Source organism: Brachyistius frenatus, unplaced genomic scaffold (assembly GCF_029030835.1).
Source record: "Brachyistius frenatus isolate BFR_SWC_R1_liver_20210118 unplaced genomic scaffold, ASM2903083v1 Contig_1, whole genome shotgun sequence".
NCBI lineage: Eukaryota > Metazoa > Chordata > Actinopteri > Embiotocidae > Brachyistius > Brachyistius frenatus.
Window position 1 is genome coordinate 11230479 of NW_027210600.1, and position 279522 is coordinate 11510000.

At 42.3% G+C, this 279522-nt stretch overlaps 14 protein-coding genes and 2 non-coding genes across 28 annotated transcripts in view; 9 read left to right on the plus strand and 7 right to left on the minus strand.

Moving 5' to 3' along the window:
* The first annotated feature begins 3689 nt into the window (after positions 1-3689).
* On the plus strand, positions 3690-9247 carry LOC138615961 (protein NipSnap homolog 2-like). Its single transcript, XM_069689871.1, has 10 exons — positions 3690-3809; positions 4384-4523; positions 4606-4651; positions 5017-5111; positions 5480-5550; positions 5652-5792; positions 7015-7046; positions 8167-8261; positions 8503-8586; positions 8758-9247. The coding sequence occupies exons 1-10, from the start codon at positions 3718-3720 to the stop codon at positions 8820-8822; spliced, it is 861 nt and encodes a 286-aa protein (XP_069545972.1). The 5' UTR covers positions 3690-3717; the 3' UTR covers positions 8823-9247.
* A 622-nt stretch (positions 9248-9869) lies between these two features.
* On the minus strand, positions 9870-14827 carry psph (phosphoserine phosphatase). Of its 4 annotated transcripts, none has more exons than XM_069689883.1 (6): positions 14733-14827; positions 13819-13962; positions 13566-13700; positions 11489-11634; positions 10566-10714; positions 9870-10424 (listed from the first exon to the last, which is right to left on the minus strand). In XM_069689883.1, exons 1-6 carry the CDS (start codon positions 14765-14767, stop codon positions 10314-10316), a joined length of 720 nt encoding a protein of 239 aa, XP_069545984.1. In that variant the 5' UTR covers positions 14768-14827; the 3' UTR covers positions 9870-10313. The 4 variants fall into 4 exon arrangements, with proteins under 4 accessions (XP_069545984.1, XP_069546003.1, XP_069546013.1 ...); XM_069689902.1 differs by lacking the exon at positions 14733-14827 and adding an exon at positions 14609-14689; XM_069689912.1 differs by lacking the exon at positions 14733-14827 and adding an exon at positions 14661-14679.
* Positions 14828-17412: 2585 nt separating this feature from the next.
* On the plus strand, positions 17413-17553 carry LOC138616870 (small nucleolar RNA SNORA15). Its single transcript, XR_011310627.1, has one exon. It is a non-coding gene; the product is annotated as a small nucleolar RNA SNORA15 (small nucleolar RNA).
* A 419-nt stretch (positions 17554-17972) lies between these two features.
* Positions 17973-18109, plus strand: LOC138616865 (small nucleolar RNA SNORA15). The gene has a single exon (XR_011310625.1). It is a non-coding gene; the product is annotated as a small nucleolar RNA SNORA15 (small nucleolar RNA).
* A 293-nt stretch (positions 18110-18402) lies between these two features.
* Positions 18403-25394, minus strand: phkg1a (phosphorylase kinase, gamma 1a (muscle)). Its single transcript, XM_069689924.1, has 10 exons — positions 25176-25394; positions 24418-24568; positions 22305-22483; positions 22101-22155; positions 21916-21981; positions 21668-21831; positions 20433-20523; positions 20019-20172; positions 19756-19881; positions 18403-19369 (listed from the first exon to the last, which is right to left on the minus strand). The coding sequence occupies exons 2-10, from the start codon at positions 24498-24500 to the stop codon at positions 19103-19105; spliced, it is 1185 nt and encodes a 394-aa protein (XP_069546025.1). The 5' UTR covers positions 24501-24568; positions 25176-25394; the 3' UTR covers positions 18403-19102.
* Positions 25395-25669: 275 nt separating this feature from the next.
* Positions 25670-28687, minus strand: chchd2 (coiled-coil-helix-coiled-coil-helix domain containing 2). Its single transcript, XM_069689949.1, has 4 exons — positions 28502-28687; positions 27275-27530; positions 26445-26646; positions 25670-26051 (listed from the first exon to the last, which is right to left on the minus strand). The coding sequence occupies exons 1-4, from the start codon at positions 28549-28551 to the stop codon at positions 26041-26043; spliced, it is 519 nt and encodes a 172-aa protein (XP_069546050.1). The 5' UTR covers positions 28552-28687; the 3' UTR covers positions 25670-26040.
* Positions 28688-28968: 281 nt separating this feature from the next.
* On the minus strand, positions 28969-33573 carry LOC138615994 (protein FAM98B). Its single transcript, XM_069689936.1, has 8 exons — positions 33460-33573; positions 33130-33236; positions 31960-32085; positions 31564-31826; positions 31389-31469; positions 31182-31298; positions 29983-30129; positions 28969-29892 (listed from the first exon to the last, which is right to left on the minus strand). The coding sequence occupies exons 1-8, from the start codon at positions 33501-33503 to the stop codon at positions 29731-29733; spliced, it is 1047 nt and encodes a 348-aa protein (XP_069546037.1). The 5' UTR covers positions 33504-33573; the 3' UTR covers positions 28969-29730.
* A 2354-nt stretch (positions 33574-35927) lies between these two features.
* Positions 35928-53382, plus strand: LOC138616008 (BICD family-like cargo adapter 1). Its single transcript, XM_069689962.1, has 10 exons — positions 35928-36386; positions 38397-38612; positions 44766-44885; positions 45627-45773; positions 46266-46448; positions 49075-49239; positions 49928-50005; positions 50651-50763; positions 51053-51173; positions 52355-53382. Exons 1-10 carry the CDS (start codon positions 36138-36140, stop codon positions 52589-52591), a joined length of 1629 nt encoding a protein of 542 aa, XP_069546063.1. The 5' UTR covers positions 35928-36137; the 3' UTR covers positions 52592-53382.
* A 2225-nt stretch (positions 53383-55607) lies between these two features.
* ube4a (ubiquitination factor E4A (UFD2 homolog, yeast)) lies at positions 55608-69190 on the plus strand. Its single transcript, XM_069690231.1, has 20 exons — positions 55608-55838; positions 57410-57578; positions 58771-58947; positions 60113-60225; positions 60468-60620; positions 60778-60937; positions 61069-61271; positions 61352-61543; positions 61645-61978; positions 62091-62217; positions 62411-62718; positions 63229-63361; positions 63461-63651; positions 64027-64127; positions 64924-65037; positions 65369-65543; positions 65655-65835; positions 66053-66200; positions 66345-66502; positions 66697-69190. The coding sequence occupies exons 2-20, from the start codon at positions 57449-57451 to the stop codon at positions 66830-66832; spliced, it is 3234 nt and encodes a 1077-aa protein (XP_069546332.1). The 5' UTR covers positions 55608-55838; positions 57410-57448; the 3' UTR covers positions 66833-69190.
* A 1649-nt stretch (positions 69191-70839) lies between these two features.
* On the plus strand, positions 70840-111233 carry kmt2a (lysine (K)-specific methyltransferase 2A). Of its 3 annotated transcripts, none has more exons than XM_069690176.1 (34): positions 70840-71150; positions 82106-82178; positions 82321-85679; positions 86295-86472; positions 88208-88436; positions 88577-89265; positions 89362-89435; positions 89597-89833; positions 89939-90085; positions 91168-91266; positions 91577-91697; positions 91872-91985; positions 92222-92406; positions 92661-92837; positions 93325-93435; positions 93713-93786; positions 96053-96267; positions 96387-96481; positions 96563-96700; positions 96795-96953; positions 97110-97221; positions 97328-97406; positions 97584-97744; positions 97857-98003; positions 98138-100814; positions 100916-103564; positions 103870-103941; positions 104023-104249; positions 104541-104615; positions 104732-104906; positions 105357-105464; positions 105573-105653; positions 106090-106219; positions 106340-111233. In XM_069690176.1, exons 1-34 carry the CDS (start codon positions 70905-70907, stop codon positions 106613-106615), a joined length of 13689 nt encoding a protein of 4562 aa, XP_069546277.1. In that variant the 5' UTR covers positions 70840-70904; the 3' UTR covers positions 106616-111233. The 3 variants fall into 3 exon arrangements, with proteins under 3 accessions (XP_069546277.1, XP_069546295.1, XP_069546286.1); XM_069690194.1 differs by having other exon boundaries at positions 96056-96267; XM_069690185.1 differs by having other exon boundaries at positions 91171-91266.
* Positions 111234-115033: 3800 nt separating this feature from the next.
* On the plus strand, positions 115034-122590 carry c1qtnf5 (C1q and TNF related 5). Of its 3 annotated transcripts, XM_069689985.1 has the most exons (4): positions 115034-115255; positions 116563-116590; positions 119577-119821; positions 119901-122590. In XM_069689985.1, the coding sequence occupies exons 2-4, from the start codon at positions 116568-116570 to the stop codon at positions 120419-120421; spliced, it is 789 nt and encodes a 262-aa protein (XP_069546086.1). In that variant the 5' UTR covers positions 115034-115255; positions 116563-116567; the 3' UTR covers positions 120422-122590. The 3 variants fall into 3 exon arrangements, with proteins under 3 accessions (XP_069546086.1, XP_069546095.1, XP_069546075.1); XM_069689994.1 differs by lacking the exon at positions 116563-116590; XM_069689974.1 differs by lacking the exons at positions 115034-115255; positions 116563-116590 and having other exon boundaries at positions 119186-119821.
* A 5003-nt stretch (positions 122591-127593) lies between these two features.
* Positions 127594-131517, minus strand: rnf26 (ring finger protein 26). Its single transcript, XM_069690006.1, has one exon. The coding sequence runs from the start codon at positions 131030-131032 to the stop codon at positions 129683-129685; it is 1350 nt and encodes a 449-aa protein (XP_069546107.1). The 5' UTR covers positions 131033-131517; the 3' UTR covers positions 127594-129682.
* Positions 131518-143180: 11663 nt separating this feature from the next.
* Positions 143181-180348, plus strand: mcamb (melanoma cell adhesion molecule b). Of its 5 annotated transcripts, none has more exons than XM_069690282.1 (17): positions 143181-143333; positions 169999-170123; positions 170300-170531; positions 171137-171207; positions 171307-171394; positions 171492-171671; positions 172797-172927; positions 173140-173275; positions 173397-173512; positions 174026-174167; positions 174432-174556; positions 175244-175385; positions 175703-175765; positions 176936-176977; positions 177406-177529; positions 178360-178471; positions 178608-180348. In XM_069690282.1, the coding sequence occupies exons 1-17, from the start codon at positions 143270-143272 to the stop codon at positions 178608-178610; spliced, it is 1896 nt and encodes a 631-aa protein (XP_069546383.1). In that variant the 5' UTR covers positions 143181-143269; the 3' UTR covers positions 178611-180348. The 5 variants fall into 5 exon arrangements, with proteins under 5 accessions (XP_069546383.1, XP_069546374.1, XP_069546391.1 ...); XM_069690273.1 differs by having other exon boundaries at positions 178613-180348; XM_069690290.1 differs by lacking the exon at positions 176936-176977 and having other exon boundaries at positions 178613-180348.
* Positions 180349-181799: 1451 nt separating this feature from the next.
* cbl (Cbl proto-oncogene, E3 ubiquitin protein ligase) lies at positions 181800-215390 on the minus strand. The gene is made up of 16 exons (XM_069690245.1): positions 215087-215390; positions 210315-210562; positions 198356-198502; positions 197545-197701; positions 195196-195317; positions 193768-193905; positions 192947-193034; positions 191971-192102; positions 191587-191805; positions 190693-190824; positions 189552-189965; positions 188729-188817; positions 188289-188543; positions 188096-188184; positions 187523-187774; positions 181800-185809 (listed from the first exon to the last, which is right to left on the minus strand). The coding sequence occupies exons 1-16, from the start codon at positions 215231-215233 to the stop codon at positions 185520-185522; spliced, it is 2919 nt and encodes a 972-aa protein (XP_069546346.1). The 5' UTR covers positions 215234-215390; the 3' UTR covers positions 181800-185519.
* Positions 215391-215979: 589 nt separating this feature from the next.
* Positions 215980-221014, plus strand: drc12 (dynein regulatory complex subunit 12 homolog). Its single transcript, XM_069690355.1, has 6 exons — positions 215980-216057; positions 216787-216853; positions 218070-218194; positions 218421-218513; positions 218610-218740; positions 220404-221014. The coding sequence occupies exons 1-6, from the start codon at positions 215991-215993 to the stop codon at positions 220530-220532; spliced, it is 612 nt and encodes a 203-aa protein (XP_069546456.1). The 5' UTR covers positions 215980-215990; the 3' UTR covers positions 220533-221014.
* A 1611-nt stretch (positions 221015-222625) lies between these two features.
* Positions 222626-279522, minus strand: part of grik4 (glutamate receptor, ionotropic, kainate 4) — a 274511-nt gene continuing 217614 nt past the window's right edge. For both annotated transcript variants that reach the window (XM_069690256.1, XM_069690263.1), the window contains 13 exons: positions 277730-277891; positions 272805-272957; positions 271314-271418; positions 253421-253528; positions 244514-244717; positions 241018-241131; positions 233118-233227; positions 231942-232115; positions 231294-231459; positions 230160-230385; positions 229202-229330; positions 228992-229110; positions 222626-227488 (listed from right to left, as the gene is read on the minus strand). In XM_069690256.1, the coding sequence (XP_069546357.1) occupies positions 227099-227488; positions 228992-229110; positions 229202-229330; positions 230160-230385; positions 231294-231459; positions 231942-232115; positions 233118-233227; positions 241018-241131; positions 244514-244717; positions 253421-253528; positions 271314-271418; positions 272805-272957; positions 277730-277891 (2160 nt within the window). In that variant the 3' untranslated portion in view covers positions 222626-227098. The remainder of the gene's footprint in view (positions 227489-228991; positions 229111-229201; positions 229331-230159; positions 230386-231293; positions 231460-231941; positions 232116-233117; positions 233228-241017; positions 241132-244513; positions 244718-253420; positions 253529-271313; positions 271419-272804; positions 272958-277729; positions 277892-279522) is intronic.

The window sequence follows — 279522 nt, forward strand, 5'->3', positions numbered from 1 at the left end:
CAAAGTATTTTCTCACACGTCCGGCAGTATTTCTTGGAGAGCTTTTACCAGAAAGCATGTTTGTACAAAAGCCAAAGATAATAAGAGCAGGGAGAGGGAAACTGCAAAGATAATTTGGCTTGGAGATGTTCAATTTGCCAAAGATCCACCCAGAAAATGAAGAATATGAGAGGCTCGGGTGGTGAATTAAGCCATGGGGTTCAAGACACTTACTTTTTTTACATTTCTGAACTGCTCAATAAATGGCATCCACGGTTTTAGTGGAGGATTCATATCAGCTGTTTTCACAGCTGTTCTTCTTGAAGCCTTGCTTTTGAGAAATTATTTGTATCCAAAAGCAAAATGTGGAAATATTGAAAGGATCTTAGTGCGGCAGGAAAGCCCTAAAACAGGACCAGCATGGCCGTGTGCTATAAAAATTATCCCAAAAATAGGCAGCTATATTAAAAGAGGGACTTTACAAAGTGCTGTGAATAAGGCATACAGTCAAGAAAAACATTTTTCTCAAGAAAAAAAAATTATGATCAGAAACATTTTGGGGATAATAGATGGGGGGAAAAAAACTCAAGTCTATGTAGTAAAAAAAAAAAAATGTTTTATTTAAATATTGGAAGAAATGTATTATCCTAACATCTAGGAACAATCTTTAAATGGCTTGATGGGAAAAAAAACACATCTATCTTCACAAAAGGTCAGCAGGACTTCAAATATTCAGATAAAATCCATTCTTCATCTTGAAAACAGAAGCTTTTTTAGAGCCACCAAACAACACATGATCTGACGGTTGCTTGGTGACAACTGAGTAGTAAATGTTCCTGTGTGATAGCGTTGAAAACTCGAAAAAAAAAAAATCAGGTAAATGCACCTTGTGTCTGGTTTGTTTTGTCAAACAACTACTTCCAAGTTCAAAAATTAACTGTCATGCTTCACTTTTAAGACAACATGGCAAGAAAAGAGCTGTAGATAAAATCATAACTTAACATAAACTAACATAACATAACATAAAATCATAACATAAATGGGGGCACGGTGGTGCAGTGGTTAGCATTGTCACCTCACAGCAAAAAGGTTCCAGGTTCAAATCTGGTCCTGGGCCTTTCTGTGGGGAGTTTGCATGTTCTCCCTGTGCTTGCGTGGGTTCTCTCCGGGTTCTCTGGCTTCCTCCCATCATCCAAAAACATGCACGTCAGGTTACCTGGCGCCACGCTAGTGGCAGCCTGTTGCAGCAGCTCCCACCTGAGAGCCCCCCTGCTGCAGCAAAGAAATTTCCCCTCGGGGATTAATAGAGTACTATAAAAAAAAACAACTGCCAAAACAAATGCTCTGTAAGTGGATTATAGGTGGACTTAGCATTGGGAATGTTTGTCAGGCTATAAAGTCATGAACAGATCTTATGACTGACACATGAGTGACAGATTTATAGTGGTTTATTACCATTATACACTGATGTTGGCATGGTGGAGCACAGAAAAGAAGGAAAAGCTGGACTCTAGTGTCTTCCCATGGTAGTGACCGGTAACTGGCACAGGGGATGCTATTGGCTGAGGATATTTAGTGCTTTAGCCTGTATTTTTAGTGCTCACTTAAAAATGCAAGCTCTACTATGTCAAATATAATTTCTGCAAAGATTAGGACTGTAAGGAAAATTAAAAAAACAAAACTGCACAAAGTGTAGTGAAAGTTCATTGAGCATGGTGATAAGACCCCACATAATACCTTTTACGATAGCAGTAATGAGGTACAGTACCGCTGGAGCAGTGAAAATGGAGTTCTTTGTGAAAGAGCTGATCTCACTTCTTCCATCAATAAAATGTGCCCTTTGTGAAACTGACTATATAAAAATTGTACTGTGCTGATACTGGACTTTACATTTACATTGATGTTCATCGCTGCTGGTGAGAAATTCCCAATCACATAACATCAGAATGTTGGCTGTTGGTTCACCAAGCACTAGGGTGAACATTAATTGAACATAAAACATAAAATCAACCACCTTGATAAATCAAAAAGTCAAATTTAACTGGATACGATCATACTTTGAATTCCCAGACATGTCCACATTTCACCTTTTGTTATTCAAAAATGTTTCATGAAGAAAACTTTCCTTCATGATTCATGTCTTTGAACTTAAAACAAATCCCCTCATAGTTTCTGAATTCCACTGGTGGTAAGTAGTCTTTCTACGAAAGCCAAGTAGTCTTTAGCAATATGGTCCCCGTTAGCTTCATTGTCCCTCTGTCAAATAATAAATCAATCTCAACTGTGCTGAATTCCTCGCTGGTTGCAACCCCGTCACCCTCTCCATCACCCTCGTGCAACCGGATCCTGCAGTTGAGACGTGCTCTGCCTGAAGGACTTGCAACACACAAAATATCCGATAATCCGTTACTAACAGCTAATTACACTTGTATTTGGAATTTAAGAATAAAAGGACCAAAAGTCCCCTCAGGAATCAATATCTGCTTTTATGTTTTTGCCTTTTTGCTTGAGCTACTCTGCGTTGTGGAGGTCAAGCTGCCAAATACAATATGGTGGACTCTGAAGATCCAAGAGGCAAATTGTAAAGATAGTGGAACAAATTTGGTGCCCTTTGAGAGATGTAACATTTCATGATGTGAACTGTGAGTGTTTGAAATTAATTTTCGATCTATATAGTCTGTCCTGTAAACAAGCTTTACCTCTCAGCTATACATGGTACTGACTTGGGTAGTTGATTAATACATTTCATACCTGTTGCAATTCATGGTCCTCTGCCTTTGTTTCCTTTCACTTATTAGACGGGTAAACAAAACAACAAAAAAAGAGACACATTGATTGTTCGAGGCTCCTGTTTAGCACTGTAAACACTTTACAATTTCCTGTTGGTTGAAAAGATTATCATCATACAGTTTGTGCCACATTATGCCCACTGAAGAGTTAGAAGGTGTCCATATTGTTGCTCTTATGGTCAGAGGTTTTAATAGTGCAGTAAAGTGGATGTTCATGGGTCATGACTTGAATTGTAGCGCCCCCACCTGTTCAACCAGTGTAGTCTGTTTTGGGAAGTATGTTACAACCATGCACAGCATGTACCAGGACCTGAAAGTTGAAGTCATAATGAGACATTTTATTTTTGTTCTCACTTCATTACTGATACTGTTTCTACAAAAGACTTTAAAGTTAGCAAGTTTAGATTTGATGCCCTTCAAATTATTGTTTTATATGTTGTTATTATCTTTAATGTTTTTAATGTTGCAGTGCTTTACACAGCTGTAATCAACAGCAATTTTTCACAAAGGTGGAGAAGTTATATTTAAATACAATGCATCGTTCTTTGTATTTAAATAACCCACTGAAGGAAGGAATTCCCACCACTCCCATCCATTTGCAAGAGGCCTTTATATTTGTCTTGGGATGTGAGCTGAGGATAATTTTACTGTTGGATATGAGCCACCTCGGACCTACACTGAGAAACGTTATTGATGCGTGAAATCAACAATCGTCCTTTACTAGTACACACATGTTGACATGTTGAAGAAGGAAACACACAAGCGAAGTTAAAAAAAAAAAAAAAAAACTTAATAAAAGCTGAATTCGTGTCACGTCATTCCACTGTAAAATACTAAACCCCTGAGCTACACGGTTAATATATCCCCCGTACCTGCGGAGCTCCGCCGCCACCTGGTGGTCAGAGGCGGTAAAAGGCCTCTGCTCCGCGGAGCTGCAGCACAGTTGAAGATGGCGACCGGAGTCCTTCAGAGAGTCCGCGGAGGCTTGGGTCGGGCTACAAACGGGGCCCACTCGGCCGGACAGCTCGCGGTGTGGGGCAGGTGGGTCGGCGCTCGCTGTGTCCGTCCGGCAGTCCTCTCTGTCGCAGCTCGTGTCGGCTGCTGGAGGGGGAGGAGGAGGGGGGGTATTTGCTTGTCGGTGAGCCCCGGGCCGAGCTAGCCCGTGAACCGCTAGCCAGTCCCTCCGTGGCCTGCAAGCTTCAACTCCCACACAAGCTGCACCTTTTGCGTTACCTGTCGCGGCGTGTTTAAGACCAACGCCGCCTGCGTTTGTTGGCGAAAAGAGAAAGAAGACAAGTTTCTGTCATCTTTTGTCCGCGAGCAATCTCAAACGCTCAAGGTCAATTTGACGCTTTATTTAAAGCCGGTTTGTTTGTGACTTTACAAATAGCACGCAGGTGTCAATGGATGCTGGACGTCATCGTTGCAGCAGCCCCGGGACTGTTATCTTTACCTGTTAACAGCAAAGCCCATAAACCGATTACATGTTTATGTGTGCGTGTATCTAATCAGGTTGTGAAGGAAGGAGACGGAGACGCCGGTCTTTCCCAAGATAATGAGCATTTGCATCCGTTTTGTTGTTCATCGGCGCGACTGTTCATCGGTGTGTTTGCAGGGCGTTTACAACGTCCGGCGGCAGAAACCGAGAGGACAGCTGGTTTAAATCACTGTTTGTGAGGAAGGTTGATCCCAGAAAAGACGCCCACGCCAATTTACTGACCAAAAATGAGGAGAGCAACCTCTACAAAATTCAGTGTAAGTTAACCTTGAGAGTATCAGCACCTCCAGAAGTAACATCCCGACTGAGAGTAAATAATGAGATTTGTTTTCTTTGCAGTCCATAATGTGAAGCCGGAGTGCCTGGATGCCTACAACAAGCTGTGGTGAGTGTTGTCTCGTGTTACTACTGTCAAGGGGCGCATAATGTCATGAACTTAAGAGCGAGACAACCGAGTGTGCACTGTAACAAAAAACAACAAATACTTCAGAGCAGTCTATTCCTGTGAGGTGGTCGACCGGCCAGCACGACTTTGGGTCCTTCACAGACCGACCTCGCTCACGCCTCAGATGACTGGAGGCCTTGTACTTGGACATTGGGGACTCATTTGGGACTTGGAAAATAAGGCAGAAGACACGGGCCCGCGAAACATGTGATTGTCGTTTAAAAGTCGATTTCGCCTCCGGCGAATTTGAATTACTTGTCAAATACACCTACAGATTCAGCGTTTTGGTTTCTGGTTCTTCACAGCGAGGAGGTTTTGCCTTCCATCCATGCTGATAAGTACTACCCCTGTGAGCTGGTGGGCACCTGGAATACCTGGTATGGAGAACAAGACCAGGCTGGTAGGATTACTAATCAAAACACTGCACAGATAAGTTTTGCATTATAACAAGTGTGTGAGCTGCGCAGTTTGCAATCAGCGGGCATGTTACACTGCATATTCACACTTACGCAATGACACAATCAATGAACCTGTCTCATCAGCTAATGACCAGGATCTGTTTCATGATCATTTCTACAGGTTTTGGAAAAAAAAAAAAAAAAAGAAAAGAGGTTTAAACTGCAGCAAGTTCCTACGCTTTATTTACTTAAACTTCTCTAGTAGGGAAAACCTCTATGTGAAGACGGGACCTCTTTGATGTCCACTGTGTCATGTGATGATCCTCCTGTCGGTGTGATGACGTAGCCGAGCGATATTGTTTTTCCGCAGTTCACCTGTGGCGTTACAGAGGGGGATACCCAGCGCTAACAGAGGTGATGAACAAGCTCAGGCAGAACAAGGTACACATCTCCCCTGCTTATCGCCTCAGCGGCGGGCCAATAATGGCGCGTACAGTTAAAGTCGAAGTAAATCTCATTGATCGGTGCCTGTTCGTTGCCAGGAGTTCACGGCGTACAGGAAGGAGCGGGGGAAGATGCTGCTGTCTCGCAGGAACCAGCTCCTCCTGGAGTTCAGCTTCTGGAACGAGCCTGTTCCCCGAGAGGGCCCCAACATCTACGAGCTCAGGTCCTACCAGCTCAGGGTGAGTAACAGAACGACGACACGTACCGTCGTCGTCGTCGTCGTCGTCATCATCATCATCATCACCAGCAGCAGCAGTGGAAGCCGGGCTTTTTGTGTGAAGTCCGATAGCAGCCCTCCGTTTCTCCCACGGTCTGCGCCCATTCTGATCCAGCAAATGCCCCCATTCTGGTGTCTGACTTGGCTCATAAATTATTCAACTTAGAAACGTCATATTAACGTTGTAACAGCTTGTATTGATCGAATTGCTTTTTTTTTTTCTTTTTTTTTTTTTTAAGCCAGAACGATCAGTGTCTCCTCCTGAGCACCCGGAAGGAAATCGCGAATCTGTTTCCAGCATAAGCAGATCGACTTCAGACCTGCGGGGTAATGTTTCGTGTAGAAGCAGCGTGATTTAAATGACGGAGAACATATTTGCTCTCTTCATGCACCGTCACACTTTCGTGTATGTTCCTAAAATGGAAACCCATCAGGACAAACACAGCGTGTTGTCTGCTGAGAAACTCCTCCTCCTCCTCCTCCTCCTCCGCAGCTTCAGGGCTACTTTGTACGACGGCTGCAGAAAGGGACGGCGATACTCTTTTTTACGTGTCATAGCTCACGTATTTCCCATTTTAAACGGAGCCCTCCAGTCTCAGGCCTTGTTCCTGTGACCTCTGAATGACCTCAGCCCGAACAAAACTACTGTTCGACACTTGTGACGCGGTAAATAGCCACCAATCCTGCTTATTATTTATCCCCCCCCCCCCCACTGGATCTCTCCATAAACATTTTGCATGCATTTGCGGACTGCTCGACGCCCGATCATTTTCAACCTTTAAATTGGTTCAAATCGAATCCGCTCTTGCGCGAATCAACTCACCGCGGTGAACCAATGCAGATTAAGTCGCTGTTTCTAATGCGAAAGGCCAAACTGCTGATAGGTCGGCGCTCGCTGTGACGTGTGATGAATGCATCATGCTTTTATCCCTCAACAAAGGCTGAGATTGCATCCTGGAAACAGCGGGGCGTTTGTTGTCTTGAGCACCAGAGGAGGATTGAAGAAGCCTTTGGGTGTAGCTGCTTTTCCAGCTTAATTTCACAATGACAAAATACCTGTGTTACGCCATAGATCTGTGTTAACATGTCAACTCTTACAAAAAAAAAAAAAAAAGACCTTCAGAAAGCTCTCTTGTTATATATGTTTTGCTGTAATAAGGAACACTGTGCGTTCTCTCCTGCAGCCGGGAACCATGATCGAGTGGGGTAATTACTGGTAAGGTCGCCTGACTTCATTTGATTCACTGAGCTGTAGTTACAGAACTGTTGCACTACATGAAGCCTCCCTCATCACGCTGTCATTAACACCAGCTATTCCACAGAGAGGGCCTATATTTGAAGCCAAGACTCAAATACTACTGGAACAGTGTGTGCACCACAAACGTGTGTACGCAATAGCCGAGTAATTTGAGCCTGGAGAGAGCCGGTGCTCGGGCCGACGGAGTCAACAAGATCAGCATCTTATCAGCTGCTGCAACACTGTAGATTACAATAGATTCAAACATGAGCTTTCTGCACACGCTTCAGATTCAGATATCCATTCTTTTTTGTGTGTGTGTGTGTGTGTGTGTGTGCGCAAGTCTTTGTGCTTTGTCTGACATCAGCCCTGCATTACGTATCACTGTGATGTTTGGCTGCAAAAGATGCTTCCGAAGTGCATTAGTCATCATACTGCAGACTCGCGCTCATCGTGTGCACTTATACATGTAAATATAACTTCAAACCCTCGACTAATTTTTGGAGGCTTTGCTGCTTTGCTCCTTCCTAAAAAAGCACGGATGTGATTTTGAAATAATTATGGGAGGAATGAAAAGACCTCACTAACACAAGATCTTTTTTTTTTATTTTTAATAACGACTTGGCCGTTGTTGAGATTTAGAAACATACGTACGTAAAGTTGTGGCATCGCGTCTTATAGTTGGACGTGATGTTCCATCTCCATGCATGTTGTTTTAACATTTCTATGACATTTAATGCGGCCGTCTTTTATTCTATCCACTGTATTTGTGAGCTTTTGTTGGGACTACGTTCCGCAGGGATTTCACTCGGGGGGAAAACCAAATGGAGTTGAATTATTGCAGCTATGGAAGACGGTTGTCGTCGTTTCTCTGATGTTAACCATACATACGAAATCCAGTTTTGTGGATTAGATGCAATCCAGAGTAAATTGTGCAATCCTCATTTGAAGACTGGCTGAGGATCTCGTGCCTGTGTGCGCGTGCGTGTGTGTGTGTGTGTGTGTGTGTGTGTGTGTGTGTGTGTGTGTGTGTGTGTGTGTGCGCTCTCTCGTTATGCCTGATGAAGCCTTTTGTGACCGACGTGGCTCTTGTCTGCAGGGCTCGAGCCATTGGAATCCGCCAGCACAACAGAGAAGCTGTGGGAGGGTTTTTCTCACAGATCGGTAACCTCTACATGGTCCACCACCTCTGGGGTACGGTTCCATACCACCTCCTTGTGAAGTTGCGCACTCACTGTGTCAGAATTAGATGAATCGTGCCGGAATCTTCAGCGGCGCCACAGAAAAACCTATCAACAGTATATTTATTATTTGCATCTCAATTGATGGCTCTGATAATGACAGTTACCGGGTTGTAAAATAAATGTTGATGACTTTTAGTGCAGCGGGTCCACTTATTATTAGTATTATGACGTGTTCGATTTGTTGATTGCAGCCTACAAAGACCTTCAGTCCCGAGAAGACACGAGGAGTGGTGCCTGGCAGGAGGAGGGCTGGCACGAGGTGGTGTACTACACGGGTGAGCAACATCCATTATTTTCCAACCAAAGTGGTGATTTAGACTCGAAGCAAAGTAGGGCTTTGCCAACATATTGAGCTTTTTTTTTTTTTTGTAAAAATTTAAGATTGCTTGTCTTGATGAATATTCAAGGTACTATGAGGACCCACTAAATCTTTCCCGTTTCTCCAGTTCCTCTCATTCAACACATGGACTCTAGGATCATGATCCCAACCAAGGCGTCTCCACTGCAGTAAGACGGGAGGCGAGCCGGAAGCTGAAACCAAGTGGCACCCTTTTTGAATGTTACATCCATCCAGAGCATCAACATCATGGGTTCAACCTCCCGTCAGTGCCGTCCAACAACATCCCTTCTCACGTCTTTGCTTTACTACTTCCATGATGTCACTTGGAAAGAGACGACGGCACCAGCTATTAATCTGCAATTAAAAGTTACTGAAAGGTACCAGGGCACGTGACGACATACAACCCACTTTTTTTGTTTTTGTTTTGTTACATAGGTAGGGTGGGTAAATTAGACCAATTAAAACCTGCTGATGGTCGTTATGTCCGACATCTGGTGCCGCATTAAAACTGGTCCATGAAGAGAGCTCGCCTCTTCAGTTTAGAACCAAAGTTACTTGAAATAACGAGCAGCTGTTTGGTGTGTACAAAAGCGGGGGAACAGATGGGGGAGGGAAATAGGGACTGCTGACGATCACTGCAGTAACTATTTATTTATTTAATGTAACTGTAGAATACAGAACTATCGGTTTCAATGGCACTACGATCTAAGCCATGTCATTGCTGATTGAAGTGAGAGAGAGAGCCTCTGTATATTATTACAGACTTTATTTCTGTCACCAATCATGGTGACGTATGACACGGTGTAACGCGCAGATGTCATTATTTTATATTTGACGTCTACGATGAATCAAACGTTGTTTTGCAAAAACACTCCTTTCGGTTGCTTTTTCTGGTTGTTTCTCAGTCCTCTATTATAGTAATGTTAAAAGTTTCATGGTGCTGTGTTTGTAACTATGGCTTCCACTTTTTTCCCCTTGTGAAGACAGCATGCCTGGTTTTAAAATCTGTTTTTTTTCCAACATGTTTTAAATGTGGGTGGGTGGGTGGGTGGGGTTGGGGGAGAGATAAACAGGTTATATATATATCAATGGTTGAACGAATCTGATTTTAAGCTGCTTCATACTGTAACAGAGGTTTTGTTGCTGAAAGAAGCATGTTTATCTGATGTTTTTGTTCAGCGGGAACCGTGTAGAAAGAAGGACGAGAACGGCAACAGATTAAAGTCCTTCAAACATCACGGACAGCATGTTCTCATCTTTAATGCTGATGTTCTTTACAGAACTGAAGACACACCACTGACCGACATGTCTGGTTACAGCTCTCAGTACAGAACACACGTTTCACATGACGTAACATCTAAATTAGCTTAACTGGAGGCTTCGATGTAAAAAGTGCAAAAACACTCATCTTTTTCTTCCCACCTCCACACAGTGTTTTAGTTGTTATGTTCTAGTGTAAAAAAAAACAATTAAAAGGTCCCTATCAAGGTAAAATTGGTCTTTAGTGTAAACATTTTATATTCATTATAAAAATCTTTTTATCTACTTTTTCTGATGGTTTTATCCTCACCCTTTTCACGTGTGCAGAGGATAAAACCATCAGTAACACCCTTAAGTGCAGATATAAAACGTCAAGTTAGTACCAGTACTCTTTTAGCATCTTTAGATCTTCTCCAGTTCCTTTAGTAGCTCCCCAAAACTTGTCACGTACCACGAAGATCTCTCCTTAACTTGGGGCCTGACGACGTTCCCACCGAATCCAATGAAGGCACTCTGAGGACAAAACGCAACGTTTGATTCACAGCGTGGCCTTGGACGTGTTTTACCACGTTTTCAAAAATAAATAACCAACACCTATCAAACGTACAAATGTGGGGAGTTTTAGGCGGCGCGAGTCTCGACGTGAACACTTACAGCTGGAGGGCAGGCCTCTACATCGGTGGCTCCATCTCCAATCATCACCACAGTCTTGAGGCCGTACTGTTCCTTCAGCATGCTGATGACTTTTCCTTTCCCGCCACCCTCGGCCGTGGGCTGACTCTCATCGAAGCCAGCATACTCCCCTGGAAAAATGGGCCATCTTACTCAGGATTTAATTGAACCGACTTGATACAAAGAGCTGCGACACCACGAATGAAATGGCTTGATTCGGATGATGAATTGAACATTTTGCAGACTGATTTGTAACACTTTGATATTAAACGTCCCATATTTGACACTTTAGTGGTTTTATAGATATATATATAGATATATCCAATGTAAATACTTACTGATTTTCTTTTATGTGTGTGTATAGGTGACTAGTGTGCTGTTCCAAAAGATGACATTTTTGATAGCAAGATCCACTTTGTTTCCCCTTTTCTTTTAGGAGTTTAATTTGTTTTATGTGTTTGAGATAAACATGTTGCAGGGTTAGCAGGTGTTCTCATGCAGCTTGTTCTTGGAATTGGGCTCCATTAGACATGAGCCAACTTGTATATTTATATATATATATATTTATTGCATCTCAATTTACTTTCGCATCTCTTTCCAGCTTTTCTCTGCAGCTCCACCGAGAGGAGACCGTTTTGTCTCTTGTGTCTTTAAGGCACATTGATACCAGCGACGCTCTCTCCTGATTGGATGAGCCTTCTCCGAGTGACACGTGCGGTTGATGTTGTGCCTCTTTTGTTTTCTTCCACGTAAAAAATTAAGACCCAGCGGGCCGTGATGAGGGAGGACCGCGTGACACTAACGACTTAAAAGGAGCCCAGTCGACCAAAAAGTCGCCGAGTCGGCGCTGCGTGCGTTTCTCGGGCTGACCGAGCATCGCGTGAGAACCTCCTCGGCCTCCTTACCGTTGAAGTAGAACTTGAGCCGGTTGGCGAACACGTGATCCAGAGGAATGTTCAGCTGAGTGGCCACGTGCTCCACAATGCAGCGGAAACCCCCCGAAATGAGGAACACCTTTATGTTGCGCTGGTGCAGACAGTCCACAAGCTCCCTGGACAAAGACAAGGGGACAGTCATCAACATTCGGATTAGAAGGAAGGCGTTTCTCTTTAAGTACTGCAATCAAAAATTATTCAACATGATAAGGATGTAGGCGTTCACGTGTTAAAAAAAGTTCTTTTAATGATCGACATTTGATCGCTTACATTTGAATGAGCTGAGTGACGAAATCTTAACTTATTAATTCGTTAATATTAATAGGTATTGACTTCGAGGATTCCAATAATTTTGCTCGTGGACCTTTTTGGAGAAAGTTTTATTCATCTTTAAATACTTTTCCTAAATGCAACATAATGTCCTCAAAAGGCATTTTGTATGTACGCTGGGTGTTAATGGAGATTGTCGTGGATTAAAGCAATACATCCCTCAGTGTGTCCTATAGTGACAGAGAAAGAGTTTTCCTGCTGGCAGTGCCTACATGTACCATGATGCATTGCTTCTTGCGCCCCAAAATCCTCTCTTCAGAGGTCTTCAACGTTTTTCAGGCCAAGGACCCCCCCCCAACCTGATAGAGAGATGGAGCAGGGACCCCCTACTATACATATTGTATAAAATTGTGTTGTATATTAAACTGGAGGAGTGCAGGAGGCTTGGCGGGACATGTAGTCTAGTCTCGCCCATCTTGAGAGAGCTCCTGTGTGTCGCTGAACGTGTGCATTTCTGACTGAAAGATAACATCTTCTGCCTCCATTTAGCCATTCGCTACAATATGTTGGATTCATGTTAAAGACATTTAAATTTGTGGAAAAAGAAATTGGAAAAAAAAAAAAGAAGAAGAAAACTTGTTTAATCAACCAAAAATTTCACGGACCCCCTGTTGAAGACCTCTGCTTTAATTCCGTCTAACAAGTATCTCCTCTTGCAGAACAAACTAAACAAAACAGTAAACCGCCAGACGATGTTGTTGTCAGAAAGAAAAACTCAGGACAGAAGGTGGCTATTTATCAGGAAACTAGTGGTACTGATCAGTATTGTAACGTCAGCAGCTGTTAGAACAAGACGTGTCGAGAAAAGCCGTTGCACAAAACACCGTGTTGAGAGACAGAAAACACTCAATGGTCGTCTGACCACTCAGCCCTGCTGGTTTTAGTCGTCTTTGTCAGATGATGGGCGATATCCTGAAGAAAGCATCCGACAAAAACTTTCCCGCGGTGACATTCGTTGGGACTAAATGATTCTGTTCCTGTTGCTGCCGGAGGGCAATTTGAGTGAAGGCACCACCAGTCTGCAGTGGTGGTGTTGGTCATACCTGGACAGATCCCGGGGGGCTGCCACATCACTGCTTTACCCTGTTTGGCTTTTTTTTTTTTTTTACACTTCTCTGTATACTCAAATAAATACATTTAAAAAGCTCAGTCAACCAAAACGCTGTAAAATGTATCGCCCTCCATAAGATCCTCTCGGCTCATATTTTGGGATGCTATTTTTGCTGTTAGTAGTGAGTTGATGTACAAGCAGTTAGAAAAAAGTTTTTTGCAGCAGCAGCAGCAGCAGCAGCATCTCTAAAACCTCATATTTTGAAGATGACATAAATCTCCCGCTTCATAAACATATATTTTCTCACATGCTCAGGGTAAAATTGAATGTTGTACAAGTTCAGACAATGAAGTGCCGTTGTGTGTTTTGAAGGCCAACTGCTTTTTCAAATAAACCACATCCGGACATATGATTACACTGTTAAAACACATGATGGTTGTTTTTCCTCTTTTCCCTCTTTGTCCTAACGTGGCTATACGAGGGGTTTGTTGACTGCGCGCACACACACACACACACACACACACACACTCACGGTGTCTTTGCACAAATCCCAACCAGTCTGTTCTTCACACTCTTGAGACAAATAACACTCCTTGGATCTGCCCGCTAATATTTCACTACGAAGTGGAATACACGGTCCATTGAATGAACCCTTCGCACACTCACCTGACACCCGGAGTCAGCTGAGGCGGGTGGTCTGTTATCAGTTTGTTTACTTGTTCTCTAGAACAGCGGATGATGGAGAGACGCTCCATCAGGGCCTTTTTGAATGTCATTGAGCCACCCATAGCTTTGCGAGTCCTGAGATGAGGAAAAAGCGTGAACAGCAGGGCTTAGCGTCTGGACATTCAGTCACACCGAAAAAAAGGAAATACAAATATTTGAATGTTAAACAACACAAAAACAATGTTCCACGTACATCTCTGTGACGGCATCCCCCACGCCGCAGAATTTGGCAAGTTCGTCGATGCCTTCCTCTTTAATGACCGTGCTGTCCACATCGAAACAGACAGCCTCTGCCCTCCTGAAGAGTTCCTTTGTCTGCGAAAGAGTTGTCATCGTGCTGAGAAAAGAAAAAAGATGAGCGTGAGAGGAGGAGGAGCAGCAGCAGCAGCAGCGTTTCAACAGGATTTACAACTCTCATGGCACTTCGGGAAACACTGGGGAAGTCATCTGGAGGCCAATCTAATTATCATCAGCGGGGTCCCGTGCTGTACGTGTTGGTTTAACGTGAGGTCTGTGGTTAAAAGGCAGCCGCCCGGTTTCACTGATGAACTAAGCCCTGCATGCAGGGGATGTCTTTTATCCAGTGGAGCAGAAAACACATCTATTCACTGAAATACCTATGTGCAATGGTTTCTGCATCGACGGAGCTCATCTCCAATAAATCCGTGTGTCTCCCCCGCCGCTGGTGAGGGCCAAGAAAAAAAAAAAAAAAAAAAAATGCGTTACATAAAGCAGCGGTGAGACTAAACAAACCATACGAGAGGCCGAGGTGGATGGTTGGACATCCTCAGTGCGCGTTGCGTCACCCACGGGCACACTACAGGAGGACCCCAGCTAAACCAATGATGAACAGGACGGCGATGGAACTCGGCCAAACTACTGCCTGACTGATTTAAAGAAAAAAAAAAAAAAAAAAAAAAAAAAAAAAGCTCACGGCCGCCAGCGTGCGGCACTACTGTATGAAGAAGCGGGCTGTTTGTCACCTGACCGGTTCACTACACCTCCCCTGGTTTGAGTGCAGGACAACTGTCGAACCTGGGAAACGGACTCAAGCTTGCAACACCCGGCGTGTGTCTACAAGAAAACAACTTCTCCTGTGGTACTTACTGGCGTCGATAAGGCACGAACAGCGACTTCAGCATGAGCCCACCGCTCGATTGATTCAGCGTCGAGGAAGACAGGCGCTGACAGCCGGACCAATCAGAGAGAAGCCGATGAAGGACCGCCCACTCCCCCGCTGCTGGGTTCCATGGCGACACCAACGGTCAGAGAGATGTAAAATCTCCACAAAGAAAAAAAAAAATACTCTTTATACGTAAACTTGTTCTAATTTAATGCACTGCTTATTGTTCACTGTTGTTCGATAAAATTCTAAATAATAATAATAATTAAAAAAAAAAAAAAAAAATCTCCACAAAGAACACAAACGTCACGAAATACGTCAAAACAAAACGTCACACAAATTAAACAAAACTGAACAAAACGACCACAAAACACAACAAACAACGTTGAATAAAACAAAACGACCACAAAACACAACAAACAACGTTGAATAAAACAAAACGATCACAAAACACAACAAACAGCATTAAATAAAAACAAAATGACCACAAAGACGTGTCAAATCTCCACAAAGAAAAACGACCACAAGACAAAACAAAGACTCTAAATGCAACAAAACCAAACGACCGGACAGAGATTAAAAACTAGGCTACCTTAAATAGGCTAAATGTCAAATCTCCATAATGAAATGATCACAGGACAACAAACAACATTTAATAAAGCCAAAACAAAAAAAAAAAAAGATGTAAAATCTTCGCCAAGAAAAATGACCACATAAATAAGCCAAAACAAACAACATAAAATAAAACAAAATGACCACAAAGGAATGCAAGAAAATGGGATTGTGAAGCAACTAATGAGATTCAAAATGTCAACAAATAAAGAAAAATGACCAAAAAAAACCCCAAACTTAACAAAGCAAAATGACAACAAGACAAAACACACAACACTATATGCAAAAAAAAAGATGTTTTTTTTAAATGACCACAAAGAGATGTAAGACAACCGTAAAGAGATATAAAACAATCACAATGAAAATGACCAAGACAAAAACACAGCCTAAAACATAATGAAATTACCCCAAAGAGTTGTAAAAACAAAAAAAATCATAGTTGTAAAATCTCCACAAAGATGCAAAACGAGAACAGAGATACAAAAAGATGTAACGACCACAACGGCTCTCCTTACACGTCTGCTGAGCAGTTGTATTTGTTTATGCTAAATTTGTGAGGAACAATTACTGACAAAAGTAAAATTGTTGATTTTGTATTGTGACATGCAATGTTGTCTAAAAACGCTCACAACCAGCCATGAAGTAGTTAAAACCTTTATTTACTGTTATATTCAGCCAATGCTAAAACATGAGGACAAACACTCAAAAGTTCAACCATCAAGAAAATACAGTCATTCTTAAACAACTAAACTGAAATATGTATGCATTGAAGAAAACAAAAGCAACATTTTGAATTCTTTTAATCTTTATGTTTATGTCTTTATTGCTATATGTTTCAACCAAAGAAGAGAAACGTGTCTGAATTAGTTTTGTGACAGTGCACTATTTTTATAAGGTGTAATTTTGAGGATTTAAAAAGCACCGACAGCATCACTGAGAGAGTAAACAATTTTATTAAAACCGTGAAAGTTTACACTATCACTGGCAGGATTATTAAAATGTAAAGTAGCCTACGTAATTGTTTGGTTGCACTTGTTTAAATTACACTATAACTGATCCAGAGCAGGCAAATATCTAATTTACTTGTTGTGACCTGCATGGTTTAGGTTTGGAGGACGGAGATGGAGTTTGGAGGGAATTCTTGCAATGCGTGAAGACTGGCGTGAATGCTGCAGGACACTATTCCGCTTTCTTCAAGAACCAGGATTACGCAGTAGGATATAGTTGTTTTTATTATCATTATTATTGTTATTATTTTTTTTATTATTATTGTCATTATCATTTAAAACGGTTCTGAAATGATCAATACACGCCGGTACGGTAGGTGGCGCCACGCACCTGTTCAAAGTCGGTTGCGACCCACCAATCAAATCAGAGAAGACGACGAAGACGAAGAAGAGACGGGCTAGCTGAAGACACGGAAGGAGCCGGTGGACACTGATGCGCGTGAAAGAAAATGTCGGCATGTATATCATCCGGGTTTTTTTTTGTGTGTGTGTGTGTAGAGAGTAAAGGCGGTTAAAACATAACCAGTAAAAGTTCTTGCTGGCTGGATTCAGGCCGGAGGTGCTCGGTTTTGCGTGGAAAGCACGTGGGGAGCTCTGTTGGTATAATAACGACGGTGCTCGTGACGTCAACATCAAAGTACTTGCTTCAGCGAGACGTAAACCAGCTTTAAAACTCGCACAGGAAACAGTCTTCTTTGTGCAGGATTTGGGGCTCACGGTGCTAACGTTTGTCTCTGCTTTGTTGATCACAGGATCACGGTGGTGGAGGAGACGGAGGAGATGGACCGACCCGACTTCCACCCTGAAACACGCAGACCTCCACGTGGCAGAGGTGAGGAGGACCGGAAACCGGTTATTGGCACAATGTTCACGGCGTCATTCTCGGCGGATTATGTCCTCGGACACGAAATAATAGCACGTCTTTTTAAACTATAATGTGGCTTTGTGCCGTTTTCATTTACTTAAACTTGATCCGTTCAGCACCGACAGAAGGTTTTTTGGGTTTAAACGAGTTCTTACTGTAGTGATAACGTGTATTTTGACTGCATGGCCGAATTCTGTGTTACTCATGACATAGTAAATACAGTCAGACACCGTGCTAAATCAGCGTTTTCACAGACTGACTCAACTAAAGGATCCGAGTGCTTTTTACGTGCCTCGTTCTTACGTCAGAGTGAATACAACATGTGCTCGGAGATGATTCCGTCTTGCAGGGCTGCAGCTGAATGTTCATTTAAATCTGTCAAACATACAGCAATATTGGTTTTAATATCTTAAATCATTGCGTCCTTAATGCCCGTACAAAGTCCACTTGATATACTATTAAAAACGGATCTGTATTTTAGCACTGCTCTCTCTGATTTGTTGTTTTGGTGAGAAGGCTGCAGCTCAGTCGTGTATTATGCCATCAGACAAATTCATTCCTCTGTTCCACTTTTTTTTTTTTTTCTGCTGCAGCACGTGTCTTATGAAACCAGAGGTCCCTGCCTGCGGTCCGACCAGCATTTTTTTTCACAGCCCGAGGACGGTACGTCTGAACGCTCACGGTAAACACCACGACATTGCAACATTATTATTCGGAGCGCCGATGAAGTCCGCTCCGAGGCATGGCCGAATTCTGTTCCAGCTAGTCTGTGGTGGACACAGTCAGACACCATGCAAAAGCCTGGTCTCGTTTCTCCTTGAATGACTGGATGAGTGCCTCTCCGCAAACATCCAGCTGCAGAGGAATGAGTACAAATGACACACTTTTACATTCCTGATTTGGTTTTGCATTGATTTTTTTCCTTCCGTTTTCTGAATTCTGCAGGGAGACCCGACAGGTGAGCGTTTTGCAAAGCAGGACTGCGGGAAAACTCCTTCCCTCATGGTAACTATTATCACACTGTGATTTGTTTCTCTCCCAAAAATAAACGTATAATCGCTCTTTTAAAAGAAAGTGTCCTGTGTCTATTCAATTTTGTGTATAAAGCTGTCTGAGAAAGACACAAATAGCTCACAAATAGTCTGTGTATCTCCAATAAGAAGACCGGGGTTGTAAATTAAATGCAAATTTTAATAAATACATACATAACATACAATGTTAAAGTGCTGTATTTTAAACTCCCTTTGAAGTCCGTAATGTTACAGTACATTCTGCTAACGTTCAAATAACCACACAGTACTCTAAATGTAAGTCCGTTCCACTTCAAGTATGCAGGTGCACGGTTTTATATTCCAGTCAGCTAAACTGAGAAGGTTTTGCAACCAAGGTTTCACCATTTTCTTTACAAAGAAAAGAGTAATATATTGCTCTAAAATCAAATCTATTATTCTACTCTTGAACCATACAGACAGTAAGGAAGAAAGACTTTGCGTTATATTTAGAGATGTGGAGATTGCCGCGTAGTGATGAAGAAACTCTGATAACATAATCGAGCAGCTCCGTTCACTGAAAACACCCAACAACTACTATTTTCAGAGAAGGCTTAAACGACATTTAGAAGAGAAAGCCAGCAAAGTGTCGGATGGTGGAACATTTACGAGGCGTTTTCAAGATTTCCTGTTTTCCCGGCTGTTCAGCTTTTGAGGTAAATCAGTCCCACGGTCGTAACCAATGCCAGCAAAGCAAGCTCAAATTAACTTTGTGCGTTAATAGTCGGTGTGTTTTACCAGTTCCTTTCTTCCACGCGAGGCGGTAAGGCGTAATGAGTGCATCGGCGGGTGATCCCGGGCGGATCGGTCCCGAGTGCTTGTTACCAGAGGTGTTGGGTCGGCTCGTCTGCTTCGGCGGCGATGGACAGCAGGATGGCTTTGGGGGTGTTCTCGAACAGCGCCGCCCTGTTCTGAGTTTGGCCCTTCTTGACCCAGTGGCCGTAGATCTTGAACGCGCAGGCGTCGATGAGCTTGCGGATGGGCTTCACGGCGTACGGGTCACTCTTGATCACCTCCTTGGTGACGGGCTTGGCGCGGCGGTAGTTGCAGTAGATTCTCATTGTGGCGAGCACAGTCATGCAGATGACCTGATGGAGGAAGTTCAGGTGTATAAATCCAGTCGACATTAAATAAACGGTAGGATGCACACTCATACACACACATATATATATAAAATAACTAGTCAATTCATTGTACAGTTAATGGAATAAATTATCAAAATACATTAGAAATATTGTTCAATCACTGGGATTGATGACAGCAAGTCTATGAAAACAAATTATGCCATAAAGGGAGATGTCTCTATGAAACTCATCAAACATTTATTACAGTTATAAAAACTGATTCTAGTTGAACCAGAAAATCAAACCAGCATATCTAACTGTCGGAAAACAAGAAGGCTCGTCTTATTATTGACACTTGACGGTATTTATTCATTTATTCAAGAGATCTCCCCAAACTTTGCAAGTCTCACCTTGAACCGCCTGTACGGACTGAACTGTCGGACTTCGGCCACCACATACTGTGAAAAGAACGAGTGGTTCAGGACGTCTGTAGCCGTGAAACGTTGTTTCGGATCCACCACCAGCATCCGAGAGATCTGGAGTAATCATGGGATGTGTTTTATTAATTAGTGCGTTATTAAAAACCTTCATACAGCTTCAAAATGTTGACGGCAGTTATCATAAGTAAAACAAGAGCAAAGAAGCGAGAACAGAAGTGGAAAGAGAATCCTACCAAATCCTTGACGGTGTCCGAGCGGTCCTCCCATTCTGGAGACAAGAAGTCGTAGGTCCCCGCCAAGATCATGCGCAGCATCAGCATCTGTTTCCTGTGCCAGAAGGGCGGAGAGCCCGCGAGTAGTGTGTACATGATGACACCTGAACTCCATCTGCAAACATTCAGTCACGCTTATGAAGGCAGTTCACTGTCCACACTGTGCCTGCATCATCGAATGACCTGGAACACGTTAGCCAAGTCACATTATAAGATACCATGAGATGCCCCATTGTACACGAGACACAAATATAACACGGTGGAGGAGGGACGGCTAAAGATCACATTCGGTGACCTAAAATATAGTTATTTACGTTTACACGTGTGACGTTGAGGTAACTTTCTATTTTCTGTGTTTTTACTCTGGGCACTCACATGTCCACCGCTGTCCCGTATCCTGCATGTCCTGCGTCCATGGAGCACTCGATGATCTCCGGAGCGAGGTAACCAGGCGTCCCGCACACCTCTGCATGGCCGACACAGACAAACAGCAGCGATCATTTACTGTTAAGAGAGAACGTTTCCGGCTCTTTTTTTTGTTTTTTTTGTGAACTTTAAACCTGCATTTACAAAGTTTGGAAAAATCTCATGAATATATATATATATATATATATATATGTCATTATGTAACACCTATAACATAATTTAACTACATTTGAGAACATGTGTAATGCCTTTAAGATGTCAACTTTCAGATTCTGTGTTACAGGGTTACTGTATATATGTATGGACACCATGGTAGAGTAGATCTGCAGCCTACTTAAAGTAATCCGTTATATATTAATTTACCAAACTAAACTATCTGAGGATGAACAGTTCCATGAGAAACTTGCCAGCTCCTCCTGCTCAGGATCTGATGCTTTGAGAAGTCTCGTTGAAAGGTCAGAGCACCGAGTGCCTGGGACTGCAGCAAATAGATCGGAGTGTCCTGTTTCTTAAACTTAGTAAGAGCGTGTCAGAGGGCACGAAGGGAGCGTGTTGTGCAACCGGGCCCAGATTCCCCGCCGACCACCCGACAGCTGGTGCACTGAGAAGTGCACAGAAGGTTGGAAACGTAATAATAGTGCAGGGACACTCGGTGATTATCAGCTGTACCTGCTGGGTGTGAAATTGTTGCTGTATTGATGTTTAGTTTTCAGTGAATCTCTGATATGGACAACTGCTTTGAGTTTCAGGGTTTTTCTAGTGTGGCGTAGCGAGACTTTACTCTACCACATTGTGCCAGCACGGAGGAGGATGTGGATGTACTTACATATCATTCTATTATAAGGCTAAAAAAACAACAACAACAACAACAAAACAAAACAGAAAGCTCTGGCTTGTTTGGATTTTTAATTTTTTTTTCTAAATCGTTGCCATTATCAGATGGTTGGTTGCTGCTCAGAGGTTGTTGTTATTTCGCAGTATGTCGAGGATTTAAAAAAAAACAAGCATGCAGTTAGCAGCTGGGCAGGAGAATATCGACGGAATTTGTCAATCAATGGCAGGTTTATACTAGCAGTCATTTTTGGACCATAAAGAGGTCCACTTGTCTCCTTAGATTTATGAACTACTGAGAGCTGTTGGCAATCATGTTTATTGTTGTGTGTTATGTGCAAGCTTTCACTGACCTTTGAGATTCTGTTCAGGCTGGATTTGCACAGAGAAGCCAAAATCGGTGAGCTTGATGTTCATATGGTCGTCCAGAAGGATGTTCTCGGGCTTCAGGTCCCGGTGGACGATGTTCTGGCTGTGGAGAAACTGGACCACCTCCAGCAGAGAGCGCATGATTTTCCTGAGAACAACACAGACCAAACTCTAAACGTCTTTTGCCATAATTCATCACTATCGTCTTCGTAAACAACACTGACTCACTGACCTGGTTTCCTTTTCACTCAGAGTAACTTTCTCTGTGAGGTAGTCAAAAAGTTCACCCCTCTTCATGCTGAACAAAAGACAAGAAAACTTTTCAACGTGCTGCTGCTTGTTTGAAGAATTAGGTGTAAATGTGTGTTTTATTTTCAAGTTTTAAAGAAGATCAGTGGCGTAAAATTGGCCACTTACAGGTCAAAAACCAAGAAGAAGAAGGCTTTGGACTCGTAGCAGTCTTTGAGCTGTACTGGAGAGGAGAATTCACTAAGATGAGTGAATCAGTTGAGGCCCAACACCAGGTCAGTAGGAATGCGATTAAAACAGAGTCTTCTCAATAAACGTAAGATTAAGAACTCCACGCTTCTTAAAAACTGGATGGTTGAGGAATGTGCTTACTGATGTTGTCCTGTCCACAGACTTTCTTCAGGATGTCGATCTCCTTTATTGTCGCCGCTCTGATCTCCTCCATCTCCTGCGGGCTCATCTTATCGGAGGGGGTGATGTCGATGATCTTCACCGCGTACTCCTGAGACGTCTTCTTGTTGACGCAGCGACGCACCACACTGCTCACCCCCCTGAGGAAGAGACAAAGACAGCAGCCTTCTTATCTACAGGTTTCAAAGTGTTTCTTTCATCATCAAGACAAAATCAAAAACCAAATGCACACACCAAGGAAAAATACCCCTACAGGTGTATCTGATCAGCTCCACAGACATGAACAATAAAGAACGTGCCCGTCGTGGTCATAGATCATTTATTCATGCACACTACTGACCGTTTACCTTGTTTATCTTTAACTTCCCGGAAAACAACCCAAACATGACTCATCATCGTAATCGGTTAGCAGATGTGAATTCATGAAAGAAAACTTCAGGGCGACTCGTGTAAAGACACTAAACTGACTTTTCTCCCCCTGTTTGAGGAGCTGACTGGGCCGTGTGAAGAATACCAGCAGGGGAAGGCATTGTCCGCATGCGGTGACCTCACGACCTGCATGCGAGAGAAGGAGTGACATTACGTAATCTATCGGCAGGACGGCCAATACCCGGGAAGCTCTCAACACTAAACCTTTGTCCAAAAAACATGCCGAATTTAATGAACGCTGCCCCCTTACAGCGGCTTACGTAACAGCCCCACCGCCTGACGGCTGGTGGGGAATGACAATGAGCAAGCTCCGGCCCCGCTGACATTTCTTGGGAACTTGTGGGAAACTTCGGGGAAACCATTCTGTTAGTTTCGTACTGAGAGCGGCAGCTGATCGAACTGAGGTCTAAATCAAGCTGTATTACTGTGAAACACAAGTCACCAACAACAACAAAAAGGTGTGCGTTTCCAACACGCACACCAAACATAGTGAATGTTTTCTGCTTGACGACTTTGTAACTTTTGAAAAGAGAACAAATTTGGGAATTGAATTTACACCCCTTCAGATTACATTCATATTAAAGAGTCATTACTCTCTACCTTTTAGTATTTTTCTTTATCCTGTTCTCGTCACCTGTAGCCGCAGGGGCTGAGGTTCAGCACAGGTTAGAGGCTAAACAATGTGTGCTCGGAACTACTCATCATAGGCCACGAATATCCACCAAATATGACCGGTTCAATGAAGATGAAGTGAACTGAGCAGACTCGAGTAAGAAGTGAAACAAAGTCCACAAAGTCACAAAAACTAAAGACTAAAGGAGACTTTTCTGCTTCACTCTTAATTCAAGTGTGTCTCTCAGGTTTAGCTTGGTTGGATTAGGTTGGGAACCTCAGCTGCAGGCTATATTGTGATGCAGCCCAGTGTTGTGCCTTCGTGTGTAATACAATCATGAGTCCACTACAGTATACCGTGTCAGGGTTTTTGCCCTTTTGCTTCACCCTGGCCTAAAAAGTACCAGCAAACACAACCCCGTTTTCCAAAAAGGTTGGGACGCTGTGTAAAATGTAATTAAAAACAGAATGCGATGATTTGCAAATCATGTGAATCCATATTTATTTGAAAGTAGACCAAAGACAATGTTGAAACTGAGAATGATGTCAGCAACATGTTTAAAAAAATATATATAGTTTTTAAATTGGATGGCCGTGATCTTCGGGCCCTCAGGCGCAAATCTTTAGAGGAAATCACGGCATGGGCTCAGGAACACTTACCAACACCTTTGTCTGTGAATACAGTTTGTCTTTTGACTAATAATTTATGTGTACGTTTGGGCCCATTGTTGTGAGCACAGGTCATATTTTTTTTTGTGAAAGGCTCTCGTAGTACACAAATATAAATTAAACCACCAATGACATTACACGTGCGGCCAAGCGCGGCGTTCCTGTATACGTACGTGCAGGCAGGCGTGGTGTTGACGTCCGGGACGTTACACGTGACGCCCGTGTCCCCGTCGCGAGTGCATGTAAATTGTTGGCGCGAGAGAGGCACTTGAAGATAGGTTTTTAAACAGCTCCTACTAGTGCACCGATCGGTGTATTACACGCTGTTTGGCATGAACCGTATGTATACGGAGAAAATACATACCTTCCCAGAATCTCCTTGGGGTCGTATTTGTCATAAAACTCCTTGGCTCCCACCCAGTCAGGGATCTCCTCCTCTTTGGTCATGATGGAGCGGCAGGTTCACCAACACCGCAGACGCACAGCTGTTCTCCTCTTTAACAGCTCTCAGCGGGCTGCGGGCAGAAAACACGTCTCGCAAACACACCTTTCCTCACCGAAGCAACAACTCCGTGTTGCGTGAATTTAGCACGTCGAATTACACTGAAACGACTTCCAGATTGTTTTTAAACCGTGCTCCGTGATTTGAAAGTGACGCGTGACGTCCTTGGCCTCGCGTAGCACACGGGACATTTGGTGACAAGTAAAAGTGATCCGCAGAAAAACAAGTTATGCCTAAATCTTCATTTAACAGTCCGTAACGTGCATCACCACCTCCATTGTTTCCGACGACAGACGTGTTTTTAAAATGCTCTAAATACGTCAACAATCCAAATTGTTTTAACCCCCCCCTTAACCTTTCCTTCGACTTTTAAAGGGTGTTTTAAGGTTCGTGATTAAAGGATCTGGTTTTGTTAGGTCGATCTACTTCCTCGGGTCATTAAATCACACTCGAGTTAAAGCCATCGTCCCAAACTTAAATGTCAAACTGCGCATTGTTGCAGACAAGCAAAGCAAAATGCCACCATGTGTGAACTCTTATCTCCCTCTCGTCCACTGTTTTGACCTTTTGCAGGCTCCAAGAAAACAAATAAGTAAGAACAAAAACCCTCGGTCACTCACCGTGGCGGTCAGTCGCGGATGTGAAGTATATCCATCATTTGGTTTTTGTTTGCGCTTAAGTCTGTTCACGAAGTGTTAAAAAAAAAAGAAAAAAGGAGGAACAAAGAGCTCCAGTCAACCAGCGGTGCTGTCGCGGATTTGTGGTGGACGCTGCTGTCATGTTGCAAAGGGTGAGCTCTAATGTCAGATGCCAAAAATAAAGATGTGCCTCCTCCCTGAGCGCGTCCGCACAAAAATACAGATCCACGAAATAACACCCGGCAACTCCTGCTCTCGCCCTCTCACCGCGACGCATTTAAGGACACCGCGTTACTTCACTCATACCCTTCAATTTGTGGAGACCGGAGTCACGCGTCAGGTGCGGCGTGGTTGTGGTGTCCCCCTGCTTCAGTACCCTTAAATTCTAATGAATGAAACGGCAACTAAACATAAGAAATATTTCAATGTGAGGGTGTTGTCTGTCCGAGGAAGCGCAGACAGGAATTATTACAGGGTTTTTAATGATCCAAGACTTTATTGGTTTTTATTTAGTTTCACTAGATTTGTTACAAGCAAACGTTGGCCATCTGAGATCCAGAAGGTGGAAAGTAGTGAATGTACAAGTTTTATTGTTCATCTGTGAGGAAATGTAAATTGAAAGCACTGACGCTAATGAAAAACACAGACAAAACAGAAATCAACTAAAACCTGTCACGCCGAAATATATCAACATTATTTATAAGACTATGATAACAAGTTCTGCAGCAGACTCCTGAGAAATGACTGATGTGGTATGATGATATTCAAATATCAAAATAAAGTATGTTTATTGTTTGTTGTGCATTACATCCTCCTACATGAGATCTTCACCGTGCAGCTTTGTGTCTCATGACATACCTGTGGAGGAAAAGAAAATTCTAATAAGACAAGTTTTCATATTTGATGTCTTTTAGGGTAATTGATTTGTAGGATTTAAAAATCATACAGTCGCTCGAAGGTATTAAAAGCTGCTACTCCACCTAGTGGCCCCTTTTGGGTACTGCAAAGCTTTACATTAGAATACAGCCGTCATTTGGCTTAGATGTCTGGATGACAAAGTGCTTATGCAAAGCCTCCTTATCTGGCAGTGTTAAAGTACAAAAACAAGACTGCAGACGCAAGTACAATAACTTGAAATATGTGGTAGTCTTTAAACACAACTAAAGAAAAGTTATAATGGTCCTGCCAGACCCACCAAGAAATCTCCTTTCATACAAATTTCCACCATGTTTCGACATAATTTTCACTCACCATTACCAAACTTGCACTGTTTGAGCACCTCACTGAAGCCCTCGCAGAGTTTGAGGTCGCTCTGGCTTTGGGCGCACTCGACGAACTGCTTCAGCTCGTAGGAACAGGCCTGCTGCTGCTGAGGGGCCTCCTGCTGGTACATGGACTGAGGCTGCTGCTGGTACATGGGCTGGGCCTGGTACGGCTGGGCCTGGTACGGCTCCTGATAGACACAAGTCAGACAGTGGGATGCCTTTCGGATCTACTGTACATGTTGGCATCTTAAGTTGACATTTCAAGTGAGGAACAACTGCCGGTGTCCCCAAAACAGAGCTTTCTCTATAAACATTGAGTTTTTTTTTTTTTCAGTTTGTGAAATGGAGATAAAAAGGCACCCTCTTCTGTGAAGACATATGACACACTGCTCAAGCTTACACGTGTTCTGCTTGTGATTTTTAATTTTTTTTAATTAAAAGATGGACAAGCAAGAGAGCGCAGCATCTGTCATGTGCTCTTGTGAAGGACACAGAATAATTATGTTCACAGTTAATGAGAGGAACATCATCGGCATTTTTACATCAATAGATCAAATAACTTATTTAAACTAATCAGACTCCTGCACACTCATGAAGGCTGAGCCAAAATGTCTGCGCATGTTTGACCTGGTTATTGTTTATAAAACAAAGTCATTATATTGCATGCAATGATACACTAAATACATCACGTGTGACGTTTGTTTCGTCTCTGCATTGCCTGTTTTGGTGTTACTAATGATCGGCCTCCAACGTGCGAGACACACTAATCTTCCCTGATACTATTCTAGTCCTACGGCTGGCTGAACTTCAGCTTACCTGGTATGTGACATCAGGCCTGGCCGGCTCAGAGTTCCCTCCACTGAAGCCTCCGGTCATGGCGTGGCCGAGGGTGTGCCCCACTGCAGAGCCCACTGCCACCCCGGCGGCTGTAGTTGCCATCTGGGCAAACATGCCGGGCTGCCTGGGGGCCGCGGCCGGTGCACCCACCGCGGACGGGGGGGCCTGCATTGGAACCGGGGCGTGGGAGGGAGGGGGAGCCGCCCTGGCCATAGGTGGTGGTGGCGGCGCGCGGCTGTAAAGAGAAGCTTTGTTTAAAACTTGAATCCAAACACAATCAGCGACCGACACAACCGGCTACTATTTCTGTCCACACTGTGAAAATGACAGATTGTCTGTTGTCCTGTAACAAACATACTGAAGGACCAAGCAAAGATATTTAGTTTTCCTCACAGCAACAAGATCATGAATGCTGTATGGCGTTGTAATACCATCTGGTACAAGTGTTTGTTCACTGTCGGGTCAGTTAAATAAGAATCTAATAGTCGTCATCTGCTTGCTGTAAATATCAAGTTCAGGACTATCTGTCATCAAATATCACACTTTGGAGAGTTTGCAGTCTTTAGAAGAAGAAAAAAAAAAGGCCCTCAGTTTACACTAAAATACGAATATTCAATTAAAAATCCGTGATTTCGTTCATTACTTTTTTTTTTTTTTTAGACAATTATAATGATATCGTGTAGCTAAACAAAGCCAATGTTTAAAGGAGGTACAGTTTATACAACATATTTTCAAAGTGTGATGAGAATGACAAAATCGGGGCTTTAACGGGACACAGTGTAAACAAAAAAAAAAACTGTCAACAGAGAAGTGGCGATACTCGTTTATCCAGAAATGTCCCACTTAGCTCGACAGAAGTTAAATTTTAATAAAAGGAAAAGTTTAATGAACAACTTCACACAGAATAACAGAAACACGTAAAACTTCACGTCAGGAAGAATCGGGACACTTTGACCTTCGTCATCGTTGTCAATAACTTCGAAGCAAACTCCACCTTTTCGGTAAAACAGCGAGATATTTTTTAAAAAGGTACAAAAAAAACAAAACAATGACTGTAAGGAAGTTATAGAAGTTAATCACAAGTCATTTTCACGAGCAGCACCGACGGCGATACTGCGACGTTACTTAAAACGTTAGCGTCGTTGCTAACCCACGCCGTCGCCACTACGTCGTCCCCGTTTAAAAGCATTATGTATTAAATGTCACCTGGCAGGAGGGGCCATCCTGGATGTCCGGCTTCGGCTTCCTCTCGGCATTTTTGAAGTATTAAGTTAAGTTTGCTTTTGAGTTGGTTAAACAAGAAAAATCAGGCGCAGTACTCAATAAAACGTCTCGCTGGCCGGCAGATTTGTTTCGACCTTTGGATAATCCGGAACTTTCTGTGTGTTACATCATTTCTCTCCCGGGTGACTTCCGGTATGAAGGACACAAAAAGCCTGATTCCATCAGTTAAGCGTCATGTAACTCATTTGTTTGATGTCAGTATATTTTGTTGTTGTTGTTGTTGTTGCCTAAATTACATTTTAAATACCAAAAACATTTACTCAGGCTTTTGTAAGAAATGATAACACATTCAATTCACGTAAAATATCTATTGTGCTATATCTATAAAAGCCTTTTACATTTTGGTTTTCTTCAATGATTGTAACATATTTGTCAGAAAAAGTGAACAGTTGACTGCTTAAAATGTCATTTTAATGAGACCCTTATTAACAACATGTAAATTATATTTCAGTGGTATTATTTACATATTTGATAAAGATGCAGCTTGCTGTCAGCTCACCGTGTGCCACTCCACTCCCATTTGTATCAAAAAATATGTACCTCTTTTTTTCAGCCCTCCCATTAAGTAGTTCAGTAATTAATTGCAAACAATTCGTTTTTCTATTATACTCTAATAGAAGTTAGTAAATGATTATTGTTTGCATCCCTTTCATGTTTCAATGAGGGCTAAATATTAAATGGTAATAATTAAACAGCCACTGCTAGGTTTGTTTTAAGCAGAGAAGCATTCCCAACATTGCAGAAAATAACAAATCTGTGTTTAATAGGTGTATTCTTAAACAAACATATCTGTAATGTGAAAAGCCAACTCATAAAAATCAAGTATTTTTCTGTTCTGTTCCTTCATGGCAACAAAAAAATGTTACAAAAATATCTGGTCACATTATAGCAATGAAAAGCTGTTTTAGAAATGTACACAATCAGGTATGTATTTGTACTATAACTACAAATTATACACAGATTGATAACTTTAAAATGATGTCATATAATTATAAAATCATAAAAATCATTAAAAAAATTCCCCTCGGGGATTAATAAAGTAAATACCAACCTACCTAATTATATCCAATTTACAACAAGGATATAAATAAAGGAAGATGACCGCTTATTTCTCAAATTAAGCAATAAAGCAAAAAAACAACAAAGAAATGTTACTCTTTTTTTCCTTTCTTCTTGTCTGAAAATCTTTTCTGTTGGTGTCCACCTCCTCGTCCCCCCCGGTTTCCTTTCGCTCTTCGACCTTCCCATACTGGCATAGGTGGCTCAATCTCCCCGGGCCGTCCTCCTCTGTCTGGTACGCTGCCCATCAGTTTCTAGTGAGACCGAAGAACATTAGAAGCCAACTTTGAGCTGGGGTCGGAGAGAAACTTTTCTCAGAAGCACAGACATGTTTACGGTCGTACCTTGTAGACGGCGGTGCTTGTTCCAGCCTTGATTGGGTCATTGACGGACTGATCTTCTCTGGCAGCAAGCAGAAGAGATGGAGACACTTGGGAGGAACCGGTCAGGGACGCAAGAGGAGGCGCCAAGGACAGCGCGGCACTGCGCTCCTACAAGGAAAGGACTGACTGAACGGCGATGTTTGATCTGACCACACATGACCTGCTGCAGCAACAGGTGTTCTGACAACAGCTGAAACAAGCAATAAATCAGCTGACAGAGAAGTAGTCAGCAACAAATGTGATAATTGATTAGTCCTGAAAGTGATGGGGGTCTTGTTTTTTTTCCCCAGTGTGACCACAGGGTGGCGCTGTTCTCTTGCTGTTTTCATGACCGCGTTGCAGCAACAGGTTTAGTTCAGAGCAGCGTTTGCTTTTACACTGGAGGGTTTTAATAAGCAAAGTTATGCAAATGATGATGCCCAACCCAAAATTCAGATTTAAAGAAGCGCCACAAGCTGACCGATGCTCTAAAAGTCTGTAGGTTGTCCAGAATCACAACCAAGTCCACACAAATACCAGATATGCTTCATCTGTCCATCCACACTTCGCCACAAAACAGTGGCGGTGCACCCTTTGTGCAATACATCACAATAACCATCAGGTTGTGATTAGTGATTACAGTGGCAACTTTGTTCTTGTTCTTTTTTTTAAGTGTTACAGAAGCTGCTGTATGTGTCGTGTGTTATAGTCATGAAAAGTGTTTGAAAAATGACAAATGCATTTAAGAAAATAAGAGAAAATGCCAATAATTCACTAATGCTAGCTTCTCAAGTGTTAATATGACCCGTTTTCCTTTATGTTCAGACAATAAACTGAATATACTTGGTTTTAAATTGTTGGTTGGATAAAATTCAACAGATTCATAGAGAAACCAAACAGTAGATTAATTGCTAATGAAAGTATTATTTTGTGTTTGATTTGTGTCCTAAAAAGTGTTTAAGAACACTTTTCAATAAACATCAAATATATAAAGGTCAACTTCTTGTCTTTAACCTTTAATGGAAGTATGTTTTTCTCATTGCATAGTTGTCCACTGACACAAAAAGTAATGGCAGAATACCAAATAATGATATTTAAAACCCATTTTACAACTAAATAATCCACTTCAGGAGGATTGCTGTCAGTCAGTTGTAACAGGTGCAGTGATTTAACACGCCTACCTTTTGTTCATCTCCCCACGCAAACGACTCAAGCGTAACCTGAAAGCGTTTGATCATCATTTGCCTCCGACAGCCGTAGTCCACTGACAGAACCTGATTTATCTTTTTCACTTGCATCTGAGAAAAAGAAAGGAAACCATTTTTCAAATACCCACGTTAGCGCTGCATCTGATGTATGACGAGCTGATGACAGCCGGGTCAACTTACCCACTGCTGTGGGCTGAGGCTGGCGTTAAGAAGAGGGTCCGCCATGTCTCCACACGGTAGACGGGCGAGCCTCAACTTTACCTGCATTAAAAAAAAAAGTTTAAAGCCTTTCAGGGCTTCTCAGTCTGGATTTATGATTTACATACAGCTCAGGCTCCTCTTTTATCCGGCTTACCGCGTTCAACACATCTGGAAACTGAGAGGAGGCATCCATGTCAAGAGTGTGCAGCAGTAATATACATTCTGCCTCCATCTCCGCCTTCCTTCTGTTTGGGTCCGAGACGTCGTCTTCATATTCCTGAGAACGCTCAGTGAGTTCGTGGCTGTGATCTTCCACTCGTTGCTCTTTTTCAGACTCCTCCCCCGTCATCTTCTCCTCAGGATGCGATTCCTTACGCTTGATTATATGAGCTGCTTGCAATTCTGATACAAGAAATTCTGAAAGATCGTCCACATTTGTTTTACACACTTCATCTAAAAAAATGACATACAGCAAATGTTAAAATCCATAAGTAGTACAATCATCTGTTATTACTAGGAGAGCATTGTGCACCAGAGTACCATTTCTCACCAGTGATGTTGTTGAGGATGGACGGCTCCAGCACTTCTGAGGTCAGCACAGCGAGGGGAGAGAACGTGTTGGACAGCAAGTTTCTCAGCTCTTCCCCCAGCAAGATGTCACTTGTTCTGTCTGAGTCTAAAAGAAAAGAAAACACATGGCAGTGTCTTAAAACAGCACATTTCCATTACCAGTAAACTCGGGAGTGCTTCCTGTAAAACGTGTTTTTAAAATATGCAAGTGACAGCTGCTCCTTTCTGTACAGGTTTTTTTTTATTGATTATAATTTATAATGTAGTAACCAGTAATCTGGAATTTTATTCATGCATTGTGGCACCATGTGTATTACATCTCCACATGCTCTATACGAGTATACTTTTTCTATTGTCTGTTAGAGCTAGATTGACATATTGCGAGATGGATGCGAATCTGAGAATTATGAACAATATTTAGATTATAAAGCATCTTTGGCTCAAATACTTCTTTTTGGCTGTCTTATCTTCACAATATATATATATAAAAAATGCAATCCATAACCCGGGGCTGGACAATGAGTTACTACTTTATTTTATCGTGACGTGAGACTAGATATCATCTTCGATTTTGGATATCATTATATGCTATAATTGTTGTTCTTTTCCTTGTTTTAAAGGAACGATACATTAAGTTAAGTGATGTAGTGTTTACATTTTCTAACCTTACCAGACTGTTCTAGCTGTGTTATTATTTGACTTTACCCACTTTGTCATTTTATTAACATCTCTGGTTATTTCTTTTTTTTTTTTTTGTATCAATGTAACATTGATAGTGACAATAATGTATTAGGCCAAAAATATCATGATGTTTGATTTTGTGCATATTGCCCAGCCGTACCAAAGAAACACACTGTCTAATTATAGCCCAAGAAAAAAAAAAAAACTGTACATGTTTTCAATTTGCTTTTAAATGTGGACAAAACTGTAATAAAGTTCAGATCATCAGAAAACTGTTTAATAAACATGCGGAATAACTAAAAGAAAGACCCTCCAGTGGTTTGGAAATAATCATACTGTGCGTACAAACCTCCACCTGGTGACCTCCAAAGTTTAACTGACAGTAATTTATCAGCCAGAGGATGGATATATGCATATATAAATATATATATATATATATATTATACATGATAATAAAGCCTGGTCTCACCTCGCAGCTCCGGACAGACGGTCCTGAGCTCCGCAGACAGCCAGGTGAGCAGCGGACAGGGCAGCTCGTCACACCGGCACCGAGCGAGGCAGGAGCCGCCCGGGTACCTGAGCAGGAAGTAAGGACGATAGGTGAGTTTACCTGGCGGGCACGGGTCAGGGCGCACGGGAGAGTCCGGAGAAGACCCCGAAACGTACACATTTAGCTACGCGATAAGAATGAAGTACTTTATAAACCCTAGTTTGTAAACTAGCGTTAACCGTGTGGCGATAACAACAAACTGACGTCCGGTGACGGCAGCACGAAACTAAGCAGTTCAAGGTTATTTACCCCAGAGCTTTAATAGCTGAAATTGTCCCCACGCTCCTCTCCATTATCACTATATTGGTTAACGACAGGTTTCCATCACTTTCAAGTCAGCTCCTCAAAGTTCAACCGTGTTTACAACTGGTGCTTCCTCTTTTTACAGGGTTTCGTGGTGGGATGAATACCGCCCCCTGCTGGCCGGAGTGCGCACAGACAGGACGCCTGCAAATAACTTCATACAGCAAACAATTCAACAGCAGTGAGCAATATATTAACTACAACCATAAAAGATAATCAGACTATTTGTACTAAATAAAAAGACAAAGTCAAAAAAATATATAGAACACATATTGAATGAAACAACATACAGGTTTAATAGCCTGCGATATGCTTTGTCATAACATATTGATTCATTCTCAATAATCAAGGTAAGACATCCCAGAAAGTTGAGTCAGTTCATCTTGACTCAAAGTATGGATCAATCCTAAACTTTATGTCCAGATAAACTGTTTCAACTCTCTGGTACATTGCCATAACTGAAAAATAAATATGGAATTAAGTGTAGTTGCAAGGCAAACATATGCATATATGAAATTAATAATAGCAGGATAATAGGAGGGGCCAAACATATACCCAACTTCACTCACTGTGGAGTGAAGCTTAGAACGGCTTTGATCCTCTGGTTTGCAGCTGTCATATGATCAATAATAATTAGTATTTGATTCCGAACTCTGGAGGTGATCCCTCCTGACTGATACATAGAGTCACTCCCCATGTCTCCTCATCTTCATTCTGATCAGCGCTGATGATATTTAAATGCCCTTTACTCTGAGCATGTTTAAGCACTGTCAGCACATCTCACATCTTGCTGATGCAGCTGAGCTGTTTCAGTGCACAGACGGTGTTTTATATACCGCATTATTGTTGTCAGGGAGGGCTGGCAGCCCTTCATTCTTTGATTTAAAACATCGAACAGGGTTTTATGGTTCTGCTCGGGTAGCTTAGAGTAAAGTTGTTCTTTCCTTCTGCAGCTACTCTTACAGCAGAAAACCTTAAGTGGGACCATCATGAACAAAGTGGGACAGTCCTCTGTAGTCTGACTCTAGAGTAACAAGTGCTAAAAGTAGATGTTATTTATATGTTGGGAGAGACTCTGGCTTTTACCTAATGTTTGATAAAACTGCCCCCTCCTCTCAATGCTGACTGTAAAGACACACAGGAACACATGTGCTTCATTAGCTTTGTCTGAATGTGTTGTTGAGCCCATGGTTCTCAGTTGTACTCACTACAGGTGGTATGTGAGACACCTTGTCACACTTGCGGCACATGAGCAGCCTATAAACTGAGAAGGAACAATGGAGACAATAGCAGTGAGGCTTACACACGGCCCTCATGTGCATCTACGTTTGCTTGGTCCCTGCTGCCACATGTACAGAAGCTGTGGCCTCCCTCGCTACAAAAGCCTTGCCATGCGTCAGGATGCTTTGTCTTTAATTCCCCTGACACTGCCCCCCTGCTCCACCAAACTTCTTTGAGGCTGACCTTTGACGTCTGGGAAGCGTCCAGACAAAGCAAGCAATCACTCCCCCTCTTTGGCAGTCAGAAACTGACTTGTTGAGTACTTGCAGCATACATGAAAACAGAGAAAAACTCACCCACTGTTACAGTGTAATCACTTCCATGGGGGCTTCTACTAAATACTGACTTAAAAGAGTAAAAACTTATTTTAGATGTCATCAATTTAGATGAAAGAAAAACACACAAAATGTATCTTTTGCTGTAACATTTACAAGTGAACAAGTGTTAAAAACAAAATATTGAAAAGGCAATCACAGTATTTTTGCTGTTGTGTTAACACTGTTTATGCATTTCATTTTATAGGACAGAAAACAGACATACCAGGAAATATAGATAACTGAGAAATTATGTAAGGTTTAAATAAAACATTTTAATATTGGGACCAACAAAACAGTGTAGCACATACAATGAAGCATGTTGCAAGAAAAAGCAACATGATGCATACATATTTTCAAATGTGTACGAAAATGTGGTATCTACAAAAATGGAAATGTAGAGATCAATATTATATACAATATAAGAGGAGCAATCTTAAGAATGAATTCCAAACAGTGCGAACATGATGACAAAGACTCAACCCTGTAGATGTATTGACATGCATCATCAGTGGAGATAGAGTGACATCACAATGGAAATATGATTTCAGACTAATCTACTGTGAAATGACAATAACAACAAACAATCCCGCAACATGCAACAGTCCCACACAACTTAAAACAATTCACCAGTGGTTTGTTTTGATGCTGAGCAGAAACAGTGAACATTTTTAGTTAAACCACGTGTGTCTGAGTGTAATTTTCCATCCTGGCAGAGCGCTCTGAGCCCCGGATGAGGACAGGTGTCAGTCTGCTTGTTGGGCGGCGTGGTCACAGTTGCTCAGGTGACTGAAGCCAACTCCCCCTGGAGACAAACAGTCATCTGCTGGTGACAGAGGAAGGCGCAGACGTTCACCGGAGAGCTCAAACCTCCAGCGCTTCACTCGCATCATCACTCCCTCCGACACAGCCGCCGCGATCAGGTGTCCTCAATGGACCTATTGATGGCTCATTAATGGCACCAGTCTTGCGCGTTTCTGTACATTTATCTTAATACCCACCGCGAGAAGGTCTCAGACTGAATCGGTAATGGATCGACTGGATGAATGGAGCTTCAAGTCCAATAAAATGGACCTGGAGAAGGAGGATTTCTACTTCGGCTACGGAGCAGAGGAAATAACAGATTATCAAGACCCCAATGAACTTCTGGCTGCTTTGAAACAAAAGGAGGAAGAGGTTATTTTGGCAGCGCAGCTGGGAAAGGCATTGCTCCTGGAAAACCGTCAACTGAAAGAGCAGAGCGACAAACTTCATGAGCAGTACGCAGACAAACTGGAGGTAAGAAGAAAACGCTTGTCTGTCTAGTAGGGCTTCGGTATTCAAAATAAAATCACGGAAAATATTACAGTATTGGAAGATATTCGGGGAAATACGCGGTTTAAAACGTTTTGACGACGCTGTGGCTGCTAATGTTTGGGGTGGGCGGGTGAAGACTGGAGTTTCCCTGATGGAAGAAGGGTTTTGTTTCAGTTCCAGAAACTCGGTAAAGTATCCAATCTGATTCCTATGAAAGGTATCAGACAGGAGAGAAACTTTAAGAACAATTTACACATGAATAGAGGTTAGATTTGCCGTTTATCTTTTATATCATAAATTATATTGTTCAGGCATCAGAAGAGCATTTTGTTTTCAGATAACCTACATATGATCAATTTATGGAATAATAAACCATCTTGTTCGTTTCTTTGATGTTATATGTCGAACCTGCTTTAGATACTCGGATTTGATCATACAAATCAATATTGCCTACACTCACTGAGCAGAGAAAGCTCCGAGGCTTTATTTGAAACACCTGTGCAATCTAATGAAATCCTGTTGAAAAGGGTTCCTTATATTTTGTCCACCTAATTAATATACAGGAGGGGAGGTAAAATACTTGGACCACTTTTCAGTATAAAGCAGTCCAGTGCACCGCTGACATCACCACCTCAGTAAAGGACAAACTGAAAACAAATAGGCTGAGGTTCATGAGAGTATATTTTCTGGCAGAGCGGTTTGATTGTTTTCGATTGAACAGGTGTTCCTATGGATCGTTTAGCAGTTTGACAAAATAAATGAGAAAGCGGATATTAATTTGGTGAGAAAACATACATTCCGTGTAACCCACAGTGGGCTCTATGTCATTCAATATATTCTAATATAAATCTACTGTAAATGTTTAAAGGAAGTTACACTATCACTACCAGAGCAGCTCTCATTTGCACTCCATAATGTAAACAGGTGGATGAGCTGGTTCAACCTCAAACATTGTCGCATTACTAAACTTTCTGAAGTGCGATCAGCAGGTTTGTGCCTCTTCGCCCTGTAAAAATATCTTTTGTGTTGGTTCAGTAACTGCAAAAGTATTTCTATCCTAAAAGACTTGTCTGTGCTGAAATGTTTCTCAGGCAAACAACGTTCACAGGTTGTTTCAGATGCCAGCAACCTTTCTGCAAACTCGTAAGACTGATGAGACAGCAGTTTTTATCGACAGTCCGTTTAATACAAAGAGAGAACCGAGCCAGTAGCAAGACTCACAGATTCCCCTCAATGCACATGCATTTGGCAGCTTGAAATTACCTGGTGATGAGCCTCCAAATTCAATAAATGTAAAGCAAAACTCAGCAGGTGAAATTAATCTGTCTCTGCTGCATTCCTTCAGCTGCACAGACTCACACACCTGAGATGTTATGAAAGACTAAATAATAGCCTCATTACTTTCTCAGGGTGAATCCTGATACCTGCTTCAGATGTTTACTGCTGAATCTTTTTAGGCGCGAGTCTCATTTAAACACTGTGAGGACACAAAGACAGGGTGCTGATGTGACCGAGTCGTGCATTACAAAGTGAAATAAACACGTGGCAAGAACTCATCTGCAAGATATGAGCCGCAATGATTGTGTTCATATATATCAGTTATCAAAGTATCTGTAGGTTAATATTCTGTTGACTGATCATTTCAGCTCCAATATATGGATACAGGTGCGACATTTTCCTCTAGTTGTCATAGTATTTGGTATAATTTCTCAGCCTCTGTCACTCCAGTTGTATGAATTCAGATTACAGCTGTCAGATATCTCCTGTAATCCTTTTCAGCACCAAATGAGGCTCATTGATTCTTTTTTATTTTTCAGATCCCTTCAAAAACATCATGTTAATGTTGCCAACAAGCAATAGTTATTAGCATTACAGTTTCAGATCTACTGAATGAACTGTATTTATATCCTGGCATTTTGTGATCTTTGTTATGCTTTATTGATATTCCCACTGCCACCTGTTAAGTCATTGATCTTTTCCACCTCTGTCCAGGAGCTGGAGCAGGGAAGGCATGCGCTGCGACTGAAGCTGGAGGGCTGCCAGTCCCAGTGGGAGAGCCAGGTGGGGGACCTGGAGCGGGATGTGAGGGAACTGAGCGCCCAGGTGGAGCGGCTCACCTGGGAACTCAGCGAGGCCGAGAGGGACAAGAGTCGAGTTCAGCTGGAGCACAGCGAGCACACTCTGCGGCTCAGGGAGGAGCTCAACACTGTGAGTCCCACACGCGTACAGTGTTTCACGTAGTGGTTCTCAATTTAACGTTATTGTCTCTGCACCTCATGATCTGAAGGTGAGCTATAGATTTTGGTGCAAAGAGACCTCCCACGGTGCGACAGGTAACTGAGCCTCTGTGAAACAAACACCCAAAGCTGCTGGTTTTTGTTTCACCCCAATCCACACACTGAAACTCTGCACAGACCACTCGGGTATCAGTCTGGCTCAGTCTAATGTGGTCTGGAGTGAGGTCAGATTCTCAGGCCGTTTACAGGCTCAGAGCAAGGTCGTAGCAAAGTGTTTAAAAATGCAGGTATATATATATATATATATATATATATATATTTTTTTTTTTTAAAAGAAGAGTTTTCATCTGAGCAGGAGAGACAGAGGTGGAGTTAGTCAGGCAGCTGAGTTATTGGCCTCAGGCAAATCAACCATACTGGTGTGGGGCAGGATGGAGACGATATGCAAACACGGGTGGGAGTGGAAGTTAATGCTGTGACTCGATTTAAAATCGAGGACAGCTGAGGAAAGATCTGGAAGATGCTGGTTTCATGTTACTCTGCTTCAGTCATGGAAAAGAATTCAACACATGAGAAATAATCAATAATCAATTGGCTGACTGACAAAAATAATCGGCTAATAATAGTTATAGTTGCTTTTATAGTCTCTAAATCAAAGTTTGTCAAATGGAATTGACTTATTTTTTTAATCCTTTTCACCTGAATATCTTTTAGTTTTTGAACAAAACAAGACACTTGGAGACATATTCACTATTTTCAAACACTTTATTTACTATCAATCGAATAGGTAATAAGATTAATCAGTTATGAAACTAATTATCAATTGCAACTCTACATGAGAACATTACAATCTTTCGAATCAGTTTAGTCAGTAACACAAAGTTAACGTTTAACTTTTATACTTGCTTGACGTAATGTACAAAAACATCAATTACATACAGCTGACTCATCAATATCAGCTCGAATGTGTTCAGGACATGGATATTTATATCTCCAGTGTTTGATCCAAAGGAAACTGTGGACAGCAAAACTGAACCAGTGACATATTGTACGGCTTCTTATCAGTTGATATGGAGGAGCGGAGGGATCACACAGCTGGACAACCTTGAGTAGTTTTCCAGCCTGAAAAAGTCCGGGATTGTTTTGCCAAACGTTACAGTCGTGACGTGTTGTGTTCCACACGACTGATCACTCAGCAGAGCCGTGTCTTGTGTTAAAAATGAACAACAAACCAGAGCCTGCAGAGTTAAAAATGAACCCAAAAACCAGTGTACACCCTCCCACGAGCCAAGGTCCGCCAGAATAAGGAACTGTGAATGTCTTTTCCCCCCCCGAAGGCTGGCCTGAAGGACTTTGTGTGGAAAACAGACTCCCTACAAGTTCAGGAAAAAGTCAATTTAGATAAAAGCTTCTATCTGAGCTGTTCTCGGAGAGGGAAGTGGAGGAAATGTTTTATTTGTCTGGCAACATCAGACGGGGGGAACTCTGGACTCTGTAATTGTAAAAGTCAGAGAAGACGGTGAATGAGTTGAAGAAACGGAGTGTAAAGAAGCCCCATGTCTGACGTGTGTTTACCTGCCGTGGGGAAGTTTGCTTCTGTTGCTACGCTGCCCGGTGGGGTGAGTCGTGACTGTATGTCTGTGATTATGTGTGTGTTCGTGAAGACGCTCCCTCAGTTACAAATGAAATGGTTGATTTTGCTCTTGGTGTCCTGACTGGGCTTCAGTTTTTTTTTTTTATTGCCAGTGAATGTGTTGATTAATGGAGTAAAGAAAATGTATAGAAAGGGTGAAAAGAGCCTCCTCAAATGTCATAATTATTCCAAATAACAGTACAAAACACAAAGATATTTAATTTACCATCCCTAAAGACAAAGAAAGTCAGAAAAAAATTCCCGTGTGGGACCAGAAGACAACTTTTGAATCAATACATATTTGACATTTTTATTAAAAGGATATGTTGCTTAATTTTTTTTATCTGTCTATCAACTAATCCATTATAGCGCCTGGCTTCAGTAGGGTTTTGGGAGAAAGTTGAAATGGTTGATTTGTGCCCGAATGGAGTCTCCATGAAGTCTGTGTCACAGGAAGCAGATCATTTCTGTCCACACCGAGTCTCTTATGTGTTGCTCTCTCTATGACGCTCTTGCAGTTCTCACAGAGCTGGAAACATTATAATTGCGAGTATAAGTAGAGCATGTCAGGAATCTGAGGGAGGGCGTCGGTATTGCACCACAGAAACCTGAGGGAGAAAAATTATTCACCAACAGCAACAACAAAACGCAGCTCTGATGTGAGATAGGACAGATTAGCCGCGAATGTCCGTCCTGGTGCGTTTGAGGAAGCGGCTGCATGAAAACAATGTGGCCGTGTGCCAGATTGTCACATGGTTCAGCGCTGACTGTTTAAACAGGAGTTGAGGTGCAGAGAGGAAACTATAAGGGAGTGAAGAGAGATGTTAGGGTGTTTTCTTCTTGATCACAGCTCAAATGTTGTTTATCCTGCAACTGGAAAAACGGATGAGAACGATTAAGTCAAGCATTAATGACTTTGTCATGTTTCTGACCGATAAATCTTATGGACACATGCAATTCATGGTCTGTTTTGTTTGATGGGTGTTCATGTGCAGTTTGTTCAGGAATGTTTGAAACGATTTATGTCATTTATTTACAGTAGGCACAGGATATTCATTGTTTTTGTTCGATGTCAGCAGTGTACCCGATACAGCAGAAAGACATGAACTGTATTGAAATGAAAACATCAACTTTATTTATTAACAGTGTTACCGCACCTCGTAGATTTTCCTCATGCCGTGCAGCTCGGGTGTCTGATGCCTCAGTTTGTTAATATGTGGCTTGAATAACTTTAATGAGTACATTTCCAGGCAGGAGGAGTCGTGTGCAAGCACTGAATCTGTAATACCGTTATTCAATAAATTCATATTCAAAGTTTGACTTTCTCAAATTTTAAAGTGTGATATGAGAGCCAGCATAACAGTTTCAGCTGCCAGTTTATTAGGTAAACAGCGCTAAAACTATTGGAGCCTTCTACAACAACCCTGCAATAAAGTCTCCCTCCGTGAAGGTTATAATGTTCAGGTTTTGTTGAAACCATTTTAAATAGGTTTTTATTTAACATTTTTAGGGCCGCAACTAACAATCTTTTCAGTCCGTAGCATTATTTTTCTTGAGCTGTTTGGTCTTTTAATGTCATAAAAATGTCAAAACATGTTGAACAGGGTTTTCGGAAGCCTCAAATGTTTTGTTTAGCCCCGCCCAACAGTCCACAACCAAAACAAATGAAGTTTATCAACACGGAGAACTAAAGGAACCAGAAAATATTCCCATTTAAGAAGCAGGAATCTAAAAATGTATTTTATTGAACGATGGCTCACAAAGCCATTAATCAATCAGCGAAGTAGTTGGCGATTAATTTTCTGTTTTTGAACTAATCGATGAATCAATGCAGGTTTAAACTTTTTGCTCAGAGTTTGGAGGACTAAATTCAAATTTGATCAGTTTACTAAGAGGTGTTTAGTGACCTTTTTTTCTGCGCTAAATTGTATAAAATGGAAAAACAAAAATCTTAACAGTGATGTATTCACCATGATGTAATGTCCATATCTGATTGTAAACCTTCATAGTAGTAAGAACATGAATCAATACACAGACCCGTGACAAACATTCACTGTATGTGAAAATGCAATAGATAGAAAAGAACAAAACAGCATTAGGATGAGAGAGAGAAATGATTATTGGTAGAGTTTACCTGTGTTTTCTCTTTCCCTTAAGTTTAAAAAGCTTGCTCAGAGAGGTCCTTTTTACTTCCTGTTACCTCAGAAGGAACACAACAGTTTTGTTGCAGAGCTTTTAATCAATACTGTATTAAAACTCAAATCAGCTATTCTCAATTTTTGTCCACCCTGTTTACATCAGCAAGGGTTTCTTTTCTGTGTTGCTTTACACTTGACCTCTTCACCTCCCAGTGTTACATGATAACCTACACTGGCCATGGATCATGGTGTGTTATTGAGCAGCTGTGATAAATCTCTCTTTGTGGACTTCCGTTATTGTAAAAGCAGATGCTTGAATTGAGACAAGCCCCCGCGACCTCTGCTCCCTCTGCCAGCATCACCCAGCTCATAAACAAAAAGCGAAAGACAATATACATCGCAGAGAGATATAGATCTTTAATTTTCTCCTTTTGATGCGGCACCTCATACCCAAACGTCCCCTCATCCCCGGGGACAGCCATCTTTTCTGCGTGCTCCCTGAGGGGGTCGGCTGTAGCTGGGGTCGTCAGCTGTCGGCTACCTCGGTGTTCGGGCTGGTGAAGGCCTGAGGACTGGGGGCCATGTGAGGGGATATCATCTCAGGCTGCGTGCCTCTACCAACTGGAGAGTGATTCTCGGTGGGTCACTGCCTCTTTTGTGGAAGAGGCCCATGTTGACGAGATGAGGCAGCAGTGATGATGACTCACAGACACCCCTCCTTGCCTCACAGTGGGTCTGCATGCTACGTTTTGTTTTTGCCTATCGGTGCCCGCTTCACTCTCATCACACACACACACACACACACACACACACACACACACACACACACACACACACACACACACACACACACACACACACACACACACACACACACACACACACACACACACACACACACACACACACACACACACACACACACACACACACACACGTCACTCTACTTTTAGCCCTTACGCCTGCCTCACTTCCTCTATAGACTCCTACAAACACGTACTCCCAAGCTGCCCCCTCAGCCCCAGCCGCCAGCTTCACCCTCACGACGTCCGACTCCACCCTCCGCCACATTGTTGTCTAATGTGGCATGATGATGTCACCGCCAAGGCCAAGATGCCCTCTGCCCCGTCTGCTGCTGAGGCCGGCCTTTCATCTTGTATTATGTGGCGGTGATGGGACCTGACAGGGGCCCGCCAAACACTGCTGAGTAAGGGGAACTAAGGGTCCAAGGCCCGGACGGGACGGGGAGGAGGGGAGGTGACGGGTGGCCTGTTCACAGCGGCTTCAGAGCTGGCAGAACAGCACCCCAAACATCCCAGAGTTTTAGTTTTTAATTGTTTGCAAGAGACGTAGATGATTCAGAGCGACCACGAAGCAGAGAAAAAAATTATTAATTTCCCACTTAATACAACAAGTGGTTTGTTAGTGATTAGCGAAGCCTCCTTGTTCTTTTGATTCCTTGGTGATCAGTGCTACATTTGGTTCAGCTGCAGCTGAGATTTCCAGCGTTTATGTCGTGTAACTCTGTGGAGTGTTCTTGTGAATGTGTACATTGTGTTTCTCACCAAATGCATCATGTGCATCTTCAAGGTCTGATGTTGGATGAGTTTCCTTTCTCATAAGACATTTACAGACTAAAACAAATCCCACATTTCACTGCTGTCACCTGTTGATCAGTTAATCAGCCTGAAACGGGATCGTATCACTGCCGATCAATGGGTTGTACAACCGAAAATAAACCTGCTCATCGTCTTTTAGTGTTCAAAGACTCCCCAGGCCTCCAATATCTACTCACGCCGAGCTCATCACAGTTTATGGCCTTCTTATGTATATAGCTGTGTGTGTTTCACCTGAAGGATGTTTATAGAGCTGTATTTACAATGTTCTCATTCCTCTAATCCTACTGTTACCTCTCAGATCTATCCTGGGAACCATTGTGTTAAAAACAAAAGCTACATCTCTTGCGGCAGCAAAAACAATATCAAACACATTCAATTTTAGTTTCCTATTCCCCTGTTTCTTCTCATCAGGGTCTGGATTACAGGACTTTACCTCAGAGATCTCCTGCTGTACATTCAGTTGTTTTTAGATTCAAGATTGGGTCTCTGTTCTCCTAAAGCTCATGCCTCAAGCAAGCTTTGTTTTGTAGTTTGAAGTTGACTGATGTACGGCAACCCTTTTCTTACTGAGAGGTGTGTGTCTCTATGCTTAAACCTTCCTTATGTATACAAGTCAACAAAGTGCACAAAAAAGGCTGCCGTTTAAAAGCCACATGTCTCTTTGTGTTTTCTCTTTTGGTGAATCTCCTGTGTTTGTGTGTTTTTTTTTGTGTGCCTCTGATGTGCTTTTGGAGGCGATGGAGGTGGAGAGAGCCATGTCCAGTGAGCTGCAGGCTCTAAAACAGGAGCTCCAACAGAAAGGAAGCCACAACAGGCAGCAGGATGAGGAGCTGATCAGTGCCATGAGAGAGCAGGTAACTACTGTAACACACACACACACACACACACACACACACACACACACACACACACACACACACACACACACACACACACACACACACACACACACACACACACACACACACACACACACACACACACGTAAAAATATGTGAACACTACAATGTTTCAAACCTAAACCCTAAATGTCACAGTTATGCTAAAAGGATGTTCTAGTATGTTTCTACTTGTGAAAATATCACTGACTTGAACAGAGTGACCAGAACAAACCGCAGCACCACGTCTCTACGGGTTTTCATATATATTCTAAAACCGAACATCACAGAACTTCCTTTGATAATACAAATGATTTGGATTTAAAGATATTTGTCTCTTCAAATGGCGGAGAGCAATCTTTTAAGCAGCTTTAAAACCTGCCAACACAAGTGCAGAGTCTCGTTAGGATGTGCTCGGTGGTGGGAGAGACATATCTCCTGTGTATGATAAATACAGGCAGGGATACTTTGGCAGTATCATGCAACTATTCATCCATATTTTTAATTGGTTCCAAAAAGGAGAAGCAGAACAACATTTCCTAGTAAATGTAGGAAGGTATGTGTTTACACATCCAACAGATATCAACACGTCAGCTCCTGACTGATTGTGGTGTGCTGGGTGGGATGAGTGGGAGTTAGGGAGAGTTTACCTCCCAGAGAAGAAATAACTTTAGTTTCATGCCTAAGATTTGTGTTTACGTGCGTTTTATTTTCCAGGTGTTGCGTCTCACACAGAAGGAACAGGTGCTGGAGCAGCGCTTGGAGTGTGTGTGTCAGGAAAACACTGAGTTGAGGGCGAGTTTGACCTCTTTACACGCACGCTTGGCTCTGCATGACCAACTGAACCAGCAGCACAGCCAGCAGGTACACACACAAATACTCGACATACTTGTGCTGAAAACAAACACGCACACACACCAAGAGAGTCACTCTCTCCTCAAAGTAAATACACAGAGTCCTGTTCATTGTGGCAGCAAGCAACGTAACAAAGCATCCCTGGTTTATGAATGAAAGCATCTCAATAACAAAGGGATTTTCTGCTGTCTGCCTGGCGGCCCGGGTTTCGGGTGGATTGTGGAAAGCATTGCTAAACAATCCCCGTCATTGTGAGTTTCACTCGCAATTCTGGATTCCACCTCGTGTTTGTTGAGTTTCATGTTGGGCTGGAGGAATCTGGAGTGTCAGGATTTCTCTCACGCTGAATGTTGAATGGAAGTTTTTGTAATTTAAATCTAATTTATGAAGATTCATTATCTTGTCTTTATATGTTGTACTCGTTAACGTTACACTCATGTTTGTGCATCTATGCTTGAGTGTGTGTTCAGTAGTGTGTTTGTGTGTTCCTTGTGTTTTCAGCTAGCCGAGGCGTGGCAGGAGGTGGAGGCGGCGCGGGGTCGTTCACAGCAGCTGCAGGCTCAGGTGGAGGAGCTTCAGGAGGAAATGTCCCTACAGGAAACCAGGAGCCACGGAGACACCTCTCTGCTGTCCGAGCTGGAGAGCAGCCTGGAGACGGCAGGACTGGGAGTCAGCAAAGAAGAGGTAGATTCACGTTTACCACCATCAGGGCCCAGTCCGGTCATCCAGTACACCCGAAAAGAAGAACGATTTGGTTGAAATTCCTATAAACAGCAGTAGACGTAGATTAAAAACCTTAAAGGGCAAATCTGGTGTTGTTCTGTATTTCTATGACCAACACATCGAATGAAAAGACCAACAATGAATTGATCCTTTTAGCAAATGAAGTCTGACAGAAGTTATTTATCTGAGCCAGAGCTACAAGACATCTGTGAGGTGCTGCATCAGTGACGTTCCTTCATTTACTTCGAACACAGACATTGTAGTTCAGTCTGAGTCAATCCCACATTCACAGTCCTGCTGCTGTTAATACTCACCAGAGCACCGAATATGTGTTCGTCCACCGCTGAAAACCGTCATTACTGAGATTTTATGTCTTGGTGTTAATGTCTTGATTTTTGGACAGCAGGAAAATATGAAAAAATAAAGCATTACTGAAACTTAATAATTCAATTGAAATGGGCACAGAAGAGATCATAAATGAAAACAGTTAAAAAGCCTATCTATTAAGGCTGCCAAAATATACTAGTTCACTGCCAAAGTTGCTCTTGTAAATTCCTTTTATGACTTTTAGAAGTATCAAAAACGGTAAAAGGAGTTGTGATAGTTGAGTTATTAGAAAAAGTATGGTGCTCTGAGGTACATAGAGGTACGATCTCAATGAGGCACAAGGTGAGTCTGAACTGTGGTTAGAAGTTTGTCTAACAAACCTGAATTATTTGGGATTTAAAACAAAATGTCGAAAAAAATACTGTTTAAACCAAGAACCAGATTTATTATTACAACAGCAGCTGTAAGTGGGTGATAGAGAAATATGTAATGATAGATAATTAAATTTGACAACCAAATTATCTTTCAGGATTTTGCCATTCTACTAATCTCACTGTCTTTTTAATATCTGTTGGTGTTTTGGAGAATTGTTGGCAGGGTTAAAATCCTTTTCTTCAATTTGATTTTTAGCATCATTGTGATCAATTGACCTGAACTTGTCAAGTGTTCATTTTGCTGGATTTGCCATAAAACAACGGGGTAGTACAAAATGTAGTATGTTGCAATACATGTCGAAAATATGATTTAAAACTGTATGTAGAGTGTATCCTGAGGACCAGTTTCAATTCCTCTTCTAGCACTGTGATACTGTGAAAGCTGTCGAGTCATTGTGCAAAACAAAAGTAAGTCACTGCCCAGAAGAAGGACATTCTAACTTTATCTGAACAATGAAACAAACACAACCTGCCCTGACTGCACAGCACTGAGGCTGTAAATTCAACCGAGCATTGACTGACAGGAACTCTGAAACAGTTTTGTGTGGAACTGGTTGCACTGGCTTCATCTCCATATTGTGGTTAGCAAATGTTCCTTTTGAGCTTTTTGTATCGTGGTCCTCCCCGCAATGATTCACAGATCGAGTGTTTGGTGGGAAACCGTTCCTGTGCCGACTGGAAACAAGAATATTAAACGCACTCTTTCCTGAAAGACATCCGAGATAAAACGATACCAGTGCCAAAAACACATCGTATATACGCTCAGTTTTAGTCAACAAGGATACATGTTGTGGTGAGAGTAGAGCAGCTCTATGCAGTGGGGATTGAGATGACGGAACATTTTGTGCAAGTACTCCATGACAGTGTAACTTGTGTTTGAGGCGAGGACACATCCTGCGAGGAGAAGGCGCGAAGGTCCCAATTTTCAGAGCGAAGACACCACAAAGAGATATTAGATTCGGCCTGTTGCAGAAAACTTAGGTTTGAAATAGGCCTGGGAGAGAGCAGAAAAAAGTCTTCTCACTGTCTGTGCGTCTGCTGTTATTGTTGGTTGCAGCAGGAAAGTGTGATGTGTAACTGCTCTCATGAGTCATTCACGACATTTCCTGTTTGCCATGGCCACACTGTAAAGGAGTTTCCACGTTGTAGAGCCTTCAGAACATGTTTATGATGACGGTACCTAAAAGTACTTTACGGGCCAAACTTATTTTTTGTACAGGCAACTATTATTGTTGAATTTTTTCTGCAGTCTTTTTTTTTTTTAATTCAACAAATAAAACTGTTAAAATTAGATTTTTAATGTATGTTTGCTGCATGGGTTTATTGCCTTATTCTCTTAAAAAAATCAGTTAATGTGTTATTTGCCCAGAGGATGTCCAAACTTACTCATACAACTGTAGCTCTCCTGTCATCTGAAGATAAACCTGTTCCGATATCTTTGTTATCGTCAGGTCATGTGATATATTTGACTCACGGAAGTTAAATATTGTGATGAGGTAATGCCTGCACCTCCCTTTGTGTAGATACCTGATGTCACCTAAGACATGATGTGTGTGAGGAGAATATCTGTCACCCTGAAAGGAAAATAGGGAAAGAAATATCAAGTTTTTGACCCCTATTAAACATTTGAAACAGGAACTCCTTCACTGTAGGCCAGGTATACAGTAGCAGCCTCAAAGCTGTAGCAGTTGTGCTGTGAGTTTAACATTTCAAACTAGCCAGATTTAAAGACATAGAAAGTGAATAGGTAAGTTGATACTTAATACTTTTGTTCTGAAAGTCATAATGAACATAAATCAACATGTTTCCGCTCCTGTTCTGTTTAGATAACACAAGAAATGGGGTCCATTCTTCAGCTACTCCTCCCGCTGACCCAGGACCGGAGCAGCTCAGGGAGGTCAGAGGTCATGGATCAACAGGAGGACCTGCGGACCATGCTGCACCGGCTGAAGGGAGTGGCCCAAACTCTGGCACAGACATCCAGCCCTCAGGTGAGCAGAAGCTGCACAAAATGTGCAAGTGGGGCAGGGGAGGAAATGAAAACAAAAGGCTGACCTTGTTGTCTGAAATCCGAGGAGAGCAGGAAAAGTAAACTAACTTTGATGTTGTCTGATCATGTATTGTTATTGTATACAGAAGTAGAGTATATGTGCAAATCTTCCATCTGTATAGTATATATATGTCCTTTGTGCTGCATTTGATGAATACGTGTGTTTGGCTAGAAACACAGGCGAGTGTTAACTGTGTGCTCTTGATATTTGTGAGACAGCGATAGAAGTCAGACATGGCTGCAGATAAAGCACAAGTCATGTATCCAGACAGCAGCCGGCTCACCTGCCAAAATAACCAGTTTGTTCACAGTTAGCCTCTCTACCCTCTAGTGGCTGTTAGAGACTTTTGTAAATGCAATACATGCCAATGAATTAGTGAAATTGATACATTATGATCTCTGCTAAGCCTCTTCTTGCCATCAGCGAGCATATACAATTATCCAGTTGTGTCTCATGGCATTTATATTCTAGTCAGGCGTTTATCACTGTAACTAAATATCCAGCCCCGCCTGGTCCTCCCACAGAGTGCTGTGCAAATAGACCCAAGTTTAGACCAACACCACAGGAACTCCTTTCGATGTACCTGCACGGCTGACACTCGATCTCTTTGTTAATGTCTCTGTCCCAGGAGCTGAATCTGGGTTTTGTGGACAGGACCGGTGATCATTGTGGGAATCTGAGCACAGCACAGGAGCTGAGAGATCAGGTAACCAACTCGTCTGTGAAGGAGGGACAGCGCCTGTGGCGGAGCATTATATCAGGATTTGGCCGCACCAGTACTGACTGCAATCCATCTTAATGTCATATCTAGATTCACAGACCTTTGAGGGCACTTTTACTAGTTCAAGTAATGTTTGATTTTTAAAAAAAATTTTTTTTTAAGTTTTCCACCAGCTGCTATAAATGTTATAATTTATTTGATATGCTGCATGACTTGCAGATGTTGTTTTTTTTTGTTTTAAACTGATGAATTGTTCAATAATTTCTCATATCCATTGCATTATTTTTAAAATTCAAATTAAATCAATGTGTGATCAAGAATAACACCTGTTATTTTATTACATCGAAGTGTTAGGTTTTAATTTAATTTCATATCATGTTTAATTTTTGTTATAAATTACAGTATAACTCATGGTCACTTTCGTTTTGTGCAGACACAGCCACATCCTTTTTTTTATTATTTTTTTTTTTTACCCAAAACACTGTTGAGCAAAAAAAAAAAAACACTTTTTAAATCCAGATGGCCTCTTCATAAGAAATGAAATGTAATGAATAGAAACATAAAGTCCTTGAAAGTGTTTTTGTTATTTTCAAAACGGATGAATTTATACTCTTTTCTCTTCTCCTGCAGAACATCCAGCTGCAGCAGGAAAACACTGAGCTGGTGCAGAAGCTGCATAGCGCACACGATCAACCTGACATCGTCCAACAGGCCATCAGAGACCGAGATGAAGCCATCGCCAAGTGAGTGACTTATTTCTCATTATTGTAATTCAAATCATAATATTAATTTGTTTTTACTAACAGAAACCGATGCTCCTGATTCTCATCTGGGATAAATCAAAAGCTTTTAGGTTGAATTGCATTAATGCATGTTTGATATTTATAAACAAAAAGAAAAAAAAGTGATTCATAGTTGCTGCGGGAAGCTACTCTTGCAGCCATAATAATGAGTTTCTACTTGTGATGGCTTTGAACATCATGGCTGTAAAAGATTGTATGTGATTGAAGAGGTTTCACTCTTTCTTGGCAGGAAAAACCTAATGGAGGCAGAGTTGGTGAGAAGTAAAAATGATATGATGTGTCTGAACAACCAGTTATTAGAAGCTATCCAACGCAAACTGGAGCTGTCACAGGAGCTGGAGGCCTGGCAGGTGAGGTCCTCTCATATGTCATTATGTCTCGTGCATCACTTTGTCTTACTATCTGAAAATCTGACTGAACATCTGCTGTATAATCAGTGCATTTAATTTACACCTTGAAGATCTGCATTATCGCTGATGGAAATTTTGAGGCACACAGTCTGCAGTTTTTATAGAAATTTGACGGGACCAGATATGGATGTATGTCAGTCTGTTTCCTCAGTGGAGGGTCAGGGACAGAAACGTCAGTGCGGACAGTTTGAGGGGGTATGAATGGCAGGTGTCTCCGTCTCCGAGTCCTTCTGCTGCCGAGTCACTCTGCCAAGCCGAGCCATCTGCCAGACGGTCTGATCTCTCAATGCTTTGATGAAGATGTCACAGCTGATAATTAGACCTAAACACTGATTCATTTTCTGTTGATATTATGTGTGTTAGCTGAGAGAAGACCTATAGTTTGTAATCCTTAAATTTTAATGAATTATCCTTACTGATAATAAATCTGATATTAACCCTTTGTGCTTGTCAGCCTCTATCAACAAGTCAAGTTGTAGTTCACATCCATGTCTGTCCACACTCGTATATTGTATGTGGTGAAGACATGGACTAAATAAATAAAGGTATTCAGTCGGTGGACAACAATATTGGTATCACTAATTCAGTGTTCAGCAGAATGTGATTGTGATGACAATCTCCGTTTCTGTTCCTCACTTATGGGAAAAAGTTTTTTTTACAGAACATTGTGATGTCACAAGTAAAGTTCACTTTTGACCTCCGAGATAAAAAAAAAAAGAGAAAAAAATGACATGACTTCATTATTTTTCGTCTATTAGACATTTGTGTGAAATTTTGTAATAATTTGTGGCGCATGCATTTTTTTGAGTCATGGTATCGTTTTCAAATAAATTAGAAAAATATGCTAAATATTTAGAATTATAATTATTAAACTCGCAGACAAAATCATTAATAATCCCACATGTAGAAATCGAAGCGGGTAATTTTCTTGAATGGGAGGCAGATTTTCTCAATAAGAAAAATAGGACATTTAAAAACATTATTGTCAAAAGCAATGCTTGCAACACCAATGACTGAGTGAGTCTGAACGATATGTGGGCAGTGTTAACATGCGATCCTCCCAACATGAGACACCAGACTGAATCCCTGCTCATTTCCTCTTCCTCCCCACCTCTCCTCAGGATGACATCCAGATCATCATTAACCAGCAGCTCAAGTCCCAGCAGCAGTCGGAGCAGCCTCAGAAGAAGCCCTCTTCCAACGGCATGTCATTCTTCCGCAGACCCAGCAGGGTGGCCTCCACCTGGACACGCCAGCCGTCCTCCTCCACCTGGAGTTCAGACACCGATCAGGACAAAGCCCAGTTCCCCTGGAGGGACTGGTTAAGACGAGGCAAAGGGGCACAATACGGTAAATAATGGTTTACTGTGGTGCAACAACGATCCACTGACTGCTGAGGAGAGGATATACCAAGAGAAAGGTCAGAGAGAAGTCCGAAGCGAGCTTCTCGTGCATCATGTGTGGTGAAAAAGATCCATAAAGACACTTTTGATTCAGTGATGGAAAAACAGAGCCACTACAAATAATGACTTGACAGATTTCACTAAGACTGAGCCTTCTTAAAATCTAAACTGTGACAATCTGGAGCACCAGGACTTTCACAGAGCAACGTTCGAAGGTTTGCTCGACACTGTAAATATTGTGCCTTATTTTGTAACACGTGAACGTCTACATGTCTGAGACTTTATATAAAATATGTGATAGTTGTAGATCATTGTAAAGTATTTGTTCACATTATTTAAGTTAACAGATCAAAGAAAAGTACAGTCTGGATCAAACACTTCAGTTTCAGTTCTCGTGAATTTGTCTTCACCAAGTTGGATGTGAGAATTTTTTTTTTTTTTTTTTTTTTTTAGTCATTTTTGTTAAAAAGCTGAAGATGTAAAAGAAATGACTGATTGTATAAGAAACACTGTATGTCTTCATGTACACTGAGAATGCAGTTTTTTGTTGTCTGTACGTGAACCTGTAGCGGCATGTGTGTGTGTGTGAAGGAGACACGTGCTGTATGTGTATTTTCTGTGACTCAGTGTTCAATACTGAAGCTGCTTAGTACAAACTGTTGTTTTCTAAGCTGTCTGATTGACCACATCTGGAACGATAGTTCATAAAACATCACGTAACCCTCAATCCGGTCTTTGTGTTTTTGTTCAATTTCTGAATTTTAATGTGAAAAAAGGGAAAATCAGCCAGCTGACCTCCAGATCTGAACATAACAAATGCTCGACCAATCATTTCAGAGCAACAGCGATTCATTCAAGATGTCCCAGCTGTTCAAACGTGTTAGTTCATCAGTCCTGTTACTGTTTTCTCGGTTTGTTCTGCTTGTATTCTTTTATAGAGCGATAATGTGTTCAGAGATAGACAATAAAAGAGTGAATTGAACAGTGAATTTCTACAGTACCTTACAAAAAAAGCTGCACCGGCCCCAGAGCAAGCAGATTGTTAAGGAGATACACAAAGCGTCTACATCATCCAGAGTATTTAGTACAAAGGCCGAAGATACACTTGTATAGAGAGCCTTCAGAGAATATTAATCTCCCTGACTTTTATGACAGTTTGTGTTGTCAGTTTACAGTAGAAACACTAACAATCACAATAAATCTGTTTTAACAAGATTTGGATAAAACTGTCGAAAAATATATCATTGGTACAGGTTTGCATTTATTAATTTGTGTCTAGTCCTTTAATATTTTACTTTTTATTTATCAAACTCTCCAGATATTATGTGCATGTGTGGAACATGAAACATTATTGTAAAAGTAACCTATCTGTCTGCAGTACAACTCCCGCCTCTGTTTATCAAAACTACATCTCACGAATTGGCATTAGAATAGAAAATGATTTATTTTTCATTGCATAAACACGCAAATCGGAACTCGGAGATGCGGTCTGCTGCTGCCATCTGCTGCAGGTCGGTGAACGCAGCAGGCTGCGAGGAGAGAAATCCGCAAATGGGTGCGCCGCGGTTTTGTTGCGTCCTCTGCGCGGCTTCATCTTCCACCGGCGGCAAGTCAAACACGTGTTGTCGGTGCTCGGGCCCTATCCAAGCGATCATTAGGATTCTCGGTAAACAACTGCATTTTCGGCGCCTTTATCATATTCAAAAACTCATGCAAGTTGGTACACACGTCTCTCCCGGCGAAATTTTAAAAAAAAATTAAAAAAAAAATCGGTATTTTAGTGGAATCGTGAGTGGGTGTGGCCAAATGGCTCTCTAGCGCCCCCTACAGAGATGCCCCCTCGGCGGCTCCATTTAGCTCCGTGCACGAAATTCGGTGGACACGTGTATCACACCGAGACGTACAAAAAAAAAGTTACATCGCAACATCACGTCAACTCAACAGGAAGTCCGTGACACCTCCTAAGGTGAGTCCCTCTAAGGGTAAGCTCCACAGGTTTGGGTTTATACATGGAGTCATACTAATATCAAACCAAAGGTCAACAACAATACAAAACTCAAACAAACAAACAAAACAAAACAAAACAAAAAAATCCAGTCTTTTTTTTCATTGTGCAGTTGCTCTTCTCACAGTGAGAAGTAACTTAAGGCCATACTCCAAAAAGTGATAAAAAAAAAAAGAAGTCATCCAAAATATCCAAAGCATGTTGACAAAATATAAAAAGTCAAACTATGTCGTCAGAAATATTCAAATGTTAAATCTGAGAACTGTACAATTCATATTACATTGATTGATTGACTATCTGCACTGAACAGTCACAATCATCATGTCTAAAGATAACTGGCTCGTTAAGTACCCATCAGTTGTAGCGATAGAGGCCATTATAACTATATTAACGTCGGTTATTTTAAAAGACAACGAAGGGAAGACAATGTGATTAAACTGTCATGCAAATCAATATTTAATCCTGTGAATGTGAGAACTGTGTTAGGTACGTATCATGGATGCATTGCTCAGGTCTGGCTTTATTCCTCAATGATTGGTTACACAAACTTTGAACTAACTGGCTACGCAAATCAAAGGGAAGGGCTCAGTAACCATCGTAAAAATAAATAAATAAATAAATTAAAAAAAAGCGGCGTTTTACCAAAAAAACCAAATGCCGCTTTTCACGGCGTTTTGCGACACTTTACGGCAGGAAAGAAACAACTGTTTCCGGCAGATCACTCGAACGCCGTCGATAGCGGCGTTTTAACCAAACAACACGCGGAGAAAAACAACAAAACAACAACAAAAAACACGCGGGTTTTCAACATATCGTGAAGAAAACTAGACGTTTTGTGGCTCTTCCAGCTCTCCATAAAACACGAATCACATTCGTGCTGAAATCTGCTGTCTGAAGCGCAAACATTGTAATGTGATAGTTCATTCATAAAAAAAAAACACTAAAAAAAACACCTTAATAAATTTTTGAAATGAATGAACATCTGTTTCAACTCAAAAGCTCAACTCATCTTCACGTAAAGATGTAAAAGTATTTCAACGTTGAAAAGTTACTCGGCATGGGAGAGGCTTTCGTCTCACTTCGATGACGTCACCGATTTCTATTTACTGAGGAACTGCCACTCTTGGTTTCGTAGAAGCGACACATTTTTTTTTTTTTTTAAATCGAAAACACAACACTTTCCCCTCCATCAAACAGGTACGACGGCACTCTTTATCGTTTTGTACACGTTATTTGGACCGACAGCTCGTGAACTGTGTCCACCGGTGTGTGAAATAAGAGACGCGGTGACCCCGATGACAGCTTAGCTCACGAGCTAACCAGCTAACCAGCTAACCCAGCCCTGCTGCGAGCTAGTTAGCGTCAAGTAGCGAAACCCGATTTTAGTCACTTATCTGCTTCTGCTCGTTAAACTGCTGAACAGGTGATAGCGGCAGGGTTTTTTTTCCCTTTTTTTTCTGTTTTAAAACAGCGTGATGATTACCAGTCGTAAATCTCGCCGCGTGAAGTCGGTGCTGAACTGATCTGTTAGCGTGTCAACACGCAGAAACTGTTAATCTGCCGACCAGTCAGTCAGTCAGTCAGTCAGTCCACGTGTTCACTGCAGAAAGAAAGCAGCTGTGGTTTGTTACTGATTGTCCTCTTTCTGAATGTCGTGCTGCAGACTTTAAACCTCGTCAGAAAAGCGTTTGGCCTGATCAATAAACCATATTGTCTGTGCTGCTTTCTGACAATGTCCCAGCACACGTTTCATATCGCAGGTTTTTTTTTTTTTTTTTAACCAGGTGATGATGTACAAGTAAAAAAAAACATGGTGGTGGTATTTGAATGGGCATTTAATCAGCTCAACCCAACATCAGGACGATGTGCTGTGTACGAACATGTTCGTACTCATAAGAGTTGTCACCGACTAAGATGTCACATTGAAATACACATCTGCGTGTTTAGAAAAGACAAAAGTAAACAATCGGCCCAAACAAGTGGACAACAACAACAAAAAAGGAAATGTCAAAATCAATATTAGACTTTCAAAGTGGGAGGGGAAAATAAATCAAGAATGAAAGCAGTGCAGGGTTGGTGCCACGCAAAAAAAGGCCTTTAGGTTTCAGTGTGTTGCGTAATTGGAAATATCAGAGAGTTTATTGCGCTCAAATATATAAGGGCGAGAAACACCACAGCATGTCATTCAAAAATGTAGAAAATATAAGATGACGGAAATTGATTGCTGAATTTCAGTGATGAAAACTTAAAGACGGGTGATGAACGTACGCTAGGATGTGGAGACTGGATAAATGACAGAGGGAATCACATGGGCTTATTTTCATAAGAAAGCAGTCATGTGGAATAAAGGATTTCAACTGCTGTTTATACCTCAAAGAAAATGCCCAAATGACCCTGAAGTATATTTTGAATTTAATGTTGTTGACTTTAACAATTCCCCTACAAAAAAAAGAGAGAAAGTAATGCATTATGGCACATTTTGATGTCCGGTAGGTAAAACAATTGTTTGACCGTCAAGAGCTGCACCTTCCATTTAATTTGAATAAAGTATTGCTAAAATGTTCCCTTCTTGTTAATGAAGAAATTAGGTTTCGCAGCTATTCGTTTTATTTAAAGAGTGAAGTAATGGTTATCGTTGTGTCACACGATGAACACGAACATGATTTCTTTGTGCAAATACACTGTCCATGCTCACTTCTCCCTTATTGGGTTATTTCAAGTGTTTTCCCATTGCTCCTGATTTACCGAGTCTGTGCTGCTTCTTTAAGCTGGGATCTTGGATGTAATGAGTGTTGAGCCCCAGTGAGATGACTGACCAGGGCAACAACAACCAGAACATCTCCTGCAACCCCTTCGCTGCCCTCTTCAGCTCCCTGGCCGATGCCAAACAGTTTGCATCAGGCCAGAAACCACAACAGCTGTCTGCTGAACCACCACGTGAGTAGACTTATCAGATTCCCTGCAATCCTCCAATTAGAAACAGTCTGTGCTTGTGTGGATCTCGGAGTCAAAAATGCAGTTTGTTACAAAATCGAAACACATAAATACTTGAGTGTTAAAGTTGTATGCAGGCATTTGGGCACCACTGAGTAAATCTTAGTTTGCGGATTTGTAAAGTAAAAAGAAGTAAATTCAACCCCCTGAAGCAAACAGACATTAGAAAATTAGCCTGACTGTTACATTTCATGTCATGGGAAAAAGTGGAACAGCAATTGTGACATGTGCAAAAGTTTTGGCGCCCCACTAAGTCAGTGTTAACTCGCGCTTTGGCAGATATCACAGCTTGCAAATGCTTTTTATAGCAGCTAAGAGTCCTTCCAGTGTTGATTTAGGACTTTACAGTCACTCGTCCTTGCAGATCCCATTCTGTGATACTTCTAGGCTGTCTTGCACAAACAGCATGTATTGTATAAGATCTTCCCACAGATTTTCAGTGATTTTTAGGTCACAGGACTGTGAGGGCCTTTCAAAAGCTTCATGATGGATCATTGCCCTGTAGTCATTGTGGGATTTTGTTTTGACATGCTTCCCAGCTGCTGTTCAGTTTTATGTGAAAGTTATCTAGATCTTGCCTTGATTCCCTCAGTACCCTTTCAATGCCAATTTCTAAAGGAGTCTTCGGACAGTGGAAACTTGGAGGGTTTTATACCTCTTCATAGCCTTCCCCTGCTTAGTTAGCTTCAGTTCATATCTTTGGTCTGTTCCTTAGCCGAGCCCCTGGTTAAGTGTTCCCACAAGAATCATCAGCTGACTGTTTCCCTGCAAGTCCTAATAAATCCCTTCAGGCCTCATGAGGTTCTGTGAGTTAACATGTTGAAGGGTACCTAAACTTTTCCACATGGCACAATTACTTAATTTTTTTCCAATTTTTTTCAAGTTCATGAATAAACAGTATCAATTCATTAATATTTGTAGGCTCGTTTTAAATCAAAGTTTGCTGAGATTATATTCATTTAAAAATTTTTTTTTTAAAAAAGCCGTAAAACATGCAATTTAATCAAGGGATGCCGAAACCCCTGGGCAGCATACCACTGTGATGTCAGTGTTCAAGCAGCATCAGGATTATTTTTTATTTCTTGGTCTTGCTAATATCTGTATCCACATGGCTTCATACTTCACTTCTGTGCAGTGGAAGACTCGGGAGAAAGCCATTCAGAGTCAGAGAACTCTGTGTCGGACAGCGTTGATGACAATGACGACTCCGTGGCAGAGATCAGCCGCTCCTTCCGGTCCCGCCAGGAGCTGTGTGAACAGCTCAATGTCAATCACATGATCCAGCGAATATTTCTAATCACTCTGGACAACAGTAAGTAAAAGCAGAATGATGACCAGACTGTAGTCTGTAACTTAGAAAAACCCTGCGGTAACTCAGCAGGACTGACGGAGTACAATCTGCTTTTTATTTATATTATTACAACACGCATAGCAAAATAAATTCTGCTGTAGCTTTGTAATCATGTCATATGTTTTTCTTTGATCTGCTTAAGTTTAGCTTTCGCTGGATCTTAATCCTGTGTATAGTTTGTGGTTTATAAACTTGTCCACCAGGTAGAAAAGGGACAGACTAAAAATAATTTTGACATTTGATGTGACCACCTTGAAACAGCACAGTTTTTTAGTCATGTGGTATTCCTCTGTTTGGCTGCTAATGAAAGGACCCAGGAAGCTTGTGTGTGTGTGTGTGTGTGTGTGTGTGTGTGTGTGTGTGTGTGTGTGTGTGTGTGTGTGTGTGTGTGTGTGTGTGTGTGTGTGTGTGTGTGTCGTGTTGAACATGACATCGCAGTAGTTCAAGCTGAGTCACTATGACAACCAGCTACATTGAAAGGGGTAGTATCTGCAGTGCAAAACAAAACCCAGAAAAGTCTTTGGTACCGAGTTGAGTCAAGCCGGTACCATGCAGTGGAAACACAGCATGATATGCTGTGTGAGAGGCAGCTGCACAGTCAAGTCAGATAATCAAGTCGATCCATTTACCAGCAGACCACATTTTCCCCTGAGGCTCTTGCTTTGATCTAAAAGGGACGTTCGACAGACAGGTGTTTCATGACGAGACTGCACTGGTCCTAAATAGCAACAGAGTCTATTGTCTGAGGGGCTTTGTTGGATGCTCGATGTTTTTAAAGTCAAATTTGAAGTTTCCAGTGAGCAAGAAGTGACTCACCAACCTTTAAGACAATAATGAAGACCTCCCCCACTGTGAAGTCTCGCTGGATCTCTCACCACTGACACAGCTTAAGGATGAGTCATGATGTGCAGGAAATGTAGGCTAAAACCCCCCAGTTCTCATAGAGACCCTTCATGATTTTTTTCTTCCACCTCAGTCAGTAGTAAATATATGCTGTGCATTTAATCTTCCCATGCCTGATTCATTCTCTTGACTACAATTAATCCAGTGTGCACGCTTGGTTTGGTTTGAACTTCATGTCTAAAATGATTTGAGCAGACTTAATTATATTGACGTTCACCTGTAGGCGACCCCAGTCTGAGAGGAGGTAATGGGATCCCTCCTCGCTGTGTTTACCTGGAGGAGATGGCCGCAGATCTAGATGGACAGGACTGGTTGGACATGGACAACATAGAGCAGGTCAATAGTCAGCATGTTTTTATATTACTGATCTTTTCTTGCCTGTTTGTTGCTTTTTTTCTCCTCAATAAACCACGACTGCTTAAAGAAATGTGAAGGGCTTCAGATTCCGTCGTGTACGAGAAAGTGACACATTTTGCAATCTAAAGTATTATGTTAGAAATATGTATGAAATTGCATGACATATGAAGATGTCCGGGTTGGACTGATTTGTGTCTATGATGGTTCCCTTCGTCCTCCAGGCTCTGTTTAACCGTCTGCTGCTGCTAGAGCCAGGAAACCAACTCATCTACATGACGTCATGTAGCGCTGTGAACCTGTCTGCTGACCGGGATGCTGGAGAGAAATGTGCCATCCCTTATCTTTTTGCCTGTTACCAGAGGGCCAAGGAAGAGGTGTGCTTTTTTTGTCTACATGATTGTAATTGTAGCTCTTTAATACTACTATTTTCAGGAATTGACAGATGTTAATATACTATTCTCAGTAATTGGAACATAAAAATAACCCACGCTCTTCCATAATTCAGTGACTTCTCTCTTATCTGCTCACCAGGTGACAAAGGTACCAGAGAAGTTACTTTCGTTTGCTGTTCGCTGTAAGAACCTGACAGTCGCAAACACGCGAACAGTTCTGCTCACCCCGGAGATCTACGTCAGCCAAAACATCTACGAACAGCTTCTGGACCTGCTGCTGGGAGGTTTCAGTGGAGGACGTAGGTCCTTGTTTAGCTTGGACTGTTTCTGCTTCTGCGTTCACTTCCTCTCACTTTGACTTTTGTTTTTGCTTGTTTATAGTAAAATATTCTTTCTAGTTTTCTCTGTTGACAGAGTCACTGTGTTTCAGAGCCAGAGGAGGTCGTCGAATTTGTGGAGGAGGCCATTGCTGGCCTGCTCTCTGACCAAGAGGTGCGTACCTTCGAGGAGGTGATAGTGCCAGTGTTCGACATCTTCCAGGGACGCATCAAAGACTTGGATCTGTGCCAGCCTCTCCTCTACTTCTACCTAGATGTTCTCCTCTATTTCAGTCACCACAAAGATATTGCCAAGGTAAGGAGACCTACAGATACGTGATTTTGGCAAATGTTATGGTAAATGCACCCTCTGACAATAGTTTTTTGGTTTTCCAGGTACTGGTGGAACACATTCTGCCCAAAGATCCAACTAATGGTTTGCAGTATCAGAAGAGCCTACTGGGGATGGTACTAAGTATCTCCTGCTTGCTGAAGACCCCAGGTGTGGTCGAGGGACATGGCTACTTCCTGAACCCCTCCCGCTCCAGCGCCCAGGAGACAAAGGTCCAGGAGGCCAACATCCACCAGGTGAATGGATTCTGTTTAGTTCACTGCTGCTGATTTCTTTGATAAAATAGGAACCATATACTGACCGTCAAATACTGACTTTTACTTTCCTTCTGTTGCAGTTCATGGGTCAGTTTCATGACAAGCTGCAGCAAATCTTGAAAAATCTGCTGCAGAGATCTGGTGAGACCCGCCACTTGCTGCTGTCATGGTTGGGCAGCTGTCTGCAGGCTAACGCTGGCCGAGCCAAGATCTGGGCCAATCAAATGCCAGAGATCTTCTTCCAGATGTACGCCTCGGATGCATTTTTCTTGAATCTGGGTGCAGCTCTGCTGAAGTTGTGCCAGCCATTCTGCAGGCCACGTTCAACCAAACTGCTCACCTTCAACCCTACTTACTGCGCACTCAAAGAGCTGAGCGAAGAAGAGAGGCGCAATCGCAATGTGCACGCTAGAGGTCAATGAGAGTGTCAATAATAAGTTTGTAGAGCTGATTTTAGTGTCGATAATATTTAACAAGAGTATACATTTCATTTTCTGACAACATAATCACCTTTGTCTTATACCAGGTCTCGACAAGGAAACCTGCCTGATCCCTCTACCCCCCCAGCAGCCGGTGGAGTCGGCACAGTCCTACTGCCTGCTGACAGAAAACCTCATCCTCACACAGCTCACGCTGCATCTCGGCTTCCACAGGTACACACGATCAAACGAGCACCAATATCTTCCTTAAAGAACTTAGAGAGTGGTGAGACTAAGCCTAACGAAAGCAGATTTCTCCTCTGTCGGTTCCTCATGCTTGCACCAGACAGTATGTCATTGTTAACACGTGTTTTCTTGTTCTGTTTGTGTCTGTGCACCTGTGTGCATGCGTAATGCGCATATGCAGACTCCACGAGCAGATGGTGAAGATGAACCAGTCCCTCCACCGGCTCCAGGTGACGTGGCAGGAGGCCCAGCGAACAGGCAACCCAATGTCAGAGCAGCTCCTGGAGCAGTTTGAGCGTCTGATGATTGTTTATCTGTCAACCAAAGCTGCCACTACGCAGCCGGCCATGCTGCAATGCTGCCTTAACCTACAAGCTTCCACCGCTGCTCTGCTTGTTCAGCTTGGTTTGGGAAACCAGGGGCCTGAACATGTCACACTAAGTTTTCCCCTGGCCTCCTTGCAGAATACGATGCTCTGCTATGTACCTGGTAAGTCTGATGTTCGAATACACGACAAATACAGTGGAGCAAAAAAAGCTCAGCTTTATCTTTGTTAGGAGCCGAGAGGTTCAGGGAAGGTTCAATTAGGTCAGATTTATGTATTTTTCAACTTTTTTACCTCCCAGTTTTGAAGATGTAAACATTGCGTTGCAAGTGACCGAAACATTACTTTGATGTCTTTTTTTTTTCACATATTGTTACCACACCCTGCCAGCATGTAATTAATAATATTACGGACCATTTAATTCCTTTTTTGTGGTCAGAATTCATTTTTTTGACAAGTTTATAAATTGCTGCAGATTTCAGTCTCGGAGCAAATTAATAATTTCTGCTCAAACACTTTTGGACCTAACTGTGTGTTATGTACAGCCTGTTCTACAAAGTGTTACTGCAGCTGTGCTTTCAATATGGCCGTGGTTAGTTACTCATAGTGCATACATAATGCTGAACATTCCTTCACGTGATAGTCATGACTGAAGTCTGCCTTTTGTTTGTCAGAGTTTTTTGCAGAAAACATGGGAGATTTTTTCATCTTCGTACGTCGGTTTGCTGACGATGTCCTGGAGACTTCTGCAGAAAGTCTAGAGCAGATTCTTAACTTCATCACTGTCTTCATGGGAAACGTAGAGAGGTACGTGGCTTTGTCTGCTGTGGCTACGACTGGGGTCAGATGAAAGGCAGAACCGTGCGAGCCAATATTTGAATTTGTCCTGTCCTGCTTGCACAACAGGATGAAGAACCCTCATTTAAGAGCAAAGCTTGCGGAGGTCTTGGAGGCGGTGATGCCCCACATGGAGCCGGTGGCTCCTGGTGCTGCTCAGCCAATCGTGTTCCAGAGAGAGAGAGTCTTCTGCACCTACAGACATGCACCTGAGCTGGCCGAGTCCCTCATCACCGTGTTTGTAGACATTGAATTCACAGGTGAGGCGGTTGTGTTCCTCACAAAGTTTGACTTGCTAGCGGTAGTTGTAGATGGAAGCAGCCCTGAGCTTTTATTTTGTAATACAACAGCCCGAGTTTGAATAAAGACACATTTATCTCCATTGACTGATTACAGACCAACTTTGATAAAAACATGCTGTAACACTCACAATAAGAAAAGAAATGCTGACTCTCGGTATCATTTTGGGTCTTTTTGCAATTAGGTGAACTGTAAGAAGGTTGAACTGTGTTTGCTCACCTGTGTGTGTTCTGCAAAACAAGATAAGGAGAGAAGCTAAATGAAATGAGAACAAATAGAACGTAGCACTGAAGCATGCTTGATTTTCTGTGGTTTTCTGTTTTTTTTCTCTCCAGGTGATCCTCATCAGTTTGAACAGAAATTCAACTACAGGAGACCCATGTACCCCATTCTCAAGTACATGTGGAGCAAAGAAACCTACAGAGAGAGCATCAAGGTAATAAAAATATAGTGTTGTTGACCAGTTTCATTCAAATAAACTGTTTCTTCAGAATTTAGATGATAGTTTAAGGATTGCATTGTAGCTTTACAAGAAGCTTCCAGGCTTAATCCCCCTCCTGTGTTGATGTGTTCTGTGTGGCGATGCTGCTTGATGTCCCAAACATAACTTCTTGAATCTCTTTCTTTATGAATGTTTTCACATTAAGATTTACTCACCACTGAAGGCAAAATAATAAGTCCAGAAATGTTTGTCCAGATCACATACTGGACTTCTGAATACTAATGTTGGTATTGCATGAGCACTGGTTAGATGGTTGTATAGGAAAAATATAAAAATACTGTTAATATTTTATGGAGGGTGAATATGTTTATTGGCGATGTGGTTTATTATGGAGCAGAGATAGATTTTTGGCGATAGAGCGGATAAATCTCTCTCCACGTCTCATCCAAATTCTCTTCCTTCATGAGTGGAGTAATAAAGGAAATGAAAGGTAGAGGAAAGGAGCATACCCTCATACCCCTGTGATGACCTGCGTAATTCTTTTATTTGACTTTATGCATACAGGTGTAGTTTTAACACTTTCCAGCCAAAACAAATAAGCTAATAAAGAAATGAACGCGAGACATTGTTTACTTTCAGGTGGTTTTTATCTCAAGTTACTGTACCCTGCAGGATGATCCTGATGTGTGTGTGTGTGTGTGTGTGTGTGTGTGTGTGTGTGTGTGTGTGTGTGTGTGTGTGTGTGTGTGTGTGTGTGTGTGTGTGTGTGTGTGTGTGTGTTTTGTTTCAGCATTTGGCAAACTATGCATCTGAAAACCTGGAGGCCATGAACCCCCCGCTGTTCCTCAGGTTCCTCAACCTACTGATGAACGATGCCATCTTCCTACTGGATGAGGCTATTCAGGTGCGATTCTGATGCATTTTGAGTCCACAACACATTCACTAATTCTGGCAAACAAGCTTTTTCCCATTTAGATATGTGACATAAACTTCTCACATTTGTTTTTGGTAATTGCTAGTTTTACATCAGCAGAAATCTCAAAACCCTGCACACAAAAAAAGAGAGTCTTAAACAGAGTTTTGTAATTTACTACAATTTCTTTTGCCAAAAATATAGATTTGTTTAAGTCCCTGCTAACAACGAATGTATCATCTTTGATTATCTCTCTACGCTTTGACTATTTTCATGAGCTGAATGAAATCAAACTCACGCCACGATTTTTTTTCCTCTTCAGTACCTGAGTAAAATCAAGGTTCTGCAGCTGGAGCGGGATCGAGGCGAGTGGGAAGGCTTGGCACCCGATGCCCGACGAGAGAAAGAGTCAAGCCTGCAGATGTTTGGACAGCTGGGGCGCTTCCACAACATCATGTCCAACGAGACCATCGGCACACTGGCCTTCCTCACCTCAGGTCAGGCAGAGGAGATTGTTAAATGTGGTCCTTCACTGTACAATGATGACTCCATTTAATTGTTGTCTTCATCCTTTCTGTGTGTTTTTTTTTTCCCCTTCTCTCTCTCAGAAATCAAAGGCATCTTTGTGCACCCCTTCCTGGCTGAGAGAATCATCTCCATGCTGAATGACTTCCTGCAGCACCTGGTGGGTCCTAAGATGGGGGCTCTTAAAGTCAAGGACTTCAGTGAGTTCGACTTCAAGCCGCAGCAGCTCGTTTCGGACATCTGCACAATCTACCTGAACCTTGGGTATGTCGGGAACGTTCTTCTTTTACAAACTGAATAGATGATGGAATTGTAAACAGAGAAAAAAATCTGCACTCTTTGTTTATATTTTCTTTTGTGTAGTTGTTGTTTAAGCTCCTTAACATCCTTTTGTTGGTGCTGCGTACTTTGGAGAAAAGTGGCACATTGATGAATTTAATTAAAAGAAGGTATTTTTTTTGTTTTTTTTGGTCTTTGGCAGTGATGAGGAGAATTTCTGCGCTACAGTCCCAAAGGATGGACGGTCGTACTCTCCTACTCTCTTCTCCCAGACGGTTCGAGTACTAAAGAAGATCAACAAGCCCGGTGACATGATTATGGCTTTTGGACTCCTTGCTGATAAAATAAAGGTATCACTTGGAGTGATTCGCTAGATACACCACTAGAATAAAACAAAGATTGTAATCTTTGTTTTTTATGAATGTATGCAGCGTTGAGACGTGAATATTGTTGGAAACACTCACAAAGTTTGTTGCCATCATCCCTCTGTTTAGTCTCATGCAGACAGGCAGCAGCAGGAAGAGGAGACATATGCAGACGCCCCAGATGAATTCTTGGACCCCATCATGTCCACCCTCATGCTGGATCCAGTTCTTCTCCCTTCTTCCAATGTAACAGTAGACCGCTCAACTATAGCAAGGCATCTCCTCAGGTTAGTTACTCCTTACAAAGCCACAAGAGCGTTCATGAATCGTCCTTCCTCTCAGCAAATAAAAAAACGTTCTAGCATTTGATTAACTGCTATGACTGTAGAATCAGAAACTTGTCAGCAAGATGTGTTTATGTATAAAGTTGTTGTGCAGGAGTCAAGTCAGCAGCCATTTATTTATTATGTCCTCCTTGCAGTGACCAGACAGACCCTTTTAACCGCAGTCCTCTAACCATGGACCAGATCAGGCCAAACGAGGAACTCAAACAGCAGATCTTACAGTGGCTGGATAAGCATAAGCAGGAGAGGCTGCAGCTGGGACCCAGCGGCTAGCCCCGATCTCTCACTGTGACAGACAATGACTCTCCTTGCTTCTTTGTTTTCTTCCCTGGCCCACACGCTTCTCTGCTTCACGGCTAATCCATGGTGTGCTTACCTCCGTGGATTTGCTCGGACTCCTCCGGTCTAGCTAACTTTGCATTCGCCTTTCAATGCAGCCTCCATGCTTAATGGATCATCTCTGTGACAACAGTCCAGGAAATCTGTAGCCCACCTGATGGTGATGACTCCAAAATCCATACACAGTAGCTGGTGTACTCCCATAATGCCCTAGTGTAAACACTAACAGGGCAATGCAGCCTTTGGTTTCGTATTCATTAGTTATTACAGTCTGAACTGGGGCCAGGAGTATCAGTTCAACAGCACCTGAATGTACGGTGTGAACTCCTGACTGACCAGCTGGCCCTCACAAGGTTTCTTACTGCAAGGTAAGTATTTTTGGGGAATTCACAAGTCAGAGCATGGACGAAGTCTTTAATAATTTAACATTGATTTCGCCTTCATATAGAATTCATTATACACTGCCTTTCAAAGCTCTTTAACACCCTATTATGTTTGCACTCTTGGTTCAGTCTCAACCAGCATGCTCTTTGTAAATATAATTGGCAATTAAAAGTAAGACATAGGAAAAACTGAATTAAATTGTGTGTGACTAATTTTATTGAAAATAATCAAGATCTACTTGGAGGCTTTCAAAATCTTGTTCACTGTAATAAAACACAAAGCCAACTCTATTTGTTTTACAGTTGTCTGTATTTGAACATCTGTAATTGCAGTTCTCACCACCTGGCTTTGATGAAGCGCTAATTATCCTGTTAGGATCTGAAAGCTCTCTAATTATGGTTGGTGGATTAAAGGATGTAAACTGTTTCAGTTACTGTAGGATAAATATGAAATTAAAGTCCACCTACAAATGTCAGAATGCCTGTTTAAGTTGCTTGATTGTTGAGTGTGGTATTGACAGGCAGTTTGTTGTGGCAATGCAGAGTGGAAATATGGCAGCTGTTCACAGCTGTTACAAATGAATACTAATTGGCAGTGGTGTGACAGCAAGAGGGAAAACCAAACAAGATATTAGTGCAGAATGAAAGTGTTAAATCCTTGGAAAAAAAACATTGTGCCTCACAATTTGTCACAAATGTAAAACCGCTCCAGAAAGCTTCCATCAGAGCTGCAGAAGACAGCTGTTTTTACAGGCTGACTAGCAAACTGAGCATCACTTGTAAAATCTGTGCAGTGTCCCTTTAAGACAGTCAGCAGGGATAATGGGCACCAAGTGACTGCCCCCTAACATAGGAATGAAAAAAGATACTATCAAAACATAATTTATTTTAGCCTGTGGCTTTCAGTATCACAAGACATTTACATAATTTATACATTAGCGTGAACTCTTACTGCTACTTGTGACTCGCTGGACTGTCATTGATCTATAGTCATAATTTTCAAAGTAAAAAAACAACAACATGGCGGCTGTTTAGGAAATGAAATATTTCTCCCAAACTATCCATCACAATTTGATAATAAACACTGCAGTTGCTGAATCCATGCTTCATTTTATATCTACATTGCCCAGTTTTAACAGAAATGTAGAGCAGCCGTTACACTTCTTCTTCTTTTTGTTTTATTAATTAATTTCATTAATTAATTTCTTAAATGATTTATTTTTTTTAGGGTCTGTACGGTCACCACATTTCTTGAGATTAAACCCCAAAAAATGCAAAAATACATAGGGTTCAATAATATTTGACTGGCAGTGTACATAACAGTCTTTGTCACCCATTAAATTAACATTCATCAGATTAAACATTATGTATCCTTATCTAGCATTTTGAACAGAATTGTGTGTGTGTGTGTGTGTGTGTGTGCGTGCGTGCGTGCGTGCGTGCGCGTGTGTGTAAGTGTAGTGTATTTACGTTTGGGCAAACAGTTGATCAATAGAATCGGTGCCTAAAACCAAGAGCCTTGCAGTAAATGTTTGCAAATGAGGATCTGACCCGTTTCATACTCTTTAACATTCATGATTATGAGTTTGTTTCTTTGATGAATATATGGAGCTGGGCAGGAGAATATCAAATAAAGAAGTCCAGAAGAAGATAATATGTTGTTGAGTAGCATTTTGAATTAAAGGGTTTTAATTCAAAATCAAGTGTGCTTGTATAAAATGGTTAAATGTGAGAGGAAGGTTGTGTATTTGTTGGCATGCTCTCATATTATGTTGAATATCTACCACCTGAATGATTACATGATTTAAATTATAATGCAATATTTTTGTTTAAATTGTGATTATGAAATGTTTATTTTGGATGTACAGTATGATTGAGAAATAAACTAATGTGCGTTATATAAAACAAAGTCATGTCTTCTTTGAGTAATATCACAATATGATTTCAGGTAATTGCAGTGAACTCTGCTTACGGCCACACCACACCACCTGATGCTGTCCGATCGTCGAAGTTAAAAAGGGTTGAGCCTGGTTAGTATGTGAATGGGAGACCACCTGGGAGTACCAGGGTCTGTAAGCATGACGGCGTAGCGAGAAGGTTCTGGGTTTGAACCGTGGCCTTTCTGTGTGGAGTTTGCATGTTCTCCCATGGGTTTTCTCCGGGTATTCCCGCTTCCTCCCGACCTCTAAAGACATGCAGGTTAGATTAATTGGTAAATCTAAGTTGCCTAACAGGTCTGAATGTGACCCGGGGGTGTACTCTGCCCAAAGTCAGCTGGGATAGGCTCCAACCCCTCCGTGACCCCGTACGGGATAAAGAGGGTATAGATAGTGGATGGATGGATGTGGTAAATTTATCAAGTTTGTGTTTCTAGAAAAATACACAATATAATTGATAATACAAACAGAAAAGTTGACCCTCTCCACACAGAAATGTGTAGTAGTGAGCTCTTAAGTATTTTTAATTTGATGTCACCTTATACTTCCACTTGTATCAGTATTTTGTGCAGAAATCCACCTGTCTTGATCGAGATGCCCGAGTAAGGAGGCCTCTGGATCTTCCTCCTTGTGAACGAGTGCTCCTGCCCGGATCGGGGAAGCCTGTGTCCCACTCAAGTCCCGCCTGGGAGGAGAGCTTGCAGGTAAGTACCTGGTGGCGTGGGACCAGGGTGCCAAACTTTTTCAATGAACATTTTCACAGCACATTTCTAAAAAGACGCTTTCTTTCGTAAAAGCTGGTTAGCATGTGTGCTGTTGTTGGGAGGCACAGACAAGAGACGTACAAACATATGATGATTTTATAGAACATGATGCATTACTGTAGATTAAACTAACCAACAGTATATAAAGTAGGCCTAATTAAAAGAAGCACAACCTTAAATAATGACAGCAGTGAAATTCACACTATTGCAACGGTAATATTAATGCAGAAAAATCATATATAATAGTGAAATGGTGACAGGGAGCATTTATTGCATATTGTGAACTTTTACTTTTCATACCTTAGGAACATTTTGCTGATACTATTTTCACGTTCTGACTTAACTAACGTTCGAAAGCAGGACTTTTAACTTGTAGTGGAGCATTTACAGTGTGGTGTTCATACTTTTATTTAAGTAAAGGACCCGAGTACTTTGTCCACCACTGGTAGGAGAGGGGGGGGGGCAGAAAAGCCACATTCTGTCTAGGGGTGCAGAATTCCTTGCTACGCCCCTGCTTTAACACATACAGGTAACTATGACCCTGCTATTCTTTTTTGATGCATCTTGTATTATTTCCGAGTTTGACTGCAACTCATAAAAAGCTTCTCACTTTCTCATATTTAAAAAAAAAAAAAACGGACCAGCAAGCTACCAGTTTTGTCCTTCGCTGCGATTCAAATGCGAAGCGCCTTTCCCGGGCAAAGCCCCTGAACCTGATTTGGATTCAGCCATGCAGAGCATGAAGGGCCGCTGAGAAAATGCATTGTCGGGGTTTCTTCTGGTCCGCCCCGCAACATGCATAACAATTGTCGGCCAGTGAGAGCGGAGCGCTGTGGTAGAGGTTGTTTATGTGGAGTGCTGGGTTAGGGTTCCGCCCACCGAGGTATCTCTGATCGCAGGGCAGACAGGCAGAGAGTGTAAAATGGCGCACAGCTGTCGGTGGCGGTTCCCCGCTCGGCCCGGAGGGAGCAGCAACTCCGGTACCGGGAGGAGAGCGGGCCGAATTAGGGTTACTGCCTCTTTGCGGAGTGTATCGGGAGCCCACCCTAACGCAGCCGGGCTCGGACCCGGGTTTGATGCTGCACTACAGGTCTCTTCGGTTATCGGGAGCAACCTGCAGAAATTTCGGGATGTTTTGGGGGAATCGAGCGACTCGAGCAGCGCGGAGGTAAGCACGGGACCAGCCGGGGAGCATCGGTTAGACAGCGGCGCGAGCAGCTCGGTTCGCCGGGAGGACCGTCCGTAAACGTCTCGAGACGAGGAGCTAGCGGTTACCGTGCCCAGACGTGGACCATCTTTCTCTCTCCCCCCCACCACCACCACCTCCTACACCACCACCACCCCCACCACCACCCCGTTAAGTGTGGCTGTGAGCAAACTTGTCATTGCCGGGATGCTCGGTTAACTTTGAGTTGGCCGTGTGGCCTTAAACTCCCCCCGGTAACGCGGCGCAACGTGAACTCCGGTTATAAACACCGCACCGGTGCTCAGATTTACGGCCTCAGTGAGTTCTGCTGGAGAGAAAGTTTTTCGTCCTTCCGTCGCTGCAGTTGAGGACCGGGCTTCAGACGAACCGGGGGGCTAACGTTAGTCTGCTAAGCTCCGACCACGGAGGAGAAACCCCCGGCGTTACCGAGCCCCCGTTAATTACAACACACCGGCGGAGTTTTACGCACGCCGCACAAAACCGGCACGTTTCGTGATTCATGTCCACTGTTGACTTGAAGCCGTCACAACCGGTTTACTAGTTAGCATCTTGGCATTAGCTTTGACGTCGGCTTGAAAGGCTTCGAGGCTTTTTTTTTTTTTTTTTTTTTTTTTTTTTTTGACATGTCGCCTTCAAATTCACGTTAACATTTTTTTTTTATTATTTTAATTTTTTTTTAAAAGTTGTCGTTCCCGCATCGGCGTCAACGCGAATGTTGACTGCAGCGAACTTGCGCGTAAAGAGCTGTGTGTTGGTTTATTTTTTCGGTTGTTTTTTTTTCGGTTGTCGTGTGGATATGATCGCGTCCTCCGCTCGTAGTGTGACAACACGGGGACCTTCAGGGTAGCATGCGATGTGTTTGGAAACAAGACGTGTCAACTTGAAGGAGGCGAAGAGTCCGCAGCGAGCTAACGTCAACTTAGCGTCTCGTCTGCAAGCGGCTCCGGCGACCGCCGAGCTCTCCCATTAGTCAATGCTCTCTTTTTTTTACGCAACAAAAATAATAATAATAATAATAATAATGTGGCCGGCTAACTTGCTCAGTATCCGTGAGCTCCGGAGAGGAGGAGGAGGAGGAGGGTAGGGGATATGGGAGGGAGGGAGGGCATGCTGTGTTTTGCAAAGCGATGGCTCTTGCCAGCCGTAGCTGCTCGGTTAGCTCCGCAAGGGCTACAGCCGTCTCCCACCTTTCTTGGCTCCTTGTCGGTTGTGTTTAAAGTTGCAGTTTTTTGCCCCCACCACCCACCCCCGGGAGCTCGCTGCGTTTACTCGGGGTTTTTGGGGCGCATCGCTCCGCAGCGGCGTAAAGTCGGCGGAGCTCTCACGCCAAAAAAACAAAACAACCCCCTCCCTCTCCCCCCCCCCCCTCGCTTGTTCAGTGTTAAGCTAAGGCAAGCTACCATGCTACGCACTACGCCACGCTAGCCGTCGGGGCTACTGCTGATGCATAGGAAAATGGGAGGTGGACATGTTTCTCCCCTCACCCCCACCCACCCTCCCTTCCACCTCTCTTCCCCCCCCCACCCCCTCCCCATATCTACAGTCGGTACGTAGCAAGTACCAAAAATAATATCGGGTTTATCGTGCTTGGAGATGACGTCTGGTGCGCGGCCGCGTACTGGAAACCTCTCTCTTCGGTTTAGAAGTCACTAACGCGAAGTACGTCGATACGGCTTTAGTGTCCGCATCGGCAGTATTTTCTCTCTTTTTTTTTTTTTTTTAAATCAGAGAAATGAGACTTGCTGGTTAGAGTGCGCATGCAGCGCCTGGCTACAATAACAACGAGCCCCTTCTTGACGGGCCGTGTGATGTGGGGGTGTGTTCGCCTTAGCGAACTACCATCTTCCTTCTTCATGATGAGCAGCATGCGTTCATTGCAGTGGGAGGACACAGTGTGGGGATGTTGGATCACCAGTGCTCCTCGTCATGGGCACGGACGCAGCGTTTAGTTATATATATATATATATATATATATATATATATATATATATTTTGAACTCAAATTTGTTTTCATTTTTGAGCTCTTATATCAATTTGTAAATCACCGTTTGTAAATCACAACACCTTTAATCATTATGTTGCAGACTAGTTTTGTAGAATACTGGGAAATAATACTTCTGCAGTTTAACATTTTACATAGTTTTATCATATCCGAGAGAAACATTTGAGGGAAGTTACCCTGGGCCTTTATGATTAAAAGGGGGGAACTTTTGCTCCTACTGTTGCCTTTTTTTTTTTTTTTTTTTTTTATGTGAAATGAGTCCATAGATTCAAATGTAAACGGTAATCAGTAACTCGTGCGAACCGGAGAAAATTAAAAGCGTACCTGTAAATCCTTATGGAACTTCAGTTGTATGTGGTTTAATTGATTTTGATGTGCATTTGTATTGGAACTTTTTATGATCCAGGGAAACACTAATTTTACTTCCTAGTTTTGAGTTCAATTGCCTTTTGAGTCCCTCCCACACTTACTTAGGGACCTTGACAGTGGGTGATGGAATAACACTATGATGCGTACAGACACAATATAAAATTATGGACACAGCATAGTGTTTTTGATTTTTATGTACATGTGTTCTTCCCATTACAGGATCATGTTATTATTAAGAAACATTAGTTTTATGTGAAACACCATCCTTCTAAGCAAACAGCTGTTGTAGGAATTAGGACATCCCCCCCCCACCCCACCCTTCACTTTAGCAAATTAGGATATAGCAGACTTTGGGATGTGTAGAGACACAGCATGGTGATTTCATTGTGGAGCAGTGTAGTGCATGTCTGGCCAGACTGGGGCAGGATTGTTCTGGCTCACTGCAGCCTGCTGAGCTCACAGGGCGACCCTGAACAGAGCGGCAGCCGGACCCTCGGCCTCCCCGCCTTCCTCCATCCAGGCAAAAAAAACAAAAAAAACACAAATCCACTTCAGACACACACAACCCTGTCTGAGAGGCTGAGCAACTTTTCTTCTGACAGCTGCCACTTTGGAATGGATTACTAAGCCTATTGGGGTGGCTCAAAGGGCGCTTGTCGGCTGTTGCTGTCCAAATGAAGGCATTTTATTATCTTTTGTATGTGTGTAGGGAATTCAGTTTCTTGATCCGGCCAAATCGTTGTTGTTTGTTTTAGTGCAGACTGGGGTCCATGTTGTAAATGTATGACGTTAAAGCCCCCCCAACCTCAACCCAACCTCACTGTACCCCAAATCAGACTTTGCATCATTTTCCCTTTTTGTTCTTGGTCCATTATATCTTGCCTGCTGTTGCATCCATTCTGCTCACATCTTATTACCAATGTTTAATCACTCATACAAAAATACAGCTGAATAGATGTATCAGCCTAAATGTCTCTTTGCCTCACTGGTTTGAGAGAAATGGTGTGTTTGAGCGGAAGGGGCTTTGGTCCAGCAGGTGTTTGGCCTATTTAAATGAAACACCCCCGGACATCCCCACACCCGCTTACCCATCCCCGAGACAGCGTGTGGATTGGAGCAGGAAGCTTTGTGTCTGCTTTTATTCTAGCTCTCACAAAGTGCGGGCGGCTGAAAGAGTGCAGGCAGGGATATCAAAGGGTGCGGGGCAACCCCCCTCCTCCCAATGGGACAACGCTGGGTGGAGAATTAGTCACAGACCCTCCCATCCATGGCTTTATTCTGCTACAGCAGGCGGGCAAGGAGCTTTCACCTCTCCTTTAAGAGTTCTCTGACTGGGAGAAAGGCAGCAATTGTGTCGTCTTTCTTACTCTTTTGTGTGTGTGTTGTGTGTGTGTGTGTGCGCGCGCGTGCGTAGTACTGGCAGGGGTGTCCCTCAGACTTTATGTCCCTTCTTGCAATCAGGAGTAGGCGTGTCTTCTTTGTCTTTATTTTGATTAAAACTTCAATTCAGGTTGCCTGCTGGGGTGGATTGGAGGGGATGTGGGTCTGTGGGTGACTGCAAGTGTGTGTGTGTGTGTGTGAAAGTGAGGGACACCATGCACACGCGCCAATCAACCTGTTTGTCTTTGTCCATTGGCTGTTTTCGTCTCCTTACGTGCAAGGTCTAAGAAGAGGAGGTTTTCCACCCTGGAAACTGTTTGTTCTGGCCTGTGTGCTGTCGAGCAAATGTGAAACAGTTGCACTTAATGTTTGGACACTTGAAAAAACAAAGGTCCACCTTTTGCCTGGGGCCGACAGGGGTCACAAGGCAACACCACTGTGTAATTCACATCTGTGGCCTTGTTGAACAGATGTGTCATCAGAGGGGCATATAGGAGCGTGAGATCATCATCAATTTACATTCCAGGAAGAGATGAGGCATAGTGTCTGTAAATCCAAGAGGAAAGCTTCCTGGAATGTGTCACGTCATGTCTTCAGACCAGTAGGGAAGAATGCTTTCTTAAAGAGGTCCAGCATCAAAATGACACACCGAAAACTTCTGTTTGACCCCCCTCCCCTCAGTATGAGTCACATTCATGTCTTCCTTTTACTCCTCCTTACTTGTTCGGAAGTTTACTCGTCTTAAAATGGGTCATTTCTGAGTTTAAAGTCAGCTATGTGCTTTTATAGTACTTTGGAAATCAGACAGACTAACATGTTGCATGGTCACTTGGACTCTAATAAATGTTAGTAAGGAGTGATTGTGAAGTCGGTGATGTTTACAGCTTTTAAGATTTTTTTTGTAATTTTACAGTCATTGTTAATAGGCTTGTTCGATCATGAATTTTAGTTGATGATTAATTATCATTATCAAATAATTGCAATGAACAATTTAAGTCTTTTTCTGTTACTTTTATGCCATTATTATAGTGTAAGCCTAATCATAGTTTAGTAATTCAAATGCGTCTCATGAAGAAGCCTGTGGCGTTTGGCTTTGCAACTCAATCCATGATGTTAATGTTTAAAGATGCTTATTGTACCGTCGGTCGAATCTTAGAAGTTTTGCACCCCAAGATAAACAGTTGGTGGTTCTTCCCAGCTCATGTGCCCTTAAATTACAGTAGCAGAAGAGGGTGCAATCAGATGACGCCATTAAAAGGGCATCAGTCCAACCTCAAATACTGGAAAATGACGTGGAAATCGTGATGGGAATATGACAATTCTATTCTGCTTGAAATTGTTCAAAAAAAAAAATCTGATAACTGATTCCATCCATCCATCATCTTCCGCTTATCCGGGGTCAGTTCGCGGTGGCAGCAGGCCGAGCAAGCTGACCCAGACTTCCCTCTCCCTCGCAACATTTTCCAGCTCATCCTGGGGGATCCCGAGGCGTTTCCAGGCCAGCTGGGATATATAATCCCTCCAGCCTGTTCTGGGTCTTCCCCAGGGTCTCCTGCCAGTTGGGCGTGCCCGGAAAACCTCCAGAGGGAGGCGCCCAGGAAGCATCCTGATTAGATGCCCAAACCACCTCATTTGACTCCTTTCGATGCGAAGGAGTAGCACCTCGACTCCAAGTTCCCTCCTGACGTCCGAGTTCCTTACCCGACCTCTAAGGCTGAGGCCGGCCACCCTACGGAGGAAACTCATTTCAGCCACTTGTAGACCTCGTTCTTTTGGTCACGACCCAGAGCTCGTGACCATCGGTGAGAGTCGGAACGTAGACCGACCGGTAAACTGAAAGCTTCGCCTTCCGGTGCAGCGCCTGTTGTACTGCTGCAGCCGCTCCGGTCCGGATGGCCCATTGCAACGGGTCCGGCACCCCATACTCCCACAGTACCCCCCACAAAAACCCCTGAGGGACCCGGTCAAAAGCCGCCTCCAATTCCACAAAGCACATGTAGACTGGATGGGAAAACTCCCAGGACCCCTCCAGTAGTCTTGCGAGGGTAAAGAGCTGGTCCACTGTTCCACAACCGGGATGGAATCCGCACTGCTCCTCTTGAATCTGAGGTTCGACAAACGGTCGGAGCCTCCTTTCCAACACCCTGATATAAGCTTTGCCCGGGAGGCTGAGTAGTGTGATACCCCGATAGTTGGAGTACACTCTCCGGTCCCTTTTTTTGAAAATGGGAACCACCACGCCGGTCTGCCAGTCCAGTGGTACTGTTCCCGACCCCCATGCGACATTGAAGAGGTGTCAGCCAAGACAGCCCAGCAATGTCCAGCTCCTTCAGCATCTCAGGGCAGATCTCATCCACCCCTGGCGCTTTGCCACCGAGGAGCTTTCTGACTACCTCAGAGGTCTCTGCCAGGGATATGGGTGTCACCTGGGGGTAGCCTGGGGTAGTCCCTGCTTTCCCTTCCTCCGTCGTCGGATGGTTTGCCAGAACGTCCTTGAGACCAACCGAAAGTCCTTCTCCATGGCCTCCCCGAATGCCTCCCATGCCCGAGTTTTAGCGTCCGTGACAACTGCAGCCCTTCTGGTACCTCTCACCTGCTTCAGGAGACCCTTTAGCCAACCAGACCTGAAAGGCTTCCTTCTTCAGCCTGATAGCTGACCTCACCCCCGGTGTCCACCACCGGGCTCTCGGGTTGCCGCTGCGGCAAGCAACGATGACCTTCCGACCACAACTCATAGTGGCCACGTCCACAATAGAGGCTTTGAACACGGTCCACTCGGATTCCATGGCCCCAACCTGCCTCAGGATGTGTGAGAAGTTCTTCCGGAGGTGAGAGTTGAAGACCTCCCGGACAGGTTCTAACAATAGTCAATAGTCAGAGTCTTCCTCCCTGCAACCTGCAGGTGCATAGAGGCGACCCTCTCATTCTCCGGGGAGAACTCCGACACGTCGGCGCTCAGCCGGGGGCTCGTGAGTATCCCCACTCCTGCCCGGCGCCTCTCACCATGGGCAATTCCAGAAAAGGATAAAGTCCAGCCCCTCTCCAGGAGCTTGGTTCCAGAGCCAGTGCTGTGCGTGGAGGTGAGCCCAACTATATCTAGCTGGTACCGCTCCACCTCCTGCACCAGCTCCGTCTCTTTCCCCGCGAGCGAGGTAAAGTTCCACGTCCCTGGAGCTAGTCTACGCTGCCAGCGATCGCCTCGCTCGGGGGCCCGGCCTGCATTGCACCCGACCCCGATGCTTGTCCCTGCGGGTGGTGGGTCCACAAGGTGGATAACTAATTTCGGTCAACTCAAATAATTGCGATCAGGTGATTGTGTCATATTTTTGACACGCCTAATTTGAATATTTAGAGGGTTAATATGTGTGTTGAGGACTGGTTAGGTAGTTCTTTTGGATAAGACACCCTTCGGCATGACAGAGCTTGGCGTTCCCAACTTAAATTGTCCCATGATCACTTGTGTCTAATTGTATCTAATTTAAGAAAAAAATCCAATCTGGTAATTTCAGTTTCAATTGCAGTTGTTAGTTCAGCTCAACATGTACCTTTAGGTGTCATTCATTTTTAGAACATACTGAAGTTGTAGGAACATAAGTAATAAACTATCATGAAACTTTTGAGTTTACATAAGCACTACTTATGACTGCATAAGTAGCACCTAGTCTCTCTGATAAATATGGAAACACAGCTTGGTCTGTGCTGTGTAATGTCAGTGTTCTCTGAACATATCACACAATGTTTGTGGGTTTTAACCTATTTACTGCTGTTCAGATCCATTTAACAATACTTTCAACCAGGCTAATTAAAAGTTCAAAACATTCAACATTCAAAAAAATATGGACTGATTTTTAACACTTCTTTTGTCTTCTAGTTTGAGGTGAGAAGTGAACCCATGTTATTGGTCCATCCTTTGTTGAATGCTCCTCTACCTCCCAGCCTTCATACACTTACATTTTGCTGTGCTGTATGAACTGCAAGCCGCTTCTTTAATTTTGCCAGTGAATATATAGCAAATTAGCTGCATTGGTAGATATGTTTTAGGGGACAAAGTCCACTGATCACGATAAGAGTTTTTTTCTTCTTTGTTTTTTTTCTGCTTCTATGATTTTTTCTGTCTGTAGTCCTCCAATTCCTCTGAATAATGGGTTTGTTGTGAAGCACTTGCTGCCTAAAGCTGTAACTTTAACAACATAGGTGGTCATCTTATTTTACATAGTCTGATAATCCATAGTCAAGTCAATGCAAAATAAAGATGCCTTTCAGAAAGCCACCTGTTTAGGAGTGGGATTAACCAGAGGCCCAACAATATGATACTATCACAATACAATATTATTGTGATATTTTGCTATATGCTGAGGTTTGGGGTAACATAGCTGCATTGCTAAATATTGTCATAAATTTGCATGTCCCTGACAAATATATTGATCTTAATTTATTAATATAAATGATTTATATTTGGCATCCATGTAAAACATTGAAACACCATGCGTATCGATATTTCCACTGACCCATATTATTATGTTAATTGAGGAATGATTTTCTAGATCAAAATGGGTTTTTTAGCCTGCCTTTGACACAGATCCCCAATCTGCAGGAAACGTCAGTTTGATTTCTTCTAAACGCCGTCTTGAAAGACAATTAAAGTCCCATAATCTTTCTGTGCAGTCAGAATGATAAAGACAATGTGTACCTCAAACCAAACTCACATCCGTCGCCTAACTGTCAGGGGCAGTCCCCTGCACCGCCTCAAAACCATAAAGATGCTTCCACTATGAATCAGATTGCTCTCCTAGTTTTCCAGCTTTCAGTGACTTGTAATATTGAGTAATGTATGCATTGATCAGTTAGATGAGATGTGACAGCCCAGCAGGAAGTAAAACTGCTTAGGATTTCATGGTGAGAGTGACTGTTAAAGCGAGCAAAGATGAAGAAGGCTCTTAAGCGGAAGAGATAAAACAGAGAAGAGAAAAGGGAAACTTCTGTCCCTCGCATGTTGCAAAGTAGTACACGAACCTTACCTTGCTAGCCTACTACAGTGTTTGTTTACTTCTTGAAGTTACCTCCCCGTGCCTGCCCTACTATTGAGCTCATGGTGAGCCTTGTGTTTCACACACTGCTGCTCAGTGCTCGGCAGCCAGTGGGCGGGAACCGAGCGAGCAATGACTGAGTGACTGAATATGTGTTTGGGAGCATGGCAGAGAGCAGGAACAAGGGGGAGGAAAGGGGAGCCTTGTTGTGTGTGGGAGGCCTGTTTAGATTGGGATTTGGCAAGCTTCTGCATGAGCATGTTGAAAACCCCAACCCCTTTCATCCTCAGTGCTCCCAGGAGACAACTGCTCTCCCTCTGTTGTTGATGGTGCATGTGGTCAAGATGCTGCTTCCTTGTCTCTTTCTTCTCTCCACCTCTCCCTCCTCCCACAGCCCTCCTCCTTTCCTCACTCTGGTTTACTAGCTTGCCTTGCCTGTGCTCCCCTCCCCCGCATCCTCACTCCTAGGCTCTGCTTGTTTACATCATGATGCGCAGTTCACGCACAGGGTGTGTGTGTGCGCGTGTTCTTATTTATTTCCATCTTGGTGCATGTGAGGTGTTTGTGTGGCTGACAGAATCCGGAGGCACATGTGTGTGTGTGTGTGTGTGTGTGTGTGTGTGTGTGTGTGTGTGTGTGTGTGTGTGTGTGTGTGTGTGTGTGTGTGTGTGTGTGTGTATATGCAACCTTGCAGCCTGCTCTACCCACTTGCCTCCAGCAAAGCGTGCTGTGATGTCATTGACTGCTACTCACACTATCACAGCGAGTCAGTGCTGTCCGTTGTTACTCCGCCCCCCTCAGCTCTGCAACAGCACCAAGCAAGAGCAGCAGCTTGCTCAGAGAGGAGAGGATGCTGGTAATACTGAGGAGAGGGGAGGAGGAGAGAGAGAAGATTAAAAAGAAAAAGATGCTCGAATGCACTGTGAGCAGTGTAGGATGCTCAAATTAATATTGCCTGCCAGGATAAACAGCAGTATTGACTGTCTGTTATTGTTGTTTGTTTATATCTAGAACAGATGAAAGACAGTTTTGCAACACACATTAATGTCTTTTATATTTTTGAATTAGATTCCACAGTGTGTGTGTGTGTGTGTCAGGCACCTTTAGCTATCAGTTATTCACATTGTGATGTGTGTAATTTAGTTGCTGCAAATCAGTTTGCATGTAGTCGTGTGCATAGCAGCTGCTCTACAAACTGGGCCAACAAGACCTCAACTGCATCCCCACACGCTGCTATAAATAAACATGATGAAATGACATACTCACCTTCTCTCTTAAACACATTGATTGCAAAAAGTAGTGGCACACTGAGGATCCTTAAGATGTTAATCATCCTCTGGTGATCTCTCGTTGCACATTTCAAGGCTTTACTGAGGCATGAGAGGAAGGAGGGATGTACGGTCGCTACATGTTACATATACTGTGGTATAAATCATTTCTCGAACCATCAAAATGAATCCCCAGAGAACATAAACATGTTTTAGTCAATAATTCAGTAAATATCACAAAATGTGAACGTCATTAAAAACATGGTAAATGTGTAAACATGTGAACATTAAGTACATTTATTGCTGTAAAAGTAAAGTTCAGATTGCTCTGGTGCTGCCCTCAAGCCACTTCTGTTTTTTTTTTTGCCCCTCAACTGGTAAAGATGTAGGCTGATGTGTAATAATCATTATACTGTCACTGGACTTCTCATGTCGATATAGACTTTAGGCCCTTTTTTCTTTTTCCCGGCTGTCTATATAGGTCTATATGTACCAACTTAACTACCTTATCATTTTACTGTTCCTCCAGGGAGCAGGAGCGCACCGCAATGTGTTAGTCACCCTGTAAGATTTGAATGTTTGCAACTGAAACTGTATTTTGTGGTTTGAACTATTTCCAACTGCTGGCAGGTTATTCCAAAACCTGAGAAACCAGAGAAAGCCAGAGGTGAAAGTGAGATTGACACATTATTATAGCCTTCAAACCTTGAAGCCTTGAGGCCTTGGTGCTCAAGCTGTGTCTGACTCCAACAATGACTCAAGTTTTGCTCATCGAGGCCATCTGACAATTATGTGCTGTGATGGATACTATAAATTTCACCTGTTAACCAGGTCACAAAATATTAATGTTTTTCTTTTCTTGTTTCGTAGGAAGAAGCATTTGGTGGATTTGGAACAGTTGCCGAGCAGAAGCTAATACAGAGCCCCTCGACAACTTCTTCAGGTAAAATTACTAAAAAGCATCACCCAGTTGGGTCATCAGAGACCTTCAAGTTGTCTTAAGATTACTATGCCTGTACAAGTTGTCTATATCTGATGCTTCCTTACCAACTAAATGTGCTCTTTTTGTTCTGTGGTTTTATTAGCAGGCCCACCCGTACAGGAGAAGAAGCCCAGAGGTCGTCCCCCACGGGCTTTGACTGCCCAGAAAGCTGCTGCCGGTCTACCTTCCCCCTCGTCTCTTCCCACCCACACACAGGCAATACCTGAGGGCCCTGACAGGCCAGCAGAGAAGGTAAAAAGGCTGCCAGGGAGGCCGCCTGGCACCGGGGAAAAGAGAAGAGGCCGACCGCCTTCTTCAAGTAGCAAGAAAGCTTGGATTACAGGCAGCCATGCAGCCGGGGAGGACAGTAGGCCTGCTGGGTTTGAGTTGGGCATGGACACGGAGGAGGACAAGGACAGAAAGGGCGCCAAGAGGCTGCCAGTGGGCTCTGCTCAGCCACATGACACTGAGGCAAAGCTTCCCAAAGGTGGGCGGGGTGAATCCAAAGTTACCAACCTGAAGAGACTGACAGAGACTAAACTCGCCCCTCTCAAGTCAAGACTCAAGACTCTGCCGGGTGTTCCCCGACGCAGACGCGGGCGACCGCCCTCAGCTGAGCGGCTCAAAGCTGAAGCAGCAGCTGCAGCTGCTGCACAGCTGTCTACCTCCATTGAATGTGGGGAAGGGAAACATAAGGCCTTTAGGGTCAGAGGTGGGGACAGAGGCACAGAACCACACACACCTCAGCAGGCCATGCTGAGTAATGTGGACGGTGCCGAGGACCAGGACTCTTCCAATCCACCTTCCTCCCCGTCTGCCTCCAAGCCTGGCCGGACAGTGGGCCTCAGAAAAAGCCCTCGGCACAGAAAGCCTGTCAGAATTGTCCCCCCTTCCAAACGCACTGATGCAACCATCGCTAAGCAGCTGCTGCAGCGTGCTAAGAAAGGAGCGCAGAAGCGACTGGAGAAAGAAGCTGTAGCCATCGGGGGCAGTGGGGCCAGAGCCATTGAAGCTGGCATCAGGAAGACCCAGCTGAAGAACATCAGGCAGTTCATCATGCCTGTGGTCAGCACTGTCTCTCTTCGCATCATCAAAACCCCCAAGCGCTTCATTGAAGACGAGGGGAGTTTTGGAACCCCGCCACCCCATACCAAGATAGCACGGATAGAAACAACACCCTCATCTGTCTCCACATCTGCTCAACCCACCTCCACCACCTCCTCATCCCCCTCTCCTGCCCTTGTCGCTTCTACATCTGCTGTTACAAGCACTGCTCCAATTGATTCCCTCCCCCCTCCTTCGTCTCCTGCACCTATTCCCTCTGTTCCAACGGCCGCTGCCAGTCTGCTGAACAGCAACACCAACAACGCCGCCAATGGACGGTTTAGCAGTAGCGCACCGTCTTGCGGCTCAAGTGCTGTGTCACAACTCTCCTCTGCAGAGTCTTCCCGGTCCAGCAGTCCAAGCTTGGATGATTCATCATGCGACTCCCAGGCATCTGAGGCTACTCAGGCTTTGTCAGAGCCAGAGGATCATTCTCCGTCCTCGCAGGGAGAGAGGGAGGCCAACCTGCTGCACAGCTCACGGCCTCCCTCTCCTCCCTCTGAACCAGAGCCAGAGCACGTGTTGGCAGAGCGGAGTCGACGAGGCCGAAGAGGACAAGGGGTCGGCCGGGGAGGTCAGAAACAGAGTGTCAGAGAGTCTCTTACCACTGGGGCCAAAAAACCAATCATCAGTCCACCAACAGGAGTGCTTATGTCCTCGTCTGCACTTGTAAATTCCCAGCAAGCTTCATCCACAGCCTCCTCCTCCTCCTCCCCTCCACCTCCTCCTCTCCTTACCCCTCCACAGCCTCCCCAGTCAGGCTCCTCAAATACAGCTGCTATCAGTGAACACCACCCCCAGTCATCCTGGATGCCTCACCCCATCCAGCCATTCCTGCCTGGACCGTCGGTGCTGTCCAGCTTGTCAGACAAACGAAGTCGCTCAATTCTGAGAGAGCCCACCTTCCGCTGGACATCCCTGTCACACCCTAAACACCAGTACTTTTCCTCTGCTAAATATGCGAAGGAGGGCCTCATCCGCAAGCCCATATTTGACAATTTCCGTCCTCCCCCTCTCACACCTGAAGACGTGGGGTTGTTGCCACAAGGTGTTAGTGGAACAGGGGGAGCTGCTCCAGTTGCATTTCCAGCACCAGGCAGCGGAGCAGGAACGGGGACTCGTCTATTTGCCCCCCTTCACCCCCACACCCACCGCCAACATCCCTCATCATCCCGCTTTGATGCACCACTCCAGAAACGCAGCCCGTTGCTCCGTGCACCACGTTTTACACCCAGTGAGGCCCACTCTCGGATATTTGAGTCCGTTACCCTGCAGTCATCTTCTGGAAGCAGCCCTGGTTCTCTCTCCCCACACCAGACGTCCTCTAGCTCCACTAGAACCTCGCGGCGCAGGAGACGAGTGGTGTCGGGGACATTTCGTGGCCATCCACGGTCTCCATCCCACTCAATGACCAGACGCAGCAGCCAAATAGGAGGCCAGATGGTTGTGGGGAAAGGGGCCTCTGAAATGTCTGTGATGACAGGCTCTGTCTCCAGTAGTAACCCCAGCTCTTTGCCAGGGGTTTCTGCAAGTCCACTAGCCACTAGTGCCTTAACACCTGCTCCTTTCAGCACCTTCTCCACAGTATCTCGGGGTCTGGCCTCACAAGGAACACCTGATAGCAGAAGAGGGGCCACTGGAAACCCGCCTCCTATGTCAGCTACATCATCCACTTCTTCCCCACTCTTCCCTCTCTTTCCTTCCAGTGCCCAGGACACAGGGCGAGGAGGTGGGAAAGGAGGTAAAGAAAAAAGCTCGTCAGGCCCCCAGGAACCTGCTCCTAAGGAAAAAGAAAGGGATACTGACAAAAACCGTGAGAAAGAGAAGGAGAATAAGAGGGAAGGGAGGAAGGATTTGGAGAAAAGAAGTAAGGTTTCTACACCGGATGGCTCTCCCAGTGCACCTTCCAGCCTGTTTACTGTGGATGGGAGGGACTCAGAAGGTGCTGTCTTATCTCTTCCTCCAAAAAAGGCTCCAGGGAGGAAAAAATCAACATCTGTTGACATTGTTTCTGACACTGCTTCACCAGATGTGCGTGGGCTTCATTCTTCTGTTCCCGTGTCCATTGCTAAAGGACGTCTACCTAAGAAGGGCAGACCCTCTGAGAAAGGAGCAGAGACGGAGGATGGGGAAAAGGAGAAAGAAAAACGAAGTACTCCGAACCAGCAGACAACAAGCCTTCCAGGGCAGCCGGGCAGACAACAGCTCCCCGTCTCCTCTCTTGGATCAATGTTAGCACAAGCAGAGAAACATCCTGTGACGGACAAGCGGGTAGTTGGACTGCTGAAGAAGGCCAAAGCCCAGCTCTTTGAGATAAAGAAGAATAAGCTGAAGCCTGCAGAACAGACCAAGGTCCAGGTGAGTTTCCCTGTTCATCTCCTGTCCTAATAGATTTTGAGTCTCTACAAAAAGCTTCTCTGTTTCTCTCATTCTCATCATATAGCCGCAAGCAAGTGACTTTAACACGATGCTATGAATGTTTGCTATAAATAGAAACCTGTGTTTGTACTCTGACTGAAATTTGATAAGAGGAAAGTCCCACAGAGGGTGTTACTTAAGGGGAATTCTGTTCGCCTCATACATTATGCAAAAAGCAGCACTGGCTGTGCTTTTGAAAGTATTTTCCCTTCAACAGAACGTTCTCCTCTGTTCTCCTACTGTTGATCTAAAGATTAGATGTTTATAGACTGGCATCGCATATTTTCAAGGGAAAACTTGTCTCAACTCTCCTCTGCCGCCTCATCATCCGCTTCTTCATCGTTGTTCCACATTGGTCAGAGATACAACTTGATTTTGGTTCAGGGACACAGTCACAAGCAGCAAAATTAACATCCTAAGAACATAAGCAACATCTGTAAATGTCCGCTTTTTGCGTTGTGCGTTTGTGGGGTTGTATGAGTGTCTATTTGTTGTCATTATAATGCTCTTTAAATATTTGTTTCCCTTTTTGTGCTGACGTGTGCTTGTGAGCAGGGTCAAGAGAGTGACTCGTCTGAGACTTCAGTCCGTGGTCCACGCATCAAGCATGTCTGCCGTCGTGCAGCCGTGGCTCTTGGCCGTAATCGGGCAGTGTTCCCTGATGACATGCCCACACTTAGTGCCTTGCCCTGGGAGGAGAGAGAGAAGATCCTATCTTCCATGGGGAATGATGGTGAGACATCCTCAACTTACCTCTCATTTGACTTTCTTATGGGTTTACTACCGGTGAGTTTGTCTGTTAATGTCTACTGAATCATCAGTGTGGAATGATTGATACAATTAGTAATAATCCACATGTTTAGGTTGTGATGATGCTCAGATTCACTTGCCTCAAATTGCCCGTCGAGAAATGAATTAACTATGCGAATAAAACACATTACCAGTGCAATCACGCCTCTTTGCAGAAGATTTGCAGATTTGTTCTGAGTGGGGGCTTGGTCAGCACCACTGTTTGATATAGATATTTTTGTACTGTCTAAGCCTTCTAATTGACTCACAGAGCAGTCTGAGATCAAGATTGGTTATTTATGACACAACATCTGTGCAAGTCCTGAAAAACTTCTGCAGTGTGCGATGATGACAGGAGTAGAGAAATCCAGTCATCATTGGGAACACAAGTACACAGTGAGGTGGTGATGGAGTGAGAGGAGTTTGGCTGCCCTGTTCCTGTTATTTTGGCTGGTTTCATGTCATGTTGCAACATGTACATTTTTGTGAGGCTACAGAATCCAAATATGACTTGCTCTTGACATATCAGGAGTTAGGAGTATAATCGCAGTTATAATTCCCATGTTTGCCTTGTCTGGGTAAGCTCCTTTACATTTATCACTTACGTGATACAAGAAATGTATTCAACTCCATTTGAAATATCTCTATCTGTATTCTTTGAGATGAAACACTGGATTATGTTGTTCACGCAACTATGAAATACAGTGAACCCTCGTTTATCGCGGGGGTTACGTTCCAAATAGAGACCGCGATAGGTGAAATCCGTGAAGTAGGAACCTTTATTTTTTTTACAATTATTATACAATGAAATACTCCATAATACATTTAAACCAAAGAACAAAACCTTTTTACAAGCCCAAGCATTTGTTTAACAAATAAAAGTACTGTATAAATGTGTTTTTTTTAACAAATAACTACTGTACTGTAAAATAATAATTTTAATCATCAATACGAACTGAAGGCTTCAAATTGCTGAGATCGGCACCGCCCCACTGCGACCCGAGTCACTGGATTAGAACGGGAGGAAATGAAAAATGATTATGAAAACAAATACAAAGTACAAAGTACAGTCGGACAAATAGTGACTCGTGTATTTCACGGCTCTTCTGACTGAGCCGCTGCATCCTGACTCCGCTCTGCAGCGGTTCTTTCTTCTAAAGCCGGCGGTGCAGGTGTGGTTTTTCGAGAGAAGAACATAGTTATCGGTAGTTGTTGTCGCTCTTTTTTCTTCTGGGCAAAAAGATTCTTATAAACCGACATGCCACCATCGATTATTTTTAATTTGGCAAGCTGTTTTACGTACGTGTACATATTAAACCGCAACGTTATTGACAAACAGGTAGAGAAGAAGCGGAGAGACTGTTTAGCCAATCAGAATGCAGAACACAATGCACGATGCAAATCCGTGAAGTAGCGAGACCGCGAAAAGTGAACCGCGTTATAGCGAGGGTTCACTGTACCTCAAATAAAACCTTGACTCATTTATTTAGATACACCAAATTTGAAGCTGTCCATTTTATTATTTTGAAGAAAAAAAAAACCCTGAACCAAGATTTACATTCGTTAAAACATTGACTGGATCCGTTTATTCGTTAAACAATATTGTAAATTCTTTGTCAAATACTGTAGTACTGTGTGTCGGTAATAATGACGTCTTTCTATGATGTTTCTTTTTACAGACAAGTCATCGGTAGCAGGCTCAGAAGAGGCAGAACCTCAGTCCCCTCCCATAAAGCCGCGGGAGACGCGACAAAAGGCCGTTCAAGAAGCTCCTCCAAAGAAGGGTCGTCGGTCGCGCCGCTGTGGTCAGTGCTCGGGCTGCCAGGTTCCAGAGGATTGTGGCGTCTGTACCAACTGTCTCGACAAGCCGAAGTTCGGAGGGCGAAACATTAAAAAGCAATGTTGCAAGTGAGTCTTAGTTGATGAGCCGTTTGTCACACTGATCATTGTAATTGTTATGCAAATCCCGAATAACATTTTATGACAAGTGTATTTTTAGTGGAATTTTTAGGAAATTAAAGGTTGAATTCTTTCTGTCTCACTCTCAGGATGAGAAAGTGTCAGAACTTGCAGTGGATGCCGTCAAAGATGTTTCTTCAAAAGCAAGGCAAAGGCAAGAAGGACAAGAAAAAGAACAAGCTGTCTGAGAGAAAGGAAAGTCTCAATCCGGTAAAAGGACCAAACTCCGAGTCGGGCTCCAAACCTACTCCTGCTCCACCGAAGGAGGAGCCTCTCCGTAAAAAGAGTGAAACTCCTCCTCTAAAACTAAGTGAGGAGAAGTCAAAACAGCAGCCGTTATCGAAACAATCATCTCCAGCACTTGCCTCCTCCCCTGCCCCCGTGGACCTGCCTCAGACCCCCAGCACAGTCGCAGCCCAGGCTCAGTCTCCAGCCCTGACACCGGACCCCAAACAGCTGTCAGGCACGAGCAGTTTCACCAGTAAAAAAGGACACAAAACACAGCAGTCTGTACCAGCTTCCACCTCTTCTTCCTCCTCTTCCACGTCTTCATCTTCCTCATCCTCAACTTCTTCCTCCTCCTCATCTTCAGCCCAGAATTCCCCCTCCCAGTCTACGCAATCTCACCAAGCATCACAACAGCAACAACGACCACTTACAAGTCAGGCGCCGTCAAAAAAGGATGCTTCACCCAAGATTTCTCTGAGCGAGTCCAAGAAGAAACCCCAGCAGCACTCATTACAGCAGCAGAGCTCAACTACAGCAGTTTCAGATACAGGTAAGAGACTGGTCACACCTTTTCCCCGTATTCATTTTATGATAATATATATGTTATACTTCATTCTTATTTGAATGCCCTGTCTCATTTTCATAGTTGAATCAAGACAGTTAAAGAAGCCAACTTCTCGCTCGGTTCCTCTTTCACCTAAACACAGACCAAAAGACAAGGTAAGGAGTCGCTGTGAGAGATCTGTCCAAATGCCTTTTGTTTCTTTTCTATTTCCAAACATTTCTCGTTAAAACTTTAGATGTCTGTTGTACAGACCACATGTGATTTCCAATATTCACCCTCTTCTTTCTCTCCCCGCTTGTCCGATAAACACGAGAAGCCGCTGACCACTAAACCTTCCAGCAGCAGTACTTTAAACTGGCTGAGCACTCCCTCGACTAGGGGCCAGGTGAAGTCCAGAGCGCCCTGCGACGGAGTGCATCGTATCAGAGTGGATTTCAAGAGGGACCATGATGTAGAGAAGGTGTGGGAGGCTGGTGGCCTCAGCCTGCTCACCTCTGTGCCTGTCACACCGAGGGTGCTCTGCTTCTTGTGCGCAAGCAGTGGAAATGTCGAGGTACATTAAAAAAGGGCGTTATTTTGTAAAACTTTTGCTTTTTAATTTAAAAAATAAACTTATATTCTAACTCTTCCTGTTTTTTTCTCTCTACTTCTTGTGTAGTTTGTCTTCTGCCAGGTATGCTGTGAACCGTTCCATCTCTTTTGCCTCGGGGAGTCAGAGCGCCCTCTCCAGGAGCAGTTCGAGAACTGGTGTTGTCGACGATGCCGATACTGCCAGGCCTGTGGGCGCCAGCACCAGAAAACTAAAGTAAGCCATTCATTGCAGTTCTGTGTATTTAAAAGCTGTACAAAGACTCGAGAATCTTCCCTTTGAAAGACTCTTGCTAGCTTTGCCAGCAGACAGCATTTAATCAGCTTCCTGGATTCTGAAGCCCTGTGTAAAATGTGCATGTTGGGATACTTGTATAGTTGTCATTTTAGAATTATGAATGAACATACTTGGTCTAAGCAACACAACCAAGCGCCTGTGTAAGTTAATAAGATGTATGAACTTGTTGGTCATTGAGTGGCAGAAGTAGAAGGGTAATGGTAAGGAAATGGATTTTATGCAACTACTTCTTTAAAAAAAAAAAAAAAAAAAAAAAAAACTCTGCCCAAAGAGCAAAGCAATTCATTACTTTGATTGGCTTTTATGTCTGACCAAGAAGCTGCCACAACACCAGCAGGTCTCTGGCACTCTTGATTCCACAACGGAGCGTGGCTTAAAAGCTTGTGATGTCAGCTCTTGGCGAGGCTCAGGCATGTGAGACTGCTGCAGATATATCATATCAAAGATATTCTCTGCAGCGTCTTCATAAAACCTCTTCTTATTGCATCTTTTATATTAAGCAGTGTGTAATTGGACTGGATAAATATTGCATGGACGTCTCATGAAACTGCTGTTAACTGGTCCATGACATTTTTTCCCTTAGTATTTATGACATCTTCAATGGCTCATGGCCTGCAATAAGAAAAGTTACTGTAGCACATTCACCGAATGTAGTAAAGGCTTTACCTGAGCTACTTGTGTCGACTCTACACCAGAAGAAAAACATGACCGCATTTGACATTTAAATCGCTGTCTCCAAACCCTGCCACGCACAGCTCTATACAGCTCACATTATAGCTTCACTGTAATATATTTGATTCAATTTAAGATACACTCATCATCTTTTGAAAATCTTGTAATGTTGCATCTAACTTGTTCATGTATTGCTCTCCAAATGGCACTGACTGGTGAAGATGAATACTACCATTACAGGTCAAAACCAGGCTTATAGCCGTGATGTTTGTTGGGCATGAAAAAGTTATTTGATATGTAAATCTCACTTTTGGCCTCTCTCATTGTAGCAGCAGCTGCTAGAGTGTGATAAGTGCCGCAACAGCTATCACCCGGAGTGCCTGGGTCCCAACCACCCTACCAGACCCACCAAGAAGAAGAGAGTCTGGGTATGACTACACACCACTCTTCCTTCAAAGACCCTCTCACCTCTATGAAACTGTCGCAGTTGCACCACTACCTGACCAAACCTCTAGCATTATGACAACACATTTTTGTCTTACCCCCCTCGTTTGTTCACACGTTTTCCAGCTTCTCCAGGTTGTGCTGCTTGCATTCATGAAACCTCTCGCAGGCAACATCTCTAAAACCACCACACCACTGTTGCAGTGTTCTTTTCACATCATCTTCACCCTTTAAACAACTGCCTGCAAGTTTCTGCCATGTAGTCATCATCTTCTTTTGTTTTTTTATTTTCAGGTCTGCACCAAGTGTGTGCGCTGTAAGAGTTGTGGAGCCACTAAGCCTGGGAAATCCTGGGATGCCCAGTGGTCACATGATTTCTCCATGTGTCATGACTGTGCCAAACTCTTTGCTAAAGGTGAGCGACCAGCATGTAGAGCCCAAAACGCTCTTCACTGTCAACCTCTGGTATTCTGTGTCAGATGTAATGAGATGTATTTGAAAAGTCATTAGTAAAATAAGAAACAACATTTGAATGTAGGAGGGATTAATCATAATTTAACATACCTGCTATCATCTTCTTCTGTCACAGGGAACTTTTGCCCTCTGTGTGATAAGTGCTATGACGATGATGACTACGACAGCAAGATGATGGAGTGTGGCCGTTGCAACCATTGGGTTCATGCCAAGTGTGAGAACCTCACAGGTCAGTAGGTCTCAAAAGAGTCCATGTAGAAGATGATATGAAAACACATGTCTGCTGTATGTTCCTCATAAATGTATTAATCGTCAGCAGCTTGTTACACTCTGTTTTGCCTTGTCTGAGGAGATGACTGACAGGCTGTCCTGTGAGTGCTGTCATGCGAACGACTTGCTGACAGACAAAAAAAAACCAGCCTAATAATGGTAGCAATAAGGACCTGTCATTTCACTGTCCCTCAGATGAAATGTACGAACTGCTGTCAAAGCTGCCAGAGAGTGTTGCCTACACGTGTACCAAATGTACTGAATGCCACCCGGCCGAGTGGAGGACGGCGTTGGAGAGGGAGCTTCAGGGCTGCGTTCGCAATGTCCTTACTGCACTGCTCAACTCGCGTACATCCACACACCTGTTACGCTACAGACAGGTCAGACACACACACACACACACACACACAAATCACTCCGGTTCTTTGACAATGTTAACATATTGCAGACATTTAATTTTAAATGATAGTATCTTTGATTGTTCTTCATTCTTTTTGTAGAGATGTACTTTACCTAATTATGATGCTTTGCTCCTTAATATATAGTCAATATTGATGATATGGAAATGAGATGAATTTACAAACAGCTGCAGCCTCAGCTTAATTCAGCACGTTACTCTTTGGCTTTGTGGCAGACGGTGAAGCCTCCGGAGTTGAATCCGGAGACAGAGGAGAGTCTTCCATCTCGTCGTTCACCGGAGGGACCAGATCCTCCAGTCCTGACTGAAGTCCCCTCTACACCCCCAAGTGACTCTCCTCCAGACCTGGAGTCTGTTGAGAAAAAGATGGATCAAGGCCGTTACAATTCATTGGTCAGTTTGGTATTTCTTTGAGTATCTCTGCTGTATAACTGGAACTAGTGAAGTTTCAAGAGACCATATGAGCGCTACATTTATTCAAAAGCAGTTAAGGTGTCTGTAATTTGATTGTATATTAATGTATTATTAGAGGGTTGGAGGTATATTTGCCCTTGATTAGGTCAATCACGGGTAAATATTTTCTAAGCATATGAGAAAGTCTGTTCTAATCATTTGATGCAGCGTCGGAGTAGTGAAGGTTGAATCAGACACCATCACGAGCTCTTTCAAAGCAGTTTGTATTTTAAAACTTAAAACATGTTTTGTTGTAAATTTCAGTAGTATATGTGTAGTTGTCTCTCGATTCTCTGGTCAGATCTATGCTGTATAATCGTAAATGAACATGGATACCTGCGGTAATTGTCCTTTCCGCCAATGCTCATCAGCACTGCACAGTTTTAATACTTAACCTGCTGCATCCGTTTGATCTTTTCTCTCCCAGCTGGAGTTTAGTGATGACGTCGTGCGAATCATTCAGACAGCCATCAACGGTGACGGAGGCCAGCCTGAGAGCAGGAAAGCCAACAGCATGGTGAAGTCCTTCTTCATTCGGGTAAGAAATTCAAATCAACTCATGTTTCACAGCACCCCTGGAAACAAAAGTAGTTCACAAGTAAATATTTTGTTAATGACGTTACAGTATGTGACACACACATTTACATACACACTCACAACTGACTGATTGTCTGATCGGGATGCCCACTGAGCAGGTACAGGTTAGGCATCTCAATCAGGGCTTTATCCCTTAGCACCAACTTTCCCCAACAGCCGGTCTGTGCAGGTGCTTGAGTGGGATGATGTGTAACTTTACTGAATGTTTTCTCTTTCAGCAAATGGACCGAATCTTCCCCTGGTTCAAAGTGAAGGAGTCCACGTTCTGGGAAAGACAAAAAGTCTCTGCCAAGTGAGTATCTGTTGCACCATAGCAAATACCAGAGGTTCAATGATTACATGGGTTTTATTGTCTGTTCTGAGTAACTTATTACTGCCATATAAGTTGGTTCTAGATTACTTTTACAATCTTAAAGTTGTAATTATTTGATTTTGTTTTTTCATTGAGTACATGAACTACAGCAGTTCTCAAAGCAATTCAATTGTGATTTTAAAAGTTTGAAAGTGTGGCTATAAAATCTGTCAAGCGTTGGACAAGAGGTTTAAATGAAAGCTCAAACTAATACGAACAGTCTGAAAGTCAGAACCCTGCAGCAAGCAGTGCTTTCAGTCCCAATAGTGTTGGGAGGTGTGTGATGTTTCATTATTTTCTAAACTTGTTGTGGAAGTTATGTTTGTAATTACAGAGAAGACTTTAATACTCCTGTAATGTGAGCCCATCCAAAAACCTTGGAAAGCTGCAGTTTTCAAGAAGTGCTTGTCTATAATTATTTGAAATGAGGAGTAAGATGTGGTTTCTTTGGGAGAAGCGGTACCATCATCTGTATATAGGAGGGAACCAGACAGCAGCGAAATAATATTTATAAAATGTGTGGGTTTACTGTACCAACAACCTCTGAGTTATGTAGTGGATACAACGGCGAAGAGGTAAGATCAGGATGTCATATGACAGTCACTTCATCTTTTTTGAGTGGTTAAGGAAATCATCAAAGTTGTGTGATGTTCAGTTGTGAGAATCGCAGCTCAAAAGCTTTCTCAACAACCAAAAGAGACTCTTTTAACAACTTGCGGTTGGTTTCCACCAGGACCTGTCGCGTCAAGTTTCGACTGCGACGTGGCAGCCAAAACTTGATTGTGGCCATTCCAGACAATGCTTGTGATTCCACCTTATGCGCTGCAGCGTGTTTCAGAGATGTCACAGAAGCGTCTCTCTGCTCTGCCTCACTAAAATGTGTGGATAGTCTATTTTTGACAAAAGCCACGTCAAGTTGCACAGAGCAGATCCGCCAGGCAGGATGTCAGACACAGGAATCCTGGTTGCATATCACATCACTACATCAAGATTTACCACCCGGTCTTTAAAGCAGAAGAAATGCATTCGATACTGTATGTTCAATATAGATACGAAGTAATTATGCGGATGAATGTACTTCTAACAACTAAAACACTTTATTAGTCTTGTAAGCTACAGCACAACAAAGCAGGAAATAAGAGAAGAATTTAACAAATTTAACTTCCTACCCTTCTTACCCACTCTGGAAGCACAACAATCAAGGAAAAATGACCAGGAAACAAAAATGGGCAGACAAAATGTTTTGCTTCTGAAACGCTCCCAGTGGGCAATGAACATATGCAGAGGAGGGAGCAAAACAAGCTTTTACTTTGTAAATGAATCGTTAGGTTTTGACCTTTTCCACATTGGAATTTGTTTTGACATCAGTCAATAACTCACTCAGTGGCTCATTCTTATATTTAACTGCCAGCTTTCCCAGACCATTTATTCGCCTCGCCTCCAGGCGTTGTGGGAGGTAAACCGTAACAGTGTCACATTTCACTTGAAGACTCTTTGATACATATTCGTGGTCTAATTGTGGTTTACTTGTCAGTTGCGTTATATGTCAGTGCTCCAGTCCAGGAAACCAATGATCCATCCAGTGGATCTTGTGGCCATCCCTGGATGGATTTATTTTTAGATGCCTCTGCTGGCCTATTAAGTGTGAGACTTCACATCACACTGAGGACCCAACCCTGGTGTCACTGCTCACTTAGTGCTCAGACATTTCTTTTTTTTCTTTTTTTTTCTTTCTTTCTTTTTTTTGAGGGGGGGGGGCACTACGTGTTTTGATTTATTGAACTAGATGGTTCAGATTCCTTTATTTCAAAATCTCAGGATTATTTATCCACTTCAACTGTCTTTATCTTGGGGAACCCCCACCCTGTGCCACTGAGGCTTCCTTTGAGGTGCCAACAATATAAATCTGAGGTTTGTGAGGTGATTAGTGTTGTTTTGTAGTAAATCAATCCCCACCATGATCTTCAGCTGGAATTCTGTTCTTGGAGTCTTTTTCATGTACCTAGGCTTCACTGAAATTGTAAACCTACATAAGGACTCCTGTGGTTATTTTGAAGTTCTGTGGCATTGCTCTGTTGTTTACACGAGGGCTTTTGCAATAAAAAAAAAAAAAAAAAAATCACAACATCACATTTTACCCAATCACTACGATTACTAATAACTTGTCTATTAAAACTGATTGTCTCTATTTGCCATTGTTCCTCAGCAGTGGACTCCTCCCCAATGCTGTGCTGCCTCCGTCCCTGGACCACAACTACGCCCAGTGGCAGGAGAGACAGGAGCTTTCCCGTGCCGAACACCCACACTTCATGAAAAAGATCATCCCGGCTCCCCGGCCCAAAACCCCCGGTGAACCAGAGTCTCCAGCATCCCCTCCTCCACTCCCTCCCTCTCTACCCCCACCACCCCCGCTCCTACCTGGTAATGCAAACCACAATTATGTTATAGATATTTACATACACACTACTTTGCACATCTTGTCATTTAGTGGTTGTCATTTAAATTAAAAAAACAAACCTTGTGTGATGTTTTCTCTTCAGATCGTGAAGACAGCCCAGAGCTCCCTCCTCCGCCAGGCGTCACTGATAACAGGCAATGTGTTCTGTGTCTGAAGTATGGAGACGAGAACACAAATGTGAGTTAATAATTGGACTCTGCGACACGTAAACACGCACAATGATGCGTCTGTGTGACTTGCAACATTTCTGTGTTTCAGGAGGGTGGCAGGCTGTTGTACATCGGCCAGAATGAGTGGGCCCATGTGAACTGTGCCCTGTGGTCTGCTGAAGTGTTTGAAGATGACGACGGTTCTCTGAAAAATGTTCATATGGCTGTTCTCAGGGGGAAACAGTTGGTAAGACGGGAGACTTTGTCCCTCACAAGTTTCCACTCTTTTCAATGTACGTTTATTGGACAGATATTTACAACTTGTTTTATTTTCTATTCAGCGGTGTGAAAAGTGTCAAAAGCCAGGAGCCACAGTTGGCTGCTGCCTCACCTCTTGCACCAGTAACTACCACTTCATGTGTGCACGCCAGTGCCATTGTGTCTTCCTGGAAGACAAGAAAGTCTACTGTCCAAAGCACAGAGACCTCATCAAAGGAGAAGTAAGAAAATGTTACGTTTTACTCAGAGCTCATTTAGATAGCAGCCAAGTTTAAAAGCAGGTTTTTGAAACTTGGACAGTCAATTTTGTGTAGGTCTCTTGTGTAGATGAACCCTACCAGGAACTGTGATCCGATGTTCTTCTACTTTTTCTTTAGGTGGTGTCTGGTTTTGAGGTGACCCGCAGGATCCTGGTGGACCTGGACGGCATTAGTCTCAGGAGGAAGTGGCTGGCAGGACTCGAGCCTGAAAATGTCCACATGATGATAGGTAGGTTGATTGCTGGAGAATATCTATCAGTAAAGGTCTATCTATCACACCCCTTCCTTGACTTACTCCCAGTGTCTGTAAAATGCTGATTTTAACATCATTTCAGGCTCCATGACCATTGATTGTTTGGGAATACTGACTGAACTCTCAGACTGTAAACGCAAGCTCTTCCCTGTCGGATACCAGTGAGTTTAAAAAAAAAAAAAAGTTTAATCTTTTGATACATCAGAAAGTGTTCTTTTGCTATTTTAAGTGGCAGCTATTCTATTGTTTTTATGATTAAAGTATCTATCTGCTGGTGGATATTGAAACTGCCAAATTAATTGAGTCAAACTAAATAAATTCTCTTCTCCCCTCCCCAGGTGTTCAAGGGTCTACTGGAGTACTCTTGATGCTCGAAAGCGCTGCGTGTATACCTGTCGGATCCTAGTTTGTCACCCTCCAGTGGCAGAGTCTGACCTGATGAGCATGATGGCTCCCGAGGAGAATCGAACGACAGCACACAGCCCACCTCCCATAATAGGTAACCTACAGACTTTACATACTGTAGGTTACAACAGTAGTATACTATTTGGTGCTATAATATGTAAAACAAAACTGTGTTTTGTGTTGATTTTTCTTCTTTTATATTTTAGACTTCCCTGATCCATTTGAATCCCCAAGGCGCTCTGACACCCTTTCCCCTACCAACACCCCGAAGCTCAGGGTTTACACGAGGAACCGACACCCCAGCTACCCCCCTTGTCAGCGGTCAGTAGGACCCAGGCCTATGCCAACTCCAGGTATGGATATACATCCCCCTTTTTTTTTTTTTTTTTAACCTACAATAGATTCTACAGAAGAGAAACTTATTTCAAAGTTATTAATTGTGGCTTTCTTCTTAGTAGTCTCAATTTCAATATATTTTATTTTGTAGGAGGGACCTCTCAGCCCCAAAGCCATGAGATTGTGACAGTGGGAGATTCCCTGGTAAACCCCGGCAAGCGGAATATTGACTCTCGTCGTCACAGCTCCCCTTCACTCTCTCCTCCTCCCCACCAGCTGAACAGACAGAGAGGGGTGACCTCCCCGCCTCAGATATTATCACGACCCCTTACCTCACCCCCTCCCCTCATCCCTTCCCCTGCCAGAGACCCCGAAAAGTCCAAACACCCCAGCAAAGACTCAACAAAGAGTCCAGTCCAGAGGGAAGATGAACGAGGTAGATTGTTTTCCACAGACAGAAACAGACAACAACCATCCAGAGACCAAGGTCTGAGAGATGCAGACAAGGGGAGAATGTCAAGTCGAGACCAAGCTTTTAAGGATTTTGATAAAAGTAGATCATCTCGAGAACTTGGGCAGAAGGACTCTGACAAGGGCGATATATCAGCCAAAGAGACAGAAAAGAGGAGACCACTGAGTAAAGAGGCGGGTCTGAAAGAATCTGACAGGGGACGACCTCTCAGTAGAGATCCCTTAAGAGATTCAGTAAAGGGAAGGCAAGCAAACAGAGACTCAGAGAAAGGGAGACAAGCAAGCAGAGAGTCGAGCTCTAGAGAAACAGATAAGAGTAAATCATCCTCTAGAGATCCCAGTTATAAGGATACGGACAAAGCTAGGTCACTCGGTAGAGATATAGGACAAAGGGACTCTGAGAAGCATCGACAATATAGCAGGGAAACAGGAAAAGACTCAGGCCAAGGTAAAGACAGACCGTCTAGCAGGGACTCTGACAAGGGTAGACCTCCCTCTAGAGATTCCAGTTATAGAAGCACAGAGAGAAACAAAGACTCTGGCTCAGGGAAAGATAGTAACCCTGGTAGTCAGTCCAAACAGACTGGAGGTGAGAGTAAGAGCGCAAGACTGGCACCTGCAGGCTCAGGCCAGTCTTCCCCTCCTGTGGGCACTGCTGTTCTCACAGGTCAGCACAGAGGCGGCAGCACCAAGCAGACAGACAAGCAAGGGAAACATGGAGGCAAAGACCAGGATGTTTCTGCAAACCTCAGTTTGTTGCCTCGTCACCGGTCCACCCCCATTTCTAATATCATCCAGTGCAAGGACAAGCCCAGCTCAGGGAAGGAGGGTAGTAGTGGCACTGGAAATTTAATACCATCTTCACTCCATAAGGACTCTGTTGTTGGGAAATCTGGCTCCCCACAGCCTTCATTTCAGAAGTCCAATACTCGGAAATCAAACGATTACTCATCAAGTCCCGTCACAGCAGCGGCTGTGAAGCCTCTGTGGTCGTCAAGGACATCAGGGGAAGATGATGCTGTTAAACGAGGCTCCATGCACCTGGCCTCCCCAGCTGCAGCCTCAGCTGCCAAAGAAAAACATCCCAAAGTTAAGACAGCAGGCAGCAGAGACGTGTCCAAAGACCGCGATAGAGAGAAGACCCTTCAGAACAGCAATAGCAGCAACAAAATTCCACTCCTCAACAATAATACTAAAGCTACTGGCAGCTCCAACACACATGCTACAAACCCCAGCTCCCACAACAGCAGCAATAGCAAAGCTCCAATTCTTGGAAACAGCACCAAAGCCCATGGGAAGGCTCAGGGTGACAAGCATGAGAACCAGAGAGGGGACAGGTCATCCTCAAAGAGCAGAGAAAATTACTCCTGTCCAGAGAGGAAGAACAGCTCCAGTCTAGACAGCTTACAGCAACTGCAGCAGGCTGGTCTAGCTCCAGAGAAAGGAGTAAAGACCTCTTCCCAGTCCCACACCCAACAAGCAACAAACCAGCTGCCGTTGTCCTCCAGGGATAAAAAGCGATCAGTTAAACCCCCTGCTGCAACTCCACTGAAGACTGATATCAAGACTGACCCCAACGGGACCAGCACTGTTGGCGGTATCTCTTCTTCCTCCTGTCCCACGACCACTGCCTCCACTGTTTCTCCTGCCGGCCAGGGGACCCGTCGCTCAGCCCGCTCTGCTCTCTTCTCCTCACCCTCCGCCAGCAGTAGTAACAGCTCTGAATCTGACACCCAGACTCAGACGGAGGAAGACGATCTGCGCAAAGAGCACTCGCGCAGTGAGCTCCGGGACCACCACAGCCTCCTCGCTCAAGGCACTGAGGATGAGGGCGACGGCGCCGAAGATGACCACGACAGAGGTATGGAGGACAAACATCACGAGGATGACAGCGACGGATCAGGGTCAGCCAAGCGGCGTTACCCTCGACGCAGTGCCCGTGCACGTGCCAACATGTTTTTTGGCCTCACGCCCTTCTATGGGGTTCGCTCGTACGGTGAAGAGGACTTTCCCTTCTACAGCAGCGGGGATGGAGCCGGGGCCATGGTGAAGAGAAGGACCGGTGGCCGCAAGAAGTCAGCTGAGGGGCAGGTGGATGGAGCAGATGATATGAGCACCTCGTCTTCATCAGGGGACAGTGGAGAGGATGACGACAGTGGAATGAAACACAGGGGTAAAGACCCTTACTACTACAACTTCACCCGAACAATAATTAACCCTGGTGAGGGTCTGCCATCGATAGAAGGATTAGACCAGTGCCTGGGCAGGGGATCCCAGCTTCAGCGCTTTCTAAAAGATGAGGAGCAGCATCAACAAAGGGTTCAAGAAAAAGCAGAAGAGGACATGCTGAGTGCTTTGTAAGTACATATATTTTTGCTAAAATATTTATTTAAAATTTAGTTTCTATAATTTTCTGTTGTCTGTTAATCTGACATATTTTCTTTGCTATGTTGAACAGGACTTTAGGCAAGCAGCGTATCGGCCAGCTTGATGGTGTGGATGACGGCTCAGAGAGCGATAACAGCATCTGCACCACCAGCACCACAACCACTACGGCCACCTCCTCTGCCACCCCACATAAGAGCACTCCGAAGAGGAGGGGCAGAGAAAGGCACACTGAGAAACCTGACTCGCATGACTCAAGCAAGGAGGCTGATAACAGTGGTGGAGCAGTAAGTGGCAACACTCGTGAAGGCAGAAAGAACCAGAAGGAAAATTGTCTCCCTCTTGGAGGCGGGGTCAAGTCCCAATCACAGAGTCAGGGTCAGGATCCTCTTGAGGCCCAGCTGTCCCTCAGCACAGACTTGCTCAAATCAGACTCCGACAACAACAACAGTGACGACTGTGGGAACATTTTGCCATCAGATATCATGGAGTTTGTCTTAAACACGCCTTCCATGTCATTGCCGGCTCTTGGTCAGCAGTCTGAGCCATCGTCCTCAGAGCTGCTGCTGGATGAGGGCTATGTCGGGGTGGATGTCAACAGGCGTAAAGACATCTTGTTCGATGACTTTTCCCAGCCGCTGCCCAGTGCCGAAAGTGGAGGGGTTGTGGAGAGTAGTGTGAATAGCTCCATATCTGTGGAGGAGCCATATCTTCCCTTGGAGCTCCCCTCTGATCTCTCCGTTCTGACCACTCGCAGCCCTACTGTCAGCACCAGTCAGAACCACACGGCTGGGAGTCTCATCTCAAATACCTCAGACCGATCCATGCTGGGCTTGAACTCCGACCCAGAGACCATCAGTGGAGAAAAGAGTGCGGACAAGAAAAGAGCAGGGCCAGGTGTTTCACCGTCGGAGAATCAGCACGATGCTGCAACGTTGGGAAACAGGGACAGACAGGACACAGAGGGTCACATGACTCCAGAGCAATTTATTCCCAGCCCTGCTATTGGCCAGGTGGTTGAACCTTCAGCTAACCAGGACGTTCCCAGGAGTTCTGGTACTCCTGGTTTGCCAAGCTCTCCCTCTCTGCCTCTCCAAGGTCAGAAATACCTCCCAGCATCAGCGGCAGCTGCAGGTAGCCCCAGTCCCGTGCCTGGACCAGGACCTTCCCAGGCTCAGGTTTCCAGCCCAGCAGTTCTCAAGCCAGGCCCCGATAAGCTCATCGTGGTCAATCAGCAGTTCCAGCCTCTCTATGTCCTTCAGACTGTCCCGAACGGCGTCACCCAAAAAATTAGTGCCACAGGAGTGATGGACACGAGCTCTCCTGCAGTGCTGAGCTCCATGACTCTTACCACAGGGTTGAATACTGGTTTATCTACAGCCCAGCCAATATTTCCAGCTGGTGGAAAAGTCCTGGGCACCATGTCTCACCCCTCTCAGATTCACACCTTTACAGGACAGACACATACGGGCTTCCAGACCGGGATCCCCAGCACCACCTCAGGGCTTCTCATTGGTTTGCCCTCCCAGCCCCACGACCATTCCCAGATTCTGGTCTCAGAGGCTGGTCGGCCACGTGAGTTGGGTCCCAGCGTTACCATAGTTTCCAGTCCCTCATCCCTCATCTCTTCCCCGACTGTACTTGCTTCTGCTCACGGCAAGAAGAGGCCTATCTCTCGTCTTCAGCCAAGAAAAAGTAAAAAGTTGGCCCGCTCCCGGAACCAGCCCACTCTGGCCCCGTCTGAAGTAGGCCCATCTAACATGACCCTCATCAACCTGTCTTCCCCTCAGATTACTGCTAGCATCCCTGGCCAACCTGGTGGCCTGGTTGAGTTAAGCACAATCTCCACTTCCCAACGCAAGGTTCCCAATATTATCAAAAGGCCAAAATCAGGGAGTGTTATGTACTTGGATCCCACGACTCTCCTTCAGCAGAGAATTCCTGGTCCTGCTCAGCCTGGTATCCTGGGTCACGATTCCTCTACTCATCTCCTACCTTGCACCGTCTCTGGTCTCAACCCCAGTCAATCAGTGTTGAATGTTGTGTCTGTGCCCCCTAGTGGTGGCCTACTGGCACAGGGAACCGTCTCACTCTCCACCCCTGTCCTCAGCTCTGCTGAGATCACAGGGCCGATAAGCAACCTCCTTTTTAAAGCGAGTCCACATGGATTGGGTCTGTCAGATCAGCCAGTGGTCCTTCAATCAGCAGGAGCTCCTCTGATGTCACAGCTTAGCTGCTCTGTTCAGACATCTAGCGCTAGCAGCATCTGCGTCCTGCCCTCCCAACAGACTATCAGTATGGCTGTCAGCCAGCATGGAGAGACAGAAGGCAGTAATGTCCACTTACAGCACCAGCCTCAGCCCGTTAACAGTTCCCAGACTGCGGACTCATGTCCAAACACTGTTACTTTAGCTCGCAGCCCATCCACCCCTCTAAGCCCCGCCAAGGGACGTGTCGTTGGAGTGTTCACGCAGACGCAGACCTCTGCACACTCCCAGACCAGGAGAACAACTCCTATTCCCCGATCATCACACCATAGACCACCTAACTCCACCACAGTCATGTCAGCAGCAGCTGCAGGTTCAGGAGCAGCAAAAGGCAAACAGAAAGCAAAGAGGAGCAGGCAGAGTCCAGACGTAAGCAGTGGCAAGAAGCTCAAGGCCTCTCAGGCAGAGGAGCATCGGGGCAACCCCGCAGGACGGATCCCATCCTCAAACCCAAGGTGAGGCGCTCTCACAGTTTCGGGTGTTTAAATATGTGTCATGTTTACGTGTTATGTTTATGCATTTAGAACATTTCAAAAAAAGTTTAAGATTGTGTTAGTTTGATTGTCATAATCTACTGTTCATACTTAATATCACATTATGCGGTTCTATCAAATATTCAGAGCGATAAGGCAGACTTTGTTTGTTTTTTATGAATATAAGAATGGGATTGATGTATCGATCAAATGCTTCTTGACAAACAAATGAACTTTTTTTTTTTTTTTTTTTTTTTTAAACCTTTCCAATCTTTTTTTTTTTCAAGCAGCTCCAAAGAGCTCAGCTCCCCTGAACCTATGGACACAGGAAAGCCCCCGGATAAGGCAACCAACAAGAGGTATGGAGTATCAATATTAGTTACCCACCTTCAAACTAATCCTAATCTAGAGTACTAATGTTTGACTCGCATCTTTTCTAGCATGTTTGGTAAAAAGAAGTCATTTGAGGGACACGTTTTACCGGGCAAAGTAGTGGGAAAAGACAAACTGTCTGCAACTGGAGGAGCAGGGTCTCTTCTTGTGGCGTCACCACCCGACCAGGATGGCAACAGCAGGGATACCGGCTTAGATAGCAAACCCAAGAAGGGCATCATCTTTGAAATCTGCAGTGAGGACGGGTTCCACATCCGCTGTGAGAGTATTGAAGGTGAGAGGAAACTTCCACTTGACGCTGGATCAGATTTCCTCACTACATGTAAATGTGAAACCGAGTATCTGCTTTGACGGAACAAATAATTCAGTGTAAAACACGTATTACACGGTGCACATTAAATGTCACAAGCATGGACCATATTTCACATGTATAAAAGGATTTTGTGTAAAGTGGATGCAGTAATGATAATGGTAATAAATTAGAAATAAATAATAGTTTTAAAAGCAATAATATTATAACCAGATGTTAGGTGCATTACCTAAAATGTTGACTGTCCCTCTACAGAGGCCTGGAAATCCCTGACCGATAAGGTGCAGGAAGCTCGCTCCAATGCACAACTCAAAGAGCTCTCTTTTGAAGGTAAGGGTTCATTCTGACAACAAAGTCTGTATTTTGAGAAGGTTCTCTTAAGGACAAATATATACAGTATTTGCATATTGGAAGTGAAGACTGCTGTTTTTCTCCGCTCCTCCCAGGTGTGAATGGCCTGAGGATGCTGGGAGTTGTCCACGAGGCTGTGGTCTTCCTGCTGGAGCAGCTGTACGGCTCCAGGCACTGTCGGAGCTATCGTTTCCGCTTCCACAAACCAGAGGAAACCGACGAACCTCCCATCAACCCCCACGGCTCGGCTCGTGCAGAGATCCACCACAGGTCAGGAAGGGGGCCGACACGCGCACTCATCTATTGGTCATCAAGATTGTAGTGCGTGGATGACGATTGCTCTCCCAGCGCAGGACCTAAGTGCTCAAAGGCAGAGCCTGTTGTAACAAACAGAGGCATGATAGTGGTGCCATTTATTTCACTGCTTGAGGTTATTATGCACTTGGTGACTGGTCAGATTTGTAAAGATCAATCAGAGCAGTAATCACACACAACTACAATAGTGCAGCCACTTAACCATTTCGACTTATATTACCACACTGTAGTGCTCTTTTTTTTTATTTGCACACTTTGTATATGTTGCATAAACAATGCAGAAAATGTGAACGTCACCCCAAAATAATTGTGTATGGATACCGCTTTGTTCATGAGGATCTTCTGTCAGTTTTTAATAAGCCTGTCTCGTGTGTGTTCCTGACTATTTTCTGTTCCACCCACCAGGAGGTCTGTGTTTGACATGTTTAATTTCTTGGCCTCAAAACATCGGCAACCTCCCGAGTACAGGCCGCAGGAAGACGATGACGAGGAAGGGCAGCTCAGGACTGCCAGGTAAATTGCAGCACAGGCAAAATCTCATTCATCTATTTTACAGTCAATAGGATTATGCTAAAATATTACTTACCTTTATTATTACCTTGTGTTATGCTGTCATTGCAGGCGTGCTTCCATTGAGCTACCACTTGCTGCGAGATTCAAGCAGCTTAAGGCCACATCGAAGGAAACTGTTGGAGTTTACAGGTTAGAATAATAGTGTTTCTTCTGTTACTTGTATTCAATTAATTTAGTCTGATGAAAAGTTTCTTCAGCGGATTTTGTTTGAAATCAGCTGTTGGACTTTTCAGACTAGTAGCAAATACCAGGTTGTTTTAATATTCAGACGTTTAATATCAAGTTAAGTCACTTCTATTCTTTGCTGTTAGCCAGTTGAATTTATTGTTATAACCAAGTCTTGATAGACTTGAAGGTTTTAAACAATGTGTGAAACTGTAAAGGGTTTTTAATTTGAAATAAGGACTTTTAATTTGAAATGAAAGTTTATCACACAGTAACGGACATTCACATTTATGGGCTGGCCCGCCGTTTAGGTCCAGCCAAAGCATGTGGTCAAAACATAAGGATTTAAGATTATAGACTTACATAACGTTACGGTGACTCACTGTTTTTTTTTCTGCAGGTCTCCTATTCATGGCCGAGGTCTGTTCTGCAAGAAAACCATTGAGGCTGGCGACATGGTCATTGAATACTCTGGAAATGTCATTCGGTCTGTGCTCACTGACAAACGGGAGAAATATTATGATGGAAAGGTGAGTTCATGGGATTGAGCTTTAAGTTTCAAATTAATATTTTTGTTTGATTAACTTGATTTAAAAAAAAAAAAGTACCGAGAGAATCAAACATACAATCTGTCTTCTCTCTCCTCAAAGGGGATTGGCTGTTACATGTTTCGCATCGATGACTACGAGGTGGTAGATGCCACGGTTCACGGCAACGCTGCCCGCTTCATCAACCACTCCTGTGAGCCCAACTGCTACTCTCGGGTCATCACCGTGGACAGCCAGAAGCACATCGTCATCTTTGCCTCTCGCCGCATCTACTGTGGAGAGGAGCTCACATACGACTACAAGTTCCCTATTGAGGACGCCAGCAACAAGCTGCCGTGCAACTGCGGCGCAAAGAAGTGTCGCAAGTTCCTCAACTGATACCCGTATCTGAACAACTTAAAGAGGACTGCTGAGCAGCAGTGCCACAGTGTTCTGAGGACCCCCTGCTGGGGGTTGTCACGGCACTGGCTTTATGCTGAATTTAAAGGTCTGGTCTACGAAGGATCACAGCTGCAAACAGGGCACGGGCTCTGTCAGTGTCTCTGCTGCTGGTGTTGGCAGAGACAGCAGTTGTCGGTTTTACTGTATATGCAGGAAGGGCCATTTTGGAGGACGGGCCATTTGTAGAAATTCCAACATATTGTGCCTCCTTTTGTCTCATTTACATTTGGCATGGGAAGTTTCACCTTCACAGGTGAGTAATTGAAATCGCGGCATTGCAATATCAACTTTTATTTATATTTGGATGATACAGTTTACCCCTTCATAATTTTTTACATTGGCCCATCCTCCTTAATTTTCTACAAGTATGTTTTGGTCTACTAATGCTGAGATTTGAACATAGAAGAAAAAAAAAAAAAAAAAAAAAAAATCAAAGAACTTGGTTTCATTTTACACCAAAGTGCAATTTGTTGAAGGGACTTGTAACAGTAATTTTACTAGAAGTAAAAATTATAAACTTTTTTTTTTTTTCTTTTCTTTTTTTTTTATCTAAGTGTCAGCTGTTATTGATGCACATCTCCCTGTCTGAATGTGCCCTGATGCCTTCAGCGCTGTTGTGATTTACTGGAACTTTGCCTCGAACCAGGTTTTTTTTTTTTTTTTTTTAAAAGCCTGTGGGTGTGTACATTTGACACTGTAAATAGGAGCTGCTTGAGTATAAGCAGCCTGATGAGAGCTGTACAGGTGGACACACTAGGGGGAGCAGTGGCCACAGAAAGGAAGAGGGAAAGAAAAGACAAGGGGGATGGGGAGGGACGGGAGGGGGAAGGGAGAAAAAAAAAAAGGTTATATTTGGCCATTTGTGTAACAGATGATATCTGAGGTTGATACCATCTGATGTACTTAAATGGACTTTTAGTCTGACAGCTTGGTAGCTACGTAGACATGTTGTTGATTGGGATGAAGCCTCAGGCCTGAGAGAGCGAGGCAGCTAGAGATTCTGGTGGACTGACAGCCAAGGGACCAGAGAAACCTACTGATGTGCTTGAGTAGATATATTTATAATTGATTTTTGGAGCTGTGTTCCAGACACAGAAATGGATCTGACAGACAGACATGTTGCAGGTTTGTGCATGCTGTTGTTATCATCAGACTTGTTTTTGGTAATTGTATACGCTTGGACTTTTCAATCACGTTCCAAATTACAGCAGCAAAGAGAACCAAACATCATGCCCTTGAATTGAATTTTTCACACAGCTTGTTTTCTTCTTGGCCTGTTGTGATAATCATTACTATGGAAAAAAAAAAAAAATGTTTTTTTTTTTTTTTTTTTTTTTGTATTGAGTCTTCTAACGTCTTGTCTGTTATCTGTCTTTTTATTATGGACAGGGAAATATCATGCTTGCTTTTAAAAAAACAAATGTAAATAATGTATATTTTTCTACAAAAAAACTTAAAAGCACTCACTAGTGAATAGCACTTAATGATGGTATTTATATTTTTAAAAAAAATCGTATTTATTTTATTGCCATTTTTGTAGGAAATAGAGGTTTACAAACACTAATGCTTGGTCTATATGTTTTGTATTCCGCTGCCTTTTCAAAGTTGTTTTTTGGTGTAATTTTGTTTTTTGTTTTTTTAATTTGTAGCCTGAATGTTTTCTTTGATTCCAAAGACTGACGCTGGTCTGTGGCTTGGTCCCCATTTAGTTCAGTCCACCAGTAGCTCTTCATCTATCCCGGGCCGTTCGGTCAGAGCTGACGTTTTTTTTTTCTTTTCGTTTTTTTTTTCTTTGTTCATTGTTCCAGTTCTAGCTGGCAGTATTGCAGTCATGTGAACTATTATTATGCACTTGAGAGAGTTTAGATTGTTGATCCATAGCAGATATCTCCTCTCTCCAGCCTTATTGTCTTCACGCCGCATCACACCAAGAATCAAGTCCACTTTCAGGCTCCTACCTGGCAGTCATATCGAAGGGATTCAGTTTTCAGTCACGAATCAGCCATTGGTCGACAGGCTTACAGCCAATTGGAAACTATTAACTTTAAGGTGTTACGTCCCTCTGCAGACTTGGTCTATAATAAAGAGGTGCCTTTATTTTAATTCCACCAACTTCATATCTACGTTGAGCCAGTTTGATTATTTAAACAAAATTATGTTGCCATGGTGACTGCTTATCAGAGCTCACCAGCATTTGGAAATGACTTTTTATTCTTTCATTCAGTGTCGTTGTGGTTAGTTGTAACTGAGTATGCATCTTCTCTCCTACAAGCCTTCATGTCCTTGACTGTATAGAGAAGTAGACTGTTTAGACTGGCTGGTTCCACTATGTGACTGAAGTTTTGTCCCTTTTTAATTAACTTATTCTCGTCTGCCACTCGTGCTGACTTCCTTCTCACCTAAAGGCCGTTAGCAGTTACTCCCACACTGCCCCGTATTGTTGTGAACTGAAACTAAAACATGACCCACAAATGGTTTGCACTTTAGCTGTGACACAGGCACTGAATAGACATAGGACAACGCCGCTCTTTCTCCAGACAGACAATGCAACTCCAATGCTGAAACCACAAGCACATATAGTCACCGAGGATTCTTTGAGTTTGTGCGTCAGGCTCTGATACAAAAACCGAATTTGGTCGACGTGGATCGGTCCTGACGACTCCTGATAGTGTTGTTTGAGGCTCTAGCGAAGTGCACTTGACTCTTTTTCTGCAACAAAGTGAAGGCAGGGACCACACCAGCAGCCCTCTCCTTCCTGTGCCGCTGTACAACCATGAGGCTGGCCTGTCAGTCAAGGTGGAGGGGTCAGCCGGGGTTTGCACACGCTGCACCAACGTCGGGCTCGCTGGGTTCTGCTGCTAAGGTCAACAATGAATGTATATTCTTCCTCCACATCACTTGTGATGATGTTGATACTTTGCCAGCTATATTTGTTTTCAGTTCTCATGTCGACTTCCCTGGTAGATGTGGACGATGTGTAGATGTGACCTCACACTGGGCAGCAGCAGCAGTTTTATTTCAGCACTGGAAATAACACGCAGGTGGGAACAGCAGTGGCATTTCTGTCTGAAGGACAACAGGTTCTTACTGGGTTAGCTCAAACAGTTCACGCCAGCGTCGGTGATAACACGGTTACTGATGCTAAGGGCTCTGTCTACGACTCTCACTTCACGAGATCCACTTCTGCATTTTCAGGGTCAGAGGGTTCAGTGATCAATAAGTCATTTATTTCTGTTTTTAAACAGCATATTACAATAAGGAAATAGTCTCTGTTGTTTCTTCGGACTTCATTTTACAACGCCACACCAGTGGCCCTTCTCCGTCGTGATCTGTAATTATAGTATAAATACTTAACAATATTATACGGAAACATGCATAGTAATTTCTTGTACTTTAGTATCTATACAATATATGGAATGGACAGACAAACTTAGTTACAGTAGCAAAACAGCAGATTTATAATGGTTAATAGCAATGTTTCAATGTACTCTATAATGGTTTTGTGTTACAGTACTATCAGATAAAACTAACGTGCATCATTCTTTTGTATATTGATATCCAGTACCAATTTTTGCTGTGCCTGTGAGTGTTCCTTCGCCAGCAAGGAGCGTTGCAGTTTTTATTTTTATTTTCTTTCTGGAAAGGATCAGTTTTTATGTGATGAGAAATGTAACTGTATTAATGTGGTTGTGAACTTCTTGAGGTCAGCCTTTTGAGTTTTTTCTGTTTGTTTTGTTTTGGGTTTGTTTGTTTGTTCGTTTTCTGGTTGTTGTAGTGAATGTTTTCTGTTTTGTTTTAAAGAAAAAAAAAAATGTTTTAACAGGGATTTTTTTTAGACGGCTTACTTGATGTGGTAAAATTAAGAGTTTGGTTTGTGGAGACTGACCAGGAGTTCAAAGATCCCACCAAAATGGCGTTATGTTTTTCGTTTTGGAAACCTATCGCGTCTCCCTGACCACCTCTCTCTCCTCCGAAGCTTTGGTTGTACTTATTGTGTACTGTTTTTATAGGAAGTCATAATGCTGAGATAATGCTGATGTTGAAAACTTTTAATTTATTTATTTTGTGCAACATCCAGCCTGAATTGTTCTTTTTACAAGTCAAGGTTGTGGAGAGGTCGGACGAGTACTTAACCTGTATTTGTAATTTTCTAATTGTTTCTTGTATAGAAGTTGTCAGCCTTGGGTAGGATGTGGTGTCACAGAGAGAGCGGACGGTAGGAAGTGCAAGAAAAGAGGGATCGTGGATCATGAACAGGCTTGTTTTCTTTTGCCTTGAAATATACCTTTGTCTTATCAATATCTCCTCCTGCTCTCTGTAATAACGGTATTCACGACAGTCATATTTTCTCCCATTTAACAGTGTTCTTTCAATACACATCAACAAAATGAAGGAAAACCACCACCGTGAAAATAAACCACAAACTACTTGGTTGAATGTATAATTAGGAAACAAAGTTGTACATAAGTGTAAAAAGAAAAGTTTCTAATCATGTTTATTTTCTATGCACTTTTTTATTTAAGTGATAGTTTAAATAATAAACATGTCTCCTTTACTCTTTTCTGCCTCGTTTGCTGTTTGATTTGGAAGCTGCTGAGTTTTTAAGAACGTCTTGCTGTTTAATTAACAGTCTGAGCACACGGTTTCATTCAGAGCTCTTCTGGGGGTTTTTAGTCGTATCACATGGTCTTCTTCGACAGATCTTCTTAAGCCAACATGGATGTGAAGTCCTCTAGCTGTTTGAATACATTTTGGAGCTCTTCTAGGCATCCACTGGCTTCTACCTAACTTTGTACAATCTGAAAATCTTTGGGCATTTTTAAGAGACTTGGTGTGTTTAATCAACATCAAGTGCAGACTGTTCATTCTGCACCGTTAATGCGTCACCACGCAGCAGGAAAATGAACACCGTCTCTTTTTTTTAAATTCTGTAGAAAAACCAATGGGAAACGTTTGATGGCCAGGAATAACAGGAAGAAATGTGGCTGCTATTGAGTATTTTTTATCGTAAAGGAAACTTCCCAATGTTTTCTCAATTAATCTTAAATCAATGAAATACTATAAATGGTAAAAAAAAAAAAAACCTCTCCAACTTTTGTTCACAAAACCCAAAGTGACTTGCAGTCCAAAACCCGAAGACAATTCAGTTTACTGTAATATAACGAGCACATTTGATCATCCAATGATTAGCATAGTTCCCTCAAGAATATAAGAAAACATAAACTAGTAAATATCTCATCAAAATAGTTTCTCTCATTATTCTGTTGATTTGATAAATTGACCCTCTGTTTCATTTCTGCAAGTTTGAGCAAAGACTTGAAGTGACCTTCAAAATAAGATGTTGTTTATACTGGAGCTTCTTGGTTTATACTGACTTTTTGGAACAATGGGATGACATCAGATCAGAGGAACTTAATAATTATGTGTTGTGGCATTTTATGTTGAAAGTTTTGGACAGTTATTAAAAGAAAGAGTCTGGTCCCAATAATGATGCATTTTCAGGTTGAAAACTGAGCCTTTCTCCCTCCAAGAGCAGATGTACTGTGAAATCAGTGCCTCATTATACTGTGTTGTTTCTTTTTTGAGAAGTACGTTCACAGTCTGTCTGTTTACTCTGAAATGTTAGACTGTTTCTGAAACACACAACGAAACCCCAAACAGAAACAGCCTTATTATTTAGCTAAGGCAAACACACTTTGGCAGTAACTTCAATCCCACCCACTAGAAATGAGTTTAAATTGTTGGGTTGCCGTGTGGTCCAAATTAACAGTAAATCCCCCGACCAGTGGTTTATGAATTCTTACAGGAAATTAGTGTTGCAGACCCAGAATGTGCTGAGTGTGGTGCTGATAATTAAATACATGCTTTGACTTCAGTTACAGCTCACTGCCTCCACAGGAGCCAGCTGAACCCCCTCATCATAACTGCCCCGTGACTCAAATCGAAGGAGTTGGAGCTCTTTTTGAAAAAGCGGCTGACTAACAGACCCGCCCCCCTCTCCAACGCACCACCACATTCCCATAAAACCAGCATTTCAGTGTAAAAAAACACTAAACAGACCCATGTGTTCACTCCGAGCAGCTTCAATCTCTGTTCTTATGTATGTCACAGCAAAATACTTCATTTATAAACTGTAGGGTGCACCCTACAGTGTGTGCCCATTTTCACGAGCAATTATGTAATTTTAATTACCTCAATATGTGACGGTAACGCATATAGACCGACTTAATTTGGAGGAAATTATTTACACTGTAGTATTTAAACTTTTACAGGAGCAGTTGGTAAATTTGGCCCTCCAGCAAAAAAAAAAACTGCCGCCCTTCAATACAATGTTGATGTAAATCCTTGGAACATGGCAAACCTTCGCTGCTGTGCTTCGTTCTGCACTGACCTACAGCTCACCGTGTTCAATTCAACAGATGTATCAGATGAATAAGTCAGGTACATACTCTGATCCACTTCGTTGCAATTAAAGAAGTATTCTTTGAATTAAAACAGTATTAGTTTAATTACTTTATTCTACCTGAGTGTAACAGCTCGGTTTCTCCCAAACATAAACAGCTGGGAGTCTAACTGAAATTCAGAGCCGATAACATCAATATATGAGGATATTCAACTGCATCTCTACTCTTGCATATGTGTCACATACACATCAGGACTTCGCCAAAGTAATTAAAATGTATCCAGACGGGGACATGAAATCTCCAAATTTCAGGTGCGACCCATCCACCTAACGGTCGACATACACGTACAACGCTCGTCCATAAACGTCAGCCTCATTGCGATGCTAGATGAAAGTTCAGGAGATAAACAGTGTGATCAAGATTCATCCATCATTCAAATAGTTGTTGAGATATTTCAGTCTTGACTTCATATAAAAGTGGATGTAGGTGATAAAAGTGAGGCTAATGCGTAAGTGCCCTAAACTGCATTACCACCGAGGGCTGCTTGGGGTTGGCTCTAAAAAGGCTCCGGCTGCATAGACTCCAATTCAACTTTGTTTAATTGACAGCCCTGTGATGCAGTGAGGTTTCTGATATAAGTTGGCGGGGCATAATGTCCTCGGGTTTCCAGTCAGATCGAGACAAATTCACCGCTTGATCACCCAGATCGTCCAAACATGGTCGCTTCCGGCTCCAAAATGGGACGATAGGAACAGCTGAAATGATGAACTTAAGGCTTCAGAACGGCAGTTCACAAACAAGACGTCACTGTCGACTGCCGCTTGGTCCAGACACAAAGCGTTACTCAGTTCACGAGCAAGAGGCCAACGTAAGGTGACATTAACCTCTGACATTTGACCACTAAAATCTAGTCAGTTCATCCTTTAGTCCAAGAGAAAGTTTGTGCTAAATTTGAAGAAATGCCGTCAACGTGTTTCTGACTAATGATGTTCACAAAAAAAGGGACGGACGTGAGGTCACAGTGACTTTGACCTTTAACCCCCAAAAATCGAATCAGTTCAACCTCAAGACTAAATCATTGTTTGTGCCAGACCTAAAGAAAGTTCCTCAAAGCGTTCTTGAAATATTCTGTTCACGTACTTGGGATGAAAAAACAGATGGACAACCCAGAATCATAATGCCTGTCACCAGCGCAGAGGCAGACAAATTATTATTGGCTATAACTGTGAAACAAATTCTTTCACCAATAAACAAACATGTGGAAGATATTTATGTCTGTGTTCAGCTCTCGGCCTCCCCTCTTGTCTGCAATCTGGTAGTCTACCATGCAGTCTGGGTCCTCTCCGGATAACAGGTCCTCTCTGCATGATAACAGTGAAAACATGTTTTTTTTTTTGGCCTTGGAGCTGCAGAATAAAACACCCTTTGCTCCCTTGCCAAAAAGATATTAAGACCTCTTGCTTTATCAACTTAACGCTACCACTGAAGGATTACAAGGAAAAGAGGATTACTGTCAAGAGTCTTGCTCGAGTGGAAGGCTGATATTAGCAGGAAGATGCTATCTGAATCTCGCAAATGACTTCATCTCGGAGGCAGATTGTGAAAATCCCCGAGCAGAGAGACTGCCTGCTTCTATCAGCTTTTATCGGTTTATGTCTGTGCGTCTCTACCTTTCTGTTAAAGGTCTGTCTTTGTAAGCGGTGGTGTTTTTTGTGTGATGAAGCTGGGAAGACAGCTCATTTTCATCTGCAGTGCATTGTGGTGGTGGTTTTTTTGCCTTTTTTTTTGGACTGCAGCCCTCTGAACTCTGTGGTTGTTTCTCGGAGACTTTCCGCAACACCGTTATGCAATATCCCAAACATTCCTCCATTTATGACCCTCCCCTGCTCTTTTCTTATCCCTCCCTTCACACTGATCTTGTCACACTATTTGTTTTAGTTGTATTTCTCTTTTATTTGTGCTGGATTAACATCTCATACTTTCCCCTTTCTCCTCCGCCCACTGTTCCTCCTCTCCCACCCACCCTAGTTTCTAATTGGATTTCATTACCGTATCCTTCCAGTTTTTCCCAGCCGGACTCTCTGCTCAGGGGGAGCAGCTTTTCACGTTTTCTCTCCAACACACACGACATCAGCAGCAGTAGAAGCTCTCAAAGACTTCACCACATCACCTGGTAAGGTTTTCACTCTTTCCTTGAATTAAACATTAGAAATCAAACCATGAACGCTGCTCCTCAGTGCTTGAATTTCAGGGCACACAGGTGAAGAAGTTGGGATATTTGTTTTGTTTTTCCTTCAGACCATCCAGTAAACACCAAAGTAATCACAAAGTTCAGCATTGTGTATTGCAGATATAACTATTAGAATTGATCATATTTATAAAGTAAAAAGAAAGAGCAAAGCATTCAAAATGTTAAGTAAAAGTACAGAAATATAACCTGTGAAATGTAATTAAAGTATCAAAAGTACTCACTATACAAAAGAATTCTCTGTGTCAGTTTACAGTACGGCATTATTATCACTGATACAGGCTAACGTAGTATTTTAATGTTGTAGGTGGTTGAAGTGGAGCTAATTTTAACCATATATGTTGCAGGAAACTTTATTTAAATCAATACATTTATGAGCTCCTCTTACACTTTAGTTAAAACATCAGAAACTAAAACTAAAGCTGTTGGATAATGCAGTGGAGTAAAAATTACAATAATTATGATGCTACCTCTCTCTATATATAAACATATAAAGTAGCATAGAATAGAAATATACAGTACAAGTTACTAAAAATTGTACTTAAGTGCAGTATATGTGCTTAGTTAAAGTTCCTCCTGGCACTAGAAAAGGCCACGTTCAGAGATACAGGGTTTAACGGGCAGCTTTTCCTTTAACAGCCTGATGCTGAGTTACAGTGAATGTGGATAATCATTATTGCACTCCAGGTGGTCTTCAGGAAACATGCCAAACTTTTCCAAATAACTGGGGCTTGTTGTTTCTGTCGCACTGAGAAATCAGATCTTTAAACTACTTCTAAACCCAGGTGGGAAAGATGAATCCAAGTCACTGGACTGGAGTTTGATTGAACTCCTCTCCAGTGATTTGGATTTAACTTTCTTCACAACTTCTGATAACACAATAATAAAAAAAAAGTCCTAAATGTGCTCTCCAAACACAATATGTTCTCTATAAACTGAGTCAGAAGAGTAAGTACTTCCACAGTATACCTCATCCTTCACATATAAACAGTGGATTCTTCTTTTGTGCAGTCATTGAAAACATTCATGTTTCTCATCATCTGAGGGCTACTGAGGAGTGGTGGCAGACAGCTGCTCAGGCTCTCCAGTATTCGTCCACTGTCTGCTCTCCTCCTCTGCCAGGAATGCTGACATGCAGTTCTCTGTCCGTCCCTCCTTTCTCACTGCTGTTTCTCTCTTTCATTTCTGGTTTCGTCCCCCCACCCCATCTCTCTCGTTCTCTCTTTCTGCAGCTGTTATGGATGCAGGCTCTGAATTCCAGTTAGGAGACCCACCGACGAATGACAAACTCTTAACTCTTCTCTTCTCCTTATTATTGCACTCTGCAAACAGCAGGTTTTCATTTCTAAACAGTAACAGCTGTTACTCCTCCTTCTGCTCAGTGCATCAGTTTAGTTTATGGTGCTGTGACGCCTGTCCAGACAGACAGCCAAACGTGGCCACAGTGGGGACGAGCTTGCATTGTGCATGGACCAGAACCCGGCAGGAAAAGATACAAAAAGAGGAACATTAGGATGTGTTGTAATCCAAAATATTATTTGAATTTATACATCTTATACGTGGTAGATAGCGGACATTTAATTGGATAACTGTCTGGCTGCTCATGCAGGGTCAGCTGAATTCATGTTCAGACTAGAGGAAGAGGGAGATGCAGAGACAGAGACAGGATCTGAGTTTTAGATGTGACTGAGTAGTTTCTGAGTAGTCTGCCTGGTATTCAGCATTTCATTAAATCATTCTTGAAAACACTCGTTTAGAAATGAAGAATATAATTGTTTGTTTCGCAGATATGAGTAATCTATGCTCAGCGAGTAGTTTGAAATTTGTTGTAATTATTGTCCTTCTGAATGCAAATAATATTCTATAAAATAATTTTTTTTGGAATGAATAAGTCAGGAATGTAATATGAATATTTCAGCTTTTTGTGTTTTAAAAACATAAAAGGGAAGTATTATAACATATATACAGTATTTTTCTCTGTTAATACACATGAAGTGCATGATTACATTCGTACAGTGGGTACAGAAAGTATTCAGACCCCTTTAAATTTTTCACTCTGTTTCATTGCAGCCATTTGCTAAAATCAAAAAAGTTCATTTTATTTCTCATTAATGTACACTCAGCACCCCATCTTGACAGAAAAAAAACAGAAATGTAGAAATTTGTGCAAATTTATTAAAAAAGAAAAACTGAAATATCACATGGTCATAAGTATTCAGACCCTTTGCTCAGTATTGAGTAGAAGCACCCTTTTGAGCTAGTACAGCCATGAGTCTTCTTGGGAATGATGCAACAAGCTTTTCACACCTGGATTTGGGGATCCTCTGCCATTCTTCCTTGCAGATCCTCTCCAGTTCCGTCAGGTTGGATGGTGAACGTTGGTGGACAGCCATTTTCAGGTCTCTCCAGAGATGCTCAATTGGGTTTAGGTCAGGGCTCTGGCTGGGCCAGTCAAGAATGGTCACAGAGTTGTTCCGAAGCCACTCCTTTGTTATTTTAGCTGTGTGCTTAGGGTCATTGTCTTGTTGGAAGGTGGACCTTCGGCCCAGTCTGAGGTCCAGAGCACTCTGGAAGAGGTTTTCTTCCAGGATATCTCTGTACTTGGCCGCATTCATCTTTCCTTCAATTGCAACCAGTCGTCCTGTCCCTGCAGCTGAAAAACACCCCCATAGCATGATGCTGCCACCACCATGTTTCGATGTTGGGATTGTTTTGGGCAGGTGATGAGCAGTGCCTGGTTTTCTCCACACATACCGCTTAGAATTAACGCCAAAAAGTTCAATATTGGTCTCGTCAGACCCGAGCATCTTATTTCTCATAGTCTGGGAGTCCTTCATGTGTTTTTTTGGCAAACTCTATGCGGGCTTTCATATGTCTTGCACTGAGGAGAGGCTTCCGTCGGGCCACTCTGCCATAAAGCCCCGACTGGTGGAGGGCTGCAGTGATAGTTGACTTTGTGGAACTTTCTCCCATCTCCCTACTGCATCTCTGGAGCTCAGCCACAGTGATCTTTGGGTTCTTCTTTACCTCTCTCACCAAGGCTCTTCTCCCACGATTGCTCAGTTTGGCTGGACGGCCAGGTCTAGGAAGAGTTCTGGTCGTCCCAAACTTCTTCCATTTAAGGATTATGGAGGCCACTGTGCTTTTAGGAACCTTGAGTGCTGCAGAAATTATTTTGTAACCTTGGCCAGATCTGTGCCTTGCCACAATTCTGTCTCTGAGCTCCTTGGACAGTTCCTTCGACCTCATGATTCTCATTTGCTCTGACATGCACTGTGAGCTGTAAGGTCTTGTATAGACAGGTGTGTGCCTTTCCTAATCAAGTCCAATCAGTTTAATTAAACACAGCTGGACTCCAATGAAGGAGTAGAACCATCTCAAGGAGGATCAGAAGAAATGGACAGCATGTGAGTTAAATATGAGTGTCACAGCAAAGGGTCTGAATACTTATGACCATGTGATATTTCAGTTTTTCTTTTTTAATAAATTTGCGCAAATTTCTACATTTCTGTTTTTTTTCTGTCAAGATGGGGTGCTGAGTGTACATTAATGAGAAATAAAATGAACTTTTTTGATTTTAGCAAATGGCTGCAATGAAACAAAGAGTGAAAAATGTAAAGGGGTCTGAATACTTTCAGTACCCACTGTATAACATTTACATTAGTACAGCTTTTGTTATTAAAAAATGATAGACACTGAGTTATCTTTTTTCTTAAATCAGTAGGCAGTTTTGAGACTCATAATAAGTGTGCATTAAAGCCCATATGACAAAGAAATACTAAATTGCTGCAGTTTAAACTGGTCATCATCATGCAGGTTTTAATTAAATGTAAAAGACAGCTTGTTGTTATTATTATTGTTATTATTATTATAACAGGTCTGCCTGAGAGAACAACAGTTCATTTGATCGATTCCCTTTACTTTCAACTAAATGGAAACTTTTGTAATCCTGTGTCATATTGTGTTTAACAAGAAAAGCCAAACTATGTATTATACTGTAAGTTCCCAAATTATATTGTGAAACATTCACTTCAGTGTTTACACATGCGCAATTTCAAAACATTACATGTACTCTCTGTCCTTCTGTCATTCTGATCATGTTTTATTTACATTTGTGGGGTTTGCGGTGCACTTATGTTTAATCAGGTCGTATGTTATTGTCTTTAGTCCACCACAGATTGTACAATGTTTCCACACATGACTTCCTTCATCTCGATGTTATTTACTTTTCCTCTTTCTCTTTCAGCCCTGACACTGCCATGACCTCACTCAGGCTCTTATCCTTGTCGCACTCCCTCCTCGTCCTACTCGTCCATCTTTCCAACCAGTTAGAGGACAACAAGATCCCTCCCAGTCTGTGTACTGGTCAGCCTGGTATCCCGGGCTCTCCTGGAGTTCATGGAGGTCCCGGTCAGCCTGGGAGAGACGGGAGGGATGGGAGGGATGCTGCTCCGGGGGAGAAAGGAACGAAAGGGGACACTGGAGATTCAGGTGCTCTGTTTTATTTGTTTTAAGTGGGTGAGTGTTGTCAGTGCTGGCTGCTCATGTTTGTGCTCCTCCTCCTCTCCAGGTGAGACAGGAGTAAGAGGCCTGACCGGAGACAGAGGTGACCCTGGAGCGAAGGGGGAACGAGGGCAGGCAGGAGAGTGTGCAGTGGCTCCCAAATCAGCCTTCAGTGCCAAACTGTCTCAGGGACACCCCTCACCACTCACTGTGGGGGACGCGGTCCGCTTTGACGCGATCCTCCTCAATGAACAGGGTGACTACAACACGGAGACCGGACGCTTCACCTGCAAAGTCCCTGGAGTGTACTACTTCGCTGTCCACGCCACAGTCTACCGTGCCAGCCTGCAGTTTGACCTGATGAAGAACGGACATACGGTGGCTTCCTATTTTCAGTTTTTTGGCAACTGGTCCAAACCAGCATCTCTGTCAGGCGGGTCCCTGCTCCACCTCGTTCCTGGTGACCAGGTGTGGGTCCAGATGGCTCTCTCAGAGTACAGTGGATTTTACTCCAGCACCAAGACAGACAGCACATTCACCGGCTTCCTGGTGTACTCAGACTGGAAAAACTCTGCTGTGTTTGCCTGACATGTGCTCGTGAACAAATCAAAGTCATATTCCACTGTGGGGAAATGAACCACAAGGTTTTTTGTTGTTTTTTTTGCCTATTTTATTTTCTAATTGAGACTTCCTGGATAAGGACAAGAGAATTGGCTGTGACGTGGTACAGCTGTATAAATAAATAACACACCAGACAGAGTTACTGAACATAGTGTGCTGGTGAAGTGTGAGGTACACCGAACAGTAGTGTTTATGCCGTGTCTGTTCTCCACTTGCTGCCTTTAAACTGCTTTGACAGTTAGTTCTTGTACCAGATGTTGTGACAGTGGCTGACCAGCCAGCTCCAGGCCACAAATTCAAACAGCTTGTTTATAATTACTGTACTTTGTTTCCCATATTTGTTACACAGCTAACATGAAACATGAATAAATCTTTAGACTTTTTAAAAGACACATGACTGACATATTTATGGTCAAAAGTAACCTTTTATACTGAAACGTGATAAATGTGAGGAGGCGAGGGTGACTAAGTGTTGAATTAAGTGTTAAATGTTCTGCACCTTTAAGTACAAACAGGACTGTTGAGCCACTTTTTGATAACACGCCTGCTGGATTTTAGTGAGATAAGTATTCAGATCCTTTAACTGAGGAAAAAGTACCAAGAAAAAACTGTAAAAATACTTGTCAACTCCTTTTCAATTATTAGAAAAACATGGACACACTCAGTCAAAAGTCCTTTTTCTGTGGTAAATAGTGTTATGTTGTCATATGTGACATTATTCAAATGTTAATACTGATGTATAAATGCAAAAAGCAGAGTCAGTTTAAACTACTTTTGTAGGTTTTTTTGTAGTTTACATCCATGTCTATCCAAACTCATATAATATGTGTATTGAGAACTCTGAACGGATTTGGCCTCTAAAGTTAATCCTGATAGAACACAAACTTGTCGCCCTGACAGCGGACGATGCTTCAAATATGGATGTTGCTGCATAGAAGCTACAAATTCTAAAACGTGGATGCTTCACACACATCTTCAACTCGACATGCACGGATGATCAATACAATCTCCTCACTTCCAAGGTGGACACCCAAGTTTAGAGTTCAGAAACCAAATGTGGAATATGGTCACAATGTCCCCTTCTGTTCTTGAGTGTTGAAAAATGGCCAGAAAAGTGTTTTAGGAGAACATTATGATGTTACGGCGAAGTTGACCTTTCACCTTTTAGATATAAAATGCAAGCACTCTATCATTTAATCCAACCAGACATTTGTGTGAAATTTTGTAACAATTAGCATTTGAATTCTTGATTTATGGCGACAAACGTGTTTTGTGAAGTCACACTGACCTTTGATCTTTGTCCACTATCATCTAATCAGTTCATCCTTGAGTTAAAGAGAATGTTTGTGAAAAATTTGAGAATTTTGGGAAAGATTTCTGAAGTATGGTACAACATGTGATGTTGACCTTTGACCTCCAAATCCAAATAAACTGAGTTAAATGGAACCATCTGAGACGTTTAGAAAGACACTCACTGTGCTGGAGCTGCGAAGAAGTCATAGATATCTGAATCATGACAATACCTAGGCAGCCTTATCTGTCACGGTTCACAATCTGAACATTTTTGAAATCCCTGGCGTAATCTTCAACTCTGCCTTATTTTCTATAGAGTATCATGTGTTTGTTAAATGTAAACTCTTGATCTGAAAAGTAACTCTTAAGCATAGCAGTTCAATAAATGTTAAACTGCAGTATTTCCCATACAAAGTGTAGTTATATAAAAGTATAAAGCTGCATAAAATGGAAATAAAATACAAGTGAGGTACAAGTACGGGCACTTGAGTAAATGCACTTTACTTTCCACCTTGATCAGCTTTCATGTGGCACTTTTACCAATAAAAATTCAACATCCAGTCCTCTGATTTTTTTTTTTTAATTCCCAAAGGCAGAGGACTCCCAAAGTAAATACCCAAATGAACACGGCTGGAAAATATTCATTTTCCACTGGATTCACACTGTTTACCTCTGCCTAATGATTTCACCAAACGCTGAAGGCACCTTGACAGACTCACAAGTTGAATTTCAACACAGTGAGCTTCCCATCAGTAATCACGGGTGTTACTCTCCCAGTTTACTGAGATAAGTCTCTGCCTCTGGCTCTTGACATTTCTATTGAGACAGAATTGTGTATTTAGGAGAATAAACTCTGACAAGACCAGAAACCATGAACAGCTCTCCGTGTCTGTCAAATGCACCACCCCAGACATGAGGAAATGTTATTTTCCCCTCACTCCCTGAGACTCCTACACCTAATTAGGTTCCAAATATATCCTCATAACTATTCCCTCTCGGGCGGAATGAGAAATGCAAGGAGTTAATCAATCTTCCCTTGGCATCAACCAGTTATTTCCATTAGTACACTGCCTGTAATTTACTCTTGAAATGCTCGAAGCCAATGGCCAGGCAGACAGTGACATCACTCCCTAAAGGGTGGGTGTCTGTGTGTTTGGGTGAAGGAAAGTAAGGGGAGATTTGGACATTTGCGGTGAAATGTAGTTGGAGGCAGGATGTAGAGATGATGATATGAGAGGCCAGTCGAGAGACAGTGTGTACATACACTGTACAAGAGGCAGAACAAGAGTTTTTACCGCTTTCATTTATAAATTATAGTCAATTTATATTCGCTTATAATATTCTGCACATTTAATACGCTGTCGTGATTGTCTTTAGTCGGTTTTAAAGAAAAATCTTCAACTACTATGACAATTCTAATCAAGTTTCCAGTTAGACAACAGGCTGCTAGATTTGCTTCGGAAACAAAAAGTGCAACTCTTTCTTCTTTTATCATTTAGTGGATAAAGTAACTCTTAGAGAAACCAATGTTTCTATATGGATTCAGTGAGTTTTAGACATTTGCAGATTGTGTTACCTTTGGACAGCGTCTCGTTAGCCCTGTCCTCCAGTTTCCTGTACTTTAAACTTTAAAGGGGAAATATTGGAGAGATGTCGTGACCTCTAATTTTAACTCTCAGCAAGAAAGCAAACAAGCATATAAAATGTCATGACCTCACTGTGCTTCAAATGAAGACAAAGACGAATGAAGGTGTAATCTGAATACAGAATCGGAGAAAAATCTAACTGAAGATTGGGAAGTGGGGAACTGTAATCTGAGAGAACGACGATGTTGCCAAGACATTTGATTATTTTTTCACATTGTGCCATCCACATCCTCAGAGCTGGTAGCACCGCTCCGTCCAGCAGGGTGCAGTGTTGTATCACTGTTCAGCGTTAAAACCCTAAAAAGAAGTGATCAATCCAACCAGCAGCATGCTCAGTCCTGCGGTGCCTTCATGATGGTGCCTTCCAGTGGCTGTGGATGTTAAACTGTGGATGTTAGTTTAGTATCTGTTCCTGTAGCTTGCTTCCATCATGTCACAAAGCGACTTCAATATTTATTGATCATATTCTTCCTTTAACAGAATTTACACTTATAAGATAGAAATTTGGAGATTTCCTTCAAAACCCTCACAAAACCTGCTCTTCAGATATTATTGAAACGAAATTAAAGGCAATTTAGGAATTTTAAATAATAAACAACTGATTAGTTGAGGTCTTAACTGTCAAAATATTTAACACGTGGGGGAAAAAAAAATCCTCTCTATTTTAGAAACAGTAATTTATTTTCATAAAGTACATAAAGTAAAAACACATTTGTGATCATTCGGAGGGCCACACTGATCTGCTCTGTGCCTTATTATAAATGCATGAATTCTGGTGTAACATTAAGACTCTTACTTTAAAAATCTGTGAATACTAAATGGGGTTTTGAACTGTCTGCCGGTTTGCATCTAATATGAATAACTTGAATCAGCCTCTGGGAGAAGCTTTTATTCTCCACTGTTAGCAACAATGAGTTTGTGTGACATCAGAGGTTGTCAAACGTCTCCTGACGCGTTTCCTTTTGTGGCACCATCTTTCAAATCTAGTTGAACTTGAGAGGTTTCTCACAAAGGAGAATCGGATATTTATGTTTTTTTTTTTTTTTATATCGAAATGACGGTCACAGGAAGCCACATTATCTTTTTTTAATAACAAATAAACTCAAACTTGTACTTAAACCACCTATCAATAGAGATATATTTGTATTTTTCCTTTCTCTTTCATCCCATTTAATTGTGTAACTCGTAAACCATTTCGGGTGTTTCCTATTAAAGCAGGAGGGGATGCTTGTGCACAATTTTATTTGTATGTTAGATTTTCACTTATTAAGAACACTTTGTAGAAATCTGTCTCCACTTTGACATTAATGCGTTGTTTTTCTGTTCATTAGTGTCAGAAAATCTGCAATAAATCCTCCTTAAAGCCTCTTTGAGTCAATGAAAGCTCAGAGGGGCAGGATTTATTGTACAGTCCCTGTTTTTAATTTATGTCTCTTCTTCTTTGTGTGTAGAAACAGTGGCACATTTCATCGCTTCACGTTTCCGTCGGCCTGAAGATGACGAGTGTTCTGATCTGATGAATCTGATGAATCATCCAGCCGCCTTCCTCAGGACTCACCAGCTTTAATCTCTGTGCTGCCCGAACATCACACACTGCATTTATTCAAGGTTATCAGGATTATATAAGCAAACCTTTTCTAATGAGCTGCCTGTCTCTTTTTTTTTTTTTTTTTTTTTTTTTTTACCTCTTTACATTACTGTCAAAGTAACTCTGAATCTCCAGACACTAAATGTCCACCTCTTTTGAAGTATTTGTTTTGTTTGTTGTTTTGTTTGTTCATTTGTTGTCATTTCATTTGTTGTTCCATGAGCCTCCGCGGGGAGATGATGTTGTGGTGGAGTCCGGATCAGCAGGTGAACATTCACCTTCACATTTTGGCAGGAGAGGAACTCACTGTTACAATGGCTTGAAGTCTGCTGGTTTTACAGTAGGATGTGGTGGAGACGATGAGATGAAGAGTCAGGGGTAAGAGATAGAGTCTGGTTCCCAATGTTCGCTCTAAAAATATCCCCAGCTTCAAGCGAGACATCTGCCAAGATGAAAGAATGCACTCAGTGACATCAAAATAAAATAGATTTACATTTGAATGTGATTTTTGCAGTAATATTGAAAATGACGTTCTTATTACGACACTTTAACATTGCCATCTTTTGTTGTTGATTGAGGAGACATGATCTCTTACCACCTGCAAAACTGGAGGATGTGCGCAATACTGAATGACCACAAAGTCACCACGCTGTTCGAGATCACAAATCCGGTAGCTGTTTATTGTCCCCTGACCTGCGAGTCCAGCCTCACTACTGTTTATGTGTTAGCTGCAAATGAGGATGGTGTTAACAGAGGAAAGGAAGTTTAATGTCAGGAGACAAGCAGGAAGGAGTAAACCGAGGAGAGCAGCATGCTCCGGGGATCCGACCTCTTCCTTTTGACCCCGGTGGTCCTGACGGGGAGCAGCGTGGGAAAACTTCAAACTCCAGCGCACTCATCTCTGCCTCACTCACGCTCTACTTTTTTTTTTTTTTTTCCATTTATGAGCACTATCGCCATCCGTCTGAAGCTGTAAGCCACAGGGCTCGGATGAATTGTCAGGGTCATCCCACGTGACCCTGCAACCTCTCGGCAGCCTCCATACACACACTTAAACACGAAGCAAAACATTTATCTTCACAGATGCACGACGGCATGACAGACGTACTATCTGTGGACTCTAATGTTGCATTATCTCCGGTGTCAGATGTGTTCACAAGTAACAGACATCTGTAATCTCACATGTTCAAGACCTCGTGGAAATACTTGGTGGAAATATGCATTAAAATCCCTGAGGTAATACAGGCTGCCACAAATAGATCGGTAGGAATGTATACTAATTTGGGAATGTGGTTCTGTATGTCCCATCTCTTTGACAACTCTGTGACTTGTCTCATAGTGGGGAAAGCACAGGTGTCAGTAATAACATAAGTGATGGCTGCTCTGTTCCTTTGTTTCAGTCAGTGTGACGGTGTGACAGTGAGCCCTACTGAACAGCACCAGGACCATGAAAGTGGTGAGTCATCAATTTATTTAGTATTCCCGCCCGTGTCGTGCCAAAATGCCGTTTTTGTGAAAAGACTTTATGTAATGTCCTTTTCTGCCTGCTGTTCTGTTTCTCTGGGCTGCACCTGAAGGCATCACAATCAGCAGTATGGGACCCACCTAGGTCTGATGTAGTCGGCAAAAAGCCTGTGTTGTCCATGCCGCAGCACTTCTTTACTCACTCATCCCAATACCACTGATTTCCAGAAACCTTTTTCTGTCTGATGTATCCCCACAGCCCAGGAAGATATCTATTTTTTCTGTAGTGAAAGAGAGTGATACCAACATTTTTTTTTTTATTTAGGCTTGGCATATTATTTTCCACTGGATTTTCAAACGTGTTCTCACTTTGAGTAGCTGAACACAAACACTGACACAATGTCTTGAGCTATCTCTATGATTATTATTTTTTTTAATCTATTTTGACATGTTCTCGTTTGCTAACTAGTCACACTCGGATTTGCAGCCACTGGAGTGGTTTGCTCTGATTGGCTGGAGGTGTGTCCGTCACAGGGGTTTTATTGTAGCTGGTAGTTTTTGTGATTATTGTGACAATCAAGTGATTAAGATCAGTCTCAGAACATTATGAAATGTAATTTAAAAAAAAAATCTTTTCCCATGCACCTAAATAGACATCTGTCAATTCTAAATAAAATAAATCATATCTTCTATCGTTTTCTAATTAGCTGAAGTAGTACATCACTTTCACTGCAGAAGTAGCAGCTGGGTATTACTGCTACTGATTTTACAGGTTTGTCTTACCTATTTGTACTTTCTATGACCCTGAAACAATTATTTAAAAAAAAACTGTGACGTTTTGGAAACAAAATCCCCCAGTTCCGGTTTTTAAAAATGTAAATCATTTCCAGTTTTTTCAGACTTTTATAAAAGCAAACTTTCTTAAAATTTGGCAGTGTTCGTAGGACAAAACAAGAACTTTAAAGACTTCACCGCAGGCTTTTTGAACTTGTGACGCCCAATTTTTTTTGCTATTTGCTGACAGTCCAATGACTAAAAGACTAATTGATTATTCACAAATATAATTGGCTGGTTAACCATTAGATGCATGTGTCTCGAGAACATTTACAAGAATTATAGTGTTGGACTGATGAAGACGATCTCAAGACCCAGTTTCACTGATTGCTGTTTTATTACCAACAGAAGACTGGCCAGTTATGTGGCAGATGTTGCGTTTAAAAAAAAAAAACGCAAGTTACATTCATGTCTTCAAATCACATTGTCCCACACTGTTTACACAGGTCATACATACTGCAGGTAGCAACAGATTATGGTCATGTGAGCTGTTTTCAGCTCTTTAGTTAGGAATTCCATTGGCATTTTAGAAATACCTGAGAGGGGTAGTCGAGCGTTACATAGTCTGTAGACATCATTTACAACCTCATCAAAATCTGACCTTCAGACCACTTTCATTAAACATATCTGTAATGTGGGAGGAACAGAAGAATATTAGCAAACCACAAAAATTATACACAAATCAAATTTCTTCAAATTGTACAAAATCATTGAAAGAAAAGAAAAAGCTTTTCAAAAGCATCCGTATGACAGGTGGCACTTACTGCTCTCCACAAATCGGACTCCACACCACCCACCATCAATAATAATACAATAAGTGGTGCCACAGCGTCCTGTAAACTTTAAACACCGATCAATTTCAACAGCTTAGACATAAACAAATGAAAAACCAAAAGCAACCCAAACTGTAAATCCGTATTAGTTTATCGTCCTGTTATACAGCATCAATCTGTTTTATTACAATGTCAAAAGAAAGACAAAACCATTTATGGATTACTTGTTGACGGTGACAGTAATTCACTTCGTGTGGAAGACTGGGAAAAGTCATATCAAAAGAAGGAATAAATGGAACAAATCTGTATTTACAAGCCTGACTGGAAAATTAAAAAAAAATCAACTTCCTAGAATACAGAAAACCTTTTTACTCATCTCTGTGTGAAGAGAAAATGCAGCACAAACTAAAGTGGTCATCATCTGTGGTCATCATCGCAAGTAGTTAAAGCTGTTGTCGCTCAGAATCCACTGTTACACATAAACCGCGTTCACACCTACAGCATGTGAGGAATCACTTGGGACACCCGCGCAGTAAAGCACAGCGGTGGCCCACTGGAAGCATTTTAAGACATGAGCGGTGGTAAACACTTCAGCATCGGGGCGACAGACTACCGTGCCGACAAACACCTGAGGCTCAGCCTGACAACACTCGAATATTTATACAAAGCAGAAGACTGTAGCCATGCCCCAAATCCATATCACAGATTCATGCTGTGCAGGATTTGCCGAAAAGCAAACAATAAAGTACACTCAAAACTGTCAGTACGCAGACAAAAGAAGCACAGATGTACTCCTGATCGACACTGTTATCCCACAATGTCATGAAAAAAATGAAACGCATTAAGTGCTTAATGCTGGAAGAAAATAAAACCTACGTGTGGTTGGTGGTGAAATGGTTCAGATACTTTTCTGGAAAAACATCCAAGTGATTCTCAAAATGTATTTGGCGTTTTTAGTGCTGCAGTTCGTGTCATTTCATGTTTGTATAAAACAGTTAAGTGTGTTGATTGTTTTTGTTTACTAAATACTATACCCATAGTATAACAGTGTACTATGGCGATTAGTATATATTAGGTAGTGTATAGAGTATGGAATTGGGACACGGCATGTGTTTTCTGTAGTATCTCTCCACTGCACACTTTGGAAAGCAAATTTTATAGGATCAGTCTGGTCACATTCTCTTATTTTTCAGTGTCAGTAAATTTCCTTAATCCAAATAAATCCAGGTCCAATAATAAAATGGGATTATGAACAAGTGTGTGATCCGAGTACTGAAGTTTCCACTACGAATGCCTGTTTCAGTAGCATGTGTTAATAACGCCACAGCACAGTTGTTTTAAGAAAATACTCTTAAAAAATAAAACAATGTATTTATGAGTGGTTTTTAAACACTTGCCACCTCTGTGGGAACGAAAAGGTTTGAGGCTGAAGTAAGGGAAGAGGACTGTTGTTATTTTTCTCGTGGGATTATGCTGACAACAGGTTAAATATAAAATATCACCAGACTTATTCCTTAACTTGACCAAAGTGAATATAGAAGTAATATATCATTTCAGTACTGTAAATACTCAAAGGCTAGGCTGTGAGGCTCCTTGAGGTGCGACCCCTCCATCCACTTTCATTGGTCCCTCATAGATACACGTCCATGGTGCTGAGGATCATATGCCGACAGAGCGGGCAGTTCTGTTGGTAGATGGGCTGCCTCAGAAGGATGTTCGTACAGTCTTTACACAAGCAGAGGTGTCTGCAGGGCAGCAGCACCACCGTCTTGGTACAATCCTGGCAGATCACACACTTCTTCCTGTCCTCCTGCTCCTTCAGCAGAGTCAGTAGATTCTCGGCAGGCAGAGGTTTACCGTCTTTACCTGAAGACTGCTGCTTCTGCAGCGGCCTGTCTGTGCTTGATGAGGGCAAAACTAGATCCAGCAGCTCCTGGGGGGCTCCATCCCCTGCACTCCCATCTGGTGGGTCCCGTCTCTCCTGTCCGGGGTCGCCGTCGCCTCGCACTCGGTTGTTGTCGTCCCTGTGGAGCTGTGTCCGCAGCGCCAGGCCCAGCTGGCTGCTGTGGTGAGACAGCTGCTGCCATAGTCCTCTCTCCAGCAGGTAGAGGCGATGTAGTATCCTTTGCAGCAGCTGCATGTTGCTGCGCACAAAATGCGGCGTGCTCCACAAGGCTGCAGCGAGGCGATGGAGAGACAGATACAGTCTGTGCAGCGCAGGAAAAGAGGTCATGCAACCCACGAATCGCGCGGCTGCCTGTCGGGTCAGTCCCGGGTTCAGGTAGGCGGTGGTCGTCAGGGCGATGGTGACGGTGAGCAGGAGGCCGTAGATGTTCAGTATGAAGATGCTGATGAACATGTGCACCAGCGAAACTAGGAAGTCCAAAACCAGTTTACAGGGTGACCACAGGAAAGCCGATGTTCCGACCAGGCTGCTGTACAGAAAGGTGAAGGAGGTCAGCGTGAGCTCCAGCACCTTCTGCAGCGGGCTGGAGACTGTCTGCCACACACTGACCACTGCCAGGTAGATGTTGTGGGTGGCAATGAGTGCAAAGTTTACCACGGTGTTGGTGAAATAGACCACCAGGCTGACGGCGATGCCGCAGCCCTCCAGCACCGACAGCAGACCTCGACACAGGTGCTCCTTCCCGCGAAGCAGGACGTGCATGGACAGGTAGCCCACCATCTTCAGGCTCTCCAGCAGCCCCTCCAGAGCCAGCACCAAGCTGCCCAGCATGGTGACTATGCCGTGGGCCAGGTTTGACGTTGCCTCTGCCATGGACATCACGCAAAACAGCATGCAGTTTCCCAGCTCCAGCACCAAGTTGAGGAGGAGGGTGGGCAGGCTGTTGATAAAGGTGACCACCGCCAGGAGGGTCTGCATCACGGTGTGGACCACGAGGAAATTCAGGTCCAGCAGTATGCAGACGGCGTCCAGGCATTTTCCAACAGTGGAGATTACAAAGTTCACCAAACCCATGGTAATATGTCTTTAACTCACAGATGTTTTACCCCTCAGGTTGTATCCAGGTTACAGTCCATCTCCCGTGACTTTGTTCAGGGTGAATTCCTCCGACGTTACATCTTGTTCAGACCAGTTTCCCTTCGTCCGGAGAAACAGCACACCGCCCGTCGTTCAGTTGAACATTAAATTGTTTATTTTTCATGTTGTCCTTATCTATGCTCGGCTTGAACGACGATAAAGCATCATAAACGCATGCGGTACTGAAGCGGATGTTTGGTTTCAAACGAGAGGCGGACACTTCCGGTTATTTTCCATGCTTCGTTTTTTTCTCTCCGTTCAGAACTCGGCGATTTTACACACTTCATTAGTTAAACGGTAACTTTGCAAAACATGTAATCTGCAATACCAACACAGGAAATAACGACAAAAAAAAAAGGAAAAGCCACGGGAAAAGCACGCAAAAAGCTCCGGTGTGTTTACAGTCGTTACTGCAACCACCATTTTTGTTTTGGTCGTGTCAGCTGACCTCCCTACGTCATTCCGGTGAGTTTGCGCAATACTTACAGAGGCGTTGAGGACTCGTATGATCGTGATAGAAAAATATAGGTAGGTAGGTAGGTTAGGTAGGTACTTTATTAATCCCCGAGGGGAAATTTTTTCGCTACAGCAGCATACAGAAGCAATAAGATAATAATAGAAATAATAGAATAAAATAATAGAATAGAATAATAGAAAAGCAATAAAATAGCAGTAAATAGCAGTAAAAAATATAACATATAAAATGCACAGTATATACAGTACATTATATATCTATATATATTATATACAAACACACCAAGAAACACAGTCAACATATATATATATATATATATATATATATATATATATATATATATATATATATATATATATATATATATATATATACAGTACAGTATATATATATATTATATACAAACAAACCAAGAAACACAGTCAACAGTGTTATTGTACTGTGATGGATTTTGCCAGAGGTGAGTTATTGTAAAGTCTTATTGCAGTGGGCAGGAATGATCTCCTGTATCTGTCCTTGTGACAGCGGAGCTGGAGGAATCTTTTGGAGAAAGTGCTCCGCTGTCCCTGCAGCAGGTGGTGGAGAGGGTGGTCAGGATTATCCAATATGGACAATAGTTTGTTCAGCGTCCTCCTCTCCACCACCTTTTCCAGGCTGTCCAGATTGTAGCCGATGATGCAGCCGGCCTTCTTAACCAGTTTGTTAAGTCTGTTGGTGTCACCGGCTCCAATGCTGCTCCCCCAGCAGACCCCAACGAAGTACAATGCACTGGCCACAACAGACTGGTAGAACATCTCCAACATCTCGCTGCACACATTGAAGGATCGAAGTTTCCTCAAGAAAAAGAGTCGACTCATCACCTTCTTGTAGACAGCGTTGATGTTGGTCTTCCAGTTCAGTCTGTTGTCGATGGAGACACCCAGGTACTTGTACTAAGAATTAAATGGAATTAAAACTACGACAGTTACGGCAATTTATAACAGTGAAAAGCAGATTTTGTTTTATATTTTATTCACATTTTTAACATTTCTTTTTAAATAGTTTTAACAATTAATTAAAAATTTTCAAGATGTGTTTAACAACATCGACTTTTTGGCTTTAACAGTTTTTGTGAAATCTTTTCAATGTTTTTATGTTCAGAGGCACCCCTTTATTTTTGTTGTGTTTTGTTGCTGATCATATTTGAGAAAAATGTAACAGAACTGCAACAATTGATGACAGTAGCCTACTTTTATTTTATAGCATGACCCTGCACTTAAAGTACGCAAAATAAATTTTAGTGAATACTTTCACAGTTTTTAAAAATAGTAGTTATAATAACAACAACAACAACAACAACAACAACAACACTACTATTACTGATACTAGTAATAACAATAATATCCTCGTAGTATTCACAATCATAACATGATGCAGTACTTACAATAGAAATGTCATATAACAATCAGTATAACAATAACATTATTGTTGGAAAGGGGTGGCAATCATCAAAGGTGACTTTTTCTCACTCCCTGTGTGTGACTGTGTCTAAATTTACACAGGACCCATCTCTCTTTTGAGGGCAAAAAGCAAGTCCTAACGTAATCGTTAAATTTTAGGCTTCCGACTTGGCTTTAAGAGTTAAATAATATGATTATGGGTTGAGTGAGCTGGCAGGAAATTAATATAAGTAATGTCCTCTGAAGTGATGGAAACTCGATTGTGTGTGAGAGGGAAATGATTGAACATGCGACAATGATCATCATTTTCAGTATTTTATGCCATCACCAGGGTTTTCCAGTTTCCTCAACCCATTCCATTTACATTAACACTATCTCATTTATGGAGCTATACCTTCCCATTACATCAGCTACTTCAGTGACAATGAAACAAAAAAGCTTTGCAATCCTGAACATCATCAACAGTATTTCCTTCCTCGTCTTGTGCTTCATCCTCCCCATCTGAGCTGCTCAGTGCTGGGCTCCTTGTTCTTCCAAAGGGAAACTATCTGATACAATCATAGGAAATCCTGTTCTGAACCTTTGGATGCTTGACAAACAGCATTTGTTTAAGCTTTTAATGATGCAGCAGGGATGCATGGTGCAAGGAGCTATAAAAGGTCTTGTGCTTTGCTTTGTCTCTGGCAGAGAGCTTCTAGACCTGCTCCTTTTATGGTAGCTAACCTTCCCTTTGGCCTGATAGCCGGCCAACAGTCAGCTTCCTTTGTTTGTTTTCTGGTCAATCACATCCTTTCTCTTTAAAAGACAAGAGGTTTTACAAGGCTAACTTTCAGTGGATTTGTCAGCTTTCTTGATTGTCATTGCTTCAAATTCACTCAACAATCAACGGAAGCATCGAACCCAGCAATCTTTGATCCTCTTTCCAGTTGAGAACGACACTGGTTTCAACAGTCTTGAACTCAGACCTTCAGATCTGTTTCGTTAAAATGATCAATGTCAATTACAAATGACAGGGAATAAACCCTCCGAGAGCAGTGACATGGAAAACTGTAGAAGCTTGCACAGGATGAGACGGAGACAACAAGACAAACGTGTTTTCCTACAAAGAGCTGAGGGTCCACGGATGACTAATTTGGGGCAATTAGGCTTCTCACCCGCTGCGACGTTTCCACCTTAGAAAGAAACGACAACATCCGAGACATCCAGCCCTTTGTCTGATCTCCCACTCTTCAAAAACAACCCTTAACTCAACTGTGTTCATCATTTGAGCAGCTAAAAATAACAGCCGCTTGTGAAATATTAATCACCACCTGTACAGTTTCAGGCTCTGAACCGATGGTAGTCAGAAATATCAGATAACTACTGTTATTGTGTAACACATTGAATCTATCACCTCGTCTGTCCACCACTACATCACTGAAGGCACGCTACTTCGAAGATGTAAAATATGAGTGCAGGATCATACAATATGGATGTAATTATTGGAGACACTGGGATGGAAATACAGCTTTACATGTTAGATTTAGATTCCTGTGTTTATCAGCTTTGAATGATGATGTTCAGATTTCTTCAGATTATAATATTAATTATCATTCATTCATACAGATGAATATTTGATGTCTTTAAAGGGTTTGAGGTTCAGTTTAGGAGTCAAACTCAATCACACCCGGGTTGGACTGTTTATATAGTGACCCAACGAGAGACCACGCTCTCCACAATTGTCAAAATCTGTCATTGTGGCTGTGGTTAACTTTTGTGTCACGTTCCCAGATTTTATGGTTTATTTTGGGACTCAGATCCTCTGTTTCAGTGATGACTTTGGCTGCCAGCCAGAGCACTAGACTCACATTAATTTATGTTAACCATGTGTGTGATTGTGTGTTTGTCTGTGTGTGTGTGTGTGTGTGTGTGTGTGTGTTGTAGGGAGAGGACATGGGGTAGGCGGCACACTAGAAGCTTCTCTGGGAAAACACAAACTCCAAACAGTAGAAATCACTGGAGTGCAGACTGGTCGAGACCCGGAGCAGGACCCTGCATTCCTCTGTAAGACGCCGCCTCAACCCTGCTGGCTCTGCTGCTCACTGTGAGGGTGAGAGAGGCAGTGAAGGCAAACTGAGGATGAAGGTGAGATAAAAGAAGCAGAGATGATTTTCTCATGCGACTCAGGAAGATCTGAATAGGATGACAAAAACTGTGTGACATTCCTGGTCTTTGACCTCCTGTGTGCATCTGCAGGATGTCTTTCAGTTTGCAGGCACCGGTAGCAGTTTCCTGCTTCATGAATCATGACTCATTATTCTTTATCTGTCCGACAACTCAGCAGGATTCCTTTGTGACATCGTTAGATTGATGTTTTTAGCATCAATAACGATCCTAAATTTGTTTGATCATTTTGACAAGCATCAAACAGGGAGATCATGTCACCAGATAATTTATCCGTCAGACAATAAAACCCCTCAAAATTATTCATGATTTTAAATACATCTGCAACTGTGAATGATATTCATCGCCAGTCACTCGGCCTGTTTTTTTCTCAGTTTATCGAGTTATTTATTTATTTACAATATCAGAAAATAGTGAAAAATGTCCATCCTAATTTCCTAGAGCCCACAGCCATGACAGAAAAAGCAAATCTCACATTTCACCACACAAAAAACAATTGATCAGTAATATAAAAAAAATGGTTTCAGAAATGTATGAGTAAAGTCATGAGGTAATTGATTAATCATTTATGCTAAAACACAAAAAACAAATGTCTTGTTGCATTCATTAAAGCTGTAGCTAGCCAACGTTTGATGCTTCTTCTTCTTCTTGTTAGTGATTGAAATACGATTGATCAGTCATGAAAGCGTGGACTCATTAAGCTACTCAATAATCACTAACCAGTAACACCTTTGTGTTGGGATCATCTCCATGACAGGAAACCGTCTATCTAACTTTACATCATGACTTTAACTTGTGGTGGCTCTGTTTTCTAAATAATGAAAGCTGCACTATAAATCAGCTTTTTTTGTTTTAGTGTCAGTTTTTAATTGTGAAACAAAAATTCTTCTTTTTCAGATACTCATTTCTGGAAAATTCTTGACACAAATTCATTTTATTGGAAACAGGCTGAAATGATCTCTATGTACTGATTTTTGTTTTGTTGTTTTTCACAGAAAGGCCTTAATCAAACTGTTAAGTGCCCAAACAGCTAAGAAACCAAACTCATCAACGCTTTTTAAACGCCCTCTCTTCCATTTAATACCAAAATCTTCCCAGGCTGACATACTACAGAAACATGTCAGTGGGTGGATTTATTATGATTAATGCCACCATTACATACAATCACCATGGAGAAGCAACATTAAATTCTTGGCCCGTGTAGTTATCAAAGTGTCTCTTTGTCATAATCCCTGTTCTTGTGACGGAGTTTAGCAGAAATTCTAATTTCTCTCCCACTCTTCCCCCGAGCCCCCTCACCATACCAGTGCATGCTCAAAAGCCCCCCGTCCACTGGAGCAACTCGGACAATAGCTGCCTCTCATGCCGGGCAGACCACCCCCAAAACAACTTGCTCTTGGGTCTGGCCTCAGTGGATCGGAAAGAATGACTTCTGTTCCTTTCCTTCCTTCCTCTAGGCTTTCCTTAGGCCTTGAGCACAGCAATGTGAGCCCTGGTGAGATAAACAGATGTCTGTGCAATTATCAATCACTGAGGAATGGCAAACACAGGGGTCCATGGTAAGGGCACTGAAATCATCAGGAGTGGAAATCTTAAAGGGACCAGGTTCAACTATAAAATTAGGTGTGAAAACTGCCAGTAAAAGTAATACAGTAATGGGATGAGCTCGAAGCGTACCTAGATTAAATATTTGTTTGTAAATGCAGCTGCTAATTCACATTTTGGAAATATGTTTATTTAGTTTTTGTTGTGAGTTAGATAAGATTATCATGCCACCATTTTGTCTGTATAGGTTAAAGTTTTAATCTGGAGAATTTAATTGAGGTTCATGTCAGTTATGTCACTATATTTTTAGGGTGTCAAATAATGCCGTTTATTCACAGCCATTGGCATGAGAGAGATGTGCACGAGGTACCTTATTTGATGCACCATGAAGAGCTGGGTAGAAGAAGGTCAAGTGGTTGAATACAAAGATGGGCAAAGTAGGTCACAGGTGGAAGAAAAGACAATGAAAAAACAAAAGTCAACGTGGATTTGTTTTAAGTAACTAAAACCGTGATCATTTCTTGACCATAACCATGTGGTTTTTGGTGCCTAAATGTAAGAAATCTTGTGTGTTGAGAACGCGTTGTTATCTATTGCCAAATGAAAGACCGAATCTGTGGCTCACTGATGGAAGCACTTTCTTTTGCAGTATTACAAACTGACCTAGCTGCCTGAGTCGTTTACCAAGAAAAAACCTCACAGAGAAACAGGCTCAGAGATGGGCGGATGGAGGGTTAGGTTAGGTTTCCAAGCAATAAGTGAATTATTACGGTAGTGTGCTCATAACCATTTAATTTGAACGTCCGCATAGGAAATAGCAGTGTCCTCAAAAATTCTCACAGTGGCATGAAGAATGTAGCTATACAATCCTGCAATGTCATTTCTTTTCACATTTTATAGATGAGAAAATGATGTCCACTCAAACTTAACTGTTAATCTGTCTGAAATCTTAACATAGAGTAAACTACATTCAGGAAACACTGAAAGAATGTGGCAGCAATGTCGCCTTAGCACATAAGAAATCACTGCTCCCAGCCAAAAGATATCCCACACAACCCCCATAAAACTATTATTATTAAGTATTAGTATTAAACTTTGTTTTGTGGCTCAATCAAACAAAAGATACAATATGTTATGTGTGAACTTTAAGGTGCGATAGTAGGCAGATTATTTCTTACTGTGTCAGCAGGTTGAAACATTCCCTTAAACTATTTAGGGCTCTGCGGTGCCTGGGAACTTCGTGGGGAAGGGGATGGGGATTTTCCAGCTCCTGTTTGCCTCATTCCCAAACCCAGACGCCCCCTGATATTCCCAAACGCCCTGTCCAGGATGTATCATATTAAATTCTGGGTGAAAAGGGGACATTCTTGCAATTTGTCCACAAGGAATTTTAAGAGGGCTGTTGGGGAAAAAAAAGTTCCCCCATTTTCTGTACTTATTTAGACACCGTGCCCATACTCCTTGTACTGTACCACACCCAGGCCCTAAAGATGCAACTCTCTGACCTTGAGTGGCAGAACAATGTAATTGTTTTGAGAACGACTAGTTCCCTGCTATCCATGCAAACCCTAAGAATTGTGCTTCACCCTAAAGGAAATGAAAGCATAAACACAATAGTTTACACCCTCCTTTACTTTACTATATAATATGTTTTTAAAATGCATAAATACCCAAATGTATTGGCGGGCTGCTTGTTGTTTTCTGTCGAGTACGTGATAGTTTTCAAATTAATACTTTCGGCTAGATAGAAATGTTTTATTTATATTTCACAGGAGCTCCACTGAACAACATGAAACTTCTCTGGTGAAAAGGAAATAGGAAAGGATCAAACAATTGCAATTGTTACCCACTTAGACGCAGCAATACAGCAGTCCAGGGAGGATGTTGTGTTGAGTTTCCTACAGCAGAAAATACAATTAGCACAACATCACAGCAGGATCAGAGAAAAAGAGAAATGTTAGGAAACGGGTGGACATGTGATGCCGAAATTAAATTTAATGACGTGTCGCTTTACCTCAAATCAGATTCAGGGAAAAAGGCGTCACTACAGTGGTCATTAAAATGTAAAAAACTGCTGGGACAGTTGCTGTTTAGGGTCAGAGGTTAACAGGCAGATGCACCTGCACACTGTAGTATGTTGTGAACTCAAAACATATTTTGAATTATTATAATTACCTGGCCTGATGCACTGCAGCCTTCTCTCCCTCACACAGAGGATTTTCACGTTCGATATGCGAGACTTTGGCAAAAAAACACCCAGACAAAGTTCCCTGATGCTCTCTCTCACGGCCTCTGTATTTAGTTGCCACTGAATAAAAACAAATACAAAAAACCTATATAAAGAACACAGCTTGAAATAGAGCAAGAAAACAGCTGAGGACACAGCAAAACATCCAAAATTTGTGATAAAGCTCAAAATAATATTCTTGAAACATGGTTACAACCATGATAAATTGTTCTGATACAACCAGAATTAAAAAAAAAAGCACATAAAAATAAATGATCCATTATGTACTGGACAATGTCCTTACTCCCTATTTTTTCCCATAATATTGAACCAGAATAATGTGGAAAAGGCTTAAAGTTTTCACAGTGCTGCTGTTTGTGCAGTCAGAAGCAGACTTGGTCCCCACTGTGGTAAGTTTGGTATCACCACTGCTCCTTCCCATGAGGCCCTGACCCGCCGTCAGAGTCAAGCCACTTGGCAGGTGCAACAGTTGGCAGATGCAGCCGTGTGTTCCAGCAACGAAGGCAACAGAGATCAGTGTACATGACACGTTCGACCATTCTTTGATCTGTTTCCAGCCGGACAGACTCTGATAGTTCACACGGGTTCAAATAAAACTACAATTAAAGGGGTGCTGTAACTTTACCGACAGTTTGAGGTTTTATTGTTGTGTCACGGGGAGTGTTTTCTTGTTTGTAACACACGTTGGGCCCTCAGGTCTTCTGATCTCTGTGCCAAACACCTAAAGAACATTTTTACAACTGCAGTTCAAGTCAGGGGAACAACCTTAAAAATATGCTTAATCAGCAACGTTCACTGGCATTTTAAAATCATCAAAGACAATGTTTGAATTACTTTTGTTTCTGTTCAGATTATCTCTGGTACTGTTTGTGTTCATGGTTTGCTATAGCCTCATAATTTTCATCTAGTATTATATCAAAGCTGATTTTACCATGTAAATTACCTTTAACCCTCGTGTTGTCCTTGGGTCAAAATGACCCGCAGCTGTGTTCAACCAAGTTCTATTTTATTTCTATATTTTTGGGGATTTTTTTGGTTTAAAGAAACCTTCACAGCATCTTTGTCAGCAATGATCCCAAAACATATGAAAATATAGAAATAAAATAGAACTTGGTTGAACACAGCTGCGGGTCATTTTGACCCAAGGACAACACGAGGGTTAATTTAATTTTAATTAATTAATCAACTGTTACAAAAACATTTATCAGAACCAAAACACATTTAACTCATAGATATTTCTTATTGTTCCATATGTTGGCTGATAAATGACAAGAATTTGCAGCTCAGAAATGTCAAGGATATACGTGAGGTCATTGGAAAACATACTCTATCATATTTTTTTTCAGCTGTAAAATGTTCCAGTGTGCTCATATCTTCACAATAACCACCCTGGCGCTACTGAGAGAAAGTATTTTTTTTTATTTTTTACACATTGTCAAAATAGTTTGTCATTCTCCAGTATGAAGATCATTATCAGCCTCAAAAAGGGTTTGAAGCCCACTTTGTTTATTTTCTCAATGGTCAGAGTTCCTGCACAAAAAAAGCACATGAGCTTTCCTGCTCCTCAGTCAGCAGCTATCTGGCCAGACTGAATCATTTGGTTTATTTTGACTCGGCTCAGGCAGGCCAGAAAAGCCTGGTATCGTGCCAGAGGGTCAACCGAACAGTATTTTGTGTCATTTTCCTGATGCCCTCTGGAAACTAGAATTTATTTTCATTGCATTTAATATGTGGGAGCTCTCTTTCAGTCTGGCAAATACTGCCGTGATCCAAACCCTGACATTCCCAACCATGTGTACAGTCAAACTGTTTTACCTATCAGAGACTGCAGTCCTGCAACCAAAGCACAGGAGGTCAGCATCATGTAAATGATATGATGTCTTCTGGCAGGCATACTGTTTTTACATGGATTGTTTTGGGAGTCAGTCTGACTCAACATCCATGTTATGTCCATATTAAGCTTGGCATCTAGCACACAGAGGGAGACGTACACACAGTTACTTTTGAAGGCCTGGATGTAGATTAAGATTGTCTTTGTACTTGTAAATGATGAAGAATAAAATGTAGCTGGATATGGACAGTGTGTGCTGACAAGTGAAATGTATCTGAATTAAAAAAAATAAAAAATAACTTCAGGTACTGTATCTTGATATGCTACTGCTGTAAAAAAATATCCCTCACTTCAATCAATTTTAGCTGAACTATTCAAGTACATTCAATATCTGCATGACAACGAGCCTTTCCGCTCTGCCACTCCTTCCTGTCTGCCACATCCACCTCACCTGCTCCCACCTCCCTAATCTACTCACCTGCAGCCACTCACCATTGGTGAATTTGAATTTATGCAGCGCTGACAGTGATGCATGCTGGACTTACAACACTGCACGATGGTTAGAAATTTTGTCCGACTGTAGCCGGCGCTGCAAAACTTAACGATGTCACATAATATTAAAACATTGCGGGAGCGAGGCGTCTGCAGCTGCTCTTCTCCCGCTGCGCCGGGTCAGAACCTCCTCTGTGACGACACTACTCTGTCCTGATAGGTGTTAAGTTTCACTTATAAAAATTAAGTGATGTTTGTTTTTATTCTAAGCAGTTTCTCCTGTAATTATCTCTCCTAATTAATTGATCTGCTCCTATTGCAGCTCAGGTTTTACATCTGGACACAGACACACTGTAGTTTTACATCTGGACACAAACACACTGTAGTTTTACATCTGGACACAGACACACTGTAGTGTTACATCTGGACACAAACGCACTGTAGTTTTATATCTGGACACAGACACACTGTAGTTTTACATGCAGTAAGAAAGCTGTAAAAAGAGGTTGTTTCTACTAAACATACTTAGATTTAATGTTATGTGTCCAACACTGATGTAAACTGTGTCTGGTCTGTACATTTTAGAGAGCAACATATGTAGGTGAATTAACAGTGTCAGCTCATCCGGCTGAAATATGTTTTGACCAATCAGATAGAGGGATACAATAGACCAATGGGAAAGCAGGATGGTACAGACCCTGATCAGTGATCATCCTTTCCTCTGCTGTTGCCTCCAGGCTCTGCTTCACCAATATATATAATAATAAGGACAGCTGAAACATTGGACACTGAGAATAATAATAAAACAGCATGCAATAATAACTTTTTAGTGTCTTGTGGAATATTGTTTTTTCAATAACGTGCAATACTACCTTTTCAATGTCTTGTTCAATATATCTTTTCAATGTCATGTGTAATATTACTTCTTCAGTATAATTTGCAGTATTACTCTGATATTGTGTGCAATCTTACTTTTTTAATATAATGTGCAATATTATAGTTTACCAATGCACCTTATAGTTATTACTTGGTTGTTTTTATTTTGATGTCATTGTAACTCTTAAACTGCCACAATAATTTTATTTAAGATGAATTTAAGTTGTATATCTCATTTCACATTTCTCTTTCCTCATGTTTATCCCTCTCGCATCCACTCCCCTCCCAACACACCACTGCAAACAGTCCCGATCTCATCATTAAATAATAATAAGAGTCTAATTATTTTTTGTAATTATTAGACAGAGGTCACCAAGCACACACACACACACACACACACACACGTGCCGTTGAAATATATCACATGACCTGGATGCAAAATGCTGGAGTCCAGTTATTTAAATACGGGACAAGTGACACACCTTTTCACTCTTAAATCCAAACCCGCTCCCATCCTTCACTTAGAAAAGACGTCCTAAATTATTACCAGTCATGGTTTCCTATTGAGAAAACATAAGTTATTGCAGTCATGGTGAGGAAATGCATCATGTTTGTGTCTTGGCAACAACCATAAAGTTGTAAATTATAAGTTTGTTCTGTATTTCTCTCTAGACCTCCGCCCTCCCGCTCCTCTCCCTCAAGTTCCTCCTTTTGTGCACACTGTAAAAAATAGCCACCTCAATAACTTGTTTCTACTCAGATATGCGTTTACTCTTTTTATCTAAAAAAAAAAAAAGCAATGAAAAAAAAACAAAAAACAAAATTGTTTAAAGCAAATGTAAACATGAAACATTTAAATATGATGGACTTCACACTGATTGAGTGCCTGGAAGACTTGTAGGCGGAGTTTTTTGTGTTCTTTTTTTAATAATTTTTTTTTACAGCGGAGTCTCTGCCCCCTCTGCATCATTTGCCTCCCCACGCTGCACCGCCGCTCCCCTCTCTGCGTCTGCGTCTCTCAAACAGTTTTCCAGGAGGACCAGTTCCCGTCAGACTTGCTCCACACGCGCCTCAGCACGGACATCTGCAGCACCGACTGACAACCATGGCTTTACGGGACACTGCCTCTCTGCTGGCCGGACTTCTGGTCCTCTTTCACACCTGGGGAGGTGAGTACCCGAGAGACAGCTGGGGATACCTGATCAACACCAGTGTTTGGACTGGTGGAGGTGGGATGTATATCGTGTTGGCATTGCAAAGTTTTTATGCAAGACTTAGTGCAGACAGACGGGCAGAGAGATCTTAAGAAAGAAAAACCCACCGGGAGGATGTTTAAAATAAAAGCAGGACTGCAGTTTGTGCTCAGTTCAGATTCCTCATACTGCTCACTGCTTAGAAAACTGTGGAAAACCATCATGTATGTGGGGTACGGAGTCACCTGAGGAGACTTTTGGGGAGCTAAAAAAAAGTCTCAGGTCATCTGTTGCCTGCATGGAAACTTTTCCGTCTTGCAGTGCTCATATCACTGCTCCCAGTGTGCAGCAGCTCCTGTGTCAGCTGCACAGATGTGACACTTCACAGTCCCCGTTTGCTTACATTTATTTTTCAGTAAGAATTCTACCCAGGGCAGCAACAATGTGCACCCTTTTATTCCCGTAGCCTCTGTCGGGTTTCACTTCTCAGTCTACTTTCTGTGTGATCTTCCAAAACAGAAAGATCACACAGAAAGTAGACTTTGGCTTTGTTGCGCTACTTTAATATGCAATATGTAGGTATCGTTGAAGTGGATGTGCCATTACTTGTTTCACCTTTACTTAATTTGATTGTATTTCCTTTGCACAGTTGGTGTGATGATTGCTGACTCTGTCATGCATATACATGGGTGAATGGGAAATGTAAGATTGTTGGACACTTACACTGCAAAAATCCTAATGAATATTTTCACAGTGAGACATTGTGGTTTGCTCATTTCCATCGTATATAAAGTTATGGTTCGTTTTAATAGTCCGCTGCATGTATTTTTAACCAGTGACATGCATGGAGGGGCAGTTAGTGTGGGAGCTCTCTATCTGCTTCCTGCCAGCTCTCGTCAGTGATCAAGTTGTCAGTGCTGCCCGGGCAGCGGTGAATAGCTCGTCTATGTTTCTCACAAAGTCAAACACATTCCTAGAGGGAGATACAGCTCTTACTGCACAAGTTTATTATGTGATACTTTAATTTCTCTGTGAAGCCAAAGGACAGATAAATGTTCACCTACAGTTTCTTATTTACTGTTCACACTGCTCCTTTTAAACAAGTCGTGTGTGTGACCACTATAAAAAGGTGTGAGGTGTACAGTGAGGTGCAGATAGATGTTTATTTTTAGAAAGCGTGTGAGTGTAGATTTATATGTGGGTGGGAAGGGCAGGCCTTCTCAGCTTTCCACATTACAGCTTCATTTTAAAGGACTTTTCTCATCTTGGTGTGTCTTTACTTGTTTGTTTAAACTGGACAAGTCAATGTGTGCTCCCCCCCCGCCCCGCCCGACCCTTCCTCTTTCTGAGCCTGATTTCCCTCCTCTTTTGCCCTCAAACTCTACCCATGCCTTTACCTTTCCTTATCCCTGTTTACCAGTGACCGACCATATGAACCTTCCTTACCTCATCACCGTATTGTGCTGATCTCCTGTTTAAGTTCAGTCCATTGTCTGTAATCTCTAAAAACTCTCTCTGCTCTTATCAGGTCCACTTCCCTCTCTGGCCTTCTAATCTCCTAAAGTCAAGCCTGTGCTGGTGCCTGCCACCTCCAATACATATCTGCTCTGCCATTCATTGTTTCAACTTTACAGTCTTTTATCACTTAAGGACAATTCTGCATCTGGTGTACTGATCGATGCAGACTTTCAACGCAGTGGATAAGCACATGGTTCAATTCAGGTCCTGAAAATAGTCCTTAGTGGACGTGTAAATGGACAGCTGTGGACACACGGCACGGTGGTGCAGTGGTTAGCACTGTCACCTCACAGCAAAAAGGTTCCGGGTTCGAATCCGGTCCTGGGCCTTTCTGTGCGGAGTTTGCATGTTCTCCCTGTGCTTGGGTGGGTTCTCTCCGGGTTCTCCGGCTTCCTCCCATCATCCAAAAACATGCACCTCAGGTCAGGTTACCTGGCGCTGCGCTAGTGGCAGCCTGCTGCAGCAGCTCCCCCTGAGAGCCCACCTGCTGTAGTGAAGAAATTTGCCCTCGGGGATTAATAAAGTGTATAAAATAAAAAAAAACCTTGGATCCATAGTAGTTCTGTTTATTCCAGTCTTTGGATTTGGCGTTGAAGACGTGCTCCATAGAAGTGCAGTAGATGGGCATCTACAGGAAAACCAACTCTGGGCGATTTCCCGCCACAAATTGTGACACATTTGATTATCTTTATATTGTTTTAACCCTTGTGTTGTCCTTGGGTCAAAATGACCCGCATCTGTGTTCAACCAAGTTCTATTTTATTTCTATATTTTCACATTTTTTTGGCTCATTGTTGACAAGGATGCTGTGAGGGTTTCTTTAAACCAAACAAAATCCCCAAAAATATAAAAATATAGGAATTCAATTCATTCAATTCAATTCAATTCAATTCAATTCAATTCAATTCAATTCAATTCAATTCAATTCAACCTTATTTATATAGCGCCAAATCACAACATAGGTTATTTCATGGCACTTAACACATTAATGTCCTTACAGCAAGACGTTACAATATTATACAGAGAAACCCAACAATTCAACAATTCCCACATAAGCTAGGAGGGACAAAACTCCTCTTTAAGGGAGAAAAACCTCCAACCTCCAGAAATAAAATAGAACTTGGTTGAACACAGCTGGACCCAAGGACAACACGAGGGTTAAAGATACGGGGAACAATGGCCGTCTTCAACCAGCCTCTCTTCAGCATCCATTTTGGCTGTTCCCTCCATGGAATTCAAAATATATTGACAAGTTTATCAACAATACAGTACAAAAAACAAATCTATTTTAGGACTGCAAATAACTTTTTCTTATTAACTGAGTCTTTATAGTGTCCAAAAATAGTGGGAAATACTCATCACTTTCATTATTTAAACGCCTAAGATGTCTTTTCCCCAACCAAAAGCCCCAAAGACATTCAGTCTACTTACATATAAGACATTGGACATTTTGGTTTGAAAAATGACCTAAATCATTTAATTGACTAATCTATTATTTCAAGAAATAGTTTCAGGAGATCGAACGAGTGCGATTGTGTCTCTGCCAAGACTTCTGTCCCCGATGACATCAGAGCAAAGTCTGGCTATCTGCTGGACTTTAGCAGTGACCCTTGATAAGGATACAATTCACTTCCTGTTACATCAAGCCGGGCCAAAGAGCAGCCACATTAGACCTCACTCGTTTAAAGGCCACCCCTCTCTGCTGCTGCTGAGGCCCTGAGCCTCAGTTTCATGTCGTCAAAACAACTTATACCCTTCAGAAGAAGAGAGCTGGTCATGGACAATAAATGTCCTTGTTGTGTCTCGGCCACAGCATAGAAAATGAAGGCCCAGTTATCTGGCAGAGGATCAGCAGAGCAGAGCGGGTTGGAAGTGAAACTCCCTACATTCAGACTTTTCTTCCAGCACATTTCTGCAGTAAGGACTGTGACTGTTTCATTTCTGTACAGCCATTAGTTTGTGCAGTGGATCAGACATTATGAGAAAAGGGTGGAGTTTGGAGGTGTCGTATCTTTGTAGTCAGTACCTGACCGCTGCCTTTTTTTTTTTTTAGACCCTTCTGAATATCTATTGACTCATGATTCATATCTGAATTTCCTTTTGTATAATTTTGCCCTCCCATGCTGTGTTGACAGATAACACACTCTCACTCATTGTAAACACGTTACCATAGGATATTATTCATTAAACTTTGGCATAAATATAACATATTTTAAGCATCTTATTAACCAACTGGTGAAAACATTCCCTTTGCTCTGATGAAACCCAGTGCTGGTCAGGAGAAAGTCACAGGCACATGGTGTCTTATCTTTGTCCTGAACTGAAGTCCTGAGGTTCTCCTGCTCTGTTTATTGTGTTCCCATGCAACAAACTCCTGAGGACACCACAGAGAGAAGGAGCCCTCCACCACTGTTTTTGATCTGGGCTGTGACGATGCAGCGTCAATCTGGAGATGTCTGGTTGTTTATGAGATTAGCAAAACATAATCCAGATCTCCAGTGAATCCTGGAAAGGAAACAGTACGGAGGCTAATTTTAGTATGAAAATACTGTTATGCCATGAACGTCAACTCGTATTATAATTTTACAGTAAGACAATCCTTGAAGCCGATCTGAAAACAACCAAACAACATATGCATAAAGCTTGATCATTTTTCTAAAACATGGCCGAGAGGGTTTGAATGTATGAGTGTATATTTTACAGTTTCTTAATATACCTGCTGTCAAAAATAGTCAAATCTGTTGGATGCTGTTGGTGTGAACTTGTCAACATTAGTAATGTGACGACATTAAATAAAGGGGTTACAGTAACACAGGCCAATAAAGTAACCGATCATTTTTAAAATGGAGCCTCTGTTACTTTTATATGAAGTCTTGAGTTTTTCACGAGTACTTTTTGTGCAAAAGAAAAGTTTCTAGAAAATACAATTCACCACTCATTAATTCTTAATCAGGTTTAACCTGCGGCTGACAGATATCTCCATCTATCTTGTGTGGCTTTGACACTGTGTTTTAGCTTGCTTGTCACATAAACTTTTCAGGGGTTTTATACCTCACTGAATGACACTGCTTTTTCCTGCTTCTGGTCTCGTTCCACCTGCATTAAGTAACTGAGGAGAATCTACGGAAATCCAGTGTGTCCGTATCCAATAATCCATACAGTAATTACGACTTGTGGCTGCAGCTGTTGCTCCTCAGAAAAGCTTTCATACGCTGGCTTTTAAAGATTACTGTGAGATTATTGCTGTAATTCTGTAATCGTACTCTAACCTGACAGTGGATATTGGCAGCAGCACGTAGTCAGAATAAGAATTAGAAATGCTTTGTTTTCAGGTGGTTTTTTTGGACCTTGTGTTTGGATCCCAGCAGCATCTCCCTGCTGAACCTTTTAATGGGTTGAAGCTTTCCACTAGGGAGCATGAATTGTCAAAGCAAAAGGTTTCCTTTTACTGTTTGATCTTCCTATTGATGTGAATAACATCCATTATCACCATTACCTGGGTCAATATGGCAAACCAGTGATGGAGAGGGGGGAGGGTGGTGGGATGGAGTAGGGGGGTGGGGGTGGGGGGGCTGTGATGGGTGGAGACCGCTTGCAGGACTTTGTGCCTTTGTCATCGGGGCCATTTTGTGTGTGTTCACTGAGTAGGAGCTAATGTTTGTTTGTATAATGTAGCTCTAGCAGTCAAGCCTTGTTGAATGATATCTTTAATATCAACACTTTTTGTTGCCTCAGCGAGCCGTTTAAATCATGTTTACTGAACGATGGGAAGGAAGGAAGTCGATGTTCGGTTTTGTGCAGCTTTCCCTTATCAGAGGGCTAAAAGACAAGCTTTTGTCAACATTTGTCCCAAAGAAAAATATATGTTTTGAAATGGGTAAATATCTGCAAAAAGAGTGATTTCATTACTCGCACTAATGGACTGCAGGAAAATTCAGATTTGTCCGCTTTCAAAGCTTCTCGCAGCATGTTTCATCACAGCAGGGTTTTATAAAAAACACACCGTCAGTGATGCCCGACAGAAAACCTTAAACACAATATCGACCTCATCTGCAGATGTGCAGTGAGGCACTTCATCTGTAAGTCATATCGGAGGGCATCAGCACACATTGGACTGCTTCAGTGCACTGTAATGTATTGCTCTATATTTGGCAGAAGGGCAAACCCATTAATATCAGACAGTTGAGAAATCACCTCAGAAGGCAAAACATCTGAAGGACCAACTCTCCTCTTACTGCTTACTGCCTTTGAAGTTCCCCGAACAGACGGACAGCTGCGTACACCTGCCCCCCTCCACACACACACACACACACACACACACACACACACACACACACACACACACACACACACACACACACACACACACACACACACACACACACACACACACACACACACACACACACACACACACACACACTCAGGTCAGCTCGCTTCTACTACTTGATGATCTGTTGTCATTGTGTGTTATTTTTGTTACTGTGTCACTGTGGAGCCAGGATGGTCGTATTCGCTGGTACATGCTGTGTTTAAATGAGGTTGTGTTTATCGCGTATACGAGAACAGTACGTGTGAACGCTGCCCTGTTGTGGTATTCACGACATCTGAACTTTTCTTCAAGCCTCGAGTTCACGAGTTGTGATGTGTTTGCTGACTTTTTTCCTGAAATGACCAGGAGACCATAGAAAGTTGACTTTTCATAGGATGGGCAGCCACAGTCGCAACAGATAAATACACCAAGAAATATTACTTTTTCTGAAAAAGTTAACTGCTGTAATTGTTAGTATTTTGTACGTCTATGTGAAAACAGTTTTAGAATTATGAGTACAAAGTAAAAAAGTTTGAGGACAGAGGAAGGTGTTTGGCTTTGACAGGTTCTGTTACCTGATCGCGTACCCAAACAGAAACTGAGCTGAAAAGAGCAAGTTCACATTTATGGGCAACCTGGGACACAAAAGCCTCTAGAAGTTTGTCTAACACTGGGAAAGGGGAATTGTAAAATACTCTATCAAAAAAAAACAAACGTATCTCTTCGATTTCTTTTCGTGACCTCAGACCTTTTTTTAAATTTTTTTTATTGCAGCGAGAGAGGTTGAGGAGCCAGTGTGGTGGCACTCAGAAAGACTCAGGATGAAAGGTTTTGTTACATCTGTGGTGCTCAAAGTTTTCTTTTCAGTTTTTGAAACATATTCTACACTGTGTCCTCTGGCAGAGAATCAGTCTGACATCTTGTATTCAGGCCACACTTCAAGTCCTATTGGGCAGTTTTATGTGACGCTTTTATGTGTGGTTTAGACATCGTGGTTTAAGGAGGCTGGCAAGTAAAATACAACTATGAAATGAAAAGCATTGAGTTTTCTCACTTCTTTCATATCTGTCCTTCATGATAACTGTCCCACAGTCAGCTTCTCCAACAGGTGTTTACACAAATGCAAATATGACTGGTAGTTATTTGATCTTTTCTGACGGCCTCTGCAGACTGAGTGCAGTGGGGTTACTGTAATGAACGCAGCTCTGCTCTGCGGGATGACTTTGTAAGTTACACTTGGCTAACGGCTGAAACAAAAAAACAAACTAACAGTACAATGTTGTATCAGCCCTCAAATAAACTCTGACCCTCCTGTTTTTTGTTGTTGTTGTTGACAAATTGAGAAAGCTCTCATTAGCCAAAAACATCAACACTACTGAGGAGGTCACCGAGGAGACCGCTGTGGTTTTGTAAGAGGAGAGGAAGTGCAGGGAACCAGAGTGCTATCATTAGGTTGAGCTCTGAATGGGTATTTTTTTTAGATACACTTGAGGATTATGTTTACCGGTTAGACTTTATTTATTTAAATCATCAAATTCTAAGTGTCTCCCAGCAGTGTAAACAATAGAGAAAGAGGCTGGCAGCGTTGTGTTCGTCTTTCCCGTAAGTATGCGGTTTAGTTTGTCTTCTGGATTATTTTAACACGCAGGAGTAATTGCAGTTTGTGTTTAGCCATTGAGGTGTGTATCACTCTGAAAGTTGACAGAAGCCTCTGGTTTAACAACAAAAGGTTGTTTTAATGTCTTTGATTGCTTTGCTTGGGTGACAGTGCTTCACAATTATTAGGCTGTAATGAAAATTAGTGTATCATAGCATGGTTACAGCTGGAGTACCCATAATTCCTGCATTGGTGGAGACAGTACAACCAAAGTATGCTGTAAAAAAAGCGATGTGTGGACAGATTTGTGTGGTCAAGTTTTATTTCAGTATTGTGAAGAGGTTTGTCCATAAGAACATGTACTCATCTAAAAATAGGGTTTCCATGGCCTCACATATGTGTTGCATATATTCTGGTGTTTGTTTACGTGACGGCACATAATTATGTTGCAACATTCAAATAATGTCTGAAATGTATCTGCAGCTGTCATCCTTTATCTCGGTAGTGACGCTTCTGTGTAGCAAACACTAAATTGAGAGTGACTGAGTGGACAATTCGAACACAGCAAAAGACACTTTGGTGGTTCGTTGTTACTGAATTTATAAAAATGAAAAGAAACGGCCTGCCCTGATTTTAACTCATTGTAAACAATCCTAAATAATAACTTTCCAAGTTACCTCAAGAGATATTAAATGGGGCCCTCCAGGAAAACTCAAGCAATCTCAGCAACACTTGCAGGAGTTTACAATTTTGCAAAATCACAAACAAGCAACATGAAGCCATCATGGAAATCTAAAGATCTGGGTTCCCATGAGGGCTGCGCTTATGAAACATAATTCTGCATGGTTGCCACAACAATCAACGCTGTATTACTAAATATTTATGAATGCATTCATGTGCAGTAACAGCTCATTGTTTCAACATTAGGAACATGTTTTGTTTGAATGGCATTTATTTTTTTTAATCTGGCGAGACAGGCTTGTACGAGACAAGGCTGGTTTTGCTCTTTGAAATGCTCCAGCCCGTATTTAAAAAAAAAAAAAATGTTTTCTCACTCTGGGTCAAAGGTTGTTTGGTGGCCCCCAAACGAGCCAGCTGTTCCTTCATGTCAATCGCACTGACTCCGATGTCACAGTGATGGTTTTACTGGGTCCTCTGCCTTCAAAAAAACAATTAACATTCTTAGGCGTTGCAGGGGTTTTACCAAAATGTTGAAATCGACTCTAATCAGTGTCAGAGGGGATGTGGGATGAGTGATAAATGTGCCATATGTGTATTGTTAAATGTTTCAGAGTCAGAATTAATTTAACTTCAGTAACATTGCAAAACTGTGGCTTTGCTTAATTTTCAAGAAAATCAAGTAATTTATTTCCCAGTTTACCACAAAACTTGTACACTGACAAGTATGAACCATTCTATTGTTGTGAGAGTACAGTGTCTCTGCTGGATGAAATGTTGTTGACTCGCGTCTCTGCTTTGAGAATATTGTCAGTATGTCTGTCGTTACTTTTCTGTTGTGAAGACCCTGAAACCTGAGAGGAAAAGATGTGTCTGGAAACAGCTGCCCTAAACTCACGAATACAAACCTATCCGTTGTCTCCACACTCATCCTCCTCTCCAGATCTGTTTTCATAGATCAGATGTTGTTTGTGTTTAAGGAATAAAATGTGGTGAGATTATTACAATTATTAGGCAAGTGAGTATTTTGACCATATCATCATCTTTTTTTAGGCATTTTTTTCTAACTCTGTATAAACTTGAATGCCTATTGGATTTAAACATATCAGGTGATGTGTATTTGTGTAATGAGGGAGGGTGTGGCCTAAGGAGATCCACACCCTATATCAAGGTGTGCATAATTGTTAGGCAGCTTCTTTTCCTCAGACAAAACTGGCCAAAAAAGAGATTTAACTGACTCTGAAAAGTCAAACATTTTAAAAAGTCTTTCAGGGGGATGCACCACCCTTGAAATTGCTAAGATATCGGGGCGTGATCACAGAACCATCAAACGTTTTGTTGCAAATAGTCAACAAGTAACGTGTCGAGAAAAAAAGACGCAAATGAACTGCCAAAGATTTAAGAAGAATAAAACGTGAGGCTGCCAGGAAGCCGTTATCCTTCAGTGCTGTCATAGTCCAGAACTGCAACCTACCTGGAGTGCCCAGAAGTACAAGGTGTTCAGTGCTCAGAGACATGGCCGAGGTAAGGAAGGCTGAAACCCGACCACCACTGAACAAGACACACAAGTTGAAACGTCAAGACTGGGCCAAGAAATATCGGAAGACGCTTCGAGTCAGACGCCAGCAAGGTGGAGGTGGGGTACTAGCGTGGGCTGGTATTAGTAAAGATGAGCTACTTGGACCTTTTCGGGTTGAAGATGAACTCAAAATCAACTCCCAAACCTACTGCCAGTTTTTAGAAGACACTTTCTTCAAGCAGTGGTTCAGGAAAAAGTCTGCATCTTTCAAGAAGACCATGATTTTTATTTTTATGCAGCACAATGCTCCATCGCTTGCATCGAAGTACTCCACTGCGTGGCTAGCCGGTAAAGGCCTTAAAGGTGAAAGAATAATGACATGGCCTCCTTCCTCACCTGACCTAAACCCTATTCAGAACTTGTGGGACCTTCTTAAACGGGAGATTTACAGTGAAGGAAAACAGTAACCTCTCTGAACAGTGTCTGGGAGGTTGTGGTTGCTGCTGCACAAAAAGTTGATTGTCAACAGATCAAGAAACTGACGGAATCCATGAATGGAAGGCTTTTTGCTGTTATTGAAACGAAGGGTGGCTATATTGGTCACTGATTTTTTTGTTTTTGTGAAATGTTTATTTGTAAATTTTGAGTTGTTTGTTTATTATTCTCACCTTAACAGATGAAAATAAACAAGTGAGATGGGAAAAATTTTGTTTTTCATTCAGTTGCATAATAGTTCTGCACACTAATAGTTGCCCAATAATTGTGCACACATAGATATTCTAGATATTCTAAACCTCACTTTTACTTTCTTAAATATTCAGGTTTGAGGTTTATTAACATTTTGGATTGACCGAGAGCACTGTAGTTGTTCAATAATAAAATTAATCTTCAAAAATACAACTTGCCTAATAATTGGGCACACAGTGTATGAACCAAATTAAATTCAGCTCTGATAATACAGTGTCGCTCTGCAGGGTCTGAGAAATGGCTCAGTCAGAAATCTAAGCACAAACGCAACCTTCACATGGGTCAAGGCAGATGAACTGCAACGGTCTTCATGTTGCTTGATCCAAAATCTTTGCTCTTAATCTTTTGTTCCAGAATGATTGTAAACTCTTTGGGAATGATAACCACATCACCTCTTCTACTGTGTGTCCGTAAAGATTTTTTTAGACCTTTCTATTTGTAAACAAACATAAAGAGGTTCATAGGTAGGCTGAGAGAGAGAACTGTAGCCAGCACAGACTATATGTAATTTATGTGACAGGATGATTTAAAAAAAAACAAAACAACAACAACAACTAAGAAGTGTCTTTTAAAAAAAAAATTATATAGTGTCTCTTCAGAATTGTTTCTTAAGAAATGTTATCAAAGGAAAGAAGCTTTTATGAGCATCCACAGAGCTGCAAAGCATCCAGGCAGCAACTCTGCGACCCTGGAAAGCATCAATAAGACATTAAAGCAGCAGAACACAAGGCAGGATGTTGAAACAGAGCCAGTACCTGGGAAATATGGTATCTGATGCCGACAAGATGGGAGCAAATCTACGAAGACGGGCTTAAAGGTTCCAGTGTAAACGTGTGAGATGCGGTTTGCAGACTTCTCTCTGAGGCATAACTAGAAAGCTGTTGGAGTAAACCTCACTGTGAGATAGATTTTATCCAGCATGATATACAAGAAAGTGTGTTCATGAGAGGAATTTGAGGGGAGGAAAAAAAACAGTCACGTGCTTTAGATTTGTGAAGTAAACTGAAGGTCACTTAGAAGCCACAGCAGAGGCAACTTCAAACTTCAGCTCACAGCAATGTGTGTTTTTAACTTGTGATCAAACACCACATAGACATGTTTTAGTAATATTTAATGAACCTTCAAATGGTATGAGAAAGCTTTGAAAATGTTATTTAACCTGTGGGAATAAAGGCTGTTGCTTAGTAGCTGTGGCTGCAGAGGATTGTCAAATTTGACAACATCTCCAATAAAGGCTGCTGCTCTGGTGTAGAATTAGTCTTTTATTGGTCTTGAGGTCGATTTATGTGCGCCTCTACCTCTTGTACCAGCTCCGAGGTCAAACACACACAGAGCTCTCTCTGTCCCTCTGCTAAATGCTGCCCATGTGTGAAAATCACTCACTAGTCTGGGGGGGGGAGGCCCCTCTTTTTGCTGCTGGTCTCTTTTGCTTTTTAACGTGACTGAAATGAGACTTCAGTGTCGCTCATCTACCGGCGACAGTGGCTAACAACTGCAGAAGGACAGCTCCTGTGAAATAAAAATGATATATCACTAGTAAACCCATCATCTGTGCTTCTGTGTTGGGGGAAGAAATGTGGCTGGAGGGGGCAGTTAAGTCAGGATGGTTAGCCTGTGGTGGGTTGATGGGACTAGGACATGAGTCTGGCCTTAAACATGGGCTTTAGTTGGTGGATGTCTGCAGTGGACATCTTCAGATCCTAGGATCAACGAGAATAAGAGCAGCCAAAGCTTCAGGCTTGAAGAGCTCAAATCTCTGCAAGTCTTCTGATTTTCTACTACAAAACGGCAGCGGTCCTCAGAGCTCAGTGCAGCGTAAGGAAACACACCAGTTTGACAGCATGTTCAGCTTTTAGAAAAATACAGAGTTACACATCACAGAAAAAAATGCTCTCAAATTCAGACGCAACAACTAAATACAGAAATTATGCATAGTATAAGTCCTCAGCTACGGTCATGAGGTTTAGGGGGTGACTGATAGAAGGAGGTTTTGCATTAAAGTGGCTGAAAAGAGTTTCCTCCACAGGGTGCAGGCTTTGAGATAGGGGGTACTGGTGTAACTTACTTGGGCTGAAATGTTCATGTCCTATACTATTAGCCTGGCGTACCCAAATTCACTGTGTGACAATATAGGCCTGGCCATGCTTCATAGGGAATCGTTTGCAGTCGTTCTACAGTAACAACTGATTCATGCAGTCGGAATAACTGAAATTAAGTAACTTAATTGACTCATTTTGCAGCAATTTCATGGATGCTCGGTGGTTCTTGAAAGTGTGTTTGTTTGTTATATTGGTCTGCAAATATTTTGTTATATTGGTCTGCAAATATTTTGTTATATTGGTGACAGCAATAAAGAATGAAGATATTTTCTTCATTCTGCATTTGCTTCCTTATGTTCTCAGTACCACTGCAGACAGCGTGTTGAAGAAAGACCAGAAGGGAGCCTGGCAAACAGTTGAGCTCCAGAAGAAAGCCTGAGCTGCTCAGACTCTGGTTGATCCCGGGCTCTAAAGTTGTCTTCTAGGAGCTGCTCTGGCACAAGTGGTGATCAGAAGCCTGTCGAGATCTCTGTCTCTTTTTCCGTTAGTTGAACACCCTGCTTAATAATGGATGTTGTTTTCGTGAAATAATGCTCTGTGCTGATCGAATGCACATTAGGATCCTTTTAACCTAATGCAACCTAGCAGCCCTCAGCCCCGACACGGCCGCTGACTCCGCAGAGCAGACTGGTGTTTGCCGTGGCTACAGTGTTTGGTTACAGTAGGTCCCTGCTTTAGTAGTTAACTTTTGTGGTTTGCTCTCCTCCCAATCGTCCGTGTTGTCTCAGGGATCATTTAAGCTACATTTGTAGGTTTTTGTGCCATATCAGGGATCATCAGTTTGTTCCATTGAGTTTATTTTTTCACTCAAAGTTCTTTCTCTTCTAATGACATAGAAATATTTTTTTCTATTTGGGTGACACCAGACCTTCAGTAGGAAGCAGCCTGATATGATTTGATTCTGTCTGATTCATTAATCAGCCTTTTCCAAGTAGAAACAGCTGATACAGTGAATGGGGATCATTGTTTTCATCGTTCCGTTGCGACATCATGCTGCACAAACACCCGGGAACTCAGATCACAGCATGTAGGACATTTCAAATCGACCTTTTCATTTGTCCTGTGACAAAGAGGCAAAAGCTTTTGGCAAGTAAAGCATGCGAGCAACAGATGAGTTCACATCAACATTGGTTCTGTTTTTTGCAATGTGATGATGTTATTGTGATGAGGGATGTGTTTCTTTGGGAAGTGTGTGGACACATTCCCATTTTACCCGTAAATCGAATACCACTGTTTTGGAGATTTAAACTTGTTTAGTTAGCGCCTCAAGAAGCCTCACTTTACCTACAGTCTGATTTATTATTAGCCATTAAAACAGGAGGTTGTGGCTGGATGCAACACACTGACAAATCAATGAATTATTCAGCCATTCAAGTATACTGCTGTTGTTCGTTGTCATCTTACGCAAATGCTATAAATATGGAAATGATTCCCATCGGTACGATCCATCCCATAGGACGTTACTATGCGTCTAAACTGCCCATTTCATGAGGTCTATATCTTTACCATCTTATTACGTACAACAGAAGTTTGATCTTTGTCAGGGTTTTCTCTTTGAAATGACAGATATTCTTATTTCATATGAGAAACATCTCAGTGCAACACATACTGAAGGTTTATGATGGGTCTGAACACACTCACGCCTATTGTTTCTTTCACATTATCTCACACACCAGTGGCGTCACGACAAACTTTGGGTAACTAATCAACGAGTGTTGCCCCTTAGCCATCGGACCATTTGTCTTTCTAACTGGCACTTTTAGTTTAATCTCAGGTTTCATTATTGCTACCTGCAGCAAAATAGGAGGGAGCTGCTGCTACTGCTGCTGCTGTGTATCTCATCCTCTGAGTCGAAGGGTAAAAAGCTTCCAGTGTGTGTTTGTGTGTGTATCTGCAATCTATCTTTAGCCATAAAATGCCAGCAGCAAGCAGCACACATCTCATACTTGTGAAGCCATGTCATGAGACCTCTCTCTCTCCCTCCCTCTCTCTCTTTCTGTATCGTCTCAATCAACGTTGCACTAAAACAGTGTCCCGGTTGGCCTTTCCCATACTTCTGAACAGGGTGTGTTATTTTATTTCTGACTGCTCGCAGAGTGGCTGATATGGAAACCATTTTGTAGTGGGGGACGTGGGAAAGAGGATGGAGGGGGCGTCTGTACCACCATGGGACCAGGCATGAGGAAATGGCCCACTGAGACACACGCGCACGCGCGCACGCACACGCACACACACACACACGCACACACACACACACACACACACACACACACACACACACACACACACACACACACACACACACACACACACACACACACACACACACACACACACACACACACACACACAGTAATGTGAGTAGGCATAGAATTGTGAGATCCTGGGAGTAATTTTTTTTTTTCTTTTCATATTATGGGAGTCGTGGAGTCGGACATGGGAATATGACCTCATCCCACGTGAAGTCAGGAGTCATATATTGAACACATTTTTTTTTTTTTTTTAATGTGTTTGTGTGTATATCAAAATAGCTGAGTGTAGAAACTACGAGGGTCTTGTTATCAAAGGCTGGGGAAGAGAGTGAACTCTCTTTGGAGTGTAACTGCTGAGAGAAAGACCAAAGAGCTGCTTATCAAAGAGGGAAAAAGGATTTATTTTCCAGCAGTCTGAATGTTTTTATTTTCCTGGGTATTCATCGAAAAGCAAAAGTTATGGGATGAACTATAAAATTTAAGAGCTCTTTATTAGTGCAGATATTTTGACTTGTTAAATAGGTGTAATGGCTTCTGATATTACAATTACTATTGCTGCAAAAGAGAAATCACCACTGTAATTAGTTTCACCTGTGATTTCCTGCAGTAAAGAGTCCACATGTTTAAAAAAAAAAAAAAGTTTATGAATGTGACTCATTGGAGAACAATGATTTGCTCTGGCGCTGCCAGGTCGTCGAGGTTCACATTAGCAAGATATAATGTGAAAGTTAAGTGAGATAAATGACACCGGACAGAGTTTTGACTAGGAAGAAAATAACATTTTTTGCACTGAGCAAACACTAGACAAAGCCTATCTCACGCTCAAGTTCATTGTAAGTGCAGCAGGAAAGGCTTTGTTCTAGTTTCCGCAGTATTGTTATCAGCAGGTAAAATGCATCCACTTTACACGGGGTTTAAGGGAACGTTATTCTTTTTTTTTTTCAGTTTCTAAAAGGGAGCGTGAAAGGAAAAAGTGTACTGCATTAAGTTTGGAGAAAATAGTTCAACGACTTTGAGACCAACTCAATAATAATATCAGTCAATAATAATAATATAATAATATCACTCAATAATATCAGTGTTACAGGAGATATTGTGATGACAAGACTCCAGGAAGTCACTGCACCCATCTAAGAAATAGTCCAGCACATAGCCCAAGTCACAAATTGGAATTTTAACACTTAATCTTTGAATAGATTAAACAAGCAAGATATAATGTAATGGGTTTAGTGAGTTTTATAGGTTCCAGACTAGATGTTCTACCTTGTATATAGTCTTCGTGATAAGCTTAACTGACTGAAGCCAAATATTTGATGAGTGCTATCCAACGTCTCATCAAACTTTCTTCAAGGAAACTAAAATGTCCCAAAACGTTGAACTATTCCTTAAACCTTTAATCGTAAAATAATTCAAAAATCTCTCTTACTTCCAGCCATGCAGCTGATTTAGTTTTATTTGGCGAAGGAGTTCCATTAGTGTCATTTCTGCCCTCCCCCCTGTATGGAGGTGAAGGGAGTTGTGATTTTGAGCAGTTTTCGCTGGATAGACAATTTTAATGTAATATTTCAATGTTACGAACACCACAAACAACATTGCTTGCGCCTTCACAGCATTAAGGCGGCAGCAGAAATCTCAAAGATGGACATCTAATATTTGGGTGGACTGAATTTTAAATGCTCTCACAAGCTTTCTTCTGCTGCTCTGCTAGAGATGTGGGACAGGAACTACTTTGCTCAGCGGCTCCTCGATACTTGCTAAGCATTTTTTCCTCATTTCCTTGCTCAATTTAAATCTGCTTCTTTGACCGTAAGTGTACCACCACTGCTACTATCAGTCGTGCGCTCATAGGAGACCCATCAGCTCTATTAGCGTACTGTTGTCACAGTTGTGAGTCAGCAGAGCCCCCCCCCCTGAGAGACGGAGTCTGGCGTGCTGAGAACCGAGCCAGGGCTACTCTCGGCTGATCTCTACAACAGGTGGTCCGTTGAAATGGAATATAACATCAGATCACCAGGAGAAATCAGAGCAGCGTGACTCCCTCCCCATCTCTCCTGTTGTGTGGTCCACTCTGATCCTCTCCACTGTATTTACATTCTTTGTCTCCTTCGTCTCCTCCGCCTTTTGGAAATCGTTAATTCTGATGGCATGTTGAGCGTACACTGCCGTCATTCGGCTCTTAAACCCCGGGGATCTGTGTGTGTGTGTCAGCGAAAGTGTCTGGCAGGTCAGTGTGACAAGTTGACCTTGTTTTCTCTGTGGCATCGTGGGAATGTGCAGTTCGGTTGCTGCAGCTGCCACGGTCTGTCTCTTTGTCTCTGCACACGGCAATTAAAACATCACCTGAACCCTTACAGAGTCTGCACTGACAATGCAAGCGCAGTGCAGTTTATAATGGCTGCATTTAATGATTATTTGTATTATCAATTAAAATGACGGTTTATTCTTTAATCAGTTGATCGATCGTTAGTATGCGCAACATCAGAAGGGGATAAAAAGGGGAATTCACCTGAAAACACACTTTGTGTATCTTCGAATTCTACACCGCTTTTGTTGTCACATTGCTCGTCTCTGGGTGCACCAAATGTAAATCAGTGGAATAGTGCAAAACCGTTGGCAGGATGTTTATTGTTTTGCTTGCTTACTCATACACAATAATAAAAAATAAAAAAAAATACAAAACAGGGACTTTTCTGTAAAAAAAAGTTTCTGCATCGCGCCACCATTGATCAAAACTCTCACAAGGCACTTAAAATTGAAGTAAGTTGACCCACTGTTTGACATTTGGTTTAATAAGTTTACTAATTTCTATTCTTCCTATCTTGATTCATTCAAACCTAAAACTCCTGTAAGTCCTGTGGAGTCCAGTTTCTACATGCTATTTCTGTTTGGTGCTGCTGGCTCGTCCTCACTACTTCAGGAGAGTTCCTGTGTGCGGCCAACATAGCGGGAACGGAGTCATCCACCCAGCTAAAGGTTGCAGCGACCAGACTAGTGTTAGAAATTTCTCCTTTTTGATGGAACTTTAATTAAGTCACTAGAGTCCTCATTAATAAATTAAAGCCTTGGTAACTTGTAACAGCTAATGCAAACAAACAGGATAAAAGGAGGCATGCATATTTATGAAGAAGGAGTAAAAACACTGGGGCCTCGAATCTGTGGGTTCATGGAAAGATCCCTAACGAGCAACATCATTAACTGTGGATCAAAGAATCCATGAAGTCTCTGCAGAATTACAGCTCGCATTATTGTTAGCTACAAAATGTTATTATTGGCAAATAATGGCCGCACATCATGTATGTTTCTTGAGCTGCGTAGCAGAAAAATCCGTCATTCTTTTATTTTAGTGGCTCGTTCATGGTATTATAAACTCTGCTGCACGTTGAGTTTATGGAGAAATGTGTCCGCCGTGCCAGAAGCCCTGTGGGGGATTCATGAGTCAGAGTCCTGTGCTACGTGTGTGTGTTTTAAAATTCCTTGGGGTGGGTCACGTGACGAATGTGATTGATGAATGTGTGACAAGGCCTTCAGTGTCTACGTTTTCGAGAGTTTCTCATAACATTCTCCTGCACCATTTAACTGAGCAGAGTTGACCCAAACTAAGTGGGGCTACTGTTCTGGAAATGCATCACATGGAGGGGGACAACAAACTGCATCTGTCCATCCCTCAGATATGTCTGTGGAGACTCCCAGTCTCCCTGGAGATGTGATATCTCGAAGTAAGAAGTCAAAGGCAACTGGACTTTTTATATTTGCATTTCAAGACCAGATGTGGGAGCATTATTGTTAACCAAACCATTATATTTTATACTATAAAACTAAAACTATATAATACTCATAAATACTGGCATTTCAATCAGTATTTACTTAAAATGAAATTATGCTGGTCTGAAGTTGGTTTGTAGCATACACTATGACAGTTTGTGAACTGAACTTCTGAAGCGTTGAGTTTGGCTTTTCAGCTTTCACCATCTTGTTTTTTTGGAGCCGGAAGTGAGCATATTTGGACGAGCTGAGGAACAGCCATCGGTGGATCTGACGCGATCTGATTGGAAACCCGAGGACACTACGCCCCGGCCACCTACAGCGGAAATCTGACTAGACCAAAGGCCTGTCAATCAAACAAATGTCCTGTACAAATGTGCTGCTTTTTCAGGCCTAATATGTAATTAACGAGGGCATTATTTTCAGATGGACCGACAGAGCACTGATCAGAAGGAGTGATTTTAGCTACTTGTGGAAAAAAATGTATTGACTTTGTATTTTATGAGAAGTTCAATAGGACCCTATGGAGCCAGAGCCCTTTTGCGCCAACCCCTAGTGATCTTCAGTGGTATTGCACTTCCACATTAACCTCAGTTGTCAGAGCCAGACAATTTACATCAAATAAATATGTCTTTGAATATTGTGTTATCAGAATCCGAAAACCTGTATTTATCCCTGCAGGGAAATTGCTTTAATCTTGACAAAGTGAACATGACCACTGAATGATTTAATGTTGCATACAGAGCTGTTTGTGGTGTTTAATTGTTCAGACAGGATGCCCTTGAGTCATCATTCTTTGTAATTTCACACTGTGTAAAAATCTTGAGAGCCGTAGAAATTTGTCAGTTCAGCCGAACTTTTTTTTTTTTGGTTAAAGACTGAAACATAAAGGAAGGATAACATTTCCAAGGATATAAACAGCTCAATAAAAAGACTAACAGACAAAAATTCAACATTTTTACGTTTATCTGTCAGAGTGATGCTGCCTCATCTTTTCTCTTCTTGGAAGGCTGCTGTGTGGAGTGAATGCAGCTCTGAGGGCGTCTTTTTATGACGTGACAAGGAATAAAAACTTGACATCCTGCAGCTTGTCAGCAGCAAATGAAAGTTTGTCGAGCCTTTCTCTGCTTCTCCTCTCAGTGAGAGCTTTTACCGTCAACTTGATTGCATTTTCTTCTCTCCCTGAGATACTGTAAGCGTGTCATTGAGGGATTAGTGTGTGATGAATGTCAGAGGCCACCGCAAGTCCGAGAGAACCCAACAACCTCTTTCTTCACACATCTCTGACTGCCACCTGTACTTGCTCTCCTCCCTCTCTTTTCTGTTTCTCCCCTCATTTATCTGTTTCCTCGGGTTAACTCGACACCCTATTCACTTTTGTCAGACCTATTTACATTCATACAAAGAGCAGCACTGTTTTCCCATGCTCCCTCTCCCTCATGTCTCACCATGATTTGAAGTAGCTGCTATTTCTGGTTTCAGTCGGGTCAGTGCACTGTAATTCTGCTGTCTCATGTAAGCAAACAAGCTTGATAGGCAATTGTTATTCTTAGATGTGACAGGGCTGGAAACATGCCACCGAGCTGTCACTTCATTTTATCAGCATGTTTAATGGAAAATATTTCTTTCCGAGTATACACGGAGTCATTGCTTGCTGTGTTTCAGTACGAATGTACAGAGAGTAAATTTAGAATATAAATGATCATTTTAATTTATTTGACTGTTCTCATTATATTGTAGGTGCTGCCTCGTAGGTAGATTTTTAAAACACTCGTCATTTTGATGCTGATGACAGTCATATACCTGAAACCGGACACTGACTACTCTGTTATTGTTTTAACATGTAGTTTGGCTGATTTTAAAAGCTGTCTCAAATGCTCTCAATTTAAAAAAAAAAACCTGTGGTGTTTAGTCCCTCTCGCCCGGCCACCTGACAATATTTCATCCTGTCTATAGCAATTTACTGTAAACTGCATGTAAAATCCTTTCTGTCTTTTAAGGACCCTGAGATGGTCTCTCGTGCTTTTATCACAATGAAGTTGGACTATTGCAATGATGTATGTTGGAGTCAGCCTGACATTCATATCCCGGTTACAGTTTGTTTAAATTCCTGCAGCAAGGATCTTCACTGCACGGGCACATTTCTCCTATCCTGGTATTCGTACTCCGGCTGTCTGTCCTGTATAGGATTAAGTTTGAGATTATTGTTGTATCAATACTTAAATGGTCTGACCTGTTGAACCCCTAAACCCTTTGTCGCCTGCTTACTGTAGGTCAGCTGATAGCATCTCCTAGATCCATACCAACACTCAGGGGCAACCAGGCTTTCTCAGTGGCTTCAGCAACGTTGGTATTCAAAATTCAGTTGATAACATGTTCATTTTCAGTCCCATTTCAAGATTTGACTCTATCTGAGTTTTATCATCAGTTTACAGTATTATGAATTGCTCCTGTGTATCTTTGAAAGTAGTTTTTGGCTTGATTTTCTCACTTGACTAATAAATTGTAATATGGCCCTTGTTATCTTCAAGATGACTATACTTATGCTCCCATGTGCTGTCTGTTCTCTGCTGCCCATATCTCTCAGCAGTGCTGTGTCACCTGACACATAGCTAAAACACACACACACACACACACACACACACACACACACACACACACACACACACACACACACACACACACACACACACACACACACACACACACACACACACACACACACACACACACACACACACACACACACACACACAGGGAGGTTCTGCTATCTGGATATGTTCCTCCCTTGACATTCATAGTCATTCTTTCATGTTTTAGATCGGTGGTTCATACCAGAAGAAAGGGAATCCATGCAATGTAAATATTAACACAGTATGTTAAGGTGTTAAAGTCTGAAACTTCTGGGTATAGGAAAGTGATTATATAAGGACACTGTAATGCAGACAAAATGACATGCTCTTCTCTTCTACATACGTTGATTCCAGACGGCCCATGACGGCTTGTTAGAGAGCGCAGAAAGGCACCTTCTGATTCACTAGAAGTGTTTGAAACGTTGTGAATGAGGCGTAGCAGAGTAGGAAGTGTTTCATGTGCTAGTTGTCCTCTGAGATGCTCACAAACCATGTAGTAATGTGTTTAGTGCTGAAATCGAGTCTCAAGTTCAGGTCAGTCGTCAGATACGGCTTTAAGACCTCAGTGTGAATGCATGTGTGCCAGACTGTTTCCAGACAGACGGGCTGAAAACAAATCTCAGGTTTTGTGTGCCTGTTTCCCCTTGACCTCAGCCATAATCCTGTCAGTCACTGCTGCTTTGATCAGATTCTTCCAGTCAGATATGAGAAAGTGCTTTCTTTAAGGGTTGATGTCAATCTGTCCATCCATATAAAATATATTTTGAAAGCTAGTGGACAAGCTGACCTGAAATTTGTGGCTGCAAAGAATGCACTCTTTAGTGCAGATGCCATAAACTGAAATACCAGCGAGGGCCGCTAGGGGTTGATTTTAAACGGATCCGGCTCCATAGGCTCCCATTCAACTTCTCTCATGAAATACAAAGTCATTAGATTTAGATGCCTGCAGCAGCAATAGCCAGGGAGCTAGTTTGATAGTTTTAAGATTTCATTGAATTTGGATTGTTGTTTCCACAACAATTAAAGTTACATTTTTACAATTAAGACAAAACAACAACTCATCTATGCAGCACAATGTACATCATCTGTATAAGAGAAAACAGAGGAAAATGAACCAAGCCAAAGAAAAGTGGAAAAAAGGTTTTTCAAACTAAGTTTCAGGAATCATTGTGGGACCATGTTCTGCACCCGAGCCGTCATGTTGCCACCCAGTCGATAACAGCACAGTACGGTTACCTGCTCTGAATGCCAAAGTGGCACTCCTCTCCCTCACCGAAGACCATCTGCGGTCTGGGCTTGTTGCCAGAGCAGACAGGTGGAGCGCAGGTTGATGGCAGCCTGTCAGTGAAACCATCAATGTGAGAAACTAAAAACAGATTTATTCCTTTGAACAACCACATGCCACGTCTCATCTGTCTACCGTACCTGCCAGAGGGAAGACCGACGAGTCTATAGCCACACTCTGAAACATTTAAAAATGATTTATCCTGGTGTCTTCTCATCACTTGGGAAGCTTTGTGTGTTAAATGGATGTTATCTGTGCTTGTTTTCATAGTAAGAAGTATCAATGAAAGGGGATTCTATAGGAGTAGATAAGCCTCCACAGACGCTCAGAGCCTGGCAGGAACCTTTGATTTCACTATTGACAAAACAATCAGTTTCTGTCTGTGGAGAGCAGTGATAACAAAGCTTCTGTCAGGACATACTGTGGCTTTGATATGATTTCCTTTTGATATGATCTTATCCTGTCTGGCTCTGCCTTCATAAAGAGGAGGAGGGGGGGTGTTGTGGGCTTCATTATAACTTATCTTTGAGTGCACCTAATTTTGTGGTACTTTTGAATACAATCCACCCTCTTTGCGGGATGAGCTGTGTTTTGGGGGAGGGACACCTGCAGCTTCGACTGGAATGGCCTTGTAAGAGCTGAACAGACATGAGAGCTCTTTAAAGTTCGATTATCGGCGCTGACACTTATTGAGATGTGTGTGTGTGTGTGTGTGTGTGTGTGTGTGTGTGTGTGTGTGTGTGTGTGTGTGTGTGTGTGTGTGTGTGTGTGTGTGTGTGTGTGTGTGACCCATTGATGGTTTGCTTCATAAATCAAAGCAAAATCTCTGTTTTTGTTGAAATATTAACAATGCCGTTCTTGAGAGGATTTTTTTCCCCCTCTTTCTGCAATGTAGGAAATGTTTTATTAGCTGAATCCATTCTTGTTAAATTAAACTTTGATTTAAAAAAAAAAAAAAAAAATTTAATATCTTAAGTCACTTCAAGGTTTTCTTCACTTTTAGAAAATGTTTTCACATTATATGACAATGCAGAGGCTCCAAGAGCTTGGTGTCCTCCTCCAAGTTTGTGTTTAAAATTTTTTGCTGGGTTTTGCCAATACAATGTCTTTTTGTTATTGTTGAACAAAAAAGGTTGAATATGCTTTCCTGAAGGGAGCTGCAGTGTGTTGCGGTTGTTCAACCATTTTGTTTAATTTGAAGAAAGTCATAATTTACCAAGAATTCAGCCTGCTTGTCCTTTTTAAGATGGTCAAGAGAGTAAAACATCTAGATTTAGATGTCGATGTCTGACAATCAGTTGGCTCTAAGTCATAGTCAAAGTCTATCTTTGTAAAACTGGAAGTCAGGGCTCTGTGAGGGCCACACCATTTTCTGCAGGACTACTTGTTCTGTTTGTTGCTGAAGATAACTTTTTATGACTCTGGCTGTTGTCATAATACAGTTTTTGGACTGAATGATTGCAAACTGAATGGATTGTTGGATGAAACAAATCGGCTCCATTTGACCATTTTCGGGACCTTTTGTAGACCAAGATTTATTGATTATTGAAAAAATGGTTTGCAAATAAATGGATAATTAGAATAGCCAGTAGTTTTACGTCTGAATGTGAAATTACTGTCTTGAGGTCAAACACACTCATCAGGGGGACAATATTGTTTGCAGAAGGGAGCTCTTTAAACTGGGGGAGACCCAGCTTTCCCAGCATGCTGCTGTCCGAGGGGATACTCATCTTTTTTCTGTCATACTGATTTAAGACTATTACCCAGCATCTGCTCTCTCATCATCCCAAAAGATCGATCTGTGGCCTTGCAGTGCCAGCCTCTCTGATGGATGCTCCGTGGAGATGAAGTTACTGATGAGATATGATAGAGATTCCCATGAGTAAACACACTCCGGCTGTCAGGCAGGATGGGGAAAGAGTTTGTGAATCCTTTGGACTTAACTACAAAAGTAAAATCTTAGTTGCCCCTCTGAATTTTCTTCTTACCGTAGGTAAGTCCTCAGGTGAGGGATGAGATGCTGCGAGTGAGTCAGCATTGTCCTTCCATAGCTAATGGCCAGGAAATGTCTGTGTTGGAGAAACTAATTGGATTTCTTCAACAGGAAAGCATCCGTCCAGCTCCATTAGCCCGCAGTAAACAGCAACACACAGCAGAGGGAGAGAGAATTAAGGAGGGGGCTCGAGGGTATTGAAGAGAGAGGCATGTTTGTTGTTGTTGCAGAGGTCAGAGGTTGAATTTGGGGGATAATCAGTACTGTAAATGTGTGTTATTCATGCACACGATGATGCGAGGAAACGCCAGGAGTGAAGCAGGGATGTGTCTGGGTAATGAGCTCATCAGCAGGCCGCCCTGGTGTTATGGTAATTCACTTTAACTGCAGGAGCACGGATCTAAAACTTTATCGTACTGCTCCTGATTCTCTCACGCTTTTCTGAAACATTTGTCCAACAAGTATCTTTGAAAAAAACAACAAAGTGAATGTGAAATGATTCATTTGTTTTTATGAGGCATTGTTTGTTTACAGAGTTCCTTTTCGGCAGTGCTGCGACAGCCATATTTATTTATATTTAATACTAAAACAAGTGTACCAGGAGCACCTAAACATTGATCTTTTAGCTATATGGATGTGTTTGATCTCATTTTGCCTTCTAAACTTTTGGTCTACACTGAGCGTAGGAACGTGTTGCTGTATGTAGACTGACGTCTTCAGCTTGTGGTGACTTTGCGCCTACATTTTACAAATATGTGAGCGGTGTTATCACAGACTGGGTGAAGGAACGACAGAGACTTTCTTCTACAATGGTCTGACTGACATCGACTGTTGTTTACATTGTGGTAATTAGATCAGTTCTCCTGCACAAAATCAGTTTTTGAGACACAATAATACATGTGGTATATGACTATGCAATTCTGAAAATGAATTTGGAGAAGGTCAGCGCAGGACACGCATGAATCACATTTACATTTTCTGGAACTCTGATATTTCCAGCCATCACTTCTCTCCGCCGCGTGACAGCTGCATTGAAACAATGAACAGACACTCAGGAAAAGCTAAATCAAACCTGGCAGCCTCCTGACCTCCAGGCCGCATCTCTCGTTGGCATGTCGTACATCTACTGAAACACTGTGATGTAAAGCGTAATTGGGGGGGGGGGGGTCCCTCCTATAGACTAGTAGGATGCGTCATGTCGAGAGATCCTGGAAGGGGAAAACCAGTCGTTCCTTAGAGACAGATCGTGAAGGAACAGTGGGGCTACTATACTGCCAGTAAATTGGGTCTTTCTTCCTGTGAGAGGGTGACATGTTGGAATGCAGCACATTAATGTGGACATGGGTGGGCCTCTCATTCCTGTCATAGCATCTCTCTCTTCCCTTTGACCCACCATGACTTTCTTCTCGTCTTTTTGCCTCCATGGCTCCTTTGAGTTTGTGGATGCACAAGTGCTGTTTCTTCAGCATAATTCACGTCCTTGTAAAAGATGATAATCAGTCAGAGCTGTTACTGTCTGCTTTGAAAAAGGACTAGTACACAGCAGAGCTAACATCAGTTTAAGTCGCAAGTCTTCTGTGCGACTTTGAACAGCTTATAAATGTGTTTTTTAATGTCAAGATTGGTCGGTTTGGATGCTAAATAGTGGGATCCTTATTTTTCAATATTGCTAGCAAAGTGCCGGTACGTCCTTGTCCTACAGGCTACAGTTACCTGCACCTGTTGGGACAATTTTCACGACGTATAGAATAACTCATGATGCATATGAAGCATTGGACGAAAACATCCACTACAGAGACGAAAAAAACAACGGCATCAGACAATGAAATCACCTGTTTGGAGTGACGGGGAGATCTTAACCTTCCTCTAATGACATTAAACACATGTAAATGCAATGTCAATCACATCGTTTTTATTTGTTTGAGGTTTGACTGGCACTCTTTTAATGATCATATCTCTTTGTATGTTGTGGATGAGAGCATTTCTGTAAAATAACTAGATATATATATTTTGAATCATTAATTTCATAATCATTTAGATTAAAACTTAGTTTGACATGATTTTTGACTTCATTCAGATATGACTAATAGTGATTACAGTAAGTGAGAAAAGGAATACAAGGCGGACAAGGTGAGAGAAGGAAAATTCTACAATTTTTTTCTGTTTTCGTGCAATCGTGAGGTTGAGGTCTGTATTTATGTTGAACAGACATATTAAGCAGCGACGACACTCCTTCTCTCTCTCAGCATGGGCCGTTGTGGAGGTGAACATGGAGGACAAAGTGGAGGTGTTACAGGGACAAACAGCTCGGATCACCTGCATATTTACATCAGATGACGGCATCGGTGCCACGACGATGGAGTGGCACTATGTGAGTATCATCAAGCCTAACACACACACACACACACACACACACACACACACACACACACACACACACACACACACACACACACACACACACACACACACACACACACACACACACACACAGGTTTGATGTTTATATAAATGTGATGTTTGTTGTGTGTGAACTCTGACCTTTAGGTGATAAGTTCGAGACAGAAGCAGAGAATCTACCACCAGAGCTCCTTGATGACGGTTGTAGACCAAAGCACGCCGTACACAGACCGGATCAGCGTGAATGTCACCAGAGCCTCTAAAGAGATAGTGTTGACCATCAGCAACGTGCAGGTGGAAGACGAAGTGGAATTTGTCTGCCTCATTACAACTCTCACAGACGGGATTGGGGAGGGACGCACGAAGCTGAGGGTGTTTGGTAAGAGTCGGTCTGAGAGAATGTCTAATTTCAGATGGTTTGAGTAACAGTAAAGAAACTAGCCTTTAAAAAAAGCTAACAGCTCGAGATTTAGGATAAAGCTCAAATCAGACCAAAAGATTTGGGATGAGACAAAACTGTTTTAGACCGCTGCAGGAAAAGTTGCAGCAGTGTGAACTGGACCGTCTCAGATTAAGTCAATCCATCTGATTGTGTCACCAGCGACTCGGTTTGAAGATTCATAGGGGGAATTTTGAATAACCAGTTGGCCTTTTTCATGGCTAAATCTAACGAACCTAATCGACACAGGCATCGAGTACTAACCAGTAAGAGGCCGAGTTGGGTGGGTCACGCCCTCGTCATGCCTTCAGGGCTTAAAATAATAGTCCACTGCTTATCAGTGCTTCTGGTGACACTTCAATTTATGGCCGTTATCACAAGCAAAATGGACATTTGAAAACATTTTTACATTAATACATTTTTATTATTTTAGACAATTCAGAGACTATTTCACATTCCTCAAAACTGCCAATCGTTAGCTGCCAGAAGACATAAATGTTTCTTTGAAATTAGAACATTTTTTTTTCTTCTTAATTCCTATGCAGAAGCACCAAACCCTCCAACTATTGAGAGTGTGCGAACAGGAATCTCAGTCAATGAACGCCATCCATCTAAGGTTGGCAAGCTTTGAATCATGAACATCAAAGATAAAAAAAAAAAAAATGAAATGGCTGCCAAACTGCAGCTTATTCTTTGAATCTCTCTCCTCCCACAGATTGGAGTTTGCGAAGTCAAAAATGGATACCCAAAGCCGAACATCACTTGGTACAGAAATCTCACGCCACTCCGCAATATTCCGGATGGTGAGTGGATTAACATCAACGTCTGCGATGGACTTCTGCTGTTTTAGGTTGTGCTTTCCCTCCCTTGCCTTATGAGTTAATTTGTTTTGTCTTCCAGAGTTGAGTGTGTTGTCGCTCATCACCAGAGAGTCGAGTGGTCTGTACTCAGTCACAAGTGAGCTGAGAATGAAGGTGGTGAAGGAGGACGAAGATGCTGACTTCTACTGCGAGGTCACCTTCTTCCTTCCTGGAGCAACCAGCATGACCGAAACCACACGTATTAACGTCACTGTATACTGTGAGTTTGACAAGTTAAAATATCAAGGCATGGCCTGCACTAGATTGTCCCAGATCATCCCAGAGGTGTTGGATGGGCTCCGTGCAGCTCGGCCACGTTGTCCACACCAAACTACAACCAAACATTCACTTGTGGACGTGGTTTAATGTTGAGAAAAGAAAGGACCTTGAAGTTTCCCACAAACTTCTCCAAGTTTGAAGCACACCATTGTCCAAAGTATTGTAACATATTATATCATTAATATTTCCCTCCATTGGAACTAACGGGCTTTAATTCAACTCAGTTAAACTTTATTTATATCGCGCCAAATCACAACATACACCGTCTCAGGGCTCTTTACACAGTAAGATACTTCCAACAGAACTTTACATCATCATTTATTTATTTAGTCTGAATCACCAGCAAAAGCAGAACCTGAGTTGAAAATGTTTTTGTAGGGAGGGGTTTGGGCGTATTTGTGTCAAAACTTTGGGGAATTGATAAAGGTCGGGAGTCAAATCCAGTGAGTCGTGTTGGTAGGCCGTGACAATTGCGTTGTTACGGGCGAGAAGCTTGCAAGATTTCAACATGCCACAGTTCTGGTTGTTTGCACTGAGTCTTTTCCCTCAGACGCCTTTTGGCAGTCTGACTCTGGAGGACGAATTCTTGGTCCACAACCCAGCGACTGTCAGAGAAAACCCGACTGGTTGCTCCTCACCTGACGAACCTTCTTTAGTCTTGGACGGTGACGTTCTGCCCCTCTTGAGACGCAAATATAACTCTAAACACTTCGCCTGGCTCATTGCTTCATTGTCACAGATTTTCTGAAGCATTTCAACGGTCAATTTTTGACTGCCCCTCCTATTTCTAATGTTCAGTTAACCATTACTGCAACTTCTAACAACTAAAAATGATCTGGGACGGACTATCAAGTCACTCGCTAATTTTTTTTTGCGTCCAATACACGGCCACCGATGCAACGACAATCCTTTTCTAGTTTACCCTTTGTGTTTGTTGATGGACGCAGTCTAGCCAGAAGCACTGCAGCTGAAGATTTCGCTATTTAAGTAGGCCAGACACTCTACATTTTCCTTACTATAAGAGTTCAGGTTTGTAGTCTGACCTTTTATTTCTCTCTTGTTTCAGATCCCGCCACTGCAGTAAATATTTGGGTTGAGTCACCAAAGGGTAAAATCAAGGAAGGGGACACGATCGAGCTTCACTGCCGTGGCAACGGGAATCCTCTGTCCTCAATCTTTTCAATCAAGCGCCCAAAAGTAAGAAAATCAACACTCGTGATTTGTGTACCAAAGACAGCAGCCCAGTTTAGGCCTACTTCATCTTCATCTGCATATGTATTGACAAAAACAGTAGCTGTTCTGGAGGTTATGACTGCATCACATCATCTTTTATATTTCCAGTTTTCCTGAGCATTGAAGGACTTTAATATTGACTGTATATGTTTTGATATTACTGTGGGTGTTTTTAGGAGGACGAGGGTAAGGAAAAAAGCATAATGGTGCTGGATGATGTGACCCGTCTGGACAGTGGCGTTTACGTGTGCACATCTACGGACATGGAGACCTTCGAGGGGATCTCATCAAACACCACAGTGTTTGTCAACTGTAAGGAGTTTGCACAGATTTGATCTGTAACCATGACAACAAATACGTTTGCTGTGTCTGATGTTCCCCCTTTTTGTCTTTTTGATTTCTTTGTCTCTTGTTTTTCTCTCCGTGGGTGCAGATCTCGATTCTGCTGTTGTGACGCCTCAAGGCACTATTGAGGTGGCCCAAGGAGAGGAGCTGAAGGCCACCTGTAATGCCCTCTCTTCTCTCCACACAGAAACAGTGTGGTTGAAGGTCAGACACATACACACAGTCACACGTGCTGTGCTGCTGGAACGCACCAGAATGACACTCCCTCACTTTTTTAGTTAGGAAATAAAATGTTGGCAGTTCTCTTGATCTGCTCCCGTCCGCCCCGTTAAAGTTACTACATTACTGTTAATACAAAACTCAACACTTCCTGTATCCATTTTCAAATTAAAAGCCCTCTATTGTTTCAGTAGACAGAAACCTTCCATTTCTTAACACGGCATTAAAGTGATGGAAATATACATTTTCTGCTTTTGTATGTGAACTTTTCACTGGAGGAACAGCGGTTACTCAGCCTTAGAAATGAGCCACAACTACATAGAGTAACAACAAATTAATGAAGATGCATTAAGAATCCCATCGCTTCACACCGTGTCTACCCTGAGCAGCACATTATTAGCGGTCGGTTTCGGCTGATTGAAGATGATTTAGTCTTTTATTTAGAGGTGCGCATGTCAGTGTGTGAGTTAAATTAGCTTTTTGTGCCCCGGCGTGTAGGACGGAGAGGAGTTTTCAAAGGGTAACACTTTGATCGTGAAGAACGCTACGTTTGACACAGCGGGGGCGTATGTGTGTGTTGTGACTGTTCCTGAGATTGAGGGGATGGAAAGCAGCAGCACACTTCATGCTTATGTCAAGGGTGAGTCTGATTACAGACGTTGTATGTTGAATATCACATTGCTTTCTCATAGACAATCAATCTACTCGAAAATGTATAATGCAATTTCAGCTTTAATTGTGTTTATGTTCAATTTTCAATTTTTTTTTCTGTATTTTCAGTTGTATTTTTGCTCATAGTGGCGTTTTTTTTTTTTTTTTTTTTTTTTCAGTCTGTGAGATTACAACATAGTAATAACCATCACAGAGCTATCAGGGTTGTTATTTCTCACTCCTTGTTCTGCAGGCCGTCCAGAGATCACGGAGAAGGACTCGACAGAAATAGAGAGTTATGAAAAGACAGTCGACCTGAGCTGCCGCGCCAGAGGCTTCCCTGTTCCTGAAATTATCTGGACCACCTCTGATGGAAAGGTACAGCAAAAGAAAGCTTCTCATTCTCTGCTTAGATGCAACAGACATGCACATATTCCAGTTGTGTGCTCTCAGATTTATTCTCAATACCCATAAGACTTCAACTGTCAGGTCCATTTTGAAAAATGCCATTCGCGCTCTTCAAAAACATTACAGAAAAGACGTTATTTGTAAACTTAGAAGCTACTGATGGGAGGGTTTAATTTTTTATACGAGGAAAAATGAGCGGTTCTCCAGCACATAATTACCGGATTTCACTTTGTCTGGTGGACTGTAGATTAGGCTGTACATTAGTTGACAAAGCATTTTGCCCCGTGTTTTGATTATAGGTACAGTAATTTACCTGACTGGGAGAGTTTTGACTCTATGAATGGCAGCGTTGGTCTGTTTTCAGGCACTTTAGTCGAGCCTGAAACATCTGAAACTACTGATTGGACTGCCATGAAATTTTATTTGGACATTCCTGGTTTCCAGGCCACTTCGGTCTACTAAATATTAGCATTGTTTGGCGTGTTAGTGTTAGTATTCAGCTCAAATCGCAGCTGTGCAGCTCTACAGAGGTGCTAACATTTCTGCAAAATTTGAAGATTTTCTTTCTTTATTTCTTTAAATCTGACCTGTTTGTTGTTGGACCTGCTTTTTTTTTTTTCTGTCTTTAACTGTTTTTTTTGTTTTTTTTAACGGCAGGTCCACAATGAAGCATCTCAGACAAAGACTGAGGACGATGTTGTGAGCGAGCTCACTGTCAAGGTGGCCTCAGATATGACTGCTGTCTGCAGCGCCACCAACAAGTACGGCGCCGACACGTTGACTTTCAACATCAAAGCCAGTGAGTTCCTGCTTCTTTTGTTTCCTGTCTGTGCTCTTTTGTGTTTATATGTGTACGTCTCTATCTGTTCCCCTCCTCACCTCCCCCTTTCCTTCTGTTCTCCTTCCCTTATTTGTGTGCCTTTGTGTTAGTTTTTTCTGAGTGTGAGGGCCTCGATGTCCGCCATGTGCTGTAACGTGTTGCCTGTGATTCTGGACATTTGTGTTGCGAGACGCTGTGAAGCTGTGCCGCTGTTAAATGTCGTCCCCACCCCCTCCCTCCCCCCCCAGTGTGTTAACAGGGAGTGTCCTCCCATCTGTCCCTCTACCTGTTTTCAGTTACACACACCACAACACCAGCAAGCACCACTACAACCTTCACTACCAATTCCTATACCACAGGTAAGGCCACGGTGACTCTGCACTGCCTGCTTCACACCACGCCAGTCCGATCAACTACAAAAAGAAAAATCAAACAAACAAAATCTCATGAAAGGGACTTGACTGAGATCGATTTCTTCAGCTGTCAGAAAAGGTTTTTCATCTGCTTGTTCGGTGTTATTCGGTTCACAAACCGAAAGAATGAGAGCAAGAAAGGAAAACTAGAAAGCACCTGGAAGCAGCAGAATTTACAACAGTGTCATGACTGATGGGTCATTACAGCGGTGTTGGTTAGTGATCACTCTGATTAATATCTCTGCTGCAAGGTGTCTCATTGACTAATTTGTTAGCAAAGCTGCGTTTTTTTCTGCTTCTTAAGTTATTGTAAAATAAAACTTTTTTTTTGCATACATGTGATCTTAAAATAGGAGAATGAATAAATGCTTACAAAGTATGTTAAAATAAAAACTTCCCACAAAATGATCAATGAAATCAGACGAGAATAAAAAAAAAAGTGACTAAGATAGTTTACCTTCTGCAAAGAGCAGCAGCTTTAAGAGCAGTAAGTGGAGCCTTTCTGTCAGCATTATGACCTGCAGATATATACACTGTGCACAACCAAAACCACACACACACACACACACACACACACACACACACACACACACACACACACACACACACACACACACACACACACACACACACACACACACACACACACACACACACACACACACACACATCATCAGTGCGACTCTATGAAGGAGCTGATGCTTCAAATGCACTCAGAGCGAGTCTCCTGACTCCCATTATGGCCGCTGCCTTGTGTTATTCTGTTCTTTACTCCACTCTCTCTCTCTCCCTGTATGTCATGCCAGGAAATTTCCAGCCACTCAGAGGAAACCTGTCTCTCTCAAAGCGCTGTTAAATGAGATTAAACAGGGCTACTCTGGGAAATGACAGTCGTGCCACTGACCACAGTTTACCTATCAGATTTGATGTTTAGCTTAAAATCACAGATAAAAGCCTCAAATTAAACATTTATTCAGGCCTCTGCTGAATGTCTTAACCGCCTGTGTTTGTGTGTTTGTGTTTGTGTGTGTGTGTGTGTCTGTGTGTCCTGCTGATATGAGTTATTTAATACATCCAGCCACCCACCAATACCTGTGCTCATTTGGTTTTTCTCAGTCAAAACAACAACAGCTATCCAACCAGAGAAAGTCAAGAAAGGTTTGTATGTTTCACTGTTGTCGATTCTCTCCCACCTTCACGCACAAGCACAAAAGCTTCCTTCCACTTCTTCTCCATGGCACCTCCCTCGCTGTCTCGCCTCCCAGCATTCATCAGACCCTCCTCTCCTGATGAACAAAACATCAAACCATCATTGGCTTGTTCATCACCTTCACCTCTTCCTGTGCATGTTGTCATGCCGTTTGTTGTATTATCACATTTCTCCTGCTGCAGCCTGAGATCCTCTTGCATCTTCTTTTCTCTTGGTTTAGGTCACCTGGAGGACGCTAATGCTACATTATCTTTGGACGCACTGTAAAACGCTGTCGGCTGCACCTCCGCCTGTTTCAGACTGTGGCTATAATCTCATTCGTAATCCAGTTGCAGTGAGTAACCCTCTGGTTGTATTTGTGCTTCTACTCCATTAGAGAACAATGGTGTTATCATTGCAGTCATCATTATCTGCATCCTGCTGCTGGCCATCTTGGGGAGCGTGCTCTATTTCCTCTACAAAAAGGGAAAGATCTGCGGCCGATCCGGCAAGCAAGACCTGTAAGTACAATGAGAGCAATTTATTGCATAAACATATGGTGTCTCATAAAATATAAGGAGATGTTAAAACTATCTTTGGGATTGAAAGACATTGGTAAAACCTTTATCACAGTTCTTTATGATGGCTCAGTTTCCACAACACAGTGTCATTTACAAACTGTTTCTGTAAACTGCCCCTTAGTGGAAACACTAAATGCCATTTTTATGTCTAAAAGGTCAACTTTACTGTGACATCATAATATTCTGCAGAAGCACATTTCTGCCCATTAACTGAGAAACAGAAGGGGAGATTGTGACCGTACTTCACATTTGGTCGAATACTGAACTGGTGACACTAATCTCAGACATGCTGTTCGGTTGAAGTTGTGTGTAAAGCAGCAGCATCCACGTTCGAATCATGTTTGCAGTTTGTGTGATTTACTGTATGATATTTGGAGGCCAAAATAAAGAATATATAATTTTTTTTTGTATTGTTCTCTTTAATGTGTTGAGGTTGCAAACAAACCGTTTTGTGAAAATTGAGTCAAAGCAAAACTTTGTAATCACCATGCTGTTTGACACATGTATATATCACACAAGGAGACAACACATTAAAAACACAATAACCTGTCTTCCAATGTTATGCATTAGATCAGACAAAACTTACTAAAAAAAAAAAACCCTCAATAACACATTTCATTTTGTAGGACGATGACACAGAACGATTCCACTAAAAGCGGATGTAAAATAACACTGAGCTATCTCCCAGCTGTGATCATCTCTCACTGCAGTTGGACAGGTGAACATCGGGTTTCGGTATTTCTAACTGGAGCATGTTATTGGTCTCGCAGCACCAAAGAGAAGTCCAACAAAGACAACATCGTGGTTGAGATGAAGAGCGACAACACAGAGGAAGCGATTCTCCTCGGGGTCAACGGGGAAAAACAACCACCAAGCGATCAGGTGGATATCAAATGTTAAACTGGCTCAGGCCAAGTGTAGTACTCTCATTACACCATTATCATTTTTACACAACCTTTATCCCTCCTCTCTCTCCATCTTGTGCGTGTGTGTTAATGTGTGCGTTTGCCCTCTGGAGTGAAGGGTGGCGAGTACCTGAACGTGCAGAAGTGAAGGAGGTGACTGCAGGCACACCGACAGCTGCTCCCGCTCTTCCCTCTCAGGCTCAGACCCGCCGATGCCTTCAACCTTCCACCACAAGCTCTTCAATCCAGAGCTGTGTTCTGGAAAAGCTCAGTTATCCGTTAATGTCAACCCAGCACGTTTCTGTCGGAATGCAACTCGATCTTTAGTAGGAAGAGATTTTTTAGATCTCCATTTCGTAACTCTGCTAATAAATATTCAACCTTCAAAAAGCAGGACAAACCTTCGACTGTACTTGTCCTTACCGTAAGCCTTGTACACTGCTGATCGTCCATAGAACAATAGTTGGAGCACAAAGCTGAGCAGGGACTGTTTTTATTCTAGACTAAGCATCACCTCAGGCGAAGCCATCACTGAAAGAGCAGCCTGAAACCGCTCAACAAGTGTACATATTATAATCTATGTATATATATTTCTTTATTTAAAATAACAGAAGAAAAACCACCAAAAATAAATGACCAGATAGTGTTTCTTTGTTTGGGTGTTCTTCAAGAGAGAGCGACGGAGCTGAGGGGAGCTTCAGATATGCATCTTGTTTTTTTTTTAATCTTTTTGTCTGTTTATCTTGTTTTGCTTCAAGTCTTTACACTGAAACTTTGGGGCTCCAGCGATGCCTCACCTCTACCGCCAGTTCACAGCTTCACCAAAGTTTTGCCTTTTAGCTCTGGAAACAACCTTGTAGGTAACTTCATCACATCATATGTCATTTTTATCCCCTCTACGTCTAACACTTTTATTTAAACTCCCAAGTCAGTGTATGATAAAAATATATATATTTTTGTAACATGTTCTGTTCAGGATTTCACAAAGAACTGTTAACACTGTCTTTAGTTGTATCTATTTTTTTCTTTCCTTCAGCCCAGTTTGCAATATTTCATGTGTGTGCTTGACTTTGCTAGCAGTCATGTCACAATGTTACAGATGCCTTAGAAATTACATTCAGATTAGAAACTCCACATTTTGTACTGTCATTTATGGTTAAATTTAATGTCCAGTGCACTGATTTCCTTTTGGTTATTCATGCGTTTGTGTTGTGTTTCTCTAATGTGAAACAGCGGTTTTTAATTTTTTTAATTTTTTTTTTTTTAATGTGAAATGCATTTCTGTAGCTATTTTTTTTTTCTTTTATTAAAAGGAGTGATTGAGGGTAGAACAGATTATTGGTCCATGGTAAATATGGTTCACGGCATGACGTTGCCCTCGTGATAAGGAAAAGATGCCTTTCTGTGTAATGAATGAATTAATTCATGTGTTGAATGAAACTTGAAATAATCTGTTGGATCCCAGCGAGACACAGAATCCCCCTCAGACTTGATGCCTCAGAGTGAGAAACACTACTCATTTACATGTGATGAGAACTGATGTGACTACTGAGGAGGAGGGAATGAGTGTGACTCCACATATGCAAAGTTTGAAGACAATCAAGCCACTCTGTGCAGCTGTCATACGTATCCTTACTCCCCTCTGTTAGACTTTTTCTTTTCTTTTCTGCTGGTTTTAAGAACTACCACTGTCAAAATGATTTTGGATGTTTGAAATCCATAAAAAGCCTTTTAAAGCCTTGGAGTTGTAATAAATGTCAATGATGGCATTCAAATCAATATACCAATAAAATCTTGATTTGTAGTTTTTGAAAATTACACCCAATAAAGGTGGAATAAAAGGAAGTGAAAATGTGTCCGTTTATTCTTGAGAAATTACCATCGTAACAGCTCAATGTAATTAAAATGATTCTGGGTCTCATCTTGTCTGCAGTCTGAGCATTTTTTTTTTTTATCCTTCCAGTGAATTAACAAAATAAAGATGATTTAATATCAGATTTTTCTCCTGTGGATTTACAGGACACAGTTTATTAAACATATTTTAATCAATTTTGAGTAAGTTTGCACCTAAAGAGCTGCAGTATGTCATTTGGTAACAATAATTACAAGACAAATGAAAGTAAATGTTCAGATGGCAAACTTCCGATGATTTCATATATTGTTAATGTAATCTACACTGACTTTTCGTCGATGCATTTGGTGCAATAAACCTGCTCAAACATCTCGCAACTAATTAAGTTAATTGACAGCAGATCAGTAACATGATTGAGTATAAAAAGAGCATCAAGCAGAGTCTCTCAGCAGTGAAGATGGTGAGAGGCTCGTCACTCCCTGAAAGATCGGGTTGGGAAATAGTGCAACAATCTAAGAATAACGTTCCTCAATGTAAAATTGCCAAGAATTTGTGGATTGCGTCATCTACGGTAATATTATCGAAAGATTCAGAGAAATCTCTGTACGGAAGGACAGAAAGGAAGAAAAACAATATTAGATGGCCATGTTATTCGGGCCCTCAGGCAGCACCGCATTAAAAACAGACACAGTTCTGGAGTGGAAATCATTGCATGGGCTCAGGAACACACACCGACACCATTGTCTGTGAACACACTTAATTTGCTGCATCCAGAAACGCAGGTTAAAACTCTACAATGAAAAGAAGAAACCATTTATAAATATGATCCAGAAACACCGCCGCCTTCTCTGGACCCGAGATCATTTAAGATGGACTGAGGTGAAGTGGAAAACTGTCCTGTGGTCTGACCATTTAAAATTTGAGATTCTCTTTGGAAATTATGGACCCCCATTCTGTGGGCTAAAGAGGAGAGGGACCACCCAGATTTCTATCAGTGCACAGTTCAAAAGCCAGCATCTGTGATATGAGGGTGCATTAGTGCACGTGGCATGGGTAGCTTGACATCTGGGGATTTTTGCTGAATGACATATTCAGGTTTTAGAGCAACATACGCTGCCATCCAGACAACGTCTCTTTCAGGGAAGGCCTTGATCATTTCAGCAAAACGATGCCAAATCACATTCCGCGTGTATCACAACAGCATGGCTCCGTAGTGACACAAAAATGAATGAAACACAAAATACGACAAAGGAGACCCTGAACTGTTTTCGAAACAGGTTGCTGGCATCACATTTAAAATGACCACATATTTTCCAAAATACACAAACATTTCTCAGTTTTAACATTCGATACGTCTTTGGTCTATTTTGAATTAAATATGGGTTAACATGATTTTCAAATCATCACATCGTTCTGTATTCACATTTTATGCAGCATCCCAACTTTTTTGGGGGGAAACGGGGTTGTAAATTGCTCATTTTATAAAACAGGGAAATTCATGGCAATTACAGGCCTGTAAATAAATAGCCCTGTTATAACATACAACTGAAGCATTTTGTTATTTTCTCACTCCTGCAGAGGCGAAGGAACATCTTTAGCAGCCCCTTCTGTAAACAGTAGACGAGTTTATCAGGTTACATAAGAGTTTTATATGATGGTGATTTGATCTACTGGTCGGGCATTCAATCACATTTTGGTTTTTAATACAATTACCAAATGCATCACAATGCAAGAGGCAAGGGGATCAGCTACAAAAAATGAAGCAGAATTATCCCCGAAGTATTGAATCGGTCTGCACTTCAGACCACTTTAAGTCCTCAAGACGCTGCAGGTTTTGCAGAAGTCTCGGTTTGCCGTGCATCTAGTGTTGTATCGTCAAGCTCACTTGTTTTTGTATCTGTCCCTTCTCACTGCCTCCTGCTTTGAGTTTCTAATCATCTTAACTTTCTCTTATTGGTCACTCCTGCATGATCAAAACAAATAACCATTTGTAATATTTGTTTTCAGTGTTACATATCACATTGTTTATGCTTTAAAAAGTTTAAGTTTCTAAAATGTTGCTAATTGGCTCTCCCTGTGCATTTCATGTTTTTTTTTTTTTTTTAAGTGTTTACAAGACAAATGTGCAGAGAAGAGACCTGTGGTGGCTTTTGCTTATCATTTTATTAACAGCAATGTGCATACTTCCAAAGTGATATGAGCTTTAAAAACCATCAAAAAATGTAATGAATGCCTTTTACTGATGAGAAGCAACAGGGCTACGTGGGACGACGGCTCCCTCTTCTGGCAGAAAATTTAAATACCCCCAACAGAGGGGCTGAGAGTAATGGGAGGGGCTGGTAAATGCATCAAGCGTCTCTGCTAGCACTGATCTGGGAGAGGCGAACAGAAGGAAGCCGAGGCCTTTCACAGCTGAGCACTCCAGGCCTGATGCGGCTGGAGAGGCAGAGAGGACAGATCAACGCAAGCAATACCGCACGATCTCGCCTTCAGAGATCAACAGGTTCAGGTCATTACCTCCAAACTCTTCCAAAACGGGGCCTTTTTCTAAAACACATGGCACTGCTCACAGAGTTATTCACATGAAGTAAACAAAACCTTTGGAACAAAATACATGTACAGGAATGCAAAATGAAAGAAAACAGCCATTTTTTTTTTTCCTTTTCATATCACCAACTTTATACAATTTGCTTTTCTTTAGAGTGACAGTATCAAAGCACAAACTGGTATACTGTGCAAAAACAAAACAAAACAAAAATAAAAAGGTCAATAACACATGACAATGACGCGCTGTCCTTGAAACGTCGACAAAACATCGGTACAGTATTGAGGATTGGGGACTTCCCCGTCCATTACCTTATCATTCAAGAAGTTTCTCAAGGCAACTAGGAACAGAAAGAACAAAAGAACTAGAGGATGGCCGGACAGCGTGGCGATAGCTTCCGGTCAACACACAGCATTACCCAGAACAAGCAAGGGCCAATTAGCTATTGACGTGATTGACACGCTCCCAAGAAAAGACATTCTTCATATGCTGGGAGAGGTTCAGGTCAGTGTACCTAAAAGCTCCTTGCATGAATTGAACTGAATCATTCATAGTACCTGGAAACAAAGCTGCTGTCTCTAGTCTCATGAACACTGGAAATAATACCAAAAAAAAAAAAAAAAAAAATGTGCAAGTTATGTGACAAAAAGAAAATAGGCTACTTGTGTGACTTCATTAATCGGATACTTTTGGCTACATGTCACCTGGATGAACAGACAGCTGACAGGCGAGCTGCTGTCGAAGCCAAATGAGTCTCCTCCGGTTTCTGACAGCCAGGGTGAACGCCACTTGTTTAGACAAACATTATTCCTGAGTTAGTTCTTACAGTTGGCCCAAACACTGATTTTTTTTTTTTTTTTTTTTTAATGTAGACTTGGGGGTGGGCTAGCAAACCCATGAGCCTACTATTCAAAAAGCCTCAGCAATCACTCCCTTTCAGAGGGGTCAAACTCCCGCAAAGAAAAGGAACTGATGTGAAAGAGAAGCCTGAATCCATTACAAAATGGCTGGTTTCCATACCCAAAGCATTTTGTTTGCTTAATTACTGCTGCTATACAAAGTCCACCTACTTAGAATATATGTATGTAGAATATAAAATAATGTTTAAAACACTGACGAGTCGGCAGCTTGAGAGGGCTGCGGGCTCACAAGCTGCATGTGATTTCAAGTATGCTACATTACGGACTGGAGAAAGAGGATACTGTCACTTTAAAGAACCAGGATGACGGTTAAACACAATATTCACAAATGTACATTTAAGGCTTAATTGTTTAGCACTAACAATAGTAGCAGCAGTGAAGCACTTCTGAATTAATTATAATAACAATATTTATGATCATATTACAATAATATATTACCAAAGTAAATCAATGACTTTTTTTGTTGTTGTTGTTTTGTTTGTTTCATAACACCGGACTGAACTGGAGACAGGAACCAGCTAGCCCACGGAGTTCGACAAAGACAGAACGAAAACGTTTCGGCCGCCACGGATCACACAACACCAGCCTGTCTGGTACTGCCGGGTCGTCAACATTAGTACGTCCTCTAATAATCTCACTGCCAGGCTCTACAGCTGCACCAGGCTCTGCCTCAGGACCTCGAGCAGTAGTCCGAGTACACCGACTGTAATTCCACATTCATGTTGTTCGGGAACAGGGGGTTTATTTAAGAGCAGGCAATGAGGAGTAGGTCTGGCAGACACACACACACACACACACACACACACACGCATGCTCACGTACACAAACACACACACTGCCAGAAACAAGTCCAGGCCTGAAACCATCGTCATGCTACTTTGAAAAAATACAACACGACAAAACAAGCATGTTTTTCTATAAAAAAAAAAAAAAAAAAAAAAGTACCAAAGCAAACGTTAATCAAAGGCCATAAACAGACTGAATTCATAATGAATAAGCTCCGCTGCATGTTTTTCAAGCTGCTGCTGCTCACCAACACATCCTGGTGAGGAAGACACCCTGACTCTTCCTCACGTACTTCTGCGCAGTCTCACCTCCCTCATGCTGACAGAGTAATCTGATCCCCGTCTACCCATATCGCTTGTACCAACAGCAACCCTCAAAGCGGAAATCCTTTTCACATACTATATATGCACGTACTGTATATATTACACAGATTTAATATATATTTACTCATATATTAAATTTTCATATAGACATACATTTTTAGTTTGATCTGTGAGGTGTTGGTTACATTTTCAGCAAGAGGCTTCGACGTGAAAGAGAAGAATCTGTCCGTCCCAGGATTCCCACGGAAGTCTCGCGTCATGTGTCGTCCCTTCACGGCTCCACGCGCGATCAGTCAGTCAGTCCAGCGGAAATGTTCTTGAAGATGAAGAGGCCTGCTGTAGGAGTTTAAAAGAAGGCCAGACACTGTTGAAAGCGCATGGAGTGCACGGGGGCCGCAGAGTCCCAGAGATACTGTGAGCTCGCTGGAGTAACAGCCAGTTAAAAATCCACAGGGGCGTGGGGCGTCAGCCAGCACCGGAGGTAGTGCTGCAGGCTATGGGCTTCGGGTTTTGGGCCGGTCTGTGCCAACCTAAACCAAACCAGGCTGGGCCAAGCTGGGGCGAGAGAGCAAACACGAGAGAGAGGCCACGAGGATGTGCTATGTAAGAATATGCGCGGTGGAGGGAATAGAGACAAACTCGCGCAGGATATTCTTGGCCATTTCAATATTGTTCTGTGCAATCATCAGTGCTTTCTGGATGTCCTGGTAAGAGTATCCCTGACTCATGAGATGCTCGATCTCGCTACTGATTTGAGGGTCTCCCCCTGTTGCCCCGCTACTCGGTGGAGTAGAAACGGGTGGGACCGGGCTGGGCCGACGCTCGGAGTTCATCCGTCTGGGCAGGGGCTTTGGAGGTCTCTCTGGTGCTTCCGCCGGCTCGGAGAAGGCTGAGGACACAGGAAGAGTGAGCGGGCACGCTTTTAAAATCAAAGTGTCTGGAACTCGCTCTACTGTTTGGTGTTTAAATCACAAGAAACATAAATTCGATTTAAATACTTCAATAGTTAGCACAGGACGACGTGCTGATGATTTTACTTGACTGGAAATAATTTTGATCCGATATTCAAGAAGATCTTTATCGTGGTAATTGGGCCTGAGGTAAGCCATGTGCTTTTATCTTACTATATATATATATATGTGATCTTATTTGACCTTTCCAGTGCAGTGGCATTTAATAAAGCACTCACAAAGAGTCCAATTATAGTCTGAAAGCTTGTCGGCTCGTCCCAGAGCCATTTAATTGGCCCTCAGATACAAAGATTGAGGTCTTCAGTTGGAACACTCAGACACTTGGCAATCACCATCAGGGGTAAATGTCAACTCGCTACATAGATGAGGAGATTACTGGAATTTAAGTTTGTCTCTTGAAGCTAAAAAACAAAACTTTTAGCGCTGCGTCTATATCCACTTAAAGGATTCATATTAGCACAACCAGTAACTGTCTTGTCATCTCGCCTCCACTGTCCCTCTTGAACAACACTCCCACTCGTCTTGGGAGTCCTTCTCTGACCGGCTCTCTGTGGTCTGAATTCTTCTACAGTGTGACATGTCACCTCGGGCCACTAATGCTTCTTTAGCCGCAGTCAAACCTCCACGCCACCCAGCGGTCTGTCACGGAGGACGTCTCAGCGGTCGGCATGAGATTCTGATGATACAGTAGGTCTACCCACAAAAGGTGTGTCCACCGTCCTGGAGGCATCACTTACTGTTTCCCTGGTTTTAAGGTCACTGATGTTGCTGAACTGCTCTCTATAATTATTAGTCTTCACCCTCCTTTGCACACTATGCACATACTGGATGTGCAGCAGTCAATTCAAGGCGATCCATCAAAGTCCAAATGTGACTTTAATATTAACTTCAGAGAGCTTTAGGAGAATCTGTATTATGTTTGGCCGCGTACCAGAAAGAAGCAAAGTGCTTTAGTTTGACTTCTCGGGCTGCGCTCTGGGTCACAACTTTTGTATTACGTCAAGATAATGATTCATCAGCAATTTCAAATTGATTAGTGGACAGGAAGGACCTGAACAAAAGAGGCTGATGTTCGGAAACTGGCACATCCAACGGATTTCATGAAAGAGACACACTTTTCCATTTTTGCCAAACAGATACTGTCGATGTAACAGTTGAACTTTTAAATGTCAAATCTCCTAACAGAAGGCCGTATTGTAAAGTGTTAGTCGACTCAAATCTCAGGAGTATTCCTCAGGCTGATGCTATCCTGCCATTGAGATTCATTTTCATGTCATCCTTCTAACCAGAGTGATGCTTTATCCTCATCTTTAGCACCACCCAGACACATCACAAGAACAAAGTTACTTGAGGTATAATGCAGGTCAAATGCCACAAAGGTCAAATAGTTTGTTAATAATTAATCCACAATAGAAAAAAATGGTAAACATCATTTTTGCCATTACATTGGTTAAGCTTCAGCTATAAATGCCACAAAACAACGTGTTCAAAAACAGGACGGGCCTGTGCAGCCAAATCATTGAGCGGTAATTTAGTGAATGAACAAGCTACTTAAAGGAACACACACAAAAAAAAAAGTTCTATTCCAGTTTAAAAGCGACCCGTTAGTCCGTAAGAACAAGCACACTTACGTGCTGCAGCTCCAGCATCCGAATCTAGAGAAAAGCGGTTGAAAGCCGCTGTGGATGATGAGCATGAAGAGGATGAGGAAGAGGAAGAAGAAGAGGACAGAGACCCTCCCATTTCTGAAAGGGTCCGCCGGGCCGGAGGCATCGGCAGCCGGGGTTTCGGGAAGTCGTAACCATTCTCCTCATCTTCTCTCTCCTCGGCTGCGTGGTCTCTGGGACCGTTGGTCAATGGCTGAGGGGGCAACTCTGAATAGTCTGGAAGGATGAAGAACAATGTGTTAGCACTACAGAGTGGCGAACAGGCAGCTAACCAACGTACTCGGTTTCACTTATTTATATCCTCCAAAACAGCTTTAGATGACTCACAACTGTCATCACACGTATATTCACGTTCATGCCAGCTCTGTGAGAAGATGTATTTTTTTTTTCCAGATGGCGAGATCATGTTTTAAGAGTAAAACCAACATTCAGAAAAATTCAGAGAGACTCCTAATTTCAGGGTTTGATTCATGCCTCTCTAAAATGTCCTCAGCCTTCCTGGCCAGGTTTGTAAACAAGGTTAGAGGGTTAAAATACCTGAATCTCTGGCTTGCTGTGACCTGCCCTGGATGTTGTACATGGCTTCATACATTTGAGGTCCATCCTCCAGTTCTGCCAGCAACAGCCTGCAACAACAAACAACAACAATAAATGAACAGACACAACCCTCCAATAACTAACCAAACACCATCATCAAGCTTTTCTCTTCATGTGTTGGAGGTTTGAATACCGTGACTGAAGAGTTGAGGTCTGGTTTTGGTTCTGGTTCTGGGTCTGGATCTGGGTCTGGTTCTGGGTCTGGTTCTGAGTCTGGGGTGCTGGAAGGAGCTGAGGCTGTGGGGCCCGTGGGACTGGTGGGCTCTCCCCTACGGGCGGTCCTGTGATGGGGGGCAGGACGGGACGAGAGGAGGGGATCATGTACTCCGACTCCTCCTCGCTGTCACGTGCCTCCTCTCCAGTCGCTGGCCTCGAGGCTGGAGACGGTCTGAGGGCCAAACAAGCAATCCGAGAATTTTTACAGCAGAACTGTTAATATGCATTTGCAAAACACGAACACGAGAAGTGCTTTGAGAGGAAACGAAGCTACTTAACTACATAGTGTATGGATTAATGATTGCAAAAATGTCCGTAGTTAGAAGATGATATGTTCCACTCCTCTGATGTTATTACCTGTTCGCCATTGCATAAATGGCGCTGGCTGAGGCTGAGGGTTTCACTTTGGGGTTGTCATAATCTTGACCAGCAACTGCGGCAAAATTCTGGAAAAGAAGCAGAGGCCAACGTCTTAAGACACTGAAAAGTAAAGAATATTTTTACAACAAAAATCTCGAAACGTAATACAAATCACATTAAAATATAGCTTTTAGTATCTTGCAGGAAGTTGAAGCGGGTGCCAGCAAATGGTTAACGGATATTGGGGGAACAGCGAGGCTGGCTGTTTCCTAAAGCACATTACAGGGAGCTTATGGAGTAGACTTGTCTTCCTGGTGGTCTCTGTTGTCTCATGATCTTTACATTTTACACTTCACTTTTGAATAAAAATCAATGAGATAATGAATTAATTAGTGAGTTTTAGAGGCGCTCATAGGCAGTTGTTCTTACTGTTGGATATCAGTTTCCTCCAGTTTTCCGCCATTATGCTAAACTAGGCTCACGGCTGATATATTCTACTATCTAACTCTCAACAAGAAAATGAATAGGCATATTTTTCTAATACAGACACAAAGATGATCGATATGGTTTTAAGGTGGATTTTACAAACCACCTTAAAACCTTGCCCGGCTGTACGTGTGATCAAATTGTGACTGTTTACTGAGCCGTCAGGAACGTCCTGATAAAAAAAAAAAAACAACACTTGCTGGAACCCATGTAAACAGTATCCCAGATTATTTAAGTCTTGTTTGCAAACCAACTTAAATGCTGTGTGCGCTTGGAAGTGTAGTCAATGAACCAAAAAGGACATTAGTGTGTTGTGTTTTCTGCTTGCTCTGACCAGCTGGTGGTCCAGACTGAGGGAGCTGTTGTTCTTCTGCGAGTCTGAGCGGGTGTCCAGAGCGGAGGGCAGCGCCAAGGGAAGGGAGTGTCGGTTGGAGAGTTCCCTGACACCTGCTCGAATGTCCCCCCCCAGACCGGAGACTTGGGTGGATGAGGAAGATGCGGAGGAGGACGAGGAAGAGGAGATGGGGGCCTTGGGAACAGGCCTGGAGTTCCACTCCATTCGGTTTGGGGGTGTTGGGGGCATCTTATCTCGAGCAGGCTCCCCGGGAGTGCAAGGTAAGGGCCGCCGCTGAAGCCGCCCCTCGGGGGCCGTCCCGGCTGTGTGGGGGCGGTCGGGAGGAGGAGGAGGGGGGAGATCTCGCAGTGCTGGGGGAAGAGGAAGAGGCTTGTCTTTGTGGTGAGATGCTGCCTGCAGGGGAGAAACAGAGATGGAGGGAGCTCATTTAGATCACATACAATATTGATGTGAACCAAAAGGAAACTGTGCAGGAAATGATCCATTTACAAGAAAAGCACTGTGTATGCATTTGTCATCATAATCAACAGTATACATAGATGAAAGGAAAATGTTGGTCATCATCTGCAGACAATTTAAGCTGTCTGTCTTCCGTTTCCATTTATTTTTATCCAAGCAGAATTATGTGGCTATACGGATGTTTGAGGGATAGATTCAGCTATAAAATGTGTAATGTTCAGAATAGAAAATGCACCAATTTCATTTCAACACCTCACTTGTATTATTATGGTAACATGAGTAATCATAATTTCAATCAGACCTGCGTTACACCATCTGCTTTGACTCTGCGGTTGCACCATACAAGTCAAGCTGTGAACCAGCTGCAGACCAGAATATCCAAGTAGTTTGGCTAAAGGTAACAAAAACGGAAATGGCTTTTCTGTCTTGAAGTAAAAAATTATTTGTAAAATGAATCTACGCAAGAAGAAAGAACAAAGTCCCCTCATTTTCCTACGACAGCACTATTTCCTGTTGTCCTACAGGCAATGACACACCCATTGATGATCAGACCACATGCTGAGAATGCTGCTGGACTGTCAAACATGTAAACACCATGAGCAAACTTTTGTTTTTAATGTCCTCCCTTCTCTGAGCAAGGCGTTGGTTGTCTTTCAGTTACCTTACTGGTGACCCCGGGGCTGGAGGCTCCAGGGGGGTTTGGAGGTCTGTGCGGTAACAGGTCTAGTCTGGGCGGCACAGGGGGGAGGGAGGACTGAGGAGGCATGGACAAAGGTGACGAGGGGCGCTCCACCTGGATCACATACAAAAGAGCCAAACACTTGTCACATCTGATCGGCATTACTTGAACACAAATCAGGTTTTCGTCTAAATTCAACTTCCCATCTTACAAAACTCCATAAATCTCTGCTGCTGTTTGTATACTGAAATTTCGAAAATTTGTGTTTAAATTTGACCGCACCATCTGATGGCAGAGGTGCAGCTTCATGAGTAAAAACAAACATCCAAGCCTCGAGGTGTTCCAACACAAAAACACAGACGAAACAAACACAAGTACACAAGCCCATTGAAAGAAATGGTCAAAGAGGCCAGAGCAGCAATCAAAGCCAAAGATATACAAGGGACGACTTCAAAGTGTGTGATCTCAGGTATTCACCCATAAACAGATTAATGCAGAGATTTTCAGAGGCACATAAAAGATGTAACAAAGGTGAATGCCCCACATCTCAAATACCAAGGGGCACGAAAAAAAGCTGCTACCTTGGCACTATGAAAGATAGAGATGAAAGACTTCAGATACGAGATGAGAGCTTGAAGCTCACAAAAAGTGAAAAGGGCAACGGAGGGAGTGTTTCATCTACACGGAGATGGGTCTCAGAAAAACAGAAGATAAGAGGACAGCGGGAGCCCATGAGGTGAACCCAGGGTGTTAAGTCCCTCAACGTTTCATAAATGGATTATAGCAAAGCAGCTTGCCCACTGCCATGACTGGAAACTTCGAGCGAACCGAAATAACTTCGGGTGAAATTAAGTTAAGGTCTTTCCACAATCTTACCTTTGAACAGGCAAGTTTGCTCATCATGAGGTGGGGGTCTTCAAGTCTGTCGTCGTCGTCGTCGTCGTAGCTGGGCGACGGCGCCCCCTCTGCCCCGAATGTGCCCCTGCAGGAGCCTCCGCTGTTGTCCTTGGGGTCAAAAGGGTCCACAACGATAGGCTCCGTGCCCTTAATCTCACAGCGGCAGAAGGGACACCCCGTTCCCTGGCCCTCTGACTCCTGTAACACGGGCAGGGACACACATGTCATAGCATGCCGAGATGAAAGCGGGTTTTATATGTCTGCAGGGGAGAGCACTTCAACAGACAGTTCTCCTCTCAACGGGTACGAGTTATGACACTTGGCCAACCCACGCAAACCCCGTCCATCCGCCCCCTCTCGTACCTGCCAGGCAGTGAGACAGGAGGTGCACATGAGATGACCGCAGGGCTCAATCTTCACGTCCTTGTCGTTCTCGGCGCAGATCTTACAAAGCTGGAAAGTGGAGCCCATCTCGCAGTACAGCTCATATTGCTCCTGAGAGGGTGGGGGTGTGGGGGGGGGGGGGGGGGACATGGCAAGAGAGTAAAATCATACAGCAGCAACACCACCCGAGACCATTATGAAAAGAGTCTAGGAGGATCTGGAGCGGTAGTTTAAAAACGCGGGGGCGTATTTTTTTTTACTTTCAGTCTTGTGCTCGAGCAAAACGAACAAAAAAACCCTCAAATCACTCCGTTATGTATCTTCCTCACTGATGTCGTGTCCTTCAGTGTGACGACAGTATCGATTCGATTTACTGTAATTACACACGACTGGTTTGCTTTTAACTATAAAAATCTAAAATTCTGAACTACATTATTTATGTTTATTAACGCCTACAGTCGTGTTCAACACACTGTGACATCTTACTAATGGCACATAAGTGTTTAAATGAAGTTAACTGTTTCAATCTTAAAAGAAAATAAGACAAGATTAAAGACAAAACATCCTTTTTAAAATATTGTCATTGAAGTATACCTCTGTCACAAAGTCATGCATGAAATGATACTAATGGAAATTCTTGTGCGCTGCCACTTCAGTGCATTTCCTGCTATACATGACAGACAAATATATGTCATCCTGTTTATCAGAACTGTGCTTATTAAACAGACACATAGGAAAACATAAAGTCTTTTGGTTAGTCAGCCACCTTGACTAACTGAGTTCCTATGAGGGTTTTTTTTTTTTATCAGGTCCTGAATTACACCGTCACATCATTGTTTTTAGGTTTTTAAGTATCTAAGCTTTAAAAACTCGGCCAAACAAAAAAAACAGCAACAAGAATGTATAAGATATTAAAAGGCTGAGGACACAGTCTGGAGAAGCTCACTGCCCCAACCTGCGTGACTTTGATGTGGTCTTGAGGCGAAGGCTCACACAGTCCAGTCAGGTCAGGGTTTTGAGTCCGGCCATCAGGGAATAAATAGCTGGAGATGCAGAGGCACATGAAATTAGAAGGCACGCATAGAAGTCTAATTAAAGCATCCTTGGGTATTCAGATGGGGCATTTGAATTTAAAAGTGATCATCATTATTAGTAAGCATGATTATACTGCATGTATGCCTAACAGGCTGCGGTAATGAAAACATCTGTTCAGTCCATTCATTCAGTACGGGTTGAAGCATGTGTAGTACGCGAGTCTTTTACAAATGGGTCAAACACTGTAATTACAATTTGATAAAGGTTTCATAGATACAGGCGATATACTTTATAGGCTTTCCCAGCTGAAATCAGCGTTTGATTGCAGGTTGGGACAGGCCAACCAAAGCTTTCATTAAACAAAGGAATCGACGCTGGCATAAAAAGATGAGTTTCATGGCAGCCGGCTAAACCACCGACTGAGGTGCACAGTAGAAACCAACAGTTCTATTCTGGTTATGATAACACTGGAATAATGGGAACAAGCAAAATGACATGACTGAATTGGTTTGAGGGTGAAAGGCGAATTCAATCGTGGGATACAAACAGGGCTGCATAGTTTACACTGTTTACACAGGGAGGCAGGCGTTGTAGAAGAGGAGGGAAGAAAAGAAGAAATAACGGAAAAAGAGAAGCTCTGCGTGTAAAATGGAGTCAAATGAAAACCACCACACAGTCGGAGAGAGAGAGAAGGGAAAATGACAGATTTGAGTGTGCCACACAAAATACCAGCTGACTTACAATCCTTCCCTGAAACCATCTATGAGGGCTTGGAAGAGGGGTTTATTGTGGGGAATGGTCTGGAGGATATTTCCATCTGCAGTCACATAGCCGATGGCCCACTGGCCCAGTCGTGTACAGCTCAGTCGGAAGATGTAACTGACGTAAAGAGAGATGAGAAACAAGATGTGATGACATTGTGTCAAAGGGTCAAACTTGGTTACACTTAGAAAAAAAAAAAAAAGAAAGAAAGAAAAAATAACCAATATTAGAGAATCCAAACAGTCTCTTCAAAATGTGAACACGACATCTTCAAGTGCGCACAACCTTTTAAAACAGCAGTGAAAACATATAGGTGGGACAGGGAGGCTGCTTGAATCTGGCAGGCTCACTCACTCCAGCATCTACTCTGTTGTTTCAATGTACAAGTTGACAAATTTGTATCAGGAGATGACTGAACTAAAAAAATTCAGCCCTGGAAGGTATCGACTACTCTTGCAAAGAAACCGGTCTGTGTTGGTACTCTGGCTGAAGCATTCAGGACAAGCTGGGGACCACTGGTACGTGTCTAATAAAGGTTCACAAAACAACAGCATTGCATAAATTGATACTAGATGATACAAATGCACAAATTAGGATTTCCTCATCACTTGACAGGACTGAGTAATAAAGCGGTCATGGTGATGTCCTTGTTGTTTAGGACAGAAGTGGAAGGGCTGCTCAGCCTGTAGTGCCTTCACAAGTTTCCTGACAGCGAGCTGTAATTTAAAGTGTCAAAATGCTGCTCTCACATCGACCAGCTCAGATGTCAACGTGGCTCTACACAGGCCTGGCCGAAAGAGTGACATCAGCTTTCAGCGTACAATCAGGCCATTGATGCAAGGTACCAGTGCCATGCTGCCCTGGATCCTTTGCCCACAAGCCACACACACACGCTCTCTCTCTCACACACACACACACACACACACACACACTCTCTCTCTCACACTCTCTCACACACACTCACACAAGAGAGCGAGAGAGAGAGAGAGAGAGAGAGAGAGAGAGAGAGAGAGAGAGAGAGAGAGAGAGAGAGAGAGTCTCTCGGTTGGCAAAAATAATTCCTCAAAGCTACAGTAAACCTGCAATCATGCTGTTTCCCACAGAAACACATGATCACGATAACGAGATGTCTCTCGTCGATCTCTAGTGATGGACATTAAAGTGTTGCTCACTGCTCAGACGTGTGCTGATGATAGAATACCAAGTTATTTAGAGTCAATGAGAGGTCATTATAATGGCAGGGCACATTCAGATAATCACTGCATTTAGAAATGTGCAATTATGCCTATATCGCAGCAGTCACTGCAAGAAACACCTTGTGTCCTGGCAACAACATGCTGTATTACAAAGGTGTGCATCTGTGTGAATGTTTGTATGTATATGAGATTCTGTATCATTGCGTCTCACCTGCCAGGCTTGTGAATGAACTTCTGCAGCCGAGCTTTGACCTCGTCGTAGGTGAGGAAGGCCATGTACCCCGGGTGAGTAACTGCCAAGCTGTTCCAGTTTCGCAACAAGGATGACCAAGGCTGCGCACACACACACACACACAGATGGACAGAGAGTGAGTCATATGATGTGGGAGTGAATGGATTGGACGCAGCAAGAGCTGTATGAGAATAGCAATGGGGGAAATGTACTGCATCATGGATGACGTTCAAACGACTGTTTACTGAATCAGTGTGATTTACATTGGCAGGTCCAACCTAAGTCTGGAAATGTAAGAAGAAGGTTTCAACAAATTTGCATTCCTTAAAACAGCAGGCAGCTCTTTGTTTACCATCTGTAGCCAGAGAATGAGGAAGGTTAAATGGACAAAAGAAGACTGCATCACATAATGCATGTAAAGAAGGCAAGTCAGGTGTTCATGTTGCTTTCTTTTTAAACCAGCAAGACTTCCAATAAGGGGTAAAGTAAATATAAATAAATGAATTCATATACTACTCCATAGCACGCTGAGTGCAGTAGTGAGTAGGTGGTTTTGCAATTGCCATAAGGAGTCTGTCTGGTGTATGGAAGGAAGCAAAATCAATGAATAAAACACTGAAAATGAGAAGCAAAAGTATCAAAAGGAACTCGGCCCGCCTCCTTCTGGCTTCACCATATTAGGCCAAATTAAAATCTGATGCTGGTTCTTTAGTTTTTTCAAACAGGAAATGACAGGTTGAAACTGTTTCTACTGATGCGTGGTTGGACGTCTCCTGTACACTTCGTTGTAATGTCATCACAGACTACCTGGGGAGGTAAATAAAAAAGTGTGGTACAACCTCAGTCGTATCCATTTACTGTTCATGTATTGTCTAGTAACCTCTTACTGTCATTTCTATATCGCCCAAAACCAGCTGTGCCTACACTTAACGGAGAAGAGCAGGAAAACTTTCCCATACATACACTGCTTTATTATATTCACTAAACATCATTCTGCCTTCAGATACTGCGTGAAATGAGACAGTTGAGGGGCTCTTATTGTAATGAAAGGGCCGCACAAACCCCCCAGTCTACTGCATATCAAGGACAGGGCTTAAAATGGCCACAGCATCACTTCCTCTTCAAGTCTGAGGACATTTTTGTGAGAGGGAGTGTTGTAGAAAACATCTGTAATCTGTTCAGGCTTCATTAAGTCCATTGGTGGCATGCACACAAGTAGCCAGGGATAATGCCACTCAGGGAATAAACACTGCATGCTTCGACATACAAGATATGATGCAAGAGGTTTAAGATAATACAAATTAAACTGCGGTGAGTTCATTTTAGTAATGGTTTTCATTTGATACAATGTTAATTACAATGCTGACACAAAAGGCTTCCCATAAATAATATAGATAAGCTCGGGAGGTTATTGTTGGTAAACACGCCCTTTGCCCTCCCTTACTTCTTCCCTTTTATCTGCCCTGCTTTCTCCTGCAGCTTCATTCTAGACTACTGAAGTACCCTGCAGCACCTGCACACCATAGATATGCACTAAAACACTCCGAAAACAAATGAGCTGTTGCCTGCTGCACTGTGTAGACGACTGCAAAATATAAATGGTGGGTTGCTTTCAGCCCCTTTGGCTCTTCAGAAAACCCGTCATATAAGTACTGTGCTCCACTGTGGTCGAGCAATTACAAAGTTAAATCAGGATTTGGCAAAATATAACTCGTATTAAGAAGGTACTAATGCTCTACAACTTTAAATTACATGCGCAGTAGAGAGAGTTTCTGTGTAAGAAATTATTCCACAAATTCCAAAACAGAAGTAAGAAAGTACAACCTCAGGCGAGCACATATAATGACTGTCCTTGAGAAAGATTTAAGTGCAGCTCTCAAGCACACACAGACCTCCCTATGCCTAATAAATAGTACAAAACACAGTAGCTGTACTGAGCGGGCCGAGCAGACCTTCAGTCCCTTCTGACAGTGTAAATAAGTCAACAGCTAACAAGTTAATAGAGTTGGTAAAAAAAAAAAGAAGAAAAAAAAAGACACTAGTTAATCATTTGCTGCTCAAATGAAATTTGTTTCCTACACCAGGTCGAACAGACGTTTTCCATCTCTCTGCCTTTGCACCTTTCTTCTCTTATTTGATCTCAAGGAAATGACCACACAAAGAAAAAAAAAGTGCAGAATGTGTGTGTGTGTGTGTGTGTGTGTGTGTGTGTGTGTGTGTGTGTGTGTGTGTGTGTGTGTGTGTGTGTGTGTGTGTGTGTGTGTGTGTGTGTGTGTGTGTGTGTGTGTGTGTGTGTGTGTGTGTGTGTGTGTGTGTGTGTGTGTGTACCTGGAAGAGCCTGGTGAAGATGTCAAACTCAAACACTGAGATGTAGTCGTTGCAGGTGAGGTCTATGGTGGACTTGAGAGCCATGGCCTCCAGCCCGGAGCTGATGGGATGAAACTCGTGGAGAGACTGACGGAACACCTTCCAAGGCACAATCGTTCTGTAACACACAAAACAGAACCGAGCAGATGACGACATCCCCCTAAAAAAACTGAAATGAAGCCTCAAAATCTCAAATCTCATAAATAATGACTGTTAAAAGTAGCCGGCATGCAGCGCTGCATATTCCCTGCAGTGACAGTTTTGATTTTGGTCCGTGATATGCTTCCTGAGTACATCATGACCAGATAATTCACTTGTGTCTGCATCTAATACACCACTACAACCACTAAATACAGATATGAACAACATTTCTACCGTATAGGTAAGATTATAATGCGTCATGTGTGATAAATAGGAAATACTGTTTGCGAGCTATTTTATTACGAAATGCAAACCTGGTGTGATCTTTTGAAGACACAGCTACAAGGTATGCAAACGGACAATTTTCAAGGCACTTAGTTGAACAGTTGCCAAATACAAAATATATCCCAAAAGATGGCCGATCTTCTTAATCAACAACAACAACAACAAAATTCCAGAGAGGGTATTTACTAAATGTGGTTCTTTGAAGGAAGAGCAAGGACACTAAAAACATTGTTCCAAGACGCCACCCGTTTATTTTCTCACAACGTTAACCCAGGATGCCAGTCTGGAACCACGGTGGTAACGGAGAGAATCTAATGCGTAAAAACTAACACGTAGTTGGGCTTACTTGTCCCCGAAGGCGCGCCTCCAGAACTCTGCAGCGTCTGCTTTCGTGATGCGGAAGTTGTCACCCTGAAACAGACCGTTGGGGAAGATGGCCTTCAGCTCAGCCAGCATGTGGCTGAAGATCAACGACAGCTTGGTGAGATTCCTCCTGTCGAACGTCAAGAACAGAGAGCAGAGTGTGAGGTTTCACAGCTTTATCATAGCATGGCTGTTACAATCATCAGGACCCGCAACAGCTTCGAGAGAGAAGGACGCAGGAACATTACTCATTCAGCAGCATTATACGCGTTGATTTGAATCCGACAGCACAGATTGTACTGCGTCATCACTGACTGGGTGTGTCAATGGTCATTTTTTTTTTCCCAATACCAACTGAGGTTAGCATTTTGCAGAAAATAAAGAACAAATAGAAAAATGCATATCTGTGGGGTTTGGAAAAGTGTCACTGAATACATACGCATAAAAATAAAATTGTTGTTTTATTGTGTTGCAAAAAGTAGTTTTCAGCACTGAAGAAGACGTTGAGTTAGTGCCGATGAGCCGTTCAAATCCAGAGTGACAATATAATGAGTTCAACTGACACGGTTTACATAATTCCAGTGAAGAGCGACATTATCATTATCTTGGAGATAATATGCTGACAAAAACAATGTGAAACAGAAGTAGTACGTAAATATTTTCAATGTTCAAATGCACACCAAACATGCAGTTTCCTCAGTCGACTATCAATATTAACCTCGTTGTTGGCTCAACCATCTGTGGCACTGTAAAAAAATGTTTAAAAAAAATGTTTAAAAAAATGCAGTAATGCGATGTGACTGGCTGACTGTCAGTTGATGCATAAGTCAAACTGAAAAAAAAAAAAAAAAAATCCTTGCACACACATGTGTTATATGAATTTTGATATCTCAAAATAGTGCAGCGGTGACTGAGATCCTTTGACTTCCAAATCTGAAAATCGTTCATTTGCCAATTAACACACCCACATTTTCCCCTCGCATCAATGCTAAAAGCGCACAAGGAACACATCGGCAAATAAGAAATGAAGACTCGAGTTAAACATGAAACCCTCGCATATCTTTTTTTTTTTTTCCCCTGCATAATTTCTGACTCCTTTCCATCTTTCCACGTTTGTTTGTCAGCTTGTTTCTTCATCTGTTCCAGTCAAAGGAGATGAAGAACAGTACCTCCTTTTAGGTGTCAGGATGGATGACCGTTCTCAGAGACACATCACTTTGGTAGCTTTAAGAGCATGTTCAAGCTGCGTGTTCAGTTTGGCCTCTTCTCCACCAACTATATTGAGCTGATCAATATGACAACGTCAGGCTGTCCGCTACCTCATGGTCTGAACGGTTGACCCAAGCCGGTCATTGACCATATTTACGATGTTTCCCGGTGATATACTTATTCTTAAAGGACGATGTCACAAGATTGTTATTTTATACTACCTGTCAACTTCTGGGAAGAAAAGAAGTGCGACAAGCTTGTCCGTCACAATAGATTTGTTTGTACTTGTTTTACACAAGTCAAAGTCAGTGGCGACTTAATTTGGTTATAACACACGCAAAGCGGCTAAATGTCATCTTTAAAAAAAAGAAGAAGAAAAAAAAAGAAAAGAAATGTCGACTACACACTTCCATAAGAATAACCTGTTATTGTTTCTAAAACACGGACGGCAGCTAACGAACGAGACTTCAGGGTGGAAGTAAAGACATTTTATTGAAGGCTGGGTTTCTGCTGGCTCTTTCCTACTACTGAGAATTGTCCTTAGCTGCCTCCATGATACAAAAACAGTCAGAGGTTCAGGGAGTGAACACAGCAATGCTCGCAGACACGCATAAGCGCTCACTGAGGGACTGAGACGACGAGGCTAGGACATCCTACAATACAGCTGTCACTCCAATCACAAGGGATGGTCAAGGAGGGCGGAGGAGAGGAAACGATTGAAGAGTCGGAGAGGAAATTACAAAATGAAGATGATGAGGAGGAGAAGAATATAACTGAGGAGGACAAAAGTGAGACGGGTGGGATAAAGGAAAGAAAAGGAGACCAAGACATGAGAAAATGAATCCTTACAATGTCACCATACCCCTGAACCCCATCACAGCATTAGAAGTGTTGTGCTGAGAAAGCCATGATTTATGAGGCAGCACAGAGGGAGATTGTGCCCGGCCGTCGGGGAGGGTGAATTGACATTCACGAGAGAGACAGCAGTGAAAGCGTGGCTACACTGCAGCTGCCCCACACTACAGTACACACCCTATGAGTGGAGGGAGGTGGGAGTGGAAAGAGTGAATGAGGAAGGAGGACAGTGACTGAAGATGGATGAATAAGATTAGTGTATGTTGAGACCCTGCCAAAGTAGACCAGTGCTTGTAGGAAGAAGGTTTTAGCTCAGAGGGAGCAGACGAGAGTCTGAAAGAGAAAATGCAACGCTCGCAAACTGGGAAAAAAAGAGAGAGAGAGAGAAAAAAAATAAAATAAATAAAAGCAATAAATTGACACCCTCTCGGTAGTAAATGATCCTCAAACACCGAACACTCTTGTAGTCGGAGGTCTAATCTTTTGAACTGCTCCGGGCATCTAAAATCTACAAAGACTTGAAGCTGGTGCAGCGACTGTTGTTGTCTTTGAAGTCAGGGCTTCCCTCATCAGTGATGCAATGTGGCAAACGAAGCCTTCGACTACTCTCAGCATTTCCCTGAAGAGCTCATGCAGCCGTAGTCGAGAACGTCTTTCCCTTCCAGTGGCATCTCTGGAGAGGCAGGCGTCTGTGACACTGCATTTCTGCGCGTTTTTCTTCAGCAGCTATCATCTCAGCCGGAGGTCGTCCTCCGTTTTCTTCTGCTTTCCAGCCGCGCTGCCCTACTGAGCCCCAGAGCTGCTGCCTCACCCATTCCTCCGTCAACCCTTTTCCCGTTTTCTACTCTGGGCTTTTAACAGCCCACCTCCTGCTCTACTTTCATCTACAGCATAATCATATGAAGACAATTTCCCTCTCCCTCTAAAGTTTGTGTGGAATTTAATCTCCCTTCACTCACAGCTTGCATTTCCACATCTAGGTTAGTGCGCCGTCTTATGAATCTATTTATCTGCTCCTCTCATCTCTGAACTTGAAACATTCATGGGGGCTGCTTAACACTTCCAGATTATAAATGCATCTCTTCAAAGCCACAATCTATTTTCATTCCTAATTCACCAGCAATTGCTAATGATGTGTTTGAGGATGACAATTTAAGTCCCACGATATGCAGTGAAATTCTGTTATCTAAAGAGGTTAAAATTCTTCAGACCGGAGGGCGATCGAGTCTGAACATTTTTATGGGCAACCACCAGTATGTGGAAACTACAAGCAACCAATCCCACCCAGTTCAGATAATCCCCCTTTGAAGAAAAAAAATATATACACATACAGAGACAGGCAGACAGGTATTCTTTGCAAGCATGGCAACATAAACTGAGGTTAAGTTGCATTCAAGTGTTTTTTTTCTTCTTCTTTTTTCTTTGAATAAACAAAACAATTTTGTTTACCCCGAGCTGTATGCTTTAATGTATAGATACAAGAGCAAAGCACACATCTTTCAGCTGCTGCTCAGCTGGATGATGTAGACAGTACTACCAAAAGCAGGCTGAATATTTGTCTGTAAAAACACTTGAGATGCAGGTTCAAATCTAAACTCGTCTGAAACAGGACAAACTGATATCTGTTTTAGCTTCTTTCGGCCCCCCTGCGTCCTTGTCCTCCATCCTATAATAGCAGCTCTGTGCTGTGTGTGTACTGGAAAGGAGCCAACACTTCAATAGCCTACCCCTACAACTGTTACGGCTACTTAAGCTGCTGTGCCAACAGTGACAATGCAAAGTCGGTGCGCTACAACCACACCGAGTGGTTTGCTGACCTACTCTGGATTGTCATACGTCTACAGTGCGTTTTTTTAATTAATTAATTTTTTTTTTTTACAGCGTAGCAGCTCACTGTCCCTCTCCAACATGACCGCGGAAAGAAGCCAAACCTTTTTCCTGAACACTAGGTTTTTGTCCTGCATCCCCCTCATGCTATAGAGTGACCTCTGACCTTGCAGCTGGCTGTTCCCTTCCCGTTTCCTGCTGGCTGTGATAAAGTAGCGCAGCTAGCCAGCCAGCGCCGCACTGCGCTAATACACCGCAGCACGGCCAGCAAGGGTCAGCCTCACAGAAAGAGAGCCTGTCTGGATTGGCAGAGTCACAAGTAGCTGTAATACTATCACGCAGCTGTATTATCTTTTCTGCTCAAGGCTGAAAGGGAAATGCAGATCAAACACAAACTGAGCCTGACAACAAAGCTACCACTAAGTTGCTTACAACATTTTAGAAGTTCATGAGCCCAGATGAGGACTAGGTACCCCGGGGACAACTACACTTGGAGACCACCAAAGCACAAACCCATGTTCATTACCACTTCTCCCCATGGCTTGCAGTTTTATATAATCACACAGTTCATCAGAAGTCACCGAATTGAACTGAACTGGACAGAAAGTACGGGAACAGGTCAAATTCATGAGGCTTTCGACATGTAAGCACAACAAGTGTCACATTGTACTTTGCCATTCCAGTCATATGCAAAACATGCAAGTTGTACCCAGGATCACAGGCTCTGATCACAGTTGCTCATGGCTGGCTGCAACACAGCTATTCCTGCTGACGGAAATATGGCACACTAAGTATTCACGTCACGAAGATCAATTGCAAAATACCAGAATTTCACCACAAAGCAACTACATTTTCACCTTTTTTGGCCCTTTCATGATAATCCAGGGAAAGAGAAAGGAAGCACCAGGCTTCGTATTATTTTGGACACTGAATTTAATAATGTAGTTAATTATATAAAAAAAAATATATATATACACAGACATGAAAAATAAATGTGGCTGTTGTACTGGGACACAGTAGATTATGTGTTTGAAATTCTGGCACACCATTTTGCTCAAGTCATCACTTTATAAATGTAACTCTCCGGAACTGGATTCGTTCCAGATCTCCATCAGGAAACAGCCACGACAGCACACAACACATAACACACGACACACACACACACAACACATAACACACGACACACACTAACTGCTTCTTAACAATGTTACTGAATACAAAAACCATACGCTAAATAAAACAACAACAAAAAAAACAGCGCCACAGAAAAGCCCAGTCCAACTTTTTCAAATACGTATTTCCATGTTAATTCGTCTCGCTTACGAAGCAGTTTATAACGCATGTAAAATAGACCGGCTCAAACACAGATTGCTGTAAAAAGGAGGGAAAAAAAAAGAAATGGGTCCGTTTTAGCTGAATTCTCTCACGGCAGCCAAATATCCGTATCAGAGTGAATATCTGAGCTCATTTATCTCCGTGCATAAACAGCAAGTGCTTGTTGTACCCCGCAGGGCTGAGAAGACAGTGGGTTGCGCCATGCTAATCACCATAATCTAATAGTGTGAAGACTACATGAGTCGGCTGCTCACTGATACCTCAGCGACAGAAATAACCACGATGCTCTATTTGCGTGTGACCGTGTGAAATGTGCATGCACAGAGAGTCCCAAGCTACAAGTAGGGGAAAATGTAACTGAAGCTGAAACACCCGCAGCCTCTCAAGTGTGAACTGTGTTTTCCATTCCCGCCACTGATAGCCATTTGGCTAAGAGGAAAACGTCCCCTACTTTACTCCCAACTTGATCACAACCAGCTAAACTACGTGCAAAGACGCTCGCGCTCACGCACGACTACATACTAAGACTGAAGTTAGCCCGGAAGCTAGTGGTAGAGCAGGGGCGAATGATATTCATGCAAACTTTCATCTGTAATCATCTTGATCTGACATCACTGTAATACACCGCTGCATTTCCTCATGACTCCAACCAATACTACAATCACACCTTTCTTTCAGTATTGCAGCTAGAGTGATAAGATGGGTATGAGATAGTCAAAATAAATATCTGTGCTCTCAGAGACAGACCTTTGTTTCACAAGGATGTGAGAAAATAGAAAGTCATAATTTCGGACGGGGCTCTGCTGGTGACCAAAACGGGAATAGATGAAAATGACATTTGCAAATACCAGCGGTACTGCACCGTACGGGGGCATGTTTGTCTTCACAATCATTGACAACACAGACGTGCTTTTAATCAAAGGCGCTCCAGAATGAATTTGCTGCCGTGCTTTTTTTTCCATCCGGGTTTGAAAGCATTAGCAAGAAGGCTTCCGTGCAACCGATAAAATGAACTGAGAATTAAACGCCAAACACAAAGACAGACAGATGTTTTGACCAGTAGCAACAGCAGCCAGTAAGTGTGTAGTGTCCTCACGCAACAGTGACAACCACCTGGCCCAGCCCACTGAAAGACGAGTCCTCATTCAGAGCATGCGCGTCCCTTCCCACTGTCCTTCAGATGAAGGTGCAAAAACAGCCCTTCAGCCACTTAGTTATATTCCTGGTTCAGAAAAGTAGAACATACAACTAACAATAATAATAATAATAATAATAATAATAATAATAATACATGTTTGATGATGATAATGACCATTTTCAATCGATTTTAAATACTCCTAACGTTCACCTCATCAGTTCTATTAGCAACTTCACTTGTACTGACCTTTTACAGACCAGTAACTAGCGAAACATTTATAAAACAAGTTCACTTGGCCGTGATGAGTGAAGAGAAATGGATCCCATTCACTACTGTACAGTCGTCCAGCTGCAGGGAAGGCTGAATGAGTGGAGGCGTGAGGAAGTTGCTCCTACTGACTATTGTTATAATATCGCCAAAGCATGTCTGGAATGCATTTTTCTATTGTGCAAAGCAATACGCTGTCACTCCGTAAAGGAGGGTATGGAGGCAAGTAAAGAAGGAGGGGGAGCAATGAGGTGGAAGGCTAAAGGCCGTGTGATTAAGATATCAACTGTGTCGGGCTGCAAGTGACGATTGTTACATGATGTCATTACTGTTGTGTTTAAGGATTAATCAGTTACTTGTTTAGTCTTTAAAACGTCAGAAAATTCAAAAGTTTTCCATCACAATTTCCCAGAATCTAACATGACACCTTTAAATGTCTTGTTTTGTTCAACAGACGGTCCAAAATCTAAAGATATCCAGTTTACAATCATAAAACACAGAATTAAGACAAATATTCCCAGCTGAGAACCAATAACGTGAAAACTTGCACAATGGTTGGTTATCATCATAGTTCCTGAACAGGTTAACCGATTGATTAATCAATTTTGTTGATGTGAACTACTTTAGAGGACAGACGAAACATTTTAACCACATAAATAATGCAATCATTAAATCCAATACCAAAACAGGCAATTTTTATTTTTCTTAAAATAAGAGATTTATTTTACTTTGCCTCCTCGCTGGTTAAATATGTTTTTGGCAGTGCCTTTTTGTTTTATTAATGTCTGCAGGGGCTGTGACTAAACCCACCCCCCCCCCCCCAAAAAAAAAAAAAAAACACCCTCAGCATCATGACAACAGCAATATTAAATGATAAAAAAATTTTTTTTTTTTTTTTTTTTTTAAAGAAATGATAAAAACAGCAGTTTTGGATCAAAGGATCTTTTTGTTCCTCAAGTGGCTTTGAACCAGTTTGGATCATTAATATCTTATGTTACAATTTCTTTTTACAGAAATAAATTGAGGATAAAAAAAAGTGGACACCCCGCAAGCCCCGTTTTAAAGCCATACAAGCGCTCTTCACTGGAGCCAAGAGACAGATTAGTTGAGGAAAGACAAGAAACGAGACAAACCAGACGATAATTAATAACCCCCATACTACAAATAATATACTACTATACTATAATGTACAATCAATTATTAGCCTTTGGGTCGAGCAGTGCAGGCCGTCCCATGGTGCAGATTCTTCACCCTGAAGCCTATAAGCTCCCCACTTCCTGTAACCAGCTGGACTTATCGACAGAGTCGGGATGCAATGGCAGCTTAGCCCAGGAAGAAGATCAAAGAGACTCTCACACAGAGGTCAAAGCAGTATCCGGTTAGACCCATGGGAGAGAAGGGGGAGTTTCTGAGGACACATTGATCAACCCTTCTACTGTATGAGCCTGCTCAGGGACTGGGCGATGCGTAATGTTTTACATATGGGTCTCCCATCTGACTGAGTGTAAATTAATACACTGGTTCTGACAAAACTGCTGTTATCCAAGTAGCTAAAAAAAAAAAAAAAACCACTTTTTTTTTCAAACACAGAACAATTAACCAAACCTAATAAACACCCCGTTTCATAAGGAGACCTCAGTTACAAATGATTAGTCACTTTTGTTGATGCACTAGTCAGACATGTTTTTTTTTTTTTTTTTTATAATATCTTATGGTTTTAGCTCCAATTCCTGCCAAAATGAAAAATTTTCCATGGTAATATGGTTGAGATTACAACATCCTACTCCTCCAGTCACTCTGTTTTCAGAACAAGCAAAAGAAAAATATTTAAACACTTGGATGGAGCGTAAAAAAAAAATTAAATAAAACTAACTAATTCTCCGTGTGGCTCTTTGTCAACTCTTGGGGCCAGAAAAAGTCTTGGCTGTGCCGATGCAGAACGCCAAAAGAGGAAGTAAGTGAAGCAAACAAGGAGGAAGTGCTGACTGTGTTATGTTGATTCTGACTGAATATAGCCTGTCAGTGTTAATAATTAAGTCTCGCTCTCAGTAGACTCACTTTCATCGTCACTCCCTTCCACTGTGACCAACAATGAACCCTTTCTTTTTCTTTCCTCTGTCAGTATGTAAAAAACCCTTAAATACATTGCCACCTCCTCCCCACACAACTCAGATGCAACTAAAGTAAAGACCAAGCTCAGCTCAACACAAAACAAACCCAGGCTTATATTTCTCCACCTCATCTCTAAAGCTAAACAATCTGTGTGGCTCATAAAGGGGGAGAGAAGGGGGGGGGGTAAGATAAATAGAGGGTTTAAACCTCTGGGGAAGATACTGGGGAGAAGTCTGTATGGCATCACAACAGCATATCCACCCACGCTGCATTTAGGGCTCTCATGACACACTTGGATCTTTCGCTCTTTTTTCGAAAATAGCCATTAATCTGCGGTGGAGTCCCAATCATTGTCATTTAGGTGAATATGTATCAAGTACTGATGCCGATTGAAGTCCCCGGTGGTGAAAATAATAAGCGTCAGAGTCCTCATATTTGTTATCAAACTACTCTCCCCGCATTCAGGCGGTGAGATTATCTTTATCCTCGCAGTTCGACCTTTCAGCCATGTGCTAAGCTCAGCTGCAGACTAACCACAGACGAGTCTCTCTGTGGCGTCTCAACGTTGATTCTATAGCATTCTTAAGTGGGCTGATACTCATTGGTTAGTGTCACTGCCACTGGTTTCTCCATTCAGACAATAGCAGCCTTTGTGTGTAACGCCGGACTACTCGTGCGTGTGTGTGTGTGTGTGTGTGTGTGTGTGTGTGTGTGTGTGTGTGTGTGTGTGTGTGTGTGTGTGTGTGTGTGTGTGTGTGTATTTCCTCTGCTTTAAGCAGAAATTTATTTCTGCGCAGCCTCGGTGCAATGAAGTGATGATGAAAATGAATTTTTACAGAGAAACTGTTACAATGCCTACAAATAACGTTATCGGCTCATGATAAATACACCCGTGCTTGAAATAAAAGCTTCTTCTTGTCTCCGTTTTCTTTAGTGGGTTCCAAATTAAAGCCTTTCAAGAATAATGTTAAATTCAACTTCACTGCAACAATTAAAACTGTGAAAGGAAACTAACAACAGTATTAATGTTCTCCGTACAATGAACCCACTTCTGAGTCACTTTTTTTTTTTCTTACCGCCTTTCGGGTCAAACAAAGAACACAAACCATCTTTGGAGTCATTCGAATAATCTCTTAAAAGTTTCCCTCTGTCTTTAGCTTCACTTAAGACAGTCAGCTTTTCAGTGATTTCTTCCAAAGATCTCCGGGTCATGACACGAGTCCATGAGGGGACACACAGCAACACTAGAAATGCAGCGATCCACAGAGCTCTACTACGTGGGCCTATTCGTCACAAACTGACTCCGCTCTAGAGTCTATGTTGTGTTGGTTTTCGTGCTCAAGGGACCTCTAAATAAAACCACTATTGGCTCCTTCGATGATTCACTCTTAGTTCTCTCCCTGGGCATATTTGGCTCCGTGTTCACTTATATTTGAACCTTTTCTGTCATGGTGATCACAAAACGTAATACCACATTTGCTCTGATGATTAAACATTTGGACTATTATTGTGAAACATTTTGTATTATTCAAAAGAGCACGAATGAAACGCTGGTCCAAAGGTTGTAGTGAATAAATATGGTACTGAAGGGCCAGAGAAGGAAGAAACAGGATCCATCCTGCTGTTAGTTTGCAGCTTCCCGCTACGCATCAACCTTCTGCTGATGAAAATGTAACTGCTCTACAGGGACGAGGTGAATAAATGTTTAAATCCTAATGCAAAATGCAATAAACATATAAATGCTTTTACTTGACTGGACTGAAAGGCAGCGCTCAATAAAGAGGACGTGGTGGCCAAAAACTGACAACAGGAAGTGACATATGAGGAGCTGAAGGATATTACTTAATCTTGCAATGAGGAAATTCAAAATAACAATAATATATGAGTAACTAAGGAGAGTTGCACAGCAAAATAAGTCACTAATACACAAAACTGAATAAATTGCTTTTTATCTGGTGTTTTGACTCCTCAAAATATAAAATGCATGGCAAAAAAAATATTTTTAGCAACTCCTGCACTCAGGCAGCAGTTTCTGTCCACTCATTTCCGCATCTGCTCAGAGTCACTGTCTGACAGACCAACGCATAAGCTCCTGAAGACAGGAGTCAGATGTATAACGCTGTCTGGACAACACAAAGGGTTTGAAAAAAAAAAAAAAAAAAAAAAATCGATTGCAAGTCGTACCGTTTGTAATTCCAGAGTCCGTTCTGGAGAAAGCCCTACCAGGTATAATATTTGATACTGGTTCACATCGTGTATGAAATGCTTTTGGGACTTTGTTATTATTTCATAAAGCACTGTACATGATGTCTGTTACAACCAAGTCCAACAGCATACTCCCACAGCATTAAGTGAATCAAAAGGGATCTTTAAGGATATGAAGCAAGAAGATAAGAGCCGCTCCATCCAGCATCCAGTCTGCACCTCCAGAGGGGCAGCTAATTAAACTGAGGGTAGTTTAATTAGTAAGTCTTGAGGTCTTTTGCGGCACGATTTATCCTCAAAGGATGTTCTTTATTTGTTTTTGTTTTTTAAATAAAATAAAATATTAACAAGAGGATTGTCTTAATACTTATTTTTTTTTATAATTATCTTTGGTATAATTCATCTGTCAATTATTCTCCACAAATTGATAAGTTGTTTGGCCGTAAAATGTGGAAAGATTTAAACCGGTGTTTTCCAAGTGCAGATTGGACACCTCTGTGCACTTCAGGAGAAAGATTACTCAAAAAAGAAAGTGACTGAAAAGAAGACAGTGCGATTTAAATACAAACAGTACAGTAAGACAGCTACATGAAGAGAACATGTTCAAGTAGATGGTAGAGATAGGAAGGCACGAAAACAAAGTGACAGGCAGCCAGGCAGCTGTAGATTGAGCGCCATTCAGCCCACAGAGGCTCACATGCTCAAACCACAACACATCTCTGCTCTTGATTTGATACATCTTGAGCTACAACTACCCTGGAGCCCAAGGATGGGTGCAACATTTCACCCTGTGGTTGCACTGTTAGTAATTATTGAGAAGGGTCTGCAGCATTACAAGAACTTCACCCTTCCAATCAGATGGGTACATAAAACAAATATATACAAAAATCAACACAATTAAGCTCGGCAGCGCAGTTTGAAAAGCCTTCAAGGAAATCGTATCAATTCGGTTAATATTAAGATGGAAGCCATTTTCTTTAGCCACGTTACTCACCTGGGTTGCGAGTTCTCCTCATACATGCGTTCCTTGCCCTCCTTGAACAAGCTGATGGTCTGCTTGGTCTTCTTGGTGAGGTTTTCCATGAAGACCCGGAAGTACTCGTTGTCCCCCAGAGTCTCCATTTTGCCCTCGTAGCGAGACAAAATGGTGCGCAGGTGCTGGTAGGTGTCTGGCAGCAGGTCCAGGATGTAAGGGGGGCTGTTCTTCAGAGCCAGTTTGGGGTTTTGGCACAGGCGCACCACCTGCAGAAAGGGAAGATGTGAGGGGGAGGAAAAGATACAGTTAAGAGATGAGAATTGGGAGCGAGAGGGTACACGAGAGAAAATCATGCTGAAGGATGTTAGAAAGTAAGAGATGAGACCACTGATAGGACAGTGACACAGAAACACAATCAAAGAAGTGTCTCTTATGTCACTATGTTATTTTCATTATGTACATGTGAGGCATTATTTACGTCATATATTAAAGCACTTAGGCTGCAGTGCAAAGTACTGTTGGCGAGCCCAGACAGAGGATATGCAAAATGGAAAATAACACAAAAGTTAAAGGTCGAGCTCGCAGCTTTTAGACTGTGGGAAGTCTATATATTATGTAATGGCATGCATGTTCCGAGTATCACAGCAAAAATCATTTATGGCATCATGACTTATTTCACCACTGTCGCTCTACTTCCTTCGATCTACAGACGAAACAGAGGACTCTTTGTAGACAGAGAAGCAGTTGATGTGTTTACACTTCCCCATTTCAATCTGCACATCCTTCACCACTTCTGCCTTAAAAACTCCAATTCTCATGACGTAAGATTTGAATATGATTTCCTTGCGAGTTTAAACAGCTGAAGCACCGACTGTTGTATTGAAAATGTGGATTTAAGTTTCAACTAAAGTACTTCAAGAAACATCCTCCCCCCCCCCACAAAATACTCATGCATTTTAATTGTAATTGGGGAACAGAAAGATAATCATGTTACACTCTCTCTAAAAAGACATGTTCGTTTAGACCTCCGCTGTCTACGGTCACATGCTCGAGTGGAACATCATTCACTGGAGTGTATGAATGCATATTTCATTCCAAGTAATGTTCAACCTTTCCTCCACCCATCTCACTGTACTGCTGCGCCATGTCCGAGTCACTTATCAGGCCATTACAAAAGACACAGGCAAACAGCAGGAACACCACCATGACACTCTGTACTGTTGCTGTCATTTACCACCGGGCACATTTGCGTCAGGCCGCGAGCACTTTGTGTGACTGCAGAGGCGAAAAATCCCCACTTCTACTTCAAATTTCAAGGTGACTTGTCTTGATTTGAACCTGAGCTGATGTAGAGCGACCCTGTCAGCTTCAGCGGTGACTAAACAACTGCAAGTCAAAAACAGGACATGGCTCATTCCTTACAGATCAGGCGTTTTAACTGAGGCACGTTTTACATTTCATTCTCATCAGTCACTTTTGGCCACAGACCTGTCGGGAGCTGCGTGCGCTGCAGCAACTGGAGGCTTCTCGGTGAACGAGCTAGCATCTACCGATAGTCTGCACGTGAGGGACATCCGTTAATTACAGCTACAGACAATAACCTGTTCTTCTCTTCACGGCATGAAAATGAAATATTCGTAACGTGATGTGATGTAATTTTCACTTGCACCAGTAGTCATCCCTGCAATATTGTCACAATACCGATATTGAGGATTTGTCCAGCTGTACTTTAAACACATGAATCTATGCCATAGTGACTTTTATGCTGGATTGAAAACATGCCAACAATTTCACGAGTTTCTAAGCCGCAACAGGTATCAATTTTAAAAAGTCAAATTGTATGGATATTTAATGTTTATTTCTTTGATACGAGTTCTTCTAAATCCTCTCTGTGACAAGGCATGGAATAATATCTAATAAGAGCTTTAATGATTGGTTGAATAATTAATTAGTCGACTGATAGAAAAGTATTCAGCAGCTATTTTGATAATCGGTTCATAACTTTTTTTTTGTGAACTGAATATCTTTGGATTTTAGAGAAACGGTCACACAAAATAGGCTATTTGGACATCATTCATCTGAAACATTATTAAACCGTCTAAGACCTTTTTTTTTCTACTCTTTTCTGATATTTTATAAACAAAACAATTACTGATTGGTCATTACCATTATTCTCAAAATTATAAGCTCATTTATATGTGAATTAAATGACATGGGGAGACAGCTCAAGAATCCAGATGCCAAATAAGCCATCCTTTATATAGACAGCTATTTAACATAATTAAGAAATCTCAGTTTGTAAATGGGCCACTGTGCTCAGACGGGTCGGTTCTTCATCACTGGATCAAATTCCCTTTTAAAACGAATGAGGTCACATTTGACCAGTTGGATATTTTAGGCAGCACTAATTTCACAACAGGTGAAATGTTTTTAGCTTGTGGGCCTTCGTCAGTGACTGAACATTAAAAGCTCAGCTTCCTGCTGCTGCTGGTTGTAAATTTGGCACCAGAAAATACACAACTAGTACAAAAGGATCATGCATATTACATTCAGCACTAGACTGATGAGATAAAAGTAGAAATGCGTTGACGTTGTCATCAATTTTTTTTTCCTCAATCTCTTCAAACCGAGATGCACCTGAAGCAGAGAGAAGAGTCTAAATGACTGCATGGTGTGGTGCTTTTGGTGTGTTCTGAATTTCAGATGATTTGGGCAGCTGAACCGAGTATCGTTGCCAACACTGCCCTAATTTCCCGAGCTGTTCTCCAGGCTTCCAAACACACTGGTTATGTCTGAGGCCAGATAAGACTTTTGCCAAGGTTACACCAATAACATTATCATCTGCAATGCAAACACGTGCACCCATAACTCAGTCAAACACATGTTCATGCATGCACGTGTGCAACTGGTTTTGTTGTGGCCTACACGCATGAAGTGCTTTTTTTTATGTCAACGTGCATTAAGGCTTGATGGTCTTGATGTTAAAAAGTTGACTGCCTCCAAGCTAAACTGCATTCCACTTATCATTTCCTCTCTTCCACCTGCGCCTGCCTCTCCTGACGTTGACGGGGCAGATTTTCGACCAAAGCTTAAGGCGTTTAAAGGTTAACCAGCTTGGAGGAAAGTTGGCTCTGGTTGCGACTTTAACTGCGTGAGAAAGTATGGCAGAAGTTGCGATTGGCGTCGCCAATCTAAAAAGCCTAACTAAATGGATTAGAGGTTTGTTTAAGACACAGCGGGGGACCGCTGACTTATTGCACCTCTTTAGATGCGAAGATAAATGAGTCAAATTAATGTGTGTGAAGGAATGAATGAATCATTAAAAACAAGAGGGCGGTTTGTCATTCCTGTGAATACAACACAACATTAAAAGGGCAATGTGTCAGGTTTCGGTGAACCTACTGAAACAAGTGCAATACAGTATTCACAACTATATTTTCATTGACGTATAATCATCCGAAACTCGCGAGTGCCTCGATCCAGACCGCATCACCGAAGTGCCAATGATGACGTTAAAGCACGCTCCGTCCTGAAATACTGCTTAATTTGATACGCTCCGCCCTTTAAGAACTGGAACCGCAAACAACTCTGGGGATAAAAAAAAAAAAAAAAATTAAGCCTTACAGTTTTGATAAACTTTAACTAGGCCCCGAGTAGGGGGGATTAGGGGGTGGGGCGTTTTCAAAGAGAAACTGCAGTGATCATTTTGTAGGTGTTGGGTCTCCAGTATACGGTGGGCGGGCTGTGGTTTTTCTTTAGATGGCACTTGGCAAAAATCTTTGCTACTACTGTCTGGAGGAGTAAAAGAAAAAAAAAATACGTTGGGTCTTACAGCAATTTAAAAAAAAAGAAGAAAAAAGGTAAGATATGTTTTCACCTCGCTGGGTCAGAGGAACATGCTCAATTATTCCCATGAGGTAAACTCCCAAACAGCTTAAAACTTGTAGCTTTCAAATTCTGCTTTCTGTACAATCCCTCCTCTACCAGACTTGTGATGTCGCAAAAAATACACCGGAATGTGGTTTCTTTAAAAAAAAATAACATAAAATTAAAAAAAGAGAGAGAAAAAAGGGTACTTGTCTTTTAAAGTCACATCTCAAAAGGAGGAAGGGGAAGAAGAGAGAAGCTGTGAAACTCACAGGAAACGGAGGTCAAACTGTGAAGACTTTTTCTTTTTTTCCGTCAAGTAGAGCTGAGATGAGTCTCCCTCGTTGAAAGAGCATAAATTGGCCAAAATCAATGGACACGTTTCTTTTTTTTTTTAACTTTCATTTTTTTTTCTTTCTCCCCTTTATCAAGAATGTGTTGCACTTTACAAAAAGAGGCTAACGAGACAGCTGGCTTTTCTGCAACAACGTAGTTTCAGTTCACCAACATAAGTTCACTACATTAATGTTATTGTCTTGTCTTTATGCTCGGTACCTTCTTAGTTAAGGCTGAAGTTTAGTATTTAAACAAGTTATAGTTATAGTTTCGTACCACGGTGGCGACTAACCTCGTTAGCCGATTAGCAAACATCCCCCTTTCTGTGTCCGGGAGCTAACGTTAATATCAGGCTGCTTTAAAAAGTCCCAGCAAAAGGTTAAAAAAACAACAACAACAACAACAAAAAACACACACACAACGGAGTGTTGTTAAATGAGCTCGAGTGTGTTTCTCCTCGTGTGTTTTGTAACAGCTGACGAGCTAACTCAACGTTAGCATCAGCAGACCTGCAAAGCGGGCGAAGATTAGCTTGAGCTAGCTGCGGTTAGCTCGCGGTCGCCTCCGACCAGCGGATCATCACAAACCTTGTCCATCAGCTTCCAGCACTTCTCCACCGTCTTTTTGTCCACGGCCCCGGGCTGGTGGTGGGAGTGGAGGTGGTGGTGGTGGGGCTGGAAGGCGTCCTTCATCATCCCGATGAGCCCCCCGCCTTTCTTCAGGTTCCCAGCCATGTTCGCGCTCGGCGGCTCGGGTCGGCCAGAGCGGCGGCGGCGGCGGCGGCGGCAGACAGGCGAGGCGGAGGGGGGCAAAGAGGGGGTCCGGGGTCCGGAGGGAGAGGAGAGAGAGAGAGAGGAGGTGGGGGGTAGGGGGACCGGACCGGACCGGGCCGGGCCGGACCGAACCGAACCGCCGCTTGGGATTAGCTTGTACGGGCGATGGTGATGATCCGGTACCCCCCTGCGAGGACAGCGCCCGAGTGACGGATCCGAGCCAGGGTCCGACGGGAGGAGGGAAGAGGAGGGAGGAGGAGGAGGACTATCGGATGAAGGCTCCCATCAGTAACATTAACAACATTAGCGCGTCCGTCAGATTAAATGACTTTCGGACAAAAGAAGCACAACAATCCCTCACAGCTCCGCGCTGCAGCTAGCTGGCCGGGCTGCTCCTCTCTGCAGGGGACCCCACGCGCAGGAGGCTAAATCAGCGGAGCCCCGGACCCGTCTCTCTCCTCTCGCCCTCAAGCTGGAGGACAATGGCCCCCGTTTTCTCTGCACGGACGCCTTGTGGACTCTTGAGTGTGTCCTCTTCTCCTGACCAACCCCCCCGAAGTCGTTCCCCTTTTTTTGTTGTTGTTGTTTTGTTTTGTTTCGCCCGCAGCAGCAGCAGCAGCAGCAGCAGCTCCTCTCTCCGTGGTCTGACGGGACGTTCAGCGGCTCTGTAACCGTGTCCGCCTTCCTCTGCGGGCTCCGCGGCTGACGACAGACAGCGATGACCGAGGACGAGAAGTTGCACTTAAAACTGCGAACGCTTCGCGGTCGCACGTGCGCGAACACGGGTGAATAAATAATTGTGATAATTAAACATTGCCAGTATTTTTTTTTTTTTTTTTCTGTTTCCTCTCGTGACGTGTATGTCGCGGCCCTTTCCTTTCCTGTACGGCCCCTTCCGTTCACACCCCCCCCCCCAAAAAAAAAAAAAAAAAAAAAAAACACTCCACGCCTTCTCTACGCGCGTTCACGCTCCATGAATGTAGTCGGGCGCGCGCCTCTGCCTGTAACAGCATTCATAAAACGTTCAAGAGATGCTGAATGGATTCTGGATTCTCCCAGCGCGGGCTTTGGTCGCCCCTGACAACAAAGGACGCTTTGACATGTCCTACCAAAAGATCCAATGACGGCGCAGCCTGTGCGCGTGAGCTTAAAACACGCCGTGACCGTGAGCACCCTTTCGCAGTCAAGTTGTGATTGGCTCTTGGTAAAGTCAATCAACTATCAATCAAGCTGGACAGTTATAGTGCCATGGCAACTCACTCAGCAACCAGTGCCCGGCAACAAAGACTCATCCCCATATAGTTAGTGTAGGCCTCCTGTGTGCATAGTTAGTGTGCTCAAAGGTCTGAACAGGCAGCCTGGCAGCAAGCAAACATGCCCCCAAAGAAAACGACCAAAAAGATCACAAAGAAAATTCCAGAAAAAAGTAACTTAGCTCATGAGATGACTCTTATTTTTTGCTTTTTGTGATGTTAAATCATGCTCCTCTTTCAAATATTATTTCCTTGTTGCAGGTGAAAATGACTTGGAGGATAAGTACAGGCGTCGTCATTTTCTGGATACAGAGATTCTGCAGGATCACACTGATGAGATTTTAAGTTCACTTCTTTTCCAAATACTGTGGGATGTGCTTGGATTTATTACGAGGGCAAGCGGCTTTATTGAATATTGCTGAGAAGGTCAAACTGAAGGTGACTCATTAAAGTACACAAGTCTATTTTCTATTGTGTCTTGAAATGGTGTCCTTCAAGGGGTCTGATGTACCCGGCCTTTTTGAAACCCAGAGCTTGTGAGCCTCACCGACCCAAAACCCCGCCCTGATTAATCATTTGGTCTATTAAATTGAAGAAAACAGGAAAAATGTTCCCAAGGAGGCATCTTAAAATTGCTTATTGTTCAACCAATAGTCCAAAACCTATAAAGATTAAAAAAAAAATGTACAAGGACACAAAACAGACAAGCCGTTTTTTGCTTGACATGTTCCTTACAATCACTAAATCCTCTCAACAATAATTAGTGATTAATTATCTGTTGATTGACTGATTGATCGATGATTCACTATAACACTATCATTTTCCATTTCTTCATTCTATCTGTCAGTATGTGCTCTGAAACCAGTAACTGCCAACATATTACCAAGAAAAATATGAGTGCATTTATTCATCTTAGTGGCAATCTTCTATGATTTTTCTATTTCTAATCCACCTGAAATTAGTTTTTATACACAAAACATACCATATAGTCATATTACTGAGTAAAGTACTTGGATTTGTAGTTAGAAGTCAGTGTATTTACTCAAGTGCCGTGCTTCAGCATACACAAATACACTTTTTGTTGGCTATGATTACTATTAAGTTAGCTGATTAAGGACTTCATGGAGAAAACATATTTTATAATCAGCTAATATAATAACTGCATTGTTATAGGTCACGCTATTATTAGTTAAAATGAGCCTCATCAGCTGCAGCAGTAAAGTGACCTTATTGAATGGACAGTAAATCATGCATCAGTACTTTTACTTTGGTATTTTCAACTGACGTGCTTTTATTTGGGTGAAACCTTAAATGCATGACCTGGATTGGGGTATTTTACATGATTGTAATTGTACTTTTAGTGAAATAAAGAAACCAAATGATTCACCCACCAGTGGAAGCTAAACAAGCATAACAGGATATTTAAACACGTTTTCCAAAACAATTGAGTTTGCCTTAATATGATTTTGACAACAGAAATGTTACTGAGTTATTGCCACTTCTGCTGTCTGTACGTCATGTATTCATGTGTTTGTGTGATTCACCGCAGCCTTGCAGTGTGAGTCACTGAGAGACGTCCAGTCTCATAGGACTGATCTGAGGAGACGCGTGAGAGACCTGGAGCAGAAGCTGCAGCAGGAGAGACAAGACCACAGGGACATCAACTCCGGTACGTACGGACGGGGCATGAATAAAAAATGAGTCTTTCTTTTAAAAACCTTAGCACAGTGTGAGCCCCGTTGGGAGTGAGGACAAGGGCCATATTTGCCGAGGATAGGATAATTTTTGAGGAACAAAAAGTCTAATTAGCTGGGTGCTTAAGATGATTGCTGCATTAGCCTTACAAAGTGAATCAGCAGTGAAGTCTGACGTAGCTGACACAGATGTCACTTCAGACCTCAGTCGCCAGTACAACACTATGCAGACAGAGCTGACCAACAAGGTGAAGAGGCTGGAGAAGGAGGTCAGCCAGCTGAAAGAAGAACTTGGTATGAATTATTCAAATTCTAAAGTCTATACTTCCGCGAATAAAGCCATAGAAGAACCAAATTAAAGTGATGATCTGCCTGTATGTATTTTTCTAGTCCTGTGTCAGGAAGAACTGAGGAGCGAGAAAAGGGAGAGTGAGCGAGTGGAACAGGAGAAAGATGCCGTCATAGCGGACCTCCAACACAAGCTGGACAACATGGAAATGGACTACGAGAAGGTCCTGCATGTGAGTTGCAACACAACTAGTTCAACTTAAAGCCAGTGCACAATTATTGAAAGAAAGCTGTGAAGAAGCAGGCAGTAAGAGGCCTCTGGGTTTGATCGGACATGTTGGAGGTCGCTTGGACTGTAGACCTCGTTGTACAGGTCGGTGCCAAGTCATTTAGGATAAACCTCTTGCACCATGTGCATTCTCCTCATCCCTCATCTATTTTTCTGTGGTGAATTAATGTGGTTTGGCGTTAGATCAACCCCGTGTGAACGCAATGTCCGTTTTGTTTGGCGGAAGTGCCTGGGTGTGAGGCGTCATGCAAACATGAAAGTGTAAAAGACTAGTGCTTGGACCTCAAAGACCAACTTTTTTTTTTTTCAAGCTCTTTCCCCACAGCAACAGTTAGGCTTGTGACTTAGCTGTGTCTGCGATTGCCTTATACTGAGCATATAACTAAAATGGCGGAACAACCAGTGACCAGGTGCAGATTGGGGCTTAGCGTTGTCAAGTCAGAACATCTGTGTGCACACTTTTTATAGCATCCTTCATATCTTTGTGATGGAAAAACCTTTTGGTTGTCGAATAATGACACAATCCTGATGAAAACTGTTGCAGTTTATATCGTTTCTGAGCAGTCGCTAAAGTCAGAAATTCTACAAACCTACATATACGTGTGATTTACAGGCACAGCAGGGTTCATCCGTTTGGCAGTCAAAGCTTATGTCAAATACAGAGATAAAAACAAATTGTAACTGGCAAATGAACCACAGGTGCAGTGTTGTAGGAGGCTTTCCCTCCGTTCCACTACTCACATGAAAGAGAGTCTTTTGTTTCAGTCTGAATTGTAGTGTCATAGTTTTGTCCAATAAAGCTACAGGTCAACAACACTACAGACACCACCATCACCCTGGAGACGTCACTCTGCTGGAAACAGCTTTGCAAAAGAGATTTTTTTTTTTTTTCTGAGCCTTCACATGACTGTCTAAAGCAGGTAGTTGGACACATAAGCCAAGTTGAAAACTACAAGTTAGTACTCCAATGATTTGTTAGGACTCTCGAGTGTTACACGGCCACAGAACATCAATCTGCCTGGATTCACATCACTGTTTACTTACAGTGGCCAGCACAATTCTCTTTCATTCTCGGCTTAAGGATAACATTGTCTATTGTAGAGCTGTTTCAAGCAGTATACCAAGAGCTTAACTTTACATCATCCATAATAATGATTTTGTCATGTTGTGCTAACCTTAAGATACAGATTAGCACTTAAAACCAGGGCAATAAGACCTGGAAGTTGTAAAGTAGGAGTTTTTATTAAGATGTAATGGATGAGGAATGGGGTCATTGTTGAACTTCTATAGTTACATTGGCTGAGCACAGACAGTACCATGGACATTTTCAGTGCTCACATCTTCAAAGGTAAGTGGTCAAGCCTATACAGCCCCAGTAGAGGGCTTAGCCTGTGATTATTGAGATAGGATTTTAATATGTAATTAACATTATTTCTATCTTCCCCAGTATGACACAGAATCTAATTAAGCCTCCTCTCCATCAGCTCACTCGTGAAGCTCATCAGAGATAAAGGTGGTTACGAGGGGAGGGTTATCAGGTTAGACAACTGGGTGATTTAAAGGGAAAATCATAGCTTGCATCTTAATTTTACTGCTGTTTTCTGCAGGACACTCTGGACAGCCTGACTACCCAGCTGTCTGTGGCTCGACAGGGGTGGGAGGACAAGAGCACAGCCCTTCACCAAAATTACAAGGAACTGCTCTCTGAATTTGGCCTGAATGCACTGGACATTTAAAAGACAGGCTTCTTACAGAGGAGAACAGCTGTTCTTCTCAGTGAGATGCATTTGTTAAAATGTTGTGTCCACAACTTGGCTCTATTTGATCTGACGTATGGCTCAACTGAAAGTGAATTCTGTGACAGGATCAATTTGCAACTCACATTTCAGTATGACTACCGCCCGGATGGATGTTGTCTTTATATATATTCTACCATCAGAATACAAAACAGTCTTAGTTACCATATCTATGCATGTATTCGGTAGTTCAACATGCAGTGTCTGTAATGTTGTGTAATGCCCACTAGATGTAGCAAATGACTGTTTATGGTCGGGGAGATGGAGACCAGAATACCCAACGATACAAAGATGCTTTTAGAGTGTCACAGTGTGTTTTCTATACTTTGTTGTTTTTGAGACAAAATATTTTGAAGTTGAATAAAAGAATTTGAGGATTACACGGCCGTGGTATGAAATAATAATAAAAAAAAAACTGGGTAAGAGAAAACTGTGATGATCATGATTTTAGGACAATTACAGAATCCAGCAAAGATGGCAATGTAGATACAGTTTTCACTGGCTGTGTTTTAGAGGCTTAATATGATAAAAAACAAACAAAAAAACAAGATAAAATAAAAACAAGAAAGCCCAAGGTAAAACTGTCCACAAGCAAAATACAAAGTAAACTAAAAAATAATGCTATACAGACAATAACAAGAGAAAGGCAAAATAACAGTTAATGATGCAGGAAATATGATTTTGCTGCCCAGCATCGATAAAACCTGAATTCCCCTGCGGGGAGTGAGATAAACTGATTTTACTTCCAAGGCTGACATTTGTGCATCTTTTTCATGGCCCAGTGCAATTTTTTTTTAGCTTTGCATCTGTGGGGTAAATGAATCATTTACTCAGGGATTAAGATAATTCTGTGCTCTAACCACTAATTAACACATGAACTCAAGAGGCCATTATCTGAAAACCAATATTTTCTCCTCAAACCATAAGGAGTTGGTGCCATTTGTGTTTCTGTTTGGTTAGGGTTTAATGGGGTCGACTGCAGCCACCCAAGTATAGTTAAAATGAGATAAGCACAGTGCACCTGAACACAGATAAAGGATTTACCGGCAGTAATATAGTAATATTCCCCTTATGGAAAAGTTATTATAAATGTAGCCTATAATAATCATATTACAGCAAAAATACAAAAATACTATAAATTAAACATATTCTAAGTGTCAATAATAAAAGTATTTGTAAAACATCTCCCATTGAAATATAGTGAAGTAGAAGTATAATGTAGCATGACAATGTCCATAAAGTAGGAGTTAAGCACAATACCAAGATAAATGTTTTAAATTCTATTCAATTACTAAGAGTATATACCTATTAGGCCTAAACTTAAGGTTTGTAGTGCAGTAAACAATTCCCACATAGGAAAAATGCTGCTATACCGACTAGCAATGGGAGAAATCAGGACCCTGTTTTGTTCACGGTGAATTTGATTAATGAACAGTTTGTAATTTGAACTCTGTCATCGAAGCTTTCACTCAGAGATAGATGATGCTCTGTAAAAGGTGAAGTCATTATGGAAAGTGACTGATGTTTACCTCAGTCTTTGGAACTTGAATCCAAGGTCAACGGAGACCAACAATCTGGTCGACAGTCAACAGTTTTATGACTCCTCTATCTGTAAGAAATCTGATGTGGCTTTGTTATGAAGTACCCAAGTGACCAATTTCTACAACAGAAGCTGTATTCTTTCATTTTTCTGTTGAATACCTGACAAAGAGTGTTGGCTGCTACACTTCCAGAGTAATTTGACTTTGCTGTCTTCTGCATCTGTCCAGCTTTTGGGTAATGATGGATCAAGATGCCCACGCTGTATTTTCCCCTTTGAGGCTTGTGCAAAAAAGAGATCACATTCAAACACACCTAAGCATGCACACACACTTACACGAACCCACTCACGTGCACGCGCACACGCACACGCACACACACACACACACACACACACACACACACACACACACACACACACAAAACCAGGTAATCAATGCTCTGTGGGCCATCGATCAAGGAAGTAATGAAAAGTGAGGAAACGAAGCACAAAGTAAATGAAGCTTCATTTTATTTCTCTGAAAGACAAACAATGTCAAGATGTTTTGGTCAATATGTTCAGCAGCTGTCAGTGAACAAAAGGCTGTATAACAGCCTCGACAGCATCTCACCTTGTAGAGAATTCTTGCACTCTGAACACCTTTTCTTTGAGCACACAACAACAACAACAAAAAGCTCTTCGCAATTAATTGCCAGCAAATCAATAGGAAAGCTCTCACTTAAAATGTGCACCAGTGTCGCTGTGAATTCGGTAGTTTTCACTGATAATCTGTTATTTCTATCAGGTGGCGTCCATAGATCCGGTGCTCATTAGTGGCTGTTATAAGGTGGATGTTTACATTGTGTGACGTTAACTTTGGGGAAATCTGATGTCAGAGAAGAGAAAGCAATTGTTTCACAAAGGAATGCAATCTTGGTAGTAGAAATGTGATGAATACAAAACACAAGTGCCATTAAAAAAAACAATAAAAATCTAACTGAATGTGAAGTTATAGGCCAACAATTTTACAAAAAATTATAAATATCTCAGGTTTCCCCGTTTTGGCTTGGGAAGTTCAAAAATCAGATTTTTTTTTTGGTGAGTGAAATGTCAAACTAAACAAACAAACACAAATATTTACATGGAATGGGTGGATAAAAAAAAACTAAAATCTCTACAAGTGTACGGGATGGGAGCCGTTAGGGTGGTGAAATGCATCAGGCTCAGTCCACTATATTTCCTAACCCCTTGCACGATAACAATCGACTACAAGGAAATTGGTATTGCTATGTGCTACAATTGGGTAAACCTGAAGAGGGAAGTCGATTTTCACACACCTCTGCAGGCACTCAATGCTCATCATGGGCTCCATAAATCCACCAGAGGCAGAAGGAAAAGCATGAGCACAATGCAATAAACACAGCAGTGGCATACAGGTGGCGGTGAGTGTTTGTGTGCCACGCCTTGTGTATGCGTGTGCGTGCGTGTGTGTTGTAGATATGCACTGTGACATGTAGGTTACTGATATGAGACTGATAATGCTGCAGAGGAAAGATTATGAGACGAGCACTCAGAGAGGGTCGGGGATGGTGGGGATGTGTGTGTGTGTGTGTGTGTGTGTGTGTGTGTGTGTGTGTGTGTGTGTGTGTGTGTGTGTGTGTGTGTGTGTGTGTGTGTGTGTGTGTGTTTGAGGGAGGGGGGGAGGTGCAGTCTAAATTAAACTGTAAATTAGATGCAGGGTGTTGTGTGATGTTCTCTCACTATCCAGAAAAGACAGAAATACCACCGAAAATCAGAGTGATAGATGGACCACGGGTGAATGAATGCTTATGAAGCACATGAGAGAGTTGTTAAACTCATTAGCTCCCGTTAGGCTTCCCACCCACACAAATTCTCAGCTGTTCAAAGGATTCGCGAATGTGCAGGCGTTAATTCAGTTATGGAAGATGAACGATAGGTAGATGCGTCGGATCCTTCTGGTTCACTCAACAGTTGTTATGTTTACTCAGCCAGAAACCCATACGTCCTCGTACTGCTCCTCTGCATCCGTATATATCACAACAAAGCAGGTGCGGAATATTTCTCCCAGTTGAATAATAAAACTTAAAAAACAAAGTGCACTCGGGAACTATTTAGCATGACAGATCTAAACAGCTGAGAAGGTCAAAAATGTCAGAGCAAAGCAGAGACGAAAACCAGAACCCCACAGAATTGAGGCTGTTTATAGAAATGTATTCATAATGAAATAAAAATGTCAACATAAGAAAATAAAGCGGATAAAATATAGCAGCCAAACCCTGCCATCTCTCTGTGGTCTCCCGGAGAAGGTCGCCCAGTGTTTCAGTGGGATTTGTTTTAATTCTTACTCTACTGCTCTTCATGCCTTCAAGGTAATTGGCAATCTCATTCCGACTACGCTTGATTTAGCACCCGTGTAAATGTTTTCAGTGGTTAAGGAGTTTGCATTGTGAGCAGCGAGAGACTTCAAACTCTCACGAGTTTCTTAGTGACATTCAGCAAATGGGTAGAAACTTCTTTTATAAAACCTTAATGAAATATGGGTCTTTTTGTCTTTGTTATTTGCTCGGCAATTCAATTTTAACAAGTTATTATATAAAGAAATACAGAAAGTTTACATCAACTGTGGGCAGAAACTCTTTTTCATCAATACGCTCACAACCTGTGAAAGTGTTCAATACTGTGTGTGTATAAATATTTCCACACATGTATTTGTGCATCTCTGTGATCTATTCACATAATCAATGTCGAATGAGTATTACGCCTGTAATACAAAAATCAGCAGTGGACCACTACTGGAAACCCTGTTGATCATTGTGTTTTAACGCACCTTCTGCGGGTCAGCAATAGTTCCCTACTGGAGGATTAGATGCATTAGCATGACTGAAAAATATAGAAGCAGTAAAGGTGATGTTACTGTGCATATGAAATGGTAAAACAAATGACATAATGATTTAACAATGTGATGAGAGTGTTAGTGCTTCATGGTTGTAAATGAACACTAACACTTTTAAACACACCTAATTGAAACACTCATCCCTTCTATATGTTTAAAGAGCATATGCAGTGAATTTCAAAACGTGAAAACCTGGAGGGGAAAAATGCCAAAGTAAGAAAGTGAGCGCAGCTAATGAAAGCACGAGATGCTGCAGCGGTACCTCAAAGCTGTGTTGACTTGGTGGCCTAGTTTCTGAGAGATTGACAGAACCTGATGGGCAGATTTAACATGATGGACACACCAGAGATAAGCGACAGGTGGTGCAAACAGGTGGGTGACCGCTGATTCTCACTGTGCAACACTCAGGCTATCATACAGTGACACCAACATACCGGTCGGTACATCAGGAAAATGATAAGTCGTGTGTCTATGCAGAGAGTAACAGCTTCTTAATCTTGTCGCCGGTGGTTTGTCCTCATGGTTTCAATTCTGAAGGTATGGCTAGTAAAATGCAAATAAAAGCGACTATTCTGTCAATACAAACAACCGAACTGGATTCATATGTTTCTGATTGAAACATAAAGTCATTTTAACCTGAATTAATTTAAATGAACTAACATCAAACGCTGTGGTGAGTAAAACTGAACAGAAACACAACTGGACTGAATCATTGTTTAGCTTTTCTGGCATCTGCATAAAAAAATCTGCCTCCAAAGAACTCCATGATTAATATATGTTAAGTTTGGTTTGATGCAAAAACCAAAACTATGAAAATGTCAGGGCAAATCTGGTCTGATGTGAACTGAAATACTCCTCGAAGCAGTGTTAAAACATCATATTCAATAAAAGTTTAACTGCCTTGACATTTAAAAGAACTCAAGTCAACTGCTGAAACAAAAATCCCTTTACTTGATGATTTTGGTTGGTTCTAATATATACTGGGTTTTCATCCTACACAGACTTGTCCTCGTGAAATGCGAATCATTCGCGAATATGTACGCAGGAGAGAATGACCTCTAAGCTCTTACAGGGTATGCTGTGTGAGAGACTGTGTATATATTTGTGAGGGATCATAAAGAGGACTGGTGATGAGGCAGTAAATGTGTCAAGTGTCAACTATGGAGGGCAGATGAAGGGTAAGGTAAAGTCAAGAAGACGCAGGTGGTGGGTTTGTGTGTGCAGCCACAATGTTTTTAAGATGGAAGCCATTCTTTCTGTTAAGTTCACTACTCAGCCACCACTTTAGTGATTAATCGTTCCATGAGCACTTGCCAACACCTCTGGACATGCATTGCTGTCTTTCAGAGATACCAACAGTTAAAACATTTTTTAATAGAATATCACTACTATAAAAGAAGTCCATGTGTCTGTATGTTTATTTTCTAGGTTTTGTTGAATTTGTTGTCTTCTCAGGGCTGTGGTGCTTTCTTCAGCCACAAGATAATACTTATGGTTTTTGGCACTTTCAAAATAAAAGGATTTGAAGGATGACCTTGCGTTATAACGTCTGTTCTTCTTTGCAGCTCTTCAGAGGCAATATACGTTCATACAGTAAATTGTCAGATAAAAAAAAAAAAAGCAACTTGTTTAAAGTTTTTTTTTTTTTTCCAACAATAGAATAACAATATTCAGTACTGATAACCCAACAGAGGACAGAAATAATTTAAAAAGGAAAAAAAAAAGAAACAGCACAATGATAAATGACTGAAAATACTGCATAGTACAAATGCCTCGTAGCTGTTTTTGTCTGTCCTCTTTCACACGGTACAGAGGGCCAACAGGGACAGACCACAACGAGACAGACTCATCAGTTTTTCCTATGACCAAGGAAAAAAAATCACCCAAGGAGATTCCAAAAAAATGACTGCTGGCTGTTGCCTCTCGGGCAAAACAAAGTCCACAGCATTGTCCTGCCCTTTAAGTGCAAGAACGAGCTCCAAATGGGTGAATCAAAATACCACATGATCTTTGATCCCTGGAAAGAAGGGAGGTGGCTGCTGGGAAAGTCAGTCCTGTTGGATTCACCGAGCTTTATTCAGGTTCACTGCTATTTGTGGTCTTGTCCCACTCTATGCTCTCCTCGCTGTGCGTGGGAGATGGTAGGGCCCCAGGGGCCCCCGTAGGACGCATTCTCAGTCCCTGGAAGCGTCGGCACTCGGGGCAAATGCGGATATGGCTGCACCCCCTGGCAACCAAGGCAGCCTCCTGTGCCAGTCTGTGAGAGAGGGGTTCAGGCAGCCCGGTGCCCCCGCACAGTTTGCCGTTGCTGAGGCTGACGGCGGCAGCTCGCGCCCGGCGTTCCTCCAAAGGTAAGGGCCGCGGCCGCAGTATCGATGACGACCGCCGGCGCCTCACTTGCAGGCTGTCGCGACACAGAACGATCCCCTGGAGCTCCCGCAGCATCTCCTCACACACTGACTGCTGCAAGCACACACACAGGGAGAAAAAGATAGGGTAGAGGGGGATAAGAGAGGGAGAGAAAGGGAGAGAGGCCAGACAACTCACTGACTGACTGACTTGATCAGGACAGACTGATGGACATAACAGACGTAACATGCATTTCGTGGTTATCTTCAGAATCAGCAAACAGCGAGAGCATCAGAGAAATAGCTGGTGTAGACTGAAGCAGTAAAAATAACAACACGTACAGTACATATGGAATGTTTAACTTAATTCTCACATACACACACGTAGCACACACATTTTATCTCCTGGACTTATGATCGAGTGCTTCACTAGTGAAATACCGGACGTAAACTTAAACAATTACAATCACATGATACTGCAGCTCAGGAGCAACACAGGATAAGTTATAGGAAGTTATGAGCACTGTAACAAGTATACAGATGCACACAGGTATACACACACACACACACACACACACACACACACACACACACACACACACACACACACACACACACACACACACACACACACACACACACACACACAGGGTTCCCAATTTAGTGTGTAACATCAATCTGTGCTGCTCAGAAAAGAAAAATCACATGAGTTGGTTTTTGATTTTTACATTCTGAATATTTATTGAATTAAAGTCACAGTGTGGAGGCCAAACAGTTATCAAGTGTCTTTTAAAGGAATCACATCAGATATAATTATTTCACTGCATGCACATCTTTCTCTGGTTGCTTAACCTAATGGCACAGCAGAGCGTCTTCACTTACACTAAACTCTTCTGAGTTATATATATGTGTGACTTCTTGTAAAGTTCATACAGCAGAAAATACTTCAAACTGCTTTTTACTCCAAATCTGTAATTTGAAAACTGATTCTCCCATCTGCTCCCCACATCTGGTTGTACCGACAGTCAATTATTAATGCAAAGTTCTGGTTGACAGAACACTAGTCCATTAGGCTACTGTCCATCATTTACCCTCTGATGGAACGAGTGATTTCCAAAGTCTCTGACAGTTGGATTTTGGGTGCAGATGTGTGCACAGTCAAAGGCATCTTTTACATAAAAAAAAGGTCACTAGGTTAAGGCTAAAATAATACAATCACATTTACTTTTATGAAAGTACTCTTACTGGCAGCAACCTGTAAACACCACCCTTAAGATGTAGCTACATTCAATATTCTAGTTTATGGACATTATGTATATTCTGTGCGATATATAGAGTTTATATTCTAGTGCTACAAAATGAAAAATAATCTATACATGTATGCACTGTGAGTGAGGTAAAAGTGAGGTATATCTTTGGTTTTGTGCTGATTATGTCTCCTAGGCTGGGCGGAAGAAGGCTTTGTCAAGTGGAACCCACAAGAAGAAGGAGAAGACGCCTGCTACACTTCCTGTCAAAGCTGTGCACTGTGGGAAAACCTAGCAGCTCCGCGAGGGAGTGGGTGCCAGGGAGGGGAGAGGGAGACAAAGCAGATGCAGGTTAGATAGCCCTCTCTCACCTCATTTCCTGGTGCCTGCCTTAACATCCAGACAAACTCCAGCACTGCCATGAAGATAGCCACCAGCAGGCCACACACCAGCACCACGAAGATACCGCCGATGTTCTCCATCCCCAGACCTGGAGAGATGCCAGGAGAGGGTGGAGAAAATGAGGACAAATTGACAAAGTGCTGATGATCAAACAAGATGAGGATTGACCAGAGACAAACCTTTGGCGCGGTGGTCCTCCTCCTTAGGACACTTGCCTCCATCCCACCACTTCCTCTTGAGGATCTCCAAACGGTTGTCCTCCTGCAGTTTGAGGATGGCCAGGTCAAACTCATCACGGTACACTGACCCTGGAGAAAAGACAGAGGCAAAGCTCAAATTTGTTAAAGCAAGATTCGTTTTTGTACATTTTTCACCACGGTAAATGTGAAACCATGTCACCCCATTAGACTTTGGTTCTGTAAAAAGCAGTTCTCAAATATAAGATTAAAGGGCTTACTAGGATTTTGCAGTGTTGTTTAGGTCACATCACAGCGTGCAGTATGCAACATCATCCATTAAAGAGACGGTTTACACATCAAACAAATTGAAATTTATCTTGTTTACTTTAAGGTGTGTTTTTCCCCAGCCTGCAGTTTGATTCAAGTGAGATCAAAGTGTTGGTAAACCCAGTGTTTATACTCTCAGAGCAGCAAGCCAGTCGTACACAAACAGTTTCACATTCAACAGAAACAATATTTCAAATTCCCTTCGCTAGTCCTCACTTCTCCCATCACAGCGTGTCAAACAGCTGCTCTATTAAAATCTAGCAGTAAGTCTCCTTTAGTTTCTCACCTTTGCATCATTTTGCCCCATGATAGCAGTTAATAGTTTGGCTTTGCTTTTCAGCTTAACTGTCCAATGTGACGTTTATGTTGTATCCTCCAACTAATGCCCATGCTTTTCATTCTTCTTTCTTGGCTTCACTATGAATTATACTGTGCGTTTCAGTAAAAACATCAGCTCCGTCCTCCGCTGCCTTCATTTTACACTGAACTTCTTTTCACCTCCACAGCCCTGATAAATCGTCTTCTGTCTGAGTAACTTATATCCATTGGATCTCCAGACTGTTTGAGTCAAGTTCTCCTTTCCTCCTCCCTCACTTTCAGTTCTTCGTAACTGTCTCTCACTCCCACTCACCCAGTGGCATGCCGATGCCGTAGCCCTTGGTGTCCAGCAGTCCTCCGATCTGAGTCAGGTTGCAGTTCCTCTGGCGGTAGTACTCGTTCATGGTGCTCTCCAGCAAGTAGGCGTAGTTGGAGTTGAGGACACGGGCAATCCCCTCCTCTGTGCTCTTCACAAACACGCTGGGCTGCTTTGAGTGCATGAAGTTCCACATGCGCTGGTACGTCTGGTAGCGAGAATTCTGCACAGTGGCGGGAGACGAGATACGATCAGGAGAGACGGACACACTCAGATGAGGGAGACAGATGGTTGACGATACACATTCCCTATTTTTTCTTCTCGGGTTAGAGTTAGGGGTGATAACCAGGAAAAAATAGGTGATGGTCTCTTGATAACTTCCAGAGGAAAGGTGTTCAGGGATCTGAAAGTTGGTGTGTGTGATTGTCCTCAGGTCCCCCTTAGGCCTGTACAATTTGGCGCCCTCACTTGGCATAGCTGCCATAGATCCCCATTCAAAAGAAAAAAGTGATGGTCTCCCGAATTTTGTGTGTATGCTGCCCTTGGCCCCACCTTCCTGCATGCCAAGTTTGGTGCCCCTAGCTGCTTCCCTTGGTATAGTTTTAGGGTAAGGGTCAGGAGTTAGGGTTCAGGGGTTAGGGGTCACGGTTAGGGTTGAAATACTGAAAACCTCTCCTGACATCTCTACCTGTCTTCTACTTTCTCTTGGCCTGTCTTCCTTGACTTATTTAAGGCCCGGTGGATGTAAAAGCACAGAGGAATACAAGGCTAATGTCTCTCTCCTCTTTCCCCAATAACATCCTTCACCGTCTCTCTCTCCTGTATCACTCTCTTTTTCTCTTTCTCTGAGGTCAAATCTTCAGAAGATGAAAGAGGAAAGTGTGGAACCTGGACAGAGCCCCATCTCCCCGAGGAGGAGGATATTGAATGGTTGTGGCAAAGAACCGACAGGAAACAGATAAAGCCTGTGGTTAGAGGAGGAAGACAGGAAGGACAGAAAGGTGACGACGAGGATAACATCACAGATGGCCCATTGATTGAAGAGGCTATGAGCTGAAACTGTGCTTCTATTATGTATCTATGTGTTAAGAATATAAACAATGTGTCATATACAGCGATATGTGTAACAACCTGGAAGAAGGTCATTGTGGATCCTCCGTGCATGGTGCCGTACTCTATCGCCGTCTGGTCGGCCAGATCGTCGACTGACTCAATAGGCACCTCCATCCTCTGGACTGTTAGGAAGGCAGCCAGGTTGGCGGTGTAGGATGAAATGATGATTAATGTGAAGGCCCACCTGTGTAGGAAAGGCAGAGGACAAGAACATATGTATTCACCTATAAATGTATGTAAATGAGCAGGCTGATGTATGAAGATGGATTATCTGGGTGAAAGTGTCGTAGGATTAAAATAACTGCACACCTGAGAGGAGAAGACACGACAGGGATGATGAGGTGGATTGATGAATGGGTGGGTGCGTATGGAGATAGGTAACAATGCTTGGTTTGCGTGACGTTTTTGCTGCAAAGGCGGAATCACACAGACGATGTCTCGTGCATGCACACACACAAATGTCATCACTATCTCTTCTTGAATGCTGATGTCCTGGTAATCTGGATTTATGCTTCAAGATCACATCAGAGATTAAATGCATTACATGATGGAGTGATATGAACAAAATAAAGACAGAAAAGAATTGAATGTGCGTACATCTTTGTGGATGTGAAAGCTGAAAACATGCGAATGCTCTTGTTTTGTGTCGCTCTGGCGAATACTAACCACACTCCACTGACACAACGTGTGGACAGAGCTCTAGGAGCAATGGTGGATCCTTGCTGCATGAAGCCTCCCACCGGGAACCAGAAACTGTTGCCAAGCGAGTACTGGTTGATCAGCAGGTTACAGCGTCCCTTTAGACAAGGGTGGGGATTGTACCACTCATATGGTGTCAATCTGGAGAGAACAAGACAATGAGGTGAGACAACAGGGAGACTCAGGAGAAATATAGCCAACAAGAGTGGAAATGAAAGTTGGATTTAGTATTCAGATAAGATTAACACTCAAGATACAGGGAGTGAGAGGAATGGAGACAGAAAGAGGAGTGAGGTAGCAAAACAACTTGAACAGACAACTGAGCACAAAGTCACCTTGGCTCTCCAGAGAGAGAACCAACCTGTTTTTCACTCCCTATGTGCTGCCTACCGAAACCGTAGGAAAGGAGGCAGCGTAACTAGTATGTTCAGAGGTTGCTGCATGAATCTTAAATTATGTGACAACTCTGTTGTGTGCTGGATTGAGATAACAATCCATATAACTAGGTTGCAATTCCCTTCTGATCCACCAAAAAAGTTACAAAGCAGAAAGTAAGATTTTAAGGGACATAGAGAGTTTACATATTTCCCACTTTGACCAAAGAGGAAATATTCCTCCTAAAAAAACATCAGCAAAAGCGAGAGTACCAAATTACGTGACTCATCTTCTATAGATGTTGTTCATATTGCATACCAGATACCATCCATTCAGCTCTCACTGCGGAGGTAATACATTTACCGGTCTGGACACCTGTAATTTCATTCCAAGAGGTGTTACATAAGACTTTTTTTTTTTTTTTTGCATTAAAGTGTCTTCATAAGATCCAGAAAAACTTGTAATGTTTCATATAATGCTCTTCAGCAGCAGTTCTGTCAGTTCCCTCCATGACCAGCAGGTGGCAGTGTGTTGCTGGAGACCCACCACTGAGAGGAAAACTCTCTCTTTCGCTGTGATGTGGAAGATCAACTTCAGAGACTGAAGAGAAGCAAGACAACAGACACCTGTTTCCTCCTCTGTATATCTCCCAAACAAACCTTTTTGTGGTTTACTCTCTGTACCCAACCTCTTTGTTTGTCTCTCAGTCTTTCTCTCTCGCTCTCTCTTTCTCATGTGTCAACTGTGTTTTAAGGGTGAGCTCTTTACCTAGCCACCAGAAAGAGAACACAGCTGACAGCCAAGTAGGCCAGAAGCATGAAGAGCCAGACACCAGGGGAGAAGGGATCCAGGAAGGAGAAGTAGCCTGGCCTACGTCCCTAAAACACAACACAACACACACACACACACACACACACACACACACACACACACACACACACACACACACACACACACACACACACACACACACACACACACACACACACACACACACACACACACACACACACAGTGCAGGGTTTAAAGCATTAAAGTCTCTTCAGACCAAGCATTTGATTTTATGTTGAAGTAACACAAGCCAACCCAACAAGGGCTTCTGCTGAAGGAGACAATAAGAGGTTAAATACTTACTTGTAGAGGAGACAATTAACTCATTAGCATGCAAGAAACCGTTTCTCACATCACCTCCATACAGTCAGTGCCAAGATTAATTAATAAGAAATGTTGCTGCATTTCAACGTCGATTCACTTGCCTCAGCCCAATTTGGTCTGTGTTAACCAACATTTACTGCTGCCTGTGTAATTTGGAGAAGATGAAAACGGTGACAGTGACAGTAAATAAAGGAATTTTGATGTGATAAGCGTAGATTTTCCTGTACTAAAAAGATAGCACTATAATTATATGAATCTCATTTGCATGTCAACATTCAAATCAACATTGTATGAAAGCACAAACTCAGTCTCCCATGAATTGTCAACAGAGTGGCACAGGGCTGTATACTGATACATCATAGATAAGAGGTTTATTTCCCAGATTCTGGCACCAAAAAAAACAACAAATACAGATATTGACTGACAATTATTTCCTGTTAATTGGTATATATTTTGCTTCTACATAAAACTGTATTAGGTACAATATTGGGTCTAATCATAAAAATGTATGCGAGAGCAAAATTACTAAAAGTAATGAAGACAACAGCAACTATTTGCACACTCCACAGAGTTGTACACAGTAGAGAGGGGAAGGTCAAATAATCAGCTAAACCATTACAGCTACATTAAACACAAATTCATTTCCGTGACCTATAGTTGACTTCCAGTATGAGTGGAAGTGCACAGTGTCCCAGAGAAAGACAAAAAAAAAAGTGAAAGAGATTAATAGCTTTGGCTTGGGGAAAAAAAGCTAGCTGTGCCAAAGCAGCTAGGCTGTTATATATTAGTTTGAGTTGGTAACTGGGAGATAAAGTGGCAAAAATAAGGTTGGCGCCCAGAAGACCCATGAGGCTATAGGGGCTAATTCTTAATGTTTCATTACCCAGCAGCAACAGCTATTGTCCTCTAAATGAAACTAACTACCGATAAACCCGTGTCAGAGTGATTGTGTGTGCTTATTTTTGTGTGTGTGTTTGTGCATGCTCGTATATCTTACGTGCATGCTCAGCTTATAGCTCGTATGACCGAATGCCAACAAGGGAATATCAGCCATTTACACACAGAAGCAAGTCCACCATCTGTTAGTGACTATGAAATGGAGGTGGGTGTCAGAGCCAGACGAGCAGTTATATAGCGGAGGTGATCAAACAACCAACTGTCCGTGTGTTGTTATGAGGCATGGAAACACTCAGTCATATAGAATTTCCATATCCATCTCTGTGTCAACAGGCAGCACTGTGGAGTCCACCGCAACAAGCCCAAACCCCTTTTGTGCAAAAAAAAAAATATACTCAATTAAGTTCTCCTTGGTGACCTCACACATGCCAAAACACTGCGGTAAAACATCTCTGAGGCCCCCCAAAATTAAATTTGAGACAAAGAGGGTGAAATTATTTTGTTATGATAAACGAATCCTCATTTAGACTTGTGCAGAGATGAAAATTCATGAATGCGTCTGTAATCACTTGCATATTAGCCTGACTGAGCTAAAAAGGAGTGGTGCCGAAAGTTGGAGAGGAAAGTAAGATTCACTATAATATTCAGCAGAATTTAAAACCCTACTGCCAGTCATAATGTATGCCAGTCTATCTATAGAATGCATTTTGTTGATGATGATGATGATGATGATGATGATGATGATGATGATGATAGCAGGCTGAAAATAGAACATCGAAGTGCTCACACACACAAAGGCCATTTAAGAGGGAGAGTACTGTTGTAAAGTGAGTGTCACTGCCGAGCTGCATCTAGTTGGCACTGGCATAATTGGGGTAAGAGCAGGATGTGCTGACATGAGTCCCCCTGTTTGCTGGTCCAGATTGGTGCATGCTGAACCAGCGGTTTGTGAACAACTGGCATCGCTTGCCCACACCTTAAGCTTCCACCAAGGTGCTATTATTAAGATAAAGGGAACAGCAGAGACTCTGGTCTTCCATGCTAACAGATGGCAGAGAAGTGAAGGTGCAGGAGAGCAACTCAGAAATAGAGACAGAGAGAAAGGTAGGAAGAGACAAAGATTACAAGGACAACAGGGAAGCAGTGGGAGTTGTGCTGCTCAGAAATCTTGACTTTGGTGCTGTAATATATTTGCTTTAAGATTCAGAGTCAAAGTTATGTTTTTAGGAGGTGGAGGGGAAATTATCCATGGTGAGGCTGCTGCAGAATCACTAATGAGCATACAGAGATTCAGATAGGCTAAAAGGGGAATGTATTCAAAATCAGTGTGCACATTTCCAAACAATGTCAGGAGATTCTCTCTGGAAGCATTTTTTTTTTTTTTTTACTATTTTACAAACATCTTACGTCAAACCAAGAACTAGAAAAAAGAGGCTAAATGAAACTCCCTTTAATGATCATCTGTGACAATAAAAACATGAACATTGTTACGATGATGTCTGATATGATATACATTTTCTAAAGGCTGCTTTAATCAATATTTCGCATTAGCAATGGATCAAGTGACATTGTGTGACATGTTGCTCCTGCAGAGTGTTTTTACACCTTCCAGCTCTTTTTAATTTTATTTTATTGCAGAAACTTGTTTTGATTCGCTCTCGCTGCTCTTAGCAGTCAACTTTTCAAACCACTCCTGTTCTGATGAACTCACTACACGACCTGCTCAGCACCAAACAGCAGACGCACAAGGTTAGTGACTGTCTGGAAAACATAGTCGAGTGTTAAGCAGCTAAGGAGCTATATTTTACCACAAGGAGTTGGTGCAGACCAAAACAGAGCAAAAGCAAGTGAACATTGGACTTAGATTTGACAGGATGCTGAAAAGAGAAATCCAAATGAATGCCATTATTGCTATATATGTGCTGGAGGCAGAAATAGGCAACTGTTTGCTTACTGTTTGCCATGACAGTTATATACTGAAGCTGGTAATATGTCAATGTTTGGCTTACAGCTTGTTGGGCTGGCGAAAAAAAAAAATCAATCGACGCAGGATTAAAGTTGCTTTGCCACAGTTTTTGGAGTTTACAGAAAAGCATGAGCACTACCCAAGCATTGTTTGAGCACAGGTGGGTCATAGGACAGGCTGACTGAATCCTGATTGCTGTGATGTAATGTCGATGGTGTCCTAAATAGAGGTTTACCTTTTATTCATTTATTGATTCACTCCTAAATCATTTACACCTGCAAATATTGGGTAAATTCAGTAATAAATTAGTTATCAGTGATACAGTGGCTAATATACACTGACTTGAGAAGAGTTGAGAAAAACAGAAGTACCTCCGAGTCCATCCGAATGAGCTGGGATTATTGTTTAAACAGTGATCTCATATAGGTGGTCTACACTCTCTTTATTTTGGAAGTCGAGCCAGTGTGTGCAAGACAGGCTGTCAGCAGCTTTGTGTTTGTGTGTGTGCCTGTGTTTCAAATCTTGTCAGCAGCTGTCTACGCTGTCAGTCATCCTCATCAGGGCGGACAAAGTACGTGCACGGGCGACCTAGTGCACAGGGAGCACCGCTACTGAGCATCGGGGCAGCAGGTAGTTGACTGCTGGCTGGGGAAAACATAGCAACCATACTTAATCTGGTATTGACTGTTAAATGGGAGATACACACTCGGAAGAGACAGAGGATCTGAAAACTATGACATAATGACGACACAAACTAATAGTATTGACAATAGTATGTGCTTTGGTGCATGAATGAGACACGTTCAGAGTGTAAGCACTAAATGTGAGTATACAAGTGTACACTATAGTGACAGGTTGCCCACTCTTTTTGTATGGAAACATTTGCTGCCGTGTTTAAATTATTTTTATTAGAGGCAGGCCATCATTTTATTGAGGTTTATCGTCATGTTAAGATGATAAGAGGGCGTGAGGCAAATCAAACGATGTAAAATAATGCCGTCGTGGCACAGAGGGCCAAACATCCTTTATGACCTGTTTTTATGAATACATCTTGACAAATAAAAAAGCGAAGAATTGCTGCCTATTACAGTATGCGTGTGTCCCCTCTTCCTCTTATCACGGTGATGAAGAGCTCATTCATTTTACCTTGCTTTGCCCTTGTTCTCTCTCAACTTCCCGCTGTCCCTCGTTCAATCCGTCCCCTCGCCCCCTCTGTCCCTCTCTGGGGGCTGCCTGCATGCCAGGAGGGTGGCTGAAGGAGCTGGTGAGGTTATCCAGTCAAGGATTTCACCTAGTCATCCTGCCTCTTGGTATTCATACCACACTGTGCCCCCTGAGGCAGCCTGCCTGAATACCGACTCACTGAAGGAGACTTCCCATTGTCATTTCAACTATCACACTCTCCTGCTCGCTTCTCTGCTCTCATTTCTTCTCTCCAGCTTCACTTTCTACCCATTTCTTGCTCATACTCTTTTATGTTGTCTTTCCTCCTGTCCCTCCCCGTGTCTCCCCACCTTCTGTCTGTTATTTGGGACTCTTTGATAGTGTTCGCATTTCTAATTGCGTCAGAGCAGATGCTGTCAGCTGTTATGGCTGCTGAGACGGCTGCAGGGGCAATCTGTGGAGAGAGGTTGATTAGGCGCAGGGTCACGAGGTTATATTCACAACAACATCCTGCTGTCTCTTGGGCTCACCAGGTTCTCTGGTTTTATGTCTGGGTGATTTGTACACAGGTGCAACTGTGCATTATTTGTCTATTACTGTATGCGTGTGAAACATGTGGCTGTGTGTGTTTATATGGACAGGGCTGCGAGTGTGTGTGTGTGCAATTTTGTCTGAAGATGTGTGCGGCCAGAGAGTCAATAAAGCTCATTATGCCATTCTCTACCCTCAGGGCAGCTGCTGAATCTGACACAGCTTCCACACATCCTTTAATTAACTAATATGTCTAATTAAGCACCACTCTCTCTAACTCTCACACACACACACACACACACACACACACACACACACACACACACACACACACACACACACACACACACACACACACACACACACACACACACACACACACACACACACACACATACGCATCCTTTGTCACACAGCCCCTAAAATATTTGGAAATGTTTGAATGATGGAATTTGCATAGTTATAAAGTACTTCAGACTGCTGGGATCTTGGGATACGGCATATGGCTTTTTTGTTGTGCAGATGATTTACGTGATGGAAGGAAAAGATTTTATGGGGTTGACAGACAGTAGCTTTAGGTGCCGTTCATAACGCCGATGCACAGCACTGACACATATTGCACTGGCTGCTCTTTGATTTGTGCGTGAAAGCAAATCTATTTCATTTCTATGGCCTCAAACCACATGCATATCATACACCACGCCATGTACTATATGACTGTGAATAGTGCCTAGCTACAAATCCCCAAACAGCCACAAAAAAAGCAAGGCAAGACAGCTTAAAACCTTAAAGACAGGAAGTTCTTGTCTTCTGTAGAGATGATGCAAACTGTCTGAGATTTGTTCCTGTATTTTCTATTGCAGAGTCAGTGCCCCAGAAATCATACAACAGAAAGAGTAGACAAGGCATCAGCAGTCCCTCCACATAATCAGGTCCTCTGTCTTCTTGCATAATGTAACACAAACTCAAAATCATGCGGCGGGTAATTAGGTGTTTGATTTGCTCGTGTTCTCAACACAAAACAGAAAACTTGACTAAGATAATTCTAATCGTGGAAGAATATAGGAGCAGCAGTTCAGATCTGTTTCTGTGTTTTTACAGGAAATGTATTTGTCTAGTTTTGTTGCCTTTGGTCTGAATTTTTCTCAAGAGCAGTGATATCTGCAAAGTTTGGAACACCTTTAAACACATGAGCACTTTTACCAAAACAGGATTATGTCTTTCACTATTCTGGTGTTGTTGTTGCAAAAATTATAGCCTGTGTTGACTCGAATGTGAATCAGTGTCATATACTTAATAAACATAAATTAATGATGTGACAAAAAAAAGGTGAAATAACAACAATAATAACATCAAAAAGAAAAAAAAATGTGTGTGTACTTGTGTATGAAAGAGAGAAAGAGGGAGAGGGAGAGAGAGAGAGAGAGAGAGAGAGAGAGACATGCAACACATACATACTGACAAGGTGGAGAAATGGAGATTAAATGGTTGAGTCTGAGTATAATTAATACCCAACAGGCACCTTTATTTTATTGCATTTGCCATTCTTATTGATCAGACTGAAATTTTCATTTAAAGTTTGAAATAAGAAGCAGACCCCCTCGTAGAAATCACTGCGCCTCCAATCAATAGTCAGTGGATTAGAACTAAACAAGTGAAGTCACAGAAATTCAAATATCGAGTTTTGAGCATGCTGAGGGACCGCTCTGAATCAGATCTAAGAAAATGCCAAAGGGGAATGGGAAAGTAAAAAGAGCATGAGGAAATGAGGGACGGAGAGAGAGACAAAGACAGGTAATACACGTCTACTTTCCCTCTTATCTTTACGCTCCTCTTTTCTCTCTACCTGTTCAAACACTTCATACATCTTATCTTAATAATAACTACTCTCTCCATTTCTCTCTTATTGACCTTTTACCCAAGAATTTGGCTTCAACTGGGTCAAGTCGGTGCTAATTCAACTCTCTGACTCTGTGCACCAGCCCAGTGGGATGTCAGCTCCATATCATCTCCTCATGCTGCCACTTGCCTGCCTGCTTCCCACGGCAGAGGTCATACGCTGCCCAGCAGCCTATTTAACACTGCACCAGCTGCGAGCATCGATTGATGCTCCCAAACTGTTGGCGCTCAATTGAGTCCCTTACCGCTACACCTATTGGCACTGTGCACAAACAATAGGAAGGTAAAGGGAGGTTTACAAGAAGTAGAGACGGGACCAAGATGGGACGGGAATGTGAGTAAACGCCCCTCTGGGATAATACACTAATGTTAGCTCGTGCACGTGACAGAGCACCTCAGTGCGGACTGTGGCCGGTGCCATACCGGGCCACGCTGTGTCACCTTGGGTTTTGGGGAGGACTGATGATTAATGGGCCACTGACTCCGCAAACACTGGCTCGTTTCCACATGCACTGCTGTTTTTTCCACTGTTTCTTGCTTGGGTTTGCATTCTGCGGACCATGAAGGGAATTACTTGTGTGAATAAGATGGCCAAACCCAATCAGAGAGCAAGCAGAAAACAACTGTGAATCTGCTACATTCATCAGGAAGTTCACACCATAAAACACGCCATCTGGAGCGCACAGAAAGGGGGGCCACAGCAACAGAAGGAGGACATGGGCAAACACAGGAGAAGTGAAAAGAACTGGACACTGTTAAAAAGTTGAGAAAAGTTGAGAAGAGATGAGACAGAAGGAAAAAAGCGGGAGTTGGAGGAGAGAAGTAAAGCTGGAGAACCATGACAACACAGAGATGGAGGAGAAAAGGCGTAGCTGAGAGGTAAGGGAGGTGATAAGGTGCTAAGGAGAAGTTGAAGAATGATTTAGACAGGCACTAGAGACCAGAAGGGAGAGGGTTTTTTTTCAGTCATTAGACATGGCTGACAGCCTGCTGTGGTATGTCCGCAAGCAGTATGAGAGGTAGCTCGATGGGTTAGAGAGAGGAGAGGTAACTCACCAGGTGGACACGGTACATGATGCTGATACCGAGGGTCATGTACGGTTTGGAGAAGTCAATCACCTTCTCACGCTCTGCTGTGATGGTCAGGCCTGCGACTGCCAGGTCAGCTTTCTGAAACACAGAGGGTGAGTAGTATGACATCATATAATCACAAGCTAAAAGGCAAACTATACGCAGCTCTGAGGAATAGGGCTGGTTATTATTAAAAGAAAAAATAATACCAGTGCCTGAACAAAACTTTTAGCCAGATACATTTTTAAAAATCCATTTGAACAGAGAAAATTAGGTATGGTGCAAATCTTTAGTTTTTTTTTTTTTTTTTAATGCAGTTTAGAGAGGGAGAGTGTTATTTTCTGTAGCTTCAATTTACTGATTAAAATTTACATCAACACCTCACCTAACAGGATATCAGTAGATCAGAAGAGCTTCCAGTAACAGAAGCCCACGCAACTCTGACAGGGGCTGAAAATAAGGCTTTCAAGATATGTCAAAGTTGAAACAGAGTGATTTTATCTACCCAAGTGGAGCCTACGTATGTTAAGCGATATGGCTCACTGGCACTGATGAAATTTACTCCAGCGTAAACGTAGCCAAACTTATGAAATATAAACGCGTGGAGTGGCCTTGGTGTTGATTTTTGGTACCTAATGACAAGGCATTTTTCAGATGGTTTGGGAGAAATTTGGCTAGTGTCATAAAAGGTTATAAGTTTGGTACCCTACTGAGGAATAACACAATGTTTATGACATAACGAATAATTTGAGACGATGAAGATGACATAAGAAGTGGACAACCTTTTGGTTGCTAATTCCCTAATAATGTCCATTTGTGTCCCACCGTTTCTTTGTCCACCAATAGCACTACCTGTGGTGAGGATAATCCAGCATTGGCACTGTGTGTGTGTGTGTGTGTGTGTGTGTGTGTGTGTGTGTGTGTGTGTGTGTGTGTGTGTGTGTGTGTGTGTGTGTGTGTGTGTGTGTGTGTGTGTGTGTGTGTGTGTGTGTGTGTGTGTGTGTGTGTGTGTGTGTGTGTGTGTGTGTGTGTGTGTGTGTAGGGCACAAGAGAGCTCAGGGTAACCATTGTGGCTGGCCAAGGGAGCACTGTCAAGACAAATCACTTGACAAAGCAGGAGCTGGTAAAACACACTTAGAAACACACAGACACGCAGACAGAGAGAGAAATGGTCAATGTAGCTGAATACTCGATGGCTCTGTGCTAATAATACAGGCCAGCAAAGTGCAACTGCAAGGGATTTTTCATCTCCCTGAGGAGCAAAGAGTGAAAGCAGCAATGCATTGCTCTTTGTCTGCTGCAGGACGACTAAGAGGATTGGGGAGACGGAGAGGAATGGGAGGATGAGAGTGAGAAGAGGGAAGCTCTGTGGCAGAACTGCAGATGCCACTCAAATCCAAAGCACGCTGTTTCTATGTCAAGGAGTAACATACACGAAAGAGCACTTTTGCAACAACGATTTTGCTACGATGTAAAAAAGGGATCAGTTTTTCCATAATGCTTTATCTAAAAGCCTCAGTTTTGGTCTGTCTCTGCTCTAATTAATCTATTATACTTAGAAGTTCCACCTCTTTAACCGATACTCCACACAGAGACCTAACGCATGCTGCTGCCCTATCCCCAGCCCGCAGGCTTTGACCCTCCATCATCAGCTGTCCCCAGCCTCCTCTCTTTTTTTCTCTCCGTCGTTTGAAAGTCTGATCGCCTGCTCCGAGCGCCGGAAGGAAGCCACGCGCTGGGGACGAACATCCAGGCAATTTTAACAAAGAAAGTCACTGTTCCTTTGAAAAATGAACACACACTCCTAACAGCCACTGAAATATTTATGTGACGATAGAATATTAATATTGATTACTGGATTCCTCTGCCTGCTGTTATGCCTTCTAGAAATACCGAAAAAAAAAAAAAAAAAAAAAAAAAAAAAAAGACGCAGTGTAATGTTGGCTGCTCAATATTGCATCATACCTGTTTCCACTTTCATTCAATCATATCATGCTAACCCAGTAAAAAGGACCAAAGCAAAACCTGGGAATGTGAGAGATGAATTAAACATCACCCTCTAGAATGTAACATTTTGAATTCCAGAGTTCCGTCTCTGGAGATGCTGTATTGCTCTGTCCTCTAACTGCAGCACTGTGGATTAGGGAACGAGCACATACTGTACTTAGACTTTGGTCTGGATGCCTCCTGACTCATTATTAGCTCAGGCTGTCTGAAACCCGTCAAACTAATTATCCTCATACCGTGAAATATTGTTCAGTTTGAATGGGACTGGCAGGGACACAGGTATCTGTCGTCCAGAATATCCTCAGGCTGTCCTCCTTCACTGTGACCAAGTGGATAAGTCATTTTCTTTCAACTTACCCTTTAAACTTGAAGGCATGGCTGTTCCTTTGTTTTCTCTTGCAATCTTTTTTACTCTGCAATCTCCTTTCTAAGCCTTTAACCAAACAAGCTCAAGCCTTTCTGTCCACTGTGTAACATCCCTCCTGATGTCTCCCGTCTCATGACAAATCCCTCTCAAGCATACCTCGACTTTTTGTCTGCCCGCCCCACCTTGGTACTCCACAGCTGAAGCTGCTGTCAGAGACACATGTTGACTTTAACCACGGCCCTCCTGAAGGTCAGCTTTCCAGTGTAAATTTACAGGGGCACGACGAAGAGGGTAGCACGTCGTGACAATAACAAGAGCAGGCACTTCTAGCTTTACATACTTAATGGCTTTGCCCTCCATTAGCCCACAGAATTAAGACAGATCACCTCTAAGGATCGACTCAGTCCTGCTCTACTTTATTCCCTCTTTACTCTTCCTCACGCCAGCGTTGCTCCTCACTTTTTTTTTTTTACGCCTGTTTCACTTATTTTCCTCCCTGTCTGATTCCTCCCAGCTCCCTTATATAACCTTATCTGCCTGTTAACAGCTACATACAGCGTAGCTGGAGGAATGTAAGACCTCACTCAGAGATTTAACCACAACAACGTAGACTGATTTGGGAAGAGAGTTTGTTAAGGTCAGCTCAGACGGCTTAAGGAAAGGAGCTGACAGGAAACAAGCCACCAAGAAGCTGTGACTGTTTTGAAAAATGCACTGCTTAACCTGCGAAGGCCAACTGCCGGATAAAAAGAAAAAAAAGAGTGCATGACATGAAGAAAATCTGGTCGCTGTGGACTATATGAAAGCTGAACAATACACTTGTGCTGTATGTTTGTCTATACGAGAGCCTCTAAGACAAGGGTCTCCAACATTGTTTCCTCTGAGATCTACTTCGACAAAATAAAAGTGTCCAAGAGCTACTCATGTTTTGTAACATTTATAGCTGAGCTCAACCCAAACCAGCTGAATAAGCTTCCTTTAGGTCAACAGGGGGGGGGTGTGTGTGTGTGTGTGTGCTTATATGTCCATCAGAGCTAACACATCTATTGTTGTAGGCCTTGTTTGTAGGCTACACTACAGTCTGCCCATGTGTATATATTTACATACCCTTGAGATGAGTTCCCCGACCATGCCGGTCCACGTTCCATTAGCTCCAGGAACCCCGTACAGTCCATCCCCCACCAGCCGGATGCGATACTTAAACTTGAGAATATCTGCCAGCTCCTTCAGCATGTCCACACAGAAGCCTTCGTAGCGGTCGTTTCCCTCAAGTTCTTGGTGGTTCGATCGCAGCATCACGTACGGATTCTCCTGAAAAACACACATAGTTTGTATTGCATTACATCTCCAACTGCCAACAAACTGTGGTGTGACATTGCACCAGAAAGCATAAACAAGATCCAGTAGATGTAGCGCATGAAAATGTAAAATGTTTCCTGTGGCTGTTGCTTCAATTTCAACCATTCTGCTGCTATTTCTTGAGAGTTTATGTAAGTGTATCACTACATCACCTGAGTGCCCTTTTAACGTTTAATGCGATGGCTTTACAGAACCAAACTAAAGATTTAACTGTGAGGAGAATGGTGGAAGCGTCCCATATGTCCTTTGGAGGTCAAGGTTCTCATCAGGTTTACTGCTGTCAATGAAAAGTGAAATTTGTGGATTTGAAGCAGAGCCAGGCATCAAAACCAAGAGCAGGATGGGCGTGTGTTAATCTTTTTGCATCCATCAAAAAGCGGATAAAAAACAATAACACTTTTCCTCTGATCATACACACCAGAGCACACACCTATTTACAACCTGTCTTTTAGAGAACCAACTCTGTGTTCGGCTGTCTGTTTATTTATGTCTTGTTTTGTCATTTAGTTGATGTTGGGAGATTTAAAGAGCCCTGCAGTGATGTATTTTGGAGCCAATGTTATTGTGCTATTTTTCAAATAATGCAACTGTCAAACTGGTGCGCTCTGGCTCACTACATCACAAAAAAGACAGCGTTATATACTTTGCCGTTGCACTACCCCTGCACTCAGCGTGTGAATTCAGTTGAACTAACTTACATTGACAACTTGGCGTCAATGATTAAAAAGTCCAAACATTTTCTAATGCTGACTCTAAAACAAAAACTTTTTAAAACAGATACAAAGAAACATAAAATTCTGCTTTCTTTATGGTTGAGGATAGATGTTTTATTGAGTTCATGAGCACTAATGTTTGTTTACCACAAGCCTGTTCAAAAGATTGTCGACCAGTTGTGCTAATAAATGCCTACAGCGGAGTGTGTTTAAGTCACCATAGAGCCGGGAGTGTAAGCTGTTCAAGGCCAGCTGCGACAGCATTCAGAAGCTAAAGCTGAAGCAGTAATGATGTGGTGCTGTATTTCGAAAGTTGAAGTTGAGGTGAAATTGTTTTGTCACTGCCACAGCTGGAAATACATATTTGTGTGGTAGCTGTTTGACTACTGATGGATTTGCCTCACAGTGAAAGCCACAAAAATAGCTGCTATGAAATTGGGAACATTTGGGAAGTTGGTGCACATCAGGTGGCACAACTGTTTCAGTGACTTGCCCTGTTGTTGCTATAGCAACTGTTTGGTTCCACCTGCAGGGTGGGGGCGCCGTGGATTGAACAGCTTTGGCTCTTTCTCGCTGCATCAACGGACGGTAGAACCCACACCCTCCTGCATCGCTGTGATAAGAATGAGAATAAAATGACTACTGATGAACTCCCTCCGTCTGCGTCTCTCTGCTCTGAGAATCTGCACATAGATTCAGTTTATCTAACCAGGCTCGTAGTTTGATTAAACAGACATGCTGTTTAGTGACAACAGCCTGCAGTGTATTATGGAAGCAAAAAGAGAAGGAAGTTGACAAAGACTGTACTACAATATACAGTGATGTGTATGTGGGCTGCTGTGTGTGTAAAAGGATCAAATTGTTGATATTCTTGAGTTTCATTCTCTCTACAAATCCCATGAAAAGAGTAAATGAATCCTACCAACAAGTATCGTCTGTAGCCAAAGCTTGATATAGGTTTTTTGAACTATCTAAAATGACTATACAATGTACTCCTCACTTTTTCGGATGTGACGCCACAACATTGCTGTTTATATAAATTAAAAACATTTCTGATCTTAAACAGACATATATAAGGTGACTTCTACTAAGGGTAAGCCACATGGTTCACGGAGGGCGAGTCCCTCTAAGGGTAAGTCACACGGTAAAGTAAAAATCAATAACAAAAAAAAAGGGTGTGTCTAAATCTTCTTGGATTTCTGTCTGAACTACCACAAACTTCAGCCCCCAAAATCCCATTAATACATAGGATGACTTATTTTTTTCATATTTCGGATGACATGTATGACAGTGGTGCAGTGGTTAGAGCAGTGGCCTCAGTGAGAAGTAACTGGGTTCAATCCCCACTTGAGGCATGCATGTCATTTCAGAAAAAGGTCATACTCCAAAAAGTTACACTATAGTATGTCGTCTGAAATATTCAAATAAAATCATACATGTCGTCCAAAAAAATGAACCAAAACTAATTATTGTATATAGTATAGCCAGAAAGATGTGGCTAAGTTTGATGTTTCGTCGTGACACAGGAAGTTGATGTTTAAGGTCAAACGATGCCCCAAACCTCACGAATCCTTGCACATGCGTCAGGTACCAACTTTCATGAGTTTTTGAAGATGTTAAAGCCGCCCAAAAAATTTTTTTTTCAGAAGAATAAGGAACGAGATCGAGAAAAAAATGTAAACTGCAAGCGGGAATATACGGACCCTCGCGTGCTGCACGTCGGGGAGCCGGAGGCCCTTTTTAGAGGTTCAAGCACCAACTGTGGTGGAACCCTATTGTTTTTACTCAGATTTCTATTATTATTATTATTATTATTATTATTATTATTATTATTATCATCATTATTATTTAAACATATCTTAAGTGGGAAATACTGGACTTTAGGATTGGGGGCCCCAGACATGCTGAGAAATGCAGAAAATGGATGGACTAAAACATTTTTTGTTTCTGTGTTTTTACTGTTTATTTTGATGAGAATGATAAAAAATATCAACTTTGTCCTTTGTATCTTGGCTCAGGGTGAGTCACTTTTAGGCAGTGACTGTATAAACCACCACTGTTCATTTAAACAGGCGAATGTCACCATGTTGGCCGAACACGATGTCTATGCTTGCTCATGTTTTTGTGTGAATGTGGCACAAAATAACCTGCTAAAGCTTTTCAACAGCCAGGCTGATTGAGAGGTTTTCATTTCATAGCTCTTTACAATCAAAAAGCAGAGTACCAGTGAATTTTAAGTATGAACGCTTGTCTGTGTCCTACAACAACACTTAATGAAGCAAAAACTAATTCACTTTCCAGCTCCTTGTTGATTTATGTGTGTGAAGGATGGTGAAACATTTTATATTTATAATATATGGCCTCCGTCATTAGGAAGCTCAATCTCTTGGAGTAAGGCTAGAAAATATTGCCTTGGTATCTTTTATCTTTCGATCCCTCTGTGTTGACCTGGTGAACTAAAAAGTAATAAAATTAGACCTCACACCAAAATCACACCAGTAAATTTTTTTTTAGCAGCAATCAATAACAAAAAGCTGTCTGACTGTTAGCAAGTTTTTATTTTCCTTTTTCTTTCTTTGTAATTATTTTCCTTAGTTTCAATTTGTCAGTCTTTCTCTGAGCTGCAGCAGCTCTATATAAATCTCTGGTCACAACCGTCTGTGACCCGATCTGTGCTGGGCTGCAGAAACGGAAACACAACTGCTCTTAAAAGTTCATGCACATTCTAAAACTTCCCACAACACTTGCACTAGAAGTCATTGTCAAGTTGAGAACAAAATCGTATAAAAATAACTATATAAAAAGGTATGAGAGGTCTATACAGGGCTCTGAAAGTGCTGTCTTCCATGAAGGCAAAATCACAAGGAAATTCCATCTACCTTCTTTTGCACACCGCAGCAAAACAGCAATAAAGCTATGAGTTTGAAGCCATAAAGAAATGCAAACTTTTAAAGAAGCCTCGTATTCCCCAGCTATGAGGAGTCTGGCAGCGGACTGATAACTTTGGTGGTAGAAGGCACACTTTTGTATATGCACACACATAGAGACGCAGAGTGCCAGGTGCACTGGTGGGTGTTGTTCACATTCAACATCACACACCACAATGGAGTTTCCCCTTTTAAACCCTCAGGGTGTTCAAGATGTCTTCACACAACATTTCTCGCTTTCCTCAACTGTTTTCTTATCCTTAAAAACCTGCTCTCCAGAGTGCAGCGAACTGCCAGCTGAGATATAATTCTCTCACAGGGCTCTGTACTCCTGTTTGAAGATGAGCCACAGAATCTCTGAAAATGATCACAAAAGCACGAGGTCATTAGAGAAAGGGCCAGGTCATGTTAATTTTTGATAAAGTTGTTTCAACATAGAATTTCTTTTTTTGTTTTTACAGATTACAGAAAATAAAAATAAAAATAAATTGAAAACAGAGAGAACAGAACACACAAACATTGAAAAATGGGGACAAATCTTGTGTGTGTGTGTGTGTGTGTGTGTGTGTGTGTGTGTGTGTGTGTGTGTGTGTGCGTGCGTGCGTGTGTGTGTGTGTGTGTGTGTGTGTGTGCAAATTCATGTGCACATGCCTCAGTGCCTCTGAGCCCGTGTGCCAGAGAATCTGCCTCTGTGTCTGCTTTCATCAGTTGGCACTGTGCACTTTTGAATTCTTACCAGTACGTATGTGAGTGGATATGAAAGCACTCAGTGACACAAGGGTAGTGTGAAGAAAAACTGAGAGAATGGCCGAGAGGTGCTGTGGTTGGAAAAGGCAGAAAATGATTCTTGCGGGAGGCACTCGGAGCACGTTTCAGGCATTAACAACAAACATGGGCCGAGTTGGGATGTAAACACTGAGAAGCTCTGATTTCCTAACGTGGGCAGCGAGCTGGCATCAAAGACAGATATCTCTGCAGGTAAAGCTCGGCTGCATTTAATTTGAAATGACGAACAACATGGAGTTTGTAATTCAGTGAGAACTGAGCAGTAGTAACATTTAGTCTAATTATACAAAAGATGTATTAACACCCACAACTATTAAAAGATTTGCTCGTGGCATAATGGCCGCAAGTATTAAATGACCCAGAGAGAAAAGATGTGCGCCAGACGTTGTGTTAGTATTTATGGACTTGAGGATGAGGGTAATTGGGGGTTTGAAATTTGCACTACATGTACTGTATCAGTGGAGTTTTGTCTTACCACAGTACCTGACATCTATTCTGTTGTAGCTGAATAAAATAAAAAAAAAAGCCAAATGTTGAAATTATTTGTCACATTATTAATGCTGACTTGGGAATTGTTCACCTGTGTGACTAGGGCAGTGTGTATGTGTGCCGCGAGAAGGGAGGGAGAGTGGCTCTTTAAACTGTATCTACTGTATGTGGGATGTGTGGTGGTGGTTAATGGTGGTCAGCTTTTGCAGGGAGGACACAAATGACCCATAGTGAGAATGTAGAATAATTGAAGCTAATAATTGGGTGAGATAACTCAAGGATATCTATACCTCAATTTGAGAAAAAAAACAAAAAGAAAAATACACTTGATAACTTGCAGCTCTGAAAATCCAGCAGTTACTAAATCACAATGAATATCTCCTCGGAAAGGAGAGAAATGAAAATACAGAAACTGGTTAACAAGCTACTGTATTCCAGGACAACAGCAAAACCCAATTCAAAGAACAAGAGCATTTTTATCTCGAAGTAGCAAAGCATGATCTTTTTCTATCCCTTTAATGTGGCTACTGAGGGTGTAAAGACCTAAACAGTGGCCGTAGCAAACTCAATCAATGATTACAAACACATTGCTCGTGGCCCAGCAGTAAAGTGATAATCAATTCTATGACTGTTTTTTTCTCTGCAGCTGTTTGTGAAATTGAAGTAGGAAGGCAACAGCCATGTGTAGGTGTAATGAAACTGCTCTGTAAAGGCCAGGTGGACGTGTCGAGAGTGCACACAAACACCAATACAAACACTGACCACACACACACACACACACACACACACACACACACACACACACACACACACACACACACACACACACACACACACACACACACACACACACACACACACACACACACACACACACACACACACACACACACACACACACACACACACACACACACACACACACACACACACACACACACACACACACACACACACACATTCTCCCAGGCCAGTGCTACAGGTAAAGAATTCTTATGGAGGCTTTCAGCTGCGCCTCGTCTGCCGCCCACAAGCTAGATAACAGCGACATAGCAATCACACCATGATGAATGAGCTGTGATAGGCACTGAAAATTGCTCCTTGGTGGCTCCTGAAGTTTGGTCCGGGGACTCTATATATCCAAAGTGAAATCAAAGCTCTGTGCGCGGCCAATTCTTTCTTTCACACCCTCTTTCTGTTGTGAAAACATTGTCTCATTTGTACACCAAGTTAGCCCAAACACAGACACATAGACACTGACATGTCTCAATTTCTCGGCCCGCGCCCTTCCCCTCCTGTGTGAAATGAACCGTTCCATCTGAGTCCCAATCAGTCTCAATGAGACCAGTGAGTTGCTCATTGGCAAAATATGGCAACACGTCCTTACCTCATTCCCTCGGCGAGCAGCCGATAAGCCAGCTACTCGGAATGACACGTTGGGCCAATTGCCTCTTCTTATGAGCTATTTTGTGGTTTATCATCTGATTCATTGGCGAGGGGGAGGAGCTGGGCGAGGGACATGTTTGAGTGTGTTTGTGCTGAGCGATGAAGGAAAGCCTGAAACATATTGCTGATGGAAAATCTGAATCGTTTCATGCAGATTCAACAAAAATCCATTTTGCGCTTCTGATGTTTTACAGCAGTACGTCAACAGACAACAGACATCAACGCTACTGTAAAATAGCAAATGGCGAGCTTATCAAGGGCATTACAGTATTCTCAAAGGTTCTGGAAACTCCTCAAACATCTGCTCTGGTAATTAAAAGAGGTAGGTAATTATTGATGGGTAATTTATCACTGTTAGGAATTTAATCAAGAGTTTATTAACAATATGCAGCAGCATTTGAGCGTCATTTATGCATTAGTTTTATCTGCGTTTACGTGGCTGGACTTCAGCTGAATTTCTGTCCAGTTAAATAAACATTTCATGACTCTGGTTGTGCATATGACATGAATATCCCCAAAAAGGGATTTGCTTTCCTTGAAGACATTTTGGATGTTTGAGATCATTAAAAGTGGACTAGGTAGGTTTGCCTGCAGCTTTTCATTCAAGTTTACCATCCGTTCTTTGTAGACAGCAAAACCTTCAACATTATTTATGCATGTGAAAAGCTTATGACTCACCACTTATCATGTTGATATGCTCATAAATAATAACCAGGAGTTCAGGTTGATATATCTATAGGCATTTGCAGATTACAGGCATCAGTGTGCTTCAAACAAAGTGCTTGTCACATTGTTGAAAAGCATCTGAAGCACCCTCCCACAGATATCTAAGAGGCTGCATATGTCGACGTTTGTAGCTTTCTGTAGGCGAATAGCTGTCTGCAGGTGACAAAATGTGAAATAGTTGAGCTTCTCCTCAAACTTTCTCTTTGACATAATTATGCTTTACACAACTGCTCCTGTTTTTTTGGGTGTAAACAACAAAGTGCAACGTAGATGCCTTTATGAAGAGACTTGAAGTATTCATCAATATGCCTGTATAGTATTTACAGTTCATTGTATCGAAACTACAAAAACGTGCAGGAGGGACGGAACTTTTGGAGAGAAATCGTGGAGGTAGTGGGATGCAGCCAGGAGGAAGCTCTGATGGCAGGCAATTTGCTGCACTTTTGAATTATCTCTATTTGAATGAGCAAACATTTTTGCTTTAAGATATGGTTGGAGGAAATGTCGTGAGTCAATGCTGCTGCTCATTCTCGAGTTTATTTCATCTACGTCTGATGGTTTTCCTTTGTACGAACTCTTGTGGCTTTCCGCTTCCGACCATTTCCTTCCTTTTCTCACCATCCCAGTCATCCGATCCTTACGCCTACCTTCTCACCTGTTCTCCATGCATTCATTACCCCTCAGTACTTATGCATATTTTCCACCATCTCTTGCCTGCTGTAGTTTTTTTTTTCCAAATGTTCCAGACAGTTTTGGACCTTGCCGCTGCCCATCTTCTTTCAACTCTTGGCCAGTGGACTTTGACCTCCCCATCTTGCTTTTGCCTGAAAATACTAAAGTATGCCACGACACTGCACATTTGTTTTCTTCAATCATACTGAATCTCTGTATGCCTTATCATTACATGTTATGCTGTTCCTTGCATATTTAGTGTTTTCTGATTTGTCCACCAATAAAATCTGTGTGTTGTGGTGAATGTCTATGATGAGTCATTTTGAAATTTGTTTGGCTATTTTCTAAATAATGGCAATCAAAGCGAGAGCAGCAATTCTGAATGAAAGTATTGTTTCCTCTTTTGTCTTTGTTATGATTACTAGATGATTCAGAAACGTAATCTACTTAAGTCCTGCTGCCAAAAAAACACAACCGTATGAATAAAGTGTGCATTTTTTAAAAAGTGTTTAGGGATTCATAGATTACTGACCATTGAACATGGCAGATGATTAGGAAAACTGATTAAAAACGGCTCACTTATAACTGGTAGTGAGAACTAGCACTCACAGGATCTATATTTACAACAAAGGCTGAGGATGGCTGACGTGGTGAATTATTAGCTCCTGCTGATACGCTGTGATGTAGCCTCATCTGAAGTTCTCAGGGCAAAACAATTGCGCAGCATCAGTTCCTCTGATCCCGAGAGGACCGAGTTTGGATCTGAAAATGCCAAATGGGTTTTTGATATGGTAATTGTCTGTCAGCTCCAGAATGTCAGCCACATGTAAATTAGCCAAGGAGTTTAGCTAAAAAATAGCATGGACTACTGATGTGTGTGTGCGTCCAGGTCTTACCAGTATTGTCGTGATGGTGAGGGTAGTGTTGAAGAGGGTGTCTGTCACATTGATCGATGGAAGCTTTTTCTCCATGGACAGTCCATCCTCAGAGTGCCACAGGCCAATCTGCAAAGTGAATGCATGCATGCGCGCACACACACGCACACACACGCACGCACGCACGCACACACACACACACACACACACACACACACACACACAGAGATCAGTCACTAAGTCCATCAGCTGGAAAAGGCCAATAGAAACAATCGGTGCTTAATTTCCTCCTTTTCCTCCAGAGGAGAATCGGTATGACCTTCACAAAAGGCAGATTAGGACAGAGAAGAAGCAGTGGACAGATCACCACCGTCTGAGACAAGGTGACAGCAAAAGTTAGGGTGCTGCAGAAGGAAACAAAAATAACGTGTGTGGCTCCTTGAGGAGAATACACGGGGCATGTGTTCAATCAGAGGCAACAGAATGCATTCATTAAACCAATTACCGGCAAATCCAGTGGCGCAGAGCCACATTCTCATTACAGCTTGAGTGGAACTTCACACCTCCACCTCACATGGTGTCTTTCCTCGTATCCCTTTTCACTCGGTCTCTGTCATCTCCGTTCATTTATTTGCTCGATTCAAGTTTATCAAACTCCAAACTCAACGATAACAGTCTCTGTAAACATGAATATTTTGTAAGTCAGCTTCACATCGTGCTTCTTTCTTGCACACATTCATCCAATTCACCTCTATTTTACCACACTGGCATTGACAGGGAGAAACTTTGGTGATTGGAATGCGACCTTAAAGGATTTACATAACTTCTCTAATGGTTAGAAACCTGGAGCTTATTAAAATCTGTAGAAGTGGAGGATAAAGTGAAAAATGCAAAGTGGTCGAGTACAACGAACAGTTTTTCTTGACATGACATCAGAGCTTTGACTTTTCGACATCTGCCAACATACTCTCTTCCTGTGCTGTGGAGTGTTGTATGATTGTTTACTTTCATTTTATTATTTTATTTCTCACTATCTAAATTGCAATACGTAATAGGTGGTGACACAACAAGGGAATAATTATCAGCAATTTTCTTTTCTTATTGTGGCATTTTCACAAGTTATCATTTCAATCATGGCTGACACAGAGACATGCAATTTTAGTGTCAAAAATAAGCAGAGCAGTTGATGTATGTGTTGGCGCAGAAGATAACCTCAAGACTAATTACGATCACGAGAAGGTGCAAAATCTGTCTTTTTTATTAGTTTGTGGAACTTTCATTGATGCAGCTTATCTCCTGTTTAGATTTAATATATATGGGGTTTATTACGAGGTCGTCCCACCCACTGTGTTCCTGCTAAGATTACACTGTGTCTTACTGTGATGGAAACTAGTTAGAGTTAGAATTACTGCATCGCCTCTGCACGCCTCCACCACCCAGTCAAGTTGGAGTTTACATCCATGTCTGTCTATAGAGTCATAGAACACAGTATGTGGTGTGAGGACTTCAAAGGTATTCATGGTATTTTTAGGCATGTACAAATAAAATTGATTTTACTTTGTTTAGCTTTGTTGTTCCTATTCTGCTGTATGCTTGAGACCAAGTGTTTGTACATACAAACGTGCAAAGTACATCCTCCAAGCGTTCCTGATATACTGCCTTCACAAGAATAGGATGGGCGTGAAGTCACAATGACATTGAATTTCGGCCATTAAAATGAAGTGAACGTTTGTGCCGAATTTGAAGACTTTCCTTGATGCCGTTCCGGAGATATCCCGTTTACGAGAACGCGATGTGCGTACGAACCGACGGCCGGTCAGACAAACCAAAAACATAATGACTCCAGTCACGTCTCTATGAGCTTCACAGGATGTGAAATAAAATGATTATTCAAAACATTCTGGTTTCAGTTATTAACATTCCAATTCTGTAATACACCTCATTGTGTAAACATTGCCACCTCCATCTCCAAGGCTCTACAGAAATAATATCCCTTATCATAATAATCAACTTTTCTTAATTATGAAAACTATATAGGAGGAGGAAATTAGAAAATACAGCATTTAATTTAGACTTGACACATTGTTGGTAAGATTCAGTCCATGTCATTGGAATGAGCTTTCTGATTACATGCTAGACGACCCGAAAATATTCTTGCTGGTCAGAGTCTGACCGGCGAAGATGAACTGCTTAAAGGATCATTGAGTGAAGTCTGATTAAAACAAACAAAACAAAAAATACAATAAACAAAGCTTTCAAGCGTGGAAATAGTTTGTTCCAAGGCTAAATTGCCAAAATTCTCAAGAGACTTCAGGCCATTCATGTTGATCAGTGCTACATTTGGAAGCCATTTAACCACTCTCCCAACACTGATGATGAATTTTGATGTGAGATCTAAAAAAAAAGAAAACGAGAAGAGAGGGCTCCCGGAATCAAAGATTTCCTTTGAGAATAAATGATCAAAAAGATCTTGCCTTCCATTTCCTCCGGTGTTCTTGTTGGGAGAAACAGCACCTTGCTCACACAAATAGACTACAGCTACTAAAACCTCCCTCCCAACACAGTCCACACTTTGCTGCTGATGGCGTCAAGAAACACAGACGGAGAAATAGTGAACCATACTGCAGCAAGACCAGTGAGAGGGACCGGTGAAATATGCTGTTCAGCAATCAGTGTACACAATCAGCTGTCGGAGCCTGTGGAGGTGGGAGTCTCTGGCTTGGCCTGGCTAAGCTCAGCAGGTGTCACAAAAGGTCTAAACATGGGGGTGACGGAGAGGGTAATGGACTGATGCGGCACCATGACTTCAGCCCAGGAAGAGTGGGTGGAGAGAGAGGGAGATGAGGGAACTGTGAGCAGGAAGGGAGTACAACCATATGCTGGCGGGTGAGGAACTGGTCCTTCGGTGGCCCTCCCGTCAACTCTGTTTGAGCTGGAAGTAGAGCTCAAACAGAAGTCTGTGACTCACTTTGACAGAGAGTAAGGAAAATGTATACATTAGCTGAAGTAAGCAGGAATGCACGCCTGGGAGCAAACACACGGAGACATTTATCAAACAGACTGAAAACCTTTTATGTTGTAATTATTCTTTATGAGACACGATGCAATAAATTACACTTCCTATTAATGATTTGGGCAACTGAAATGGGAGAATACTCATTATATAGCACAAACAGGATGAAAAGATGACAGCAAAGTGTCTAAAACTTGGAGAGACGCTAATTAAATTGATGAAACATTAATCAGTAAGCAACACAGTGTGCCATTAATCTGAGCGCCAAGAAAAACCGTCAGCAGTCGTGTATGTCGTTTCACCAGAAGCTCATTTTGTATTAATTCTGTATGTTGAGCAAACGCTAAAGTGAAGGGAAATCTAACCATTGAATTAATCCTGGTGAGACAATAACATTTAACCATTGCATAATACTTCATTAAAAACGCAGCACAACCCGGGAAGCTATTAGACTCAAGCTTTTATCATCGAGAGAGGAAGCTGGTTATTGCCACACACCAGACTGTGTTTGTGTACAGCAATACAAAAAGCTGTATCTTGATGTTTTACATTTGCAGTATCATTAATTTGATATTTACACTGCAGATACAATAAATAAATCCTGTGTGCAGTGCATCCAGAGAATCTAGGAAATAAATTCTGACTAAGTTCAGACTGTTGACGAGCGCTTTGCACGATTTGCTTTCCCGAGAAACAGGAAGGCAGCCCGAAGAACAGGGTATAACAAGAGAGATGGGAATAGGAGAAGAACAAAAGGAAAAGACTGAGAAAGAAATAGAAACATGTAGGGGAATGTCAATCATTTACTGAGTAGGTGCGGTGAGCCTGGCAAATGGAAAGAAAATCAATGAGAAAGTATGAGGAGCAGCTAGCTAGGGAGCCAGAACATAAGGTGGAGAGAACAAGAGAAAGCGACAGAGACTGAGAGACTGAAGAGGCAGAGACAGAGAGAGAGAGAGAGAGAGTCTATGTGGGTGCAAAATAAAGAGCGAGAGAGCAAGACAAAAAGAGAGAGAGAGAGAGAGAGGGAGAGGGGGGAGAGAGAGAGAGACAGAGAGAGAGTTTATGTGGGTGCAAAATAAAGAGCGAGAGAGCAAGACCAAAAAGAGAGAGAGAGAGAGGGGGGAGAGAGAGGGAGGGAGAGAGAGAGAGAGAGAGAGAGAGAGTTTATATGGGTGCAAAATAAAGAGCGAGAGAACAAGACAAAAAAGAGAGAGAGAGAGAGAGAGAGAGAGAGACAGAGAGAGAGACAGAGAGAGAGAGTTTATATGGGTGCAAAATAAAGAGCGAGAGAACAAGACAAATAAGAGAGAGAGAGACATAGAGAGAGGGGGGAGAGAGAGAGGGAGACAAAAGGGGAGAGAGAGCGGGAGAGAGGAAGAGGGGGAAGAGAGCGGGAGAGAGAGGGAGAGAGAGGTTGAGAGAGGTTGAGAGAGAGGGGGACAGAGGGAGAGAGAGAGGGAGAGAGAGGTTGAGAGAGGTTGAGAGAGAGGGGGACAGAGGGAGAGAGAGAGGTTGAGAGAGGTTGAGAGAGAGGGGGACAGAGGGAGAGAGTGACAACAAGTGGAACGAGGTGTTCTGTGAGGGATTACCCAGGGTTCATTCTGCAACCTGAAATTACAGCATGAGGAAAATATTAGAGTGGCTGCTCACTGAAGCGTCAGGATTGGCTGATTTTCTTGTCAGAAAAATGCCGTATCCAATAGGGTGTAGCAGGACTGTGCTGGGACAGACACATCCATCATATATGAGAGGCGAAATAGCTACCATTATCAAGCATAATGTCATACAGCCCACTTACACCGAGGCTAAAGCATTCAGGTGTCACAGCAGTGCAAATGAGTTGGAGACGAGGCAGAAACGCGTGGCTGTCTGCTCGCACATGTGCATCCCTGTTTGTGGCTGTCTGTACTGCCGAAGCAAAAAAAAAAAAAAAAAAAAAAAAAATCCTCAGGGGCTTCTAAGGATGGACTTTTATTGCTCTCTTAGCCGCATTACGCTATCTCAGCTGGAAGAAAATATGCTTAAGTAGATGCAGTTTCTACCTGTCAGCGGACATTAACACCAGTTGAATCAGCAGCGAGCGTCTCGTTAAAACTGAACAGAGGGCAGTTATATTTAGAGCGCACTGACTGCCTCACAACGTTCACATGAAGCGCGGGCATTGTTGTGTTTGCGTGTAACTGTTATGCATGTTCTCTCTGTGGAACAGTGAGTGGGGAAAAAAAAAAAAAAAGGCGCTGTCTTATAACAGAAGCTCTCTGTGGTATGACTCATCATCAACGGGTATGAGACTAATCAGGGTGGCGCCGTAGGCAAACTTCAGGGGCTACCCAGATACAGGTGGTGGTGTAGGTGGTTGGCAGCGCCGTACAGTAAAGGCAGGATTGGGGTAAGCACACACAGTCGTGACTTTGCCTGAGTGATGAAAGGGAGCTGCAGACGGTGCTACTTCTTAGTTAATATTTATTTCTGGTCAAGAAGGACAAAAGCGACGAAAAAGTCGATGTGCCTACATTTTTCAAATGTGCTGTTTCATAACAGTCTGTTATGCTGTTTCTTACTTCTAAACACGTAAATGTGTCATGTTATTTCAGATTTGGTAATTCATTTGGCTGCTAGTGAGCGCATTCATTATTTGGCGTTATGATAAATAATGGCATTGCTAATTCAATAGCCGTAATGAGACACATTACTAGGCTCCCGGAGAAGGTCTTTCGGCTCGCAGAGTGCCACATCCCCCTAAAGAGAAAACAACAAACAATGGATGCCCCGGCAGCCACAGTCCCTGCTCAGCCTGTGCAACCAGACACTATAGACTGTCCAAATGTCTTCCACCTCAAACAGTCATGTTAGTGGAGATGTACCCAAACACTGGGGACGGAGCGAGACCTTAAGGACTGTGTTCCAATCCCAGATTTCTCATTACCCACAAGCAATTCCAGTGTTGGGCTGCTCTTGAGTGTAGGATGAGGATGACAGATATGGATCTCTAAAACACTGGGGGGGGGGGGGGGGGACGTGACTGTCTGATGGGAGTGTGACAGCATTTAAAGGAGCTAAAAAAAAATGATTTGTACAAGTGATAAGACCAGCTCCGAGCACATCTCTAAAGCATCAAAGTAAGAACACAATGCAGAATTGTGTCAGGCTGCGTTCAAACAGATGTGATAAACATGTATAATCACCGGCTAGGCTGTTTGAGTTGGGGCAGGTAGGTTGTGAGTGGTGGCAGCAAGAAGAGCTACTCTCTGCTTCGGCTTATTTGCTGATATTTTGCTTTAATGTCTTTCGCGTGGCTGTAATTTGTCGATGCATTTGTTTTTTTTTTTTTTGTTCGGATTCATCCCCTGCATACGTTTCAGGCAAGCGTATATTGCGCATTGTGCGCAGGAGAGCAAATGTAAATGTTTTATTGACCTTGGTTAAGTTATGAAATGATAAAAAAAAAAGAAAAAGCAATGAGCGCACACAGAATGTGCTATCAAATGGGAATCTTCTGAAGAATTTAACAAGACTGTCGGGAGAACGGAGTGTGCCCAGAGAGAACAAATGAAACCATACCTATAAGGTTAAAACGCATCATTGGTTATTCTGCAACTACATTACAGTATACTGAGAGCCTCGGTAGGAATTCAAGGATGCACTGTGCAGACTGATAAAAAACTAAGACACGGATGCAGACTTGCAGACACACAGGCACCGAGGCACTCAGGCACACACACGTACATTTGCATGTACATGCATATTACACACATACACACACTCAAACATGAGCACGCACACTCAGACTCAGACACACACACACACGCACACACACGCACATGCACACACGCACACACACACACACACACGCACACGCACACGCGCGCACACACGCGCGCACACACACACACACACACACACACACACACACACGCACACACGCACACACACGCACCCCCGCCCAGCCAAGCAACACATACACAGCCTCACCCAGCCTTGAAATCCGTTAAGACTAGGGGATCTTGCAAAACAGCTCATCCATTCTGCTTTTGATCTATTCCCCATCTCCAGCCTGCAAAGTGCAAACTGAGAAAAACAAAAGAGGAAGGGGGACTGCTGTACGTCTCTGAGAGACCAAACAAAGGAGAGAACTAGAGACACACAAAAGATGCCGGTGTGTGTAGACAAGTGATGCGAGTCTCTGCTTCGACAAATTCAACGCGAATTTCAATATGCAGTTGCATGGGGAAGATTATTCTGAGAAGATTCAGAAGGATGACATTGATTTCTTATTTCATTGGTTACAATTCAATATTCTTTGTGCCACAAAATTTGCATGACACAATCATACTGCCTCAGACTTCCCTTTTGTCTGCGCCCAAAGGAAGGAAGCTGCATTAAACCTGGTCTTTGACCAGCTGAAGAATCCCTCCAAGGTTTCAAATGAATTTCGTCGGAGAAAAAAGTGAAACCCAAAAAGTCTTGAGGGAGAATATGTCAAGACACGGCTAGCACGACTTGTAAACAATGCGGTCCAGCTTTCCCCGAGTCCCAAACGTTTAAATCAACAGCTGCATCATGAATCTGACACAGTCTTCATGACCGTTACATCCCTGCTGAAAATAGCTGTTTGCTTGTGTGCGTGTGAGAGAAGGAAATAAGTCATGTAATATCAGGTCTGCGTGCACATGATGTTCAAATCAGAATATATCCCGCTCGTGTGAGGCCACACATTCTAATTACACTTCAAAAGCGATACATTCCATTACGTTTATGAATTGTGATTAGTATTCATCCTCAATCGAGAAAATTAAATGAAACTGAAATGAGAAGAAATCTAATAAAAGTGACTTGAGTCTTTTGCTAGCAGATAGGCTTTTTCTTTTATTTATTCATAGCTTCTCTGACCTCCAGGACTGTATGCTGCTCTCAGGACATTTAACTCATAACCAAGACAGTTTTGTTTTCAATAAAGTAGAGGAGACAAAGCTGCTCATAAACAGATCCACAGCTTTGCGACTGAACATTACTGACGTTAGCGAGAAGACATGTATCTCTTAGCTGTAACTAAAGTTTATATAGCAGCATCAGGATACTTTTCATAGTAAAGACTTACATGGTACTGTGTCAAAAATAACAACAACAAAAACAACAGCTTACACTGAACGGGGAGCGGCCGCAGAGATTAAAGCAACATAAAAGAAGGAGCTATCCGAAGGAGGATTGATCATAAATAATGAAACAAAGAAAGAGGTTGTTTGAGAAGGAGACAGAAAGATGATACCGAAAGTCACGCGTTATTTGAGGTTCCAGGGAGATGATCCCTGCAAGAGTACTTTAAGTCTTCACGACAAAACAATGGCACATAAACAATGTGGACGACAAACCGTGTTTCATGGATGATCTTCAGAAGTTAGAGTGGTCTGCTGCACCAAATGCAACACATCCAACGGCCCTGAAAAACCATCTACACCCGTAAATAAACATAAACACACAAACACACACATTCTAGGGCAGTGTGACAATGACAGAACAAACAGCAAAACAACACTGTAATGTGCAGCCCTGATGCACTTTTAAATATTGCTACTGGGATGTGTCTTGCAACAGATAAAATAGTGTATCAAGCAAAATACAAATATAAAAAAAACCTTTCCAACAGGCTTTATAGCACTTTAATGTGATCCTCAGAGATGCTCTGCAACTTTTCAGTGACATTTTTGTTTAACAGTGAAATAATGCAGCTGCACTGCCTGCTGGAGAATAAACACTGAATTTATGCCAAAACAATGTCTTTCCCCCTGCTGGCAAATAGCCTTTTTGTCTGCAAAGAGGAATGTATACTTTCTTTGTTGACATATTTGTTACTATCTAAGGAAACTTCACTCACAGATTTTAAAATTTCACTGGCTTTTTTTTTTTTTTTTAAGGAATTATTGAGGACAATTTCACCCTATCTAGTTCTGTCCCTAAAAAGTTTTAAACCAGTTAAAAGTGCATTAAAAAAAAAAAAAGATTCATGTCAAAACTCAATGTGCAGGTCAAGAAATATGTATACATGACACCAAAAAACCTTTATAAGAGGCCACTTGGGAGCTGCTTTACTTCTGATTAAAACGGTCACCTCTTTCACTGTAGAACTTGCAAATACACAGCTGTAACACAGATACCAACTTCTCACTCTGGTTATCTCGTCTACATATATACAGACGCACAGATAATGTCAAAGATTGAAATATGTTTAAATTGCACAGCTGAAAAAGATCAGAGAGCTTGTTTGTTTCTTAAAATACTCTAACCTTCTTGGCAGTAGCTCCAGCAACAGCTCTTGCTTATTTAGACGCCGTACAGTATGTCTGTCACACCTGGTTAAGATGTACTCATCTCTGCTGGAGCCCGAGGCAGAGAAAGAGATCCAAGCCATGTCGTGGTGTGCTGAGCCACGCTAGGCTCCTATGATAATGTCCTTCAAGTAAAGGAAATGGGTGGAGGCAGTCTTGAATCTGTCAACCCGCTGTGCACCAACCTCCACCTCTCAAATTTTCCCTTTCCTCCCCCCTCTGCCTTGCTGTACCTGTCCCTCCCCTCCCTCCTTCCCTCCCTCACATTGCAGCAGTGGACAGGAACTGAATTGAGTACATCTGCATCTGCAGCAATGGGGGCAGCTAGAGTAATAGTGTTCTCAGAGATGGTTTGGGAGCAAAGAAAAGGGGAGGGGAAGGAAAAAAAAAGAAGCCGATTGGCGTAATAAACGCAGAAGCAGCGCTGACAGGAAATAAATAAATCCAATAGAAAAGAGAAAGAAATTGAAGGAGCAGCCTTTAACTGGAGGAAGTCTTGTATAAATAACACCGCTCAAATCATTTCATGCAAATTGAAGTGCTGCCCATGCAGGACGTGTGCTTGTCTGAGTGAAAGCTTGTGCGTGTGTGTGACATTCCAGGCACTCAGTATTCCCTCAGATAAAGGGAAGCAGATGAGGATAAAAAAAAAAAAAAAGGATAAAAAAACAGGCCTCCTCTTACTACATCAGCTCCGTTTCCTGGCTCCACCTCTGAAGACCTTGAGACAAGGACACCTCGGGACTAAAGTTTATTAAAAAAGCAATCTGGCTGTAAATGTTCGAATGATAATTCAGGAAATTGGAAAGGATGCACTCGGGCAAGTCTGGATGATTTAACAGTTTATTGATGATCTCCTCACAAAGATTCACGATGGGGACATACAAATGCATAGAAATGGACTTCAACTAAAATATGTGCGAGGAGCAACAAAAAAAAGAAAATCAATAACCAAGATAAAAAAGAGAGTCAACGGCAACCAAAGTCAGTGTATTTACATCAGATGGACAGCTGGTTTGAATAGTGCATGGAGCATGTGGGAAACGAGGCAAAAATAATCCCAATGAATTTAATTGTGGTTTCAAACATGCCTAGAGATTTCTCTACCTGAGCTAGAAACCCAATCATTTATTTCTATTTACACATTTCACTCTTAATGCTGCAGCAAATGCAATCTACTCTTGATACTCTACTCTTCTTTTGCAGCTGCACTCAATTCAAAGTCTGATAAGCATCAAGCTAGCGAGCTTAACATCAGAACCAAATCTATTTTTGTGCATTGAATTTCACAAGGCACCTCTGGACTTGATAATGCGAACAATTTGCTTTAAGTCATGCTTCAATGGGCCTTTGGCCTTTCCGCTTCTGGCCAACGTGTCCTATTATAACCAACTCATAACCTACTTCCTGCTTCGTAGCCTCTTACAGCCCCTCCAACTGGAACTTAGAGTAATTCTCTCTTTCACTGTTGTTTCTCTTTCTCTCTCTCTCTCTCTCTCTCTCTCAGGTGGTTTCTATACCAACGGAATGATTAAGTGCTTCCATTATGAAACTTAATTAGCGCCTCTCTTCTCTCCAGGAATTGGCCAAGGGGCTTTGCATCTCACCACCCACCTGCAGTGCGCAGACATGCACATATGTGCATGTCGTATATGTACAAACATTAATAATATACATAAACACAGAATTGCTTATGCAGCTTTGATATCGCACCCTCTTCTGCACTCTCACACAACAGCGCCTCGCACTGTAACACGCAACAGCTTGCCTAATCCAGACTCCAATAATTACTCATTTTACAGCCGCCTCCAATTAACCGCCGTGCTGCTGTCAATGAGCTCCATGCAGAAAATGAGGGCCAGTCCACAGAGGCCAGGGGGGGCTGCAGAGAGGCTGGACCGCGCTGTCAGTGTGCTGTGGTGCAGTTGGCTGGTGGGCTGCAGTGGGTTTATTTTGGAAAGGACTTGTGCCTCTGCAAAACCAGCATAAATGGCAGTGGAGCTGTATTTTTCTAGAGCCAAGAAGTGGGCAGCTGGGGATGATAGCAACTCCATCAACACACATAAACTCTGACATGCGTGTAAAAACATAAAAGTCATGCATGCAGATGAAGTCAAACAGACACACGCCAAACACACACAGCACATACTATGAACTGATATGAGCTCGATCACTCCGCAGACAGCTGCCTCAGCCCAGTATCACATGAAAGGACAACCTGAACAGTTAGTGCAGCAAAGGTGAGTTGGGAAATTGCTTCGTCTTTTGATGTTCCTCTAGAGAAGAAAGCAGTCCGCCTTCAGAGGAACAGGTTGAATCATATTAGCCATTTAAAAAAAATATATATATCCAGAATGATACTGTTTTACAGCGTAACTGTGGTTTTCACACCGTGTGGAGAATACACCCTCAGAAACATGTTCACATTCAATCACAAGGCTACGTTATCTAGCTCATTACACAGACTTGTGAAAGGACGAAGTATAGGATACAGCGGATTACAGTCAGTTCTCTACAAATATGATTAGTCATTCAAACGAGAAATAGAGGTGAAGGTCACTGTTGCTGCCTTTGATATTAGGTCTGGTGACAGCTAAATTACAGATAGAATTTTTAAAAAAGAGCCCCAGCTGTTATTTTCTATGCAGAAATATGATTTTACTGTTTCTAGTTTTATAGCTATGTCTTTACATCTTTTCTCTCCACCCCAGCTTTCTCTCTTGCGCCCTTTCTGTCTCATTTACTTTATGCCTGTCATCCTCCTGTCCTCTTCCCTCATCGCTCCCCCCCTTCTCCCTCCTCTCTCTTTCTCTCTCTCTGTTTGTTTGTTTCTCTCTCGCTCTGACCTCCTCTCTCACCTCCTCTCTGAATTTATTGTTGGTTTCAGGTGCCAGTGGTGCCTTGGCCAGAGCAGAGACAATGCCATGCCAACTTCACCATCATCACTGGCCCACCTGGCTGCCGGCAAAAAGAACAGCTGGGATATTTACTGCCTGCCCAAACTGAACAAATAAATAGTATTGTGTAATCCAGCAGCATCCTATTCTAGAAAAAAGGAAGTTTAACTGGACTTCTATCTGCAACGGTTGTTGTCCAGCTTTAAAGTCATTATCATAATTTGGGGTTTATATTACATTTATATAGTTATTGCAGTGTCAGTGAGATGAACTTTGCAGCAGAAAACATTTGGTCAAAATGCACTTTTCAATGGTTAAATAAATAATTCATAAGAAGAAATAAAAATGATCTAGTTCTCAGGTTTAAAGTTTGAATGCAAAGCGTTGAGAAATTTGAGCAGCCAATGCAGCAAAATCATAATCCCTCTAGGGTTTGATGAGGTAAGAATATGTCTCAAATCACATTTCAAACTAAATCAATCTTAAAGTTAATCTTTGTTATGTGCTATGGGTCCTTTATTTCATTTTTAATTGTTGAAAGAACAAGTAATCATTGTCTCTCACAGATGTGGAGGTTTGATGCAAAAGTAAAACATGGATGACTTTCTCCAAATTGTTAATGCTCCAGCACAACCACTAATTAATATTCCAGGCAGAGCTGATAGTTGCCTCAAAGATGCAAAGGAAAAGCACATCCAATGACTGATTAGGTTATGAAATTATGCAAAAAGGAACCCCTTAGATAGATAGATGGATAGATAGACAGATAGACAGATAGATAGATAGATAGATAGATAGATAGATAGATAGATAGATAGACAGACAGACAGACAGACAGACAGACAGACAGACAGACAGACAGATAGACAGATAGATAGATAGATAGATAGATAGATAGATAGATAGATAGATAGATAGATAGATAGATAGATAGATAGATAGATAGATAGATAGATAGATAGATGGATAAATAGACAGACAGACAGGCAGGCAGGCAGGCAGGCAGACAGACAGACAGTGTAAAAACAGAGAAGGTGAAAACAGACAAAGCAGTAGGAAACTGTCTTAATGTGTGAAAATGCCTTCCAGAGAAATTAAATTTGTTCCAGTGATTGGCTGTACAGTGTTAAACCCCCGTGGAGCTGATCATCATATGTGAGGTGATCAACATCTACGCCACAGGACTCAGATGAGGGCTGATAGGTGCTACTGAGTAGGGAAAAGAGAGAGGAGGTAGGGTAGAGGGCTGGAGGTCAGGGGCTATGTACAATATGTCTCATTGCTGTTGGTTGGATTCTTTTTTCTTTTGAGGTTGCATTTTGAATGAAAGAGCTTTTCTTTTAATGTGCATTTACTGGAAAGGCACTATGTGGGCATTATATAAACTATGGTGCCACTATTCTACATAAACAAAACAAAAGACCTGCTGTATCAACTATTCCTAATTTGAAAACACTCTGCCTAAACTGTGTGTGTGTGTGTGTGTGTGTGTGTGTGTGTGTGTGTGTGTGTGTGTGTGTGTGTGTGTGTGTGTGTGTGTGTGTGTGTGTGTGTGTGTGTGTGTGTGTGTGTGTGTGTGTGTGTGTGTGTAGTTGTGACTGGCTACTTCCACATCCCTGCGTCTTCCTTTAAAAACACAACCTTTGCTACGTTTATGCTGACCATCCACACCATTTCATCGTTTTTGAACCACAAAGAAATGAGACTTTTGAAAATGCTACTAAAGCTGTTTTTAGTTTGAAAACTGTGTCATTTTGAGACTTTTGATAACAACCCCTCACGTTTGCTTCCCGATTTGGGTCTTATCAGTCAAAACATGTCCTTCTCTGATTCCTCATGCCTCTCTATTGTTACCCTTTTGTGGAAGAAAACAAACTACATCAACCTTGACTACCAGTTTGTTAATTCAACGAGGATAACAAAGTACAGGCTTTACTGACCTCGCTGTCTATGCTAACAGCTGTTGGGCAGGTAAATCCGGCGTTACATAATGCTGCTATCTGTTGGGGGAGATATCATTTGAGCAATTTGCGACAATTCCTGCGTCCGGCGGCGCTATCACTCCCGCACGTAGCACTAGCGTTGCAATGTGTTTGGGTCAACAAATACGACGGTATCATCAATTTTGGTGAGGGGCCTGCCCAGTGTGTGTGAACGCTCATGTGATATGTGTTTTCAGGTGTGTTAGTATGGACGAGGATTAGTACCGCAAAGGTGCTAAAATACCCTCGCAGACAGCGATAGTTTTGATTCAAAATTTGAACATTTAGTGCGGACGTAGCCTGTGTGTGTGGGCAGTGATCCATCCCCCTTATCTCTGCCAAGGCCCTGGCACCTCCCGCGTCTGCCTGGATGAAGCAGCCCCAGCCCAGCACCATGTGGGAGGTGTTAGTCAACAAAACGAACAACATCCCCATCCTGTCCCCCGTCTAACACTTTGCCTCTTCCCATTAACTTAGCTGGCAGGACTGCTCTATAATACTTGTGGTGGAAATCATCATATTAGACCTGATAGCATTACCCTTCTGCTTGACTGGCACAAAGCCAGTATAAAGAGGTGACATGGGAAGACACAGACAAGGTTAATAAAAGCAGATGGACCACTGTCTGACTGTTTCATGGGTTACTTAGGTAAGATTGTCCTCACGCTCAGGTAAGAACCCGATCCCCTCTTTCATAGAGCTCATCCCATCTGAAAAGGTCAAATGCTTAAAAACACAGTGCAACCTGCTCTCTGTACCATCAAACTGTCTGTGCCGTAATGGAATAACAACAACTACTTATAATGCTATAGATAAGAAAGCAAAAACACAGATACCTGCTCCAGTGGAGGGGTGACAGTTTGTTGGATTATGGATGAGTTAATAACCATTTTACATAATGCAGCACTGACAGAAAAACACAAAAGCTGGTGTACCTGGAAAAGCATACTATAGCTGTCAGGGTGAGGGACAGGTATTTCCAGAAGAAAAAGCACAAACAGGGATAACACATGTTACTTTAGATCCAAAATCAGCCTACAAGATGAAATGTGAAATAGTGAGTCCTGGGATTTAGAGAAAACAGGGTTTTTAAAAGTACGCTGTGTGTAACTAGTACACAGTGTCAGCTAATGTTTGTAAAAATGATGGTATTCAAAACAGCCGGTGCTGTTTGCTCATAATGCGACAGTCTAAACAAGTAAAGATGCCAGCAGCTGTAATCCTTTCATTGTATGGAATGGATGAGAGTGAGGAATAGGCAGAAACAATGAGAGGGACTGAAAAAAATAAAAAAATAACTACTATGTATAGTTAAGCCGGACAAAAACAAAGGAGACAATGTTTTCTTGTTTCTTGTTCTGTGTGTTTACAGAAGAACATCTACTGGCCACAAAACCCCAGATGCAGAGCTTGATTAATGTGACTCCCTTCACAAGCTGTGTGCTCTGCTAAGCCCGGCCTGCAGTTTTCACAGCACCTTTACGTATCGGCTTAGCTCGCTTGGAACCTGATGTTGGCCACACCAAAAGAGTGTGTTGGATAATTTTTGTTCAATCTTTGCATTCAACAGTTAAAATCCAACTCAACAAAAGTCTGTCGGGTACAGCCCTACTTCATAGTCCTTTTTCTGAAGGTTTTTTTGTCCAAAGCTCAAAGTCACACTTTGGTTTCCATCAACTGCGACGGTTGCCTTTTGGGGAAAAACGCCTTTTTCTTTTGGAAAATATATTGCAAGGTACAACTCTTACTGTAAATATATGTTGAACTTTGTAATGTTACAGACTCTAAAGTCTGACAGGTTGGATCATTTTCTGGCAAGAAAAACTTATTTAAGGGCTGGCAGAAGAAAATGAAATAAATAACATTTTTACTTTATTTTCACCTATCACTAGGTTCACTATGTGACCCAATATAGCCTTGTTTATCTCCCCACACACTGTGATATTTGTCACAACACATCAGCGTACAAAATAGAAACTTCACCCGACGTGGGGCTCATATGAAAGACGCTATCGTTATTAATATTCCAAAACCTGGAGTTTGCCAGCTATTACCATAAAAGTAAACATGACCTCCGACAGATCTTCATCTGAATGCACATCTCTTTTTTTCCCCACAAAATCAAAGCCTCAGCTACTTTTTGTGCTGATGTTTACCTTAAAATCCTTTTCGCCTTCCATCCATTACTCATATACACCCGAGAGTTTTACCTGGGAGCTCAACCTGAGATTTTTACTGCTGGTGACGGTCAGCTCCACTGGGGCATTTGGAGATGCATTTGATGGATGGGAGAGTGGTGGGTTTATCACTTTGCCCAAACAGATTTTCCCCAGCCACTCTTGGATTTGAAGCAATGTTCCCATCTCTACCGGCTTCACTAAACCGCTGGTCACTGGTTCTCCATCTGAGATTCTCAGGCGATGCACACAACTTCAAATTTCAACATTTAGACATTGTCACAATGACAAAATGCACTTCGGTAAAAATTTTGATAATGGGATTCATGTCTATTGCACAGTATAAAACTAAAATCTTCAGAAATGGTTTCTGAAAATCAGATATTAGAGAGGTGCAGAACTTTTAAATTAGTGAATCCTTGAGATGACGAATTATCTACCCTCCTACTACTACTACTACTACTACTACTACTACTATAATATCGCCCACCACTGAATAGTAGATACAGAACAGAGCAAGAATGTACCAGTGCCTCTGCCATCAATTCATTAACAGACATCACTTTAGGCTGCCCAAAGCCTTTTGTCCCTTACGTTTCATTACCGACTACTTTCACTCTTTGTAATCCTTGTAAATGTCCTTAATCTATAAGAAACTATGAGGCATTTCAAACTGTGTCCCCTGATGTCGAACTGAGGTGCCCGGGGATACTAGTGCTGTGGAAAAGAGTTTGGGCTGGGACTGAAATGCCTGGTGATGCATAGAGTATTTTCATTAAATGAAGGAGCACAAACAGACTGCTGTGTGGGATGCTTGAAGTTCCAGAATCTACTGAGGCAACACCGGAGAGACGGATATTGATCAACATCACCCACAAATCCATGCTGATATATTACAGTCATTTTGTGAAACAAGGCAGTAAAGAATCACTACGTTTTCTTTCATTGCATAGAGACTCACAACCAACAAAAAAATGTATGTAATATTTATCCTAAGTAATCGACATATTTGTACAGCCAATAAAAACAAGAGCGCCAAAGCTTCTTCCTGCTTTCAAAGCTGACTTCTGATTTATCCTAAAATTATTTTCCATAAAAATGAGCTTCCTTCATTTTCAATGAGGCATCCCTAATATTGAATTTTGTCCTTTGGCACCTCGACTCTTCTGCAAGAAGTATAATGGAGATTGTTTGCACCAAGAGATGTCAGCTAAACAAGTGTAATCAGGGCTCCCTGCTGTGCGATCCAGCTCCAGTTACCTCACTGCCATAAAGACAACTGCAACATTTGCTGGAAGTAGTGCCCTACTGGGAAAAGGACTGTGCCTGCCTGCTTTGTGTTCAGCAATAACAGTTGTATTATGGCCACTGTCTAGCTAACAACAACACAATTCTTTTCAACCAATTGCATGAACTTTATTCTCTTGCGAGGCCGTTCCGGTGTTGAACCCACAGCACATGCTTTGTTTGAAGGCTGGTAATCTCAAAAACAAATTTGTAAAATTGGGAGTTACTTTACCTGCCTTAGGCCATCCTTGCTGTTCTGCATGATCCTCAAGGCGTAGTTAGACCGCTGTCCCTTGCTGTTGAATTCAATGTGGCCTGTCAGACCATCCAATTCTACCTATCCAACACAGACACAGCAAGACGTTAAAAGGACTCATTGAAAAAAATCACCGCCGGCATCTCTCTCTGCAGCACCTATTATGGATATGAGTTAAGGCTACGTTAACTCTATTGGCTCTATATCAGCCATCTCAAATACTATATCTTATATTTAGAAAAATAATGCGAAGACAAGGCTGTAAAAACTACAGTTTAGATCTACAAAAAGGAGACCTATAGTGAGGCCTTCTTTCTCTGAGTGAGAAAGACAAACAGTCTGATATCGAACATGTGTCACATTTTAAGTATTTCGATCACTTACAACCATTTCTCACTCATAGGAAAACGCATTTGATTCACTGACAGCATGTCTTTATCTCTTCTCCTCTATTGTCTGTGTTTAATGTAGAGATGAGATAAACTGACCTGGCAGATAGTGAGTATATCTTTAAAGGAGATGACAGCACAGACGTTATCTGCTGTCAGTGAAAATATCTTGGCTTGAAAATAACCAATTAACATGTAAAAAGAGAAGTGATAATGAAGATTTCAACACGCCTGGCTATCGGACATAATCTATTAAAGCTATTACCTGACTATAAAAAAACGACATACACACACACACGAAAAACCTTCAGCTAAAACGCTTCCTTGATGAAGGTTGGCAGTGAGGACCGTTATCACTGTCCTTTAGGTGCAGTAATTATGAAAGAGAAAGTTAGCTTAGCTTGAACAGCTAAGCTTGGCTCTCTTGTGAAATCCACCTGCCAGATCCTCCAAAACTAATTAACATATCATATCATAATCCTCATGTATAAAAGATAATTTATGGTTTAACTACAGGTTATGTGAGAGGGTAATTTTTTTTGGGGGGGGCAGGGCACAGTGACCTACTGAAGTGTCTGCTGATTGCCTGTTGTGCTCATGATGAGAAGACTAAAAGGTGACTGCACCCGACCAAGAAATAGCTAAAAAAGTTTAACAAAGGAACACAATGTGCAAATTTTCTAACTTTTTTTTGTTTTTTAAGTTCTTCCATCTGTTTCCTAGTGTATCATTCTTCGTGCTAAACTAAGCCAGCTAACTGTTGGGTGTTTGGGTCATATTTTTGTGGGCAGGAAACATCATCAGTACTTGGATGATGTCAGATATTTTCCATGTTGATTACTGCTTTACTTTCCAAACTTATTTTAAAAATGAGATATTTTCACCAACAGCAGATAATCATGTGAGACAAAAGACAGAGCAAGCTTTCCAAGTTTCCCATTTAAGCTCATCGCTGGCTGTACCAATGCTCTGATCTAACTTAAGAAAGCATATGTCCAAAAATGTCTATGACTATCCCTTTAAGCTAAATCGTGGTTAGTCCTGTCATCTTCATGACGTCCAGCAGAGGCAGTCTTACCATCCTTAGGTAATTCATGAGGCTGGTGCCGTGCTCCCAGATCTTGGAGGACTTGCAGGAGAGCTGAGTGGCGCCAACGTTCTGGCTACGGTTCAGCTCCTGGACCGCCGCCACCACCGCGTATACCGCATCAAACAGCAGCGCTGACGAGAGCTGCAGAGGCAGTGAGGGAGGGAGGAAGGTGAATACATTATGCATACACACACTCAAACACACACAAAGCTGCAAACACTCAATGCACACGAACTGCAAGTGTAACATGTCAGTGGTTAACAGTCAGCGAGGGGTTAACCCATCCCTGAAGTGCAGCGATATTATTCCATTAGATCCTTTGAGAGACTCTGATCTGCTGACAGCGTTGAAAACCATCTCTCTCTCCCTCCGTATTTCCGAGAGACTCTGTCCTTCCTGCTCTTTTCCCCAATGAAGCTGGCACACCCTGACCATTCCAATTACTATCTGCCTCTCTCGGCGAGGGCCGGAGAACAGCGGGAGAGGCAGCTTTTTCTCTCATCTCTCCTGTACAAACAGCCTCATCGTCACTACCACTGCATCCTGCTATGTGCATTTTATTAAAATGCACGATGACCTGCATTCGAGGCTGGGGGAGAGCCTAAACTTCCCTTTTGTACATCTGGGTAATGGAACAAGAGATGCAATGACCTTGTTTGGTAGTTTTTGACACAAGGCTTATATGGATTATAATAGATAGTAAACTTGGGAGGTCAAACACAACTATAACAGGCCATTAAACTGCTAAACTGTGATGTTTTACAGCCTTGAATCGGCTGACATATTTGGTGAATTGCACATTAAGAGCAATATGGTGTACTCAAACAGCCTGTGAAGACATAACAACCGCTGGTCGATGTACATGAGATTTGACAAATAGACATAATGTCTTGGTGGTGGGGAACAAAGTCTTATTGTTTAGGCAGCATTACAAGTGAATGAGAAAATGTTACAACAGCATTCTCTGCTCATATCGTTTAATATCTCACACAAAACACAGTCTTTACTTACTATCCTATAAGATTAGCTTCAATCAGCAGGTTAATATTACATGACTTGGACAACAGGTCTGAGCCCTTTGCGAACTGGTTTAGTCTTAGAATAAATTCGTAAATACCATAAAGAACAAATTCTGCTTCGAAGAAAATGTGCTTGTATGGGCTGAATTGTTTAAATCAGTGGCTTTTGCGTGAGACCCACTGTCTCAGCTGACGATAAAGTGAAATACAAGGGTCGAGTGTCCCTGTTCACACAAACGGCGTGCAGCAGGGACGTACAGGTTGCACAGAGAAGTTTTAACCTTTGTGAGTAAGTAGTAAGTAAGTGTTCTCACTTCATCAAAATCAGCCTCTGAGTTAATCACATGCTTTCGTGAGCAGCGGTCCGGGTGCGTCTGCGATTTCTCTGACATCACGTTTTGTGCCAAATTCTGGAAATTGGCAACGAAGATCCTAAAATGACTTCAGAAAGTCGACGTCAGTGAAGCGATGAGCTTGGAGACGTGTTCTGAGAGAGATTCGCGTTTCAAGAGGGGCAGAAGAGGTGGGTTTTCTTTGACATTTGCGCGGTTATGCACCGTGAACTTGTCCCCCAGGGTAAGGCCGTCAACACCGAATTCTGTTTTGATGTCTGAAAACATTCGGAGAAAATGATCTAACGTGGCGCAATGGCACTTTGGTTCCCCGACAATGCGCCTGGTCACAGCGCGTTCAAAACACACATGGTTCTTATCCGCAACAACACAATCGTTGCTCTCCACCACCCCTATTTATTGGATTCGGTTTCCTGCTACTTCTCTCCGTTCCCCAATAATTTGTCAAAAACGCGAATGTGCACTCTGCTCAAGTTTCAGGTGAGTAAAATATTGTTGATGCACATGGACCACTGATCATAAAAGCATGTGATTAACTCAGAGGTTGATTTTGATGAAGTGAGAAAACTTAAAAATACTTACTCACAAAGTTTACAGCGTCTCTGTGTTCCCTGCATATCTTGGTGCTGCGCACCGTTCACGCATAACAGGAACAGACTCTAAACTTCTTTGATCCACCCTCATACAGTAACGGAAAACTGCACTGCATAAAATCTGATGACAAAAACACATCACTGCCGGTAATGTGCACCAGTAAGGTTTGCATGCTTTTAAAGACACTATCTAGTATGTTAGAAAATAGCACGTCAAGATTAAAAGGGACAGGGTGCCAGGTTAGATCGCACTATCAAACAGATATTATTTTGACAGTTTTGACCAGTAGCCATCTTCACATCATGTAGCAGCTCCTCTGTCACGGGTATACACCATTTGTATGTGGACATGAGCTCACTCTCTGTTAATGACTGTGTGTGTGTCTATACTTTGCTTAACACTCATGAGAAGATAAATATCGGCATGATAAACAATTGCAAGAAATATAAATGCAATATAATCTGTTTCTTATGAAACAACCAATGTCAGCTTACCCACCTAAACTGCATCTGCTCAAGGTTTTATCTTTGAATGCATTAAATGTCTTCACTTAAAAAAATGAAAAATAAAGAGGTCCCTGGAATGCAAAAGACAGCATACTATCTATGTGCATGTCTAAATGGGTTAATCACTTTCTTGCTCTGCCAGTCAGCCTTTATTCTCTCTAGTTATGAGCTAATTAGTCACTAGTCGTAATTGCTGCAGGCTCACTAAGTATCGAGTGACCTGCTGTGTACAGACAACAAAATCTTTTCATGCTGTGTTGGAACTATTCTTAACCTTTTTTTTACCACCCAGATTGTGTGAAGTAGAAAAGAGGTGATGGTACTGTACGAGCATGTTTGTTTCATTTTTTGCTTTCTCTTAACTTCAAACAAGGTGGACTCATTCATTTACTGACTTGACTATATTTCTGGTTCCTAATGAAGCCCTTAAGCAAACAAAGATTTGTGACCGTGGCTGTTTTTTTTTTTGCTCCCAGATGTGTTATTCTTGTTAGTTCTTGATGTAGTGTATGTGTTAGCACTTATTTCTAATTATTCATAACATATTTTGAAAGAGATAAGACATCTACAAAACTGAAAAATCTTACTAGTCTGTATTTTAATTATTTCAATGAGATTGAAGTAAAATAAATAAACTTATATTTATGTACATACAGTATAATCTTGTTTTACCTTCTGCCTGGTTTTTTTCAGTAACTACATGAGCGTGCTGAGAGTACAGACCTCCGACTAGGACGATAATCCTTTCTTCTAGGATGTGCAAATCTGCAGCCTAAAATCATTATGGAGCAGTGGTTAGCATTGAAAAGGTTCCAGGTTCGAATCCAGGCCGGGGTCTTTCTGCGTGAAGTTTGCATGTTCTCCCTGTGCCTGCGTGGGTTCTCTCCGGGTACTCCGGCTTCCTCCCACCGTCCAAAGACGTACATCTCAGGTTAATTGCTGATTCTATAAAATGCCCTTAGGTGTGAATGAGAGCGTGAATGGTCTTTGTTTCCGTCTGTCTCTAAGTGTTGGGCCTGTGATGGACTGGTGACCTGTCTAGGGTGAACCCTGCCTTCGCCCAAAAGTGAGCTGGGATAGGCTCCGTTTTTACTGACCCTCTCTGTGTGCCTGTCATTCAGGGTGGTCCGGTCCCAGCAGATAAGTCCAGGGCTGAATGTATTTCTCACTACACAACTGGTGCTCAATAATGACTGCTTGTATTAAGTTGGAGTAAGTAGATGTGCATCCTCTGGGATTCACATGCACATGTGATATGCAGTCATCGTATTTCTAGAATGGCCTATATTTTGTCACTATTGAGCTTTACTATTATCTATTGGATTGTAAAATGTATCACATTTAGTAAGCCAAATGCCCTATTTAACAATACCAATAAAAGAGACAAATAATGAGTGTATCTGCTCCAAAATTTATTGGGCTCCTCCTTGACCCATGCTACACCCTTCGACCCAGTTTTGCTAAAATCGGGCTGAGAGGTTTTTGGTAATCCTGCAGACAAACATACTTTTTTTTTTTTTTAAATATATATATATATATAACCTCCTTGTGCTAGAGAGCAGAAACTCAAACTAATTCCTGGTGTAGTTCTTCTTGATGCTGTTTTTATGAGTGACACTTCTGGACAAATGGATGAGCGTGCTCAGCCTTGAGAGGGATTATTGGGGAGTCAGATACGACCCATCAATTTTGGTCTCATAAATAGGAGAGAATTTACAAACAGGGAGCACTCATCAAGTTTATGTAGGTCATTTAACACATTTTATTTCGTGAATCTGAGGTAAACAACTCAGATAAGACTCATAAAATAGGTACGAGAGGGTTCTGATAATACAACATGCGATTTAATATTTAATACTACCAGATCTCCTTATTCAAATATCTTACAATACAAACCTGCATCCGTGTTCAGTTATACATCTGTAAACAGTAGCTTTGTGATTCAACACCGTTTTGAAGTGACTCGTTCAAACCTGCAGTGCACAGTATATTAAATGTTGAGCTACAGATAAAGTTTAGATGAGAACAGTGGATGATTTAAAGGGGTTGCTATGAAGTTAACTGGATCTTTTGCTGCACCTCCTCTGCAGCAAATTTAATGAGGAAGATACCATTATACATGTAATAAGAAAGGTGCCAAACGCTGCTAATGAGCTGTCTGGGAAACAACAACTGCCTACAGCAACACCCGGAATTATAGCAGTTAACTGGATAAATGTCACTCCCGTATATTTCACAGACAGTTTTGTGTTTGACTTCAGTGTTTTGGTTGGTGAGTTTGCGATACAGAAGTGTGCTGCAATAATTTAGAGTCATGCCGAAGAAGGTGCTGTTTGGACATGGTAAGGAAATAGCTAAAGAAAGCTCATCCATTATTCTTACATGCGTAACTTTGGTCTTAACACCATGTGAGATCATGTATTTGTGTTGTATGTACTCACTGGAGTGCCAGCGAAGGGTGCGTGGTCACAGTTCTCTTGCCAGGAGCGGTTGAGGCTTAGCACAAAGTCCTGGAAGAAGGGATGAGTTTTGTTGAACACTGAAAAACCGACTATGTTGACTCGTGAGTCCACCACATCGTCCAGTCGTAATAAAGAGAATTCCTGTAGGGAAAATTGAGAGGGAGACAGACACACAGACAGAAGGGGATGATTGGATTATTATACAATGGAGCTCACTTAAAATTGGGAGGTGTCATATTCTGTCACGATCTACAATAATCTGTTTAAATTAAAACTAATGACATATTGAATTATTGTCAAGGTAAAAAGGGCATATGTTCACCATACACGTTTACATCCGATTTACTCTGTCACTTTTCATTAACTTCCATTATTCCGGTTGATTGACATGAGAAAGCTGCAGCCGTTTGTTCATTCCAACAATTTGGCCATGCATTCCTGCCCAAAATCATGCATTTTGCACTGGCTAGATGCATTTCCTGATGCATAGGTCAGTGTATGAATACTCAATTGCAAAGTTAATGGGCTGGAATTAGAGAGACACAATGAGACCACTAGATAACTCAAACAGAAATTCATGGCATATTGAAAATTGCCATGTTGGGACGAGAGAGAAATAAAAGTAATTTGTTATCTGGCTCTTTTGCCCGAGGGACAAGATGCTTTTCCTCTGCCTGGGGAGTAGCAGACAGGGGACAGGGTGAGATAGAGATGAGGATGAGCAGGAAAAAGAGGAGGTGGGGGTGTAACTTGGGATGGACATCTCCCGAAGGTTAATAGAAGTGTCAGAACCCAGTTCCCCCTCAGGTGGCAGCCTTCACCTGCCACCCCTTTGTGCCATCCAGTTTATGACAGCCAGACCAAGCCCAGTCCAGCTATCTACTTGCCTGACACCAAGGCCAAACTCTGAAGATAAGAGGGGATGGTGAGCGGGAAAAAGAGGTGGCAGGTGATACTGAGAACAAATTGGCATGGGCATGTGGTGTGGGTAACAATGGAAAGACCGAGATACAGTATGAATGTAAATGCATGGTACCAAACTTGGTGGGATAACAATTTTATTTTAATCAAAAACAAAGATCAAAGTGATGAATCTTGCCATGCAGTAACCTAGCTCAGGTGTGGTATCAGCCTTAAGGACGGGGGCAAAATCTTACCAAAAAATAAATAAATAAATAAAAAAACGTATTTTAGTCAGACAAAGACAACCCCTGACGAGCTCCTGGAGATATCAAAGCTTACAGAGTCTGAGGGAGGGAACAACAAAAAAATTAAAAAATTAAAAACAGAAAAATGTTCTTTTTATCTGAGAGGAAAATGGATGAGGGGATTAGGCAAATCAGATAATGGATGCTCAGACAAAAAGAGTGAATAGGTCAGTGAATTAAATAACTGATAAAGCAGGTAGGTAGAAAAAGCTCTCAAAGCAAGAGAAGACCTAGCATGACTCACTCCACTGTGAGGACAGCTGTGGGTGACTGCACTGATACAGACTCGGAGTAAAGCAGAGCCGGAAGAAGCAGTGGATATCGACTTTGTGTGGGAGAACTATTATCCCCAGTGCCAACCTCCCAGAAACCTGGAAATCGCAAATATTTTGTTATGTTGGCGTAGAGCAGGGTATTCCTGAGGCTTGTTAAAAACAAGCAACAGTATTAAACTCTGTTAAACTGTAAATAAATATATTCCATGTAAGTGTGGAGGAAGTCTACACAGGGCTCAGGAAGACTGTCAGAGATGTAAAAGGTATGAATGCAACACAAGAATGATAT

Bases quoted from the DNA above. Each gene is read 5' to 3' on its own strand.
- kmt2a (XM_069690176.1), top strand. From the start codon at position 70,905: ATGGCGCACAGCTGTCGGTGGCGGTTCCCCGCTCGGCCCGGAGGGAGC. The intron at 96,954-97,109 runs GTAAGAAAATGT...CTTTTTCTTTAG, and splicing joins GAGACCTCATCAAAGGAGAA to GTGGTGTCTGGTTTTGAGGT. The intron at 97,222-97,327 runs GTAGGTTGATTG...ACATCATTTCAG, and splicing joins AAATGTCCACATGATGATAG to GCTCCATGACCATTGATTGT.
- phkg1a (XM_069689924.1), bottom strand. From the start codon at position 24,500: ATGACCAAAGAGGAGGAGATCCCTGACTGGGTGGGAGCCAAGGAGTTT. The intron at 22,484-24,417 runs GTATGTATTTTC...TCTCTTCCTCAG, and splicing joins CCCAAGGAGATTCTGGGAAG to GGGGGTGAGCAGTGTGGTGC. The intron at 20,524-21,667 runs GTCAGTGAAAGC...TCGGCCATGCAG, and splicing joins GCCTGAACAGAATCTCAAAG to AGGTGTGCGGGACGCCTGGT.
- mcamb (XM_069690273.1), top strand. From the start codon at position 143,270: ATGGCTTTACGGGACACTGCCTCTCTGCTGGCCGGACTTCTGGTCCTC. The intron at 173,513-174,025 runs GTCAGACACATA...CCCGGCGTGTAG, and splicing joins CAGAAACAGTGTGGTTGAAG to GACGGAGAGGAGTTTTCAAA. The intron at 175,386-175,702 runs GTGAGTTCCTGC...ACCTGTTTTCAG, and splicing joins GACTTTCAACATCAAAGCCA to TTACACACACCACAACACCA.
- cbl (XM_069690245.1), bottom strand. From the start codon at position 215,233: ATGGCTGGGAACCTGAAGAAAGGCGGGGGGCTCATCGGGATGATGAAG. The intron at 210,563-215,086 runs GTTTGTGATGAT...CCCTTTCTGCAG, and splicing joins GCTGGAAGCTGATGGACAAG to GTGGTGCGCCTGTGCCAAAA. The intron at 188,818-189,551 runs GTCAGAGCAAGC...CTTCTTTTCCAG, and splicing joins TCAGTCTGGACCACCAGCTG to AATTTTGCCGCAGTTGCTGG.
- LOC138615961 (XM_069689871.1), top strand. From the start codon at position 3,718: ATGGCGACCGGAGTCCTTCAGAGAGTCCGCGGAGGCTTGGGTCGGGCT. The intron at 4,652-5,016 runs GTGAGTGTTGTC...GGTTCTTCACAG, and splicing joins GATGCCTACAACAAGCTGTG to CGAGGAGGTTTTGCCTTCCA. The intron at 5,551-5,651 runs GTACACATCTCC...GTTCGTTGCCAG, and splicing joins ACAAGCTCAGGCAGAACAAG to GAGTTCACGGCGTACAGGAA.
- drc12 (XM_069690355.1), top strand. From the start codon at position 215,991: ATGACCGAGGACGAGAAGTTGCACTTAAAACTGCGAACGCTTCGCGGT. The intron at 218,195-218,420 runs GTACGTACGGAC...ATGTCACTTCAG, and splicing joins CCACAGGGACATCAACTCCG to ACCTCAGTCGCCAGTACAAC. The intron at 218,741-220,403 runs GTGAGTTGCAAC...TGTTTTCTGCAG, and splicing joins ACTACGAGAAGGTCCTGCAT to GACACTCTGGACAGCCTGAC.
- chchd2 (XM_069689949.1), bottom strand. From the start codon at position 28,551: ATGCCGAGAGGAAGCCGAAGCCGGACATCCAGGATGGCCCCTCCTGCC. The intron at 27,531-28,501 runs GTGACATTTAAT...TTCTCTTTACAG, and splicing joins AGGATGGCCCCTCCTGCCAG to CCGCGCGCCGCCACCACCAC. The intron at 26,647-27,274 runs GTAAGCTGAAGT...TGTGTCTATCAG, and splicing joins GGCCTGATGTCACATACCAG to GAGCCGTACCAGGCCCAGCC.
- ube4a (XM_069690231.1), top strand. From the start codon at position 57,449: ATGACTGACCAGGGCAACAACAACCAGAACATCTCCTGCAACCCCTTC. The intron at 61,272-61,351 runs GTAAGGAGACCT...TTGGTTTTCCAG, and splicing joins ACCACAAAGATATTGCCAAG to GTACTGGTGGAACACATTCT. The intron at 66,503-66,696 runs GTTAGTTACTCC...TCCTCCTTGCAG, and splicing joins ATAGCAAGGCATCTCCTCAG to TGACCAGACAGACCCTTTTA.
- psph (XM_069689883.1), bottom strand. From the start codon at position 14,767: ATGCTGAAGTCGCTGTTCGTGCCTTATCGACGCCA. The intron at 13,963-14,732 runs GTAAGTACCACA...TTCTTTTCTCAG, and splicing joins TTCGTGCCTTATCGACGCCA to CACGATGACAACTCTTTCGC. The intron at 10,715-11,488 runs GTAAGGAGGCCG...CCATTTTTCCAG, and splicing joins GCTCAAGTTCTACTTCAACG to GGGAGTATGCTGGCTTCGAT.
- LOC138615994 (XM_069689936.1), bottom strand. From the start codon at position 33,503: ATGGAGAGGAGCGTGGGGACAATTTCAGCTATTAAAGCTCTGGG. The intron at 33,237-33,459 runs GTAAATAACCTT...CTTCCTGCTCAG, and splicing joins TCAGCTATTAAAGCTCTGGG to GTACCCGGGCGGCTCCTGCC. The intron at 31,827-31,959 runs GTGAGAAATGGT...ACGATCTTTCAG, and splicing joins CATCCTCAACAACATCACTG to AATTTCTTGTATCAGAATTG.
- c1qtnf5 (XM_069689974.1), top strand. From the start codon at position 119,482: ATGTTATTGTCTTTAGTCCACCACAGATTGTACAATGTTTCCACACAT. The intron at 119,822-119,900 runs GTGCTCTGTTTT...CCTCCTCTCCAG, and splicing joins AGGGGACACTGGAGATTCAG to GTGAGACAGGAGTAAGAGGC.
- rnf26 (XM_069690006.1), bottom strand. From the start codon at position 131,032: ATGGGTTTGGTGAACTTTGTAATCTCCACTGTTGGAAAATGCCTGGAC.
- LOC138616008 (XM_069689962.1), top strand. From the start codon at position 36,138: ATGGATCGACTGGATGAATGGAGCTTCAAGTCCAATAAAATGGACCTG. The intron at 46,449-49,074 runs GTAGATTCACGT...TGTTCTGTTTAG, and splicing joins TGGGAGTCAGCAAAGAAGAG to ATAACACAAGAAATGGGGTC. The intron at 51,174-52,354 runs GTGAGGTCCTCT...ACCTCTCCTCAG, and splicing joins AGGAGCTGGAGGCCTGGCAG to GATGACATCCAGATCATCAT.